The sequence below is a fragment of the Lacerta agilis genome, chromosome 4 (genome assembly GCF_009819535.1).
Source record: "Lacerta agilis isolate rLacAgi1 chromosome 4, rLacAgi1.pri, whole genome shotgun sequence".
NCBI classification, from domain to species: Eukaryota; Metazoa; Chordata; class Lepidosauria; order Squamata; family Lacertidae; genus Lacerta; species Lacerta agilis.
Genome location: NC_046315.1, coordinates 57,260,885 through 57,549,242, shown reverse-complemented (window position 1 = coordinate 57,549,242; position 288,358 = coordinate 57,260,885). Strand labels below are relative to the sequence as shown.

The window sequence follows — 288,358 nt, the reverse complement described above, 5'->3', positions numbered from 1 at the left end:
AAATTAAAAGGGTAGTCGTGGGATCAGTTTGTGCACCGTCCATTGCAAATATCTATATGATTAATTTTGAGAAAACCTACTTTCTGCATGACACCAACCCATACAGAACAAAAGTGCTTCAATATTATTGTTATATTGATGACCTATTTATGATACTAGAAGGCCAACAGTCGGCTTTGAACTTTCTTCAATGGATCAATTTACAAGATCCACATATCCATCTTTCTGGTAACATTAATCAGGAAAGAGTCAATTTTCTTGATACCACAGTGTTCAGAGACCACCAACAGCAACTTAAATTGCGACCTTTCCACAAATCCACTGACCGTAACTCCTTGTTGCATGCATCTTCCTTCCACCCGCCTCATCTTCTTAGAAATCTCCCCTACTGACAATATTTGCACCTCAAAAGGAATTCCTCATTGGATAAGGACTATAAAACATCGGCTGAGACATTTACAACTTCTCTTCTCCAATGCGGCTATTCCCATAAAGTATTAAATGAAGCACAACGCAGAGCAGATAAGGTAATGATAAATCAAGGAGATTATCGCATTGTGTCCACCCTACAATATACTCCTTGCACCTCTTCCATAAAAGCAATCATATACAAACATTGGCACCTCATCTCCAATGTTCCTGGATGTCAGAAACCTCCACTTTTTGGCCTAAAAAGAACAAAATCTCTCAGAGACTTTTTGGAAAATCTGATATGATTTATCATAGTGGGTGTTAAAAGATTGTGTCTCGTTACCTTATCTGCTCTGCGTTGTGCTTCTTTTAATACTTTATGGGAATAGCCACGTTGGAGAGTCTTATATGTCTGGAGCATTTTCCAATATACATCATTTTGCAGGGACAAATCCATACATAGATGCCATTTTTTTGTATTGCAATTACTAAAGTGTCTAATAGTAAATCTGAATCCAGATTGTTTGAAAGAAAATTCCTTAACTTGTAGACAGTTAAATTCCTTAACTGTCATGTGTAGCTCAGTTTATTTTTAATGTAGATTTTTTTTAAAAAAAAGATGAACATATCTAGCAAAGCATACTTTTGGAGCACACTTTCTAAACAAGACTAACAAGACAAATGCATTACTAGATGTTGTGGCAACTTGACATGTAGGTATGGGTACCTATAATGTGTAATAATGCTGAATATTGGAAATGGTAATAGAAATCTTGGCACATGTTGCTAGAGTTATTTCCCATTTCCAATACTGAAAATAGATGAGTGAGTGGTGGAATAAAGGAATGCAGTAATTTACAAAGTTTGCTTATGCCTAGGCATGGTATAATGCAGAATTCTCACATTCAATGTCCTGCGGCAGTAATACAGAATATTCTGTTTATGGCATGGGCCTTATTGCCCATCTTTCTGTATCAACATATATTTTGCAACAAAGCCCAAAACCATGCTCCGAATAATGCATATTTTGGTTAGCTACCTACTATGGGATATATTTCTCTGTCTTTAAAGTGCACATTCCTGAATTAATTTTCTTAAATGAAGAGCTTTCATTCAATCCCATCCTTCAAAAGATCGCAACAGATTAGATAGATAGAAGATAGATAGATAGATAGATAGATAGATAGATAGATAGATAGATAGACAGATAGATGATAGATAGATATTCCTTGTGAGTTACCCTGTGTGCATTTAACAGCTGTGCAGTAGGTAAATAGCCAACAGCTACAGCTTTTACTAGCATGAAGACTGGAGGGTGTGAGATTCATTTATTCTTATTGTGCAGCTGTTAAAGACACTGGAACTCCACTATGGAAAAACAAGAATTCACAGAATCATCTCCAGGAGGAGAATAGTAAAAACCTGCTTTTGTGGCTTACCAGCCACACACTACTGCTGAGGCAATACCATGAAAGTCTATACCGTTTCCCATTTGGTAGAACAGAAATAGGCAGGTGATTACTTGGAGTGAGTTGCAGGTTGAACTTTATTATATTCATCTCAATTATTCCCATTCTATTTATTCCTGATGTCTAATAATAAAGATTTCTGTTTTATGAGGAATAAGAAGCATTCCTGGCGTGGAAATCCTGACCAGTACAAGAAAATGGATTAAATTACTCCCACAATCCCTTACAAACTAACTGTTCTGTGCCATAAATAGAAATACAGTAATTTTACAGAAACTCTCATTGGATTAAGTCTGAAATTTCCTGATTTTTTCCGGGGGGGGGCGGAACTTAGGAGGGAAAGAACCTGGAGGACCCAAGTTGTTTAGAGTTTTGTAAATCAATGCAAGAGCCTTGAACCTATGCTTGGCAGAAGATGAGCAGCCAGTGCAGCTGTTTTAACAATGGTGTCACATGTTCTTGACCAGAAGCTGCCACCAGCAATCTGGCCACAACATTCTGCACCAACTGGAGCTTCTGAACCAGACCCAAGGGCAGTCCACATAGATTGCATTCGAGTAATCTAGCCTCAAGGTTATATCCCTGTCCAGGAACAGTTGTAGTTCCCAGAATCCTTTGGGGAAAGCCATTGCAGTTTGAAGTGATATCATAGTGCTTTAAATAATATGGTGTGAATATAGCCCATATAACTCTCATGTAAGAGCACATGCATGATCTTCAGTGGGCAAAATGCTAAAGAGTCTTTGACATTTATTACAGTCTGTTTTCTTACAGAATGTAATCTATGTAGGAAAATAATTTATGTGAAGTGACGCCGACACTATTAACACCGCGGGTAAAAGTGGTGAAATCTCATAAGAACATCCCTGAACATTGCATTTAATTTAGCTCACGAAATTCTTCAGTATCCGTTTATAGACTGTGCAGATGAGGGAGCTATTTTCTTTTGTCTCACTTGGTGGCATAAATTTGAGGTCTCACCGCATTTTTCTTTAAAGCCTAATTTTCTAAATATCAAAATAGCTTACCCAGCATGCTCTTTCTCCTGTCAGGTTTGTTGGAGATGAGGTTAGCAGCAATTTACAAGAGCCATTCTATTTTTGTACCTAATAATAGGGAGAGGCAGGCAATCTTCTGGTGCACAGATTCACCTTTTTCCCAGGGCTTTTCAGTTTGATTCACTCACAGCCTTGTGCAAATCAATGTTCTTTTTATTAAACAGCCTAGTGCATTGTTTTACTTCAGTTCCCCCCCCCCACTCACAATTGATGGCGAATCTCTGGAACTAAATGGAATGAGTGGCCTTTAAGTTGGGAAGAAGAAAAAAGTGTTTGGTGTTTGGATACATTTCTATGGCAACAGGGTGAGTAAAGAATAAAAAGGAGAGTTCACAACAACAAATAACATGCCTGGTTCCCTTAGTGTGTCCAATACTGGCAGATACTGCCAAATGCAAGCATTCTGCTACAAGTGTCAGCAAACAAGAATGTGACACTTTTAAAGCTCATTGATGTAGAAGAGGGTGGCAAGTTCTGTTAATTTCGCCATGATGCTTCAGACATCTTACATTTTAACTATTTGCCTTCACATGGTGGGGAATAACAAATTATAATGGCTTCATATGTATGTAAAAAATGTGCCCCCCCCCAACGCTACGCCTCTGGTATCGCCTCTTAATTGTGCAACAATTAAGGAATGTGGTGCCATAAAACTGAGCACATACTATATGGTCAGACTGTGTCTTATGTTGTAACATGTGTGAGGTTCAATTGCATTGGATATTGGGGCAGAATGGGAATGTTTCACAGGAGCACCAGCAGTCCTACGACAATGCATTGTACTTGGGTTTGTAAATATTTCAAAGCACAGCTGCTAGATAGCTAATAGGCATCAACTGACAGGGTCATCTCTCTTTTGTGCTGAAATAATTTCAGCCCAGTTTCAAAACTTGGTTACATGTGCTGGTGTTTACCATGCAATCAGATATTTATTGGGCCACCTTCTACTGTACCAGTTTGTCCGTTCACTGAAGTCGCCATCTGAGGCCCTTCTCTGGGTCCTTTACCTTCTAAAGTGAGTGAATGGAGAAGGAGCAAATGCATATGCTATGGTTGCATTTTGGAGTCCCACCATATGGAAGAAATTTTTTGGGACCTACCACATAATCTGGGTAAAGTACTGTATGTATCAGGCTTGTAATACCAAAATAGATCTGCTGAATATGATGGCTTCCCTGTTTTCTTAAGTGTAAAGGACATTTTCATGTAGGGAACACCTGCATGTTTATAACTTCTGTAGAACCTCCAAACTTCAAAGAGATTAATGGATCATAAGAGAGAGAGACAGAGAGAATACATTGGTACCAATGTAGAGAAACAAAACTGCAGTAAAATACAGAATAAAGTGCAGAGCAATAAAAGAGATGAGAAATATAATTCAGACCATGCTTCTTTCCATGAATTAACCGTGAAAGAGAAAGAGGAATCCCGATTTCTTTCTGCATTGATGTCAATGCTAATTTAATGTATTTTGAAGACCAATGAAACAGCTATGCAGTTTAAATGAAGTGTTTCTACAATATTATAAATGAGATTGAGAATTTTATTAGTTACAAGGTTGTGAAATCTATTCCTTCTTTGCCTCAGATTATCCAAATCCAATCTGCCAAAAAAGATTTCTATGAGCAAACAGATTCTGCTGCAAATGTTGTGCTGTCATTAGAGACAAATAAGCACCAAGATTGTGTTGTAAAGCCTCAGTGCTCATTTTACTGTTGACATGAGCTAGATTTAGGTAAAATACTCAGGGATGAAAGGCTGGGGAAATGTCTTAAGTGGCAAGCAACCAGTTTCCTTGCCCCTGCCGCATAACTCTTGTTGGTTCCACTTCTCCATTTGTCATTTCTGAGTAGTACACAGTGGTTAAACCGAGCCCTGCAGCCTCCTTCAAATCTAGAAAGGTTTGTTTACCACGCTGTATGTCATTGTCAGGAGCAACCTTTGTAGGCCTCAGAGGAGGCTGGCTAGTTCTTACACACAACTTCTGTTCCAATTTTCCTACCTGAAGGACAAGACGTAGTAAACATAAAGCATGGCCAAAGGGTGCAAAACCTATTCAAAGTTTATTTAGCTTCCTGGAAAAGGCAGCATTAAAAAGGGAGAAAATAATCTGTGAAAATCCTTCAATGCTGAAAATGCTGCTCCTTGGGGTGGGGGGTGGGGACCAGAGACCCTCCAAGGACCTTTTTCAGACAGTGAGGAAAAAAACCTGACTTTTACTCCAAGCACTAAAGTAATGCTAGCTTGAACTGTGCATTGGCATGATTTCCTGTTCAGCCACAGCACAACAGCTTTGTTTATTTTCCTTTTTTGTTTTGTTAAACAAGTTAGATGTTGTAGTGCTCTACAGTAGAAATGGCAGAATGCACAGCCTAGATAAGAAAGTGGAGTGGAGGAACTGGTGGACAATTGCTTTGGAGAATGAGAATGCCTTGCTGAGCCTTACTGGGGTATTTTCTTTAAAAAGTTTGCATGAAAGCATCATTCTGAGGTGCCGTATGGGAATCTACATAACGCAGCATACAAAGTCTCATGCCACCTTATCTTTACTTTTGGGTGAACTTTCTGAAGAGCCAAATTATGGTGAGTAACCCATTCTTTCTCAATGGGTGAAAAAGGGACATAGCATACAACCATTCTGGCTAATTTTGAATTAGTTAAGAGACCACTTATTGCGTGTTCAGACATTATAAACTCCCCCTAAATAAATTCAGACAAGAGTCAAATTTTTGTTTGCTTTTTGGCAGAATTTAGGCCACAACTTTATTGATTACAGAAAGTGAATGGTTGCAAAGGCCCTGGTTCGACTAGCTCCCTGCTCCACAGGTAGCACTGACCCAGGGTTCCAGCATAGGTCAGCCAAGGGTGAACGCCTGGATAAGCGGAAAGCTGGGAACAAGCTCTCTCCACCACCCAAATGTCCTCCTGGACTCAGACACAGGCACAATCCCCTCTCAGGGGTTGACCAAACCATTGAGTCCCTGGATTCCTTTAACGGAATACCCTTCACATAGGGATGGTGAGAGCGTTCTCCCATCCCTATCACCTGAACCAGAGCCTATCCGCAACCTTACAAGTTGTGACGATTTGCTACACGGCAGGCGAATCCCAAATGGCAACAGCCAATCAGCCAAGTGGGGGAAAATCCTGCTGTGCCCCTGTCCCAATGACAGACGACACACGACGGCATAGCAAGGTCAAGCACACAAGCCCTAAAAGTAGAGGGAGGTGGGTGGGTGTTCCGATGCACACGCCGAAAAAGAAGCTCAGGTTCATGTGCATGGGTATATATAGGTCCCCTCGATCCGTTTTGCCTGTGTCCCATTGGCCTGGTTAAACCCTGCATCGAGGGACCTACTGATTGGGTGTTGTGGCTGTCCAATCATACCCACCCACAACACGGTTTGGTTGCCAGGTCTCACTGCAATATGTGCCCTCTTTAAGGGAGGACCCGATTTCTCATCGGAGAGTTGCAATTCCCAGAATTCCCTGGGAAGAGCTTCTTCTTCTTTGGCAATCACTCATAGCCAAGTAAGATTGTCTTCCATAAACACAGTTTTAACAATGAGTCCATAAGTGACTGTGGAGGCCAATTCTGGATCCGCACGTCCTTCCACAGTGGGGACAATTGTTTCCAGGAGGGAGTTGATCACGGTGTGGATTTGCTAAGCGTGCCTTCCTCTTAGCATGTTTCTCCCTTGTGTCCTGAGTTCGAGAGCAACTGATTGTTAAACTACTCCAAAATTGTAGTTCTGTGGGGGGAACATGGGTCTCCTAGCAACGTTTAGCACCCTTAACAAACTCCAGATCACAGGATTATTTGGAGAAGCCATGATTGTTTAAAGTGGTATTTATTTATTTAGTTTTTAAATTTATATACCAACCTTCATCCAGAGATCACAGGGCAAACTGCGTAAAAATACAAAATGAAACTACAAAATACATAACATAACAAAACAAACAAACAAACAAACAGAAAAAACCAATAATTCTCTCAAATAAACACATTTATAATCAGCCAGAGGCCTGGTTATTGAGGATCATTTTCGCCTGGCGCCTAAAGATATGTGATGAAAGTGCCATGTGAGCCTCATTGGGGGACAGCATTCCACAAATGGGGAGCCACTGAAAAAGAGGCCCATTCTTCACTGAAAAAGAGGGGCCCCCCGGACCTCTTGTGGAGGGTCCACATAATTTGTCTGCCTAGCCTGGTGCTGTCTATTCTGACTAGCTGTGGCTCTCCAGAGTCCCAGGCAGGCATTTCCCCAATCATTTCTCACCTGTTCCTTCTAACTGGAGATGCCAGGAAGTGAACATGGAACTTTCTGTATGCAGAGCATGTGCAATCCATTTGTAACATACCTTGTTAATTATTTTCCTCTTATAATAGTCTCTTGAAAAGACATAATTCATATTCATCTATCCCTTTGATATAATCTTAGGAAGACAAGTTAGAATTTTGAAGGAAGCGATGAAGAAAGTCAAGTCTGACTCATTTTCAACTGTTGACTCTTGGCATTGCCAAGCACAGCTAATGGAAATGGAGAAAAATATCCTTTGTAGGTCATCAAACTAATTAATCTTGACTAGTCACCAGTGCCTGAGGAAACTGTAGTACTGGCACAAGATCTTTCTGGATAAAACATTGGTCTTAACCTTTGTTCTTCTAATTATGCTTTATAATAGGAGCAGAATGAATATGCACTGCAGATTTATTGTCCTCAAAATAAAATCTTGGAAGCATCACAAAGAAAGAGTTTTTGCAGGAGCTACTTAATTAGGAGAAGATTGTGTCCTTTCCAGTCTCTTAAGATGACCTTGTTATATAACAAATGTTTAGAGAAGTGTTTGCTGTTGATTGTCTCCCCCCACACTTCATTTATTTTCTTTTAGTGTGAAGCACACTGACCAAAAGAGCACAATCTTTCTTAGTCAGTCTCGGGGAAAGGAACCTTGTATAATTCATTTTTATTTTACGGGTTGTAAAAGCGATTTTATTTCATTGTCTGACAATAAAATCATTCAATAGCCATTTTAATATCTAGACATTCTCAGAGTACCTTTTGATGGGCAATATAGAATTGGGCAATGGCAATTTTTCCTTCATGTGAGGGCACAGCTGACCTTCTGCATCAGGGTACTTTCTAGCAAGGTGTCCTGATGATGTACCTCATTCCTTATTTGTGGGTTGTACAGTGGTACCTCTGGTTACGAACACTTCTGGTTACGAACGCTTCAGGTTACGAGCTCCGCTAACCCAGAAATAGCTGTTCCTGGTTGCAAACTTTGCCCCAGGATGCGAATGGAAATCGTGTGCAGCAGGAGGCCCCATTAGCAAAAGCACACCTCAGGATAAGAACGGTTTCAGCTTAAGAACGGACCTCCGGAATGAATTAAATTTGTAAACAGAGGTACCACTGTATTCTCATCTTGGACTAGGCTGGATGCTGGGTGTGCCTTATGACCTGTAGCCGGCTGTATCAAAATAATACTCATGCAATATATTTATCTCCGTATCAAAAGTTCCTCGCAGACATAGTCTACATGTAGAAATCCACAAAGTTCAGCAAAGTAACATAGTAGCAGAGTAAATAAAAGTCCCAATAAACGATATCGTTCACAAAGTCCCAGATATGAAATTATCCATATATGTCTCTGTGTTCGTGTGGTCCAAGTAATCCAAACAAGAGTTTGCACAGTTCACAACAAGAACTTGCACAGTTCACGTTCACGACAAGGTTTTGCGTGGCCTGGTGAAGTCCCCCGAACCCCAGGCAGCCCGAGGGAAATAACGACACATGACAATGTTCTATGGGATTAAATTGGCCACAACTTTATTAATATTCAGATGTAGGGAGACCTTGGCTCAGGCATTTGGGCGTTTATCCTTCCCAGCCCCCCAGCCGGGGTTCTGGGTAATTTTAGGGTTATCCAGCATGAGTGAGGAGTGGGCTAACTCTGGAGAAAATATGTTCAAGCAGATAGCCCACCCCCCCTGTTCGCTGCCACTGGAGGGGGAGGGCAGTGACGACCTCTGGGCGTATGGCCAATGCCTCCCCCTCAAACCCCTTTAACGGAAACCCTGTTATTGCCACCGCAATGGGGGTGGGGGTCACCGCCCCACCCCCACCCCCAATTTTGTAGATGACTAAAGGATTCTGCCCAAGGCCTGCAACTGCCAAAGTTGTGACGAATTGCTACGGGAAAGGCGAAACCTGCCAATGCAGGGAAAGTCCTTTCCGGCCCTTCAACAGCGACCTTGACATAGCAGCGCCTGTGTGGCTGTGGGAAAATGGTGGTTAACCTGCAAAGTAGACGTCAATTGAGGGAGTGGAGGGGGGGGGAAGCTCTGAATCCAATGGCCGCTTCCCAGGTATGACTCAAGTTCTATTGTGTATACTGTATAATCCCTCCTTCTACCTGGCCAATCTCCCTGGCAACACCTCCCCAGCCGGGATTGGGCAGCTGCTGGAGTAGGTGGAGTCCACAGGTATCCAACCTGGGAAGGTTGTGCCAGGCCCAACTGCCAGGAGCTGCTCCGTTTTGCGGCCACAAAAAACACGCATCCCATTTGATGTGGGGAACGTTCATTCCGGAATAATAACCCTGTTTTGCCCTCCTGGGCTTCATCAGTGGTGTATGCTTCTAAATAATATAAATGCAATATGGTAATTCAACATCTTTTTACACAAAATCTAAATACAAACAATATAGACAATAGTAACAGTAGTATACATACCATATAATGTGTATCAAAATATACGGATCTCATGACATAGTGGTTTCTTGCATAAAGTAACAATTGTAATCACAGGTTATATAGATAGATACAGTATTGGTTTTTGTACAGGTGATGGCAATCTACAGTTCCAAAGTTGCTTTCTTAAAGTGATCCATACAACGCAAATAGTGTAAAACAAACTTTCTACTTTCATATGTGTTAAACATATAGGCATTAATCATAACTCATAAAAAACAACTATAATCAATCTCAGTGTTCAGACCTGAAGGATGTAAGGAATTTAGTAGGAAAATAAATCTAGTTTCTTTCTGCAAAAGGATTTTTTTAGCTTGTTCTACAGGTCCTCAATATACCCAAATAACAAAAAAGTCTTATCCTCATCCGAATGAGATTCTTGAATGAAATGTTGTACTAGAGGAGCATCTATTACATTATTTCTAATCCTCGATCGGTGCTCTGATATTCTTACTTTAATAGGTCTGAGAGTATGACCTACATATAACAAACCACAAGGACATCTAATAACATAAATTACACGTGGTGTGACACATGTAGCAAATGCCTGTAAAACAAACTTAAAACCTTATATGTTGGTAAACTCTTTTACCTGTAGGGCATATTTACAGGAGGTGCAATGACCACACCTAAAAGAAACCTTGTGGAGGATTAGTTATAGTAGGTTGTGTGAGAGTAGATTTTAAATTTGTATGACTAATATATCTTTAAATGACTTTTTGCGATGTTTGGCGAAAAGGGGGGCCATGTCACAACCTGGGATGTCCTTAAGAATATGCCAATGCCGCCTAATAATCTTCTCATTTTCAAAAGTCATATGGTTGTACTCTAAAGAGGCAGAAATATGCGTGGATCTTGTATTAACAGATGAATCAGATGTAAGGAGGGTCAATCTCTCTTGATTGTGTTTTTTCGATGGCAGTTGTTATTACAGAGTTTGGGTAACCTCGTTTCAATAAAGATGCATGAAGTCTTCTAGAGTGGGTTTTAAAGTCCTGTGGGTCTGATGAATTACGTTTTAATCTTAAAAATTGTCCTAGAGGAAGATTGTCTCGGAGATGCTTGGGATGATTAGAGCTATAATGTAAAAAATAATTCCTATCTGTACTTTTCTTATTGGGACGAACTTTAATTTCAGCTTGGTCCACATACATTTCTAGGTCTAGAAAGGGTAAGGAATGTGAGCTAGATGTGCCTTCAAAGGTCAGATGTGGATTTAAACTATTTATCCAATGGTTAAATGATTCAAAAATATCATCAAAAAAAATTAAATATCAAGTCATCTATATACCGACCATAAAACAAAATGTATTCACTGTATGGATTTTTATGAATGATATGTTCTAAATCAAAATTTCTCGTTAAAAAAATTGCTACACTAGGAGCACATTTGGGGCCCATAGCTACACCTTGTTTTTGAATATAGTACTTCAAACCAAACCTAGATAGGACTAAATCCAAAATCTCCATTAGAAAATGCACTGGTGGGGAAGACTGACTATGATCAATCAGTAGTTCTTGAATTTGAGATTTAACTATTTCCAAAGGTGCATTGGTAGATAGAGATGAGACATCCCATGTGGCAATAATGCTGCATTGAGTGACATGTAAATTTTCAATAAGAGTTATAATATGTTTTGTATCCCTTATGTAAGAAGGGGTTTCTTTGGTAAAGGGATGCAAAAACGAGTCTATGTACTGAGTTTTCCAGCAGGGACCCTGAAGCTGACACTATAGGTCTACCAGGTGGTGGAAGTATGTTTTTATGTATTTTAGGGAGTGTGTAGAATATTGGCACTCTAGTCTGGTTTGGACATAAAAATTCTGCTAAACTTTCATCTATGTAGCCCAGGGATACGGCTTCCTTTAGAATCACCTGTAGTTTTTTTTCCACTGACGTGGTAGGGTCACTGGGAATAGATAAATAAATTGTTTAATTATTTCTCTGCTTCCTTGATGTAATCAGTCTTATTCATTAGTACAATGGCTCCCCCTTTGTCCACTGGTTTTATGACCAAATTCTTATCAGCAGTAAGTCCATTCAGGATTAGTGAATCTTGCTTACTTAAATTGTACTGCCTGCAACTTTTTTTCTTCTTTTCACTAATATGTAGGTCACGGTGTACTAAATGTTGAGATGTTTTAATGTGATTGTTAGAAATCAGAATGAAGGTGGAATTACGTTTAAAGGGTTCCGGTGTCCAGGGGGTATTGCCAAAAAAGTCTCTCAATTTAATCTGACAAATTAATTTAAATAAATCAATCCTGGTTTGGAAAGCGGAATACTTGGGTGTAGGAACAAAACCTAGACCTAGAATTAATACTAGAGATTCCTCTGGTTTTAATATTCTATCGGATAAATTAACAAATAAGGTGGTATCATAATGTTCTGAAATTACTTCCTCCAGTAGGGGCGTCTGGTGAGCCAATTGGAACAAAGACCGGTACGTCTGACCAGATCTAAGCCTAAGTCCTCTATCTTCATCTGATCCAGTAAACACTATTTCCCCTCTTTCCACAGCACCAGGGCTCCAATGAAATTTAGATTATCCTGTACCTATATTAAAGTTCAAATAAAAATATTGGAAGCTCTACTCAAGGATCTCCCATCTAACATGTCTGTGACCCTTAAATGGCAAAAAATGTAGTGGTGTACATTAGAAGCACCACATTGCTTGATATAGTATAATCTTGATTAAAAACTGGAGAAAGACTAGGGTTCTGCAGCAAATAACCCACCAAGCCTTAGTGTCAAAGGATTACATGAATCTGGCCTCAAGAAGAAAATATGAGGAAGTGTTGGAATTCAGGGGCTCTTTAGCCATAGTTTATAGGTAACCATGGATGATGCAGGTGCTCAAAAAGAAAAGAAAAATTGGATGTGCCCCAATGACTGAAGTGGTATATAGGGTTGAAGATCAGCAAAGGGATTATTGGAAACCTTCACTTCCCTGTCTCTTTCTTTCAGGGCCATAGGAACACACACAAGGTAACGATGCTTATATACTTATTTCTATCCAACCATCCTTGACATGATGTTTTATGATGAGGAAGTTTTACTTATTTTCTTTCTGGCTGAAAGACAGCTGTCAAAGATACAAGAGCCAAGTAATGAAGAAATGGTGGGTATCTAATGTCCTACAGATTTAATAATTTTACCCTATATACCATCTTCAATTTATCCACATGCCTGAACTAGCCAAAGTTCATCTAATTTAAGTCAGATGGGTTTCAATTGGAATTAAAATGCAATGGTATACACGTCTTCACTTGTGAGTATCTGGCTGACTCTCACATAAGTGGGCAAGGAACAGCAGCCGTAAAGTGTTTAGCTCTGGCTACGTTGTACCCTTGATTTGCACATTTTAGAGTACTCTCTGGTTCCTGAATTACTGGCAACAGGATAGAAGGTTGGTTATAATTCATGAAGAATGTGATGTGGTGTGAAACTAAAAGCTCAAGAAATTGCATACCAGGTCCAATTCACCATTAACAGAACCTTAACATTTAACACTCTGCAGTTCTTTTATAACAATTGCTTGCTGGACCAGTTCTTCTCAAAGAACTGGCTTACTTAGAAGAATGGTCTCATTCTGCATTTTAAGAAGTGACAGTAAATTTAAGCCTCCATATTAAAAACACAAGAGCAGCTATTTTTCAGCTTATGTTTAAGAGGTACTCCTTAATGATTTCAGCTTAGTACATTAGTCTATGTTCACCAAAGGTCAGCTGTAACTAAAATCATTGGGAGCCGAGCCATTGATTTCAGCCACAGTAGCCGAAAGTAGCTATTTTTAACAGCAGAAGAAATACAACATACTTTCTACAGTAAAAATTCCAAACATTATCTGGGTTTTAGGATGAAATGTCCTGGATTAAGTAAGGCATCAGGACATGTGATGAAGCCAAAGTAAGGCTATAAAGTCTTGGCTTTCACTGAGCTTGAAACAGAGCAGACCCTGGAATTAATGGCTGTGCTGCAGCAAATCCCAGACATAAAAAGAAAGAAAAAGAATTGAGGAGATTGCATTGGAGACCAAGATTGGTGCAGAGATATTAGAAAGTAGTGTTTTACGATAAGAGAAGTCTTGCTAAAATTGAATAAAAGGAAAGCGTTTAGATATGGGGAAAGGCATATAGATTGGTGAGTACAAACCAAATCATCTCCAGCTCAGTGATTTCAGGCAGGGAAGTAAGAAAAGAAATATTTAAATGAAGTTAAAAACAACAAAAACCTTTCTCCCAATCAAAATTCATCCTTGGTTTCCACATAGGTTATGCTAATTTTCTTAGATTTAACTAGTCAAAAAGAACAAATATTATTCAAGTCTGCAGATCTGGAGACATTCTGAACGGAGAGATTCATTTCTTAAATGTATTTAATCTATTTTTTCCAATTCTTTTTCCTGTTTCAACTGTCCATCTTTTTGCATGCAGTACTGTCAAAAGTGAATCACCTTCCAAAATTCTATCTACCCAAGAACTATGCTCTCAAGATGAAGATTGACTGGGCTAGCTTCATTGGGAGAAGATATTAATGTTAAGATTTTTCATAACTGCTGATTAATTTACAAAGGAGGGAGCTAATGACATATTTCAGGGACAATCTATTTCTGATCATATTTGTAGCCTCTCATAATTGTTTTTCTGTGTGTTTAACCCAACTTTAAAGCAAAACAGATATCAATGACCATACTAGAATAATACTTGCAATATACTTCCTGTGCTAGATTTTGCAACTTATTAAAGTAATCAATTCTCTACATATCCTAGATAAATGTACTAAACTGACTACATTTTACAAAATGGCATATATATAGACTTCCATGGAATAGGGAAAATTAAAATAATCAGCCCATGTTGCCACAACAAAGCAGCACCAAATCACAGCATACCGCCACCAATATACAAGCCCTGCACAGAAAGACGATAACTTAAATGATAAAGTGAACGACATGGGGCTTTAGCTCTCTGACCCCATGTCCTCCTCAGAAGGTTTCTGTGTACATGGAGAACTCCCTACTTAATTGGAAGCATATTGCTATAAGATTGGAGTTTGGACTAAATGACCTCTTGGGATCCTTTCCAACTATGTGATTCTCTGGTAGTAAAAACAAACTGCTGAGATGGTCAAAACCAGTTAAAGTGTTGACTGGAGGGGTGCAGATTCCAGTCATGTTCTTTGCTTGAAATGTAGCTATTAAAACAAAATATTCTTAAACCAAATGAGTGTCTTGGCGTAATTATGTTTATGTAAGACTCCTTGTTTGTTTGTTTGTTTGTTTGTTTGTTTGTTTGTTTGTGTGTTCTTTGTTATTATTTATCCTTTTATTTTTCCTATATCTTATTTGATGAAACTTCTTATGTATGTTGTATAAGTCATGATGTAATTTGCCTTCTGTGTCACCTTGATGCCCTGCTGTTATCAATGCTTTTATTTTATGTTCTGATGAATCTTAATAAGTTTTGTTTTTTGCCTGACGAGGTACATTCTATTATTGTTAGGTAAACTAAGGTGATAGTTTGCCATAGGAGCTAATTGTTTGGGTCTGTCCTGTAAATTGGGTTACCATTCCAAGCCTCATCTGGCAGTTACTGGAATAAAGGCAGATTGAGTAGGACAGAGAGTTGACTTTAGGGTGCTGTCTTTTACCCTCAAAAACTGATCTGGGAGCATTAAGCACTGAGACATCTGTGAGTGTTTAATGCTGTTCCTCCACTCACATCCTGTACAACGCAATATTGAACACAATATTAGCAAACAGCAAAAGCCCTCTGTTCAAGCGTATCAGAGAATTCTGACAGCAAAGGGGGCAGAAATTGCTGCTGTTTGCGTATTTCCTAGTTGTCAGGACCGGATTGGGTTCATGCAGATGTAAATGGCATGAATTGACACTGGATTTTTTTTCCAAAGCAAGCTGCAAATATTACATAATTAATAACTTTGCTGAAGCTTACATTTGCATTCTGAGGACTTTAATGACAAATGAAAGATGAACAAAATATACCTGTTCCCTAGCTTCCCTACCATGATGATGTGGTGGTGATGGTTGAGAACAATGGTACCCTTCTGATTCCCTGTCAGCTTGCTGGGATGCTAGTTCCATTAAAACCAGTGAAACGTACTTCTGAGTAGATTTGCATAGGATTACCATGTAAATCCCATACATAAGGTTGGGTTTTGACTCCAGGCACCATCTGAGCAACAGTCTGTGGTGCTGTTATCAGTGTTTTTTAAAAGTGAAGGGAATGGGAAGGCTGGGGGTGGATGTTGCATGTGTAGGATTCCCAGCTTTTTCTGGCTAGCTTTAACAGGCAAAAATTCAGCAGATTAAGTTTTCTCATTACTACAACTCCCTGCTATGATGGTTCAGGGTGCATTTCTCAGAATCTCTTACTAGGCAGTATGCCACATAAAGCACAATGGGACTTCTGAATAAATGTGCCAAGGAATGAGGCTGCAATCCTAACCCTGGAAGCGAGCCCCATTGAATTCAGTGGGGCATTTCCCATTTCTAATGTCTCATTTGATATCCCCATCCTGTATTTCCCTGGTCAAGTCAACATCACTGAAATTGCCAAAGCAATAATACTATGGGCAGTTAGGGCTGACTGGCAATGCAGTAGACCAGTAGCAGTCTTCTCTACTGCCACAGCCAGTAAGATTTCCAAGATGATCCACCAATGATATTTTAAGGGGGATTGAAGACAACATTCCATTCCCTAAAATTCTTAACACACATTGAAGCCAGCCAGCAATTAATCTCAGTGTGGCCATGGGAAGGCTGTAAGAGGATGCAACAACATTCAGAGTGTTTTGCATAAAACAAAGACATAGTAATTCAAAGAAGCTTCTGAAAAGTCATGTGGCAGGAAAGACTGCCATTTTGGACTTGAGATGCGCATTTAAAATATCTAATCAAGTGTGATTTCTCACTGATTATCTCAGAACTAATTAGGAAGAGGTTTCTTCAGCTTAATCAGAGATATCTGGAAAGAAGTTATTTGCATAACTTCAAGTCACATTATGTCATTAGGACAACCATGTTAATTTAAGCTGACGTTTACTGTAAAATTAAAATATATTGCATTCAAATAAGGAAACAAAGAGGCAGTGGGAATCTACAAATTAGAAACTAGCAAGAGCAACATTAATTGATGGTGTGCAATATCTCTGCTTCATGAAGCATATAAGTCCATGAAGCACAAGGAATGTAAATAGGCAAAGGCCAGGATGCTAACAGCAGGGAACAGCACAGGCATGAGAAATGTTGGCCACCTGAATGCCATTCCATTGCTTCTGTGGATATTTTTGTTGTATTTGACAAAAGAGCCGAGTTCCCATGTTTAAAAAGAAAATGATGCATGTGAAACGATAAGGAGTTTCACAAACAAGTCTTCAGGAATGACAGGCATGTAACAAGAGAAATAATTTACACTTACGTTTATACAAAACTACCACACACACACAAAGAGAGAGAGAGAGAGAAAGAGAGAGAGAGAAGGAAAGTCTCCCAGAATTCACAGGAAAGTTTAATCTATTCTCAATTTCAGCAAATCTGTATGTTCTATACTTTTATTTGATAGCTCATTCATATCTTGGTCGTCTTAGCTGCATTACAGTTCTTATCTTAGCTAAACAAAATGGAGACCTCAACAAAATGAAGTATCTGTCTGAAACTAAGAATGGCATTGAGATTAAGAGAGTGCATCCTTCTTTGATGTTTCTGGGAGACATTTCAACCACAGATGTGGTGCTTTACAGTAAGGTTGGCTTTGCTCTAAGAATATGAATTAAGTTACTACTCCTACACAAAGGGAAGTATAATACAACCCTACCATCACATCTACCTGTTTTGATATTTTATGGTTGAAACTGTGGGTTGTGGTTAAAATTGTGGCATTCCACCTATGCCTAAAGAAGAGACCAAGGAGAGAATTCACATCTGTGAAGCACATTTCTGGTTCTGGAGTCCACAATGAAGGAATGTGTGAAGGGCTTCTGGCAGGAGAAACTGGTGGGACAGGTGCTAAGCAGGATGGCAGTGCTGAACATGGTAATGTGGGGAAACCAATGGGAATGCCAAATTGGCTCCATGACTATGCTCCTTCCTCCCTAATCCCACTACCTCCATATCCTGGTAAGTGGCAGCCGTGCCACTGTCTGGAGGCGGGTGCTGCCCTGGCAGGCACTCTTAGCCCATTGAGTTCTGTGAGGCTTGCATCCAGTTAAGTATGCATAGAATTGCAAACTAAGATTGAGGCACACTATCTGGGAAAAAGCTCCATTGAACAAAGTGGAATTTGCATCTGAACTGACTAAGCTAGTGGTATAGTAGTCACTTCTATAATCTAATTCCATGGGCTGAATTTTTTACTATCTTAGTTCTGGCCAAAATGAGACAAAATACTTATTAAGCACACTCATGTATCCTTGTTGATCAAGTTCAGGTCCTCCAGAAGTGCTACAATGCCCATCACCTTTGACCCATTTGCCATGCTGGCTGGGGCTGAATGGGAGATTGAGTCCAACCACATTTGGAAGGCCACAGACTTAAACCCCTGTTTGACTACATAGTTTTGTTTTTTTATTATTGTGTTTCCAATATTTGTTGTAAACATTGGGTAAACGTCGAGGGAAATAGGTGATAATTATATGAAGTGCTCATTTTACAGCACTTTTCTTTTAAAAGCAGAAGCAGTGTCATTCTTATCTCTCTTTTCTTCACACATGCTTTGAGGTACATTAGCAGAAGTTACCTGCAGAGCTACACAACTGAGCAAGTATTTTAACTTCAGCTCCCCGAATTTGATCAAATGCAACATTGTCATGCCTTGATCTAGCTAAGGAGATCTGTGCTAAATCAGGAACAATAGATATAAATAAGGTGCACAGTCAGATGTGTGGTAAAATGCATAACTGAGTGTGGTGGTTATTTTAAATTCTTTTTTTAATATTTTGTTTTAATTGTTGTAACCCATCCTGGGAACTTAGGGTGAAGGGCATGTAATAAATTGTAAGGATGATGATGATGGTGGTGATGATGATGATGATAGTAATAATGTCTCTCCAGACTCCAACACTTTCAATACAACACCCATTCAGAGGTGCATTCTCACTTTCACTGGCACAACTAGCTGCACATATACTCTTCTAAGTAGAACTAGAGGTGGATTGTGACATTGTTCTCCATTGTAGCACACTTTAACATAAATTCGGGGAACTCTGAAACATAAGCTTCACTGGACTGGCTTTCACTCACAAAAGCTGCTGATCCCATAAACCGTTTTACTTGTTGGTTCTCTCACATTCCCTGAGACAATCATGACATTGCTTCTTCAGCAGAACTGCTTTGGTAGCAGGGCAGGCATACTGTGCTCACACGTATAAATGCCTTTGCTGCCTTATATTGCTTTCTTTCTGCCATTTATAGCGGGAATTTCTTGCAAGCTTGTGATAAACTATGGCATATAACTCTAATGACTCGAGGCCTTGCCAAGAAATTCCTGTTCTGTGCACTCATAGATGGAACATCACTGTCTCACTCCAAATTCAGTTCTGCAGAAATATCCAAATCAAATAACTTCAGTTTGGTATACCTACCAGTGGTAAGGTCGCCACTAGAGCAAAGGTATTTTGATCAGGATACGTTTTTCTTTCTTACACTTTAGTTAGATAGAAAATGGCAGTGGGTTACCCAGGCCACGTTACTTGCATGTTTCACTACATTAATTGTGTTTTTGTTTTTTGAGCTGAGAACCATATCATAAAATTTGGGAAAATGTGAAATCTGAAGGATGACTACCGTATATTCTGATCCATACATTATTCTGGCAGGTGCAAATTAGGCGATTTCACTTAAAAGTGCAGACCAAATGAAATCCCCCCTCCTTCTCTAGTGGCTGACAAGACTAAATGCCTCCATCTTTTTGAAATATTTTATTACCGTAACCAAATTGAAAGTATGGTACCTAAGCAGGACCCATGTTACTTAGCCATCACTTTCTGAAGAGCTAACAATGAACTTAAATTCCTGTTATTATCGCACTCAATGTTAGAAGCCAACAACCAATTCTGCAGAAGTCGTGACAACACCTTTGACCTTTATAGGGAAATTGCTGACGGTGCAGAATCTCATGCTGTACCATGCATAGTTATTCAGACAGGACATAACAGTGTTCAGACTTGACTATTTTCTCCCCACCCTGAAAAGAGGTCAGGCCTGGTTCACATGCAACAATTTCCCATACGGAAATCAATTTCATGTAGCAAATTGTTTTGAGTCCTGGTTGTGACTTATCACATCATTTGTGGCTTTCTACCAAGAGTGCATGTCATTAAAAAAAAAGATGTATGGCAAATGGCATGTGAGATGTATACAGTTTCCTACACAAAAGTGATTTTTGTATAGAGTATTCATCTTGTATGAAGTGCTTCCAGCCTCACCAGATGAGCTGTACTTCAGCTGCTAATGCATTGTCACTCACAACCTCAGCAGGTAAACACCATCCTAGAATTTTCTCTTTTATTATTCCATCAATTTAGCTAGAACTTTCATAACCTCCACTAATCCTTTTTATAGCAATTGCTAAAAGGGATTTCAATTCAAGCATGTATTGCTTGGAACTTAAGCCCCTGTTCAGCACCCATGCTAAAGCTATGTATAAGACTATTATGGAGACTGAATTCACTGTTAGTTTTTCTAAGCTTGTATTATTAAAACTTGCCATTCCAGAACATGGCAAAACTATATATAGGTTTTGTCTGCTTTTGTTTTCATACATACCAGAACTAGTTGTTTTTTATCCATCATCTGATGAACAAAGGGATATGTCTTGCCGTTAACACATTTATGCAGCTAAAACAGAAAAGTCACTTACATTTTGATGACATGAGGCAGTATATTTTACAAACATGCACTCTGTTGTGTTCTTAGGCAAATAAATGTCTCTGTACAACAAAACCGAAGCACTGCATGCTAGGAGATGTACAGTAATTTAACGGCACAGGAAGTAAGGGCAGGAGATCATGCGAGGCCTAGAATGAGTTAATGCAGGGATCCACAACCCTTTTGGGCCCAGGATCATATCTGGGTATCTTCAGAACTGTTGTGGGCACTACAAAATACCGATTTCACAGAAGAAAAACTGTTGATGAACTCTCCTCACAAATCAGGCAAATCACCTACACACACCTCTTGCCCTTCCAGAAATGGGACAAAAAACAAACAGTTGACTAGCAACCTCACCTTAGCCACCAGAGTTTTTCTTTTGCCTTCTCTAATTCTTGGTTCCTGTGTTATATTGTCAAATGGTTGTGATGTATTTATTTATTTATTTATTTATTTATTTATTTATTTTAAGAACAGGGCATTCCAATTAGCTTCTTAAGGAGACACATTGCTGCAGCAGTCAGAATAAAGCTGCTTAGAACTTTTATTACAAGTTGTATTTCCCAGGGAGATGGAAGTTTTCAAATCACTGCTTCCGAATCACAAATATTATTAACAAATGTGGTTTGATACTGCACCACTAGTTCTACAGTTTTAGATTGCTAAGCCATTTACACACTTTGAAAATTGGTAGTCTGTGAGACAACACTGATGCAAGTCATAAATCACTTGTGCTTTGGGTATATTTTGGAAGGTTCCCAGTTTATTTTTATCCATGAAATGCCACCTAGGAGCAAGTATGCAAAATCCTCTTTATCATTCTTGTCATTGACCAATGACCTAAATTGGTCAGAATGAGGAGAGGTGTGATAACCCTTAGCCATAATTTATATCAAGGGCATGAAAGTTGTACATGGAGGAGGGAGGGTGAATAAAATACCTGATGATATAGAACTTATATATAGAGAGAGAGTGTGTGTGAATAACTTAGACTGCTGCTCAAAAACTATAAAGTGGTCATATGACACAACTCTCATTTCTGCTTACACAGCTAGTTAAAGAAATAAACTAGAAGAGTTTGGATTTGATATCCCGCTTTATCACTACCCGAAGGAGTCTCAAAGCGGCTAACATTCTCCTTTCTCTTCCTCCCCCACAAAAACACTCTGTGAGGTGAGTGGGGCTGAGAGACTTCAAAGAAGTGTGACTAGCACAATAAAAGTTCAGAAAAACAAAATCATTTTATTTATTCTGAAGTAATGTAGTGTGACACTCCTCCCAATTTTGGCCCTCAAAGCCACACACAATACTTGGAAATTCCATGAAATAATGTCTACATTAGGAATTGCAGTTGGAAACTTTCAACAAAATCTTACAGGGGTTTTTTTTATCAATCTTTCCCACTGATTATCCCCAGGCTCGAGAAAGGACCACATTAAAGCTTTATCACAAGGCAGAGAAGTCCATTGTCACTCAATTTTATTGAACAATATAATTAGAATTAAGAAGATGATCTGCTTGGCAATCTATATTTTCTGAAATCATCAGAATAATCTCTCGACTCCGGCAGTGGCATGCAATTTTGAAGAAAAAAACCAACCACAACCCATGTATGTATATGGTAGAAGATCATACTGACAATAAGTCCTCTTAAAAAGTGGTGAGAGCCCTCAGCAACCATTGATCTTTGCTTTCAGTAAGGAGGACCAGCCTGTTCCCAAAAAAGTTGGAGCAGCAGCCATCCATGCCCTTGCAGAGTCAACAGTCCAAGGTCCATGGAGCAGTCACCTCCATGGATGGATGGATGGATGGATGGGGATTTGAATCAAGGTCTTCTCAGTCCAACTCCAACATTCTAACCAGTAGACCACACACGTTCTTCAAGCTTCTGCTTCATTACAACAACAACAACAACAACAACAACACTTCATATTATAATACTAGAAGATATTTGCTTCCATTGGACAAAAGAAAAGCTTCAATCAGATATTTCATCCCTCCTTGCCTCCCATGCCTAAACCCTTGGAATGAAATACAGCAGTAACAATAATTTTGACTGTGTCCATGTGCTTTCCTTGGTCTTTCTTGTTATAGTTCTTATCCCTTTCTCAAGAACAGCAGCTTTTCCATGGTATGATACGGCACCAGTAAGAATATAAGAAGCTGTTATACTAAGCTGGGCCAGTGGTCTGCTTAGCCAAGGACTGCCAAAGCTGCTTGGCTGCAGATCAAAAAAGAATTCCCTGAAGTCCAATACAAATCTCCTTATTACTTCACATAGTGGGAACTGAATCTGGGATTTCATACATCCAAAGCATGCACTCTGCCACTGAGCAGTGATCCCTGTACTGAGGGAGTGAGTCAGATTAGTGTCTAGTGACAAGAGGTTTTAAATCAAGCTCTTCAGAGAGTATTCGATATAAGATCTTGACTGGAAGGACTTTGGATCAAATCAGGAAGCTCAGACATGCAAAAGGAAACTTAAATTCTATGAATGAGTCATTGGTCCACTTCTGCTGTGGATCATACTTTTATAATGAATACACAGAATGGGTTTATGTGCCTCGGCTATTAAAGATTATTCACACATTGTGTGCAGCAAAGTAATATTAGACCCTAGATTTAATGCTCTTATGGGAACTCACCATGACCATGTGTGTTATTTCATTTGTGAATGACCTGTCAATTTTGGCCCTCTCAGTTTCTTGTTTTTCAAATCTTAAATCCAGTTTTCCACATTCCTGCAGCAATTTGAGGTTATTTTTTAAAAAAACAACCATGAAAAATTATTCACATATTTGTGCAAATTGCTCTTAATAAACACATTTTTGCAAGCAGTTTTGACTAATGTAAACATTTTTGCAAGCCATTCTCCCAATATTTTTCAATGTTATCGTCACTACTATACGTATTTTGTGCACACTTTCCCCTCATATATGTATTTTTGTAAAATGTGGTTGGAGAACTGCATTGCAAAATTTGGATTAGTGCAAATTTCAAAGGACAGCTGTCTTTCATTTGGTATATTGGATTGAGAAGTGCAAATCAAATAGTTTCCCATTAAAGTGCAAATAAAATTGAGTTTCCCTTTTTGCCTTCTCATTTTCACATGGAATTTAATCCTTCCTCACTTACAGAAGTTTGCAATAGATGTCTTACAACATGGGCAGTGTACCTGCAGCCCTCCATATGGACTACAATGCCCATAACTCCTTACCTTTGGCAAGCAGTCTGGGGCTGATGGAAGTTGGAGTCCAACAATATCTAGAGGGCCACAGGTTCCCCATCCTTCTCTGAAGAGCAAGCAGTGCTTTTTCTGGGGGAACTCAAGGGTATGCAGTACTGGCACATTTTTTTCTAGAAGAAAAGCACCAAGAGCAAGTACTGTTAATCTGATAGAATGGGATATTCACACAATTTACCAGTCAAATTATTTTGTGTAAAAAAAGAGATATACCTGGTTTTCTTTCTAGTGTGTTTAACAGTCAGAAACTAATGACTCACTAAGTCTCATCAGCAAAGCAGTAAAAAATCATCCCTAGCTGCTTACTACCTTGTAGTTTATTGCATGTGTAATGAGGACAGTTATTTTAATTGCCTGCCTATTAAATTATCACTTCTCAATTGTTTGAATATTTTCCTGCTGGGACTTTCTACCCCCTGCTGTTGCCACTGAGGGGCACCTGAACATACCAACACTTGTATGGTTGGGCTATCAGTTATGGATATCTTTTTGTGTCCCATTATATTAGTCTTGTGATTGGAGATAAACCAATCAACAAACACTCAATTTCTTGATTGACTGGATAGCTCAGTTGGTTAGTGCGTGGTGCTGACAACGCCTAGGTTGCAGGTTCAATCCCCATATGGGACAGCTGCATATTCCTGTAATGCAGGGGTTTGGACTAGATGATCCTCAGGGTCCCTTCCAACTGTGACTGAAGGTGCACAAAAGAATTCTAAAATTATCTGTCATATCTTACTAAAGTGACAAGTTTGCTCTTCTGTTCCTCAGATCATATATACCATTTTGGAATCTACCTCTTGTTTTTAGAAACAAAATTTGTCCAGTCGTAATTCCCTTCAATAGCACATTGGCTACCAGGCCAGGTCATACAGAATGTTCTTTAAGGGACTGTGTGTGTTTTGAAAAGCTTGCTGCTTATTTTCCCCTCATTAAAAGCCAATCTACTATTAATATTATAATATAGCACTTATTTAGACTCAACAATGAGGCAGTGTGCCATTTTTCCCCCCACTTCTCACAAATATTCCATAGGAGTGGTTGAAAGAAAAAAGACATTTTGAAACTTTCTAAGCTCATTTCCTATTGAATTTGTAACCAAGTGGTTACGAATGGCTTTTGAAGCATTTAAATGTGACAGGGCAAAAACAGCACAGGGTGCATTAATGCTGAATTTCACATGCACTATAATGAGGAGAGGTGTTTTTGCACACAGGGACTTTTCCTTGTATTTCAGTTAAGTGGTTGAACCCATTCATGAATTCATTTACATTAGTGGGTCATATTTCATCAAAGAAACAGGGCAGCTCTTAAGAGTCAGACAGATTCTGCATGCATAGAACTGATATGAACTTAAGATCAGACTAAAGGTCTCTCTAGTCTAGCATCCTGTTCTCACAGAGGCCAACCACATGCCTATGGGAAGCACATGAGCAGGATGAGAGCACAATAACGCTTTCCCAGTCATGTTTCCTAGCAACTAGGATTCAGAAACATGCTGCCTCTGATACTGGGGAAAATAAATAGCCACCATGATTAGTAACCATTGATTGCCTTTCCCTACCTACATGAAGTTTCTAACCCCTTCTCAAGCTATCCAAGTTGGTGGCCATGTCTACATCTTAGGTGAATGAATTATTTCTGTGCTCTGTAAAGAAATACTCCGTTTTGTCCATCCTCAGTCTCCCTCCCCTGAGCATCATTTGATGATCCTGGTTTCTAGTATTGTGACAAAGGCCTACCCACTTCCTTCTCTACCCCATTCTCTGATCCCCCTAAATGATAACTGGATCAGGAATATAATACTGAAGAGGATAATGAGGATCAATGTTTAGATGGCATACATGGTCCCACCATCAGAACAAGTAACTAGTATGTCTAGCTGTGAGTTAATGAGAAAGTCACAGGTAAGTTTTAGCAAAGTGACGAATGGATGGTGTTTCTAAAATGCAATAAAAACTGTCTGGTTCATGATCGTTCCCAACATTAGAGTAACTTGCGCGCATATTCAAGATTCCTTTCATAAGCAAGATTAAACCCATTCATTTGGGGCCTATATGTATGTGTGTGTGTGTGTGTGTGTGTGTGGGCCTTTTGTATGGAATTCATGTGGTCTAACACTGGCAGTACATGAACTCTGTGAAGATGCTGCAGAATTACGGGGTAACAACACAGGAAGGGGCGTAGCAATGTGGGGTGTAGGGGTGGTCCTCCCCATGTTCCCTAATGGAGGGGGTGACAAATTATCAAGGAACAATTACTGCCCTACTTGTTGTTGTTGTTCAGTCGTTCAGTCGTGTCCGACTCTTCGTGACCCCATGGACCAGAGCACGCCAGGCACGCCTATCCTTCACTGCCTCCCGCAGTTTGGCCAAACTCATGTTAGTAGCTTCGAGAACACTGTCCAATAAAAGGAACAACTGGCAAGTTTGGCCTTGGAGTTCAAAATGAAGCAGGGCAAAGGCTAATAGAGTTCTGTCAAGAGAACAAGCTGGTCATCACAAACACTCTTTTCCAACAACACAAAAGACGACTCTACACATGGACATCACCAGATGGGCAACATCGAAATCAGATTGATTATATTCTCTGCAGCCAAAGATGGAGAAGCTCTATACACTCAGCAAAAACAAGACCTGGAGCTGACTGTGGCTCAGATCATCAGCTTCTTATAGCAAAATTCCAGCTTAAACTGAAGAAAGTAGGAAAAATCACTGGGCCAGTAAGATACAATCTAAATCAAATTCCTTATGAATACACAGTTGAAGTGAAGAACAGGTTTAAGGATTTAGATTTGGTGGATAGAGTGCCTGAAGAACTGTGGATGGAGGCTCGTAACATTATACAGGAGACAGCAACGAAAACCATCCCAATGAAAAAGAAATGCAAGAAAGCAAAGTGGCTGTCCAATGAGGCCTTACAAATAGCGGGGGAGAGAAGGCAAGCAAAATGCGAGGGAGATCGTGAAAGATACAGGAAATTGAATGCAGATTCCCAAAGAATAGCAAGAAGAGACAAGAGGGCCTTTCTAAACGAGCAATGCAAAGAAATAGAGGAAAATAACAGAATGGGAAAAACCAGAGATTTGTTCAAGAAAATTGGAGATATGAAAGGAACATTTCGTACAAAGATTACCACAATTAAGGACAAAAGTGGAAAGGACCTAACAGAAGCAGAAGACAGGTGGGTAGCCGTGTTGGTCTGCCATAGTCAAAACAAAATCGAAAGTTCTTTCTAGTAGCACCTTAGAGACCAACTGAGTTTGTTCCTGGTATGAGCTTTCGTGTGCATGCACACTTCTTCAGAAGCAGAAGACATCAAGAAGAGGTGGCAAGAATACACAGAGGAATTATACCAGAAAGATATGGAGGTCTCATACACCCCAGGTAATGTGGTTGCTGACCTTGAGCCAGACATCCTGGAGAGTGAAGTCAAATGGGCCTTAGAAAGCCTCGCTAACAACAAGGCCAGTGGAAGTGATGATATTCCAGCGGAACTATTTAAAATTTTAAAAGATGATGCTGTTAAGGTGCTACACTCAATATGCCAGCAAATTTGGAAAACTCAGCAGTGGCCAGAGGATTGGAGAAGATCAGTCTACATCCCAATCCCAAAGAAGGGCAGTGCCAAAGAATGCTCCAACTACTGCCCTACTAGGGCAGTTCATAAAAAACTTTTTTAAAAAAATACATACTCCGAAGGTCTTATCTTACTATACTAGGGATTATATAGCTATACAGTGGTGCCCCGCTAGACGAATGCCTCGCTAGACGAAGGCATTCGTCTAGCGGAAGGCAGCCCCGCAAGACGAAAAAAGTCTATGGGGCTGCCTCGCAACACGAAAACTTTTCGTCTTTTTTTCCGTCTAGCGAAAGCGTGGCTTGCATTGCCGCTTCGCTAGACGAAAAACCCGCTAGACGAAAATTTTCACAGGACGAATTATTTTCGTCTAGCGGGGCACCACTGTATATGAAATTTCATGTATATTGGTTAATATCTTGACCCTCCTCCACCAAAATAGCTGTTTACTTGGCTGTTTTCCTATGTCATGAAGGCTGAAATTTCAGTTGAGTGGAGCACTTACTGTTCCCAACCCTAACCCTGTGGAAAGCCATCTAATTAGACTTTAATTTGATTTTGAGATGTTTTTAGGAGGTAATTTAATTATTGTTTGATTTTATACCAATGTTATGTATCTGATGTTAGCCACCTTGGGCCCGACTTCGGCCGGGGAGGGTGGGATATAAATAAAAGTTTTTTATTATTATTTATACTTGTTATTCTTCCTTTGTAAGAAATTATGAAATAACATAAAACCATTTTTGCAGGGGAGGAGTCAATGGGAGGGTGGTGACAAGAAATTTTCCGCACCAGGTATCACCTGACCTTCCTACGCCTCTGGGGGGGGATGACAAAAAATTTATTACCCCCGGGTACCAATTTACCTTGCTACGCCCCTGAACACAGGGTAGGAAGGCTCTTAACTTCCAGATGGACTGCTGATAAAGGAAAGCTTATCAGGGGGAAAATACTTAAAACTCCCTGTTTAAGCAGCCGGAAGAATTTTAATTCAAGCAATGGAAAGTGGGGAACAATTGGGAGCTAGCTGGTGTTATTTTCTGTCTTCCCTTTCATATCAGGAGTAGATATGGGACAGGTCCCCAGTGCACAAGTTCCATGCCCTGATTTCAAGCTTCAATAGCTGCTGGTCTGTACCTCAGCTAAGGAAGGAAGAATTCAGCTCAGCAGCCTGTCACTGTAATTGCCTCCTTTCCGGCTTGTTCTACACTCCTCTTTGCATACAAAGATCTTATTTCCTCTTGCAAATCCTGCAGACATCATTGGAACTTATAATACCCAGGATGCAGTACTTAAGAGCACAGCTCCAGAGAGAAACTTCAATCTCTGCTATAAATTGGTACGTCTCCTTGTCAATTTGATAGGTAGTGAGGAAAGTCCTTCAAGAGGAAGAACTCCATTGCGTTTTCACCTTGGTGTCTTTGGTCTTTAACACATCCTTGTTTACTCTCTTACTGCAATGTATGTCAACCTATTAATTGGGATACTTTTATTAGATTGACAAAATTTGTTTAAAATGTTTTTTTAAACAACAACCTAATTTAACCACTACCAGTGAGCAATTACATATCGAGGAGCAAGAGGGTGGGGTGGGGGGCGATGGCTGTTTAAGAAACACAGCTCAGTGGATGTGTTATTTAACAATCTATTGGACTACCAAGGAATAGATCCTTGAGAAAACCTGTTAAAAGAAATCTATACCTTACTTTTCTCTAATAAGTTAAACTTTTTCTTGCTTAGTCTGGGCTTTCTTCAAACCGAACAAAACCTTTTTTTTCCTGTAGCTCTGCACCTCTCAATAATTGCTTTTGTGCTCACTCTGTCGTTTGGTAACCTAAACATGCTGTCCTCAACTCCTTTGTGAAGAAGGGCAGGATAGAAATGTAAGAACAACAACAACAACAACAACAACAACAACAACAACAACAACAACAACAACAACAACAACATTTGCATATAAATCCTGCTTGGACAAATTATTTGAAAACTTATGGCACAACTCTATAGAGGGTTGTATCCAACACTGTCATTCTGCTTGCACAACAGACTTCCGCGTATGCAATGGATATTTGCCGTCTTCTCCCCTGCACTCCTCCATGCACTCTCAAAATCTGCTCCAGAGGATTGGGGGGCTCTTCAGAGCAGATTTTGGGTGTGCATGGGAAAGGAAAGGGAAGTCCATTGCAAAGCAGACTTCTGCATCCACAGCACTGAACAGAACCCATAGCATTGTATGCAACCAAGGGCTACTCAGACTACACCTATTGAAATTAATGAACCTGTTAGTCCTGTCCACTCTGCATAGGACATTAGATACCATTCATATATTATTGTATATATTGCAAATAGTGTGTGGGGCTGGTTACTCTTATTATTATCCCATTGTTCTAATTCACACAAGTCTTCCCCAAGCACATTTGTGACTTCAAAACTGATCTCCATCATGACATTAACATGTCTGGCTGATGCATAATGCAATGCCACTGCTTCATAGACCATTGTGCTTTGTTCTTTACACAGATTGAACTTGTCTGCCTAAACAGACCACCCATTAGCCAGTTACATATTTGGAACTAGGAAGCTCCTGTTTATATACATTAAAAAATGGCATTGACGATAATATTGCAAAGGCAACAGATGCCAGAAATGGCTTCCAAGAGGTAAAAAGTTGTTGGGACTTGGAGGGGAGTGGTAAAAAGAAAGAAATATTAGATTTGTTTTTCTTTTGCACACAATGTAAGAAAGAGCCATTGGTATGATTTCTGGAATTCTCTTAAATTTTTACAAGTACAATTTGGGGTGCTTTATACAACAGCTGCATCTCAAATGACATATTAGCATAAAAACATTTAACACCAGCTGTAACACCCAATAAATTGTTCAGCTGGTCCATTCTCCCCACCAAAAAGAATGTTAGGGTGAGGGAGAGGTCATAGTATAGAGTCATAATACATTTTTCTCCAGGAATAATTTGACATACTATTTGGACAGGGCACACTGTCATTAATTGTTCATGTAGGCAGGGACGTCACTTGATTCCTCTGTGCTTCATGACTAACAGCCACCCCTAAGAAAGCATTGTCAATGACTGAGGTGAGATGGAAATTCCGGGCTTGTCTTCCCTTACCTTTCCTCTGCTCTTTCCAGGAACATTCCACGCTTTAAAAGTTCTGTCTGGGTGACCTTTTTTGCTGTTTGTTTGTTCCAAAGTTTCCCCCATGAAAACTTGCTCTTTAAACCTGCTCAACAGGAACAAATGGCAATTCACAGAAAACCCAAATTTACGTTTGTTCCAATTGAGCGCTAAAGAGCAGGTTTTCACAGGGAAAGCTCTGGAACAAAAAAATAAATTAAAAAGCCCTGAGACATGGAGCTTTTAAGCACAGTCGTGTGCCTGGAAGAGCAGGCAGAAAGGTTAGTGTGGATAACACTTCAGTCTGTGCTATATAGAGTCTGAAAACTCTTTCACACATCCAAGCTCCTATTGGAAACGACAGTCATGAACACATGTTTGTGAATCAAGCCAAAGAATCTATCCCAGGGATCTGAAATGACAATTTAAGCAACAGAATCTGTGGAACCTCACTCAGGATGAACAGCCAAATACTCAAAGGAAGGTGAGGAGACAAAGCCCTCGGAGAGTTTAGGAATAGGTAAAGCATGTAAGGAGATCTTAAATGATGCATGAAGCCAGTAGAGGGATAGGGAACAAGGTGGGTGGGATAAACAACAGCAGAACTTGGAGATGAGGGGCATTTAACATTTATTACTATTTCAGTTCCATGAAGAAATTTCTGTCCTACTAAGAGAAACACAGGATGCTAGTATGCTCCAGAAAAAAGGACTTGTGTTCAGTGATGTGTACTCTCATGCCTCGCAAATAAAGACTGTGACAGGTCTATTTCTCTTTGACTATGCACTAGGAGTAACAGGCATACATTCTGTGTTGGCTTGAACACACATTCTCTGACCTGAAAACAAATGCTTTCGAATGCATCAAATGTGTATTCTAACCACCATCACCACACTTAAAACTTCACATCTTTCTTCATCCTCGGTCCATCTACATATGTAGAACACCCTCCCTGCCCTGTGGAACGCCCTCCCATCAGATGTCAAACAAATAAACAACTATCTGACATTTAGAAGACATCTGAAGGCAGCCCTGTTTAGGGAAGTTTTTAATGACTGATGTTTTAATGTATTTTTAATCTTTTGTTAGAAGCCACCCAGAGTGGCTGGGGAAAGGCAGCTAGATGGGTGGGGTATAAATAATAATAATAATTATTATTATTAAGGAGATTTGACTCTGAACCAAAATCAATATAATTATCAGGTGATTGCAACCAACGTTCTTCAGCACTGCTCCAAGTGCTTCGCATTTGCTGTTTCAGTGATCTTTTTAACAGACCATCCATGATACAATATGTTTGTGCAATTCAGGTGTTCTCAGTCAGCAGAGCTGATCCCAGCAAAGCACACATTCCAGATGGGCTTGGACTACATCAACCAGATCTCCATTATTCTGGTTATTTTCTACTATCAGAACAGGACATTTCCTATGTTACTTTTCCAGGGACCCATTGCTGCCACACCAGTGTGGTACATACATGCAGCACATACACACTCCTGCTTATTTTGCATCCAGTGTGCTCCCACTGCTGGTTTGGGAAGTGGTGTGCACACAGCGCTAGCCACAAACGATTATCAATCCTGTAGTTTCTTATGAAATACTGCATTGTGATACATTTCCCCTCAAACCAGATTTGATCCTAATTGAGAAGAAGAATGACCTAGCTGCATTTTAATCCAATAATGTGTACACATCCTTGATTTTAAGTAACAGTAGTGTTCTATTCTGCTGTCATCCACTGTCTCGATATTCTGTTTCATGCACTTCACTGAAAGTCTTGTGATCAATTACTTAGCATAATTGTAATATATACCATTCTTGCAACTGTCTTGGGCTGCCATGTACGTTACAAGCTCAGTACATGTTGCTTGTTGAGAATGGGAAAGGGATGGTGCTCACATGCCCAGTCAAGGAATGGAGTCCTGTCTGCATGACATGCAACAGCTGAGTGCAGCACATAATGGATGGCACTGACATTTCTAAACAATGGGATCATTGTCAGAGCCTTGATAAATCTAGACAAAGAAAAAGTATCTAAAGCACACATAATGGAAAGCATTTTGTAGAATTACCTATCCATCCTGATAATTTATTAGTGAGGTTATCTACTGATGGCAGGAATGCTGTGTTTCCTCTGCTTACAAATGCTGCTGTAACCTGAGCCTTGGGGTTTAACTAAATCTGATTTAGTGGGCTTGAATTTCAGAAGCAAGACATTAGACATCTGTTTCTGTGGGTCTGCAGGTCTTTAGTATTCTCCATTGCAGCTGATAGTCTTCAGACGTCATAGGAAAGAATTCTAACAAGCAAGTTTCCGGAATGCAAGGGAGGCTGACTGAATTTCTATGCAAGCATGCAGGCATAAATGACTTGGTGAGAGCTGTGCATCTGTTACCAGGATGGAAATTATTTGTATTAGCCCCCAAATTTCAAATCCCATTCTAATTTCATTCTTCCCCTGTAATGGTTACAGAAATTTCTTTCCCTCTCTCCAAGTTTATTTCTTCTCCTCCTCAAAGAATGATTAGTCTTTATTCAGCAGGACTGAACTGACACACTGCATGTCATGAAATAAGCAACATGTATGCAAGGGGAGAGAGAGAGAGAGAGAGAGAGAGAGAGAGAGAGAGAGAGAGAGAGAGACTAAAAAAATGATAAAAATCCCTGGAGGGAAATGCATGCCTACTGTGAAACATTCCCAACAGATACCATTACATTGTGCAATACAAAAAATAAATAAATAAATTATGTTGCTGTGACAGCATTAACTATATGTCTTTTTTTTAAGCTAATGTTTTGTTAGATTAACATCCTGTCTACATCCAGAAGAATACATGTAACGTAGAAGAAGTGACATAGTCTGTCTGTCCAAGATGGGAGTAGGTATTTTGACCATTACTTCGAAGGCAGAATGAAAGGGTCCCAAACCAAGTCATAAAGTCCCATTAAAACCCAGTGGAATGTGTTCATTCTTGCAACTAATTTTCAGTGAGGCTTACAACTAATTTCAACTGGATCAGGACCATGGTGTTTAGAAGTAGCTTCACTAAGAACAGAAGCAAATATCTCAAATAATAATAATAATAATAATAATAATAATAATAATAATAATAATTTATTTGTGCCCCACCCATCTGGCTGAGTCTCCCCAGCCACTCTGGGCGGCTTCCAACAAATATTAAAATACATTAAAATACCACAGATTAAAAACTTCCCTAAACAGGGCTGCCTTCAGGTATTTTCTAAATGTCAGGTAGTTGTTTATCTCTTTGACCTCTGATGGGAGGGTGTTCCACAGGGTGGGCGCCACTACTGAGAAGGCCCTCTGATTGACACAATTATTTGAGCATTCTTACATATATAGGACAGTGCAGTCACAACTGATGTGAGGGGCCCCATTCCAGAGGCAGTGTGCATATGTAAAATCATGCATAGCCAAAAGCTGCCTGCTGGAAAAGGGGGGGGGGGGAGATTCTCTCTCTCTCTCTCCCTCAATTTTCCAATATCGTTCCAGTAGCAGCCTCATTATAACAATACCAATTTTATCCAATTAATACATTTATTAATGCCAATTATTCAAATGTCAAGTTAAACAATTTATTCAAACTGGCCTCCCTGTGTGCTAAATTTGATGGCTTCGTTCTTCTACATTTTTTCTGCGTTCCAAAATCTTAAAAATTTTCATTCCATTCCATTCAGATATAATAATCCCTTATATAACAGCTACAATCTTGTGGTTTCTGTTTGTGTTGGTATATAAGGTAATTTATAAAGTTTCATGTGAGGAACTCAACTGTAATCCTTATTCTTTCCTGCGTGTGACAGTTCCCCCCCCCCATGCTGTTTCCCCATCCATATATGGTATTATATCCTTCATTTCTACAACTGTTGGTGGTTCCCATCATGCCTCTGCAGAAGCGGTTATCTCACAGTTTCCAAAAGGCACTGCATCACTTCGTCCCATGATTTGACTTCCAGTAAACAAGCCATCTTCACCCATTTTTCCAGTCTAGGAAGAATGGTCTGAATCCAGACTGCAAATAGTTAATCCAAAAGCTTCTATTCCAGCAGCTGATAGACTCCTTTCCTCTCCACTGCTGATTTATGACCAATTATCCTTATCTCTCTTTTTTATAATTTTATTTGGTCTTCAAAAATAAGGAAAGGAAAAGAAAGAAAGAAAAACTAAAAAGATAAAGAGTAAAGTTACATCAAAATGCCATACACATTCAAATATCAAGATTGCTTTGAATCTCCTGACTTCCCCCTATCCCATCCCATCCATGGGTCCTCTTACTTCTGTTTTCATCATCCTAAATTATTTGTATTTTCTGTTAAATTACAAGTATATTTAAAATCCTGATAATGTTTTAACCTGTTTGCAATGCTTTTGTATATATATTATAAACATTTCCCATACTTAAAAAAATTTCTTGTCTTCTTGGTTCCTGAGCTCCCCAGTTAATTTTGCCATTTCGGCATAGTCCATCAACTTGATCTGCCAATCTTATTTAGTCGGGGTTGTCTCTTCCTTCCATCTCTGGGCTAGCAGCATGCGGACAGCCGTTGTAGCATAGAATCATTCTTATCTTAAACACATTCCTTTGTGGATAACAGAGGTTAGGGAGGACTTTGTTCCATATTTTCAAAGTGTAGCATCCCCCCCCCTTTCCTTTCAGTTCCTTTCTCTCACACATGCAGTTCCAGTTTTGTTAAATTCCATATTCCAATTTCTTCCTTCCCCACTTGTACAGGTATTTTTTAGAAAAAGAAAACATGCATTCCGGGTTGCTGTGCCATAAATGTAGAGGAAAACTTTGGTATAAGCAAACCATGGGCTCCTCTCCTCCCATCGTCTCTTTTACAGAATGAAATCCCCTCTCAATCCAAACCTTTTAAATCCTTGTAACTGGGTTCGTTTTCTCAGTTTCTTATCTCATCATCTCTAGTACGCACCTGTTGTTTACTCCAATTAAAAAAAAAAAACAATTAGCAGGATAACCTGTGCTTCCAGGAACAGGATTGGGTGATTGCAGCAGCCGGAGTGCTCCGTGCACCCAGTGCCTTTTCCTGCCCTCACATTCCATGGGGAAGCAAGTGCCAGACTGCCAGGCAAGCTGCAGGTGAGAGCCTGGTTCCTCTTCCAAGCAAAGAGGAATGCAGATCATGAAATTCCCCCATCATTTTCTGATTATCTCTCTGTCTATCTCTCTCTGTGGTGTTAGGAGAGGCGTCCACCCCCTGACACACAGGAAACAGGAATCCGGGGGGGGGGGGTCACTTCTCTGAGTCTCCATGCCAGAGGAAGAAGAAACCTGTCTCTCAGCTGCAAGATGAGTGGGGAAATGGTAGAGGCAGATGGAGGAAGAAGAAACCTGGTTCCCTTAGCTGCAGAAGGAAGAAGAAAGGCAGACAGCGAGAGAGGCATGCAGAAGGTGTAGTTCCATTCTGGATCAATTCCAGCTTTTTTCTTCTGCCTGCATCTTCTTTACAGCAGTGCTAAAACTGCTCTTTGAAGGGTTCCATAGGCCTATTCACAGTGATTTTGCCTTTAGGTTGGCAACAGGACAAAAGATTTCCTCCACCCTTTACCATGATACGGATTTTCTGCCAGAATAAGAATAAAGTTGATTCAATCCATTATTATGTCAGATATTATTGTTATTAAGCAAAACGTATTTTGGAAGGGAGTAGAAGAGAGGGAGGAGGAGGAGGAGGGGAAGGGAGGTGACAACACTATTCAGAAGCATTAGGAAGTTCCAGGAGGCAGCCCTTTAATGGGTCTGTTTCCCTTTAATGAGAGAGCTCTAGGCACTTTTTGTGCCTTTGTGTTCTCTGTTTAGTTAAAAAAATACACATGTTCAGCATAGAACAACATATAGACAGTGCTAATAATTAAAGGTCCCCAAAGCAAACCGCATGCCTTTGGCAATGATCCACCACCCAATTGCTTGGCTGTTTCAGCTGCCTGCATTCCAGCTCTAAATTGTTTCTCTCCCCCCCCCCTTTTACACACAGAAAGAGAACAGTTCATTCATCTGAGCCCATTTCAGCAAGTAGCTGTCCCATGCAAGGATCGTACCTGCAACCTTGGCATTATCAGCACCACATTCTAACCAACTGAGCTATCCATGCACTGAAAGAAGTGCCCTTTACCTGTGACCTTATGGACCACTTTGGAACCATCAACTAGCCACCAGCAAGCAATCAAATACAATAAGAATGGTAACTTAACAGTTGCTACAACCCTATAATACACCACCAGCCACTTCTGAGACCCACAGAGTTGGCTGTCATGACACCTGCTTTCTATATCAACTTATCTGAGGATAAATATATATAAGGTTTTCTGTCAATGCAAGCCCCCTTTAGATTGGCTATCTCACAATTTATATCACTATAAATAATCAGGAAATGTTAAGGGATGAACATAATTATTCACACTTAATCCTGGCAAGTAGCAGAAAGGGAAGAAGGTTCTTCTGTAACCTGTCAGCTCTGATAAGATAAGATTTGATTGATATGACAACCATATGAATGATCTATGACAGAGACTACATTTGGAAACAAACAAGTAAGGACTTTCAGTCTTCCATCCATTTTTTGAGGTAGAAGGGTCACATTCACAAATGTGTGTTCATTAAATTTATATCCTTACCCTTTTCTCCAATGAGTTCAGGGAAGAAAGTCCACTCTCCCCCATCCACACCCCCATCCATTTATGTTTTCATCAGCAATGTGAGGTAAAATAGGCCGAGAGAAAACAATTGGCAAAAGGCCATCCAGTGAGCCTCGTGACTAAATGACTGTGGGGGTTTTTTGAACCCAGGTCTCTCCAGACTTGGTTTTGTTGTTGTTTAGTCATGTCCGACTCTTCATGACCCCATGGACCAGAGCACGCCAGGCACTCCTGTCTTCCACTGCCTCCCGCAGTTTGGTTAGACTCACGTTGGTAGCTTCGAAAACACTGTCCAACCATCTCATCCTCTGTTGTCCCCTTCTTGTGCCTTCAATGTTTCCCAACATCAGGGTCTTTTCCAGTGAGTCTTCTCTTCTCATGAGGTAGCCAAAGTACTGGAGCCTCAGCTTCAGGATCTGCCCTTCCAGTGAACGCTCAGAGCTGATTTCCTTCAGAATTGATAGGTTTGATCTTCTTGCAGTCCATGGGACTCACAAGACAACACACTTTACACAGGCGTGGCATGTCCTGTTTTGCCACTTGAGGCTAAATGGGATGTGCTGCTCCAGTCTGCTGCCAAGCCGGCATTGGTGAGATCTCATCAGAAATTGAAACTGATGCTGATAGCGAGGCAGGCGGGCAGGCAGGGTGCCACCTCAGGGGCTTTCACTGCCTGAGGCGGCTGCTTCACCCTGCCTCATGGGTGGGCCAGTGCTCTGACAGGGGTGGCTGGCTGGGTAGTGTTATGTATTGAAGTTCTCACCCTAGGCCACTAGGGGTGTTGTGTATATAGTTTCACTCTGCCCACCGTGCCTGCAGTTCTCACTCAGGTCCACAACATGCAAATGAAGGATTGAGAGTGCCGTTCACGGATTGGGTAGCTAGAGAGAGTTGTTACTGTTGCATGTTACTGAGTACTATATAAGCAGGCTGGCTGAGCCTTCAGTTCAGTTCTGTTCCAGCCTGAGAATAAAGACAGCTGCTTGGAGAATCACTGTGTCGTCTGCTATGTCCATCCACTACTTAATAGGTAGGAAGCTACCTCCCTCAGGCTGGATCCACCTCATCTTACTTTCCCATCTAGCACACAGCTTCTCCTTTGCCCAACACTCTGATCCATGTATAGAAAGTTACCGCCCCTAGGGCTCATCCCCCCCATGTGCAAACCTCCCTGCCAACTTCCCCTCTGTTACTAAGTGTATTATTTCTGAGGTGTTCCGGGTCACTTTTTCTATTCACCCCACCTCGATCCTTGAGGTCCATCTGTATGGATAATCCCCTTTTATTATAACTAGGGATAACTTAGTAACGGGGTTCTCTTGTCCAGCTTCTGTGGCCTGTTATATATATATTGCTTGGGGCTCCTGGGTTGAGAATACCTCTCAGCTCTATCAGTTCTGGGGCTCTCTCTCATTAGATTCCCCCCACTGCGTCAGTTAGTAACTGTGTAGCCTTACCAAGGTTTCTGCCCTTTTGCCCCTCCTGAGTGAAACTCCAAGACACAAACTATCACCCTGCAGGTCAGTTTTGCCTTTTCCCTGAGTTCACCTCCTCATGAGCACCCATATATGGCTGGACCAAATAAATGCCTCTTTTCTCTTGGCTCAACAAAAACAAGTCTTTATTTATTTCAGAACATCATGTTTCGCGTATTTCAATAGTTCATCAGCTTAGTTACATCTAAAGTATAAACTCTTTCAGTATAACCAACTGAACTTCATCCTATCCTAGCCTAACCACCACTATCCTGGCCCCACACCCCTCTTCTTCCCTGTCTCCACACACACCCTCCCTCTTCTCAACTGCCAAAACGGCTGTTCCCCCCTTTTAAACTGGGGACCACCCCGCCCCCAAAGGATGAACTGTACGTCAAGATGAAGGTGGATTAACTCCTTCTGAGCCAGGATGTAAGAACTCCTCCACCCTAGGGCCAATCCGTCACACCACCTCAACTTACTTTCCCATCTAGCACACAGCTTCTCCTTTGCCCAACACTCTGATCCATGTATAGAAAGTTACCGCCCCTAGGGCTCATCCACCCCATGTGCAAAAGATTGTCCTGAACCTGCCATCCATTGCTCAGATGCACAGGGACACACACAACGTATATTTCATCCCAGGGGCCAGATTGTGATGTCAAGGATATCCTGTATAGATCCTACTCACTTCAAACGCTGCTTTCTCAGAAACAAAAAGCAGTTATTGTAGCAACAGTAAAAAAAAATACAAAAAGCAGTAGATATAAAATCAGTTAAGCTGTTTTGATCTGTTTTACATTTGTTTATATGGTTCTCTTTTGTAGGCTATGTTGGAAATCTAGATTAATAAAATTATGTGTTGTTTTTTAAATTAAAAAAACCTACATGTACTTTCTTGGCACACTAGGAAGTTTCGGATAGAAACATTCAAGGTCCTCAGAGTCTTGGCATACCTGTTCTGTATCCATGGAGAATCACTTTTGTGAACGTGTTCTCAGTCAGAAAATTAAGATATTAAAAGCAACTTCTGGAACAATAAATATTGTATGGTCACGAACACAGAGCATAGTCAACTTCAGACTTGTTTATTTTGAAGCTTTTAAAATATATTTTTCATATTTCCTTTGAACATGTTTTTTTAGTTCCGTCTGGCTTTTGTCACTGAGCAAATAGTTTTGCCTGTCAGCCCTTGATGAAAACCTTTTATCTTCTCAGATGAGGTCCCCAGGCCAGAACCAACAAGCCTGTGACAATGATCACAGATTTACAAAGCACTTTTTATCCATGAAGATGTCAAAGTAAATCATAAAACTGACGACCAGCACAAGGCTTTACACAGTTTGTTAAGGATTATAGGTACAAAGGGTGTGACTCTTTTATTATAGATGATTCCAGGGAGTGAGGAACCTATTGGTGGGTGGAAAGAGAGTAACAGGTTTTTAGAGCAATGCTTCACTACCTAGAATCCTGGAATTTGGGAAATATGTGCTCCAAGTCATCCTGATGTCAAGAAAGGCCTCATAATTGGGCATTTATATGTTATCAGACTCACTATGGAGGACTTAAAATATATCCAGACTATATTAGGTAGAAACTTGCAATATAGAATATGGATAGCCCCCAGAGATGGGGAAATTATTCAAAGTGATACTACATGCAACAGTGGGAATCCATGCTTCAGTTAGAGAAGTCCCAATTAAAAGTGAGCATACAGCCCTTTTCAACTTTTCAACTTGCTTCTAGGGACTAATCTACACTCCTCATTTAAAACATTAAAAATGTGTTATTAAAATGTGACACCACAGTGTGCTGCAGAGCAATGAGTCACTGGCAATGGGAAACTCCTATTAAGCTTTATAGAACGTTTTAATTTAAAACGTTTAGCAGATCAATGTAGATCCAGCCTAGCATTTGTGGCCAAAGGTACAAGCTACACAATCTCTGGCTGCAAATTACACTTCGACCCTCTACTGTCCAATATCCCCCCTCCCCCAATATCTTTTTTTTTCCTTGGGGAAGGAGGGGGCTGTGAGCAGTACTTAAATGAGAGGTAGACCTGGCCCTTTACACACTGTAGAAGGTTATAGAGGGAAGATTTTATTAAGTTGCAGGGTATCAGGTGATGGGGCTTATGAATTTTATTATTTCTCCTCTCCCCAATTTGAGTACTGACTAGCAGGAAGGTCAGAGGAGAGGAGAGGAGAGGAGAGGAGAGAGGAGAGGCAGGGAGGACTTGGGCAGGGAGGACTTGGGCTGCTTGCATGTTCAAGTCCAGTTCTTGAAAATAATGCATCAATGCTTTTCAAATGTTCAATTTCAATATTTGTGCAACCTAATTGTTTGAGGGGCAAGTTGGTGATTGGCAATCCCTGGTACCCTTAGGCACCCTGATTCCCCCTCTATATTTGATTGGGGCAGACCAGGGTGCAAACAGAGAGGCTAGCCAGTTTCTTGCCAGTTTAAGCTCTGTCGTGATAAGAATGAGGCTATAGTGCTTTAAGCTCTGGGTTTCCTGCATGGAGCAGTGGCTTGGACTAGACGTCCCTCCAACTCTCTGATACTATGATTCTAAGTATCTGTTTCCCCACTAGCCTTTATAATGTATGTAATGCTGTAATGTACAGTGCTTCAGCAGAACAGATGAGATCACAGAATTCACCATTCCTTGTTTATATGGGAACAGATCTTTTTCATTAACTGCTGCAGTACACTAATTTTTTTCTGCCGCAAGTACATGCTACCACAATCTCTTTATAATCCTTCCCTCTGTTCTTCATTTTGATCTCCACATTTCTTGTCAAACTGTATCAGAGCACCAACATCTATCAGGGAACAATTATTATAAATACCAATTCTGCTCAGACAAAGGGAGGAAGTGCAGAAAGCTCATTCTTTTGGAGTTTGCCCTCATCCTCTGGACTATTGTATTTACACTGTCACATCTGCCTGGGAACCTACCACAGGTGCAGGTGCCCCCCCCCTTTATTCTTCAAGGCTACTTTATGTGGTATATAAACTTGACAGTAGACTTGCCTATTGTATATTACTATTTTTGCAGAATGCAATCATGTTGAAATTATAGGCCTTTAGAAATGGTATACAGCTTTAATTCTTAGAACTTGACAGAGCACATACACAAAAATACAATTACAACATAGAGAAAGCGGTGAGGCCCTTGTAGATGATTAGATTATCTGAAGAGGTGACACACACAAGGTGGATCAATCTACTCAATAGTGCCAGACCAAGTGATTTTCTTTCTTTCTTTGCACAAGAAACACCACACATCAAAATCATTCAAAAATAGCCCTTGGTTACCATGGCTTCCTGAAAGCCTTGTCGATAACAAAAAAAGATAATTTAGTAGGCTGAGGAAAAATGTAAACATATGCTCATTTGGGGGGGGGAGGATGTGAGAGGGTTGCTCGCCTTTAATTTTAGTGGTTTGAAAATACCAGAGAAACTAATGAGCTTCCCTAAAAGATAGGCTAAAGAAAAAATTGTGAACCAAAGCCTTGACAAATATAGCCTAAGTCAAAATGGTTATTAGATAGTGCAATCATGTGTGCCCACTCAAGACTTTGGTGCATGATTAGAAGAACAATTTGAGATGTGCAAAATCCCAAAGACTAATTCCATGTTCAAATTCTGTTTCTCAATTCCTGGCCAATGAATTTCCATAAAATGAGGTCTAAAATCACTTAATAGCTAAGCAGTTTCCACAGTTGCTGGGCATGGAACTTCTACAACTTATGGAAGGTAGCACTAAGTTCCAAGGAGGGATAGTTATTCTGAGGAAGGTGGAGCTTTTCTCCCCTCACCAGCCAAAATGTATGGCTAAGCTAAATCCCTATTAACTTAAGATGCTCATTGATTCACGCTGGATTTCTGCAAGTGACTCCTCGCCATTTGCTCCAATTATTGCAACTTGATATAGGATGCACTGCAGTCATGTTCTAATGCTATTTCTATGTATGGCTTTAGAACATTTGAGTCCAAAATGTCTCTTTATATTCCAGTTGATAATGTCAGTGTTGGATTGCTGTTCCAATGCTCAGTTTTCTGTTCACACAGCAACGGGCTGCATGCAAGCAAATAAACAAACATTTGTGTAAGAATCTATGCAGGCTCTGCTGTGGAACAGATATTTAGCCCTGGTTTGAGGGAAACAGACATTTGGATAAATCTATAAGGGGGCAAACTCAAAAAGATAAGTAATTTATGCACAACTCACATTTTGTTCCAGGTCAGTGAAAAGTAAAACTAGCTTGATTTGAAACTAGGAACTAAATATCACTGCTTCTACTGCAATTGTTTCAAGAGTTCTTTCAATGAATAGATTTTTATTTTATTTTATTGCTTCTGGACTGAGAAGCTGAGTAATCTGAATCTGGCTTGTGCAGTATTAAATCACTGCTCAAAATGGGTTAGGCTGCTGTCTCACTTCTTTTTTCAGACAGTTGTAATTGAGTCTGGCCTAACCACCCCACTTCCTTAAAAACCACCTACTCCCTTTTTAGTTCCTTCTTAAGAGCACCTGTTCTAAAGATGCATCCAGAGAGAGATCAAGGAGATCAGGGGGGTTTAGCTATGCCAAAAAATAGTATAGCACCACACCTTGCATTTTCTCCATTATATATTATCAGAGAAACATGGTGGAAGACATGGTGGGTTGGTGGAAACTACACAGCTCCAAATAAAGTGCAATTAAGGTTGCCTGTCTTTTCATAAAGGGAGATCCTAAGAGGCCAGATGCAGGTCCAGCTGTTTATTTGAGGGGGCCTTTGCACAGGGCCTAGTGTGCCCCCTGCTCTGGTTCCCCTTCCATGGAAGCATGTGACCTTTTCCTTCCCGCTCTTGTTCCCATCTCACTCTGCCTGACAAGGGAAGAGGGCTTACCACAGGAGGACAAGGACAACGGCGCTATGTGGCAACAGCAACATTTCTCACATGAGTTCTGAGTGGCTGTCACTGTAATTGTCCACATTGCCTCAGAGTGTTCAAGAAAACAAGGCAAGTCCTGGGGCTGCCTGTGGTATCAGCAGGATTGGGCCTTAAGCTTCCTGACAAGGTGCCCTCCTGCTGAAGCAGAGAACCTTGGGCTGAGACTACGATGTGACTGCAGCCACCGATTTCAAAGAATAATTTGACTTTCACTTTAGAATGTAGGATAGCTGGGCTTGTTTATACTGCATCAGTGAATTTAAAAAACCAAACAAATATACATACATACAAGTTTGCCATAAATAACCAATTCCAAGGCTACTTGAAAAAGAATGCTGACTACAGAATCCCACATTCATAAAATATTTTTTTAAAAACACCTTAGAGACTTAGGAATGATACACACACACACACACACACACACACACACACAATAGCAAGGAAGAAATTGAGGTTTGCTTGTAGCATACTAAATTCTAAATAAATGTTTAATACTAGCCTTTGGGGCTCTTTAAATTCTGCAAGCGGGAAGGAAACAGGGCAGAAGACTGTCCTGAACACCTCTGCTTCCCCTCACATTTTGTCTTTCATTGCAGGGGGTGGGGGTGGAGATAGTGTGTCTCAAATGGAGATGGAAGTGTTCAGGTGCCGGGGTTCGGTGCTGGAGCTCCCCGTGCGTGAGCTTAAGCTGCCCACGCACGAGGTACCAGTTGCGGGGGAAAGCGGCCAGCGTTCCGCGTGCTTATGAGCACGGGCGCCGGCCAAGTCTCACAATCCGAAGGTAGCTGAGTAAGACGGAAAATGACTCCGTAGGTGCGTGAGTGAATGAATGCCTCAAAATAAAATAGGTGCCTCGAAAACTAATGGATGCCTCGAATCTGAATTGGAACTACTTGTAACCTCCTGCACTGTCATTTAGCAATAAAGAAAACCAAACCAAGGATGTTATTTAAGCATGAGATTTCTCTGGCAGAAATTAAAAAAAAATCCTGAAACCTTTTCCCTTTTCCCCAAATTGACGACAGACACCGAATCTATCTTTAGTGGCTTTGACAAAACCCGCATAGGCTCGTCTTCTGGCCCTAAGCTAAGTTTCCCTGAGCTCTCAGTCCCTGCGCGCCAATTCTTCCGCGATGCTAACTAAATAAAACTAAACCGAAATATCTTCTGCAAATCTAGCCCTAGGCTAAACCTAAAAGCCTAACTAAAACCTCACCGAAAGATCTTCCGCAAACTAAACCTAACTAAAAGAATCCCATCCAGCCCGTCCAGCCCGCTCCCAAAACCCTTAAACTAAACTTGACTGAACTAAAGAATGGCTAACTGACTTGCCTAAGCGGGGAGCCTCAGCCTTTTATTTAGGAACAGGTATGACATCACAACAAATAATTCAACCAATAAAACCACTGTTGCTGCCCTCCAAAAAGGCAGGAAGCAGGATAAACGTTCATTGATAACTTTGAAACATTACCGGGACTACAAATTAAAGGCGGAATAATCCTAATGGCAAAATGACTCTTCATTCTTACTTTCACTTTCACTTTTAAGTGTAAGGATACGAAAAGTAGTTCTTAATAACCATTAAAATAAATAAATAACCGCGGATCTTTAACGGATCCACGAAGTGTATTCCGACATTCAGGCACACTCATCACTTTCAGGCACCTGTGCTCCACACTGACAGGTGTGACTCGTGCCCTTTCCCAGCCCTGGTTCCTCAGGTAGCAGAACTCACCCAAAGAGTCTCTCTGCAACCCATGTTGCCTGTAGTACTAGTGCTTTTTTAAAAAATTCAGATCACAAGCTTTTTCCATAACCATCGAGATTTGCTTATGAGCAAGTCAGTACCCTATCAATGGTAACCATCAACCAGGCAGGAGGTTGCCAAGGTGATGGGGAGGGCGATGTCACACAGGAAATACTGTATGATGTCCTGGTAGCTTGCTGCCATTCAGCAGAGATTAGGGGTGGCACAAAACCTTTGTAATAATATTGATCAAATGCTAGAATTGAATCTTCCATCTCTTATGTCAGTTTCATTACTTATGTAGGCAACCCCATATTAGATGTAGGCATGGGTTTGCTTAACTCAGCAAAAATGTAACTGGAACCCATTTTCCCAGAATTTCTTTATTATAAAGCATTAGCTGCTTTGATATAGTCCAGCCCATATCATTTTCAATGTACGAGTCAACATTTCCCTCCTTTTTTGTCCTCATTAGCTTGTTATTATATTACCATTTGAATGGACGACACAAACAATAAATTGGTTTCTGGAGTTAATGAGAGAGTAATAGTGCTGCATCAAGGTAGGTATGAAAATGTGTCTATTTAAAAAGCATCTGACAATTTGTTTCCAATAATATCATGGTCAGTAGCCTAAGAACCTTAGCAGAATGCAGATATGTCTCATGTTCTTATTTCCACATTTGCCTAATATTTAAAGCTTTTCATCATCATAACAGTAATTTCACCTGATTTCAATGGGAACAGGATGTTTGATCAAGAAATGATGTACTGCAAAACAAACATATTTGTGAATCAGAAAAAGAAGAGGAAAATAATGCACTATTTAGTATTTGAGGGCTATTTTAGGAGACCGAAGTCATCAATATTTGACAGCTTAAGAAACTCATTTAATAATTGGAAGACTTCCTGCAGTAGTCATCATGCTCTCACCAACAATGAATTTTAGCACTGGGCCAAAGCAGTCACTATGTGGTATGGTATCCAAAACTGATGGCAAGTTTAGAATGCTGATTTGATATTTTTAATGACTTAGATTGGTCCAAGATGGGAGGGAAGATGCCAGAATTCAGTGTGCCCATAAATCCTTGTCCTAAACAAGTGTAGAAGGTATTGACCACATTCAGCACATGCTCAGTTATGTACCGGTACTTTTCATATGACCTGGGAATTAAGTCTTGATATTGATATCAGTGTCCAGGTTATGCCTCATTCAGATTTGGTTATGCCTTATTGTAGTTATCATCCCTAATTCAATTTAAAGGTCAGATTCAGGACTTAAACATCCCCTGCACCATAGCGATCTGAGAATACCTCCTGCCTTCTGTCTTTAGCTTGTAAAAAAAAAAATCCACAGCTTCTAAACGTTTGTGCACTGTGAGCATTGTACAGACAGTTTCAAAGGTTTTCTTCATGTGTACGCCAATAGTTTAACAAGGCTGGTGAAGTGAAAGTTGGCTGGGGTTTTTTGTGTTTTTTTTAAAGCACACCGGCAGGTAAGAGTTTTTCCTTATATGTTTTCATACCAGAATGTGCTTGCGTTGCTGACAGCAACACATGAAATGGAAAGTGACACAAAAAGTGGAGATGTGATACCACTTAGTGACTTGACTTCAATAGGCCTGCTAAGAAATGCACTGCTTCAACAAGGATACCCCTTAGGTAGATTTCCAGAAGCAGAACTGCTGCTGTAATGTCTGTCAGAACTGAAGGAAATTCAAGGCTGCATTACCAAGAAAGCAAAGCGCTCTCTCTCTCTCTCTCTCTCTCTCTCGCTCTCTCTCTCTCTCTCTCTCTCTCTCGTGTTTATCTATTATGGTACCCAAATGCCAGTGGGGGGTGGTGCCAAAAGCAATAGTGGGTAGAGCAATTACTGTACTTTTGTACAGCAGGCTAGTTTCTACACACCTTCCCATGCTCCTATATGTCCAGTCAAGCAAGATTCATTTTCAGAAGTCAAGGACACATTCCAGCCAGACAAAACAAACACTCAAGAAGGGTGTGAAGCAAGCTCTAAGGGGGCATGGGTGTAGCCAGGGGAGTGCAGGGGGCAGCTGCCCTGCCTAAATCAATTACTGTAAATAAATAAAAACTTACTAATTTATTGCAACCAATTGCATCGCAGATAACTCACTTCTGCCCCCACCAACATAAAGCCTGAGGGGTGTGGCTACAGAGGAAGTGCAGCCTGGGGAGACAGAGAGGCCTGGAGAGCCACATTTGATAGTTAATAGATGCATAGGTGTGGTGCCATATAAACACCATTTTAAACGAAAGAAAGAAAGAAAGAAAGAAAGAAAGAAAGAAAGAAAGAAAGAAAGAGAAATCTGGGAATTCAGGAAAAGGGCTGCAATAGGATGACGACAATGGAGGATGGCATGAAACATCTATGCAGCCCAATTGCTAGGAACTGTGTCTCTTTTTAATGGCATGTGACTTTTCCCTGTGAATATTCAATGTAGAATTCCTAAATGGACTAGTGTGTAACGGATCATGGTGCTACCTCTTTGCACAAGTATTCCTCACAGAACACATGAAAAAACAGCTGTTCAGGATTGATGCTTGCAATAAAGGTCAATCCTGAACAGCTGTAGAGGATAGTGTTATTTCCCGTCATTTTCTCCGTTGGAAACTCACACACAGTCAGAGAAGGAGAAATACCAGCACAACAATACCCATGCCCCCGATGATATTTGGCTTTGGTCCTGTTGATTTCTGACCTACCAGTGCAAGAAAAGCTTTTTGAAAAGAAAGCTGTCCAGTAGGTTGTTATTGCCATGTTAGCCATGATATATCGCCACTCCACACATCTGATTCCTTTGTGCCTGCTCCTTTTGCATCACAATTGACTGTCAGATGGAAAGCTTTATACAGCTATGAATTTCCCCCCTCTGGTAATGAATCTTCAGCTGAGAAGGCAGCCTGGTATTTCTGCCGTAGCTGTGAATTTATGAGAGCCTTCAGCCACGGACAGTAGCTATGACAGCAATGCAATGTGCCTGAGCTATTCATTCCTAAGCCTCATAGATGGGTTATTATACTATATTGCACTCACAGAAAACATTTGCAGGCAATCTTCGGGCAGAAAAGAGAAGGAATTTCACAGCGTTTGTTACATTCAGTAGTCATCAAACAGAAGTGGAGACACCTGAACAGAATGAGTGAATGTGCAGAGGAAATCAAGACAGTGGCTATGAATAGTAAATAAGGAGGTGCAGCTTTATCAAACAGCAGCATATCCCAAAAGCACCCTGACTAGTTTGCAAGCTTGGAGCCAGCTGGAAGAGGCATTGAGCAAATTCATTTGTGTTTGACAACATGTAACAGCTCTGTGTAGCTAACCCAACACACCTACATTAAGAGCAGGAAAAGGATTACACACACATACACACACACATAAAATCCCCATTTTAATGGGGACATTCGTATTACAAAAGAAAAAGGCTTTAGCTTTAAGATTACACAGACCAAAAGAAAAATAACAGCACAAGAGGAATATGCAAACAAAAATGATGTGTTAGCATTGTTAGGAGACCCTCATTCCCATCAGAGAGCCACAATTCCCAGAGTTCCCTAGGAAGAGGGATTAATTGTTCAACCATTCTGCAAATTGTAGCTCTTTGAGAAGGAATAGGGGTCTCCTAGCTACTCTCAGCTACTGAACAAACTGCAGTTTCCAGATTGTTTGTGGGGAGGCATGACTGTTTAAAGTGATAAGAGCTGTCTGACAGTGGAATTTGCTGCCAAGGAGTGTGGTGGAGTCTCCTTCTTTGGAGGTCTTTAAGCGGAGGCTTGACAGCCATCTGTCAGGAATGCTTTGATGGGGTTTCCTGCTTGGCAGGGGGTTGGACTGGATGGCCCTTGTGGTCTCTTCCAACTCTATGATTCTATGAATCCTTCTTTAAATGCATAGTGCAGATGGGGCCTATGGCTGGGGTGGGTGGTTGTGCTGTACACTAGTTGGATATCTAAAACAGCTGAGGAATGTACTTGCTATATCCCTTTGAACACACCAGAAAACAATGGTGAAGGCAAGTGAGGCCCCAGAAAGCTAGAAATTGAGCAGCCTGCTTCTCCCCACCTCCCTCCACTCACCTCTAGCTAGGTGCAATGGGAAGCAGATAAGACCCACAAAGGAGGAACTTGGGGTGAACTTTGACCTTGCCTCACAATGACAGCTGCCATTTTAAATACAGATGCCTGTTGCAAATTTGAAGCCAAGGTAAGCTGAGTAGCCTAATTTATGGTAGGGTTTGAGAGAGGAAGGTTGTTATTTACCGGTATATTTCGGCTAGTTTATTGCATTCCCTAATGTGAAAGTGAATTCAGACATGGGGTAGGGAGGTGTAGATTGAAAAGAAACGTTCCTGTGTTTTTAGGAGTAACGGGAAGAGTTGCTACTGTTACAAGAAGCAGGAGTACCTTGATGCATTTCCTTAGAAACAACAACATGAAAATTGTGGGATTAAAAATCCCTCAGTTTAAAAAGAGTAGAATTAATGGTTTTACATACTCCCTAATGCCCAAGCAACAAATGTGTTATACAATTAGCAAAGACATTGTATGGTCCCACATACTGTGCTTACTAACAATTTAGCATCCACATTCTTGCTTGGGTTTTTAGCTGAAATCCTCCAACTGTCTGGGGAAAAGTGCTGGAGAAGAGCAGTTATCAAGTAGGAAAAGAAAATGAGGTGAGAGGGTTAAGAAGCTATATTCCCCACATGGATCTTTTCCTTTAGACTGCATCCTCTGCAGCTTCAGGTATGTATGTATGTATGTATGTATGTATAACTAACTACAGTAACTAACTAACTAACCCTCAGTGACTCACAACATCATGTGTTGTTTAGCCTACAATCGTATAAAAAATGACAGGGTCCAGTGGCATCCAAAAATGTAATAAGGATGTAGCCTTCCACAGAAACATAAAAGGTCTGGAAAGTTGGGGGGGGAGAGAGAGAGAGAGAGAGAGAGAGAGAGAGAGAGAGAGAGAGAGAGAGACTAGAGTATAGTGACTGAGGGACAAATACTTTCACACTGTGAGACTAAATGGCAAAGAAAATGCAAGAAATAGCACATATGATCCCATTAGAATTAGGTGTGTCCAAATCCCAGTAAAGCCAAAGAGTAAAATAAATGTCAAGTCATTAATTTCAGTTTAGCCTTGGCATACTCTGCCGAGGAAAATAGAATTCAGTCAGCATGCCTTGATATGATAATATTAACACGACATGGGGTAGCAGGGAGATGACAGCTCTTACTTATCATACTGGAAAAAAACAAACCACTGTGTTTTTATTAACAAACCAAGGCCTCCCTCAGTTGTTTATTGAGCATTCTTCCTGATTTGTGGGGTAGTTATACAATGCCCTTTCTTTATTAAACATTAATACAGTAATGGTTTCAGTTACAGGTAGGTAGCCATGTTGGTCTGCCATAGTCAAAACAAAATAAAATAAAAAATTCCTTCCAGTAGCACCTTAGAGACCAACTGAGCTTTCGTGTGCATGCGAACTTCTTCAGATACACTGAAACGGAAGTCATCAGACCCTTAAATATAGTGAGGGAGTGGGGAGGGGTATTACTCAGAAGGGTGGTGGGAATGGGTGATTGGCTGATAGGTGTGGAAAACTTGTTGACGACTGTTAACGACTGCAATTGGTCTTACAGGAAAAAGCAAGGGGTGAGATGGCTAAAGATAGCTTTGTCGTGTATAATGAGATAAGAATCCAATGTCTTTGTTCAGACCAGGTCTCTCCATGGTTTTAAGTTTGGTAATTAGTTGCAATTCAGCAACTTCCCTTCCCACTCTCTAAGGTCTCTAAGGCGCTACTGGAAGGAATTTTTTATTTTATTTTGTTTTGATAAATAATGGTTTGTTTGTGAGGAGGTTATACAAGGTAGCACCAAGCAATTGTTATCTCACTCTTTCCAGTGTATTCTTCTGTACTGCAAAAAGTCTAGGGTTGGTTTTTCTGTGGAAGTGGTTTTGTTGTGCAAAAACACCAAGTCCACTTTAGTTCTGCAACCTGAATTTACTGCTATACAATTGAATCCCACTCATAACATAGGGGCAGTCCGGAAGCAGCTTGGGTGGTACTTTTTGCTAGTGGACTCTGATTTTGATGTCACTGTACTCTATTCTCTTGTGCTGTAGCAGACTTAACAAACTGCTCAAAAACCTGCCCACAAGTCTCATGGGACTTTGGGAGTCATTATCATACAGTGTTATCCCAGTATTAGCATACAGCATTATCATACAACATGTCTACTCAGAAATATGCCCCAGAAACTCAATGGGGCTTACGTCTGGTCAATTTGGTTCAGGAATGCAACCTTAATGAAAAGAGTCTGCAGAAAAGCCCCTTACATTTTAGTTTGCAAAGATAGGAACCATTTCATTTCAATTTGACAGTGTGACAACTGGTTGACATTGGAAAGGCGAACAGCAAAATGATTTACAAGGCATGACATATTTCACGTGAAATTGATTGTATTAAATGCTTCATTGAACAGCATGAATGGCAGGACATCCATAGTATTATTTTTCAAATACCCAAGGGTAGCAATTCTATAGTTATTAGCATCTGGTATGATGAAAATATTTTAAGGGAGTGACTTTTGGCTGTTAATGCTACATATCATATCACCAAAGGGGGGGGGGGGAACCTGGCACATTGAAGTGATTGTGCTGAATCTGATGAGATGTGAAGACATTACATTAAAAACGACTGTTCTCTCTGTGGATCTGGGCATCTGATCATGTTATGTTAACTATGATTTCTTTGCAAAACTACAAGAACAAGGACAGATGGTAACAATGAATTGGCAGTGACAAGAGAGTTGTTTTAAATCGTTCTGTAGATGGTTCAACCCAGTCTACATTTTTAGTGGTCCATCTATGCTACTCAGCGGACAATATTCCAATTCCATATATTTAATTATATTATTAGAAACAAACAATGGCCAAAGGGCATTTGGCTCAATCATTCTGGGAGAAGTGCCAACCTTTGTATAATTGGGGCATTCATATCTGTGATTTAACGTTTTTCAAGCGGGCCTATGCAATTTGTTCGTAGTCTGCTTCTGTTGCAAAATGCTTTCACTCTGCATAATCTGGTGGGTTTGGGTAATACATACACACACACACACACACCTTTGTTTCCACAAAAGCTAGGGGGTAAAGAAATAGACTTGCCTTGGACCCCAGCTGATGATTCATAACAACTCCCAACAGTGGTTCATTTCTGTTCTCTGTGACAATACCTCATCCCTTTTCCTTTTGAGTCTTTGATCAAGCCAGATTGTCAACACATGTTTTGCATCAGTCATCCCTCTGAAGCTGTCTGCTCCAGGTAGTCTAGGCAAAGGGCTTGTTTAAAAAGCCTTCTGTTTCTTTTGCTCAAATTGCAGGTTAGCTTCTGGATTTGTTTCAGCAAAAATAGCACATGTGACGCCTGACAAAACGGCACCACCTGCTCCGTGCATTGATTATCCATGCCGTGCTCTGGAGTAATTAGCTGTGGCATCTGAGAGTTATAACCAAAGCAGGTATCTGGAATGATGTGAAGAGTCTTCTAAGCTTGTAATTAAGCAGGCACTCTTGAGCAACCAAAGTATTTGTTTACGACACAAATCATCAAACTCTGCCACTGAATGCCTCTGTAATCTGAACGATCAATTCAATACATGTCAAAGGTGCAATGCACCAATTGCATGATTATCCTGCAAGCCTTAATTCAAAAGCAATAGTGAAATATTCAGCCTTGCTAAGGGTATTGTGTGTGCATGTGTATATAAACTGTGCTATCAATGGCCTTTTTCTGTCATTATATGTTTCAGGATGGGGGAACCTGTGGCTGCCAGATGTTGCTGGACCACAGCTTCCACCATCTCTTTGACTATTGGCCATGCTGGTTGGGGCAGAGGAGAGTTGGTATGCAACAACATCTGGAGGCCACCGGTTCCCTACCTCTTCTCTACATGATTAAGATCTCATGGAAAGTGAGTTCTCAGGGCTGAACCTGCTGGCTCTGCAACATGCTGTTCGCACATTAGCAAAATGCCTGTGCCAGACAAGTCTTGTAAATGTGCATAGGCTCTCACTGTTGCCTGAAACCATGTGTAATCAGGGTTCCCAAATCATGGGAAGAGTTTGCCTATGCTCAGCAAACTTCCCTCCTTCGGTGTGTGAACAGGGCAGGGCAGGATGGGCATGGGAAATGGCATCAAGGACAGAGGCAGAGGGCACAGTGCCACTTCATTCATCCTATAGACATTGTGTGGAGTATAGCCAATGAAGAGGACTAATGCTTACCCCATTTTTTAATGGGTTGATAGTGTGTACGCCAACAAAAGTGAGTGACTTAGAGTTTTATATAAGAAGGTATATTCTTATACAAAAGAGTGTGTGTGTGTGTGTGTGTGTGTGTGTGTGTGAAGCGCACGCACATATGTTGGGGTATATAGGGAGGAATTGGAAAATACAGTAAGAATCATATTACTGATGCAAATAAAACGGAATTTAGGATATGAAGCAATGTGAATAAAAACCCAAACATATTTTCCACGCGCTCTTGCATGCAGGGGCGTAGCAAGGTAAATTGGTACCCAGGGGCAAAAAAAATTTGTCACCCCCCCCCAAGAGGCGTAGGAAGGGCAGGTGATACCCGGTACATATAATTTCTTGTCACCACCCCCCATTGATCCCCCCCTGCAAAAATGGTTTTACGTTATTTCATATTTTCTTACAAAGGAATAATAACAAGTAATAATAATAATAAACTTTTATTTATATCCCGCCCTCCCTGGCTGAAGTCGGGCTCAGGGTGGCCAACATCAGATACATAACATTGGTATAAAATCAAACAATAATTAAATTACCTCCTAAAAACATCTCAAAATCAAATTAAAGTCTAATTAGATGGCTTTCCACAGGGTTAGGTTTGGGAACAGTAAGTGCTCCACTGAACTGAAATTTCAGCCTTCATGACATAGGAAAACAGCCAAGTAAACAGCTATTTTGGTGGAGGAGGGTCAAGATATTAACCGATATGCATGAAATTTCATATATAGCTATATAATCCCTAGTATAGTAAGATAAGACCTTTGGAGCAGGCATTTAAAAAAAAAGTTTTTAATGAACCGCCCTGGTAGGGCAGCAATTGTTCCTTGATAATTCGTCACCCCCTCCATTATGGAACATGGGTTGGCCCGCCCCCTATGCCCCCTTGCTACACCCCTGCTTGCATGACACACTCCCCTCAAAGTTTCTTGATTAAATGCTTATTAATGTGAGCCATTTAAATACAATTAACATCAGATTTCAAAGTCCCAAGTGATCTAGTGTGTTCTGTCTTTCAGAGTTTCAGTGATTTAAATTATTGTTATTTCCCCCAGAATCTTTTTTTATGAAGCATTTTTGCCTTCATAAATTAAGTTTCCAAAGGGCAACATACATACTGAATAGAGTGCCTTGTAGATATAAGAATCTGATTTTGGACAAGAGGTGGAACCTTGGTGAGAGGTTTCATCGGAGTCAAAAGGTGGCTCTTTTCTTGGCAGGGTGTGTCTTCCAGTTCTGAGACTGTGTACTGTATATATTTTATTGTTAGGTCCTATTGATGGGAATTGCCAGTGCACTGCTTAATCTGAGTATAATTTGGAATATAATGAAATGCCTACTGACACGATGGTGGTAGCTTTTTATATTTATATTTATTAACCACTGCTGCCTTGTTCCAAAATGTTGATCTTACATTTTGTTTCATGTTTTTGTCTTGATTTAATGGTTTGTTTTTTGGTTTGAGGTTGATATATTATTTTGTAATTGTTTTGTATTCTTTCAGTACCTTTATTGTTTGGCTTTGGTATGAATTGCCAGGGGATTATTCATTCATATTGAATTTATTGATATAAAATGTTTAGAGGGGCATTTTAAAATATTGATGCCATGACTATTTAGCCCTACATTTCAGTTCTCTGAGGGTGTGCTTTGAACTTACTTACTTCCATGGACCTAATCATCTTCCCACGCCTCCACCCTGCCAGTTATGATTTTAGCTTCCCACACTGCTTCTATATAAGACAGTAGTTATTTCCCCTGATGGAATTTGCCCCTGTAAATGTACAATAGCATCAGCTGTATAAGTCTTGGGGCAAAACCTACAGAAATGCTGAAACAGGAAGTACAAGTGATTTGTGCTTCCTTTTTCCATACTTTCAGGTTAATGAATGAAAAGCAAGTTGGATATTTCCCCTAGGCAGAGATGCATGAGCTGAAGCCACTTTGGTAGTAAAATGTGGAGGATTCACAAATACAGTCTTGTTCCCGCAGAACTCTAGTTCATGCTCAGGCTTATTGGGTTTAACACAGATTCCTTTTGATTATGCGCTGGGACTTCTCTGAATGTTTCCGGATAGCAATCTATACCATTCAGACTCAGTAAAATGCCCCGTTCTGATCACCTGAATCCCAAGGAAACCAATTTCCCCATGAAGAAAGCTGTTCTGTAATCAAAGAACTCTCTCCTGCAAGGTCTTGCAGATATGTGAACATTTAAATGCAGACCACACACTTGTTCTCTGAGTTGTCTTGGGGCAAGAAAGAAATGGTAATTCTAAAGGAATCTATGTTTTGCTCCAAGGGTTACATCTGATTGCAAGGTTCTTATGCACAAACCGTGGTATTTCTCTTGTGATTTGTAAAGGTAACTTGAAGTGTAACATCGGCACATGAATGCAACATAAAGCTTTGTTTCTGCTTTCGGTACATGTGCCATAATCCATAGGAACGTTGCCTTACCCTGAGTCGGATAACTAGTTCATCTAGCTCAGTATTTTCCACACTGACTGACAGCAACTCTCTAGAAATTAAGGCAGGGCTCTCTTTCAACCCTACTTGGAGATGTGAGGATTTGAACCTGGGATCTTCTGCATGCAAAGGAGATGCCCTTCTGGTCTGCAATTCCTAGGGGCCAGATAGGAGAACCCTGCTTCCTGACCTTTGCAGCAGCCTAGGTGCTAGTTTCTATGACTAACCCTTTCAAGATATGAACCCCAGTCCACAGGAACATAGGAAGCTGCCTTACCCATTAATCCATCTAGCTCAGTATTGTGTACACAGGGTCTCAGGCAGGGCTTCCCCCTGCCAGTCCTATCTGGAAATGCCAGGTATTGAAGTTGGGTTCTTCTACATGCAGGGCACATGTTCTACCACTGAGCTGTGGCCCTTCCCCAAATGATTTCCTATGGAGCAGATGGCTTCTGGACTGCAAAGGCATTCCCATCATTTTCAATGGAAGGGAACAGCTCCGGATGCAAAATGTGTGTCTCCATAGTACTATCACTTTTGAAGTGAGCAGGGAAATTCATGTGTAGGGGCTTTGTGTGCACTTTGAAGTGAATATGCTGTTTGGAATCAGGGGATAGAATACCATATATGAGGCATTGGGGTTTGAACATTCTGCTCACACCCATTTCCGGCAAGTCAAGATTATGTTTAGATGGAACAGTGTCAGAATCGCAGACAACAAAGTCTCTACTCATGCATAATCTCTCACATTATATGTGAAACTCCAAAGTGGTCAGGGTTTCCCTTGTTGCATTAAAAGGTGGGTGGCTTCATATGCCAAGTTGGTAAGCATTGTCTCTGACAAGGGTTATTTCACAAAATGGCTCCCTGTGTGAAAATTAGCCAGTGGAACCACCCCATGAGACTGTTACCAACAAAAAATAAATATCTGAAAGATCCTTCAGATAAATGATGCAGCAAATATTAAGCACCCCATTGTACAACTAAATTCACATTTGGCTGGTTTGTACCCAGATTGTGCAGTGCCAGAAAAAGGAGGGGGGAGGCTAAAAATAGGATTACTAGCCTGTAATCCTATACTCTGTCATTTAAACAACAGAGTTTAGATTCTTTTTTATTGTTTAAACATTAGTATTTGCCTGTGGCATGTGTAAATTGTTTGTAATAATGGAAGCTGAGTTCTTGGCTAGAGGCTTCAAAATCCTATTAGGAGAGCTTGCTTGACAGAGTTCAAATATTAGCTTCGTATCTGCATACAACTATTGTGCTTTGAAAGGAAACTAATATTTCTTTCTTCACAGGCTCTGGAAAACAGTGCTTTAGGAGCTGAATCCTCCAGAGCGTGACTGGGGAAAACAAGCAACATTCATTTTTCTTGGCACAAGAGGTCTTCAGGAGCATGTTCCTCCAGTAGGAATGGGAATGCCAAAAGTGAAAGCATTGGTGTGCCTTGTAAATATCTATGCACAAAGGACTTGCTGTTGTTCACTGCTAGCCTGCCAGACAGGAAAATTACTACATATGTGAAACAATCTCCCCTGAAGACTATCACATGAAGGCCTCACTGTTTGAGGCAATACAACAGAAGCTGCCTTTGCTTTCATCGGTTGCAGAGACCTCCTGCCATTCATGAATCACATTTCCCCTCTTTTCTGTCTGCTTGAGATGCTTTGCTAGCATTCCAGGAAACATTTGTTTGCCTTTCCATCTTTCCTCAACGAGTGAACATTAAACAGTGAATATTTCTAAGCTGATATAAACAGAGCAAGGGATAGTGTCGGGCGTGGAAGGCCTGGTCTGTGGGAGCTGAAAAACCGTTGAAAATGGGAATGGAGTGAGACTGATTTTCAGTTTTTGAAGAGAAGTTGCAATACAAAAAAGTGGCATGTGCAAGTAAAGGAATTTATGTGGGAAAGAGAACAGTAGGCTCATAGCTTAGTGACAGAACATCTGCTTTGCAGGCAGAAGCCCCCAGGTTCAATCTATGGCTTGGGAGAGACTCCAGTCTTAAATTCTGGAGAGCCACCACCAGTCAGTGTGGACAGTACTGAGACAGATGGACCAGTGGTTTGATTAAGTGTAAAACAGCTTCTTATCTTCCTGTATTGTCAGCGAAACAGGGTCCCGTTGCTAGATGAAGAGCGAGGCTTGTTTTGACATTGTAATAGGTGGTACCTCGGGTTATGTACCTGATCCGTTTGCACCCCGAAAAGTATGCAACCCGGGCGTTCATTTTGCGCATGCACGAAAGCGCAATATCACACTTTTGCGCATGCGCGAACTGCGCAGAATGGTTCTGTGCATGCGCAGATTGCGCAGGACGCTTTGCGTGTGCACAGCGATTTTTACTTCCGGGATTGCAGAGTACACAACCCGAAAGAACGCAACCTGAGGTATGACTGTATAGGGAGGAACAACCCCATATCAAGTACAGTAGCTGTGAAATTTGCACGCCTTCCCTGCCTTCTTCATATTGATGGCACCAAGACCATATAACACCAGTCCTGAAAGACCTACATTGGCTCCCAGTATGTTTCCAGGCTCAATTCAAAGTGTTGGTGCTGACCTTTAAGGCCCTAAACAGCCTCAGCCCAGTATACCTGAAGGAGCGTCTCCACCCCCACAATTCAGCCCGGACACTGAGGTCCAGCTCTGAGGGCCTTCTGGCGGTTCCCTCACTGTGAGAAGTGAGGTTACAGGGAACCAGGCAAAAGGCCTTCTCGGTAGTGGTGCCCGCCTTGTGGAACGCCCTCCCTTCAGATGTCAAGGAAATAAATAACTATCTGACTTTTAGAAGACATCTCAAAGCAGCCCTGTTTAGGGAAGTTAATGTTTGATCTTTTATTGTGTTTTTAATATTCTGTTGGGAGCGGCCCAGAGTGGCTAGGGAGACCCAGCCAGATGGGTGGGGTATAAATAAATAAGTTGTTGTTGTTAATTTATTAATAGATGACTGATCCCAATGGCTTCATGTTGAAGTTAAACAGCGGGGGAAGATGATGGGTGCCTGCAGGATATCACCTCTCAAGAGTCAAGGAGTTAAAGGAGCAGAAGACTCCAATGCCAATTTCTGGTAGCGATTCTGCAGGTAGGTGTGGAACCACCACAACACTGTGCCCCCAACTCATAACTTATAAAGTCACTCCAGCAGTGTGCTTCTTCCTGAACAGAGGTTGGGTATTGTATGTCTGAATTTAAGTGTTTTATTCTATATTTTTGAAAACAGCTGGGAGGGTTGTTTGTTTTTTAAGCAATCAAGTGGTATATAAATGTTGTTAAATAAGTAAGTGGAAATAAATAAACTGTATTACCTCCAGAAGAGTGGTAGGTGTCGTCTTAGGCTACAGTGCTATGTGCAGTTAACCCTCTTGAATATAGCAGGACTTTCTTCTGAGTAAAATATGCATAGCATTGCACCATTAGCTTTCAATGCAATCCTACGTACCTAAGAATGTCCTAAGCATGCGTAGGATTGAGTGCTAAGAAAGCTTGAAAGATGGATTTCCAACCCTTCTTGACAGCTCTAGAAGCAAAAATAATTTGGACAGGCAACAATCATCTCATCTCCATCACCTGGGTGTGGGAGAGGATATTCTAGAAGCCAGTGACACCTAGCAATAATTTTTAGCAAGTGCACTGCTTGAAACAAAGAGTTTCTACTGAAATGACAAAATACATTTTTCCCGACCCAAGAGGATGCTGTTAATTCTGTTTTTTATTGTAAACCACCATGACCAATAGTTGTAACCTTGCTGATTCCTCCAGGGCCTAATTGCTGCCTGTTGCTGTCAACCTACTGCTGAGGGGAAAAAAATGTTTCCCCTGTTCCCCACGCATTTCTAAATCTACAAACAATAAACAGCTCTAAGGAGGCAAGCTGATGTTTTCACTGCCAAGCCTCAGTGATGGTGCCATTTTTGCCAAGTTGCTTTTTAAAAGGAGAGGGTGCTTAGAAGCAGCAGCTTCCTTGTTCTGCTTCATCATTAATTGCCATCTAATGGAAATGGGGGGAGGGAACCTGCAGTTTCAAGTACCTTTTTACACGGAGCCTGGCAGCTCCTAGCGCTCAACAGCCTCAGCACCAGTTAAATACACCTTGTTTTGGCTGTTATTATTAAGTGTGGACAAGCCCTGAAAATTCCCTGCTAGGGAAAAAAATGACAATGAAATCCAGCACTAAACTGCCATTCAAGCCCATCCTGGCAAGCTGCCCAGAAGGATACAATGGTATCAAAAGCCACTTAAAGTCACAGAAACCACATGGTTAAACTCTTTAGTTTTTAAATATTTTTTGTTGTTTTTAAAAGTTGCAGATCTTCAAAGAACAGAAAAACCCCACTACTCCGCCTTCCCCAGGAGGTGAGAATATAGATTACTGTACGTCTGCAAACTCTTGGAGCAACACAATTCCACTCATGTGTCCAAATGAGGAAACAAATAATAGTTTACAGTTACATTACAAAACTTTGTAGTGTGAGGAAGGTTCTTCTGCATCTTCTTTTGCTGTATACATAATAAAGGCATTCCAATCTGTCACAGCCTGGCTGAAAATAGAATCAGAATCAAGAATTTTAATATTTGCAGCTCACATTCTCAAATTTATGTTAAAGCATTTAATATTGCCACATACTACTAAAGCAAAATAGCAGATTTATGTCTTACTGCTTTGCTCCATTGGTAGCTTTGAATTTTAATGAAAGTGCAGCTGTCTTCTTGCCAAATTTGGTCTTTTGCTTCTCACAGAGAAAAGGGGTTTTCTGTCATTTGGACTGACTTTGACTGGTTTTCCTTGTCCTCCTCCACCTTCTGTACCCAACTTTACCACAAGAGTTTTAAAAGTGGAAAGAAGACCAGAACTGCTCCTACCTTCCCCTGGGTTTCATGTGCTACACTGATATGGCTCGCCATAAATAGGGGAAGGCTGAGAGAACATACTGGGCTGATAAACTAGAAACTCTCCAAGTCAGAGAGTGGGCTGTGTGAACTTTGGAAGGGAAAGAAGGCACAAAGGAAGCCGAACCATTGGGATAGGTGTGTGTACAGGTCATGTGCACACCTTTTATTTCTTTTTGACTAAAGTTCTAAATGGCCTCCTTTATTTGGGAACCTCATTCAGATTCCAGTTACAGTATTCTGCAAGTGGTAATGTAACCAGGACTCCATGTATCAGCATTGATGATCACACACTTGCGGTGGTAGACAATTTTGACCACCTGGGTTCTGCCATATCTAGCAACCTCTCCATCGATGCTGAACCAGACAAGCAAGCATATAAGAATGTGATGCTAATGTCCAGTAACAAAATGAAGGTCTTCCAGGTTTGCACGTTGAGCACACTGCTTTATGGAAGTGAATCGTGGGCAACTTACAACCGCCGTGAGCAGTGCCTCAGCACCTTCCACATGCACTGCATCAGGAAGATTTGGGGTACCACATGGCAGGACAGAATTTCAAACAAAGATGTGCTTTCCCAAGCCCATATTCCAAGCATGCTTGCACTCCCATCCCAGTGCTGTCTATTCTGCCTTGTCCATGTACACTGAATGGAAGATGGCAGGATTCCCAAGGAAGTGCTCTACTGAGAGGTGGCTTCAGGAGCAAGGCCCATTGGCGACCAACTTTGTTACAAGGATGTCTGCAAACATGACAGGAAGTCTAACAACATCAAACCCTGCTGTGTGAGAATCCCTTGCAGATTACTGCAGTGCCTGGACACAGACAGTCAGGTTGTGTATCCACAGCAGTGCCCAAAGGAGGAATGACTGCTGACAGGAGAAACAGCATGGTGTATCTGCAGTAGCACAATTGGATGCCTTCATCTGCCCCAGCTGCAACAAAACATTTCTTGGTCTCTACAGCCACAGCAGGCTCTGTAACTCTCCAACAGTTTGACCCCCCCCTCCCAAAAACGCACCCCTCCATTGTCTCCCAAGACAGGGTGATGCCAACAAACAAAAACTGTCACTATCCCAACATCCCTTCCACTTCCTGGTATTTACTGTTTCAGGTCCTTTTGCACTTAAACCACCTGCATTACTGAATATGCAAGCTACTACTTCAAGATAAGCATAGTTTCTTTCGAGTTCTTTGTTTAACAAGCTGGTTAACTTTTCCACTGTGATTTCATCCTCCTTTCAGTTCCTCTGCAATTTCTGTCTTATCCTGTGCTATCAGAGACAGAGATCTCTTTGTATTGCTGACATCCCAGCAGATGTCTGCGTCTGACCTTAGTGTTTTTAGTACCTGCCAGCATTTCCTTCTCGCTTGATTAATCCCCCATAACCTTGACAATTATCTAAGCCAGTTGCTGCACCAAATAGAAAAAGACAGTGGACACAATCCACCTGCACTCTTTCCATTCAGTGCCTGCAGGTAGAGGGTTGTAGGACTTGTGCACAAACAACTGTCATCCATATCCTTTAATTTGTAAGTTGTGGAACTCCTCCCAGCAAAAGAAATCTGCAACTGTTAAGTCAATTCAATTCAGTCTCCTTTATTGGCATAGAAACTGTTAAAACTACAAAGTGAGAAGCTATTCCAGACTGCCTTGCCATTGGATTTTGCCAAACTTCAGATGAGAAGTGATACCAGGTCCTGTATATGGTCCTTTTCTTGCACAAACTCCCCATCAGTATACTGTACTTAGAATAAGATTTGGGCAGGGATGGAAAACTTATGCCCTTCCAGATGTTGCTGGACTCCAGTCCCCAACATCCCTTATCATTGACTGATGAGAGTTAGAATTCAGCAGCATCTGGAGGGCCACAACCTTCCCATCCTGTTTTAGAATAATAAAGGTTGTGTGCAAACCATACATTTAAAGCATACAACTTGCCCATAGAATCCTGGAAACTCTAGTTTACCCCCTCAGAGAACTATAGTTCCCAGCACCCTTAGAAGACTGCAATTCCCATGATTCTTTGGGGAAAGTCATAAGCTTTAAATGTTGGATGTCCAAGCAACCTAAAATTGATCAGAGGAGGAAGGGACATGTGATCTTGACTGTTGCCAGGCAGGACAAATTTGTCTTTGCTCTGCACTTCAGAACTACCTTTGTGTCAGGTCTGATGTTCTTAACAACATGGGTATAGTACCTCAGGCAGAATTTAATACCTAATATCTGATTTGACTTCTGAAATTGATGGCCAGTTAATTGTATTGAATATCTGAATTTAGTTGCTAGTCTGCTTTGGTTATCCATACTACTTTGTGTTTCATATATTTTACTGTTTTATCATTTGTATTTGATATGTGATATATTTCACATTTCTTACTCATACTGAAGTAGATATCCAATATATCCATTATTTATTTGCAGTATCTTGAGCAAACTTACTTTTGGCTTGCTTGTCTAGAATGATTTATTAAGATACTATACTGTATTTTGTTGTCTTGGAACATACCATTTTTAGTGTTCTTCCATATTTGAGCTAATATTACAATGCTTGACGTTTGTAAAGAAAAAAAACTCATAAAAAACTAAACATCCATTTTTCAATTCCAAATGCATGTCACCAAGAGGAGGAAATGCAGCGTGTTTGAATGACATTAGAATGCAGCACATAGCTGGGTCATTGTTTGCTTTTGTGTTTCCTTAATATTTGACATTTTGATTGCCCTATCTTCTTCCTTTACCTTATCCTCATTTCTTTTCTTCATGGGGTTTTTTTTTTTTAATGTTAGGATTTCTGGGAGTCCAATAAGCTGCCGCTTCTCTACTGATATCTTGAGAACATGTTCAGAAGAATCCAAGTTAGCAATGTCTGTTATAGCAAAAACACAGAATATCCACTCCCTCACAACACTAGAAACATCTGCAAAAAATTGGACTTATTAATATTCATTCAGATGGGGATGTGCTACCATTGTGGGCTTCTGGTGAGCATGCATTTACAGTTCCTTTCACTCCAAGAAGCCTCCATTGGCTGCCACATTCTTTGATTCATCACTATCGTACAGGCAAGTCATACATCCTGCAGCCCATTGCTTGCAAGTGATACAATCCTCTTCCCATCAATGGGTCTTCAAATTATTGTAGGGGGGGAAATTGTTTCAAGAGCAGTCAGTTCATGGTCATTGGTGGCAGAATGTGATTCTCCCATCATCCACTAGCACCTACATTGCTATTGCTAGAATGTATCAGTTACAGATGGGTAGCCGTGTTGGTCTGCCATAGTCAAAACAAAATAAAAAATTCTTTCCAGTAGCACCTTAGAGACCAACTAAGTTTGTTCTTGGTATGAGCTTTCATGTGCATGTTTTGGCTAGAATGTATGACTGTGCAACTGCCACAGGAACCTTTTTAATACAACTTGTGATAAGTTATTAGTGTGTTTGTACTGTGATGCAATTGGTTGTATGCTGCTCTGAAATTCTAAATAGGTTATAGGGCAGTATATGTTTTAAATGAGATACAACAAGAAAGATTTGCTGTGTAATTTTGGCCTCTCTTAACTTCAAAACCTTTTTAAAGACGCAAACTCCTGTATATGATTGCTTTTCTTTGGACCATTATATATTTTATCTGTGTTTGTTTTTAGTTTGCAGAAGGCTCTGGGGTCTGCATATGGAGTAGAGAAAATGTTTTTGAGGCCCTCACCTCCTTTTAGATATCATCTTTATTTCACATTATATTATTAATGTGTCATAGTCCTTCTATTAAACAGTCCTGTTGCAAACTGGGTGCTGATAGTGGCATTATGAGTCCAGAGTGAAGTAAACTATGGAAGAATATGTTTAATGTCAGTGCATGCAACAGAGCCAAGAGATGAATTGAATTTCTTTCTGATGAATCTTATGGATCAGCAGATTTATTCAGAGTTATTTAAAAAGCAGTTAACATTCCATTAGCAACAAACTGTGATCTGTGTCAGCAATAAGACACTGTTCAGTCATTTATTTTAGAGCAAGAAGTCACTGCAGGGAGAAATACCATTATTAAATATCTAGCAGGCAGATAAACACCCTGGATGTGCCTTGATATTTATCTTTTTTATTATAAATATTAGATTTACCTGTTACAGTCCTGTTGAAATATTTTGATTTTAACTATTTTTCTTGCTCATTTCAGACCAAGGAAGCCAGCAAATGCCATTCTTATTTTTTATCCTTCAGATTTTCAATTAAAATATACTGCTTAAACTGCGGGTAAAATAGCATTTACAGAGTTCTTATAATGTGGTTTTATGGTTCTAGTCAAGCTAACCCAGCACCACCTTTCTTCCAATCTATAATGGATGATCCAAAAGACCACATTTAGAATAACCCCTTCTTTCCCAAAATAGAAGTTAAGGGAAGAGATCTGGGTAGTTATGCCCAGGATAGGTTCTCAAGTGTTAATTATGGCAGGGTGAGTCTCGGGATAGCCACATAATTGCACCAGTGGAGTAGGTGCAAGTGTGATAGTCATATAGGGTTGTGCAGCAACAGCGGAAGCAGAAAGTGTTAGGGCACAGATGAAAACTCTTGGGGAGGTCTGTGTGAAACAAATCCATCCTTGGCGGAGCATCAGTAAAAATTTTAGGGATGTGCTAGAATATCTGGGTGGAGAAAGAGGTAGGGTGTGGTCTAAATTAAATGGCTCATCCTCCTTGTACAATCCAGGTTTCTCCATTGAGAATTTGTTCTTTTAGGGCCAATCATGAAAGACAGCCACAATGTTGTGAGGATTTTGGCACAATACTCCCCTCCCCCCAAAAATGCACACTCTGGAGCCTTCCCTCACTCTACCTGGAATGACAGGGTTTAGCACTGTTGTTGCCCTGCTTCCTGCAGAGGTTGTATGCAAAGAATGAGTGCATCTAAATCCTAGACAAAACCCCAATGTCAACAAATCCTAAAGCTTTGCTGATCTAGGATATTATGATTGCTAGATAGGGACATAATCCATACATCACTGCACCCACACAATGCCCATTCATTTTATCTCACTGTAAGAAAGTGCCACTTGTTGAATGCTCTAATGTATGTTGCAGGCTGACCCAGATCCCTGCGGTATTCACGACTGAATGAATTTAAGTGTGTCTTACAGCATCTTCCCCCACTTCTCTGCCAAGGATAGCTCAGCCAGAATTCCACAGTTCTTGTGCTACTGATATAATTTCACTGTACTCTTGCCAACGAAGCTGACACAGCAGAGACAGTAAATCAGTAGCTCCTAACAGTTCCACACCATCAATATTATAAATGCATCCTGCGGGGCAGGCATTACCAAGCGCCCTTGCTGTTTGCAGTGCTCGAAACAGCTTTTAAAATTTGTAGTTCTTAGTTTACAGAAAGTCAAAAAGGATACAAGTAGGAAGCAACAAAAAGTATTTTTAAAAACCACCTGTATTGAACTAGTATTAATAAAATCACATTAGTATTCAATGCGGCACATGCATTGGTTAATTAAATGACTTTGATTCTGGGAAGCCCCTAACCAAGTGTTTAATTAACCTCAGTAATACCAATAGTAGATTGCAATGGTACCCTATACTTGGAGGGCTTGGTTTTTCTATTATGGCTGTCCTAAAAATGATGCAGTGTTATTCCAATGTTAGGACACTGCAGATCTTGCAATATTTTTATGTTAATATGCTATCACCACTTGATCAGGAAACTCAGCAAAAAATTCCAACACATTGTCCCAAGTAGGTAAAACAAACTCTACACTGAGTTGCTCACTAGAATTGTTACAAAATTTATTGTTTTACAATTCATTATGTATAAAGTATTTAGTCTGAGTAAATACAACTCTTCTAAAAAAAATAAAAAATGAGGGCATTATGCTTTATTTTGCTCTTAAAACGAGAGGTGCTCCTTTAATGGTGGAGGACACGCCAGTGGATAACAGCTTCATATTTTCCCGTACAAAGTTGCGTTGTTGCACCGAAGCTGATCTGACATAGGTATTCCTGCAGTCAACTTTTGCTGATGAACTTGGTGGCACAGTTTGTGGGGGCAGGCCATTGAGCTCATACATCCATTGCATTGCTGTGGTCTGAAAACACCAAAGAGAAATTTCAGTAGAGATGAGTTCATAGTCTATTGCTGTGAAGCAGACAACAGCTATCTGCCACAATGTGTGTAATTAGGTCATTTATTGTTCCCAGCATAGGGGGTGTCTCAAAAAGCCACATTACCGGAACTGCACCATGGTGGAAAAAAACATTACCATGCAATAATAAAGCAAGGCAGAACATTTCGCTTTATGAACTAAGAGCAGAGCGTTAGAAATATGTATACTGTCTAGCGCCCTAGGTAATCAAAACTCTTGTTAATGCTCAACAGTCTGAGATGCAGCTTCTGAGGGAATTAGTTCACAGCAGGAAGTAAGCAGAAATAATAAATGGGCTGCTGGCTTTATTTGTACCCCAGGGATTAATGGGGTGCTTGAAATAAACAGCATCAATTTCTAGCATCTTTGTTTGGGTCAAGTGAGTCATCTCACACTATGGGTAGGAAAGGCAACTCAGAATTCCACACTGTAAATTCTGTACATGAACACGGTGTGATATGGATACAATAGCAACCAAGAACAAAAGTCATTTTCAGGTACCTTCTTTATAGTAGAGCTGACCTATTTCATTAGGAGATAACTAGCCACAGAAAGGATATTTTATAAGCATTTATTTTAGAGAAAATATCCTTAAGTCCATGAGCTTACTACAGTAAAGTCCCCTATCAGGAATCCCATTGTAAGGGCTCACCTGTATTACTAATGTTGCTTTGTGTTTCTTGCTGTACATATTAGGCTTGAATCCAACAGTGATCCAGGTTCCTGTCGAGTCAAGTGGAAGAAGTTCCCCAGCTTGAGGCGATACAGCAAATTCTGGATCGCTGCCTGTTAGGAAGTATGCCGTGTAAGGCTCTGGGTACCTAAGTGAGGAGCATTCAAAATATATCATACAACATTTATCACCATGCAACGGTAGTCCTAAATAATTGGTATTCTTCTACAGGAGATGAGCAATGAAACATTAATGGTGCCTTATAGCTGTGCTTCCTGTTATTCAACTTAGTACATATACTGGTTTTCTTAGCCTGCCTACTGGAGAGACTTTCTATATATAATGGTTTTTTAATGTAAGTTTATCCTTCTTACTGCAGGCATTCATCTAACTAGTGGTTTCCTCCTGACTTGGACAGAAGGAGGCAAATGTGTTCCATTTAATCTACCTCACTTCTTTCAAGGAATCTGGGCGTCTTCCAAAGTAAGGAGAAGCTGCAAGAAATAGCACACACACACACACACACACACACACACACACACAAACACACACACTTACCGTAGTAACAGCAGCTTCAAGAATCTAAAACACAATTGGTTAGGAATATCATTGACCTAATAAGTCCTAACAAAAACAAAAACTCTACTGGAAAGGTTATTTGGCCAGCATATAAGAGACCAGTCAGTAAGAGTTCAGAAACTTGCATTCCAGGAAATGTTGCTGACATCCTTCCTGTAGGATAGGGCAGAATTGTGCCTGGGAATCAGCTGGAGAAATGAGAAAATGCAATTCTCCATTCACCGCCTCTCTCTGCAGGTTTCAGAGCAGTAACGGATCAAACCAAAACATCAAAAAGGAAATGAAGGCCAACATCACCCAGATTAGTGTTGTAGCACATCACGAGCCTAAGGGTACTTCTAGTGCAGTGTTTTTCAACCACTGTTCCGTGGCACACTAGTGTGCCGCGAGATGTTGCCTGGTGTGCCGTGGGAAAAATTGAAAAATTCAAGAGAATTAACTTTATATATAGTCAATATAGGCACAGAGTTAAATTTTTTAACATTTTCTAATGGTGGTGTGCCTCGTGATTTTTTTCATGAAACAAGTGTGCCTTTGCCCAAAAAAGGTTGAAAAACACTGTTCTAGTGATAGCAATAAAATAGTAATAAAATTCCTGATTGCCCTGTTACCATTCTACATACCTAACCAGAGAAAAATAAATAAAAGCACTGACCCTAAAAGAGTGGGTAGACATGCTAGAATAGGTAGCTGTTGTTGCTGCTTTCAGTTCCTGCTACTGCAAACCAGACTTACTGTATAAAAAACACAGACTATTCCCTAATCCATGTGGGGATTACTACCCTGTGAATAGTTTTTGCTTCCAGAATTTACAAATCCAGCACAATCCCACTATTTCATGACACTGATAATACACAGCTAAAGACAGCCCTCGTCCTAAACACCCATATGCATTCTTAATTGAGCCAGTGCTTATTTTGTAGCATTTTATTATTATTACAACTAAAGTAATCTTGGCTCTTGAAGCAATTTATGGTTGCAAAATCCCAAATATTATTTTTAGGCCCTCTACATTATTCATACATCCATGGATGTGTTCTCAAGTTTATTAGGTTATACCCAATCATATTAATTAGTTTCTAAAGAACATGTCGCAAAGGTAAACTGGGTCACTTGGTATTTCAAAGTGAATATTGCACTGATTACTGTATTTTCATTCTGTACCCAGCGGTTTTTTATATAAACAATGCAATCTCTAACTCAAAATATAGTTCCCAACAAAAGCAAGGCTTGTTCAGGTGTTCTGTGTTTAATTATCATGTAAGAGGGAGCATGGGGGGGGGGATCCTAAATCTGCTTTCCCATTCCCACCCCCCTCCATAAGTCGGAGGGATAACTTCAAAAGGGAGTCTTCTCTACTAGTGGAGGCTCCCTGTGTGATTTAAAATCCTGGAAAATCAAGATATGGGAATCTTCTATGAGCTGAAAAGGCTCCCTGCTGCAGAAGTTATCCATGCAACTCATGGAGGGCAAGGCGGGAGGAGTTAGTGTGCTGTCTTCTCCCTCCCCCTTGCATGTTGATTAAACATAGAAGTAGGACGGCTGAACAGGACAATTTGATCCAGGTCCACAGGAATAAAAAAAATAAGTACATTATATGGGCAAAGCCATTTAATTTGTCAGATAAATAATAAATTACTTTTTCAATTCCATGATTGCCTTCTTTTTATATATATATAAAGCTTTTCGAGGAGCAAAAATTATTAAAGGTTAAGAATGGACTTTTTGAAAAAAGAAAAAAGCAATTGGGTATTGTTTGAAATGCACATTTCAAGGTAGTCTTGTTATCATGAGATAATTTACAGCGGTAAAGTTTAATATGACAAGTGCAAGATAGTTGATAGGCACTTTTCAAGAAAATGATGACATAACTACAGGAGTATAAAGGGCCCATCATTTATCATCATTGATTGCATTATGTACCTGTCCAAGAGAAATTTTGCTTTAATCAATCACTCTGGGGCATGAAGTTTAGACAACAAAAGATATTTCAGCTCTACGGATGACCCACTGCACTTGGAGAAAAAGCTCAAAACCCCTTAATGAAATAAAGGTTGGTTACACTGTTAGATAACCCAGCCAGGGGCCAATATTACCTCGGTGCCTCCATAGTGCAATTTTTCAATAAGACATTTTAAGTATGTATGTATGTATGTATGTATGTATGTATGTATGCCCACTCAACAGCTGCTAAGGTTTGGGGTGCCTATTTCTGTCAATGTTCTTATTTAGACAGTGAAAACATGTATGTGTCCTTTTGTATGTATTTTTCAACATGATACAAGCTTGCTATATTTATCATTAATATGATCCCATGACTCATTTCTTTCTGACTTTTGAAATAAATGGCCAACCAGCAATCCTGGCACACCTAGATACGGTTGGGGTAGGAAATAAGTGCTGCTTTCCCCAGTGAGACTTGTCACACTTCAATTACATTGTCTTGTGCTTACAGTACAGCACCATGGTACAGCTTCACCTATTACTTTCTGGTGAGTGGGTATACAATAATCAGACCCAGTGCTATTTGGGGGGGGGGAAGGTGCAGGAACTCACCATGAATACCTCCCTCATTCTCTTAGAATGGCAATAGCACCTACCAGAGAGGTGCCAGAACTGAGTTCTGGCTGAAAAAAAGCCCTAATCACATCTAAGGAAAACAGGGAAGTCTGAGCTTCCCTGAGACTTTCAGGATTTAAAAAGTATAGGGAATTCCGCATTCTGGCAATTCTTCATCTGATAGCAAGCCTAAGGAATTAAGCTTCTCCTGGTAGCACTATAAAAATGTTTGTTCAGCAAAACCAGGAGGGATGACAACCAGAGTAATGAATAATATGAAGTATTAGTTTCTTGAGACTAACGCAGTATGTGTCCTATTTGATAAATGATATTTTACCCCAGTCACTCTTATCTGCCCCATGCATGCTGTCAGGTTGTTGTTGTTTTTTGTTTAATTAAATACAGTATATCCCACCTTTCCTTCAGAAACCCTAGGGCAGCATATGGTGTCTAGTAAAGCCACGGGTACAAAGGAAAAGCTGAGGAGTTTAATGCACACTCTTGATCAGGGGTCGGCAAGGTTTATCTTGCCTGGGCCAGATCAGTCCCGCAGAGATCCCTCTGTGGGCTGGATCGCGCACGTGCATGAGCGCGCCCCCATGATTTCTGGTGCTGCGGAAGTGAGTCCCCATGCTACGCTGCACCAATTTAGCGCAGCGCGCGAGCGGGCAACTCGTAGGCCGGTCAAACGAGCTCCGCAGGCCGCTTAGGCCTTAAGTTGCTGACCCCTGCTCTTGATGGATGGCTGTTCACACCTGCCAAAAGTGGGATGCAGAGGGTGGACCAGATATGGGCAGATCCAGTTCTTTATCTCTATCCTATATAAAAGCATTAAAAGTAGTACTAATTGCCACTGTCTTGAAAGTAATGTACCCCACAAATTTAGATCTGTGATGTGTAAAATATGTGTACTTGGCCTGCAGATTAAGAACACCTCCAAGGATATTTCAACGTTTAGTGAAAGATAAAACATTTAAAAACATACTAACTATGTTAAACATTTTTTACTTGAAGTATGATTTGCTGAGTTCGGTTACAATATGCTTAGGACTGTGCACTATGCTATGGTTTTCTGGCATCAATATTTTTTCCTACATTTTTTTCTTAACTAATAGAAGTCTAACAGTACCATTCATTTTCATAGCTCTCTTCTACTGTAGCCAGGCAGGTGAGGCCTTCTAGCTCATAAGACCCATACCTGAATGAGAGTCATTTTCATAGAAGAAAGGCATGCCAGGTTGCTGTTATTTTAAACAGTGGCTTCATCCAAATATTCATCCAATCCTCCATTACTAAGCTAGAAACCTCATGACCTTCCTGTACTTTAAAGTTCTAGATATGAGGTCAACAGGGCCAGAATTCTCTCCCCCCCACCCCCGGCATTCCTCAGAAGACGATGAAGAAACATATGAAGAAAGAAGGGCTCTCGTCAAGGGAATTGGCAGCGTAACAAATTACATTCCTTGGTAGAGAATAGAAAGAATGGGGAAAACAGGGGCGGGGAGGAATATTTTCCAAGTGTAATAAAGGCTGTTCTATGGTTTCTCTGACATGAATAGGCTGCATCATGGATCCTCTTTCTATATAACTATAATGATTCAGACTTTATTATACCTTTTCCTGGAACATTAGATCTCTTCACTACTATCAAACACCTACCAGCAGATTACAGCATTGCCAATGCAATTACTTCAACTTTTGTGCTCAGAAACAGCCTATTCTATTTGAACCTGATAGCTTCACCATTGTGACAGAAAGCACTGCCATATTTTGAAGGATCCTCTCCGCTGACAGCCATGAGCGATAGCTATAGCAACTGTCCGTCTCAGGTACACAGACGCAAGAAGTGGGCTCTTTGCAGAAAATCAATAATGGCCAAGGACATCCTTTGAAAGTGAGGACGTTAAGATTTCAACTCGCACTTTCGTCTCTCTTCCAAACACTTAGCAGAACAGGCAATAAAAGTTAGATTTAGAAATTATGGAAACTTCCTTGTTCCCACTATTTAGAGATAGGCAAGCTTCCCAAAGTTTTCCTTAGATTACCGGTACTTCAGAAAGTACCTGAGTTCTTAAAAAAGAAAAAGAAAAACAGAATTTAGGCTCAATCCAACGGCTGATAAGAAATACTCTGTCCTTTTCCCCACCTCCATTCCCCTCTGTGGAGGTGGGAAAAATGCACTGCTGGAGGGAAGTTTGTTGGGATGTGGAAGCCCTCTCCATGGACCATTCGTGGCGTATTTGGCCCTTTCCCCATGTTTTCATTCCCATAGTGGTTTTTTCCTCACTCACAGAGGCAGGCCCACTGAGAGATGGGCATAGGTGGTACCGCGCCCAATGTCAGGATGGGTCCACCATGTGGAGCAGCAACTGTTACCTGCCTGTGTTACTTGCAAGCAGATCCACAAGGAAGCCCCCATTTGCAGCGCTTCAGCTGCTGGAAAGCACAGGAGCAGAAGAAAGTAGCAAGAGAGGGTGGAGCAAGGAGGCAGAGGACCACCAAAACAGGCCACTTTCACCTCCAGGTAAGAGCTACTCAAGCAGGAGCCAGACAGCAGAGGGAAGCAAGAAGGCCTGCCCTGTGACAGCAGGCAGCAGCAAATGCATCATGCTTGCAGGCATCTGTGGCTATACCTTCCATACACTGTTATGTCCCCAACCAGAGAAGCCCCCAACCCCAGGGCTACTGTCTGAGGGTGTGGTTGTGGCACACACCAGCACTGCCACCTCCTCCTCACCATCTCTCTGCTTTTAAGGTGTTTGCTGCCGCTGGGAGCAAGCAGGAAAAGCAAAAGCAGCATTGACTCACCAGGAAAACAGTTTGAGGAGGGCAGGGCTACCATGAGATATTTTCCTCTTGTGTGTTCCCTTTTGTTTGTTTCAATCAGGGTTGGCAAATTGTTTATTGTTCTAAAATGCCTGGGCTGTGTGATCTTGCAGTTAAAGCACGGAGCGGTGTGCATGCACTTTCCAGGCGTTTTACTTGCTTATTTCTCAACATGGTATGCAAATTTACACTGCAGCTTCCTTTTCCTCTACCAAGAAAGGCTCAAAGCTGTGTACGTGGCTCTCCCCTTCACCCCTTTTTATCTTCGCAACAATACTGCGAGGTAGATAGTTCAGCTGCCAAAGTTGTGAAAGTGCACACATTTATTTATTTTTTTGCATGTCAATCTTGACCTGGGTTGGCAAGCTTTTTTCTGTTTTTCTCATTTTGCTTTAAAGTATCAGGACTGTGGAATGTAGCAGTTAAAGGAATGCGGGGGGGGGGGGGCTGTTTTCTTTGTGCATGTTTACTCCTCCTAGGAGCTCAAGGCTTTGTGCATTGTCCCCCTTCCTTTTTATCTTCAGAACAAAACTGAGACATAGATTAGACTGAGATAATATATGTATGTAAGCAGCAGTGCTTGCCAATAGATTGCAGGGGGTAAGAATGCAGGAGGACCCAAATCCACATACAATGTAGTGGACCCAGGAAAGCACGTTGACACCCCGGCCATAAAAACGAATGGAACCATCAAATCTTATGGGGTCAGAGAAGGAAAACTACTCATTAGTTCCTATTAGAGTAGGAAAAAAGATATGTGGGGCAAAACATGAGGTAAGAGGGAGGAGCTATTGCTACAGTTCCAACCCCATCCCAGATTTTGCCCCGTGCAGTTCTTAAAATCAAGCCCTGTGCAATGTAATAGAATGGTGTAGCTCCATTATATTACATAGACCTAATTTTAAGAAGCTGGTGAGGGCTCTGGTTCTGGGTTTCAAAGCTCTCATGATCCCTGGCTGACAAGGATTTGGCCGAGTCAGTGGAAAGAATTGGACAGCCAAGGCATTGTTTTGTTTGGGCTTCAAATCCTAGTGGGAGAAGAATCTGGGAGTTTTAAAACATCACTGTGTTTTTGAGGCAGGATTTTATAGGCTTTTGAAATTCTCCCTCTCTGGAATCCTTATAAATGTATTATGCTGCAAACTTATTTATCTTCTGTTTATTGAATTAAATCCCACTCTTCCATTGGAAGACAATGTGGTCTCTCATGTATATACTGTTATGAGTCTGGGGTGTTAAGATGGTGTCAGACCCCTCTAATACCTGGATCGAGCAAGTGTTAATATCCAATCAAGCCAAACTAGCTTCCTGTGAAGTGACAGCTTGGGTGATGAGTCATTAAGGGGTATTAAGGGGCAACTGATAATAGGGAGTTGAACTGGGGCAGTTATGTAAGCGAGAAGCTGGAGGCAAAAGCAGCAGGTTTGAAAAGGCAGAGAGAGTGCCTGACTGATTTCTGCAGGGATCCAAGGCTTTGGCTGTGAGAGAAGCAAGACCCTCTTGGGGTGCTGATGCTGTGAACCCCTCCATCACAGGCTCAGGTTATATATAGGTGTAAATAAACCATATGTCAGAATGACACAAAAGTTTGCACTCTGTCTCATTTATAAAAGGGAACACGAACCCTCGATGACCGCCTGGAACCCTGGAATCTCGCGCTACTCAGAGATGGAGGTGGCCTGCAACAATACTACCTTTCCTAGCTTTGCCTTGTACTTTTACATGTAACGCAATCCTTTGCATTTACCACTAATTATTAACATTCTAAGATACCATTAGAAATGCTATAAGAACAGTCTGCTATCGAGTCCTTGCTTAATGACCAGATTTCATCTTTGTTTCCATTATTTCCTAGTTAATACAACATACACTTGTTGATACAAAATGGAGCCCGGGGAGAGTCCTTAATTTACTCTCAGTAATTTGCCCTGATTCACTTCCTGGTAGATGATACCATTATCCTACTATGTAATATTTTCAATTAACCAGAATTTTTGTTTGGTATGTTTTGTTTTTGGATTCCTTCATTCATTCATTTTTTTCAGGGCAGGACAGAGCCTGAAACTTGTTGCAAGAAACAAATGCAAACTCCAAAATGATCTAGGCATAAGGAACACCAGCATTTTAGACAGAACATCTTTGGACAATATATGTACTGTATTTTGTATGCAGCATGATTATACAGGAATAATAATAGCCTGATGGTGATGATAGTTATATCCCCATAATGATCCAGGAAAGTTATTCACCTGAAACAATTTCTATATGGTCCCACAGCCTCAATAAACGTTAACCTGTTTAGGCACCACATTCTTAGTATAGCATTATTTCCAAACATTCCCTGATCTACTTGCTCATTGGGATTTTTTTTTGGGGGGGGGGAGGAATCTTGTATCAGTCTTATTGACTACTTGCATATTGTCCCTAAATAAACTGAATCCCATTGGATGCTACATTTCATCCCCGAAAAAGAACTTTATGTTTTTCCCCTTAGATATTCTTACCTTGTTTGGCTTGTAAGCTTGAATTTAACTACTGATTCCTTGTTTAAGCCAGCTGCTTCAATATTGATGACATCATCCACTTCTGGTTCAGTGGCAACAAACAGTATTGGAAACTTCCAAATGCCTCCCGTGACACACTGTACCACCAACGTTGCCGGATGCCTTCAAAATTAAGTTTAAAATATTCATTATAATAGAAGGCATAATGCAACGTTAAGTCAAATAAATCAATGTCCAAGGTGCACTTATATTCTTGTAGACCTGTAATGCATTACACAGCCGGTCATAAATTGGATTGCAGATATTATTTTTATGCAGGATAGTATATCCATTCTTGCTTTGGAAAGGGCTGTCAGCTAAATATCACATTATTTTCCCCATCTGTTTCTGTAAAGAATGAAGAACCAAACTAATTGGTGCAGTCTAATTCACCTTACGCTTACATTTCAGTAGCAGTCTTGATTTCTGCAAGGTGACACCTTGATTTATCGTGTTGCTGAAAAGGAGAACTGTTTACAGTATGGCAACAGTATGACAGCTCAGTAATTGAGATGTAATTTAAGTTCTAGTTTCCAAGGAAATGTAAAATTCTGTCATTAAAGTCAATGACAACTCCCACAGACTTCACTGGAGATGGAATTTTATTCCTAAAGAAGCTACATCTTAAAAAGAATTATTATTCTCTCCACCCCACCCCTGAACAGCTGTAACTATTTAACGTGTTCTTCAGATATAGTTAATCTTGACAACAATAAAATATGCTGTGGGACAAAGGATGAGTGACAATGAGCTGTCCAACACAATCCAATAAATTCCACAGAGAAGTAGAATCTGATTCCACATATCTCAGTCAAACGTTATCCAAAAACCCCTAGATTTATTTTCTTCACTCTCCCAAAATGATGCAGGATGAGACACCATTTGGTGTTTCACATAATGAGAAGTAGTGCATTTTCAGAGCAATTCAACTCTTCTTAGATTGACACTCATTGCCTAGCTAGGGCCATTGATATAAAAATGGCCAGAATTGGTCATTTTCAAAAGAAAAGCAGGAGGGAAATTTGGAAGGAACAGAATGTATTTACTCCTTGCTGTTGATACAGTGCTCTGTATGAACCCCAGGGCATATGACATTTATGCAAGCAAGCTTCTCTGGTCACTTTAAGAGATGGCACAGTTCCAGCATGTTTTTGCATCACATGAATGTGGACATTTTTATGGATCTCCACGTACAAATTCAGATTCCTGCATCAGAATAAAATGTTGAACTTGAAACACAGCTTCAGAAATCAGGATAGCAACTGTTGTTTTTTAAAGGTTCCAAAGCCACTGGCCAAGCACACACACATGCCATCACTCCGCAGGAAAAAAAAACCCTGAATATAAATTGTACATCATATTTCAGTATGCATGTGCAAACTTATTTCCTGTATCTTGTGCATAGACCAGATTTTTATGGCATCTTTTTTAAGGTTTGTTGGGGCCAATGCCATCAAGATTCCAAATCATGCCATGAGTCTATGCAAATATAGCAAGCTTCTCTTTATAAACCACCACCACCCCTCAAAAAAAATATGGGCAGTTGAGAATGTGGGGTCAGGTAGGTAGCCGTGTTGGTCTGACGCAGTCTAAATAAATAAAAAAAATTTAAAAAATGTCAAGTAGCACCTTAGAGACCAACTAAGTCTGTTCTGGGTATAAACTTTCATGTGCATGTATCTGAAGAAGTGCGCATGCACACGAAAGCTTATACCTAAGGTGCTACTTGACAATTTTTTAAATTTATTTATTTATTTTGAGAATGTGGGGGTTAGGCTAGCATATTCTGTCTCTACATGTGACCACAGTTGCATGAAAGGAAGCACCTGGAAAGATCTATTGAATTCACAGGAATAGTGGTGGCCAGTATTTACAGGCCCCTTTGGTGTCTGTGATGCGTAAGAGAATTATCACAACCCCCTAGGGACACAGGAAAAAGCATTTCTAGTCCTATGTAATTAACAGACATACATGCCATACTTGGCTATAGATATGAATCAAACATCCAGACCTAAATAAGCCTGAACAACAGAAAGGGCTTTCAAGGAAAAGAAAGGAGGCCTTGTATCAGGCCTAGAGAAATCACAATTGGGCACCGTACCTCATTGGTTTGCTAGGTGCAAATATGATATTGAAGATCAAGGTCACAATTCCAGTTTTCAGATCCCGAAATTTCTTCAGCAAGTTTATAGCTACTGCAGACTTCAGCTGAGATGCCACTCTATCAGATTCAAACTCAATATCATACACAAATTCTTCTGGGGTAGAGAATCCTAAAGAGAGAGAGAGAAAATAAGAACATAGCATTGTACATGTAGTATAAATAAAACTGGGTTTCAAAGAGGAGAGACTTGCTGTTTTGGAAAAGGTTTGATACCAAAAATGAATGCTTTTCACAGTTTCTCCCCCACCCCACCCCACCCAACCCCACCCACTGGCCTCACTATCATCCTTTGCCCTCTTAGAAAGTAAACTGTATGTGTATATTGTCTGCAAATTGTTTCCTCCGCAATCTGGCTGCTGGATACATTATATACAAGGTGATAAAATAGCAACTATTAATCATGTACTAATGCCATAATATAAACAATATACATCCTCATTAACGGTCAGGGCACAGCACAGCACCTAGCTCCTTGTCTGTGATGTATTGAAAGGCAGACACCAGTACTGTGAAAACATAGTTAGCACAGAGAGCTGAAAGGTTCTAATAGGGCCATCTAATTTAATGGGCTATGGTCAATTACAGATGACTGTAAACCTGATTTTCTGAATAATAAGCAATTTAAGAAGTTACCTATGTATACCTGAGGATTCTGTAGGGAATGGATAAAAGCACCCCGAGTGCAGCAATGAGCTCTGAGGCACCACAACTTTATATGCTGATGTGAGTTCAAAAGTTGCCTAGGCCTTGTCCAGTTTGAATAGCTAGTGCCAGAGAAATGGTGTGGTGTGGTGATTTTAATCAATTTCTAACCGTTGCAGGTGTCTGTATCTCCTGAAAGCTGGAGGGACTCTATGGGACAGCAAGGGAAGTGATGTGTGAGTCTGCAAGGGGAATGAGGAACTGGCAAAACTGCTGCCCAGTCCTCTTCCTCTTGTAGGAGTTTCCACTGGATCATGGTTCTCTGCATGAATGAAAGGAGTTTATCCACTTGTGGGGGAGCATGTCTGGATCCAAACAACAAGTGCTTCACTATTGCACTATGGTTAACATGGCACTAAAGAACAATGAATTATACAGTGTACATGCTGAAAATGACAACTCATGAAAAAAGACATAATTCTGTGAGTAGGCATATAGGATCTGCTGATTTGATCATGGTCTCCTCCTCTTGGGGATATATGCATGCTGTAAGGTATGAAAACCATTTCTTGCCTTTGTTAAATTGATCCACTGCTAATTGTGATACTAAAGTGGGACATTCACAGTAGGACACAACTGAAGGCTCATAATTATTCCTCAGCACAAAATGTCACCACACAGAGGCTCTAACATAAAAATGAACTTAGTGGGGGAGAGGAGGGATGACATCATTTGAAACCTACCACAGAGACAAAATTGCTACTGCTGAACAGATGTTTCCTTTAGCAATCAAATCACTGGATACTGCATAGTGAATGTTTATTATATTGTTCACACCGTTCAGATATGAAGAAGATGGAGCTGCAGTTGGTAATTGTGTTGTACATTCTGTCAATGCATTTCTAAAAGGACTCTATTAGCTTTGCTTCCTCCATATGTATGTGGCACCTGCCGTCATTCACTAATAATACATATTTATTTATTTTTGCTGGGGGCTTTCTGTTTTATGAACTCTGCTGTGTCTCTGTTAAGCACTCTGAAAGTATTTTACAGCACCTGAGGAAAAACGTGTTTTGTAAGTACCAGTGGAAGGTATATAAAACTATTTCTCTTTGCCAGTCCCATAGCTGGTTGTGAATCTCCACTGCAAATCTAATTTAGGGCTGCTCAAAACAGAATAATGTAATTAGATTTTCAGTGAGAGCTGCAAACTCTAAAGACGACCACATCATCATGCTATAAAACCCCTCTGTGAATATGTTAATATTTTAGTTTTAGTATCTAGACAGCTCCCAGACACACATGCTGCCTAAATACAGTGACAACTGCTAGAAGCAGAAAAGAAAAAAGACTATGTATCATCACCACAAAATTGTCTAAAGTTGTGCGATTAAAATCAAACGATGAAATTTCCAGATGCTCCTAAAAAGCTCACAGACTTGATGAAAATGATAACGCAACTTAGAAAATATCGGAGTCTTAAAAACACAATGTTACAAAATAGAAGATGAAGCAAGAATGAAGCTTCTAGTGTTTCTACCTACACACATTAACCAATGGGCAGTATTCAGCAAACTCATTCAACAGTGCAAGGGTTTATAACTGCACGATGGAACTCCCACCTTCACACTCCTGCCTTTGTGTGGTGCCCCATGCCCTCCCCAGATCTGTTCTGGAGAGTTCAAGGAATATGGCGGAGGAGGAGAGAGGGGGAGGAAAGTTCCATTGCCCAACTACCGGTATATGTAAGCTGATCCTGGAACTTTTATGGCTGAAAGGTGGGATTTAAATACTCTAAATAAATAAAGTGGTACTTTCAGGTGAGGTCTGAAATACTGTGTCCAGTTCTGGGCACCACAGTTCAAGAAGGATACTGACAAGCTGGAACGTGTCCAGAAGAGGGCAACCAAAATGGTCAAAAGCCTGGAAACGATGCCTTATGAGGAACGGCTTAGGGTTGATTTGCCTGACTCAATTATTATATGACTATAGTATATTAAATTGATTGCAGAGAGGGTTGAACAGCTAACGAAAAAGTTACTTCTCTCTTTGGATGCCGCGGGATTTGGAAGAAGGAAGTGCTGCCAGTATCTCTATTAAAGTTTCCAGGGTTTGTTTCAATAGCTTTGAATAGGGGGCGTCAAGAGACGGACAAACCTGAAAATCCATTGAATTAATTTAGCCTGAAAAGGTGGGCAGGCCAGTGTGGGCTGCTTCCCCTGACGGTGCAGGGTTGGGTGCAGGGTGGGCAGGTGCCCAGCTCTCTCTCCCCCCAGCTAGCCCTTTCTTTCTCCCCCCAGCAGCTTCCCCCAGCCAGCCCTTTCTCTCTCCCCCCCACCCCCAGCAGCTCTCTCTCCCCCCAAGCCAGCCCTTTCTCTCCCCCCCCCACTCTCTCTCTCCCCTCAAACAAGCTCGGCTACAGAGCTCTCCCAGGCAATGCTTCTCCTCCCACCCACCCCCAAACCAGAGTGCCATCTCTCTGTCCCCCCCCCCACAAAGAGAGCCATGCAGCTGATGTGGATCCTGATAGTGCCTTCCCTCCCTCCCTCCCTCCTCCCCTCCCCCCTGTCAAAGGGGGCCGCACAGCTGATCCAAACGCACTGGGGCTGCAAACCCAGCACCTTTCCTCCATGGTGGTGGTGCTGGGTCCCGGACTCCACCTGCTCCTGAGGCGGCTCTCTCCTCGCTCCTCACACTTGGCCCACGCTCAGCAGCCAGATGTTGAGGAATGTGGGGCAGGAAGTTTGGGAAGCATGGCCTCTTTCCCTAGCATGGTCCTCCAGCTGCGTGGGGCAGGGAGGTGGGTGGGTAGTGGACTCTCCTCCTCCTCCTCCTCCCTCAGCGGCGCACTGGGGAGGGGGAGAAGCTCGCCAGCCCACTCCTCGTTCGGAAGGGCTCTGCTCTCCCCGGCCTCCAACTCTCCTTCCTGGACACTCAGCTTGGCGCCCTTCAGACCTTTGCGCCCTAGTTCTCTGCACCACTTGTGCCACAGGGTAGAGACGGGTCTGGTTGGAAAGACTCAGTTTCCAAAACGAATGCCACAGACATGAGAAATACTTTTTAATACTCCTGAACAAACATTACGTATCCATGGCAAGCTGGGTATCATTGACTATGCAGTTCCACTGAAGCCAAACTGCCTAGATGTGCCTTGCATCTGCTAAAGCATCAAAGGCGCCATCTGTAGATACCTCAAAAAAACTGTGCTATGAAGCACTCCTAAAATCTAGCATTTGCTAAAGTAGCGTTCCATGTGAAAGGACGCTCTGTTTTGGCCTGGAGATGCCTGGAGAGAAAGCCTCTATTACAGCATGTTTCAAACAAGCTGAGTTGCAGCACTTCCTAGTATATCCATTCATTACTGTCTCTTTGACTGTAAAACTCTGCCTCCCTCTCTTCCCATTTGTAAATTTAAAGTAAACAAAAGAGCATCAGGCTACTTCTGTCAAGCCAATATGATTAGCTAAAATGTCCCTGCCCCCTCCCCCACAACAGCTAACAAAGAAGTTTAAATCACAGGAGGCTCCAGGGAGAAAAGCACAAAAGGTATGTCAATCCATTTACCCCTGCTTGCAGGGGAAGCAGAATGAAGATGCAGTTTTGGAAGTCATTTCTCAAATATCTAGGACAAGTGCTTCCTGACTGGCAATGTTTAATTTTTTCCCAACCTGGTAACTGCCAGGAGCACAGGATTGCTAGTCTGGAGGTGGTTGGAGGATGAATGACAGCTAACAGATTGAGGTTGAATCCTGACAAGACAGAAGTACTGTTCTTGGGGGACAGGGGGTGGGCTGGTGCGAAGGACTCCCTGGTCCTGAATGGGGTAACTGTGCCCCTGAAGGACCAGGTGCGCAGCCTGGGAGTCATTTTGGACTCACAGCTGTCCATGGAGGCGCAGGTTAATTCTGTGTCCAGGGCGGCTGTCTACCAGCTACATCTGGTACGCAGGCTGAGACCCTACCTGCCCGCAGACTGTCTCGCCAGAGTGGTGCATGCTCTAGTTATCTCCCGCTTGGACTGCTGCAATGCGCTCTATGTGGGGCTACCTTTGAAGGTGACCCGGAAACTACAACTAGCGCTGGTGACTGGAAGCGGCTGCCAAGACCACATAACACCGGTCTTGAAAGACCTACATTGGCTCCCAGTACGTTTCTAAGCACAATTCAAAGTGTTGGTGCTGACCTTTAAAGCCCTAAACGGCCTCGGTCCAGTATACCTGAAGGAGCGTCTCCACCTCCATCGTTCTGCCCGGACACTGAGGTCCAGTGCCAAGGGCCTTCTGGTGGTTTCCTTGCTACGAGAAGCCAAGCTACAGGGAACCAGGCAGAGGGCCTTCTCGGTAGTGGCACCCACCCTGTGGAACACCCTCCCACCAAGTGTCAAAGAGAAAAACAACTACCAGACTTTTAGAAGACATCTGAAGGCAGACCTGCTTAGGGAAGCTTTTAATGTTTAATAGATTATTGCATTTTAATATTCTGTTGGAAGCCGCCCAGAGTGGCTGGGGAAACCCAGCCAGATGGGCGAGGTATAAAATAAATAAATAAATAATAATAATAATAATAATAATTATTATTATTATTATTATTATTATTATTATTATTTGTTTATATTTATTAAAGCTCAATCTGAGTATAAAAAGTGATGCTTTCACCATAGCAGCTAGGAATATCTCCGATAGAAAGAGTTCTCATCTCTCTGCATAGTGAAAAGGAACCCTCAGCTCCAACACATCAAGCCACCTCCTTGCATGTATAAGGACAGGTACTAACTCTCCATGCCTGCAAACCCAGTCAGCTGGCCAAGCCCTGACTCTCTCCCCTTCCTCTGTCTTTTGCATTTAAGCCTGACCAGGTGCCTTTTTCTTGAGGAGACCTGTTCCCTTTATGCTCATTTGCTACTTAAGCCCATCCTCTGCTATTGCCCGGAAAGCCTTCCATGTTGCTTCCTGCAGATTCTTGCCTTGAAACTTCCCCAACCCCACTGTGATTCTGCATAAGGTTATTAACGAATATGGTAATGCCTTTTTTTGACACAATAAAATTAACCTTTTATCTTTCTTTCTTGCCCTTCTTAACCTTTGGGGTGCCAAATTCTGGAGTACATCCAAGGTCTCAATGACAAAAGACACCCCCCTCCCAAAAAAAGGGATGTCAGGGTTGCATGTGAGAACTGCAGGCTTCTGTGCAAACTGCACGTTTCATAACAACGGTCAAAACCAGATAATGCAAGAAAAGGGGAAATGTAATGTAGGGTGAAGAAAGAACATAATGTTTATCCTAAATAAATAAATGCAAACATTGACAGCATAATTACCCTAGCCTTAAAAACATACCAAAGATACAATACGACAACTATCTCGATCAACAAAATACTTTTGTAGGATTTAGGACTACCAGTGTAACATCTGTTGGGTATAAGCTACCTTGCATATCTATAGGCAGTAGAGGGCAGGGTTGCAACTAACAGATAGGGGAAAATACACTTCCCACTAAACCCCAAGCTCTGTCTCCCCTCTCTCTTTTGCATGAAGCAGCCAAGAAACTAGTTTCCACCATGTAACCTTAGAATCCAAAATATGTAAATATGAAGCAACTGTAAGTAAAAAAAACTTATTTTTCCCTTTCGCAATACAACCTTTGTGTGTTTTATCTCCTCTTTTAAGCAATGCTAGTGATGTGTGAATGAGACATAACAGGTGGCGGTGGCACTGTGCAGCTCCAGGTAATTCCAGCTTCCAAGCACTTTAAACTCTGCTATAAACCACTTTTATTTTTCCAAACCCAAAAACATCATCACTGCGATCCCCGGTGTGAATTCATATCAAGATAATATGCTAATGCAGATAGCATAATGAAAGTATAAGGTTAAAACAGCCTGACCTTCCCCTGCCACATAAATGGCCTATGTGTGTAAAATGAACTATTATGGTATGCCACTCATAAATGATTAAAAATATTCTAGTATTTTAAAACAAAACAGAAAAAATGTTTTACATAAATAGATATTATTTCTAAGAGGGTGAAAGCAAGGATGTTTAAAAATAGTCAATTAACACCATCAAGTCACACAAATGGGAATTAAACATTCCCTTCATTGCATACGTTTTGTAAACTTTAAAAATGCAGTCCTCAGGAATACAGATGGGGCAAAGGCAAGAGCATATAAATTCACTTGCCATTTTCAACCTCATGGGCCGAGTAACCCTCTCCTTGTTGGGCAAAGTGGGGGCCTTTTTTGTGGAACCACAGTGGTGCCCCGCTAGACGAAAATAATTCGTCCTGCGAAAATTTTCGTCTAGCGGGTTTTTCGTCTAGCGAAGCGGCAATGCAAGCCGCGCTTTCGCTAGACGAAAAAAAACCCGAAAAATTTTCATCTTGCGAGGCAGCCCCATAGACTTTTTCGTCTTGCGGAGCTGCCTTCCGCTAGACGAATGCCTTCGTCTAGCGAGTTTTTCGTCTAGCGAGGCATTCGTTTAGCGGGGCACCACTGCATATGGTCCATGGTAAACCCAGAAATGGGAAATTTCTGTGGGATCCCCATTCCCTTGATGCCCTAAGCACAAGCTTATTTTGCTTAATGGTTAATACAGCCCTGAGTGTTGGGGACCAAGGAGCCAACTCTGACGTGTTCTAGAAATACTTTGTAGCTAGAAATGCCTATTGCTAGCTGAACATCACTGGTGGGCCATTTATGTCAATGAAACATTCTGCAGGCCTACTGGGCTGGAGAAATTGTGGGGTCCTGCTCATGGACTTATGACACTTACAACATTTATGTCACTTCCTAAGGCCCCTCTGTTGGTTTTTAACTGGCTGCAGAAATACAGCCTCAGTGGTTTTAGAAAGGTTGACAAAGTCTCGCCTTTTTCAAATTGATTCCAAATTATTCTGAAGTCTGTCAGCAATGTAAAAAGGATCTAGAACTCTAGATCTGACAATTTAATATTACAGAATGAATAATTCACGGTCTTTTAAAATATTTTCTTGCATAATTAATTTTAAATGTTCATTTTTAATATGCACATGATTTTACTTCAGATTCTCATACTTCTATTTAACTCTCTCAGTTTAGGTAAGCCACATCTTTTAAGCACTCAACTCACACCTTTTCCCCCCAAAATGGAGTTTTGAGATACGGAAAGATCAATAATTTTTATTCAGATACATACTTTATGTGCCAAATTGGAAGTTTGATGAAACACAGAAATGGATAAAGTTTCTTTGTTCTCCAGCTAATAATGAATTTTGCTACATGTCTCAGCAATAGGGTAGACTGAGAGCTACAATTTTAAATAGACAACTGATTTCAAATGCATTGCACTTCAGCATTTGAAGAGAAACCATTTTTCTTTTTCTTTTTTTTTAAAGCGCAAAACCTTCTGCCAAAATGGATGTCAATGTCAAATGTTGTGCTAGTTCCTCTTTCTCTGAATGTCTTCTTGATTTGTGCCTTGTCAATATGCTAGGAGATGAGAATTTGACAGGCCCAACTAATAACCAATGATGAGTTGCAAAAGGTGGAGGCTGGCAAAGGGACTAAATAAATCTTCACTCAGCTGTTGTTTTTGGAGACAAATGCTATACTACTGGGAAGAACATGCTTATTCTCACTTGCTTTAAATAAAGTTATGGGAGTAACTGCTTTTGCCAAATTGATATTCCAATGTTTGTTTTTCAAAAATAGCTTAAATATGAATATACTGCAGTATAGCAATTTCATTCCATGCCTGTGGTGTTTCTATAAAACTCTTAGCCAGCTGCTTATCTTAAAATTTAATTATTAGCCCCATCTGCAAAGCTTCAAATCATCTTCCTGTCACGGGGTATCAAAACTGCAGATACGCTGCAGCTTTCATTTATAGAAATGTAATTTTTATGTATATTTCCTAAAATATTCTAGGTTTGTTATATATTTTTTGTCATTTGCATTCATGCATGAATCTCAGACCAATACAAAAATTCAAAAGTGCTTTATAAAGAAAGAAAAAAGGAACCTTACGTTAACTAACTTCAAATCTACTTTAAAGTTTATTTACAGCCTTGCCTTTTTTAATTTTATTAATTAATTAAAATATACCGCCCACTCATAAAATACCGAGGTGATGCACAACAACTTACATGCATACAATTAAACACACAGTACCATAGAATGACTGGCTCATCGGGGGGGGGGGGAATTAAACAACTGAATAAGCCTTTGGTTCATAAGAAATTACACAGAAAGGGATAACAGATTATTGCAAAAGAAAGTGAAGAGGGGCCAAGATGCCACAAGGAAGAAACAAGAAGTTTATTTCACAGACATGACTGCATGGTACCATAGCAAAATGTAAGATGGACTCATCTACCCACATTAACACGTAAGCACACTCCACAACCGTACACTAAATATGCCACAACACAGATGCCGCCCAACCACACCCACCACACAATGCAGGTAGCAATAGGTTTGTGTTTTTGTTTTGTATGAGTGAAGGTGATGGGGAGTTTGCCGGCAGAGGGGAAATAAGTGGATTGAGAGATAAACTGGAATTGATTTGGGGAAATTGGGGGGTGTTGCCTAGAAGAAGAAGAAGAAGAGGAGGAGGAGGAGGAGTTTGGATTTGATATCCTGCTTTATCCCTACCCGAAGGAGTCTCAAAGCGGCTAACATTGTGCTTTCCCTTGCTCCCCCACAACAAACACTCTGTGAGGTGAGTGGGGCTGAGAGACTTCAAAGAAGTGTGACTAGCCCAAGGTCACCCAGCAGCTGCATGTGGAGGAGTGGAGACGCGAACCCGGTTCACCAGATTACGAGTCCACCACTCTTAACCACTACACCACACTGGCCTATAACAATTTATCATTTTCCAAATCTACCTCAGGTCCCAAAGCTTGGTTTCTGGCAGGCCCTAGGGATAAGGAGCTGGGAATGGCTGAATAAACCAGATTTCCTCAATAGCGAATAAACAGGCTTAATGCCATTGAGATTAGCTTTGTGAGTTAATATTTGTAAAGCAGGTGTTAAATTACCCAGTCCATTCAAGTCAATGGGCTCATCTTATTACATATGTCAAGCAGAGCAGTTCTCATGTTAGCATTTGGTGAGGAAGCAGTCTTAATCAGAAATAAGCATTTCTGAACACAGAGAGCCATATATATCCATTTACGCAGATCTATGTATCTAAAGACTTGCATGTGCTTTGTTTCTCAGAATAATTCCATAAGATGGAAATACTGCAGAGCTATTATAGCAGCACTGTGCCAGACTACTAGCTAATGTCATGGGAAACTGTTTAAATGTGGAGGCAGGGGGAATCTCGCTTTATAGCCAGTGAAGGATGTTCATGTGTGATGATTCAAGTGGAGGCAGAGAGAAATGGGGGGGGGGGGAGAGAGAGAGAGAGAGAGAGAGAGAGAGAGAGAGAGAGAGAGAGAGAGAGAGATTGCTTGCTTGCAAAGAGGAAATAAGACTCTCATGCTGGTTCAAGCTCCAAAAAGCCAGAAAATTAGAAGCTATGGCTGATGACTTAACAGAAGTGCCCCATGATCAGAAATGATGCTGTACTTACTTACAAATAGTCCTTCATGTACCCAAAAGTAAAGGTTTGTACAAAAATTTAATAGGGTTTTTAAAATAATAAAATAGATCCAGATTGGGGGGGGGGGAGGAAAGGAGTCCCTGGCACCAGCAAAGATGGCTCATGTTGCCCAGGTCCTGTATTGGCAGCATGCCCCAGTCACCCTGGCGCCATTTGCATCACGTGTAGCAAGTGAATGCCAAAAGAGAGCATCTGTTATCTTAGCACTGGTGACCTAATTAACACCTGTAGTGGAGCAGCAAAGCACATGCCTGTTCACCCCCAAATGAACACCAAGCAATGGGAAAGTCTTGCTTTATTGCTCTGAACTGCCTCAGTTGATTGCACCCTGGCCACTAAGTCAATGATAAGGGAGCTGAAACTGCTTATAGAAGTTATGATGTCTCCTGTGTTTTCAAACCATATTCTTCTTTTCTCTTTTTAGAACAATGTTCCAGTCATTTCCATAATCACCAGCATCTTTCTTTCAAGAAATGAGAGAAAGCAGAAGAGAAAACCACCTTATTCCAACAGGCTTTGGGGAACTGGCTGCTTTTAATGAAATGGCTGGTGCCATGTTGATTTTATTGTAATTATTTCTATGTTTTTAACAGATCTTCATATATATATATATATATATATATATATATATATATATATATATATATCATATAGTTTTAATTCTATTGATGTCTAATAGTTTTTTTTCATGATTCCTCTATGTTTTCAGCAGCTCCTATTTTATCTGTAAGCTGCCTTGAGTACCCTGTCAGGGGAAAAGGCGGGGGTATAAATAGATATATTATAAGAATAAGAATTCTGTCTAAGCTTCTTTGAAACCCAAATGAAGTGAAAAGTGGGGTGTAATTTTAAAAAAAAAACTAAACTAATTGAATAAATAGATGTTTGACTGCTATAGTGAAGACTGGCAAGGTGTCCCTACATCATCACTTCTCTTTTCATTTGCCATCTGCAGGGATTACAAATGCTCTCGTCTTGGAGATTTCCAGCTGCTCTCAGTGTAGCGGGTGGTGGGATCAGTCCTAAAGCTTCCTTCCATTCTCCCATTCTTCTCCACAAAAGCTTGACATCACTTTTTGTTAACCCCTTCCTTCCAACCAGCACAAACAAAAGTTCTTCCCACTGAGGTCACAAGGTTTTATTTAGTGCAAAAACTTTACTGATGAGCAGACAAAACAGCAGATGCTGAAATAAACTTGGGTCCTTAAGATATAAAACAGTGTCCATAGGGTGATGCCAGTGGTGACTGGGGGACACTTTTATGTCAAACTGCCCAATTGCATCTCTTGATCAGCTGGTATAGCTTGCTAAGAGCAAAGGTGTGCATTGAAAATATATCACTCATTAGAATGTCCATGGAGCCAGTTGCAGGAAGAGTTTGCCAACATTAAGTAAAGCTTGTTTGCGTCGTAAGTCAGTCTTTAGTAGCATTGTATTGTAAAGTTTGCAGAACCCTCAAATATTCTACAGTTTTGAACATTAGAATAGCTGGTGCTGTAATTCACTTTTTAACAAAACCATTAAATGATCAATCCTACCTAAGCCTTTAATTTTGAGATAATGATTTCATTGAATCTGGCCTTTTAAGGCATAGGCATGCCTTTTCCTAATGAATTTTAATATAACTGTTAGTAGAATTTCAAATCACAATGACAGGACATAGGAAGGCCTGGAAAAGTTTCATAACTTAATAATTTATTCACATCTAAATAATTCAAATCCTGAACCACAGTTGTGACTATTCAAATGTGAATTTCCTATAATTATCATCATAGAACTTTGGGTATAAAATTGCTTACTACACGCTGACTGAAGCAGTATTTTTCAGCTTGTGTGTGTCAGAGAGAGAGAGAGAGAGAGAGAGAGAGAGAGAGAGAAGAGTTTGGATTTGATATCCTGCTTTATCACTACCCGAAGGAGTCTCAAAGCGGCTAACATTCTCCTTTCCCTTCCTCCCCCCCCAACAAACACTCTGTGAGGTGAGTGGGGCTGAGAGACTTCAAAGAAGTGTGACTAGCCCAAGGTCACCCAGCAGCTGCATGTGGAGGAGCGGAGACGCGAACCCGGTTCCCCAGATTACGAGTCTACCACTACACCACACTGGCTCTCAGAGAGAGAGAACTTGCCAAGCTGCTATCCTAGAGCTTTCAATGTGCATGCATGTTTTTAGTAGTTGCTTGAAAAATACTAAAAGCACCATTAAATCTGACTTGCTGAAAGGCATCACATTCTACCATTTAGGGATAATGACATTATAATGCTACTGAGAGAAGTCAGAAAAATAATAATTGATCCTACTATTTTTTTCTGTCAAAGTATTTTTTACCTCATTACTTGCCTTAAAAGTTCTATTATTCCAAACCAGTGTCTTGCAATACTTAAGAGAATCTATGTTAATCATGAAATATTGTTATCGTCATATAGGACACACACACCAACACTTGAAGCATTTCAAACTGTGCTCACTGTGTTGCAGTAAGCACATTTTACTGAATTCCATTTAAACACTATGGTATTTAGGAAATTAGATGAAACAGTGTTTAACTGACCTATAGGGCACATTTCTAAACACCAAACATGTGCAACCTTGTTATTATGAAAGAACGGTAACCACAGTCTTTGATATGAAACTAGCAGCATCATACTAACTCACATGACAATACTGACAATTCTAAATACAAAGGATTACATAACTCAGAGCTTATTGTACTTGACTAGACACTGTACTGTGAAAAACACATTTGCCACAAAGACACCCTGAGATCTCAAGGGCTCTCCTCAGAAGAGCTAGGCTTGCATCCCCTCCTTCTAACATGTCAAAGGTGGTCATGCATAGTCTGGGTTAATAGAAAGGTTAAACTGTTGAGTTTCTCTTTGAATAAAGTTTAGTGGGTGACTTTTACTTCAGGATCAAACTCTATGCATAACTTAAATCCTCCCTTCATCAGATTTGTAACAACTGTGGCATTTATGTACAGGTAACTCGCATGTTATGTGACGCTTCAGTTCTGGGGAACCATGCATAAACACAAAAATGCAAAAAGCTAAGAACCCCTGTTACTGCCCCTACCCCCACAAGGGCTGCTTGTCTAGCTTTGGGGAGGAGGTACATGGGCTCTGGGCAGGGTCCCAGAAGCCTCCTGCCTCCTTCCCAAAGCTGGATAAGCCCACAATCGCAGCTATGTGTGGGTGGGGTAATAAATTAATGAAAAGTGGGTTTCCTCCATTCTCCATTTATTCCCACCCGTGCAAAGCTGTGATTGCATAAGTAAAATAAGTGTTAGATGTGAGTTACCTGTCTTCATTTTGCCTTTCTGTGTCTTACCCTGATTGAATCATTTTTGTCCCACGAGGTACATTCTTTTCTGCCAGTGTATTTTAGCCCAGAAATTCTACAAATGATTTAAGTATATCTTTATTTGAGACAGCTGTAGGAGTGCTACTTCATTTGGGATAAATAATTTCTGTGCTCTTCTTTTCTTACCTTCATCATTAATAGTGACGGACTTGCTTTTGGAAGGAATTATAATTATACTGTCTGTGGCTATATGTGTATCAGATGTTGCAGGTGTTACACCAGTTAACAGCACTTCTACGCTTTCATCCAGTCTACTGCGGGCTCTGCAGCATACAACAGCTAGGAAAAATATTTTGTATAATTAGTTCTCTGAAATATAAGGAGCTCATATTGAGAGCACATTACACCTGACTACATTACGCAGAAGACACATGTTCCAAAGATCATGAGAGGTTTCAGTTACAATCATAAGATGTTTGGTGAGTGAGCATTAGAGATGGGGTCTTTTTAGTGGTGGCTGCACAAATTTGCAACACATTTCCAGCTGAGATCTGTTCCCCACTTTAACATCTACCTGTCAGAAGTTAGAGATTTCTGTTTCAATAGGCTTATAACATTTGATTATCTAATTCTCACTGCTGCTGTATCAGTTTTAGACAAAAAAGTCTTTGTTTTTTAACTGCTATTATATTTTGTTTTTAAATGAGTTTTCAACTATGACAGTATTCTGTTAGTTTATGATCATATCATTGAGTCAAATCATGATAGTGGGGCTGGAAAAAAATCACATCTGGCAACCAATGCGCCCCTTTGGTTTCAGATAGTACATGGGTAAATGAGTCTAAAAAACACAGGGCACAAATTTTCATGGCCTGCTAGCTGCTGTAGTGGCTCATTTACCAGAAGTAATATATTTAGCATTAACTCTAGAAGGGTATACAGTGGTACGTCAGGTTACGTATTTAATTCATTCCAGAGGTCCATTCTTAACCCAAAACCATTCTTAACCTGAGGCGTGCTTTCGCTAATGGGGACTCCCACTGCCACCGGCACATGATTTCCATTCTCATCCTGGGGCAAAGTTCGCAACCCAAGGTACTACTTCTGGGTTAGCAGAGTTTGTAACCCAAAGTGTTTGTAACCCGAGGTACCACTGTACTCAATTCTGACCAAACTGAACCTCTTAGACCAAAATATACCCCACTATGAATTCATATGTAGAAGAGGATGCAAATAGTAATTTGTTGCTGCTGTTGTTGTTATCGCCACCATCAGTACTACTACTATAAAGTCTTGTCCATTTCAAAATAACCTAAATATGGCAATTTTAAAGAAAACACCAGGCTCTACCTAGTATATCTTCAGCTGCATACAGTAAGAAAGCTTTGACCACTTTAAAACCATTTACTGTCTCATTGTAATTATTGATTTCCTTTCCCACCCCACTTCTGAAACGTGGGCACAAAACTTACTGTACATGAAGTCAATGGTGAGTGAACCATAAATATTGCATGAGTTTTGTGCAGCTTTCAGCTTAAAATATTAAAATATGGTGGCTTGTGATTATAAAATGCAGCATGTCTTATAAGCAATTCATGATTGCTAAACAACAGCTTAAGGGCACATCCCACATTCTTAGTTCAGCTCTTTAGCATTGAGCTAGCAATCCCTGACTAGAGCTGGCACTGCCAATGTGGTCATGCTGAGTGCAGTCACAATCCAAAGGACAGTTCATTTGTTTAAATTGGCTTAAGAAGTGTACTGTTGAATTGAGGCCTCCATGAAAAACACAGATCCCATCACTGCTTCTTTATTGTAGTGCAAAGCAAGGGTCCTCAATCTTTTTGGACCTGGGGGTACATTTCAAAATTTAAGGAATTTTTGCAGGTATCACAAAAATAGATATTTCACAAAAGATAAACTGGTGATGCTCGGACAAACCCCCCACCCCCAGCCACCCATAGACAAAACACCTACAATCACAAAAACAAGTAGCTTTCTCCAGACCAAAAAAAAAGGTGAATTTAAAAATAGTTTAAAATAGAGAAGGGCAGGAGACTTTGGTGGTGGTGGTTGAGTTTTATGTTGGGGACCCCAGCTGTAAAGTGTGAAGAGCAGGCATTGGACTACTGAATATCTGGACCAAAACACATGCATATTCTGGGGTAACATGGCATGTATATTCATTGTCTATCTTTACTTTCTCAAAACATCCATGTGAATGGATTTTCTTCCATGTACTATACAACTAACTTACAGAATACCAATATACACACTTGTCATTATAGTACTTTATGAGGGTGCCATGCTGTGCAAAGAAAGAACGAAAGAAAAGATTTGGTGGTGATATTCAGCATTCCACCCTTAATTAATTAAACTGCAAATTAATGGGATGAAATCTGTAATTAAGATTACACTGGCATTTTTCTTCAAGTTAAAGGTCTTTAACAAATTAGAACAATGGCAGCACAAATAATATCTATCCCATTAAGTTCAATAATTTCATTCCTCAATAAGTCTCTCAATTACCTTCAAACACCAAGACTGACTATTGTTTTCATTCCTTGATGCAAGCTTTTGTATATAATTGACTCACACATTTTGAAGTGCCCTTATCAGCCCACGTGGTGTGTTTTTATGAAGGCTATTAGCTTCATCATTAAACTGATTCCCAATGTTCTTAATAGGTACCCAAGGAACAAATTAATTCTGTAATTGTGCTTTAGCTAAGAAATTAATGTATATACTTTTGGCATACTATCCCCAATTTGAAATAAACTAGGAATCCAACTGATATGGTTAACGTTTTGTTACACAGAAACTTATTTTCCCAGAACTGCTATTAAGAATATATTTGTTGTTGCAATATTCCACATAGCACTCTATTAACCAATATTTAGAGAGGAACTACCTATAGGAGCCAGGGTAGCATAATGTTGGACGAGGACCTGGGACAGCAGGGTTCGAATCCCCACCTAGTCATGAAGCTCCCTGGGTGACCCTTGGGCAAGTCACCATCTCTCAGCCTAACCTGCCTCGCAGGGTTTGTTGGGGGGATTAAGTGGGGTGGAGGAGAATCATGTACCCCACCTTGAGACCACTGGAAGATAAAGTTGGTATGCAATAAATGCAATAAATAAAATAATAAATATTGGAGGTGATATATATATACGTATTGCCAGAAGTAGCTATCTGTTAGCCATACTGAATGATAACCCTGTAGTACATAGCTAGCTGGAGCCACAAAAGATTTAGTCTCTCATTTTGAACAATAGGAACCCATTGCTACATAGAGGGATCGGTATTGCTGAATTACAGCCCATGCATTGCTTTATGTGGGTATGCCTTTGGAAATGGTTCAAAAACTGCAGCTAGTGCAGAATGTTGGAATCAGACAGCTGACGGGGAATAGGCGATCTGACCGTATAACATCAGTCTTGGCAGGGCTCACTGGCTGCTTAGACATTTCCAATCCAAATTAAAAGTGCGGGTTTTAACCTATAAAGCCCCATATGGCTTGGAAGCCTAATATCTGACCCAACACCTGTCCCGACATAAGCCTACCGAGACTCATTAGTCCTTAGGAGGATGGCGACAAGGGAAAGGGTCTTTTCTGTTGTGACCTCTCATTTATGGACTGCTCTCCCCAATAAGGTCCACCTGGTGCTGACTTAACATCTTTTTGCCAACAGGTTAAGACCTTCCTCCTTTTTGAAGCATTTGATAGGGCAAGCTGAGTAGGCTGTTAATTGGAGCTACTGGTGGCTTGCCTGCTGGTTCTGTTTGGATCTGCTATGCTATTTTTTGTGCTGCTTTATTAAGTATTTGTTGCTCTATAATTATTTATTACTGAGGGCTGTTTATGTTTTAACTTTTTTGTATTTCTATTCTACATTTCCTAGAGAGTGCTGTGTATTAAGCAACTAACAACTGAAATAATAATATGAATAAAAATAAAATATTTATATGGAAAAATATTTTGAAAAGGTAAAGCAATTTCTCCCATATAAATTGGGTTTATATAGCCACATAAATATAAAACCTACCCATATAGATTAATCGAAGTGGGGTAAGTAACCCCCAAGAAGAGGGACTTTTTGGTAGTGGCACCCTGTTATGAAACAGTCTTCCCAAAGAGGCCTATTGAGAACTATCTTAGTGGTCCTTTTTGTGACAGAACCATTTTGTTCATCCAACACTTTGAAATATGTATTGCCCCTCTCCATTTTAAAATCTGTGTTTCATATTGTATTTTAATTGCTTCATTTGTCTTCTGAGCTTAGCAGATAATTTATGTTACAGGCATGCTAGAAACATTCAGGTAATAAACAGAAATAAAAAGTCCTCCTAACAGGTTTCAATTAGGATGCAAGTTACAAATTAGCCTTTCGACATCCCACTTCTTGAATGTAGGCTACAGCAACATTCAAAAGAATTTAGAAGTTAGAAAGAGACATTTAGGAAGAGCCAGTTTATTTATTTAGTCACCTAAATGTTAGGGACCATGGCTCCATCTATTTCCAGCCTGAACTATAGCTGGGGGGGGGGTTTACTATTTTCAATTAGATAAGAAAAGTTTGCAGTTCTTGGCTCATATGTACCTGGTGCAGATTTATAGGGTGGCGATTCAGGAATTCCATGAATTGGATAGATCCAACGAATTCCCCGGATGACTTCATCCTTCATTATTACAGTGTGGCTGAGAAACGTAAATAACATATACATATGAATATGATTACTCTAGAAAATGTATACAAGTGATATTGACAATACAATTAACCAAGATTTCCAGCAATGCTTCGTGACCATTTTGAAATTCGTTCAGTGGGACCAGCTTCTAGAAGGTGCTGCCTTTTTTGGAACAGTGGTACACTCAAGTAAAAGGCTTTTGGTTGTTTTTAATCCACTTCTTAGGATGATCATAAATAGACTTCTTATTAACACTTGTCATTAAATAACAAAAGATAATTAAATGAATCATGTCGGAAGTTAATCTGCACAGTAAAAATTGTTTTCATTTGGAATTGGACACAAGGATATTCTAAGATAGTGGCTATTGTGTCTTGCTACCATCCTATCCTCAACTATTTACTCTTCTTTTCTGTAGAGAACTATATTCAAAGGAGATAACCGACTGGAAGCATAACACATCAAAAGAATTACTACAATCAAATAATTTAAAATACAGATTACAAAATTCATTGCTCAAAGTATATTGATTAAACAGTTTGGTACAACCACCACTATCAATCAAGGGCACAGGCTGAGTACATATGTGGCTCTGAGTATCCTGTCCATACCCCCTGGGTGAACAAGTGGAGAGGTATCCATATCAGCCTGACCAGACAGAGCCATAGCTACATCACAGACCATTACTATTGTAACTGCAGCTTCCAAGTCAGAATTGTATGCAGTGGCCTTAATCCTTAAAGTGTTTAGCAAATGTAAAAGTGGCAGCAGACTACTGAAGGTTCCACTAACTTCCTTGGTAGGAGTCTCTCACCATTCAGAAGATCTATGCTAGATAACACTGCACAGATTCAGTTATATGGGAGAAAGAAAGCTTTCACCACTGCCACAGAGTAGATACTAACATGAGGTCTAACATGCATTCAGTTGTATTCAACTCTAATCCCCCATCATTTGTGCTGTAGCTGTCATCACAATAGTTCCATTGACCTCAAAAGCTCAGAAAACAGTGGAGTCTGTATGCCACTTTCTAGAAAAAGAACACCTATAAGCAATCTTGTCAGGTTCCAGAGCCACCACTTCAGTTTCAGATATCCAGAGGAGAAGAAGAAGAAGAAGAGTTTGGATTTGATATCCCGCTTTATCACTACCCGAAGGAGTCTCAAAGCGGCTAACATTCTCCTTTCCCTTCCTCCCCCACAACAAACACTCTGTGAGGTGAGTGGGGCTGAGAGACTTCAAAGAAGTGTGACTAGCCCAAGGTCACCCAGCAGCTGCATGTGGAGGAGTGGAGACGCGAACCCTGTTCCCCAGATTACGAGTCCACCGCTCTTAACCACTGCACCACACTGGCATCATTGTTATGATTTGTATTTTGAATGATGGGGGGGGGGGGAGTTCTTAAAAAACAAAAACTCTGAGATTTGCATAATGTTATTACTGGGGATAGCCAGCTAAGATTTGTTCTGCAAGATGGCTGCTTCAGAGGACGGAGTTTCTAAGGCTGGCAGAGAGGATACTTGGAACATAACACAGGTGCATTGCTCTCCACCACTTTTCTCCAGGGGCAGGGTACTATCATATAGCATCTTCACATCTCTAAAATTCAATAATATCAATCTAATAAGCCCTGGATATCTCAGTTGGCTAGAGTATGGTGCTGATAACTCAAAGGTTACAGGTTTGATCCCTGTATGGGACAGCTGCATATTCCTGCATTGTAGCAGGTTGGACAAGATGATCCTCAGGATCCTTTCCAACTCTACAGTTCTATGATTCTATGTACAGTAATACTTGTAAGGTTTGCAAAGTGTGAAAAATCATTCTACACTTAGTAAATTCTAACAATTGCAACATTTATAGCAATATATAAATACTACAGTGGTAACTCCGATTGCGGACGGGATCCATTATGGAGCTCCAGTCGGATCCTGAGGTTTCCGCAACCAAAGGAGCTTGTTCTGTGCGCGCATGCGTACGGCACAATAGAGCGTTTGTACGCATGTGCACACGCAAAACTCAGAAATATACTTCCAGGTTTGCTGCATGCATATCCTGAAGGATATGTAACAAGAGGGGCACAGTAAGTAGAAGAACCACTGTAAAATAATCTTCTAAAGTGATAGACCTCGCAATTATTTTTCACTTCAAATAATAAGTTATCAATTTTATCTCCACTGTGACTAAAATGTTTACCTTGTTAGTGCTTTGCTTAAATCGAAGGTGTCATCGTAAGACCATTTATCAGCATCCAACTTTTCAACTTTAATAACCAGCACAACTTCATACAGTTTCATTGAGTGAGGTGCAAACAATACTGGAATATCCAACTTGCTTTTTGGAGCCAAAACGATTCCTTTAAAAAACCACAAAAAACTAATTTAAACATATATTGTGAAAGGAGTGGTTTGTCAACTACTCACCATCATGTCAGAAGTTTATCTCCTATATATTCAGTGTTAGTTTCATGGAAATAACACTTTAGTATAGTGTTTCTCAAACTGCGGGCCATAATGTGGGCTGACCTCCCCTTCTTGGCTGCCATTTTGCAATGGCTGAGTTCAGTAATTTTCAACATTTTCAAGAAGACTCCGTGGACAGAAGGTTTTGAGAATCCCTGCCTCTGGTATATAAGGAAGCACATTTAAATTGGTTTAAAAGTGACAGTTTTCCACTGGAAAATTCCATCTCTCTCTCTCTCTCTCTCTCCGTTTGTGTGTGTGTGTGTGTGTGTGTCTCAAAAGAAACAGCAAATTGTCTTTTAATTGGAATTTTGTGGTATGGTGGTTTTTACTATTTACACAGCAGTGCTTGGCTTCTAAAAATTGAAACAGTGGTGCTATGTAGAGTTGTGCCAGTCTTATCTAAATATTTTACCTCTGTTACAAATTATATTTGTTACCTTATAATATGCAAAATAGATGGAAACAGAAATTCAAGTGTTCAATTAGAAGAGTAAAAGCATATTGTGTTTCAGGTACAGTGTGTCAAAGGAAAGTTTTCCTTACATAGTTTATTGGTGGTTCCTCCATGGGAAGCCAGCAGGGTTTTCACTCCAAAACCAAAGAGATACATATACCATCTCCTAGTTGTCTTGCAGGTACTGATTCCCCCAATATACTCTAAAAGGTGAAGTGCCTACGAAAGTTGTCTGCCTACCACTTAGCATGTAATTTATCAAAATCTGGAACAATCTAGGTTTGGGTGCAGGTGTAGTCATTGGAGAAATCATGTCTGATATTGCATCAGAATACAAGAACACACTTCAGAAAAAGCAGCTACCAGAAGCACCACTTCATGATGTTTCAACAACAGCTTGTTTTATCTGATATTGACACCAACAGTTTAAAAACCTGTCAATGGGCTGATACCTAAGAACGGTAAGCAGAGGGAAGCTTGGCAGATTTTATTATGTCCTCTTCCCACAGTATCCTCTTGCTTAGCCCCAGAAAAACCTGTGTGGGTGGTTGGTAGAGCCCTCTTGAACAGTGTGGGTAGGTGGAATATCCTAAAATAGGGCAGGGTACCTTTCACATTTCAAGTAAATTCAGGTAACTCTCAACTCAGGCTTAAGAGTGTTTGGGTGAGGAAGAGACAGTTACAGAAGGTGATCTAAAGAGGCCAGAGAGACATGCAGAGAGGTTTGGAGGAACAATGAAAGAGAGTGGAGTGTGTAAGAGGTGGTTGGGAGAGCTTCAGACTGCAGAATGGGCCTCAAACACAAGGTGGTGTCGGTGGTGTCAGCTGTTGAGAAACCAAGGAAGTGCAATTCTGCTTATATGCGCAAGAGCCAGGAATCCACATAAGTTGCATGTTACCTGTGCTAAAAGTCTACTTTGTTTAAAAGCATTTCTTTTTTATGTTATAATAATCTGGTCACTGGCTCTGATTCATACAGAACCATTACAAAATTCAGGAACAACTGAATCCATCTGGGTTTTCAACTTGACCTGAATTGCACTAGGCCATGATAATAAAAAAAAACCTGAATCAGCTAGCTGCTAGCATGCAAAGGACATCACAGGTGCATGCCATGGACTCAGTGGGCTGTTAGGGCGCCAACAAGTGGGTGTGCTGCAGCGCAGCAGTCAGGATGAGATAAGCCAAGGTCAACAGTCCAGGTCAGAAGCCAGCCGAAGTCAGGTATCAGTATTGGGGTCAAGAGAAGTCAAAGTCAGAGACAGTCCAAGTCAGAACAAGCCAAGTCAGTCAGGTACACACCAGGAACACAGGAACAAGATGAGCAGAAGCAACCACGCGCCCAGCACAATCGTTGCAGACGCTGTGGAATAGGGCAGCTAGCTATCTTAAGAAGGCGGTTCACTCCCACGCTTCCTATGAGCTACAGCTGTCTCTAATTGCCGCCTTCGCTTCTCAGCTCGGCGTTCTACAGCTGAGAAGGGAGGAGGAGAGGGGATCGGCTGACTGGGACCTGCTCCTGGCCTCACTTCTTCCTCTAGCTCTGGTCTTCCCTCCTCCTCCCTGTCAGATTCCTCCTCTTCTGTGGAATGCCGCCACCAGTCTTCCCCAGGTACGAATTCCTCAGATTCCTCTGTGGGTGCTGCCTTGTCAGGGGGGGCTTGCCACCACTCCTCCTCATCTGACTCGACCCTGACATGGGCCAAACTGAAAGTACAGCTGCCATTCAGAATAGCCTAGCCACAATGATCCACACACTGGCAACCTCAACCACAGTAATGCACTCTATGTGGTGCTATCTTTATGCTTTGTTATTGTAGTCATCTTCAAAAGACATGGAAATAAATGAATATTCACATAAGCAATTCACTTGCATGAACAACTTAACCTAAGAAGATTTTTGTGTTATCACGGCTCCTCGATTTTACAGAAATCCCTTCTGCCAACGTTACATTGCTGATGTGAGCATACTAAAAATGTACTTGGGGGAGGGGGCTGCCTTGTCTCAGTTTGACATGGGAAGCCCACCCTGTCTTGGTTCAGTACAGGGGTTTGGTTTTTTTAGGAGACACACACAAATCCTTAAAAACTGCAATTAGTTCTTTGGAGTTTAAAATATGCCTGTCTTCTCTTGGTAGTTTTAGAAAAGTAATTGCAGCCACCAACAAACTGCCAGCTAACACATGAGTTCCTGTCATTGCATGCATTGAAAATAATTTAGTAGCAGCAAGTCCCCTGGGGGCAACAAGACTTGATGCTGTGACTATGCTCTCAGAGGGAATTGTACAGAAAAAAAGCATGGCTGACCTCATGATATGCCATCAAGTACAATCATTCCCAACAGCCATTGCTACAATCAAGCAATATGCATCGTGGCATGAGCTGCATGTTAGGCAGCTGGGGAAAATGCCTATTTTGGGATGCAAATGGAGCTCGGTGGAAAGTGCATCTTTGGAATTTGATGTGAATGGAGAGAGACAGCCTTTATAAGTGAATCTACATGACCTGATGGAAACCAGCAATCTGCAGATTCCACAGCAGACAACAGTTCTCACATTGGTCAGGATGCGGAGGATCAGGTGAGCTCACATTATGCCCCCCCCCCAGCAGACTACTCATGTCTGTGAGCAATATAAGGCAAGATCTCATAGTGCTTAATATTGTTAGGCAACTAAATATTTAGAGTTCCATTTATATCATTAACGTATTGCTAGTCAACATATAAGTAAAAGGATTAACTGTTATATCAATTCCAATAGACCAATATTTTGTCTATGTTCATGTTTCAGAGTAAAATGTTCATAAAATTGCAAGATATAAATAATTCATTCAAATTCAAATATTTGAATTTTATAACAAATGTCTTATCTTGATAAATGGCAAGAGAGGAAGTTCCAAGAATGATTAGATCAGGAAAAAATATTGCTGGCTTCTTGAGAGGAGAAAAATATATAATTATTTATATTTGCTTTTAAATGTTGTGTCTCTTTGTACTGAATTTTATTGGTCTGTGACCTTAATAGACTATTTGCTTGCTTGCTAATAAGAGTGACAGGTCCCAACTAGAGGTTATAATAAACATGTTTCTACTTATAAAGATGGCAGCCGTGTGTCTAATTCCCTCCTCCTGCACTGTAACACCTAGTATGGGTTACTCACATCCTGACTTTACAACCTTCTCAATTTCCTGAACACATCAATAGTTGCAGTCAGGCTTGCTTGATAACCCAATGGAGGTTACTTCTATTTAAAATGTAAACAGGATGATGCAGGTAGCGAAATTATTGACCTTTTACTACAGGTAGGTATGAAGGAATGGACATTCAGAAAAATCAGCGACACATTGTGTGAGTCAATAAATCTAATTCTTAACTGGCTTATAGACTGAGAGTGAAGGCCTAATAATTAATATAATATAATATAATATAATATAATATAATATAATATAATATAATATAATAATAATAGTACCCCACCCATCTAACTGCATTTAATCGTAAACCTAAAGTTTGGTCCTCATTTTTTCTAATTTGTTTTCTATAGGATATTTAAAAACTGACAGCTTCTGTACCATAATCCAGGAGCAGAACGGTACAATGACTGTGTTTTTATTATACTTAGCATTCGTGCATGGCAGGGTCCCTGTAACTACCATATAAAATAACATTTCCAATGATCAGCTTCCTTTCAAAGTTCTAAAAATTACATTGCCTTCAAAAAGAAATAATACTAAACCAGTAGCAAATCAATGTGTCAATCTATTTTAATTTTTAAATTTTTTTAAATTTACATTCTGTCCTTTGTAGACACCAGGGCATGTTTATTCCAAAATCAACTGGAATAAAACTCTATCTGTTTCGTTATCAAAGTAGATTACAAGCATGTAATATTTTATTATATTTTCAACCTTAAGTTCACATACTGTACTCATTTTGTAGCAGTAAAAGGTAAAGGTGAAGGTAAAGGTAAAGGACTCCTGTATGGTTAAGTCCAGTCAAAGGCAACTGTGGGGTTGCGGCGCTCATCTCGCTTTCAGGCCAAGGGAGCCAGTGTTTGTCCACAGACAGCTTTCCAGGTCATGTGGCCAGCATGACTAAACCACTTCTGGCGCAACGGGACACCGTGATGGAAACCAGAGCGCACAGAAATGCCGTTTACCTTCCTGCCACAGCAGTCCCTATTTGTCTACTTGCACTGGTGCACTTTCGAACTGCTGGGTTGGCAGAAGCTGGGACAGAGCAATGGGAGCTCACCCTGTCGCGCAGATTCAAACCGCCGACCTTCCAATCAGCAAGCCCAAGAGGCTCAGGGTAGAAATAATATGTTCTAAACTGAATAGCTAAATACAAACTGAAGTATAGCAGTAATAAGAATATTCCTTTTATATTAACTCAGACAGGTTTAACAGCACAAGTTTTATCTAATCCAAATACCACTATTCAGAACAGTAAATTGGGAAATCTAAATTCCCTTTAATAATGGCAAGGGATAGGCTTGTATATGTGATCTGAATGATTTATTACCTCTTCTATAATAATGTTTAGAAAAGTTTGTTAATCCTAGCAAATATGTGATGGAGTATCAAAAAGAAGAGAATGGCAGTGTTGAAATAGGGTATATATATTCATTTTAATTAAATTAATCTTTTGCTACAGTGAACAATTTAAATAACTCCATTTGTCAAGAGCTAGAGTTATGATATTACTAGATTAAAAGAGTTATGGAGAAGGTAAACAATATATTCAAAGCAATGGGACCCAAAAAACAGGACAGTGAGCTAACTTTGGGTCTTTCTATAATCTGGAGTTATGGGACAGCTGAAAGATATACTCAACAAGTACTACACCTATGCCAGCAGTGTTTGTACTATCAGGATGGGATTTCCTGGACAAGATGGCAGTGGAGTATTTTTTTTTATCTGGACCTTCCTACTCCAGAGAAAGGGAAGGCACAAAGATCATGGGAACCTTTGCCACCAACCTCTGGCAATAAACAACCTAATTCTCTGTTTGGTGGCTCCCCCCCCCCCTTTTGAATTATTTTTATTAAAAGATTTCTTGATTTACAAAAATATGTGCAATGTCTCTCTCTCGTATTTTTTACATGTATCATTTTTACAAATCAGTTTCATTTGTTGAGACATTGGGAAGAAAAGGGGGGAAAGAGATGGACAGGGGTGGGAGGATGGGTGGGGGTGGGATCAGGTGACGATGTTTCTATTTTACTTAATATATGTAGGGTTTGATGTCAGCGTTGCTTGGGCAGGTTCTCTTTTGTTCACTTGTGTTCCTTTGGTGGTGAGAAAAGTTGGGATTGTCCTAGGGTGTTTGGTGGCTTTTGATAGGATAAGGTGAGCCAGCAGCAGATTGCCTACCAGTACATTCTTCTCCAGCAAAACTCAAATGATTACCGCATCTATTCAAACCCATAACCTGCTCACCTGCACCAGTCTGAGCTACCAGAAGATTGCTAAATGTTTTAGCTACTACAGGTGGAAGGGTTGGGGAAGTGGATGGAATAGTTATTGTCCACATTCACAGGACGTCATCCAGCGGGTGCCAGTGGCTGCAACCAACCTATGCAGATGTCACTTGGTGGGGTGGCAAGTGGGGAGAGCCATCTACTGGGGCCATATATATATATACTGCATATGTACCTGTTAGATATGTTAACTGAACCACATCAATGAATATTCATCTAAGACTTAATTGGGATTCTGGGAGGAATATTTCCTTCTCAACATTTTCTGCGTGGGCCACACTTCCTCTAACTCAGGCATAGGCAAACTTGGCCCTCCAGCTGTTTTGGGACTACAACTCCCATCATCCCTGACCACTGGCCCTGTTATCTAGGGAGGATGGGAGTTGTAGTCCCAAAACAGCTGGAGAGCCGAGTTTGCCTATGCCTGCTCTAACTTGAGGACAGCTCCCAACCCATGTTAAACAAATATATAACAGATATATAACAGAGCAAAACTGTTGTGCTTTTATTGTTTCGTTAAATGGGAATTAAGCTACATAAATGAATATCTATTTTCAATCGTTATGCAGTTCACTTTGCAAAAAACATACATAAACCATACAACTGTGTACCTTGTTTTTGCTTGAGTGAAAGCCAGAAAATGCTGTCCTTATTGGAATGGTGGGATACGGATGCATGGGGATTATGCATGACATGCTCCTGATCTAATAAAAAGAAGGGAAAGAAAAAGAAAATTCTGTTATGCTTCAATGTCACATTCAAGGAAAGGAATTCACTGGAGGTTGAAATGTGATCAAAGGCTGTTCTAATGTAAGAACTGATGAATGCTCTTCAAAGTATACTTTGAAATAGGAGATGACAGTTTTTTAAGGTCTCTCTGCATTTTAATCGTTCTCCTATGCATGCCAAAAATGACTATAGCTGCTCATGGAATCCTATTAAAATTATTTGGAATAATATACCCCCTAAAACCAAAGTTTTAGAGAAGGGATGTGCAAAAATGTTTGTTCTTTAAAAATATATAGCAAAGAAGGACTCTCCTTCCTCAGAGGTTTTTAAGCAGAGAGTTGAGATTCATGCATTGCTCAGAGTTGGATGAGATGACCCTCAGAGTCTCTTCCAAATCTGCAATTCTCTGAAATTATATTCCAAACTGAAATTTTAACTAAATACATAAAGGCCTATTTGCAGTACTTCAACATGTTACATCTTGCTGTATTCAGCATAGAAATTTCTGGGGACAAGTGATTTAATCCATCCTGGATAGATCAAATTTAATTATGATTGTACTACATGGCGAGATGACCAATAAAATAAAAATAAAGATCAATCTCACACAATACATAGCTATAGAAAACTATGATACCAGAAAGAAAGAAACTGGTGTTGCAGCAGTGAGAAAATTGTCAGTATTAATTTGATCTGATAATCAGCAAATATAAAGTTACACAAACTCTGATGAATTATCACTGGGCAATCCAAACTCCAATCTGCCAGCCTGGAGGCAGTTAGGATCCAGTGCAACCAGGGAGCCCTCCAGCCAGCCAAAATGCAAAACCAACTCACTGCTGGCTAAATGCCATTTGCCCAGTTGCAGGCAGCCCAGCAAGAGGAAGCCACCCAGAGTGGCTGGGGAAACGCAGGTAGTGCATAAATAATAAAATTATTATTATTATTATTAAGTCATACTCACCATTGATTAACAGTGTAATGGCCAAAAAAGGGCCAAATCTTGAGAACAGGATTGAGAGAAACACAATCCCCAGTACCTGCCATGCTACTATGGAATACTACAGATTATGGGGAAGAGAGACATATCACCCTACTGTAGACACTGCAGCTGTTAGATAAGTGAGTTGGGACTTCTTATCTTTAAAATTCAAGGCAGAGAAGAACTGAGATGCTTGCCTTTGAACTGAGAGCAGTCATTCATTCCTAAAATTTATATTCCAAACCAAGGAATAAGGAATTTATATTCTAAGCCAAGCAACATCACTAATTTTAATATCACCTATTTTCATACAGAGTATGTAGAATCATAGAAACATAGAATTGGTGAGTTGGAAGGGACCCTGAGGATCATCTAGTCCAAGCACAGGCAAACCTGGCCCTCCAGATGTTTTGGGACTACAACTCCCATCATCCTTGACCACTGGTCCTGTTAGCTAGGGATGATGGGAGCTGCAGTCCCAAAACATCTGGAGGGGCGAGTTTGCCTATGCCTGATCTAGTCCAACCCCTTACAATGCAGGAGGAATATGCAGCTGTCCCATATGGGGATCAAACCTGCAACCTTGGTGTTATTAGCACCATGTTAATAAATAAGTGGTTTTCATTAGAATGGCCATGGTGTGGGGGGAAATATATGGTAACAGACCAAGCCAACTAGCTTTTGGAGGGAGTGAATGGCAAATAACAGGAGAACTATGTCTACCTTATATTTTATTGCCTTTATGGTAGCCATAGGTGACCAGGAATTCCATAAAGGTGCGTGAATGGGATAGTGCAGGGGTGGCCAACTTCCAAGAGACAGCGATCTACTCACAGAGTTAAAAACTGGCAGTGATCTACCCCCTTGATGAGCTTTTTTTAGGAAGGAGGAAGGCCCATTTTGGGGGGGTTCAGGTTGAAGTTGTTGAGCTTTTTTAGGAGAAAACCACGTTTTTTAGGGGTCCAGGGCAAAAATGTTGAGCTTTTCTGGGGGGAGCCAAACTTGTTGAGCTTCTTGGGGGGGGCAGTGATCTACCAGTGATCTACCACAGGCATCTAGTGATCTACCAGTAGATCACGATCTACCTGTTGGACGTGCCTGGGATAGTGGAAAAGGGATGGCTCGTTGTGTCCTTTTTCCAGCAGCCTGCTCAGGGATGGCCCACACATAAGGCCAGGTGAGGCGACTGCCTCAGACAGCAGGATCCACAGGGGCAGCAGATTCCAATGCAGATCTTCGCTCACCCCTTATTCCCTGGCAAGGAGGGAGACACCCTTTGCTGGTTCACCTCAGGTGCCAAAATGTATTGGGTAGCCCTGAGCCTGCTTGGTTTCTGTGCTAACCACAAGGAGGGAGGTACATTTCCTCCATGGTTACCATGGAAATGCACTGGGCTAGTATGGAAGGATGGCTCTCCCCACTCCCGAGCCCCACCAGTCTGCTTGATAAAAAGCAACTTGATCATGAGCCGGAAACCTGCACTGTCAGGTTTCTCATTCCCAGTGGCCAGAATGGTAACACAGTCTACTAGCCTCTTAATAGACTGGTTAAAACTTCAGGATAGCAACTTTGGAGGCTTATTTACAAGGCAGACTTATGCAAAGAACCAACTCGTCCTTCCCTCCTAACATCCCACAGTTACAAAGATTTATAACTTGTACACAAATTTGCTTTGCATGATTTAACGCGACAATTTAACTGTCATACCATCCATTAATTCATCTCAACCTTCTTTTTCCGAAAACATACAATACTGGTCTTTACTACAACTCTTATCTCAAACTTGGGAATGTGAAGGTGATCACAGCAGCAACAGATAGGTACCTAATTAGTTGAGTTGACATTTACAGTGATTGCCAAAAAGACTATAATGGAAAACCAATTTCAGCAACATTGTACCGGGTATGGTGAATGACACATGTGAAAAAAAATTACAGTGAGGGTGGAAAAATAGGCTGTCAAGAATCAAATGATGTTACATCTGCACTGTCAAACTGTCTAGCAGATTGTTATACAGAGCAACACTGGTAAGAGTTGAATATATGCTTTCTCCAACTCTACTGGAAATAAGACTCTAAACGACCGAACTCACGTTACAATATTAGTCCACGTGCACCTGGTTGACACTGTACAAAGACAAAGAAGCAGTCTTGCTCTCTTAAATTACAAAAGCAGTAGATTGCTCTTAAACAAACAGCGTGTTTTGGAATGTGTTGTCCCAGATAATCGATTAGTGAGATTACAAGAAATTACTTCTTCTGAGTATTTGTTCATGTATTTGACAGTTTGCTAGTGCCTGAAAGTATTTATTCTCTGCCTAACTCAGTTTTTGCAATATAGTTGTGATAAATTGTATTTTTACAATTATTGAATATTTTGGTTGGGGTTCACCTAAGAAGCCTTATCAGCAAAAGTCCTGTAGAAGGACTCCCACTACTGCAACAAGACTTTCTCCCTCCCTTCACTGCCAAAACTGGCTCAAGGGGGTGGTCAGAAAAAAAAAACCCAGAACACGCAGGGGAAGGAGAGGGATCATTCTGTATGACAAACTGAAAAGCTTCTACAGATAACACTGAATTCCAACCTATATCTTGCCTACCTGCACAATCCTATGTACGTTTTACTCTGAACTAATTATGGTTCACTCACAGGTAAATGTACAAAAAATTGCTACCTAAAACAGTGTTTTTCAACCTTTTTTGGGCAAAGGCACACTTGTTTCATGAAAAAAAATCACGAGGCACACCACCATTAGAAAATGTTAAAAAATTTAACTCTGTGCCTATATTGACTATATATAAAGTAATTTTTCAATTTTTCCCACGGCACACCAGGCAACATCTCACGGCACACTAGTGTGCCGCGGAACAGTGGTTGAAAAACACTGACCTAAAACAAGGACCATGCTATTTATTAACAGTGTGCTGGCATATATTGAGTAAATAAATATAATGCAATGGTTAAAAAAAGAGCTATAGTTATGCTCAGAATAAATGTTTTAGTTAACCTTTTCAACAAATGTGGTGTTTATTTGCTCTTAATTATGTTTATTGAATTAAATGGTCTTTGAAGGTTCTAATACCAACTACCCGGAGGGAAAAACTGCAACAAAAAGAAGTTTGGACTAGACTGCTACAAATCCAGCATTTAGTTCTGCTGAATACTTCATAGAAATTAAAAGAGTTCCCAGAGAAGCATAAGAGCAGTCAGAAAATATTTCCACACCAATTTAGGCAAAACAGCTATTTCACCGTGAAAATGGGGTGACCAAGCTACATTGTATACAATTATGTTTTGTAAATAGTTTTAGCTTTAGGAATCCAAAGGATGAGGCAGCTGCTATACTGTGGCAGTGAACAACCCCAAATATTGCTACAGAGATCTGTTTTAAGCTTAAAATGCTTACACATGTAGATAAAGTCAGATCCCAAAGATGGAGCAATTACTCTCCTAAACTGATTAGTAATTGCAGATACATTAATCTTTTAGTTCAGCACTTATTAGCATAAATGCCAGTTGCACTTTTAATGTATTTTTCCCCTGTGGGGAGATACCAATATGTAAATCCTGATTTATGCAGATAAACATGTTTAAATATTACTGTATGAATGAATTTACAAGTCCAGAATTTTATTTGCCCAGAATTTTCTTTGCTATTTGGTAAGTGTTGCAGAGGAAAAAATCTAGGTCTTGGTGCCTTTAGCAATTGGAGGTCAGATGTTGATGTGGATTGATATGTTGGGGAATTCCAACAACCAAACCATTCAGTCTTGTGAACCTAATGTAGATAGTACAGAAATATAAACAACAATGAATAGTCTATTTGCAAAATAACGTTCACTAAACCCTGAAGCCAAAGATTCAAGTAGTTACTTGTGAATCATTATGTAAACCTAAATGCATTTAGCTTCTTGATCTATTTAGGAGAAAGGCCATGCATACATAGTTCAGTAGTTAAGAGCATTTGCTTTGCATGCAGAAGGTACCAGATTCAATCCCTGCCATAAACAATCAGGGCTGGGAGAAACCCCCATCTGAAAACCTGGAGAACTGCTGAGCAAGATGGACCAATGCTCCTTCTCTGTATAAGAGGCGTCCTAGGTTCCTATTTGCTTCCTCTCATTACTGTGCCTTTCTCTCCCAAGTTTGCTTGGTGTCTGCCACAATAGTATTCATCTGTGCACATGATTTCTGCAGAGATTATATTGAAGGTCGCTTCTTATATCATTTCTGTGGAAACTGTTTTAAGAAAGCACATTACAAATAGCAGCCCAGTACCATGATACTTCTAAATACGCCATTTGGCACAGTGTTTAGACTCGGTTTGCTTCTTATAATAGTTCTGTTGCTGTGCAAATCAGAAGAGATACTGACTTGAATGATAAATCAGGACAAAACATGCTGTTTTCTAAATGGTGTGGAATGAAGTGGTGTAATAGTAACACATCTCTCCTTTCCAAAAATGTGGTCATCAATATGCATGCAGCATAAAACTGTTGATAGCCATTTCCTAACCATGTGCATTACACTTCTCCGGATTGGATTTTAAAAATATCCTGGGTCAACTAAAAGGCTGGTTCAAGTCCCAAATGCCTGGGGTTCATGCAATTTCTCACTGCAGAGCAATCCTAGTGTTCCAATGGGGAATATATCAGAGTGCATCATAACAGGCCCTTGGACAATAGATGAAGATGCAAGTTGCATCTGTATTGTGGTGCATATGTGCACTCTGAATGCTGCAACTTCAAAGACATGCTGATGTCCCCACCATGTGGCAATCCATGCCTTAATAAAGGGCCCCAATGGTGGTTGCAATTTATATTCAAGGAGCATTTAAAATCAATGCATGCATGTGCCTTGCTTTCCCAGGAGCCATCAAACAGATAAGCTAAGAACAAAGGCATAGCTGCACTTAGTCAAGTGAATCCCTGGTAACCTCTATGACCTTTTTAGCTAGCACAGAGCACACAGGACTCCAGTCATCCTAGGCAGACAGACTAAGGGGCCAACTACATATGATGCTAATGACATGTTTAGCAATGTTGCTGGGTGTGTGTGTGTTACATTAAAATATTAAGTGTGAAGGGTAGGGGATTTAAGCTTCTGTTTGGAATGTCCTAGGCAGCCTGGGCAAGGTGTGTGTGGTGGTGGTGGCATGATTGGGGGGGGGTGAGTGTCCTGGATTTTGGGAGTGAAAATTTGCTGCATATGAGGTTTCTTATCAGGATCACAACATAGATGAAGGTGAGTGTTTTTTCGGGGGGGGGGGGGGCTGCCAGGTATCCATAGAAACAGCTGAACATACAATAGCAGTTTCAAGCATTTGATCCAGTAGAGACCAACATGCTGTCAGACAAAATGATGAAGAAAGGCAAAAGTGGTCCATCACCAAAAGCAATCCAAGTTACAGAAGGAGAACTGACTTGAAACTGTTTAAGGGGGCCCTGGTCTACCACACGACCTGCTCTGGCCTCTGGCCTGTTAGCAAAAGATGCATCCTTGCTGGTAAGCTGCTTTCCTTGTAGTTTCCTACTTTGGCTAGAGCTGTGTGGTGGTGAACAGGGTAAACTCTTCTTGATGTCCCTCAGGTTGCCAACTAAAAGGCAGATGTGAGATCCAGCAGTGATAACCCCCCAAGGAGAACTTAGTTCATCAACTGTAAATACAGATAAATCCTTCTGTGCCCAAGAAGAAAACACAATTCTTTGCCTGTGGGCTGGCAAAGCTTTCCACTCAAACTTAAAGTATGTGCTGAATGCTAAATCCCCTATTGTTTAGGCAAATCAACATGTTTGGGTACTGAATTCAACTGAACAATAAGGATTTAAGCATTCAACATACATTGCACAATGATAAAAGGAATCTACTGTACCTGTTAAAAAGACATCCAACACTATGTCTTCAAATGTAGGATTCCTGAAGCTTATGATGATAGAAGAATGGTGACCAAGGCAAGAACTCACACAAGATGGCTCCAATGGCTGAGGAATCAGACCAACCCCAGCCAATAAAAATACCCATTCCTCAAGCTGCGGTAAGAATAACAATGTTCACATTTTAATCAGAAACCACTTCTTTGTTCTTTTTTTCATTTTCCTGTAAATGTTAAGCTTCAGGTAAAAACATGATGGCCCCAGTCAAGGGGCTTTTATATACATAAGGAACTCCAATGCAAACTCTGAGCTCAATGCAAGGAAGACCATTCACTTGCAGCACTAGATAGATAGCAAGCCAATTCTAGCACAATTTATTTGGCTTCCTTCTTTTAAAAAAAGTTTCATACATTCCACCTGTTACCCCTAACTGGTAATAAGCTAATTAAGCATTAGAGGAAAGCTGTTTCAACCACTTCACTGCTTACATTTTTTAAGTGAATTTGAGATGATGCATTATTCTTAGCAGCATATTAAATAGAAGAAGCTGAAAAGAATGTAATCAAAGAATACTTGACACCCTAATAATAGATCCTGCTCGTCTCTAACACTGCTCAGTATTATTAGTCTCACTCCATTGCATACAGATATTGCTGGTTTACCAGGAAAACTAGGTGCTATAAGTATATTAGTATCCTGACTAACTGTTCTACTCATCCTGGCATTTCAGTTGTGCTGTTCCAACAAAGTTAATTTCAGTGATCAAAAACAAGAACAAAGTGATTGCAGTCAGAGTTCAAATTCGTATTGCAGAGTGTTCTTCACACAGCGGCAAACCAGAAACAAACGAAGCAGATAATAACCCATAGTGGTTTCTCTCAATTCAGCAATGAGGCACAATCAGAAACAGTTAAGCCTTGTCCTATAAGTCCTGTCATTAGCTGATTTTATATTAGTCAGTTACTCAGCTATGAGACAGCTTAAAGTGTCAGTTCAGAAGCATTTAATCAGTGAAATCAAAGGAAGAAAATCAATGCCAATTTTTTTAAGGTTAAGGTTTTGCCAGGCTTCCTATATATACAGTGACAAAGACCCCTGAAAACCTTTCTTAAATAATCTTGGCACTGGAATGGTAGAAACGTAATGCTGATGTATATTCAATATGCTACCATCATGCAATAGTTTAATACCTTTCTCTTATGAAGTTCAGTCGATAATTCAAAAGTTTCAGATGATTTAGGGATGAAAAGAGCAGAGTGAGTCACAAAGGTTAGAGCAAAACACTGAAAAGGTTGAGAGGGCTGGACACAGCAAGTGAAAGGATGAGATATTGATTAAAGGTTTGGCTGAGATAAAACTTGAAGATTTGCCACTATTTGACAGGAAAGGCAGGTTGACAAAAATTGAGTGTCAGGCCTCAATTTGAACCTGAAAGGTCTCAGTGACTTATTTGCTTATTTTATGGCTTTGGTATTTGACAAATAACAATACTTTTTAATTTATTGATCAAAGTTCTGTGAGCTATCATGGTTTCGGACAGAATAATAGCACTTCATCTTCTTGAACTGTCCTTGTATATACACCATATATACCAGAACTGCTAGCACTTGCGTTTTTCTTGCTGTTTTTCTTCCAAATGCATGTTAAAGGAGAGAAAAGAATCCAAACAGTATACTTTGTCAAGCAAACTAAACTTATCTGCTTTGATTTTCAGATGAATGGGATCAGTGAAATTAAAATACTGTATACCAATAGCAATAGTTTCCAGGTAAATGTGTCTTTCCAAGGCTAAAGTATAAGGACTCTGATGTGAATCCAGCAATTTGGCTTAATTTGGTTGTGGATTAGTCTGTAAATCACTTCAAACTTTCAGAAAAAATATTGGTTTTGCTACATTATAAGGAATCATACATTTTAGCTAGTACCGGTAATCAGATGAAGTGTTAATCCCATTAGATTAGAGAATCAAATAACCCAACAGGGGAATAATATGCATTTTAGAAACCAAACATTTTACTCAAGCACAAATAATATGCAAACATTGGAGCATGTGTCATAATATTAGCTCATTTCTTTTGTCTCCAATTGCAGCTTTCAGTAAGGTAGAGTTGGTGAAGGAGATGAATCTTATTAATTTAGTTATTTCCCTTTCAAAATTCAACACAGTAAAGAGGCAGGAAACGCTAATATTTTGAAGAAACCTTTAAGTAAAATTAGATCTAGTGTTTTCAAGCACTTCTTTGTAATAAATAGACATTAGCATATGAGACTTGTGTGTGTTTTAAAAAGTCGTTAATAGGTTTTCAAAAGAACAGTGGCATTTGTAATTGTATACATTTTAGAATACTTTCCTGAATGTTAACCAAGCCATAACTGTTAGTAACCTCAGTCAAATCTCAAGTACCTAACTGAAAATCAAGAGTATGTGCATTTTCAAATGGACTACCCATGAAGGATGCAAAATCAACATTCCTATATGCCTCTGAGCAGGATTTTAAAATCACAAGGCTTTATCAGGCCCAGTAGCACTTTCATTGAGCCTCTGCAACCCCATGTTGTTTCTGATCTTTAGGCTAGTCATTCAGGAAGAATGGCAGGATAGAAGCTTTGGCAAGTGAAATACAGTCCACTAGCCTAACTTTGCCTGCCGCTGGACCATATCATAATATTTTACAATGCTAGATAATATTTAATTCATCAAATCTAATTGAGCATCCATACCTGTGGGCACATGAAAGTGATTTTTGCTGTGTGGTTGGCCCTTCCTAGGGCAGAAGGACAAAACTGAACTGGTACTTCAGTGGTGGAATGAGGAGCTACAACCAGCTGCACAAACATTGTGGGAGGGAGAGGAGAGGGGGGTGGGAGGAAATGAAAAATAAAAATCAATTTTATTTTGGAGCCAGTTCTTTTATTGTGCCTTGTATCAACACTGTTGATGTTTACGTAATTAATGTGTTCCACTGTATGCCTTCTTCACTCTCAGCATGCAGGATCTGCTAAGACTGATAAAGTGTACTGCAGTAAACAGTGCTTAGCGGCAGTTGCAGCACATGTATTCCCCAGAAACTAAACACATTATGTTACTAGCCACAAAGAAAGAAGTGGAGGCTGTTTTTAAAGTGCGGATGAAAGAAAGAGAGCACCAGTTTTTCAGGTCATATACTGCCACTATATCTTCTTTTTTCACATTACAGAGATGCTTAGAAGTCTTATATTGCTGCACAATTAAAAAGCCAGATACCATTTTTTAAAGGGCAATGTGCGGTATATATTTACAGTATTGTGCTGTTGTCTCTGTTTTCCATCTACAGTTATGCACATTTATATGGGCTCAAAGAAACTACCATGCTGTGATGTGCTTACTCCAAATTAAAAGAGTTGGATTCACAATTCCATAGGGATAGGCAAAGTGGCCAACTATATGGTGATAAGATAAAATTGTTTGAAGCTTCTAAGCAAGGAACTAACATCTAAATCCAAGAATAAAATTACTTGGTACACATGCAGCCTAGTGCCAGACATCCAACAGCCTATCTGCCTGAAACATACATATTGTTGCTGCAACTTCTGATTGGTTTTTCTAGTACCCCATCCAAACTTAACCTTTAACTTTGCTAATATAAAGGCTGCCGTGTTTCTCTTTTTGTCTGATTTCTCCTTAACCAGGAAACTGTATGTTTCACTTAAGGCACGAGTCAGATCTAAATAGCAGTTAGGGATACAAGATAAACTTGGTTGTTGTTGTGTTATTGTGTTGTTTTTTGTTTTTGCATTTTAATACGAAAATATCCAATTAAAGTTTCCCAAACCATTTTTTACATGGGATATAAAGCAAATGCATGATCTCATTTTATGTAAATAATAAATATAATATTCATGCATGTTAAGAATATTAGGATCCCAACGACTAATATCAATAATATAAGCATCCACACGAGTGTTGCTAAACTAACCATACAGTTTAATTGTGAAACTTGTATGTGTGGCACAACACAATGTGTAACACACAACACCTTTGTTGTATTCACAGTGCTCACTTACAAAATCATACAAATGTGACTGAGCATAATAAGATGAAACTGCACTGTGGTACTGTCAAAGCGCAGAAGGGAATATCTGTATGCTTGGTTCAGGGTTCAAGTTCACAAGCCGTTATTCAGAACAGTGCATGCATTGAACATGAAATATAAATTTTGCTGAGTATCACATAAAACATATGCAAGACAGTTGAACCCTGGGCCCCCTCCAGGTAAGCTTAGATCAAAGCTTTTATAGAAGTTAGTCCTTATCCCAAAAGCTGGTCCACCTTATTGTTATTCAAGAAGCTTCTTTGCTATTAGGCTAATTACAATGAAATTTGCTCTATTGGTCAGGACTTGGTGATATCTATCTGGCATCCCTCAGGCTGCTGCTAAAGGCATAGCTTCCTACGCTGACTCTCACCTCACCAGCTTGTTTCCTGTGATGAGTTTTTTTATTTATCTTTTTATTTATTTATTTAGGCAATTTATATCAAACCCTTCACTCAAGGGTTTCCAGGTGGGCTTCAGTCAAAAGAGAGAAAATACAAAACCACACAAAATACAAGCTGGCGTATACAATTAAATCACAGTTAGCGTTCCTTGATTATACTTGGGCATCACCCAGCAAAACTGGATTTTTATAATGAAGATATATAACTATTAGAAACCCTGCCTCAGTCTAGCTCCAGAAATACCATGCTGCAGTTAACTATACATAGGCAACTATGTTTAGTATTCTGTGGAGCAGAAAATTCATCTTTAAAAAAGTTGTTCTTCTATGCAATATTAAGAGCTTTTAAAGAAAATAATCAAGTGTTAAGCTCAAAAGGTTAGAGGTCAGTACTTCATAAAAAATATCTTTTCAAAAAGAATCCATATACTATAGCACAAAAACACACACAAAACTCTAAGAGATGCTAAAGGGATGGGTGTCTCACAATTTCAATTAGAATCTGAGATCCTGTGCACTTTGAAGGTTCTCTTGAAGCAAAAAGGTGGCAGCTGGCTGATTACTAAAAATGCTCAAAGCCACCATATTTTAAGGAAGAGGCAGAAGTGGAAGTGTTTGAAATTCACATGCCCAGTGTTGAAGACTAATGCATTTGGGATTGAACACTTTCATGAAGTAAATTTAGGTAATTTATTTTTAATGTGCCTTTACTGATAATGTGCCATGAATAGTGGTGGCATTTAAGCATCTGGTAATGAATTAGAAAAGCTGAAAGCAGGAAGGGTATATTAAACTGCCTGGACAGTTTGTATGCAGGCTACAGGAGTCAAAATTCATTATCATTAAGTTTAATCAATTTCTCTGCTAATGATCTGACTGTAATATGTATGAACCCGTTAGAGCTCTTCCAAAAATCTATCTGCAGCAAGTTAATAATATAATGAATCAAGATCATAGTGCTATGCATGCAAATACTGATTTGTGAAATTGTAAGTAACAGAACACATCCAGCTTTTACTTATTTTATAATGAAGTGTTTAATATATTTTACATTAAACAAACTGAATGAGAAAATGTCCGCTCCAGCGTATTTGTTCAGTTTGATGAAATAGAACAGTAAAATGTTCAATACATAGAAAGGTCATTTTATTGAATTCAGAAAAATCTGAATTTTGACTTAATATTACACTACATTACAACAACACAAATTTGTTATCATAAGCCAAGAAAAAGCAAACAGCTTAATAGACAAGATTAATTTATTTTGCTTGAGAACACGAATGTCTATCTTAAATGCCACACAGGCATTTTATAGGTTTATCTGATAGAGGTACATGTTTTGCTTGTTCTACCTTTCAGAAACTTGTAACGATTTACAAAGGACCTTGCATTTTAAGAACCAGCACAACATGAATACATAAACAACACATAGACGCCGCTTCTCAGTGACTCAGCTTCAATAAAACATTAATGGAAAGGACACAACATTCTAAAATCACAGTACTGTTTCTATCTTTGGAGGCAGAAAATGTTGCTGGCAATAGATTCTGTCTGACAATGAACAGAACTACTCATGTCCAAATAAAAAATAACTGTCTGACAATTAATGAGACTCTCAGGTCCATTGTTCAAATTTCCCAGTCTGGAGCCTGAAATGTGTAGAATCTACAGGACAGACTATTTCTAGATGGGATTCAGCTGCCCATCTCAACATCCTATGGCTTGGAAATGCCAAGGTTGTGGGTTCAATCCCTGTATGGGCCAGCTGCATATTCCTGCATTTCAGGGAGTTGGAATAGATGATCTCTGGGGTCCCTTCCAACTCTACAGTTCTATGATTCTGTGACCTAACAGTCTAGATCACATAGTTTAAAAGTTCCTGAATACATGAACCTGCCTTATACTGAATCTGACAAGCTGCTCCATCTGATCCAGCATTGTCTACCATGCCTGGCAGCAACATATCAAGTAGAGAAGGTTTCTGAAGCACTCTGACCCAAGAATTTTTGCTAACAGTAATTCACTACTTTCTACAGACAAATCATGTCTTTTATCACTGAGCCAAGATTTTCATCCAGTTGGGAAAGGAAATGCATCCCAGCAGCAGCATTTCTACCACAAGGAAACAAGCTGTAGGGAGTAGCACAGAGTGGATGAGATTACTTATATTGCCACACTACAGCCTCTTACAAATCTCCTCTTTGCCATCTAGAGCCTCCATCTGCCATACAGACTATAGAAGTAGAGTGACAGAGACAAATGTGAAATTCAAAGGTGTCCTGAAACTTTGAGTGGAATTAGACATTGCAAAAGGTGATGAGCTGCTACTAAAAGGACATCCCGTAACCAGTTACCCATCTGTCTAGTGAAATTTATTGTTTCACTATAAGACCTCCAGGTGTAGGGCAGTATATAAATTCAATAAATAAATAAAATTGTGTGATAACAACAAAGAGATTTGTGGCACTTAAAGCTGAACAGTTTATTGTGGAATAAATTTGTTGACTAGAACTCACTGCAGTAAATGTAAAATCAGATGCATCTGATGAAATGGGCTCTAGTCAAAGTTATGCCACAATCAATTTGTTAGTACCACTAGGCTCTATGTTGGCTCTACTGCAAAAAAAAAAAAAAAAAAAAAAAACACGAACACAGCAAGCCTGCTGTGGGTGACAATGGCTGCCACCATCAGGAATGGAGCAACTCAAAGAATGTATTCAGGGTGGAATCTACACACGTTGCAAACATTGTGGGGAATTTTTTTTTTGTTGTTTTTAAAAATGCATTGCATTCGCTATAGCTCACAGCCACCATCTAGTGCCACAATTGTATATTGCACTTTACAACACATTCAAAACATTTTATTTACAGCCGTATAAGCGAGTCCCAGGTCACATAGTAAGTTTTGCCAGAATTTTTCAGCAGACGTAGATGCTGAGATACAATTGGCAGGCATTTTGCACAATATCCAGTTGCTCTTAATGCAATAGGTTGGATCCAGAGTGTCCCTTCCACAAACAGAAGGACTCCTTCTGCTTACAAAGAAAACAGACCCAGTGGAGGAAGAAGGTGACTGCCACTGAGGTGTCCTTCCTCCTGCAGCCCACTGTGCCACCTCTCCCACTATTCTGCTGATTCTCCCAAGCCCAGCTTGTACAGCTTTTCATGGGACAAAGGGAGCTGCAAGGGTTAGAATTGGCAAAAAAGTGTCTCCCCTGCTTCCTCCAACCAGAGTATCTTGCTGTTGCATATCCTGAGAGTGGAGGTGAAGCATTTCTGCTCATGGGAATTCGGGATCCAAACCTGTGCTTTGAAAATTCTCTGTTTCCCTTTTGCCTCTCTTAACATTTTTATTGTCACCTTTGAAAAATGAAAAGAAACAGACTCCCATTTTCTCATTTTAGCACTTAACATTTCCCAATCATATGATATCATACTGAGAAAATAAGACCAAGTATCAATTTATTGTATTCAGTATATTCAATCTAAAGTATAATTAAACACCTCATTATGAAATAAGCAAAAGCTGGCTGCTCTCTGTTACTAATCATTTCACAAACCAGCATTTGTGCAAGTAGCCAAACTCTATAATCTTGATTCATTATATTATTTACTGTAGAAAGATTCTGCAAGAGCTCTAACAGGTTCATCCATATTATGGTCAGATCATTAACCCAGAGATGGATTGGAGTTAATGATAATGAATTTTGACTTCTATAGATCACAAACTGTCGAGGACATTTAGCAATTGTTTCCCTCCATTCAGCTTATCCAATTCATTATCAGATGTTTATATGTCATCATTATTCATAAGGATGTTGTAAAAACAAACATGCAAAAATAATCTATATTTAGTGTGAATGATTTTAAACCCACTTGTTTCTAAAAGCTGTTGGATTCATACTAGTATTCTTATATTTTAAGCAGGTTGAGTCCTATTGCTATGGCAACAAGAGTCCCAAAATACTGTTCAATTCATGACAGAAAAAATGAGTAAGATCTTCAGTGACAAAATCTATTCAACTATCATAATTGGTGTTTTCATTCTCCAGGAATGCCACTATGCTCTTTCTAGTAGTGGCCATCTTTCAGTGGAGTTACCTTTAAATATAACCCTGAACACTTTTTAAAAGGAATATTCTTAACTTTCCGAAAGTAAAAACACTGCTGTGTTAGAGGGCAACACCTGGATTCTACCCATTATGAAGTTTGGCTTAATCTTTCCTTAAATGGCTGGCAATCCTTTGTCTCCAAGATTAAAGCTTCTTCATTTCTAGCATCTTTGGGATTCATCCTTCTCTGTACTCTGATACGTTATTATTAAGATAGTTGTACAGTCCTGCTCTTTGAGATTCATGTTATAGCCTCTCTTTTCACATCTCTCTCGGGGATCTTAGTTCCTAATATCAATGCTCCACTAAGGTATATTTGCTTCTTTCCAGCGTCTATGTTGTTCTTGGGCCTCTGTCTTGATTTTTAAAAATAACTGGCTACTGCATGCTTTCTCAACATCAGATTATTAAGTTCTGTCTAGAGACTACTCCTTGTTGTTCAAAAAGCTTCAGAATACAATCTGAATATACAAATCAAACCAAATCTTTATTACGGTCCTAGACCAGCATACAGTCATTAAAAATCTGAAAATCTATTTGAAAAACTAAAAAGAATTAAAAGTCTATAAAAATCTAAAGGAAGCAAAGAAAGTCTAAAAGAAGGGTTAGGAACATTAGATGGGAGTGGCAGAGCAAAGGAGGTTAGCATATATAAGACTATAGCTATCAGTCTACAGAGCACTCTGATATGAGTGCTCATTAAATCTAGTTTGTGACACAGGTCATCGTCTGATGAATTCTGAGCACTGCTGTGCAGAATCTGGCAACATTGTATGTTGTAGCAGGGTTGGTATCTGAAAGTAGCAAGAAGGTATAGAATTGCCCTATGCACCCTGAGTACTTATGCAGTACTGTAATGGTTAGATGAAGCTAGTATGAATGTCTCTGTAATACAGGCACTGTAGAAGCACATTTCTATTTGTCCAGAGTTTTCTTGCCTTTAACATATAAAGCCACCACACCAGATATTTTCCATAATTGTTACATTCCTGCATGGTACTCTCTCATACAATAAAAGAATAATTTTGTTCTTCAACTTACAGGGATTTCGGGGTCTATCTCCATAATAAAATGGGCTGTATTGCTATTCATATAGTTCAGCTCCAGAAGTTCATATGTAGGATTAACTAGAAGGATATGCTGACGGACCCATCTGCAACAAGCATAAAAAGTCATGTTATTACATCATTATTAAGTACTGGGATTGATTCAGGTTCTACTGAATATTCTGATAAGATTATTCTTGTGCATTTAGAAAGTAACGTAATGATCAATGCAGAACAAAACTTTTTACTATTACTAACAGCTGCCCTCTTTGGTCTTAAGCAAATATTTCCTATACCTGCTATCTAAAATCTTTTAATTGTCACCCTAGATCAACAGGGGCCTTAAGCAAACTAAACATTCACTCTACCATTGAATCCCCTCGTCTCAAGCTATAGCTGTACCAATATTTAAATACCAGTAATAGGCACTGAATAGAATTCATAAATCAATTTTAACATTTTGAACAATGTGAAGTATCACATTATCAGTGATCACCATTCCTCTATTATTAAATTGACGCCTAACAGATTTATAATCAATGTAGCTCTCTTTTCAAGGCTAATAGTAATATATTGTGGTCTGACACATAGATTATACCTTTGATCCAGTTTTCACCATAGGGTGAGTTGAGAGTATTTCATTTATTGGTGTGATGGCCTGTTCTAGATGGGGTGGCATTCTCCCTAAAGAAGTAGGCACATAGCTTGGGGGTATTCCTTAACCCACTGTCATTAGAGGCTGAGGAAGCCTCGATGACAAGGAGTGCCTTTTTCCAGCTATGGCTATTCTTGGACCAAGATAGTGTGGTATCAGTAACTTTTGTTCTGGTGACCTTGCATTTGAATTATTGCAGTGTATTAATGTAGGGCTACCTTTGAAAATGGTTTGGCAGTTGCAGTTAGTGCAGAATGCAGCTGCCAGGGTATCAACAGGGTCAGCAAGATGTTAGAATGCAGCATTGCTCCTTAAAGCATAGAACTAGCCGTCAGTAAGCTACTGGTCCCAATTCAAGATGTTGGTAATGGTCTACAAAGCCCTAAATAGCTCAGGGCCCAAGTATCTAAAGAAGTGCCTCCTCTAAGCCAACCGACTCAATGTATGGATTGGGTTATTATAGACTGCTACTTTATTAATATTTTAGTTTTGTATTTTTATATATATCATGAATGTAATTTTGTACTTTATCCTTGGTTGTACATTGCCCTGGACTCTGTTCAAGGAAGGGAGATAAATACAATAAATAAAAATAAATAAATAAATAAATAAAGCTATGTATCAATTATAGAACTGTTAAAACAGAAATATAGCAGGAAAAGATCACCAATATCCATATAACAGAGTCCATAAAAGCTACAGAGTCCACCCTCGGCAAAACTGTACAAAAATTAATGATACCCAAACTATAAATGATGATACCTGTATTTCCCTTCAATGAAAAAAACTGCAAGGGAAACTTGTAATTAACTGAATCCTCCAATAGCATTTGATTTAATGCCATAGACCTGCAATTCCTCTTGATCATTGTGTAACCTTGAGGACTCAAACAAGATGACCGCTCTATGCCTTCCACTTAAAAGCAGATTCATCCACCCCTTTTCACTACCAGCTTTTTGTCCACATGTGTTAACTACCAATTGCTCTTTGGGCAGCCTTTGTATTTATGACTGAGGCAGAATTATCAACCTTTAAGCTTACATATAAATTAGGTACTCTGCTCTATGTTGTGATTGTCTTTTTTAAAAACAACTTTAAAATCTTTAGTGATTTATAAAACTACCATATTTTTTAAATTAGCATATGCACTACCCAACAATATGTACTTTCTCAATCTCTTGCAATTCTTGAAAATGCACGTATAGAAGATGCAGTGGGGGTTTTGGTGTTTTTTAGTTGTTGTTTTTTTAAAAAACTGTTTTCTAAGGTAAAAGTCACCTGGTATTACAACACTGGTTTTATCTGGATTGTGCTATAATTTCATAATGGTTTCAATTAATAAAAATGTCACTATAAATCATAGGACAAGAGCAAAGATAAAAGCAGATGCTAGATTGGACAAGCTAAAGGTTTATGATGGAAAACTGATTGCAAGCACGTTGCTGTATCTGATTGCATCCTCACAGTCCCCACTAAGACCTCATTCTGAGAAACAATATGATTGAATTATACAAGAGAGAGAGAGAGAGAAAGGGTGCAGTGACCTTACTGCAGACTCCTTATCTCCACCGATTTTTCATAATAGTAAAGATTTAGTCGAAGAAAAATTTACAGGCCATGTGATTTCCACTGCTCTCTCCCCCTGCTGTGATTGAAGCATTCATAAGATGTTGCAGCTTGCAACACGGTGGCAATTTTCATCATGTGAGCAGGACCTCTCAGAGCAAAAGTTATTGAAACACAAAGTACTATTTGTCCTTATGGAAGAATAACAGAAAATACCTGAGACCTATTCTCCCAACTTGTGTAACTTCAGTTATTTTCTTTTATATGGTATATTTGCAGAACCTGGCTACGAGGCAATATTCAAGGGGTCTTTGTCAAGTAAATGGAGAGAGAGAGTAGTAGCGACTCTGAACTAGGATGTCCAAAGTATCCTTCAAATTTAAAGTCTGTACAGAGTCAAATGATTTAGGGAATCAGTCCATTTCCATTGCACTGCTTTATACTAATGCACACATTGCTCTTCAGGCATCAACCAAGCTAAGCTGATGATCTTACTGGCTGCAATCATTCAACTCCCTTGCAGTCACCTCCAAAACAATCTCTTCTAAAACACCAAAGTAGTAAGATGAGGAAGATAATAACATATTACAGTGGTATCTCTGGTTACAAACTTAATTCGTTCTGGAGGTCCGTTCTTAACCTGAAACCATTCTTAACCTGAGATACCACTTTAGCTAATGGGGCCTCCCGCTGCCGCCGTGTGATTTCTGTTCTCATCCTGGGGCAAAGTTCTTAACCCGGGATACTACTTCCAGGTTAGCGGAGTCTGTAACCCGAAGTGTTTGTAACCCGAGGTGTTTGTAACCCGAGGTACCACTGTATATAATAATATATTGCACTACTATTTCATATTTCAGCATATTTGAGCTAAAGTAAGGAACAATCCTACACTTACTTTCCAAGTTCACATTCTGCTATAGGCAATTTTATGGACTGAGGTCTCTGTGCCTTCAGTTTCAGTGCATACCAAAACTCTCCATGCTTCTCTGACTGGAATACAATGCTGAAATGAGAGATATAAGTAGTTTTGACTAAAATGACTTTGCTGTGCACAACAGTTCTAAAGGTTGTGGTGTTCTGTGAGGGCTGGGGCCATTTGTAAAGGTGATGGAAAAGCCCATCACAGAAGCATTATTCTCATTACTTCCCTCAACTACTACCAGCTGCCCCTTTATTGGCCAATGGATGAGGCCAGGGTCGTTGTTATTCTGCCATGATGTTCTGGGGAAGCAACCTTCCAGTGGCCTTTGAGTGGAGTATGCATTCCTTCAACTTTGCAGATGGCGCCCAATGCCCATTGTGGCAGGGTGGGGTGGGGAAAAGAAAGCTCCTTGCAGCTGACTGATAGATGGAGCCAGTCTGGTCTTCCCCTTGCCATGATGCTCTATTAGACATGACTTCATATCAGAAGTTTAGTTAAGCATCTGATAAATAAGTGACTTATAAGTTTGGCAGAGTTCAGTAGTCTGGTTCAGCTGAAGACTATGAAAACATGCTATAAGGCAGGAACCAAGATCAAAAGGTCAGCAATCTTATTGTTTCTAATTATTATACCGCAACCTCACTCAGGTTTCCGTCGTGATTAGACATCTTTAATTTAAATGCCTTCCATATTCATTAAGCTGTAAATTATTTTTAGTTCACAGAAATCTTGAAACAAAAGTCTTGGATCACATCATTTATAGTAAATAACATATGGAAAATAATTTATCTATCAATCTGAAGTTAACATTAATATTGAAAAGGCAGCATGAGAAAGCAGCTCCAACTACAGAAAATGTCTAAATCCATTCTTCATTTATAAGTCAGTTCTGCTCAGCAAAGTGCAAGCTTTATTAAAATGATGTTTCATGGAAAAAAGTAGAATAAAGGCAATTAAATAATATTGCTAAAGTGACAAGGACAATAGATCAAGTGAAACTCTGTTCTAGCAGCCACAACTGTGGATCTTACCTTCCATCCGACTCTCCAGTAACAGCTGGAGAGTACTTTACTTCATAGTGAAATGTTTCTTTTGGCTGGAGAACAAGGCATCTTTCACCACTAAGTGTAACAGAATCTATTAGCTCCACTTCTAATTCCAGAACATCAGCTGTGGGATTGGTTACAGGAATTGCAATGCAAACAGTATCCTACAAAAGAAAGAAAGACCATGTGCCCTTAGCCTTTACCAAACATGTCAAGAAAACAATGCTTATTTGAAACAGTTGGCTTTACATCCACTTTGCCAGATCTGTTTGCTGAATGCATCATCATAGTGGTAAAAGCGTATCCATAGATGCCACAAGAGAATGAAAGAAATTGCCACATACAGCAAGAGGTGTTCAAGCCTGAGGCCATCTACCTGTCAGGAATATTTGTGGGTACAGAAGAAATAACAACCCACACTAAAAAAAGCAACTCCTGACTTTTGTGCTCATGAGATATTCCATGGGGACCTCACATAAACAGGCATTATTTCAACCAGGAGAGATGCCAAATAAGTGCTTCTATTATTGCTTCAGCACAGCAATTGCTAGGAAGCTCAGTACCATTCCAAACTCAGAAAATCAAAGTGAGAATACGCAAAACTTCACAAGTCTTGATACAATTCAGATGTTAGATATGATTTTACAAGATGAAAAGAGGTTTGTGGGGGCTCAGGGTTTTTTCTGAGACCTCTCAGAAAGACCAGGCTCAGTCCAAATGCTGGTGCCTGCTTTTCCCAGCAATGCCTGCCATTGGCTTCCCTCCTTCTGCTTCTGGGATTTCTGGAATCTTTAATTCCTCCTAGTTTAATGAACTGGGCACAGAAGAATTAAAACTACAAATCCCAACACCCTTGGTGGTGATTAAGGAGTCTGAGATGCTCAGAAAGCTTCATTGCATCATGAGAACATCAAGTTCAGAAGGGTTCTAAACATTTAAAGAGGGACGTGGGTGGCACTGTGGTCTAAACCACTGAGCCATGGCTTGCCGATCGGAAGTCGGCGGTTTGAATCCCCGCGATAGGGTGAGCTCCCGTTGCTCGGTCCCTGCTTCTGCCAACCTAGCAGTACGAAAGCACGTCAAAGTGCAAGTAGATAAATAGGTACCGCTCCGACGGGAAGGTAAACAGCATTTCCGTGTGCTGCTCTGGTTTTGCCAGAAGCGGCTTAGTCATGCTAGCCACATGACCTGGAAAAACTGTATGTGGGCAAATGTCGGCTCCCTCGGCCAGTAAAGTGAGATGAGCGCCACAACCCCAGAGTCGTTCGCGACTGGACTTAACTGTCAGGGGTTCTTTACCTTTACCTTTTAAACATTTAAATCTCAGAAAGCAAAATAATATTATTAATAATAATAATAATAATAATAATAATAATAATAAATGTTTCAAGGATTATTTATATAACAGGATTTCTCCTGGCCTTTAAGGTGGTTCATATGTAAAACTGACAGTAGGCACGGGGTGACCATAGAAAGGGAGGGGGAGTTTACATTTTCACTTTTCTATATTAGTAGGTGGGAGTAGGACTGCAGATAGCACTGTGCAAAGGCAAGTCTGCTGATCAGCTGTTCACCTCTGTTGATGTCAACAGCCATTGTAACTTCTCATTGTATTTTCTTTTACTGATACAATAGCATGTTAATATTTGTAGACTGCTTTGGAAGCCTATATACTGAAAAGCAGCACAGAAGTGCAAAGAAAATAATAATAAATTACGCACATAATTTATTACATATTGTAGAAAGGGTTGTGTGTGTGTATTTATTTAAGATTTATATCCTGTATTTTCCTTAAGCCTCAAAGCAGCTAACAAATCATATAACAATAACAGCAACAATATAAACTGGCCGCAGATCCTTGCCACTACGGAACAAGAAACAGTTACCACTGACTCCTCTCTGACAATCAAAACTACAAAGCAAATGGGTTTTATCTCACATGTATAGCAAAATAACCTTCAATTTTTGTTCTCAGCCCTCATTACTTAGCAAAATAAATAAATAAATGATCACAACACCATAATATTTGTTTTAGAAATATGCTTCAAAGGGAAGATCCAGTCCTTTCATTGAGATGCCCCTATAAACAAATAAAACGCTACACCAACAGTGCTAAAGATAGTTCTGCGGAAAATATGGATCATTCTATTTATGCATAGTATAATAAAACAGTATGTGTGTAAATAAATGAGAAAGATAATAATAAAGCTTAGGCAGGAAATTTACTGCCTTACAAGGAGTGTGGTATATCTTTGCCTGTTGCCCTTCATAAGACCCCTTGCATTTACAGAAAACGGCAATTTAGACTAAATATGCATTTAAAGCATTTAATGTTTTGCAGATGGCAGAGTTATATCCACCTAAATCATTCGATAGCCTTGCATCAATAAGACACATTTTAAGGTTGCAATGAAATACTTTAAGGCTCAGATTAATCATTTTACTGCTGTAAACAAATTTTAGAGTCCCATTAACTTTTTACCACTAAGGGCTTCATAGCAAAAGCTTGTAAAAGGAGCTTAAGATAAGAGTTAAGGAACAATTCATTATTTTTAAAGAAATCCTGTTCGATGAACCTGGCAAGAGTCTAAACACTTGTTAATATCTATGAGCAGAGCAATGCTACTCTCCAGATCCATTAACAGGGGGAAGATAAGATTGAGCAGAGGTGCCTTTTCCCTTACAGCAGAGGACCTGCCCTACCCACAGATAGTCCAACAGGGGCTGAACTGATGCTGGTGGTTATTTCACAGGTAGGAGCCAGTGTTATGTCCCTGAAATGAGCATTCTGGGGGATGGGGAGAATGGAGACAGCATTGGATTCACAGAACCCAAGGCCCTTTCATTTGCTGAGGAGAACTCAGGAGTTCTATGCCAGCCTGGATCTGGCGCATGTAATCTCCCCACCACATTGTGGCCAATGAAATGAAGCCCATGAAAAACAAGGTTTTCAGTTGCACTTATTCAACAAAACGGAGTAATAATCATAAACAAAGCAAAGCAGACAAATTTCAACCATGCTACTAGGATTGTTGAGTGAAGCTTGAAAATATCATACTTGTCAGGAATTTTAGCTAATGCGCCTGGAAGCTCTTGACGATGAATACTAGGGATACTAGGTGCTGGAGAAGGGTGGAAATGTTGGGGAAAGATTGTTGCCTTTGTAGCCTACTTGTGGGTTTCCAAACAGGATGCACAGTTGATGGGTCTCTGGCTAGGACCAGAGGAGCTCTTATATAGGGTTGCCATATTTCAGACAGTGAAAATCCAGACAGAACAGTTGAACTTTTTTTAGTTTTGCTGAAAAATTTGCAAAATGTTTGGCAAATTTACAAAAAATTAAGTTTTTGAGCTATTTTTAAGAGAAATTGCCAAAAACGACGCTGCCAACATGGGTTGCCATATGTTCGGATTTTCCCAGCCATTTTTGCAATTTCCGCCTGACTCAAGTATTCCAGATACGTCTGGGAAATTCTGGACGTTTGGCAACCCTATCTTAGACTTTTTTCACACTGCTCTGCACCCTTTGGGATTTTAATCTGCATGCTTATAGCTTTAATATTTTCCAGCTATCAATAAATAAACCAAGTGATAAGATAATTGGCTCAGGAACATGTCTGTCGGGAAAGTAGCAAAGCTGTCTCACATTTTCTACCACTTTTGAAGTTACTATAGAGTTTTGGAATGCTCCAGTTTTCTGCATATATTAATTAAAGAACTGCTTCACAAAGAAAGTGTGGTCTACACAAATTGTTAATATCTCTGCATCTGCCAACATTCAGCTCCTTCATAAGTGGTCCTCATTTAGCATGTTTAATTGAACTCCTATTAAATTTTATATGGAATATTTTCCCAACATTTGGAAAGCAGAGACCTTTTCCTATGCATTCTTGCCCCTTAGGGCTTAATTGCAAAGATTCCATGCAAAGTTGTTACAGTGTTAATATTGTAGTTTAAATTCTACTGGTTGTTATCTAAACTACAGAGTTTTGTGTGAGGAAGCATTACAAAGCACTCAACATATTACTCTGAGCTACTAAAAACATAATACACTGCAAACCTATTCACAAGTGTCTTTTTAAAATAATAGATGAAATGAAATACTGTATAGCATTTTTAGAGATATCATTGAATTGAATTGCTAAACATATCTTCAAATGCATACGTTGAAAAAGGACTCTTGAACTGTCTCTTTACCCCTCCTGGTCATTGTCCTAAAAGAAAGTCTGTAAAATAGGGCACTACAAAATTATATTTGAAATAACTAAGGAATCTAGGTTATAAACAGGGGTGGAGCAAGGGGACGGGGGGCGGTCCGCCCCGGGCACCGCCCTGGGGAGGGTGACACTCTGCGATCGACGGCGCGGCAACTTTTAAAAGGCTGCAACGCACGAACAGCAGCACAGCGCCTTAAAGGTTGCCGCACCGCACGGAATGGGTGCTGGCCGATCGCGCCTGCCATCTTGGGTGGACTGCGCTGCTGTTCGCCCGCTGCAGCCTTAAAACGCGGCGCGGCGCGGCCCGGTGCAGGTCAGAAGGGGTGCCGGCGATTGCGCCCACCATCTTGGGTGGACATGCACAGTCCACCCAAGATGGTGGGCATGATCGGCCGGCACCCCTTCCGACCGGCGCCGCGCTGCGCCGCGTTTTAAGACTGCAGCGGGCGAACAACAGCGCTGCTGTTCGCCCACTGAAGCCTTAAAACGCAGTGCGGCGTGGCGCAGTGTCGGTCAGAAGGGGCACCGGCCGATCACGCCCACCATCTTGGGTGGACTGCGCATGTCCAGACATGCGCAGTCCACCCAGGAGGCTGCACACGCGTCGTGACATCACGACACGCGGGGAGGGGTGCCTTGATGTTTGCTGCCCCGGGCGGCAGATTGGCTCACTCCGCCCCTGGTTATAAATATATCTAATAAAATAAATACATATTTTGGTTTGAGGCCTTGTTGCAATAAGGTATCATTCAATTACCAAGAAGTAGCGAAGGCTTACAGGGGTGAAAGAAGTAGCGAAGAATTACAGGGGTGAAAAGGAGCTAAAGTTCATCTAAGCCATGTCAACTCTCTGCCTCATAGTTCTTCCTTCCATAGTCAGCAGTTTCAATGCATGGTTTTCCATGGCACCTGCACAATGCTGCAACAACATTTTATATTGCTGTAGTAATTAACTTTGTACTAATGTAAAGAAATGTGGTAAAATTCAAGCAACTTTTTGAAAAATAGTATGTCAAAATCTGCTTCCAACAACAGGAAATTTGCTGAATAACCAAACTGTAGATGTTTGCCTCATATTAAGAACTCCTGCTGAGCAAACACAATGGTGAGGATTTTTCTTCTTCAAAAAACAAACTGTTATTTCCCTAACATTATCTCCCACCCACCCTAGTTGTTTTAAACCTTATGATGCATTTAATTTAGCTCTCAGAAAAAATGCATAAGCCCAGAGCAGTTCCAGACACTGAAAGAGAGTTACTGCACATTTACGTCAGTGAAACAAAACTTGTCTCCATTTCAACATCTTATTCAGCAAATTAGTTGTTGAATTTCAGATAGCATTTCAACACACACCAGGTTTTATGGAATTGTCTCTACTACTGTTTTAAATCAACTTTCAACTGCATTAATTTATGCATTTGGCATTAGGCCTATAATATTCAATGGGATGATTTTATGTTTAAAGCTTACAGAAAGTACTGAGCTAATGACAAATTAACAAAAAATGTTCTGCTATTTGACATGTTAGGCAACTCATTTTCATGAACATTAACACACGTCTAACTATTCAATGAATAGCCCTCTGCTGACTATTTTTCAGTCTTCCCAGGTTTATTTGAAGACAGTAGATATTTTATGATCTACACTAGCCACCTAGTGATGCACCAGAGAATTGATTAATGTAGTATTTTGCAGTCACTGTGTACATATCAAATATTTTCACACTAGACATAGCTGTTTATTCTCCTTTTGATAGTTACTGCTTATGATCTGTCAAGATGATCTGAACAAATTTATTTGCTATACAGAGCTTTTAGTTAGAATGATTAACAGCAGCCTTCTCAAAGTTGAGATATTTCCTCATCAGTCATCCTACCATTGTTGTTTCACAGAACATTGCCAGGTGTTGTGAAGTGCACAATTTCTACAAATTAAAATCCACCTTTAAGATGTGGTTCTCAACTCTGATTTCAGAAACATTATTATTATAAATATGCCAACTCAATTTGAAGTTTATGAGAAAATGTCCTATCATTTAAAATGACAAAAATAAACATTATTAGTTTCTCTACATCCATAACGATATGCTCTGTAACTATATTGAATAGGTGTACATTTATAAAGTTATCAGTAGGACTGTCACTTAGTTTAATGTAAAACCAATTTATTAAGTAACAATTAGCCCAACCCAGCAAGAAAAGAATCCTTAAGCAGATGATTGGGGGGGGGGAGTAGAGAAAAACTAATAATATTAATAATACCAAACTGAAATAATTCAACACAATAAAATCAGACAGCCTAGAGCTGAAGAGCAGAGGATAAAACTTTGAACCAGCAGACTAAAACAGAAAGAAGAAGAAAAACAACTGGAAATGAATAAAAAGCATTACAAACAAACACAGAGTAGAAGGTGGAGATGGGGGATTCTGCAAGAGAACCTTATATAGTCTAAAGGAAAAAGAAGAGGAAACAAATGAAATGATAGACAAATAAATCAAGTAGGTGTTGTTTGCTGAAAACAGAAATAAATGAAGAAATAGATAAATAAATCACATCAAAAGCTTTACCAATGAACCAAGGGAAAGGGAAATGATCCTGTACTGACCTCTCCTAAAAGTTTGCAAAGTAATACAAAATGGAAAAAGGAAGAGGGGGACAGCACAAATTGATACAAGTGCTGTTTTTTAATTGTTAAGAAGCAGAAAAAGATTGGGAAGGATGCCAATAGTCCACTGCTCTTATAAATGCCTTGATTTCTAAGACAGAATTTGCAGGTGGACAACCACGTGAAAAATATGGGCTGTTGGCTGACCAGCAGGCGGCAGGCCCACCCACTTTCCCCAGGATAACAGGAGCTGAGGTGATAGTGAGCCAGGCAGGAACTTCAGAACTATTACCTAAGTCCCTGGCTAGTGAAATGCGAAGCAGAGTTTTCCTAGAGCAGAGCTTTCCCAACTCTTCCATGTTGGTGACACACTTCAGACGTGCGTCATTTCACGACACAGTAATTCAGTTTTACTAGCAAACTGGAGGTTAAATTAACCCGTTTCCAGCTCCAGGAGGAACACAGGGAATGTTTTCGCAACACACCTACACTACACACTGCAGTCGACATGTTGCGGGTTGCAACACACAGTTTGGAAAGCTCTGCCCCAGAGGCTGTAGGGGGGAGGGAAGTCAAGATAAGCCACTGTTCCTTCCTCTTCCACCAGAGGTAGCTTCCGATGGATCAGAGTCACTTTAATAAACAGTAGGAACTCTGAAATTCTCAAAAGGTACACTAGATCCAATCCAGTATATACTGAATTATTTTGGAGGCAAGAAGGATTTAATAAAGCAAGCAGACTTTGAGACCCTCAGGGCTGTTGGCTACCCTGCCAAGGCTGCTAAACTACAAAATGATTTATATAACCATTTAAATTTCATGTTGTTTTTACAACCTATGGTCACACAATAAAATTCTACTACAAAAGCTACAGAGCAGAGTATATGGAGCTAAATCATCATTCAAGGGAGACTAAGGCGAGAAAATGAGAAAAATGAATCCAAGATCTAGTGTCTAGGATCCAGAATGGTCCAAACAGGAAATGAATTCAGGGGGAAATGGAGGAGGAAGTTAAAAATTGAATTGAATAGTGAACTAACCTCACAGGGAAATAAACAGAAAAGAAGGGGCAGAAGGGGGTGTGTGAAACCATATAAATAATACATCTAAACTGTTCAGGCCCAAGATGGCTGGTTCAAAGAAAGTGACGTAGAGCAGCTAAAAACAGAAAATGGGACCTACTCAAAGCAATAAATTAATCCTCTTAAAAAGATGGCAAAAAGGCAAGCAGGCCTTCAGTAGCCTCAGAACATGCAAAAATCTATTAGCTAAACTTGAAACTAAGCAAAAATAATATTAAGCAAAGAAGTGAGTGACCTCTAGCACTGGCTACAGGCTCCCTTGAAACCCCCATTAATTATCTCTGCTTTTCTGCATTCTACTTTTCCTCATTACAATTCAATTATGAATTGGTAAATGATAGTCATGGGGCAAACACCTGCAAAAGCAGTTTTCCATTGTTTTAGAGGATGACACGATTCCAAGTCTTACTGGGGCACAGGGAGACTCATGAAGATCATCCAGTGCTGCTAGCCACATCCAGTAACAGATCTTGTACTTTATCCACACTGGGGTCTTAGCTCAACTACAGCATGGTCATGATTCTGCTTCTCAAACTCCACACAGATATTTCTTCCCTCAAGACAGACATTCAAGCCTACTTCAGGCATGAGGAGAATTTCTTGACCAAACTTTCCTTACATTCCTTCTGGGGTAATCATATTTACAAGTACATAGATTTGCTTCCCAAAATTTAGCTCAGCAACAGAGATGGTTTTGTTGGGTTCCAATTGTTGTTTTGTGCATGCCATTCCAATGCTTATTTACTAGAGTGGTCTTTTTTGTAACTGGGATGAACCAACCCACTGTCTCAGTACACACATCAGAAAGCAGAAGCAAACATGGTGTTAAGAAAATATATTGGTATGGTTATCCCTATACAGTATTTTACCATGCAAAATGCAGCCCTCCCCACCACCTGAGCTTGTATGCAGAGAAATAAAATGGAAATTGGCCCTTACTGAAATTTGCACTCATCATTTTCAAAAGTTAAGCATATCTGAACATCCTCTCAACAAACACATTTTGTTTGCTTTTTCACACACAGCATGATCACTTATTATTAATATTTTAACAACACATTTCAAGAACGACATACATTCTTAGAGAATGTTTTCAAAATTGCACATAGGAAGTAGGTATTTTTGTTTAGTTTTTCCATTTCTTCCTGAATAGCTTTACTATTTTCTCTTACTGTCAAAGAGAGTGCAATGGTTTGCATATTAAAACAAACACCTTTCTGTTTCAGCTGCAGATGTGGGCTGTTGGGCAGCTTACATAAACAGATACTAAATTTCCATAATTCATTAATGACTTAAACCTACTGAAATAAAGCCATAATTGGAAAATACCTGTAAAACAGCATACTGTCAAACAATCTGTCAGCTATTTTTATGCTGTCTGATAAAAATCTGGCTGCTGTTGAAGGCAGAGACACACCAACACAGCTCTTTAAAAGCATGCCATCACTGGAGTTTTGCAGAACACCATGATCTCATTTAGCAGGATTATTGGATTTATGACCTGTGGTTTCCCAATTCTGAACACGGTACGCTCAACTGTGAGTTTTGATTTCAGATAAACACCAAGTCACATTTAATATTATTCTCATTAACAGTTGTTCTCTTCCACTCTTCTCATACAGAAACTACCTCCTTAATTTTGATCATTTTTCCTGGGTCTGATATCTTTTAGGAAGGCATTCACTGTACGTTGACTTCAGCTCCTAAACCTCCATTTATCTGTATGGTGAAAATTCCCTCCCTCGTTTCTAAAAGTGGGGCAAATCAATCTGTACTGAAAATCAAGACTAGGTCATATACTCTGCAAGAAGAGCTTTTAAAAGGGGAGCAACACAGAGAGAGAGAAAATGGTGTTGTTCAAAATGTGTATAATGTAATTTAAAGGTTTTTGTTCTTACAAAGTAATACTCATACCTTAAACCAGCACAACTTTGTATAGAAACACCCCAAGTATAAGCACTGACAAGCTTCAGATTACACCAAACTGACTTTAGCTATAGTCTCCAATGCATGGCTTCTACAGTACATTTTACAACCACCTCCTTCAATGTGGTGGGCATCAGCTCCTCCTACAAGAAGGCATTAACCATCCCCTGCCTGGACCCACCTAGTCAGTCCCTTCTTGCAAGATCTTTAATAGCCAGGAAGGACAAGAGCCGAGAGAGCATGCAAATTATCACATGAACCTATCCAAATACACAGCTATAAGTGAAAGTAATCTTACCAGAACAGCGCATTCAACGTGTATCGTTTTTTCTGGTGCAGCTGGTATACAATCTATTTCCAGGGAAAACCAGACTTTGCTGTATGGCGGACTTTGTCCTAAACAGGTCAAGAAACAAGGAGGGCAGGGAGGAAACACAGTGAATCTTGAGTATTAACTGAAGACTTACCGGTATACAGACATGAAATAATTTCCTGTATGGAAAGTACTTATGTCCCTTAATATCTAAATATCTAAATTCTATAGCCTTGGATCCAAATTGCAACTTAGGGGCATGCAAAGCCTTGAACTAGCTCTGTGACATTCAAAATATTTGAACCAAAACAGTTTAATGATGGAAATGTTCAAGAACCTAATGTCATTTATTTACATAGTCATGTATTTGAGATACATTTTTCACTTACATTTAGAGTACAATACAAAAAGCCAAGAGTTTTGTCCACCTCCTTTAAACAAAGTCTTGCCCATGAAGCATCCATTAATACTTTTCTCACCATCTAAAATCACTATCTAGAGTATGGTTACCAAAAAAAAATCCGGGGACACTTTTAAAAAAAATTACATGCTTTATTATCCCTAATTACATCTATACATCCGCTGTTTTGCTGTCTTGAGAAGTCCAGAGGAGAGAAGCCGGGGTGTGTGTGTGGAGTTGGAAGCAGAGTTTGAGAATATGACTGTGGGTTGATCACAGAATCACAGATCTGGAAATGACCTCTGAGGGGCATCTAGGACAACCCCCTACAATGGAGGTACCTCAACTCAAACAGCCTCAACTTAAAAGAACCTAAGGCTTCCCTGCTCCAATATGACTTCTGCAGTTCCCAGCCATCGGGGACACACTCTCGTTCACGCTCTCTCTCATGCTCAGCTGCCCGGCTCTGCGCCAGCTCCACCACCGCTCCAGTTGGCTGAGGGGATCGAAGTCATCTAAACCCTCCGCGCCTTGCCCAGCAGAGAAACCACACACCTTGTGGGCTACTGTGCACTGCCCACCCGTGACTCACGAGCCTCCCCTGATCTCCTGCCCCCTTCCCTCTTGGTTTTGACAGACTGGGGGAGGCAACAAACCCTATGCTTCAGGAGAGTGCATTGTGCCTAGGGTTGCCAACCCCCCCCCCTAGAAAAACGTGAGTGGGAAGGTAGTTTTTGCAAAGGCAGAGGTGGGTGGGGTGATCAAAGAGTGCGAAAGAAGGGCTTTGCACCTTGTCCGGCAGAGAAACCGTGTGCCTTGCACCCCTCCTGGACAGCGGCCCACCACTTGCCTGTAACTCCTGAGGGCCCACCCAATCTCCCACCCCCTTCTCCCTTCCTTTTGACAGATCGGGGGAGGCTCGGGAGTCACAAGCGGGTGGCCGCATGGTTTCTCTGCTGGGTAAGATGCAAAGCTGTTCTTTTGCACCCTGTGAAACTCTCAAAACAAGGCGGCAGGAGATCGGGGGAGGCTCGGGAGTCACGGGTCGCAGGCAGGTGGCCATTTCCTGGAAGGGGTGCCAGGCACACAGTTTCTCTGCTGGGCAAGGTGCCCGTGACTCCCAAGCCTCACCCGTTCTCCTGCCCCCTTCCCCCTTCGTTTTGAGTATTTCACAGGGTACAAAAGAAGAGCTTTGCACCTTGCCCAGCAGAGAAACTGTGTGCCTTGCGCCCCTCCTGGGCAACAGCCACCCACCTGCAACCTCTCAAAATGAAGCGGGCAGGAGATCGAGGGAGGCTCGGGAGTCACGGACGGGTGGTGCACCATTGCCCAGGAGGGACGCAAGGCACACAGTTTCTCTGCCGGGCAAGGTGCAAAGCCCTTCTTCTGCACTCTTCAATCACCCCACCCACCTCTGCCTCTGCCTGCACAAAAATTATCTTTCCACCCCTCCAGCTGCATATTACTCCAGGGGAGAAGGGTGTCATGTTTCCCGGGGACATTTAATGAAATCCAGGGACATTCCAGGGACGGAATTTTTCTGGGGACAGATTTGCAAATCCGGGGACTGTCCCCAGGAAATGGGGATGTCTGGTAACCCTAATCTAGAAAGAGTTGCTCAATTTGCAGCTGAGGGTCAGAGAAAACCCCAAGACAACCTTTGATTAGTCACGTCCGCTTTCCCAGCAATAGGGAGAGGAGCAACATCAGTGGATGACACTGCCCATGGCTCAGGCTCCACCTGTCTCATGGAAGTTCTAGGATGGGTGAGGTACTTGCTGGGGTTACAAAAAGTTACTTAAAAGCCCAGCAGGCCAGCCCAATTAAGACTCCTTGTCCCCACTACTCTACCAGAAACAGAGAGAAGTTACAACCTCCTTCCCTCTAGGTCTGCTGTCAAGGACAGGCAGGGTATAAGACTGCGTATGGGAACTGGACCCATTTCTTGCCACATTTATAACTCCCCATCATCACATTACAGTAATTGGATATTAGTAATCTAAAATTTTGCTCGTGACATGCAGTTGCAGTCCTTGGGAAACAAACATTAAGAGGCTGAAATTTTCAGAACCTCTTAACAAAATCTTCTAAACATGTACTCCTCAGAAAACTGAGATCGTTGTGTTGTGGGTTTTCTTTCTTTTTAATCTGCCTTAAAGCATCATGCTATCACTTTTAGTTTGGAGGTTCCAGTTCCCTAACTTCTATAAATTATTTTGCATCAGGTAATTTTACACAGCTTCAGTATTGTTGCTTAAATATGTAGAGAAGTCATGTTTAAAGTCATACAATTTTTTAGCCAACAACCTGCAAATTATGCTATTCATATATCAATGTTTCTAGATTAAAAACATAAGAATCCCCTTACGTTTGTGGCTTGGAGCTACACCAAAAGTAACATTCTCTTGTTTAATCCAAAAGAAAAACATTTTTAATGGTAATTATATCTAACGTATTTATTTCAGAATGTGACACTGACACACACACACACACAAACACACACAAACTTTATATGACATTTATATTTAACTGGAAAAGGAGACATGCCTTGCAGGATCAGACCACAGTCTGCCTATCTACTGTTCTGTTTCCCACAGTAGTCAGCCAGACTCTACATGTTTATCAAGTAGACTGGTGAGAATGCAACAACAAAACATCTTCCACAGCAGGGAGCAAAACAGCTTTTGAATATAAATGGAATAAGCTTCTGTTTCTCACCCAGTGTGATCTATCATTCTAGATTCTACCATTTCACACCCACCTACGTGAAAATACATAGGCAATAGGAAATCGTAATTTTCTGGGGTCAGTATGTGGGTCATGTAACTTACAGGAAATGTATTGTTGGCTGAAGTACTGAAAACAAGCCAGAGGAAAGCTGTACAAACTATAGAAGGAAGAAAGCTAAGTTGGAGAAAATATGTATTTGGTAAAAATAAATCATGAGAGTTGGTTAGATTGGTGAAGGAAACTAAGTGGAAATAACACCACTTGATTTTAGGTAAGAGGTCTTTAAAAAAAAATCATAGACCAATGAAAAAATAAATTAGAAAAATGTGGACTAGCAAGTGTGCACCTTATGTGATTTTCCTCTGGTTTGGCAAGTTGTAGCCAAAAATAGCAATTAATGGATTTTTAATAATAGGTGAGAAATTTATGCTTTATTTATGATTTAGCAAAGGGTTTGGGGCATTGACTGTGGTAAATATATAAAATACCTTTATTGATAATTCAGGTGTTTACTGGCCTGCCTATATTTTTAGGACTTGTGTGAATCAACCTCAAAATATTAGTCTGTTTGGATGTTTAGCTTGTTTTTAGAGTGAACCCATCATTATATAAAAGAAGCTAATTGTGCCTGCCTAATATAAGATTCAACTGGGTTGGTTTTTGTTTTTTTAACAATTTCATTGTGATTATCTCAGGGAGATAATGCAATGCCACTCCAGTTTAAAATCTGAATTACCTACATGAAATAACCCCTTAAAACAAGTATTAATTTAAATCCATTAATATTAACAATAAGACAGCCCTAATTACATAAGCATCCCTGCAATTATAGAGAACAAAAAGCTGCAATTAGGCAAATCATACTCAGCCACATACTAAATGTACATTTGATATTAATGGGTTTTCATTAGAGTATTCTTTTGGAAAATACAATCTCAAACATTCCCAGAAACTGCTAATAATGAAATAAGGTTCTGAGGGAATATATCACATGACACTAAATATAAGAAAATATAATGTCCAACAAATTGACCAACATAATTATTTTAAAATTTGATAGACCACAATAAAGCAGCAGGTAGTAAATAAATTTAAAATGTACAAATTTCAACTTAATCTTCAAAGGAAAACCTGGATTAAATATTCCAAGTGAATAAAACCTAGGACTAGATAAGTCTGTGATTCAAGTTTGATTTTTGGTCCTTAAACTAGAAACATGTACAAGGAGATTCCAAGTTCCAAGTGAACTAATTTGTTAAAAGTTATCAGCCATTCTTGTTTATTTTCTTTGCAAAAGGTTTGTTTTAAGAATATATCATGTCCCCTTCGTTATGTTATCTTCGGGGGGGGGGGGGGAATCACATGTTGTTATGTGGTATCATAGCAACTCAGAAAGACTACACATATTTGTCAGTCGTGATTGCTAAAAAAATATTCTCTAAGAAATAATATTCCTATGTGGAATGCCTGATCCCTGGCATTCAACATCAGTAAATGTGTACTGTGGTCAGAAAGTTGAAAAAGAGACATTTTCCATTAGCCATTATATCCTCTCTTTTTTTCCTTTGCAAAACATAGGATCCTCATTTATCACAGCAGTTACATAATGCATTTTTGTCACTGTCTTATGAAATCTTTCACCAATTTGTTGGGGTTTTTTTTTGTAAAGGTTCTGGTATAGCCCTATAGTTTAAATAAGATCCTTCTCTTTTCCCCATTCACTCATGCCCAGTTTGCATTAACTACTATGCCAGTTTCACCTCAATGCTATTGCATAACTTTTATCCCCACTTATGTATATCAACCTTATGTTCTTTCTTTCACCCCTTCTCTCCCTGCACTGTATAATAGTCTGCACTTCGAGTTTTTCATTTTCTCAGGGTCACTAGAAATATAGGATTATAGGCCAAGAAATAGGAATAATCATACTTTTCTCTATACTGCAAAAGTAAAAGGAACAAAACACAGTTGTAGTAAATGTGTGACTAATTGCATCAGTAACATATTCAAATTTAAGATGCACTGTAAACTCAAATAACAACATGTGCTGTAATAACATATAAGACCTTTGCTTAAAATGTTTTGTAAAAATATGAGAACAAATTACTGATGACAAATATTATGCACTGTGAAAAACTACATGGTTGATGTTATAAAATATGCATTGAAAACAAACTATCACTCAGTGTTGCAAAAAGAATTTGGATTTAGAACAAACATTTGAATGATTCAATGAAGTTTGCACCAACACAATGTGAACTGAATACTCATACATATGGTTGCTAAAACAACTAAGGGTCATGTAGCACCCTAAAGAGTAACATATTTATTGTGTCATAAGTTGTCATGAACCACACCCCACTTTATCAGATGCATGATTGTGACTTGCAAAAAAATGACACAAAGCCATTTATTTTCAACTGAACAGTCACAAACATTGCCAGGTTTCCACTCGTAGCATAGTAATGATTTATAGTTCCAAACTGGTTTTGAGGACAATTTAAACTGCTCCCTGAATGAAATATAATTTTAATGGAAAGGTTTTTATACTATCCTGATATATTATTTGATCTAAAAAGCCTCAAGTTTGATTACTGGCAATAGTGTTTTAAATACAAACAAGCAGTTTGTATTTAACCTAAATAAGTATGTTTCTCAAAACAAAAAAAGACTAGTCAGCTTACATCCAGGCAGTATGCATTATTTAAAAAGGCACATGGTTTAGTGTATAAAATATGCATTTCACTGAAAAATGAATGATGATAGAACATCCACACAGACTGATAATGAAATTACCCATAATAAAAAACCTACCAGTGTTTGCTGCATTGGCTTTTTTCGGTAGTGCTCCTGATAATTTCTGAGGGAACTGTACACCATCTGTCTTCTGTTGCTGTCCTCCATCTTCAGCAGCAAATACAATTACACCTGAAACAAATAGTTACCAGATGTTCTATTAATCAATGCATTCATTTCATAAGATGGCCTGATACCCTCATGCCACCCTGCTTATCAGACAAAATCCATGTTTTTAGCTTAATTGAATTTTTGTATTAGATATTTCATTTTGGAGAAATACCTGGAATTGGGGCCTTCAAATACGGACCATGGCTTAATAAGCTTTAAGTAAATGACATCCCTTTTCCAGTTCAAATTTTAAGGCCTGACCCCCAAAGTAAACATAATGTTGTTTACCTTTTAGACATAGTTAGATATAGGGGGGCTGTGCTCCCTTCAGCACCACGCCAGTATGGATTCTGCCCCACCTTTCTACTGTCAATTGTGGTTAAGCAAAGTTAATACCTTCTATTTTTCCCTGTTGTAAACTTTTATGGAAATCAATCCCATTTACCCTTTGTAACAGAGAAGTCCCTAGTGAATATGTCAACTTTTGGAAATCTCATTCTGAAATCTAAAGATCAATTGAGCACCTGGGCTCCAGTTTGAAGGTAGGAGACCTTTACAGATAAGCTATATAAACAATTTTTTATATGAAAGCAGTACTACAATGAAAACTCAATAACAAAAGAATTTGGAATTTTAAAAGGGAATTTTTAAGCAAACAAATAAAACTAAATATTGTATTGCTTCCCTTTTCAGCAGTAATGTAAAAACTCAAAAAAGAGGGGAATATAACTTTATGTCTGTAATATCATGTATAACAGAGTAAAAGACACAACACGATATGCAGAAGAAACCATATTCATAATTCTTTGCCCAGCCACATTTAGCCAGAATATTTAAAATCTTCATATTGCCTAATTATTAGATTGGATCCAGATGTAGTCATGCTCAGCATAGACAATTGAAATGCGTGGAACACATTAGTCATGACTTACTTAAGTCCCGCTGTTTTCATTTTTTCATTGTTACTCTAAACATGACTAAGTCTGGATGCAATCCACTGCAGAATTCAGTATAAAGTTGTCAGATAGAAAAATGGGGAAAACCTCTGTTTGAAACTCCTGCTAATTGAAGGGGATAGTTCTGGACTAGATAAGAGATGGGCAGAAGGTAGATCAGGATCTACTGGTAGACCTCTTGATACCTTGCAGTAGGTTGGCACGATTTCTGACTCCCAAGTTTCCTAACAGCATGAACAAATTAAGACCTCCTCACTAAATTAGACTGCTCAAGTAAGGAAATCTTGGGGCTACCAGGAATAGGATTTTTGTGTGGAAGGACTGTGAGTTCAGCTCAGTGATACTCAAAACAAATCCCTGCGCTCAGCTGCTGAAGGATCAGCCCATTAATAGGTTATTGTGTTGTTTAATCAGTGAAATGCCTCTTTGGCTATGATAACCGTAGCAAAAACAGCAGAGAAAGCCTTGAATCTGAGCATGCTCTCTTCTTTCTTTAGCTTGTAGTCAAAGACAAATTGGCATAAATGGCACAATCCTAGACTAGTTCAACATTCCTTCAGGAAAGTGAAAATTCAAATTGCCTTTGAATTAGGATAAATCTAGATTGAGCTTAGAATTTTAATTGCAATGTTGAGGAGGGAGAAAAACTTTTCTAATTGATACTTTGAAAAAACAGAGGTCAGTGATGCATAATTTCATTAGCAGTTAGCTGTGTCTTGTGGAATCATGTGGTAATTATCTCATACTTACAATGTAGCACTAGGTTAAAACATACCTTGAATTTTTCCGCGTTTCCATGGGAATAAAGTCAGAGTATAAGCAGCTGTGTCACCAGGTTCTACGGTGAGAATTGGGTCACCACTGACAATTGGAAGATCTGAAGATACCTAGTATAACAAAAAAGCAGCAGCAAAACCAACAATGGCAAAGGCAGCACTGTCAAGATAATGTAGAAAACGTAGCTCTTAGCAGTGAGTTCAAGTACAAATATTACTACATTTCTCTTAATCTTTCCTACAGTGCTTAATCGACTATAGAATGAAGGGAACACTTTCTACTGTGCTCTTTCAAATGTGTAAGAGTTAAAATTTGGTACTATTAATCAAGTGAAGGTACATTAACTCCTTGAAATATTCCTTCTGACCAACTACTGAAAATAAGGACTGCAAAATCAGGGCCTCTGTTTTGTGCCACGTTCGCTAAACACTTAAGCAGGGGTGAATATATGTATACAATGGCAGGCTATCTCTTAGCTGTGCTGGCCAGGGTGGGAGGTGGGGATGAGCAATATATTTATTTTCACCCCAGCATTCTCATCATCTTGTCTCTAGAGTACCCCTTTTGAGGCCTATCACTGGCAATGGAACTACATCTATAGAGCTTTCTGCCTTGACAACAGATGCCACCACCAGCACAGAGGCATTTCTGCCCCATCATAACCCCCTGTGGATATGGGGAAGGGGAGTAATGGTTACCTCTTCATCTAAGGAGCTATTTTAACAAGGCAGTTCTGCCTAAGAAGGAAACATGAGATGAAATGCAGGGAAAATGTGCTGGAGTGAGATTGAGTAAAGTAAAGTAAAGTAAAGTAAAATAAATGAAATGAAATGAAAGATAAAATAAAATAAACCAATCAGATACTAGGGTGGTATCTACCCGGGAATAGGGACAATGCTCAACCATTAATCTCAGATTTCATTAAGGCTGTAGTGTGGTTAAATATCAGCAATGCGTTTAACTACATAAATTTAAAGTATTAGGGGGATTGAATATTTGTGCATATCTCCTCTGCTTTTCACACAGCTACTGACAGGAGGAGAAACCAGAGCCTGCTTCTTTTAGCAGACAGCAATAAGGAAAGCAGCCAAGTTCTCCTAGGCTCAGCCAAGAGCAGCTGTTGACAACAGGGGGCCTTTGCCTCACCACTGGCATCAGCTATGCACAGACAAGTAAAAATTAAATATAAAAAATAGTTTGAGGGATTTTTAAAAAGTATATATATTGCTTCACAATATTTTCTAGAATTTTTAAACCAACTAAAACATTATGTATACTGATTAAATTTCTTTCAGGGTGCATATAATATCACCAGCAGATTAGAGGAAAAGAGAGAGATTTAACAATTGACTATTGCTAAATGAGCAATCTAAAACAGGGAGGAGAAATTTTGGCTAGTCCTGGCCTATGGAGTCTTTCAATCCAGCCAACAGCCTCCATCTCTGCCCTACCAATAATCACCACTGCACTCCACAAGGCTGATTCAAATTCCCTCCTCTCCAGCAGAGAATAGAGATGGAAGAGAAGTTTTATTTGGTTCACGTGTATAGGGGAACCTACCTACTTTGTGCTTTCTGAAGCAACAGAAGAACTGAAACAGAACCATCCTTCGAAATTCACTCTTGTCTGAATTTCATAGTGCTCTTCTCTAACCAAGTAATATGCACAAAAATGCATGTGCTAGGGTGTTGCATAAAAGTGTGTATCTTAATGAAATAACATGTAAAAATGCATTACAGTGGAATTGCATGTTATGCAGGAGTTAACAAGTAAAGCAAAAAAAACCCTCTTAATCAAGAAAATCTGAATAAGTGATCTCTCTCTCTCTCTCTCTCTCTCTATATATATATATATATATATTCTACATAAATAAGTAATAAGTAATAACAGAATAAGGATTCTGTTTTGCAACCTGTTTTTAATGGCTCTGGCATCACACACAAACTTAATTTCAGATGGCACAAGTGCAAAAGTGCTGAGGCAGACTCTTAAGACTCCATCACATACATACAAAGTTGTGTGGAAGCCACTTGACCCTGGCACTATACCACAAGGACCTACAGTCATACCTCGGGTTGCGAACGCTGCAGGTTGCGTGTTTTCGGGTTGCACTCCGCACTGAACCCGGAAGTACCAGAACGGGTTACTTTCGGGTTTCGGTGCTCACACATGTGCAGAAGCGCAAAATGATGTCACACACATGCACTGAATCGTGTCAGGCACGTGCACAGACGCGGCGGTGCGGGTTACAAATGTTGCGGGTTGCAAACGTGCCTCCTGCACGGATCATGTTCGCAACCCGAGCGTCCACTGTATATCAGTTGTTTTTATTAATTCACCACAGAAATAAAAGAGTGAGGAGAACAGGAAGAAGTAGGGAAAGAGATGTGCCAAATCTTAAAAAGTTCACTTTATGGTGAAGTGCAGGTAAGAAAATGAAAGAATAACAACAGAATGATAATGGTATATGAAAAAGCCAGGTTGTGAAGGTAGAGACATTTTTCTTCCATTTTATTCCAGTAGTTCTTGCTTTATTTGTTAAATAATTTCAAGGGGAGCATTTTATCAGCATGAGGGAAAGAACAGAATATTGTGGGACTTCCAAAGCCCAATTGCCTAGGGATCAAGTGCTGGTCCCTCAGCATCTCATTCTGAAATCGGCCAGCCAAACAAGAGCAGAACCAAACAAGTGCCCCCCCCATGCCAACTCAGAGAACCTATCCAGAAGGCTGCCATGGTCAATGAGATCAAAAGGCACTGAGAGGGTCCAGGAGAATCAAGAGGGCTTCTCTCTTGGTCACTGCAGAGGGTGACCAAAGCAATTTCAGTCCCAAAGCAAAGTTAAAACATAACCAGAACAGATCTAGAAAATCAGTATCCAAGGATGTCTGGAGCTGAATAACCACCATTCTCTTGAGCACCTTGCCCAACAAGAGAAAGCTGGTTGCCATTCTGTTGTTGTTAACATCTTCTGAGTCAAGGTTACATTTCTTCAGGAGCAGTCAATTTGTCACTTCTTTTAAATAATCTGCAACCACTTCCTCTTTCAAGTGGGCATTTACAGCTTTCTGGACCCAGCTGGATATTTCTTCCCTGCTAGATTTAATAAGCTATGAAGATCAAGGGTTCAACATACAAATGGTTAATCCTCCAAGCTAAACTGTTGTCACAAAACCTCTCCTCCTACCAGAGGGGAGGAGTTGTGAGTGGGAGCTGGTTCCTGCGTCAGCAGGGGGGCGTATTCAGCCCCCTGCAACAGTTATTCCGGCTGCCGCACCATGCCCTTCAGCCAGCCAATAGGGCTGGCTTGTGGGCGGGGTTTTGTCGCAATTGAGTGGCCACGGCAGCGCCGGGCCCTCATTCTGCTTCCTGAATTCGTCAGATCATCCGCCCACCCTCCCTTTAGGTCATATCTATGCTTTTGACCTTGCTATGGACTTTGGTTGGTTGCCTCGGTTGGCCAAGGGGCTTGGTAGGAATTTTTATCCATTTGGCAAATTGGCACCAGCCTCTTGGTTTTTCGCCTACCTCGTAGCAATTCATCACAACTTTAAGGTATTGGCAGTTAGGCATTGGAATATGTAATATGTGTTGTCTGTTGGAGGGCAGGTTGTGGCCATCACCTACCCCTTCTCTTTTGGGTATCCAATAAAAGGGATCCATCCAATGGTCGTGGATCCTGTCCGATGCCCTGCTGGTGGCTAGGGCCATGGCACGACCCCTGGTGACATCAGGGGAAGCTTCCAGTTGTATCTGCATCAACAAGCTCCTCTCACTGGTTGTTAACCCTCGAATGACTCCTCACTGCGCGGGGTGGAGTCATGTATAGAGTGTTTGATCCAATGCCTAAGCCAATACCACTCACATGCTGTAACCAATAAAGTTGTGGCCTTGTTTAGCCCATTAACATAAAATACTTGTGTCCTTGTGTCTTATTTATCTCTAAGCGGGTGGCAGGTCCTCAACTCACAACAGAATCTCACTGAAGCTTTCCATTGTTGCTGGCTATCCACTAATTAATAATTTTCACTGCAAGTGTGTACACATATGTGGGTAGCAAACCTGTGAACCAGAGGTCCAATCATTTTTTACTTTCATCTAACAAGAGTTTTTCATAACTATTTTTCATTACTATAAAGACTTCAAATCTTCAATCATCTCTATTTCCCCAGCAAATCATACTTTATATCACCAAAATATGTAAAGGTTTAAAAGTATTTAATTCACAGAATTTAATTTTATAAACTACTGCTGGAAATAGCCACCCTGCAAAGAGTTTGTTGTACCATATGAGAGTTACGTCAATTTATTCCATACAGATTAGGTGCACTGTAGTTTGTTTGTAACCTGAGGAACATATGCATGGCATAATTAACTTTTTAATGAAATGGCAGTAATATTAAATTAATGGCTTCATATATCTCATAAAAAGAGCACAAATGCCAATAAAAAATCCAAAATATTAAGATGGCTATAAATTGTTACAGCTTGCTAGCTATACAAAGTGTGCATCTAACATGCTATTACCACAAAATTTTAAAATGTCAAAATAAAAGGGGAAATTTTAATTGTGTGCTCTATTTGCATTTCTAGCATGCCAAATTTGATGAATCTGGATAAGGAGCACATGTTTTCTTTTAACAGATGTCATCACATATTATATACCTAATAAAAATATAAAAATGAAACTTCTGTGATGAGGAACATTTTGAAAAAAGAAGAATACAGATGTGAAGGGGAAATTATTTAAAGTGTTTTGTTGGAAGAAGCACTCTTGGATGAAACTGATTTTCTAGATCCATTTGAAACAGGGTTTAGGCCTGGTTTTAGTTGCCCTGTATGATGACCTGTGTTGCAAGAGAGAGAGAGGGAAATGTGTTCCTATTAATTCTCCTTGACCGCTCAGTAGTTTTCAATACCATCAACCATGGTATCCTTCTAGAGTGGCTGCCCCGATTTAGGGGTGAGTGGCACCACTTTGTGGTGGTTCTCATCCTACTTGGATGGTCATTTCCAGAAGGTGATGCTTGGGGAGTGCTCTTTAGCCCCATGGAGGCTTCAATACAGGGTTCCTTGGGGTATGATTTCATCCCCCATACTGTTTAGCATCTACATGAAACTGCTGGGTGGGATTATCCAGAGTTTTGGAGTATGTTGTCAGCAATATGCTGATGACACACTGATTTACTTCTCTTTTACATCTGCAGGTGAGGCAGTAGATGTGCTGGACTGTTGTCTTGCTTCAATAATGGACTGGATGAGAGCCAACAAACTGAAGTTCAATCCAGATAAGACTGAGGCACTGTTAGTGGATGGTTCCCCAGACTGGATGGATGGGAGGTTGCCTGCTCTGCATGGGGTTACACACCCTCTGAAGATATGTAGCTTGGGGACACTTCTGGATCCTTAGCTGTCACTTGGGGCTCAGGTGGCCTCTGTGGCACAGAGTGCCTTCCTTCAGCTTCTATTATCTGGACTTGCCAAATTGTGTGTGTATGCAGTATTAGAACATTGTCATGATGGGGCTATTGTACATGCTTTGTTTAAATGCTTAAATTAACTTCCACATTCAGATTATATGTAGAAAAATAAGTGTTGGGTCAAACCTTAACTCCTTAGTTCACGGATGGCCAGAAGCTGTCCTACAAAAGCTGGCTTCATTTTAGTAAAATGAGCATGAGAAAGTTTTGAGCACACTCAGTTGAAGCAGATGTTTAGAGAGTTTTGAGGTGAAAGAAGGATGTCAGTTGAGAGAGGAGAATTGTAAACTGGATCCCTTTCAGGATTCATTGATAAAAATAAAATACATGGCAGAAAGGAGAAAACCTCCAAGCAAGTGTTGTACAGAAAGTGCCTAGGTAATCTATTACAAGCAACCAATCCTATTGCCGTCATTTGATTAGTGGCACACATCACCCAGCTCCTGTAGCATTTTGGGAGAAGAGCAGAGAGGAGAGACTCCCCTAGAAATCTAGGAAACAAGCTGGAACACAGCTTCAATGCAAGTGGAAGAAAGATCTGAATGAATGCAACCGAACACTGGTAAGGGCTCATTATCGAGCCTACCTAGTGGCAGTGAAGGCAGCAAAGAAGACATATGTTGCTGCCTCCACTGCATCCTCTTTATTTCACCCAGCAAACTTTTCCAAGTTGTACAGGCTGGCCGAAAGCAGGTGGTAGAACCAGATGTAGCTCGCTGTGATTTGTTTGCAAAGCATTTTGAGGATAAAATCACTTGCATGCACCAAGACCTTGACTCCACTGGTATAGCAGATGAATCTCAGGGGGTGTCCAGAGCACAGTCTAGTCCTGTTGTGTTGGATGTGTTTCAGTTGGTAAGGCTGGAGGATGTGGACAGGGTGCTCGGATAGGTCAGGGCAACCACTTGCGCTCTAGACCCTTGCCACTCTTGGCTGATAAAAACCAGCAGGGAAGGAACAGCTGGCCAGGGAGGTGACCAATGCCTCTTTACAAGAGGGGGTGGTCCCTGCCTGTTTGAAGGAGGCAATGGTAAAACGGCTACTTAAGAAACCTTCCATGGATTCGGAAAACCTAACTAACTACTGGCCAGTTACTAATCTTCTTTTCCTGAGCACGGTTCTGGAGCAAGTGATCGCAGACCAGATCCAGGTGCTTTGGGAAGAAACTGATTTTCTGGATCCATTTCAATCAGGGTTTAGGCCCAGTTTTGGCACAGAAACTGCTTTGGTCGCCCTGTAGGATGACCTCTGTCAAGAGATAGACAAGGGAAACACATCCCTGTTAATTATTCTCGACCTCTCAATGGCTTTCACTACCATCGACCATGGTATTCTTCTGCAGCGAATGTTTCAGGGTGGTTCACAGAACAAAATCAAAATATAAAACCACAAAATATATAACCTACCCAGATCACGGGATAATCTTCTGAGGCCTTTCTATGTGTGCCTCCTCCTTGAGAGGTGTGATGGGTGGCAACACACAAGAACTGACCTTCTCTGCAGTGGCTCCCTGTCTGTGGAATGTTCTCCCCAGGGAAGCTTGCCTGGCGCCTTCATTATACACCTTTAGGAGCCAGGCAAAAACGTTCCTTTTCAACCAGGCTTTTGGTTGATTTGATTTGGTTGGTTGGTTGATTAATTAATTAATTAAACAAACAAACAAACAAGTAAACAACCTGCTACTATGGAGAATGGAGAATGGAGGACCAGGCCATGTGGCAAAGGAGCAGGATCTGAACTCCACCAACTGGTTTGAATTAACTAGCCATATCGTTGGCTGAAGGTCTGTAATGTAGCTCAATTTGTTGTGGAAAAACTGGTGCTTACAATTCACTTGTAATACTTCACTGAATTAAAGTAATGGTGGAAGTATTTAAAAAAAATTAACACTGGGCAGGGGAAAACCATCAAGAACAATTTAAACATCACTCATTTTTAGTAATTTTGCAGTGGTAAACCTTTCCAATATGAATATGACATTTTCAAATGAAGGGAGGACAAGATGACTCTAGTATCATCTGCCACTCAGATAGTCTTCATAATGATGAGTGGGATAGCAAATGCTCCAGTAAATCATAATAATACATGTATTAGGCAGAGAACTATTGTTACTTTTACTCAAACCTGTATTCAAACCTGCACAATTTTACCTTGTAGTGCAATTCCTCATTGGTAAAATTGGGTACCATTATGAGCTTCTGTGTAATCTCTCTAACTCGGCACTCTATCGCAAGATAATCCATCGCCAAAGGTTTTGTTGCAGTCCCCTTCAGGACAAAGACATGTTTTGTGCCATCTGCTTCATTTTGCAAAATGAGTTCCCCCTATGATAGTGAAAGAAATGAACATTCAGCGGGGTGCAAACATTTCTGCAAAACTTCAGAGTCCACTTGAAATGATACCTGAATGTGCTATTGGGATGAAGAATTACACAGAGCTGCCTTGAAGACTATTCAGAAACTTCAATGAGGGCAGGATACAGTTGCATGGATGTTTGATGCAAGTTGTAAAGTCAGAACATGTGATACCAATGTTGCAGCATTTCAATTTGCTACAAGTGCCATTTCAGGCCCAATTCAAAATGCTAGTGCTGACCATTAAAACTCTTAACAGCTTGGGTACAAGTTATCTAAAGGACCAGTCTGTTCAATACAACCAGCTTTGGGGGTCCTGCTCACGTGCCTACTGGTAAAATCAGTTCGTTTGGAAAGCACAGGGGTTTCTTGGTGCTGGCCCCATCGTTTAATCATTACTGAATGACTTATGCTTAGTTCCTTCAGTGCAGGAATTCAAGCGAGCCTTAAACATCTATTTCAAGCTATATATTTCCTTAATCTCTTTCCTCAATGTGTTTTCAGCTATATGATTCGGAGCAACTTTGTTTTATATATGGGGGTGTTTCTTCATGATGATTTATACCACGTGATGTGTCTACCTTTTTGTGTATCATCTCTACTGCGTACACTTTGTCAGGCCCTAGTGGTCTATAAATCCATTAAATAAGCAAATGAACATATCATGTACAACCCCCTGAGTGAATTGCAGAAAGAACAACATTAAAATGTAAAAAGTAAGCATACAAATACAGAAACAGTAGGGCATCCGAGCCAAATGTACACTCTTCACAATCTATAAATCCATTTGGCAATTACTGCTACTGCACAAGTCAAACCATACACTATCATACAATGCAATAACCTAGCTGCTTATTCTAAATAAATCAGCCACATGGAGTCCAAATTATTTCCTTTTAACAAAACACTTTATTGGTCTGGCATAAATTAGAAAAGTTATGAATAGCTAGGCAGCTATCATCTACAAGTATCAGTGAGATGCATTGTGGGTGTCAAGTTGCCCAGCCAAATGCAATCTGTGGCCCTTCCTTCAAGATATCATGAGAGCACGATGGGGATACCTGACTCCATCATACCCATTGACTTCTAGGCCACACACTGCCAAGCACATTCACTCCATGTGCAGATCATGCCCAGGAGGCTTACAGTAGCAATAGCAATCACACATAGATATAACTGTAGAGGGCATTATTTAAAGTCTTCAGCTCTTTACATGCTTAGTTCATTTTTGCTTATGGGCACATTCTCACATTACTTTGGAATGTTTTGAAGTCACCACATTTACAATGTCATTTCTATGCTGTTAGTATTATGTTTATAGATACCCTTGCATTATAAGAACTTATAAATTCCACAGCTATACCAGTTCTCATTAAATGTAGAAAAGCTAATCAAAGAAGGAAAAAATGTGTTTTGTTCTCCTACCGTAATTACACATTCGGAAGTTGGCTTAAACATGAGGGTGTATGGAGTTGTTTCACCTGGGGCAACGTATATAAGCGGGGGACCATAAAAACAGCATCCTTTTAAATGAGCTTTAAGTTTCCAATCTTGTTGACTCAGGTTAGTCTGAAACAGAAGAGAATCCAAATGAAATATCTAAAGGTACAATGCATATCAGTAATTAAGGATGAAGGGGTGAAGCAGAAGTCCTCATGGGAAATATAGGTTTTGAATATAAGTGCATGATCTAGTACTGTCTCCTAAGAAATGTTAACTGATGGGAGTTCTCAGAAGAAAGCTTTCTCGTCCTTCTCCCCACTGTAGCCACCAGTGTCCTCTGAAAAGCCTCTTGAGCAGGGGTCCCCAAACTAAGGCCCGGGGACCGGATGCGGCCCAATCGCCTTCTAAATGCGGCCCACGGGTGGTCCGGGAATCAGCATTTTTTACATGAGTAGAATGTGTGCTTTTATTAAAAATGCATCTCTGGGTTATTTGTGGGGCATAGGAATTTTTTTCTTCAAAATATAGTCTGGCCCCCCACAAGGTCTGAGGGACAGTGGACCGGCCCCCTGCTGAAAAAGTTTTCTGACCCCTGCTCTTGAGGATGGGAGTTAAAGGAGTCCTCTTAAACAGTGTGGGATATTGGAGGCTGCTGGAAGAAGGGTAAATTTATTTATTTATTTTATTAAATTTATATACCACCATTCATTTGAAGATCTTTGGGTGGTTTCTCAACATAAATGACCCCAAATCAATCAGAGGTTTGCCCAGTTTAGAGGCATTCTCTCCTTCATCAACAGCTCAACACTCCCCATTTCTCAGGAGAGAGGCTTGAAGAGTGCACAGGTGGCTGCAGGGCAGGGGGGAGAAAAGGATGGAAAACTTCCCTTCTATAACTTCCTTGAGCTAACTTATTTTAAGATAAGCCTGTGTCTTTTTCTACCATTTTTAGTATAATAATACATTTGTGGCCAAGAGATATAGAAGGTAATCTGTGTAAAGATTAACTTAATGCAGGAAGAACTGTCATCCCTGCTTTCCATCTATTTATACACATATTTATGTGTTTGCTCAGTCAGCAGTTTTAACCCAGTAGTGACCAGCCTTATTTAAATCTTGGGATGAAGCTAAATGGACATACTATTGGAATGTCTTGAGTCACTGCTTGATATGCTGGAGTTACAAACTCTAGCTCAGCCTCGGTAGTATTTGTATTCACCACACATTCTATATGAAAGAGTCGGACATCATACTTCGACTGAAGAAGAATCTGACAAGGATATCGGCCAGGATACTTAGGAAAAAACTTTAAAGGAAGCTCAACTTCTGCAACTTCTGTGGGTAGAAAATAAACATTTTTAGTTTAAATATTATAGGAAGCTCAACTGCAGCATCTTCTGCCACACAGGAAGAGGGATAAGTATTTTTAATATGAGAGAGAGAGAGAGAGAGAGAGAGAGAGAGAGAGAGAGAGAGAGATGTACTGGTGATGCCTAAAGCCTTTCTAAATAAAATTGTCAATACAACTTTATTAATCTGACTGGACACTAGCATATATGTGGAAAATGGACCAGAATTTAAGGGCAATTAATTAATTGAGTTAATTTCACAACTATCACATAAAAAGCACCTCAACTGCAATTAGGAATTAGAACAAAAATTAACTGGCTTCTGCTAATGCCCTCCCTGTCCCTGCTCTTTCAACCTACCAACTATAGATTGGGGTTTATACCATGGCAACATTTAGGTGGACTTTACTCCTTCTATTTAGAAATAATCATCTTGACATAGTTTTGTTGTTGTCGTTCAGTCATGTCTGACTCTTTGTGACCCCATGGACCAGAGCACGCCAGGCATACCTATCCTTCACTTCCTCTCGCAGTTTGGTCAAACTCATGTTAGTAGCTTCGAGAACACTGTCCAACCATCTCATCCTCTGTCGTCCCCTTCTCCTTGTGCCCTCCATCTTTCCCAACATCAGGGTCTTTTCTAGGGAGTCTTCTCTTCTCATAAGGTGGCCAAAGTACTGGAGCCTCAACTCCAGTTAAGACCATTAAAATGTGATCCTAACATACATAATGCAAGACAATGTACTATCACTGAACAGCAACAAAAGAAAAATTCAAGTACTAATTTAAGAGCCTTTTTTGTAAGTAACCCCACGTACCAAAAATACTGGCTTAACACACCACCTGCAACAGTATCTTTAAATTTGTTGCAAATGAGTTGACAGGACAGGGAGGCAGCACCTTTGAATATTGTGTGTGTGTGTGTGTGTGTCCTTTTAGAGAACAAAAATCATTTTAGAGAACAATTCTTACATGGAAACTTTGAGATAAAAGTAGAAAAGGCTGTAAGGATTTGTAGGTATGCATGTCTGGTTGCCATAGTATACTTCAAAAAGCTTCTGACAAAGCACCTCACCAAATACTCCTGAGGAAGCTTAGCAGTCAAGGAATAATAGGAGAGGTCTTCTTGTGGACCATGAATTCGTTAAGATGCAGGAAGCAAAAAGGTGTAGCCAATGCACCTTTCAGGCTTTAGGGTTTACTCTGAGAAGAAAAACACTCAGGTGCTATACCAGTACCTTTTTATTTTCTCGCATGAAGCAAGAAGTAGTTTTGTGTCCTGCAAGGGGAGGGAGGTAACTCTTCCTCACATCCACAGTATGATTTGGCTTCCTCTGCAGCTGCTTTTTTAAAAAGTGGGAGATCCTGATCATCATTATCAATCTCATCTAAATATCCTCCATTCCAGAGCCTCTTCCAGCTGGACTTCTCCACCCCTGCCCCCGTGCTGTCTTACTACAAGCTGCCCTGTGGGGAAAAGCTCAGGAGACCAAGGGAGGCAGGCAAAATAGACCTCCAACCCAGCTCTTGCTGGATTAACCCCGTCCCACCACAACCACCTACCACCAACTGCCCTGTAAGAATTCCAGGAGAGGTAAGGGGGCAGGCAAAGAAGTCATCAGGAGCCTGCTCTCCCCACACAAGGCCATCCAACACTGTCAACTGGGAAGGAACCTGATGGCTTTATATTGTTTATTGCTTTTTTTAAAAAAAAAGTTGATGTTGTCAGTTGCCTTGGAAGGATTTGTATCCTGAATAGCAGGCTATAAATAACTGTAATGAACAAATAGTGTCTTCATTGGCAATTTGATTTTCCTGTTATAAAATGGTGTTCAGTAGCAATTCAAGCCTTTACCAACTGGAAACTAATTGATGCCACCATTGCCATGTCAATACTTTCCCTGAACTCTTTGTTATTGCTTAAAAAAAAAAACACCTCAAGTTCACAACAGGAATAACACAGCATTGTATTATGTGCCTCCAACATTAGCAGGCTATCAAACAGATTATACCACCTCAGCTTCAAACTTCTCTGAAATAAATTACTTGGTTCTCTCATAAAGACAAGATTAATGACCTGCTAATTTATGAATTATTACCTCTTTTCTGTTTTGTCACCAAGTTATTATCCCCATTGGCTATCTTTCACAAAAACGTCCCACATTTGTCAGTTATACTAGTAATAAAACTCGCTCACTTATTCTTGGCTCATAAATATTCCCCCCCCAAAAAAAATTAGATTGTAACTATCTCGTATCATTCACGCAGTACATGGGAGCACAGAAAATATCCACATTAGGTGATTTTTCAATTTTTTGGTATATAGTTTAAGTACATTCAGTACCACAAGACAAAACTCACAATTCTTTTACACAAAAATATTAGCAATACATTTTAGATAACATGCCTTTATTATCGGTATAGGTCTAATTTTCCTAACCACCCATGTTCTATTCTTTCTCCCAATAGCTACACAGGATTTGCATTTTGCAGAATTTATTGCACACCAGAAAGCATCTTGGGCCAAGCTTAAAGCTGCTTTTCATGGTATGCTTGCATTCTGGTTTTGATACCCAAGTACAATTAAACACATATTTGATATCAGTTTGTTAAGCATGACTTCCTGCATCGTATAAACATTCATCCTCAAAATACATAGCAAAGATCTCATCCTGGATTGATTCACTTCTACCAAGTCTTTTGAAGAAGCACTGGAAGACAGCAAGTTGGTCCACCTTGTAGGGTTAGTTTTTAAACATACTGTACTGCAGAAAGAATTGTCCAAAAGACACCAAATTAGGAAGTCAAAGCAGATAATTTTGTGAATATCTGGCTCAATTGCAGGGGAGGTATTCACGAGTCACACAAAGATCATTCTATATCAAGAGGGACTTACTGACATAGTTGGATATTGTATAACCTTGATTTCTAGCAGAATTAAGAAGTTGAAGATGTTATTCATTGAATTCAAGTTGTTGATGTTTGTTGTTTTGTTACAAATCCAAGGATTGGGTCTACTTGTGTTTTCTCCTGGTATATTACAATTTGCAAAACTATAATTAACAGAACAGCAGCCAAGAGATAAAATTTAATTAACACAAGAACTGTGTGCCCTCATTTCAAGCAATTTGTGGCCCATCCCACACCCACTGTGCACAAGGAGAAGTAGCAGTAATACTACCTACAATTCTGAGATGATAATTTTTGTAAAGATGCTTGTCCTAATCTGGTAAGGAAGTGGCCTTCTATGTGTACTTCCACTGTTGATACACATCTGAATGCACATCTCCTTCTGCATATGGTTCACAATGCCCATTTATCCTACTGAACTGGTTGTACATGTCTTTTGGTGCAATACTGAGATGCACATCTGCTTCTAAAGTCACCAGTTCTGGCACATAACTAGCCATCCATAACTACGATTAAAACACTGGTAGGCATCACAAAAAGTCATATCTTAGTATGTATGTAAAACAAAATAGGCCATCCACAGAACACAACCAAAAGAGAAAGAGGATCACTGATAACATTGTGCAGGGGAGCAGGTTTAAAGCTCCAGGAAATTACTGTGAAATAAAAGATTGCTCCGATTACACCAGACACTGAACAGAGGCAGAATTCATAAGGCATATAGCGAAAACGATAACCTGTTCTTGAGTATAATATGAAGGCATCTTTTTAGCATACACATATAGAGAAGTGGACCGAGAACTCCCAGAAGTGCAAGCTGGATTTCGAAGGGGCAGAGGAACCAGAGACCAAATTGCAAACATGCGCTGGATTATGGAGAAAGCTAGAGAGTTCCAGAAAAACATCTACTTCTGCTTCATTGACTATGCAAAAGCATTTGACTGTGTCGACCACAGCAAACTATGGCAAGTTCTTAAAGAAATGGGAGTGCCGGATCACCTCATTTGTCTCCTGAGAAATCTCTATGTGGGACAAGAAGCTACAGTTAGAACTGGATATGGAACAACTGATTGGTTCAAAATTGGGAAAGGAGTACGACAAGGCTGTATATTGTCTCCCTGCTTATTTAACTTATATGCAGAATTCATCATGCGAAAGGCTGGACTGGATGAATCCCAAACCGGAATTAAGATTGCCGGAAAAAATATCAACAACCTCAGATATGCTGATGATACTACCCTGATGGCAGAAAGTGAGGAGGAATTAAAGAACCTTTTAATGAGGGTGAAAGAGGAGAGCGCAAAATATGGTCTGAAGCTCAACATCAAAAAAACTAAGATCATGGCCACTGGTCCCATCACCTCCTGGCAAATAGAAGGGGAAGAAATGGAGGCAGTGAGAGATTTCACTTTCTTGGGTTCCATGATCACTGCAGATGGTGACAGCAGTCACGAAATTAGAAGACGCCTGCTTCTTGGGAGAAAAGCAATGACAAACCTAGACAACATCTTAAAAAGCAAAGACATCACCTTGCCGACAAAGGTCCGTATAGTTAAAGCTATGGTTTTCCCAGTAGTAATGTATGGAAGTGAGAGCTGGACCATAAAGAAGGCTGATCGCCGAAGAATTGATGCTTTTGAATTATGGTGCTGGAGGAGACTCTTGAGAGTCCCATGGACTGCAAGAAGATCAAACCTATCCATTCTCAAAGAAATCAGCCCAGAGTGCTCACTAGAAGGACAGATCCTGAAGTTGAGGCTCCAGTACTTTGGCCACCTCATGAGAAGAGAAGACTCCCTAGAAAAGACCCTGATGTTGGGAAAGATGGAGGGCACAAGGAGAAGGGGACGACAGAGGATGAGATGGTTGGACAGTGTTCTCGAAGCTACTAACATGAGTTTGGCCAAACTGCGAGAGGCAGTGAAGAATAGGCGTGCCTGGCGTGCTCTGGTCCATGGGGTCACGAAGAGTCGGACACGACTGAACGACTGAACAACAACAACAATAAGATGCTGGATATCATTTGACTGAAAAGCAGGCAATAATTTCATTGATTGAATGAATGCCTTTTTTAAGTGCTTTGGTTTGTTTGCTTGTTTTAAAAGGTATGTGTTGGCATGCAGATATGGATATGGAACATCTTCCATACTTTCTTCAGGATTGCTTAAGATTTACCTATGAGTCCATGGACCTATGGAGGATTGGAGAAGCTACTAACATGAGTTTGGCCAAACTGCGGGAGGCAGTGGAGGATAGGCGTGCCTGGCGTGCTCTGGTCCATGGGGTCACGAAGAGTCGGACACGACTGAACGACTGAACAACAACAACAATAGAGAAGTATTCAGGAAATTATGCTTTCTGTTGTTGTTCAGTCGTTCAGTCGTGTCCGACTCTTCGTGACCCCATGGACCAGAGCACGCCAGGCACGCCTATCCTTCACTGCCTCCCGCAGTTTGGCCAAACTCATGTTAGTAGCTTCGAGAATACTGTCCAACCATCTCATCCTTTGTCGTCCCCTTCTCCTTGTGCCCTCCATCTTTCCCAACATCAGGGTCTTTTCCAGGGAGTCTTCTCTTCTCATGAGGTGGCCAAAGTACTGGAGCCTCAACTTCAGGATCTGTCCTTCTAGTGAGCACTCAGGGCCGATTTCCTTGAGAATGGATAGGTTTGATCTTTTTGCAGTCCATGGGACTCTCAAGAGTCTCCTCCAGCACCATAATTCAAAAGCATCAATTCTTCGGCGATCAGCCTTCTTGATGGTCCAGCTCTCACTTCCGTACATTACTACTGGGAAAACCATAGCTTTAACTATACGGACCTTTGTTGGCAAGGTGATGTCTTTGCTTTTTAAGATGCTGTCTAGGTTTGTCATTGCTTTTCTCCCAAGAAGCAGGCGTCTTCTAATTTCGTGACTGCTGTCACCATCTGCAGTGATCATGGAACCCAAGAAAGTGAAATCTCTTACTGCCTCCATTTCTTCCCCTTCTATTTGCCAGGAGGTGATGGGACCAGTGGCCATGATCTTAGTTTTTTTGATGTTGAGCTTCAGACCATATTTTGCGCTCTCCTCTTTTACCCTCATTAAAAGGTTCTTCAATTCCTCCTCACTTTCTGCCATCAAGGTTGTATCATCAGCATATCTGAGGTTGTTGATATTTTTTCCGGCAATCTTAATTCCGGTTTGGGATTCATCCAGCCCAGCCTTTCGCATGATGAATTCTGCATATAAGTTAAATAAGCCGGGAGACAATATACAGCCTTGTCGTACTCCTTTCCCAATTTTGAACCAATCAGTTATTCCATATCCAGTTCTAACTGTAGCTTCTTGTCCCACATACAGATTTCTCAGGAGACGGATGAGGTGATCAGGCACTCCCATTTCTTTAAGAACTTTCCATAGTTTGCTGTGGTCGACACAGTCAAATGCTTTTGCGTAGTCAATGAAGCAGAAGTAGATGTTTTTCTGGAACTCTCTAGCTTTCTCCATAATCCAGCGCATGTTTGCAATTTGGTCTCTGGTTCCTCTGCCCCTTCGAAATCCAGCTTGCACTTCTGGGAGTTCTCGGTCCACGTACTGCTTAAGCCTGCCTTGTAGAATTTTAAGCATAACCTTGCTAGCGTGTGAAATGAGTGCAATTGTGCGGTAGTTAGAGCATTCTTTGGCACTGCCCTTCTTTGGGATTGGGATGTAAACTGATCTTCTCCAATCCTCTGGCCACTGCTGAGTTTTCCAAACTTGTTGGCATATTGAGTGTAGCACCTTAACAGCATCATCTTTTAGGATTTTAAATAGTTCAGCTGGAATATCATCACTTCCACTGGCCTTGTTGTTAGCGAGGCTTTCTAAGGCCCATTTGACTTCACTCTCCAGGATGTCTGGCTCAAGGTCAGCAACCACACTACCTGGGGTGTATGAGACATCTATATCTTTCTGGTATAGTTCCTCTGTGTATTCTTGCCACCTCTTCTTGATGTCTTCTGCTTCTGTTAGGTCCTTTCCACTTTTGTCCTTAATTGTGGTAATCTTTGTACGAAATGTTCCTTTCATATCTCCGATTTTCTTGAACAGATCTCTGGTTTTTCCCATTCTGTTATTTTCCTCTATTTCTTTGCATTGCTCGTTTAAAAAGGCCCTCTTGTCTCTCCTTGCTATTCTTTGGAAATCTGCATTCAATTTCCTGTATCTTTCACTATCTCCCTCGCATTTTGCTTGCCTTCTCTCCCCCGCTATTTTTAAGGCCTCATTGGACAGCCACTTTGCTTTCTTGCATTTCTTTTTCATTGGGATGGTTTTCGTTGCTGCCTCCTGTATAATGTTACGAGCATCCATCCACAGTTCTTCAGGCACTCTATCCACCAAATCTAAGTCCTTAAACCTGTTTTTCACTTCAACTGTGTATTCATAAGGAATTTGATTTAGATTGTATCTTACTGGCCCAGTGGTTTTTCCTACTTTCTTCAGTTTAAGCTGGAATTTTGCTATAAGAAGCTGATGATCAGAGCCACAGTCAGCTCCAGGTCTTGTTTTTGCTGAGTGTATAGAGCTTCTCCATCTTTGGCTGCAGAGAATATAATCAATGCTTTCTAGATAGTGTTATTAAATATGTAAATATTTATGTCTTCTAAATTGAGTAGTGGAAATAAATGTTAGTTCTAACAACCATAGACGTCAACATATTGTAAATGATTTGCTAGCCTAAGTAATGTGATGTGACATGATATTCAATCTTATTTGCAAGGATTAGTGGAGGATGTTTGGCTGCGTGGTCTGCTTTATTTTCTAAAAACTTTAGTGATGTGACAATCAACAGTGTAGCCCATGTCAAGGACTGGCTGGACAAAGATGAGTGGTGGGAGGCACCAGTCATGGAACCCCCAAGGGAAACCCCAGAGGAGGAAGGCTCGGGACCAGGAGATTGATGGTGGGACACCAAGGAGAGTTCAAGCGGAGAAGAGTTCAGACTGAAGAAGCCAGGGAGTCTCCCTCTCCTGCTGCAACAGGCTCCCCTCCCCTCCTCCCAAGAACCTGCATAGTAATGGGAAGAGCAGAACAGAGATCAGAAATGTGCAGAGGGCAGTTTGAGACTGCTTGGGAAACAGCCAGGAGAGGAGGAGCCTTAGAGAAGTGTGGAAGACAGGGATCTTCAGTCCTGGCAACTGCTGCACAGGGGCAAGGTCTGCTGGGAAGTGTTGCTGGGACCACTAGGCCAAGTGTATGTTCTTTTCTTTGAATAAAGAGTTAACTTTACTGAAAACAGAGATATGCTTCTTTTAGTGCTGCCCTGCGTCTGACACACACGCATGTGTTGCTTTCTAATGAATGGGCCATTAGAGATGAAAAACCATGGAGAGACAGAATTAAAAAGAAGATAGAATTAGCCAATAGCTAATATCCACCCTTATTTTAGTTTCAGAGTATTGAACAGCTATTGATTAAGCATGAAAGAACAGCACACCAAAAGACAGAATGTAATTATTAAAAATTTCACTTAAATTATTCAGGCACAAAATAAAAAATAAAAAAGCATATTAAAGTGGTTAGTGCCTTAACAGTTAAATAGCACTTCACAAGCATCAAGTACAAAGCAAACTATTTAATCATTCATTGGAATATTGCATGTTACAGAATTATTCACATGTATTTATAACTCCAAAGTCCAGCTGTCACTGTTGCCAACTGACCAGAAAGATGGTCTGGTCTGCTTCTGTACCTTTAACAGCAGTTTCATTTGCATACATCAGCAGATAAAACTCTTCACATGGTACAAAGGTACCATAAGATGTCTGCATTTTAGAGTCATAGGAACAAGGTGCAGATTGTTATTATTTTTAATGCCAGCCAACCATATTAGTTGTTCAAAGCTTCAGGAATTAGACTCCTATTCCCCTTACAATATCTCATCAGCATGCAGTTGTGGTTAACATGATGGCCAATTCTTCATTTTTGTGCTTATTATAAAAAAGGCAGTTTCGCTTCTTTGCTAAAAAGATCCAGCTCAGTCTTGTAAGATGGAATTTGAATTTGGAATATATAGGCTAATATTTGTTTTCTGAAGCATTACATATAAGTAATTGAAGATAGCTTGGTATGTCACAGACAGCTGGCAGTCTTTTGCTTAATACGCACACAACTCAAACTCTATGAAGCCTAAACACCAATAGCAACAATCCAAGCTACAAACTATTTAATTAATGTATGAATACAAATGTGTGAGAAAATTGATAAGTTACTTTTAAAAGAAAAGAAACAAGTATTTTAACACGTTAAAGATAAACCAATATTGTATTCTCTTCATAAAGGTTAAAAAAAAAGGGTAAAGGACTCCTGGACGGTTAAGTCCAGTCAAAGGCGACTATGGGGTTGTGGCGCTCATCTCACTTTCAGGCTGAGGAAGCCAGTGTTTGTCCACAGACAGCTTTCCAGGTCATGTGGCCAGCATGACTAAACCACTTCTGGTGCAACGGAACACCTTGACGGAAACCAGAGCGCACGGAAACGCTGTTTACCTTCCCGCCGCAACGGTGCCTATTTATCTACTTGCACTGGTGTGCTTTCGAACTGCTAGGTACTACAATGGAGCACTTATGCAACAAAATCCAGTGAATTCCAAATTAGGTATCCTGAATATTTAAGCAACCAGGCAAACTTGAAATTACCTCCTTTCATTGCCACAGCTATGGTTCAGTGATCTTTAATTTGACCCCTAAGACACAAAGATGGCACAGACTGACAATGTGAAATATGCAGACAAATATGTAACAATATTTCACTCAGGTACATGAACAAAATCATGTTGATGTCAAAATGAATCAAGGGCTCCTTTGAGATTAAAAATGAACCAACGGCCCTTTTGAGATTCTGCAAGTGTGATAGTATCTTGTTGAAAAACTGGTAAGCAATTCTGAGACATTTTATTTTTATGTTAGCTTATTCAAAATATTTCCTAACAGATGGATGCCAACAACAACATTGGTAAGATTTCCAGTAAACATGTTGATAATTAAAAGTTTTGGATACCAAAATCAGTCACTGGCCTTTTTTGTATGATTATTCCACTACATATCCTGTATAATCAAAGCTATTTGTCCCACATGCTCTGTTTGCTTCACTGGCGCAAGCTTTACTTCCAAAGGTCCAGTCCTTAAATTTCCAACCGTAAATTATTATTTTCAGGCACAAATTCTTTTTGAAGAGCCCGAAAAATATCAACTAGAAAAAAAATTACTTGAAGCCTGAGGAAAGGCTATAATCATGTAATAAAAGCATTTTAAGTTGCTTTATGCCAGAGTCCCCATGGAGGTGTCATGGAGCGGGTGACCAGACCCCGAGATCCTCCTTAGAAGACCTGGAGAGGGTTCCAACAGGGGTGGGGGATAGAGGATTCTGAACCTCAAAAGATGGATTGTGAACACCAAGGAATGTTGAATCCCTCATAGGGTCCAAGTGGGTTAGAGGGTGGAAACCAACCCTCCAAAGAAGATTCAGGAAACTGGTGTCTCCCATTATTGCTTCCAGATACACACTCCTTAGCTTGTGTAATGAGTCACCTTCACCATCTGCTTCCTTCATAGGAGGCTGCTGGGAGTAAATCTGATGCCATTGCCTAGAGCAGGGGTCAGCAACCTTTTTCAACCATGGGCTGGTCCACCGTCCGTCAGACCATGTGGTGGGCCGGACGTGGTAGGCCGGACTATATTTTTTTGGGGGGGGTGAATGAATTCCTATGCCCCACAAATAACCTAGAGATGCATTTTAAATAAAAGCACACATTCTACTCATGTAAAAACACCAGGCCGGCCCCACAAATAACCCAGAGATGCATTTTAAATAAAAGGAAACATGCTACTCAAGCAAAAACACGCTGATTCCCGGACCGTCTGTGGGCCGGATTGAGAAGGCGATTGGGCCACATCCGGCCCATGAGCTTTAGGTTGCCTACCCCTGGCCTAGAGTCGCAGAGATACCAGCGTGCTCAAATCTCACCTAGCCAGCCCACTAGAAGTGCCTGTCAGCTGTTTGACATATTCATTCCTGTAACTGCCCTGCCCTGCCAAAGAAAAGGCAGGGGACATGTCGCTTGTTGGTTCAACATCTTGGCTCACACTTAGCCATGCTGTGTAACTGATGATCCTTGCAACCTGTAACTTGCCTTATGCATTGCTGTAGCTGGAAAATAAAAGTCATGAGTTCCAGTTCCTCATCGGATGAGGAGAGCCAAGACACATTGTTTTGATAGGTTTGGTGTGTCGGCTCATCTGAACACAAGAAGCTGCATGCGATTTACTTCCTTTGGATAGTGTTCTTGAAGCGACTAGCATGTGTTTGGCCAAACTGTGGGAGGCAGTGAAAGACAGGCGTGCCTGGCGTGCTCTGGTCCATGGGGTCATGAAGAGTCGGACACAACTGAATGACTGAACAACAACAAACCATTGCTGACTTTAATCATCTTTTGAATACTCATAAATACCTGCTTTTAACTATATTTTATCAGTCATTTTAATGTTCTGTTGTATATTTTTGTAAACTACTTAGAAGCTCTCTTACCATCATGCAGTTTACAATATATAACAAAATCAATTTTAAAAACACACACACTCCTTTTCCTTTCAGAGTTTTAGAGCCTTAGTGCAACATACTATTCATAACTGGATGTTGGTTACTTCTGGGCCAGGCATGCAAAAAAATTGCCTTACACGTTGCCCCGGCTGTCTTCAAGTGGAGATGGGAAGGCCTGGAAAAAACCCGGAAAAAATGGGGGGGACGGGTCCCCCCCCCGTTTTTCCCAAAGCCGTTTTTTAGAAGTCCGTTAGAAAAATGACAAAGAGGAAGAGGAAGAAGAAATGGAAAATGATAGCAGTAGTTCAGAAAATGAGATAGAATAAACTGCATGTATATGTTGTGTCTTCTGTTTCTTTTCTTTTTTAAAGCACTACTCAAAGGGTAGACCTTCTATGGAGCTTAAATATTGAGGTGGACCTTAACTTTATTTGCTGTTGGTGCTAAGGGGCAAATCTTATTGTTTTTTATGTTGATGGTTTCTTGCTTTTTTGTTGTTGCTTTTGAGGGAAAGGGGGGTGGTTACCTGTTTTACTGCAAGCATAATGCTTTTATATACACTGCGTTTTACACAATTTTTAAAACTACTCCACACTGAACTTTTTTTCAATTTTTCCAAAATTTCAATTTCCCCCCGGGAAAAAACAGAGGGGGAAACGTGTTTTTTTTTTTCCTCATGGCTTCAAAATTTCCGGAAATTTTACATCTGCAGTCTTACTACATTGATGTTACTGTAGTTAGTAGCTTCTAAAAAACCAAGAGTAGCTTTCCTGTAGGACTGACATCCCACTCCCCTTATGCCTGGTTATAATGAAAATAAGTGCAGAGGAAAAGAAAATGCTCCTGTAATCTGCAGAAGTTGTAAACGGCTTCAGACCATTTCTCATCTCCACAGTACAGATATTGTTCTACTCACTGGGCATCCCTTCCCAGTGAAGAACATCTGCAGTAAACAGGATGGTAAGATATATGAAGAATTTCAGAATTAGTATCAAGAGTGTTGTTATTGACAGTAGTAGTAGTAGTAGTAGTAGTAGTAATTTACTAATCAGATGCTTGTCACCTCTTTCTTCTGCAGACCAAATATGTCCTTTTCCCTGCTGTGTAGGATGAATTCTGCTTGATGCCAACACAGGTATTTCTATATTTTCAGGGCTTTCAAAATATTCAGGCATGCTCACTTCAACACTGTACTCAATATATTTTGTAGAAAATTTAGGAAAGTTGTGCAGCGCATCTTTCTGTAAATAAAAGAACAGTGTAGTTGATTCTTAACAATGTTTTCATGCTAACTACAAGTCAACAAGGAAGCATGTAAAAGGTTCTGTGTATGCACCTAGATTTTTATTTCCTTGTTTTTGCAGAATTACTTTCTTAATTGTATTACACAATTATCAAAATACTCTTCAAAATCTCCTATTGTTTAAAAAGCCATTTGGGGGATTTGGTGATGCAAATATAGTTTACTTTTTAACTTCTGCCTGTAGGAATGCTGTATTTCCCTTAACTACGGCACACACCAATTTTTCTTTTCAAGTGAAATGGATGATACTGTTCTTACTAAAATTATGTTAGTTGGAACAATTAAGGATGGGGGCTGGGCACAGACATGTCGAAAGAAACTGGATTATCTCGTGCATATGAATTGTGTTTTGGCTGGAATAGGGTCTGCTAGCCCAGGAACTTCCATAGTTCTGATCCAACCCTGCTACTATGTGCTGAGATGCTTACTCCCAGGTTGGATGTTACATGTCAAAATCAAACTTCGGGGGTTTGGGCAGCTTTATAACAGAACAGAGAAAACTGCATTACAAGATTGGTGCTCAGATGGTAATCAGCTTGACATAAGGGGCCTTTTCCAATCGTGCAGTATGCAGTCAAAGTGTTGCTTCCATGTCAGCTTCAAAATGTAATGAATCAAGTACAATTATAAGATCTGCAGTCAATAATATTCTTACCTCAACTTGTGACAGACCTAAAGCTGCAACTGCAACTCGAACACTGCTGCTCTCAAGTGTCCCAGTGACCTTTCTTCGCTCATACTCCAAAGCAGACATCTGCTGTTGTGCTGCAAGAGCCAGAGCCTTTTCCCTAGCTTCATTCACAAGAGGAATCTTCAGCTTTTCTCGAAGCATATCACCAACACAACATTTCAGACAAAGCACTGGTTGTATTTCTCTGTCACCTGTAATAAACAAGAGCAAGAGGTAACATCAACAACGGCCAACTAAGATTTTTGCTTCTACAGCACACCTGCACCAGGCAGATGCTAAATTTGGTACCATAGCAACAATTGCTATGGCTTCCCAGAGCAAGAGCCAAAAGCCAAGTGTTAGAAAAAGCTGACAAGGACAACACAACTCAAAAACTAGCATTGCTAACTTTATTTCTCAGCAGGGCTCCTGTGCTTTTAACACCTATGGTTCAACAAAATGCACCTGATAAATAAGGTGAAGGAATAAACTTCATCTTGTCGATTTTCTCATGTCAAGCAACTACAAAGATACAGAACTCCTGCTAGAAAAAAGTTGGCAATCTGAATTCCCATTTCTATTATGCACTGGAATCAAGGAGAAAACCAGCTTGAATCCACTTGTTTTCAAACTTGTTTTCAATTTATCAACTAAAACAGTTGAACTACAATGCTATTAAAACATTTTCTTCCCCTTTTAGCTGTCATGATGGAAATAAGTCTTAATCTTATACCGTAACTCTTGATTTTCATTACTTCACAGTAAGCAAAAATAAGGAAAATGTTTTTTTAAAAAAGATTTCTAAACAACTTTTGCAAGCCATGAAAATTCCAAAACAAGGTTTTTCTACAGTTTAAATACATATAAAAGAATGCGCATTAGGACATGGCTGATGATTTGTGCATGGTGCAAACAGATCTAATCACCAATATATTCACAAATGAACAGGCAAAAAGTCATTGCTAGCATTACAGTTCAAGCTACTGGTTTCATTCAAAAGCACAGCACGGAACAAATCCTGAGTATGTAAAAACTGAGTTCAATTAAACGCAGGTTTAGAGACTTTACATGCCCTATTGCCAAAGCTGTGTATATCTATGGCCCAGTGGTGCTAAAGAAATGTAGCTATATTTCTCGTTGGTACTACTGTCAGTATATACTCCATTTTGGAGAAGCCTAGGGGCACACTGTCTCCGCAAGCATCAATCCCTTGCTGACAGCGCTGTTTGGCCCTCATTAAATGGACATGCAGGAGTATGTCTGAATCACAGGCCATGAAAGAAAGGTCACTTGTGCAGTAACTGTAGCTCTTCCAAGGTAATTTGCTGTTTGGATCCATGCAAAGTGAAGGAAGGCTATACAAGCTATTATCTTCAAGAATTACAATTACAGATAAATAACCTTTTATTCTCCTTTAACTATTGCCTGTTTGGGTTACCAGCTCATGGTCATTATCAACCAGTAATAAATCCAGATGGCAGCATGGCTAGAGGATACTAATTGAACAAAGACCGGAAATTTGATTTCTGCAAGCTTAAGTAAGTCTAAATATAAAGAGACCTGTTAAAAAAAAAAAGCTAGACAGGTTTGCAGGCCTGAAATACTGTGAAGGATTACAGCATGAAGCTTTTTTTATACCTTTAAGGGTACTTCATGTGGCTTTGATAAATGGTCAGAACAGAACTCTGTACATCAAATTTCAATCCTTTGGAGTCTAGAAACATTCACCTGGCATAGAGCTCATATAAGCAGAGTCATAACCATATGCTACCAATATACAATGCTGAGACAACCAGGAAAGAAGCTGCAACTGATAATGATGTATGGAGAACACTGAAAATAATCCTTTGTTATTTGCACCAGTAGAGAGCAGGCATATGCAGGGATAAGAAATACGTGTGAGCAAGAAGTAATTTGTAATCCAAATAAAAATGTTTGACTACCATTTGAGATACCAGGAAAAGAAACAATTATATATTCCATGGCAGTTTTCTGATGCCTCCACATTGCAAAATATTTCACTGCTTGTGAAATTTATTGTATCTAAAAGTTTGACGTTGGGGGGGGAGATATTTTTACACCCCCACTCTACCTTCTAGCCTGCTGCTAATGCACAGAACATTTGGGCTATTCATTGGAAGTAAGCCTGAAGGCAATGGTAAATCACATGTTCCTTCCACCAGGTACACAAATTCCCCAATCTGAAACACAAGAACATATGCATTTCAATTTCGACAACAATCCATGCAGAACAAATTAGAAGCCTCTCAGACTATAAACAAACACAAATCCATTGCAGCAACATTGAAGCTTGACTTACAAGAATATTTCATGCATTTGAGAGTCTTCGTTTTAAAGCCTCTTTATAAACTAAACTGGAAATACCATAAGGTATAATAAAATAAATCTAGTAATTCAACATTGGGTAGGAAAGAATTAGGACCAGAAGTATTTGTCATTATTTAACTTGGGTGCCTTATCAATGCCATGAAAACCATTTCCCCCATTGATTGCATGCATTATTTGCATGTAAGGATGTGGTGTAATTGGCTTAACCCATTTGGACCTTTAAATGTGCATTAGTCTTCAGCAGAGGACTTCAAGGATAGGTTTATCAACCTATTAGACTGATCCCATGTTACATACTTTACTTATTGGAGTCACAAAAAGAGAACTCGATATTATTCCAACATTTTGCACATATGTATAACCAAACATTAAGAATATCATTTATCGTGGCATCCCATTCTAGAGCTCTAATCCTTGTGGGTTAAGGCAATATTTCTGACTTTATTAGGACAGTGTGGTCCCACTCATTAACTTTGAAATGCAGCTACAATTTAACAGACACACAGAATTTATGGTTATACCTGTAGGCAATCTTGACACCTATAAATGAAGGTCAAATTAACAGTACTGCTCTTTTCTATTTCACAGCATGCTGACTCTTGCATTTAAAAATAAAGGTTGAAAAATCTTGAGCTCTCCCGTTAAGACACTTACGCAACTGTAACTTTTTAATGGCCATATGGTTCAAAACTGCTGAATATGGAAACCAATCCTTTAAAAGAAATTGTGTGTTTGTGTGTTTTCGTCTAAAACATTCCCTCCATGGACACACACAGCAATTCAGCCGAGATTGCTAAGAGCACTACAGCAATGGTGACTGTATGTATATTGGAATTGTTGCAGAGCAGAGGTTTTTACAACTCCACCCCCAGCAGTCCGAATAGATCTTAAATTGCTTGATTTTCCCCATCACCTAGCTGATGGCTGATCAGTTCAGCAAAAAGGTAAAGTTGGTGGGTTTATTGGGGGGGGGGAAGCTGTACAGAGAGTGGTGGAGAGCCACATGCACCTCATAGGCTGTGATGTGCCTACATGTGTTCTAGTGACAGTTATATCTCTTACAGTCTGCTTATCACAGAATTGTAGAGCTGGAAGAGAGGTGGAGGGCATGCTATTTCCCCCAGTTCACCTGAGCTTTCATAAAAATAGCAGCAACAGCTATAGAAATATCAAAGAGACTGGGACTGCTTTTAACATCAACTCTCCCCAATGTATTTCTTGAGTTCCCCATCAGCAGGGCAATTTCTTTTTACTGTATTATATTGTTATAATCAGCTATAAGATGCTGGATATCATTTGACCGAAAAGCAGGCAATAATTTCATTGATTGAATGAATGCCTTTTTAAAGTGCTTTGGTTTGTTTGCTTGTTTTAAAAGGTATGTGTTGGCATGCAGATATGGATATGGAACATCTTCCATACTTTCTTCAGGATTGCTTAATATTTACCTATGAGTCCATGGACCTATGGAGGATTGGAGAAGACAGAAGGACTTTGCAAGAATGTACTAGGATACAAGGATTTGATGTTGGTGCATTTTATTTTACTTTTATTTTTTGCATTTTCAATAAACTGTTATAACAATAAGATTTAGTGTCCCCATTTTTCTCATGTCATTCACAAGGGCAATGTATGAAAAATATACATATTTACCTGTTCATTGAACAAAATTATGGCACAATAACGTTTTCCCATAATAAAAGGAAGATAATGAAGCTTGAGGATTGAACTGCTTTCTCCCGTCAGGAAAACTACATCCACTGGGCTAAAGAACTCTTGTAAATAGTTTGATTCCTTAGTTGCCAATGCATCATCCGGAGATTCATCTACAGCATCAGAGCTAGTAAATTCTTCTGCTATAATATAGAAACATTGTAAGAATGCAGTTACAGTACAGAACAATATGTAATATTTTAATTCTTAAGTAATACAATGAAACTTGACAGATAATAGAAAAATGCTAATTAATGCTTTCCATTTTTATCAGCTTTAACTATGCTAATCAAAGATCAGGAGAATTTTGAATAAGGCACTTTTTTAAAGGGTCAGAACCACACATTGGCTGGATTTCCTGACATGTTTGTCTCTGCCTAAAAGCAACTTGGGGAGTGTGGGGTAGGGGAGAAATTAGAATTGTGCCTGCAGTGTGGGAGAAAGGGTGTTAATCCTTCCTTTTAATACCATTCTCTGTTGCAAATCACCCCAGCTACTATGAGACATGCTATGACCAGACATAATACAGGCATTGTATTATGAATTTGTATTATGAAATTTGAATCAGGAATCAGCAAAGAGGTCCATTTCAAACAATCATGCAGTTAATTTCATATAGGTATTCAGTTGTAACTGTATTCAACTATTAATCAAAGGAGACCCACTGAAATTAAGAGTCATTAATTTCAATGGATCTACTCTGATTAAAAGTTAACTGAGTACAACCCAACATCATGCTCAGGGTTTAAGATGGCAGTGATTTCCCTTCTGATTTGTATTCATTGCAAGGACCACGTATCTCTTCCCCTAGTGAGCAGTGATTGTGGCCTGGTGCTAGGGGTGGGGGGCAGGCACCTGTTTCTCACACAACTGAGAAGGACATCATTTCCTCCTCCAATGGTTGCAGGGGATTCTGGTGGCTCGCCTGTGGTTCTGATCAATTCCTCACAGCAACTGCGTGCTGACGCTCTGTGCTCCCCACCTCCCTGACAGCATATAATAATGGACACCACACACTTATGTTTGGATCAAATAAGGCCACAGATTTACTGAATGCAGATGAAAAGATTTGGAACAGGCACTGGGTAACCATTAACCTCTGGCCCACTTGCCAGAAGTGATGTCAAGAGTCACTTTGGCAGCAGAGGATTTCTAAGACTTACATCAAATTAGTGGACCTCTGCAGGAATTGCCACTTTGAGGAGTACTATAGGCCCCAGCCCCTGCCTGAGCCTCTGATATAAGCAACTCCCCCCCCCAAATCCCTTTAATGGGATATCCTAGCACTGGAGGGGCAGGAAGAGACTACAACCCCCCTTCATCCAAGACTAAGGTTTGCCCAATGCCTACTCAGTAATCAATCAACAGTCAGATTGGGTAATTCTGGATACACACCCAATGCCTATGCCAAGACCTACGTACTAACATCTGTAATCAACAAAGTTGTGGCCCATTTTATCCCAAAGCAATTGTCCTGTGATTATTTCATTTCCACATATTAGCCCTTGACTGCTTGCAGCCACATTGCACCCGGGCCAGCAATCAGTGCTATTTCTGTTCTGCTGCAGTTTGATTTCTGCCAAATACTATCCCACTGTCTGCTATTTAATGTAAGCTAAATTGATTATGTAACTAATTATGTAACTTAAATTAAATGAATTTTTTGCCAATTTTTGACACATTGAAATGAATATTTCATTTGCTGATTACCATATTTTTCTGTCTATAACATGCCCCTATGTATAAGTCCCCTATTTTGGGGGACTCAGATTTTAAAAAATGGGGAGAGATGTATAAGATGCCCCCTAATTTTTGACATTATTTTTTAGGGGGGAAACCTAGTCTTATACATGGAAAAATACAGTGGAACCCCGGGTTACGCACGCGATCCGTTCCGGGTCGCCGTGCATAATGCGGGTGTGCGTAACTCGAACGCACGTTAAAAAAAAAACCTGAAAACCTGGAAGTCATGCGATTTGAGCACTTCTGCGCATGCACGAAGTGTGCAGAAGCGTTCTACGCATCCGGCGGTCACGTGCACTACCACGGACTCCAGAAAACACTTCCAGGGGGCGGGAGTGCGTATCCCGAACGTACGCAACACAGAGCGTATGCAACACGAGGTATGACTGTATTCACTTGACTGATTTATTTTCCTGATCACACACAAACATGCAAACTGTAGCAATTTCTGCTTCCTTTTTCATCAGAATTCTCTGACATCTACCTCTACCTAAAGTTACTGTGGTTCAAAACAAGAGGCAGGGATGGTGACTACTCTTCCAGAATTAAAGCTTTCATTCTTTAACATCCCGCTGAATGCACACAAATCCCTGAATATAAGAGCTTCTCTCCATTGTGATCTATGTTATATACTATATATTATAGAAGACCTTTTTATATACTATGCATTATATTAGAATATGTTACAGGTATACTGTTATAAACACTTAAAAAGAAATACATACGAATTCAAGACAGAGCAACTGCGGATTTTTTTGTTAAATAACTAGAAGTAGCTCTTTTTTTTTTAACCCGGACAACAATCTTTCCTCCATAAAGATAACAGCAGGCAGAGCAATTCTATCTAGAGAGAAACTGAGTGGCAGATCCACTGCTGCTTCCTGAGTCCTCTTGTTTTATGCCAGTCAGAGCAGAAAAGGGGGAGGGCAGTTCTTTCTTAATCATCAACATTGGGAGCAAGGCTATGTTTTCACTCTGAATCTGTATATATTTCAGGAAATATAGTTTTTTCCTTTTTGAAATAAAGTCTTAAGTCAAAACCTATATCTAATATATGTCAAAACAAAACAGTAAAACAAATGAGATATTTCCTCTTTCAAAAGCTGCAAGGAACTAACAGTTGTTTAAATAAGATATTTAAATCACTGATCTTTCAGGAGCTCAGCTGCCCAATACATCACTGAGAAATAGGGCCAACAATAATGAACCCATAACCGGATAGGAAGAGGCAGGTCCTCAGAATTATTAGTAAAATGACTGTTTCATTGCTCAGCTGAAACCCCATCAAAAAGATGCACAAAAAAGGCTCCATTATAAAATATTTTAAGTGGATCTAAGACCCGGCAGATAGACTTAATAGGATCAAAGGATGCACTTGCAGGACTTTTAAACCCACCTCTCCTTTCCTTTTTCCTCCTCCCCATCCCACTCCTGCTCTCCACACCAGTGCACTGCCACTTCAAGCTAGAAGTGCCTTAGGGTGCAATCTCACTTACCTGGGGTAAAATTCATTTCATTCTGTGAGACTTACTTCTCAAAAGACTTATACAGAATTACATTGTTACTCTTTGGTGAAGGTAAAATACATTTGGGCACTATAAGCCTCCCCCCCCCCCAAAAAAAAATCAATATTTATAAATATAGTAGGGTTTTTTTAAGTAATCAGAAAAATGTTATATGTAGTTTAACAAATTAAACTGTGAAACCAATAAGAAACATGATTAAAAATAGAGCTTACCAGCATTTGAGCTGTCCTCCTGACTGCAGAATTTTTTTACACCTATCACATCATGTCTTTTATTCAGTATGTCAGCTTCGGAGCTAAAAACAAAAAAAAGAAAAACGAACTGTTTCTTGACATAAAGAATAGAGGCCAAATTCCTGAATCTTGGGGTGCCTCGGTTATCACAGTTATACCCAAACCTTAACAAGTTGAATCATACTGTATAGACCTATTTCATTGACTAATATGAATGCTAATTTACAGGGATACTGACCAATTGCCTTTTAAAGAAATTTACCCAACTATGTCCACCATGACCAAGTCGGATTCATAGCCTATTACTATTACTGTAGAAAGATTCTCAATACATTTTTTAAGGGTCAATCACGTCCAGAACCTCTTGTTCTTGGGATGCTGGATGAAGTCAAGGCATTTGATTGTTTAAACTGACAGTCTCTCTCTACAATTCGAGGTTCCTTTGGTATTTGTGCATCCTGGGTTGATATGCTCTCGGATTTATGCTATGGGTTACTGGCCCAGGTTTTGGTGAATGGGGAACACTCTTAGATATTTCCTATTGGCGGGAGCATGAAGCAGGGCTGCACATTACCTTGCCCTGGCCACAGAACCCTTAGCTTTGGCACTGAAAGCAGATGAGGATCTAAAAGGTTTTGAATTATTTGGGAAAATCCATCTTATTGATATGTTCACATAGGATGTTGCACTATTTCTTTCTGATCCTAAAGCCTCTTTACCTGCTGTTATGCACCAACTTGCTATGCAGTCATACCTCGTGTTGCGTTTGCTGCGGGTTGCGAACGGCGCAGGTTATGAATGCGCCAAACCTGGAAGTACCGGAACGGGTTACTTCCGGGTTCGGCGGGTCGCGCATGCGCAGATGTCACGCGCATGTGCAGCCGCGCCGAATCGCAACCCACGCGTGCGCAGAAGCGGCGCTGTGGATTGCGGACTGCTCAGGTTGCAAACGGGACTCCGCGACAGATCCCATTCGCATCTAGAGGTACCACTGTATGTGGCAAGATATCTGAGGTCACTGTTAACTTCGCCAAATCTGGGTTGATGGGTATACACACCCCGCCAAACTGACACAAAACAACTGAACTGACACAAAACAACTGGCCAGAAATACTGGGAGTGAATATACCTATGACTCTATCTAAACTAGAAAAAGTGAACTTTACTCCCTTGATAAAACATTTAACAACTAAGCTCAAAAACTGGTCAAAGCTAACCATCTTTACTTATTCCAAGTCTTACCAAGAAGCATACCCATCTCTCGTTTAATAATGGGTCAAAATTCTATTAAATTTTGTTCATGGAAACAAGAGACCTCAGCTACCTCAACAAACACTTTATAGGGACAAGAAAGAAGAGGTATAGTGACATCTAACCTAAAATGGTATGAAGACTCCACTCACTTACACAATAATCTCTTGATATTACAATACAGTGGTACCTCGGGTTACAAACGCTTCAGGTTGCAAACACTTCTGGTTACAGACTCCGCTAACTCGGAAGTAGTACTTCAGGTTAAGAACTTTACTTCAGGATGATATCAGAAATCGCACCCAGCGGTGCGGCGGCAGTGGGAGGCCCAATTAGCTAAAGTGGTACCTCAGGTTAAGAACGGACCTCCAGAACAAATTAAGTTCTTAACCAGAGGTACCACTGTACTCAGACCAGACCTGGATCACTGTATCCAGTATTTTAATGCCACTGCCATGTTACATTCAGTGAATATGCGCTACCAATCTTCTACCTAGTTCATTAAGACTCTTTAATCTTGCCCCTTATGTTTCTTTCACTTATATAACTTCCTAAATAGTTACACTAAATGTTTTTGCAAAGAATATAGTATCACATGTGTATAACAAATATGAGTTAATTGATCTTGATATCTGATCTTTAATTCCTCCAGCAAATCGTCTTAATCCCAGTAATTTACCTGAATGTCTAATTTAGGCCACAAAATCTAAGAATTTCTATTTCATTAAGTATTATAATGGAAACAAAATAGGAAACAAAATAGGAAATTCTTTCCAGTAGCACCTTAGAGACCAACTGAGTTTGTTCTTGGTATGAGCTTTCGTGTGCATGCACACTTCTTCAGATGATTATAATGGAGTAACCTTGAATTTGAAAATGTGTCCTCATCTGCAATTCCTAAATCTATTTGAAGTCTCAAAGGAATCCCCTAAGCCAACAATCTATTCAGTTACTCTGAGCTCTTTCAATTACAATTCTATATAGTTAACTGGCTTATTTTAATTTGTAATTGTAAATTCAAATTGTTCCCTTGAGATTATGACTTACTATCTCATGGTTAGCCATGTGTCACTGAAGGATCTTACTTGGTTCAATCCTAAACACAGCTGAAAATGTCTAATTGATCAGCAAGTGGCATAGGACTGAAGCCTTAGGGCAGTTTTATATTCCTTTATGGCAGCTATTTCTCTTATACTTATTTTCATTTTCAGTATACTTTCTCTGCATGTGAAAGGGTATACTGTCTCTCTATGACTGGCTTGCCTCCTAATATCCATGTAAACAAAAGAATATAACACAAATGTCATAGTGAAACCTTGAAACTCCTGTGTTTGATATCCTGTATCTTGTTCATAGCCCGTTGCCCCTTTTATTTGTTATGCTGTGGATTCTGATCTTTTGATAACTGAGTAAAATCTCCTAGTTTTATCTTGTATAGTATTAAAACCCATATTATTCCACACTGATCACAGGTAAGGTAATATTATGAGTATCTAAAGCAGCAGTCTTCAACTGGTGGATCAGGAACCAGCTTGCGGTCTAACAGCAGTACTGCCACCATACAGGCATGTGGTAAAATATAATTAAGTGGATCACCAAATGCATTTGGGGGCTAAAGATGAGTTCTAGAACTGAAAAAAGATATGACACTACTATCTAAAATATGCTTTTGACTTTCTGCCATACCAAAGGTTGAGTAGTGATACAAAAATGACAGTACTGCATTTATGTTTCTATATCATACCTAATCAATCATGCATAAAAGTAAAAAAAGAAAAGAATGGGTAATGGCGGCTCACAAAAAAATGACTCTCAAGGCCTATTGGCTGCACAAAATTCATTTCATGATACTTTGGTTCCTGGCTACAGTTGAACACAGTAGGATTAAGAGACAAATATTCAAATTTCACTGTCTGAACAGTCAATCTAGAAGCCATCACAACTGATAAGGCAATTATATAGCAAAGAGAAAACAAACTTAGGGTTGTATCCAACTATATTCTACTCAGAATAGGCCCATTGTAATTGTAGGCCTAGGTTATTCATGCCTATTAATGTCATTTTGTAAGTATGTTATTCAAGACAGTAATCAGCTGCAGAACATACATGTCACACTAATTTATTGCTATTATCTAACTCTGTGGAACAGGATTACATTTTCCATAATTAAACCTTGCAGCCAAATAATGAAATTAGCAATGTTAGGGTTAATGTGAGCTTCATCAGTTATAAAGGCTATAAAGAAGCAGCAGCAGCAGCAGCATATATTTTAATGAATTGCCCTCAAAGAGACTTTCATATATTGGTAAACCACACCAAGGAACCTGGGTTATAGCAGGGATTCTCAATCTGCATTTCCTCCTGTCCCCAATTCTAGGAGGATCTTAAAAGCAGTCACGCTTGTGGTGCTCTTTCAATGGAGTAGAATTTCTTAGCTTCCACCTATTTCAAAAGTTTTCAGAAACCTCTTACAGGAATACAGTGAGGTAAATAAATTTACTGAGTACAATGTGATAGTTTCTTTTTACCTCACATATGGAAAGTTACCATTGTGGAAAGGATGACTATACCACATATAACAGGAGTTAATAATACTGAAATATTCCATCCGTAATCAGGTACAAAGTGAATGTTCTATGCATATATAAAAATTTTCAACCATAGAATTTCAGTAAATATAGATGAGAAGATATCAATGTAAACCCCATTCACAGAAACCGCTGTTGCAAAGCTATCGATGGAGAGCATTTCTGTGGTTGGTTGAGGAAGAGGAAGAACACATGCACTGCCTCCCTTTGATTTCCGGCAACCAGCTGGCCCATCCTAGGCTGCAAGATTGATCTTGGTGCCAGTCACTGCAGAGCTGAGGAAGTTTTTGCCCCATGTTCACTCCTGCAGGTTAATTTCATCACCTACTCTGTGCTGCATGGCATAGTGAGTAAGGGCATAGGTGATGAGTGTGGCTTAGCAGGTTAATTTGTTCACATTTTGGCAGGTAGGTGCAGGAGATGGAAAGGTGGCAAGATCAACAGCTGAGCACCCTTAGACACCTTTGTTCTGAAGGCAGCCCCTCCAGGCTGTGCACTCTGTGGGGCTGGATATTGAATGCCTAGTTTCACCCAATAGGAGCTGTTGGGTTAGAAACGGGAAGTCTTCCTAGATACCTTCAGGGCAGGGCTCAGGTAAGGGCCTTTGATCAGGTGATACTTTTGTCCTCAGCAAGGTAGCTCACACAGGAACTTCACACAGGAGCAATTGAGTTACAGTTACCTCGACTTTCTAAGCATCTGGATAGAGTTCACGTTGTGCTAGCAGAAAAGTTCTACCTGTGCGAGCAAATCAACCTGCTAGACAAAATGATCCCCTTCCTCCTTGCCTACATGCTGTTCTGTGGGGTCTCCTGACCCCCCAAGCCAATTAACCAGGGGTGGCGGAAAGGGGAAGAGAGGGGGAAAACAACACTGCGCAAGTGGAACCCCTTGCACAGGGCTTCTGCTTCATGGGCAGGATTCACCTAGCAAGCTTCATTATTTCTATAATGACCAATATACACACGGAACGTCTGCTGCTTTAAAAAGACAAGAATGAGGTTGGTCCTTCCTCTCACCCATTAAACCAGAATGTGGGTGTAAGAAACACAGTGCATATGCACGCACCCATGTACCACTACTCTGTATAATTACACTCTTGCAGAATTCATTCATTTTAACTGCTACTATAACTGCCATAGTGCAATAACCTACTAAGGAAGTATTAAAAAATGACAGAATTATATTATCTCTCACTGAGCTGCGAGTTAATAAGTTTGAAAACTTACCTTTTCATTTTACATTGTTTAATATGGCTGAGTTGATCTAAGTTCTCAGGCTCAGTGATGCAACTGGTTGATTCAACTAAAACGATACTAAAAATATTTCCAGTTTAGCAAAAAGCCTACAATATTTAAAGGTAATAAAACAAACAATTTGCAAAAATAGGAATACAGCAATACTTAGATTTTAATAACTTTGACCTACCCATCCCAAAGTCTCTGTACTAGCAAAGATACTTTAATAACCAAACCTAAGCTTTTTTCATGTACTTTTTACCTAGACAACAAAATCCTTGGAGAGATTAGGCCTACCCAAGGTGTTCTTGACCCATGCTCCTCCCAGCTTATAAAAGCAGCTGTTGGGGGACTGGTGGAGTGGGTAATGGGAGTGATGAATGTTTCTTTAAATCAAGGCAGAGTCCCATCATGTCTAAAAGAAGCAGTGGTGAAATGTCTTCTTTATAAAAACAAAAACTTCCAGGTATCCCAAAGTTCTGGATAACTTTCAGCCTGTTCTGTGGCTGCTCCCATATTGTGGAATTCCCTCCCAATAGAGGTTAGAGTAGCTCCCTCCATACTATCTTTCCACTGACAGGCTAAGACCTCTGTATTCAGACATGCTGTGGAATGCTAGGTGCAGATGATGTTGACCAATCAGCATTTTAATGCTGGTTTTAAATGCTGTATTGTATTTTAACTATTGCTTTTAACTAGTTTGTTTTTATTAATTTGTATTTTATAATGCTGTTTTAAAACTCTTAAATCCGAAAATTTCTTTTCCAGGGTGAGTACAGCCTCTAGCGGCTAGCCAACCTTTTAAAGACAAATAAAATGACATAAAACTCTGTAGCCAGAAAAGTTGAATGCCTGTGGCCAACAGCATCATTTTGGGGAGAAAAAGCCAAAGCTAATGTGTCATCAGATTAATGTATATTTAGGATACAAAATCCTTTAAAACAACTACAAAATTTTACACAAATAAATTTAATAATACATGCCTGGAAAACCATTCGTTTATTTATAATTCAGAGCATTTTATCTGTGTCCTGGTAAATGTTGACATTTACTGCTTTTTAATGTTTAAAGCAAGAACAGAAAATTATGGAAAGAAGTAATATACAGAACAGCCTAGAAACTAAACCATTTCAATCTAATGTGATACCTGAATGGCCCATCCATTTTGAAAGGACTAATAACATGCAGATTTAATTCGTTTAGCTCATAACATGGAGATTTGCATTTTAATACACCCTGTAAGTAAATGAAAAAGGCATTAGTCTTATAGCTCACAATTCAGAGTTAATTATATTTTTAAATAATCTGATCCTTTTGTTTTCACACACACACAAAAATGGTTAATGGTAGTGCAATGTACACTTTGAAAAGTGCAAAGTTATGTCAATAAAATAATCATAGAAATGTTAAAAGGCAAAACAGCCCCTTTCCAACAAATACTGAGGGGGGCAAAGAAACACTGGCTCCCTAGAGTTGGCACACCCAGTGGGAGTTGACCCTTCTCATCTCCTTTTACTTTTAGTCTTACGTTTAAACTTCCCTCATTCCCTCTGGACTAGCCATGAGCTCTCTGCAGGAGGGCATCTGCTGCTGTCTTCCAAAGGATGACTCTTTCTATTTTTAATAGAAAATGGTGGATTTACAAGGAACACATGAGCCAGTGGTTGTGGAGAGGCAGTTTTATCTTGTGTTTCTGATAACCAACTTCTTCAGCTATTGTGCACAGACCGTTTACTAAATAACCCCTTCTCTCTGATGGTGCTGCCTGCCAATTCCTGGAAGCAAACCTCTAGGTTACAGAGAAGCCAAGCATTTTCCATCTCCGATTTCTGTCTACCACAAGAAAGGTAAACATTAGAGTCTCAATTCTCTTACCTCTTCCTATTTTCCTTAATTCCTTTTCCTTGCCTGCCTCTGATTCTCACAAGGTGGGGGAAAGGATGACTTTGTATATAACCTTTCACCCTTTGTGATTCTTTCACTCTTCCCATAGCAAAGCTAAGTCTCTCTCTCTTAACTCCAAACTCTATATAAAGCAACTTTCTACCCTCTGTTCTCTCCCTTCTTCGCAACAGTAACTAAATGTGTGCTCCAGGCAACTTGTGGCTGGGTTATCCTGTGCAATGGATTCTTAGCCCTTTCTCTTCTGTATCTCTGGTGGCATTTCAGTGCCAGTTTATTGCTTCTAAAGCATTTTATACTTGAATTTATTACATTTCAACCATATTTATTTTATAAATAAATATTATTACAACTGCAACAACAGTTTAGTTATTGCTAACTCTCCAGAGCAACCAAGCTAATATTGTCTCCTTACTGGTCAGTGCTAAATCCCTCAAAGTAAGAAAGGTATTCAAAGCCAATGCAATTTGGTTAGTGCATAACTGTCTCCATCAAGAATCAAAAGAAGAGCATTGCTAATTCCCCAAATCAGTACTTCCTGTGAATACCCATGTAAAATACATGTTCACACATGAGCGGAACTGGCAAAAGCAAGGAAACTTTTTTCAGCCTGGGGGACACATTCCTTCATGGTTAATATTCTGGGGGCTGCAAGGCAGTGGTGAGCAGGACCAAAGCAGGCAGGGCCAAAATTGGGGGACACACATTCACTTGCTGCTCCCCAGCCTCCAGCAATTAGGCTTCAAACAAGCATGTTAACATTTTGTGGAGTGGGGCACTATTTTTGGCTGGGCACCACAGTGCCCAGGAGTGTTCGCTCTTCCCTTCCCAGCTGTGATCCCTCCTCCTCAGAAAATACACATCTCACAGCAATTGGGCTTTTTTTCAAGCCTGTTAAATGGGAGGTTGGGCAAAAAGGTGATGCTACATGGTGCATTGAGATGCTCCACTGAAGCATCTGAACCATGGACCACTGGTTCCTCAGCCCTGTTTTAATAATGCAAGAGATATTTCAGCATCTTCAATAACAGAGAGATTTTTAAACCTCGACTCACTATATAATATCTTTGGGTGTTTGCTATCTGGAACAAACAATAAATATGACCTATTATTCTATAATACACATGAAAACTTGATTCTAACGGACTACAGATTTTATCAAGTTTACCCATTAAGCGCATAGTACCTACAGCAGGTTTAATACGACTGATCTTTGTCATCAAGGAGAAAGCCATAGTAGCCCCAACCACTCCGGTTAAAGCCTTTGTAATAAGTAACAGCACAGCTTCAGCGGGATGCAGGAAGCGACTAGTAAACTCCACATTTATGGTTGTTTGGCTCCTAAATCGGGAAATACAGCAATGTATTTTGTAACGACATTATGGCAAAGTCTTTCCGAGAATAAATCACAAAATGGTAAAAAAAAATCAAATCTAGTAAAAGTATGTATTGAATAAATATTTGACAACAGAAGAGCTGGGGGGGGGGGGGAATAAGCCTTACAAACCCTAGAACAAGAATCCTGAATAGTTAAAAAATAAATAAAAAATGAACAGAACACCACTGACTAAAACTGGCACAGAAAGCTTAGTGTACATTAAGCCATTAAAATTAAACCCAAAGTAATTTTTAAATTATTTATAATTTTCTGAATAAAATTTATACCAAATTCATTGCATTCTGTTCAAATTAGTATTTATTTTCACCAGATGTTCTAGAGTTCTTTTTCTGGATCTCATATTACATGGGGCCCAGAGATATGCTGGGAAAATTAATACATGAAGCAATGAGAGCCCCACTATTACTTTGCTTTGCAGTGTGCTCAGCCACCCACAATATATAAAATGTGGTGGGAATGTGTGGGGGTCCAAGGGATGTGTTCCTAGTTGCCACGGCACCTATGCAAGCTGAGCTGTAGGAGACAAGTGTAGGATACAATCAGTCTATTTACAAAGCTCAGTTTCTATTATTTTCTTCACTCCTTTAAAGTACTTGTTTTAAATATTTTAGACAGCTCATCCAGACCTTAGCTGATAATCATGAACAGCTGATTTTAGAGAACAAACAGTACGTTACTTGGAGGTTATGTCAACAACTCCTTAAATTCCCAATTTTGCCAACATTTAAAAACAATAGATTTAAGCAAGTAGCTTACACTGAATTATTTTTATTGACTAAAAATAACCTACTGTGTTAAAATGTCAAAAAGCAGGATGCACTAGAGTTGGCAAAATTCCATACAGTTAGAAAATAAAGCTTTTTTAATTTTTATAGAATTTTACAAAGCAGACGAGGAAAGGAAAAGAAAATACAGCTGACTTATCTGTAAGCTTACTTACACAACATATTATATCCTTATATTCTTATTTCTCCTGACTTGGAAGATTACCTCAGATAGCTTAAATTAATGAGAAGGAGTTGTAGGAGTTGTAGACTTCATGTAGCTCAACATGAAGTCTTCAACTTCATGTTGAAGACAACCCATGGTACCAGGAGTCAAATACATTGTGTGAAGGTACTACAGAACATTTGAGGGCTACTCATCCTTTGTTTCTATTATGGGAGGTACAAAGGAATATAACACAGGGAAGTTTAAGAAGGGAGGGACATTAACATATTCCCTCTTGCTCCTCCACAACACTGCAAATGCCCTCTTTAGCTGCATCCACTTCCATCTGAACCCTCTCCAATTCCTCCTCCTCTCCAGCTTTATTTTCCCCATTACCAGAGACCTAAAATTGTCTCACACATATGCACCTAACTTAACTTAAAAATAAAATAAAGATAGCCATAAGTTAATAAAGAGCAACAGGAACTGAATTATAGAAATCTTAACGTTTCAGATTTTTTTTTCCATTGCAAGTTAATTTTGTACCGTCACTTCGTTTTGAAGCAATTCAGATTAATACAAAGTGCAGCAGGGGATGATCTGTGCTGCTCAACCTATTGAACTATTTGCAAGAAATGTAAAATGGCAATTTGCAGAGGAAGAGCTCCTTATTTGAATCCATTTAGAGATCAAGCACCGAGGGAAAGCTTTTACTTAGTATTTGCTGCTTTACCCCGATCCGATTCAGACATAATACATCATGGGCTCACACACTCCCTCCTCTCATACTTGAGAGGGAAAGTCAGAAAGTGAAAAGGGAGTATACAAGCTCATAGCATGCTTCTAATATACAATGTGATTTGAAGACTGGGAACATTATGTCTCATTCAGACATCTGCTGTTCTGCAAAATATCCTACAAAAGATAAAGAAGGAATAGAGGCTATCTCATTCAGTAAAACAAAATGGAAGGCTACTTACTTTGGGGGAATGGTGACCATATTTCCTTTAGGTAATGAAAAATCAGCACATTCTCTTCCTAAAATTGTAGCAGTGTAAACCAAAGGCTTCATACTTGGGTTTTTTAACTGTATCTGTTGCAAATAAATAAACAAATAACTTTTTTTTTATTTCTATCCCACCTTTTCTGAAAACTCACCAGGCAGTTTATTCTAGAATGTTCTTAAACACAACACCACAAATAGCGGTATTGTGAACAAATAGTGTAATAAAATAATGCCAGGTAGGAGGGTGTTATTCATGTAGCAATAAAATCAGTAAAAAGCTTGAGAGTGTGAGGAAAAAGTATTTTGATTCTGTTCAGGGGCGTCTTAGCCATAGAGGCTAGTGGCGCGAGGCACCACAGCGCCAAGTTCTGGAGGGTGCCTCCGCCATGCCGCACTGTGCCCGGAGCCTCCTCCGGAGCCCTGGATGGCAGCGCCGCACAGCCGCTTCGGCTGAGCAGGTGGAGGCAGAGGCAGACAACAGCTGGCAGTGTCGCCGCCCGTCGGGCCGCCCCCTCCGGCGGCCCGCCGTGCCTGGCCCTGCCCAGCAGAGTGCAAGTCTGGCGTCACCACCATCGGTCCTGCCGGCAGCGAGCAAGAAGCAGAAGGTGGGCTGCGGAGGGTCCCGGGGGAGAGGCACGCCCACGGGGGGCTGAGCCGCCTCTTGGGTTGGGAAAGGACTAATATTGGGGGGGGAGAAAGCAAGAGGTGTTTGGGATATGTAGGATCGAAGCGGGATTCCGCCCTCGGGGCATGTGCAGAGTGACTGCGCATGGCGCTCTTGCGTGGGAAACAGGGGGGAGCACTGGAGGGATCTTTGCACCACGGCGCCGGATATGCATAAGATGTCCCTGATTCTGTTTAAAGGCCACTAGGCAGAGGGCCAGGCTTGCTCCTGGTAAACACCGTCTTGATTGACTTTTAGTGTCAGCCCAGAGCAGGACCTCTGAAACTGATCTTAAGAGCCTAGGAAGGTTCAAGCAAAAACCATGCAAGATCTGTTTATTTTGCACAATATTCTGTTGTCAGTAAAATGTAGCACATACACTGGGAAGTACAGTGCTCCTTATCACCAGTGATAACACTAATGGATGGCTGTGGTGTCTGAGCTGCCATGTTCCAGAAAGCCACTCCAAGTAGCAACTGTCCTGCTACATGGGGAAAAGATTGCCTTTCCCCGGCACTGAAATATTGTGGAAATATATGCAACACATAATCAGTAGCATTTACATAGTAGCATCTATTAAGGTCTTGTTCACATATCATGGTAAACCATAGCTAATGGTTTGGCATGATCATGCCCTTCGCATCTGTTTTGCTCCTCTCTGCTCATGCACAGAGGAAGAAACAACAATCCCAAAGACTGATCAGTAAGCCAAGAACAAACCATGTATACAGAGCCTGAATTGTGGGGAGAGAAACAAACCATAATCCATGGTTCAAACATAATACTAAACCAGGGATTAAAGTTTTGTTTCCTCCCAGTGCATGGAACCCACAATGTAATTTCCTTAAGGAGTCACTTAAAAGTAGGGGAAAAAACAGTTAGTACCTTTCTAACAACAGTAGCATGAAGCGGACCAGCAAACTCGACAGATTTCTTAGGTAAATACTGGGGAAGCCACTCATATAAATAGACACAAAGCATAAGCATTGTGATTGGATTTGGATCACAAATGTCTGTAGCCTAATTTAAAAAAGATGCAGAGTAAGTTCATGCTGTGGATAAAGATCCCCCCTCCAAAGCTTATAAATGAAGGTGTTTCAATATCAAGTTATCATCCTGACTACTGTTTTTCATACATAAAGAAACAACAAAAGCAAAGGGTAAATCCTAGACACAAGAATTTAAGCTTTCAAACACCAAGACATACAAAGTATATTTCACTGAGGAACAGAGAATAAATTTTACTTTCATTGTGTTGTAATAAATTGCATGGCTGCTGAAAATGAGGATTGTAGAACTACTTTAACTAATAGAGATTACATTTCCACCAAGTTTCAATAGAAAAACATATTTCCATTGTCACAGAGATCTATCACTTACATATTAATAAATTATTGAAACTGCAGGGTATACTACAAAAAAAGCATTCTGAAATTAAGTGGATGCAGTTATTCACAGATACTGACTTATGACAAAATGTATCCACCCTTCCATTACTGCATCCCACATCATTTAGAGTGCCTCAGTAAAAAAAAAATAGGATTAACCAGTTCACATAATTGGTTCATTAATAATCTCATAAAATATGGCATCATTCGTGGCAGTAAAAATACAATGCAACTTTCTGAATTAGAGTAAAGCAGATGAATATCACAACTGTTAATATATTTTTTATTTGCAGGGCAGAAATGCACTCTCTAACCCAATGGATTTTATGGTAATTTGGGTTTAAAATGCAAGTAAATGACTGAATCTACCAAGCACTGGTCTGTAGTAAAGCTCATTTGTTTAACATTCAGATTCTGTATGAAGGTAACCATTATTTTTCTATGCATAAACCAAAATATGTATTATACTCTGAGTGAAAAATGCAACATTTCCAGTCCCTTTGTTCAACTGTGTTGACTCACCTCAAGTCTGAGCTACAATTCAGTGACAAACTGTCTAATTTCCTTTGCTAATTTAACAGCTGCAGTGAGGTAAAGGGCTCAATAGTAAGAGCTCATGTTTTGCAAGTCTCAGGTTCAATCCCTGACATGTTCAGGTAAGGGGATGTGACAGGCCCGTGTAGAGGGGGGTGAGCAGCCGGCTAACGTTGCCCCAGGCCTCGGGGGGCTAAGCTGGCTAGGGAGCCCTACCAGGGACCACCTGCATTTTTGTTTGAGTTCTTAACTTTATTCTAACAAGACTCCCGGCCCTGGGCTTCAAACCAGCTCTGCACAGGCCTTCCCACTCTTATGGCAGTGGCTTTCTGCTGTGTCAAGCAGACGTCCTCTGCTTCACTTCTTAGCTCCGCTATAAGAGGTACTATACCTCTGAATACCAGTTGGTAGAGAAGACAAGAGAGACTGCTGTTATGCTCATACCCTGTTTGTTAGCTTCCTATAGGCATCTAGTTGGCCACTGTGAGAAAACCATCATGACTAGCAGCCACTGAGAGCTTTTATCCCCCATGAATTTTTCTAATCCACTTTAAAGCACAAACGTTGGTTGGTATTACTAAATCTTGTGTGAATGAGTTCAGTAGTTTAACCACAAACTGTCAAGAGGCACTTCTGTTTGTCTGCCCTGGATCTTCCAAAATTGAGCTTCATTGCATGTCCCCATGTTATGACAGAGGAAGAAAACCCTCTGTCTACTTTCTCCATAACATACATAATTCTAAACACCTCTGTTGTGTGTCCCCTTACTCACATTTTTGCTCAACTAAAAAGTCACAAATCTGGGCCCCTCTGCTGGGGCAGCCAAAAAGAAAAAAAGCTCCTCCGCCCTGGCCAGTAGGCACCCACAGTGCCATTTTAAGATTGCCCTGTTCAAGTAGCTTTACTCAATGCCTTTTAGCAAGGCCATTATGAAAAGTTAACTTATCCCAATATATAAGAATAAAGAACAAAACTGTTCATAGACCATTCATAACTTAGATCCACTTACCAGTACATGTATGTCAAGGCTTATTGCATGAAAAGCATTTACGAGAATCAGGCAATTGTGAAGACATTGTTCAGTAGTTTGTGGATAGGTGTACATATTCGCAAAGTGCGTTGAAATCTGCAGATGAGATAAAAAAAAAACTCCTTCTAAATAATCTTAGTAAATAGGTCCTAGTTCAGGATTTGGAATCAACATTCCTATTTGATACTTTCTGATTTCCTTACACATTGGGCTCTCTACTGCCTTGTATTCAAGAGCTCACACGATTCGATTCCATTTTTTTAAAAAGTCCTTTTCTTTGTTCCTTTGAACACTGTGGCACTAGCACACCTTGATGACACCTTATTCTGAAAGGTGCAGCTTTATGTTGCTGCACTTCCTCACCTCAATTCCTCACTTACTGTTGCTGCCACTCCAAGAATCACACCAAAGCTGGCTTACTGCATGTCAGAACAGTAGCTCATCAAGACCACTACTGTCTACTCTGACTGACAATCGCTCACCAATGTCTCAAAGGTCATTCCTAGCATGGCCACCTGGGATTCTTTCAGCTGGAGATTCTGGGGACCAAAATGGCAATGTCCAGCAACACAAAGCAGGTGCTACACTACACCCCATTTTCTTCATCAGGAACCTCCTAAACAAAGGGATTTTGTCTGTAGAAAACCACTTAGTGATTTACTTGTTCTCTAGCTTCCTGCTTGACACCTAACTGACAAGCGTTTCCAGCAGGGGGGAAAAGGTCTCTGCCTTAGGTGTTCATTTTGTTGCTTTTAAATCTGTCTTCTGGGGTGGGGGTTACAGTTTTTTAAACAATTTAAAGCTGTTTTTATGGTTTGCTTGTAAATGACCTTGAGACATATGTGAAAGGCAATTAATGAATTACCAACTCCAACCACTCCTGTGTTTTCAAGTCTACTTAATGGCTTCCAGTCACACTTTCCATACAATGTAGCAAGCTAAATTTAGAACCAGCATTGTGGGACAAGAATCTGGAGATCATGCACTGGTTCCAGTGTGTATTTATTTAGCTGCAGCCATAAGTGAAGACAAAACAAATGACACTTTACCCAACAGAGAGATTGTGATATATGTTACAATAATACAATTTGGATTGGAAGTTGTAAAGGTTAGGAACATACAATGGAACAGAGTAAGAGCACAAAATGGCAATGAAGGAACACATACTGTAGAATGCATTTAGGGTAGTTAAGAAAAGTGGGTCTTGATGATGGGCATGAAGCAGAAATACAGCCTTAAATGAAGGGAGAAGTGAGAGCCTAGGGAGAAGCATGTTACAAGGCAGAGACTAGAATGAAAGACTCAGATAACAGAAGCATTTCCTTATAATTCCCATATTTAATTTTGTATCCTTATTAAGGCTTTTATTGTCATTAATTTTTAAATTTAATGTGTGTATTTGTCCTAGTGTTGTTTTATATGAGCTTAAAGCTGAAATAAAGTGATTGACTGAGATAACAGAAGCTATTTAGTTATGAGTCTGAGCACAGTGAAGAAAGAAAAGGAAAGATCAGAGAAAAGATAAAATAGGTAGCTGGCACAATAGCAAAATGAGAGATGGATAACTTATTATTTCCCTCCTGCTCAAGCTCAAGTTGACAGTGACATTTTTTATTTTCTATCAATTGTCTATCAATACATTGAACACTGATTTCTCTTATGCAATACAAATATTTTAAAACTAACAAATAATATTTCTATCAAAATAGTGAAAAACTTTCTTACCAAATAAGGGCAATATTTGGCTACTTGTGCAGCAAGGACAAGGCCATCAAGCAGATCTTTATCAAAGTTTACTATCCATCTTGTAGGTGGTATATCACCTGTATGAAATGAGAATTTAGTGTTTTCCCCTGAAGAATCTGTGAGCCCTTTCTGACAAAACTCCTGCATTTTTTCTTTGTGGAAAATCATATTATAAACATAGTATAATATTTCAAGTATGTCTACCCAATCTTCCTAGATAAATGGTAGTTTAATTCCCTCCTGCAATGTCCCCTCACCAAATTATGTTGGTAGGCTTTCAGTTCTCAAACATCTTCATCGTCCTGGATGAAGATCACATGAAGCCCAACCACATCAGATCCTGCAAATAGATCTATAGACTGATCTATAGACAGGCAATTTAGCACATGGAAGTATTCATAGATAAGCATTCATTTGAATTATCTATTGGCAAAGGATGCATGTATGTTAACCTAAAATGGCTCTTTTGGGAGAAGATCTCCTAATAGCTGGAATAGAGGTCAACAAAAATTCCTTACTCTTATATATACACCTGTCAGGCCAGAGCAAACTAGTGAGCTCTCACAGCTGTTCGGCCTGGCCGACAGCCCAGACCAAGAAGGGAGGACTGATATGAGAGCTGCAGAGGAGGAGGAGGCAGAACAAAGTGCTCAGCTCAGAGAGACCCAGGACGTATCAGAATATAGCTCTTTGGAGTCTCATACCCCTCCTCTCAGCATGCTGGAGCGTCAGAGGGGTGGGTTACAAGAGAAGGGGAAGTTAACGTCAATTAAGCGACGTCAGAGGGTGGTATTCTCACGTGGTGTTAAAGGCAGGAGAAGCTACGCTGTACTCTCAGATGAGTCATCAAGCGAGTAGTCAGAGGTTCTAAGAGCAGGGAGCTTGGTTGTTTTCTTTTAATAAACTCAACTTATCTGAATTAACGTGTACGCGTCTTGCTGCTGCTACAACACCATACCTAAAGCTCAAAATTACTAGGCACAGATTGTACATTAGCAATCAAGCTCAAGAAGCACTCTTAAAGTACTCATTTATTTGGAGCTAGTTCTCTAACAAATGAAATATTTTATTATGTAAATAAAACAGATTCCATTTACTGATGCCCAGCTAAGCTGACTAGTTTTACCTCTGCTTCATTTTTTGCTACCTCAGTCCTAACATTTATTTGCTTTTCTTGTGCACTGTTGAAAAGTAAATGCATTAATTAGAACTCCCATATGTCTTAATTGACAATTATGTTACTCAGCTTTAATAATTAATACATCAGCACTTAGAATATTTACCAGCCAAAATTGCATTAGCAGTAGAGTCATAGGTAAACACCATAATGAATTAAAATGTAACCCAATTCCAAAACCCAGCCCTGGAAATTTTTAATATTTAGAAGTAATTAGAAGGTTTCAGCTGCACTAAAGGGTTGAGCAAAGCCATTGCAACATTAATAAAGGAACATGGGGTTTATGTCACTCTATGCAAGAATTGTCACTAAATAGTCACCTGGTAGCCATGGTGACTTGAAATTTCCCCCAAGTCTCTTATTCCCAGCAGTCCAGCCCTTTAAAAATAAAATTGTATTTATGATTTCCTCAATGTACTAGCTGCTTGATAAATGTGTGTTGTATTTTATATGTATTTTGTTGATTTACTCTTAAACTATGTATTTTGGTCTATGTTGTAACTTTAGAGTTGTTATGAGCCTTCTGTGGGCTTCATGAACCTCCAGTCCTAGTTAAAATGTCTTTTTCCTTTTGACACAGGCTTAGGACCTGTCTAGAGAACTAGCTGGTTTGAGTCTCAAGACTGGCACAACAACATGTGTTATGGCACTACATGACACTAATCCTAACCCTGTTTTGATTGCACAGCATGGAACAGGATCAGATCATTAATGAATAAGATCAGGTCATTAATGAGGGGGAATGTCATAGGCATAGGGCAGTGATTTAGAGAAGATGCATTATAAAATTATGTTGAGACTTGGTTAAATAAAATAGCTTGAAGGAAGTATTTAAAGGATTCATGTCATAAGCCTTGTAGTAATTCTGCATCATATATACCAAACTGAAGTTATTTCAGTATTAATTTCATATCAGAAGAATATTTTGGACGTTATTTTAAATGTTAATGCTTTTCTAACTTAGACTGCTTTAATCTAACTACTTAAAGATCAAACTCAGCACTGCAGTCATAGTCAGTGTCGAAAGAAGAATTATACTGACATTCATCGCTTTTACATTTTCACTGGTATAATAAAACAACAACTAAAATTTGAGCAGTGCATAGTACTGTCAGAGAGGTGAATAAGTCACACAATTGACTTTTAAAATGCTCTTTTCAAAGGAAGCCTTTGTTCTGAGACTTTGAAAAGACTTTGAGAAATCGTTTTGTTCAAGAAGAAAATAAGTGAACTGTCCAATTTAGAAAAAATGGCCTCAAAAATTGCTTTCTCGAGAGGGACTATGTTTCAAGAGGGACAGCTTCATGTTTAAATATCTGAATGCATTTAAAATGTTTTGACCAATTCTAAACTTATTTTTAAAGCTATCTTAGAAAAATCTTTATAGTAAACTTCCTGCACATAAAAAAACCCAGGACTACCAGCAGAACACTAGTTTTCCCCACCTTTTTTGCTGTCTTTCCATACAATTGTTCGTGTCTTCTCAAAATTTCTGTTCATCCAAATAAGAAGAATTCTTTCAGATGAAGAGTATATATTACTAGACAAAGGATCAGAACTTATACGTGGAACATGTTCGGAGTTTTCTAAACTGCTCTCGGTATCGTCTTCAACAGTGGAGACACGGTGGAGAACCAAAATCTAAAATGGACAAACTATTAAAAACTTTCTTCTATATAACCGACAAACACAGATTTACTTAGAATAAGCCCTACTGCTCTAAGTGAGATATCTTACACAAACTCTTTACTAAGTATACTACCTAATGGTAAGATCCTGCTGTAACACAAAGACAGTTATCTTCTCCCTTTTACTTCTGCTCTATGCTTCAGAAGGGACCCTTGTCCCATTAAGCATATGTACCTTTTATCTGTACCTTTAGTCTAATGTGCAGATTATCTTTCGAATTCCACACTGCTCCAAATTTTGCAGTGCAGTTGTGAGCTCAAATGTACCAAAATGCCAAAAGTGCAAACATCACATATTTTAGAATAAAATATGGTAGGTCTAGAAATATTAACAATGAGATTACTGAATAATAGACTCACCTGCCCATACCTATCATAACACACCATGGCTGAGCAGATGAGAAACAAAAAAGCTGTTCTAAACCATGGTTTGCCTGCTGTACACCTGAAAGCTCAAACTACTGCATGGATTCTTAATTTAGGGTTAGCACAAACCACAGTTTCACATTATGTCTGAACCCTGCCTAAGACATATGCACAAGCTTGCTGATCTCACCTTGTATATTTGAAGCAACACATCTGTCCAAGCTCGCTTGCTCATGGCTTCAAATAGACAATCATCCAAAACATAAACATAACTGTCATTAGGATCAAACGACCCAACCTTTGGATAAATATGAGAAACTTGTGATTTATACTTTGATTTTGTTCTAAATTGGACAACAGCAAACACTAAACATTAGCTATTGCTTTCTAATATAATTGCCATGTATAACATGTAGAAATGCAGAAAATGCTGTGTTATTATATATGAGGATATGCATAGTAGTGCTGCAATTGAATTCACATCTACATGGGCTTCACTTCTAAATAAATATGGAAAAGTTTGTCTGCTAATAGGCTGCCATCTAGTAAGAAGCAAATCTCAACATGCACCCCGATGAGCAACTTGGTGCAAAACTGAACATTCCCTCCATTACATAACGTTATTATAAGGTAGAGAGCATAAATGTACACTGTAAGTAAGTCACAAGAAAACTTTAAAAAAAGTAGCAAGTATAGCACATTTAGAATTAAACACAGCATTATATGTGGCTATGCCAGTGAGGGGAAAGTTCTTATCTTAATGATTAAAATTAAGCCCAAGACTGAAGTGCATTGCTACATTTACATTATATAAAATTACCTTCACCATAAGCTGTAAACAGGCCCATTTCTTATAATCTTCAAAGTCAAGGAGAAACTGAGGCAAAATGTGAGGAAGGCATGCTCCTTGACCTCTAACATCAATATAGAAACAAGAATAAAGGATAAATAATAAATAAAGTCTTGGAAATTGAAGTTCCTTTCTCACACTCTTCACTAATGCACTGTATTCATGCACCCTTTTCTGTGCCAATACATTTGAAATATATATAGCTATGAAATTCTGCACAAAGTAGGCAGGCAAGAAATCTGTCCTAAAAATCAGGGACACTACTCACTACAATAACCTTATGACAAATATAGAAAATTGCAGTATTAATTTCAGTATATTTCACTAGATATTTATAATGAAAAAGTATTCTCAGTCTGTATGCCTAGATTTCTTTGTTTAATAAGGCAGACACATTTTTCTCCTTTTAAAGGAATTGCTTAAGTGTCCTATTCCTTTGTCTTACCCAATCAGCAGTCACAGTCAGAATTAAACATCCTTATCAGCATTTCCAGCTACAGTCATTTTGCAATTTAGTTCATAGTTACTGGAATGTGTATTTGAGTGAAACATGGGGTAATAAGTCAATTTTATTAACTATATTGGGCAATATCTATATCAAAAGAACTTTAATGTGGCCACAGTGGCCTATTTTTGATGCCAGACATTCATATAAATCTTAGCACACTGGGAAACTTCCACATTTGGTTTCGTTGGACAAGAACAGCTCTTGAACATATGATGCAATTCACAGGCTGCAAAGTTCTGAATTTATTTTGAGTGGTGAAGTGCTCTGGTAGCACTTTTTTTACCTATGTATGTTGAGCTACAACTGTGCCTTTCACCATTTGACCTACTTTTGCCAGGTCAAATGAGGTCTCCCTTGTGGAAAGACTGGTATGAAGAAAGCGCTGAGCAGTTTTGCCTTTTTTTTACAACAACAGCGTTGCAGCCAGCCAACCTATAGGAGGAGTGCATTCCACAACTAGAGTACTATTACTGAGATGGCCTTTTGATGGGTCCTATACCTCTTGCTGCAAGAGGACCCAGGTGGCGCTGTGGTTTAAACCACAGAGTCTAGGGCTTGCCGATCAGAAGGTCGGCGGTTCAAATCCCTGCGATGGGGTGAGCTCCCGTTGCTCGGTCCCAGCTCCTGCCCACCTAGCAGTTCGAAAGCATGTCAAAGTGCAAGTAGATAAATAGGTACCGCTCTGGCGGGAAGGTAAACGGCATTTCCGTGTGCTGCTCTGGTTCGCCAGAAGCGGCTTTGTCATGCTGGCCACATGACCAGGAAGCTGTCTGCGGACAAACGCCAGCTCCCTTGGCCTATAGAGCGAGATGAGCGCCGCAACCCCAGAGTCGGACATGACTGGACCTAATGGTCAGGGGTCCCTTTACCTTTACCTAGACCTCTTGCAGCTGGAAATATAAGGAGGTCCTCCCCAGTAGATCTTAGGTCACATATGGGAAGAGAGCGTGGGGAGAAGTGCTAACTCAGATAATAGTGTCTCAATTCATTTAAGGAGAGACACGTCCTCAGATAACAAGGTTCCTAGCTGCTTAAGACTTATACATCAAAACCTTGAATTGTGCTCACTAGTTAACTGCCAGCCAGCACAGATCTTTGAGGGCTGCTGTTCAATTGTCCCTGAGTGCCAGACCTAGCAGAACTCTGGCAGCTACATTTTGCACTAGCTGCAACTTCTGACCACTTTTCAAAGGCAGCCTCACGGAGAGCACCTTGTAATAATCTAAAAAGGAACAGCTGTAGCTGGAAATAGGCACTTGGTGCTACTCAAGCCACCAGGGCTTCCAGCAGCTGTGAACCTGATCTTTCAGGGGGAAAGCAGCCCCATCCAAAACAGGCTGCCAACCTAATTCCCAGACGCAGGAACCACAAATCCGCAGACCCTCAATCTTGCTAGGATTCGGCTTCAGTTTATTGGCCCCCATCCAGCACACTACTCCCTCCATACGGTGGTCAAGCATGGCTTAGGAATACTTTCAACTAGACAAAACATAATGGCAAAATATCTTTAAAACACTCACCTGAGAAAAGTGATCATTGTAGAATGCTGCCAGTGAAGTTGCACCACTCGCTGTATGGGGTCACATGGCAACGACTGGCTTGAACTAATTCCAGGCAGCAACTGCCCACTCAAATGGAGCAGCAGGTCATAAATAGTCTTTATATCTTTACCAAGGTTTTGTCTAAGCTTTTCATCAGATGAAGCCATTTGAATTTTACAGACATCACTGAGCAAAGAAATAAAAACAACTCTATTTCATTATTAAAAGCAAGCTAATATTAAAACACATTAATGTGATAACTCTCTGGCTAGAGATTTAATTATGAAATATGTACTTCACTATAGTGATTCTGGTGCTCATCTACAGACACCAGTGTACATATAGAGCTCTGGGCCCTAATCTATACACAAACACTATATGAAACTTTAAACTATTGATTAAAATGCATCTATGCTGGATTGTTTATTTTTGTCTTCTCTGATAAATTAAGGTATAAAAATAAAAATTCTGTAAGATGCCTTTTACAACCATATCATAATCAATTAGTTTATCTATGTGCTGTTAGATCATTAAAACTCTTTTGGCAGGTAACTAGTAATAAATCTTTGAACAAGGAAGTCCTGCTTTACAAGAATTCTATTGCCTTCCATTGCTGCTTTTATTCTAGATTACTTTATTTGATCAGCATTATTATTACGCATCCCTCTTCAATTTATTTGTAAAAAATATATATTCAAAAGAACAACTTGAACAACCCTACTAGCAGTCCATGTTCAGGCAGGTAGGCAGAACAGAGATGGAATGGCACAGGTGAAATCTGCGCCAAATCATACCATACCACTGGCATTCAGTTTTTCACACACATTTTCTTTCAGCCAGCAGGCCCTATAACTTCCCAAGATCTTAAAATAAAACAGCCAGCCAGAATATTTTCTGTTCCTCCTTTAGAATATAAGTAGTGACAGAATACCCAATAGAGCTAGACACAACCTGTGCACATGTATATGTACAAAATGTCCCAAATTTAACATTTACGGTTTTTTAACCAAGTTACTTTTTGTTTAGAAAATGCATCTGTTGGGCTGTAGTGAACCTCCACAAGTGAAGAAAATTAATATACAAATTTAAGCCTTTCTAGCTAATGGAAGACAAAGGCAAAGAAGTTTTTAAAAAATTGCCTCGCTATATAAGTTTTTTAAAAACAAAAACAAAAAACACCAAGGTATAAAGCTATCAAGCTTTGGTAGTGTTTTTAGGACCCTGGGAATCAGGTGACTCAAGGGAAGCATTGCAGTCAATGGGTGGTATTCAACTAAGTTCTAATCAGAGTAGAACCACTGAAATTAATGAACACAATTAAGTTAGCAGCATTAATGTCAGTGGATCTACTCTGAGTAAAACTTAGTTCAATACCACCTGCTATAACTAGAGGAGGGCAAACATGTTATATATACTCATTTTTTATTATTTTAAAGAGATACGGTGATCAGAAAGTTAGCCTGTAACCAAATCAAGGCCCACATAGAGCTGTGTCCCCTTTCAGCTGTTCATGCCTCATTACACAGGTCTTCATTATTTTGCTTAAACTAGAGGTGTATATTTGTGGCTTTTACTCTCCCAGTCTTCAACCTCATACCAAGATCTTGGTGAAATTCCATTGCAGGTATTTTAGTAAAACAGTTCTTTTAATCAAACGAAAAAGACATTGACTGTTTAAAAGGTAGGAAGTGTGAGAAAATAATGAGCTAGTACCGTCTTAGAGAATGTGGAATGGAAATGGGATTTGGCCCTTTAGACCAACCAAAGAGAGTAAACCAATTCTGAACTGCTGAAATGACTTTCTCATAAAAAGCATACTCCTTTGTGCCTTCATCAGGAAAAACCAATAATTCAAATTTGCTTCTAGCACGTCTAGTTTGATAGGTAGATTCACTCTTCAGCTTTTCAAGCATCTTTCCCAATTCTGCAGAAAAATATCTGAATTTAGTTGTAAGTATACCACTTCCTAGAACACAAAGTAGTAGTAAAGCACTTACTTTCTTATACGTTTGATTTCTGCTGGAAAGAAAACCAAGGACTTTGGGTGTGTTTTGTACACTGTGGTGGCTGATCAGTAGCTACACTATTATGAAGAAATCATTAGTAGACTAAATCAATGTATAGCTCCATACTGGAACATGATTAATTAGATCAGCTGATAATAAATGCATTGACATTTCTTCAGTTCCACCATACACCTGTTGGTGTGCTGAGTAGAGATGTGCTCTTATCACAAGATTCAGCACTTCAGAAAATAGTCCCAAATCAGCTCAGGCTGCTTTAGAGACTACTCAGCACCTCAGATGTGAATCTCAGTTCAGGAAAAGCAAAGCATTGTGCCTTCCCACTATCATAGGTAAATCACTCAAATTACTAACTTTATTTCATTTTCTTTATGACAGTCTCCAATGAAATTTGCAGGTATACGATTCCCTCCTAGCTGGGTAAGAGCTGGCAAATTCCAGACAAAGAGGTACTGGCCACGTCTAAAGTTTGCTTTTTGGCTTTTTATTTTATTTTTTAAAGGAACAAATCTTTCTTCTTTTTGACAGAATCTGGTGGCATTTGTAGGTGTGGCATGTCATTGTATGGATGAATGCTGCCAAATTTCAAACAGGATATCTGCAGTAGTTTTCCTGCAACTGCAGGCCTTAACAGTTCTGAGGTAGTTAAAAACCCCTCTATTGTTTTGTGAGTTTCAGCTGCATAGCTCAGTTGGGTAGAGCGTGGAGCAAGGCTGCAGGTTCGATCTCTGAATGGGACAGTTGCATATTCCTGCATTGCAGGGGGTTGGACTATATGATCCTCAAGGTCCTTTCCAACTCTACAATTCTATGATTTTCAAGCAAGTGCCAATAGCAGAACTGGAGCACGGTGGTGCAATATTTCAATATCCCTCCCTCAAAGAACTGTGGTTGGCCAACCCTGCTAAAATCATTCCCTCTGAATAGAAGCTAGATTGTCAATTTCAAAACTACTGCTGGATTAAACTAATGGTCCATCTAGCCTTGTATTTATTTATTTATTGTTTAATGTATTTACATTTGGTCTTATTAGGGTGAATCCACACAAGACAGCTAATAAACTAGCTGATATTTTTTTTTCTCAGCAGCAGCATCTGTTGATACTTTCCAATATTGATTCCCAAGAATGTGATACTTATTTTGAGATCCTGTCCAGGAACATACATAAAATCCTGATTAGCATAGTTAAGTCAGTTTTGTTTGTTGTATGAGTAGGGCCATAGCCACGGCATAGCATATCTCCTAAACAAGAATACCTCTTAAACCTACAGGCGTCTGGAAACCTATATAGCTATAGCCATGCTGCAGGATTTGGAATCTAACGCAGAATCTAGTAACTTCAGACAAACCCTGGAAATCTAAACTGTCATTAACAAATATTTCTAGCCCTCGTGGTTGTAAAGAAAGCCTGTACATTATACCTGCAAAAGAATCTTCAGAGTTGGTGACTCTCTTAAAAGTACCAGAAGATATTTGTGAACATGATCCTGGAACATAACATGGATGCTGCAGAGTTTCTCCGGTGCTGTAAATTATCTCATTAGAATCTATAAATTTGATAAAAATGTTAACATTACACGTTTTTCAATACTTTCTGTAATTAATAAGTACAAAAGTATTTGGTCCCGTCCGTCCCGTCCGCTAATTGCGTTCTACGTTCCATAGATGGGCAGCCCATGCGCCATGTTTGGCCCTCATATCTGTTATTGAGCCCCCTAGCATTCATCTGACACATTCCCCCCCTTCATTATATTCTGCATTATCTCCTGTCCCAAACAACCCTCTAAATTACTAGTTAGGAGAGCAGAAGCATTGAGCAGCAAGTGGAGGAACAAAAGGAAGGAGTAATCCTAGATCTGTACATTATTGGAGCTGGAGAAGCTAGGGTTGGTTGGTGAAGGAGCAACGAAGAGGGACAAAAGAAGGAAAGGGTGATCCTGGACAAGCTGGGGGAATCTAAGAGTTTGTGGGTTGAAAGGAGTATCTAAGCCCAAAACCTATTCCTAACAGGTTAGGCTGTTGGGTGTGCAAGCTCCTCCGTCCTTTCAAGTTCTCATATTCCTCCTCCAAATACTAGTTTGTGGTGGCAGCTAAGCAACAACAGGATTGGTAGGACTGGTGTTGGCTGAGAGTGGAGAGGAAGTGGTGGTCCAGGAATATGAGAGGAGAGCCCTTTCCAACGCTAGAGGTCACTCATATTGCTGCTTCTCTGGATGCAAAATTTATCCAAACTGTAAAAAGTGAAGAGGTGACTTGCAAAGCAGCCAGCTTCCTTCACCCCACATCAATTTCTCAGCAGCATCAGGAAAGTCCCAGTTGGAGGCAGGGAAGGAAGGGTGTAGAGGGGGGAAAGCACATACGGTATAAACAGCTGGCTTGGATATGTGTGTGGATGGATGGATGGAAAGGAAGGGGTGTGTGAGAGAGAGAGAGATTGAGATTGTGGAGAGTTACCTCACTTTGTATGTGGAGAACCAGCTTCCATTTACCGCTGCTGATTTGCATCTTTTGCAAATTTATCCATTCTTGATTTACTCATTGCTCCTCACCTTTCTTTCTTTCTCTCTCTCTCTCTCTCTCCTGCTTATTATCTGTCTTTCTTCATTTGAATAACACTGGGCATTTTAAGTTTTCACTGCTACTCTTTCCCACCCACACAAAGTATCAGCTTGAATAGGACATACAATTGAAATGCCGTTTGGTTGCCAAAGAAAATTAGAAGCCCTTTTTAAGGATAATCTCACTACAACGTGTTAACTATGATAAGCATTTGAGCAATTCTTTAAAGTTTCTAAGCAGATAAAACCTTCTCTGCTCACCACTTCTCAGGGCAATTTGCTGGTTGGTAAGGTGGCATGCCAGGTAGGGATACACAGTAAGGAGGCAATTCTCTGCTGTTGCAGACACCTGAAGCGGAAATCTAGAAATACAACAGGAGGTATTTTCAATTAACACATTCAGTTTCTTCGGTGCCAGGGCTCCAAACCCAAGACTGCACACATTGTAATGCAAGCATGAGAAACCCATGAGCCTTCAGTAGTTGTTGGACTACAGCTCACATCATCCCTGACCAGGGGCCACCCTGGCTGGGGGTGATGGGTGCTGGAGTCCAACAATATATTGATGGCCTTTTTCAATGCATATATTCATATGCCTGCACAGAAACACTTTCATTCATTTTAGTAGAAGGGGAAGCAATAAGCACACCAGGCAACAGACAAACACAACAAAGCAAATTCTGCCTAAAATGGGAAGCCTGTCGTAATACCTCCAGAAGAAATGTATGTATGTAGCTTGAGGAAAGCTGAGGTATGGAATTCCTGGCCACAAGGAAAATCCTTGTAGAAACAATTTAGAAATTTTGAAAGACGGATTAGATATTAGTAAAAAAAAGATGTAATTGCTAGCTGATTATGCCAAGTTCTGCCTCAATCTTGTGACTAGTGGCTTTCAGTAATTTTCAGCCCTGAGGATAGAAAGCCTGAGAATAGAAAGCACGTTTAATGTGCTTAAAGATAGACAACTCCCCAAACAACAGCATCACCTGCTTGTTAAGCTTTTCAGGAATTTATGCATTCATAATCAGGTTTGTTATTTTGCTACACCTTTAAGACCATGGGTTGGGAAAACATCTCTAGAGAGCATTTATGGCATAATTGCTGGTTGTTTTACTCTTCTGCTCCCTGACGTTATTTCATGCGATGGGTTTTTAATGTTTTCTAGAAATGTTTATCCGTTTTGTTAGGCATCTGGGGAAGTTAAAATTCTGTGGGGTAGAAATATAAATTTTATACTGTAATTGTGCATCATGAATATACAAAAGCTTATTTTAAAACAATACTAATTGAGCAACACTCCAAAAACAGGGCATAACTATTAACTCTTTCTTGGTCTTCAGGATTCACTTTATTTGCCCAGGCTTTTGTTAGTTAATTTTTTCATTATTATTTTATCCCACCTTTTCTCCAAGGAGTTCAAGGTGGCATGCACACTTCTTTTTCCTCTAAATGTTATCCTCACAACAACCCTGCCAGGTAGGTTAGGCTGAGAGACTGTGACAGGCCCAAGGTCACCCAGTGAGCTTCTTGGCTGAGTGGAGATTCGTTCCCTGATCTCTCACGTCCTAGTCCATCACTCTCGCCACTTGATGATGGAATGCTTAATGCTCAGCAACAGTATCTGAATCAGTGTTTACTGAATTATTATTACTTCTTTTTAGCATGCTTTTATTATTTGTGTTATAATGTTAATATGTGTGTTGCACATAGCCCTGAGCTCCTTTGAAGGAAGCCCAATTTATAAATATAAATATAAGTAATATAAATAAATAAAACTGGGAAACGCCCAAGAAATTACAATGGTGAGAAGGAGTAGCAATCAACTACATGCTTACTCACCTCCCTCTGTTGCTGTTTCTTTTGTAACTTCGCTACCAGCCCAGAGAACCACCTTCCAGGGCTATTCTTCTAGAAAAAGAGGTGCCAGAACTCACCATGAACACCTTCCTCTTCCTCTCAGAATGGCAATGGCAGCCACCTGAGAGCTGCCGGAACTCACCTGAGAGGTTCTGGAACCCATCTCAGAACTTAGTTCCAGCGAGTTGCCCCTGAAAAAAAGCCCAGCCACTTCTCTCTTTCATGGCAAGGAGAAGGAGAAAGAGTAGCTGCAGGCTCCCAACAACCAACAGGTCAGTCAGGATGAGCTGAGCCAAGATAGAAAGCAGTCGATATAAAGAGCTTTTGTGCTGAGCATGCCCCATTCCTTGCAACTGTCTTCTTGTTCTTTGTCTCCCCTCTCCCCATAGTCCTGGCACCTGGTGTAACTCTCCTGAACCTATTTCTATACCAGAATGAACTTGAGCTATGCTGCCACACCTCCTATTAAAAGGACTACACAGTGTCCTTTTCCTCCTCTTCAGTCCCACTTCTGCAGGTGAGTGGGAAAGAGGAAAATACTAGTGAAAAGGTAGGGAGCCATCCCCTCTTCACTCAGGTGGATGGATTATTTGGCCACTTCATTGGCTCAACAAAGTTAGTTGTTGTTTTTTCCTGCAGGCCACCAAAATCCTGGAACCAGCACTGGGTCACACATTCTTTGGAATTCTCTCTATGCAGTAAATCAACCATTTCAAAAAGTAGCATTTGCCCTCAAGACATAATCTGACTACATCTTTCTCCATTTTGTATACACTTCCCCTCAGCTAAGTAACATCTTTTAAGAATTTTCCCAAGTTATTTCTACACACAGAAGCACCTAAATGTGACTACCTGTTCTTTTCTCCATCAACAAAGAATACATTCTTCAAAAAGGAAATTGGCTTTGAAGAACAGAATCTGACACGGCAGGTAAATCCAATATTGTTTCCTTCTGATGTTACTTGAATTACATTGCCATTTGGAAAATCCACTGTTAAAGGATTAATCTGATGAACATCCTCTCTAGTGTCCAATTCTGAAATTTCAACTTGCAAGACTGTCGAACTATTAAAAAAGAAGAAGTAGTAAGATATGTAGTCCCAATGGATCAATGTAACAAAGTTGAAGAATATATTTTCACAGTTGTTTTCAGAGATTTACTTTAAGGGGGAAAAACACATTTTATAATTAGCTGTCAGATGAGAATCCTTTGAGTAAAGTAACAGCTAATTTGTATTAAACAAGCACTTCTTACTTGGGAGTTCATAAACAAAAGGTGAAGGATTTCAGGTTATATTAAACCTTATTCATAATTTTCAAAGTTTATACTGTTACATTATCCAGCTTCTTGAAGAGTAAGACTTAAGAGTAACACCAAGCTGGTTTTGCATATTGCTCTGTTGAGTCTGTTTGCAAAGCCACTTCCAGCTACAAACAGCATTTAGTGTTTGTACAAAGAACAATTTTTAGCAAAGTCAGGGCTTGAACACTCAGTAGAACTTCCTTCTTCATGTGGAAAGGCACAACCCCATGCTATATCACAGCGATGTCCAACAGGTTGATCACGATCAACAGGTCGATCCCCAAATGATCGTGGTCAATCACGGGCTCCCTTTAAATTGCCGGCTGTAATTAGAATTGTGGTGGAAGTCTCTGCCTCCTGCCACCCTCGTTCTGTCCGTGATTATCATCCCGGTTTTTTTTAAGCATTTTATGACGTCCCTCCCTAAAAAAGCTTCACCACTTCAACAACTTTCTGTTCCACCTGCAGTATATCACAAACTGATACCCTGCTCAAGTTCTAAAAGAGGTTTATCATGTGATGCGACGAGTTATTTAAGAAGCACACATCCAAAGCCCTCCAGGGCATGCATGAATAGTTCCTTAGATCCAATTCATTCTAAATAATAAAGCAATACATAGACCAAAAACCTATAAAATCACCAACTTATATATTTTGGTGAACACAATCCTACAATTAGCACAATCCTACAAGGCTAGTTGAACCTCCACAGCACCAAAAAAAAAAGCCCAAAGGTTTGGGAAGCTGGAGCTTAAGTAACATCATTGGTTAGGTAGTAAATGGTATATAACTAAATGGGAAACAGGTCTAAGATGTTCCTTACTAAATCAAATTCTAGATATGGTGCTGTGCCCAAGCATAGCTGTCCTGGCAGCCCTATGGATGCTACAAAAAGAGCCTTCAGAGGACCAACTTCCCTTTCTGCCCAACTCAATGTATTTCCAGGGGGGGGAAAGCCTGTAGCATGTCAAAACAGTCCAGCATAGGCTTAGATGAGATGATGTCTGGTCCTGAACCCCAGCACACAATGGGAGCTGATCCTCCATCAAAGCAGGATCTCATATTTTGACACCCCCAAGTCCAACCTGTTTGCTACAGTGGTTCGAATTATCATTTATACATGAGCAACTACTCTGCAGTCTTGAGCTTCCTTACAGCAGTGGTGCGGAACCTCCAGCCCACAGGCCTAATTAAGCACATGGGGACTCAATGGTTGGCCCACCTTTTGGGCGCATACTTATTATATCTTCTCCATGTCTGGCATCATAAGACATCAGGCACTGGAAAGTTCAAAAACAATTCAAGCCACAGTTCCCCAAAAAAAGAGCCAAGAAAGCACTCTCTCTAGGCATGGCTTGAATTTGGCACTTTTTCAATTAGGTACCTTTTTTCTGATACCATGCAAAGTGAAAAGAAGGCACCAAATTCAAAAAGCTCTGCTTCAAGCTATGGCTACAACAGAAGAATTTTCATTTTCAATTATGACTTGAAATTTCTGTCACCTGATGTCATCATATTACCTGCCCACCTGTCCAAGTGGCCTGCAGAGGATTTTCACTTCTGGATCTGGCCATCTGCTCTGATCCAATTCCATACCCTGTCTCACAACAAATTACTGACACATAATAAGGCATAATTATTTAACCCAAGATGCCTAATACATATTATTGTAAGAATTAGGAAAAGCGATGTAGGTAAGCCTGTCTCACAGATAAACTATCCTGCAACTTCACAATTTGTTGCAACTGTTTTCCCCTATTCATTTATCAGCAGCACAAGACGTTATTTTGAAAAGAGAAGGTATAAATTAATCTCATTTGGAAAAAAAAGAAAGAATATCGCATCCTCTCATATGTATAAACTCACCCGTTAAATTATTAAGAGTTTTACAGAAGAACTCCAATAGGGGAAAGCAGTTTACACTTGATTGCAACTTAAACTGTAATTTAGGTAAATTGTAATTTACCTTAAATAATCCTGAGGAGTTATACAAACATCTACCCCTGTTTCCACATTGAGAGGAACTGGAGTCAGTATCACAAGCTGAGGCTCAAAGTTGATCTTGGATGATGTCATAGACCCAGATAAAGTGATTATTCGGTAAACAGATACATCTTCATTCAGAAGAACTGGCACTTGAGCTGTATATGACCCAGCCCAATCTGGGGAGGAAATGTAATGGTTATTCATATTAACATAAATTAAGTGTGTTTTTTCAGCAGCAGACTAGATTCTTGCTAAGCATGCTAAGCTGTAGAAATCTGTAGCATTTCTGTTGGATTCAACTTTATATACTACATTTTCTATGTAATGGGAAATAGGGGTCCAAGAAAGATTCAATAAGGATATAGCATAAAAACAATGAAAATCAACCATAAAAGCACATTTAAAATGCTTGCTGAAATTTTTAAAAAGCAGTCACCAAGCACACACGGGTCAACAAGGAGGGGTGTGCCTGATCTCAGCTTGGAGGTCCAAAGAACTGGACCTATAATGCTGAACACACAGCATGTGGTAGATATGAATAATGCATGTGAATCATAGGAACCAGTAACAGGGACTTCCTCAAAGATCTCAGTGATCGGAAAGGGGTATCATGCACCTAAGTTGTTATGAGTCTTATAAATTAATTTAAGAACATTGATTGATTATTAGAGGCCAGTGCAAGTTTTTAAGCAGTGGAGGTATGTGCTGGAGGTAACTAACTAGTCTAGCTGCAGCATTTTATACCAGCTGGAGGTTTTTGTAAAGGGGCCCAGCTTTTATGAAGGGCAATGACTCACTTCAAAGACCTTTTACTTCATTCTTGGCAAGTTTAAAAGATAACATACTCTGTTTAACAACTTTTGATACAACATCAGTAGTGAGCAAGTTCACAATTAATATCTCTATAAATTCCTCTTTGATATTGCAGCACATGCCTTAATGGCAAGTATCACTTATATTCGACACAGGCTTGTACTACTCTGCATCTAGTCAAGCAAAAACTGCTTTCCAGCAGCTAGGTATGAGAGCCTTAGAGTCGGTATCTTTTTCACCTTTATTTGACATGTTACTATCATCAAAATGTATGAATAAGTAGGCAGAACAGGGGAAGGTGGAGTAATTATTTTTGCGGACTTACTGAATGGCTGATTTAGCAGCTAACTTGCTTGTACCAGTCTTGATAAAACTACAGTTCCCTGTGCCTATACCTACACCTATTTTTTTCAAATACACACTTTGTATCACTAGCCCTTTTCATTACTGAACTTTCCAACAAAAAGCAACAGAAAATGTTCTGAGTAAGCAAGGAAAGTGCTAAGACCCTATTTCTCTTTGTAGTATCTCTATCTAACATTCTATAGATGCACAGCAAGCAATGTTTTAGACAGGTTGGCTTTGAAAAGAGAGAGGTGAGTTCACAGCTGTGCTAGTAGAAAGTTGAATTTAACTTTATCCATGACACAGGCCTAGTCTCAAGAGACTTGTAAGCCCTAGACTATGTCAAATATGTTATGCAATAAAGCAGCAATGTCTGAGGCTGCAGCAAAGCAACCTTGACTGCCTTCTTAGTATTTTCCAGACCAAAATCCAGTTCCTGTATGGTGGAATGTGGAGCTCAACAACTATCAGCTCATTCATTCTGGCTTGCATATTTGTTCCAAGATAGAAACTTATGTTTCCCAAACCCCTATAAACACATTGCAAGTACACTTTTCATAAGACAACAAATAGGAGCAATTATCATTCTTCTGAGCATCAGCAAATTAAATTTTGTTCAGAATCAAGTCAACCTCCCTAGCTTATGGTTGTTTATGCATACAGAATTTACAACTTGTGTTCTTCCGGTATCAATCAACTACTTTGCAAACATTCAGTGAAAATTGTGTTTGCTTTAAAACAGAATAGGAAATATAAATGGTGCTGCTGCTTTTCAGAGTCTTCAAAACCCTTTCAAAGGCGGAAGCTTAAACATACAGCATTAATTTTAAACACAGAAAGAGAGAGCAAACTGAATCAGGTTTGGGGGAATACTTACATGGACAGAAGCATATGGTAACAACTGTAGATTGGCCTGGATAGAGAACTCCAGTATACAAGCTAAATTTGAAGATGCCGTTATCTACTGCTTTGCCAGCAGCATCAAGATCAAATCTCCAAGTAATCTGTTTCTTTGAGACATTTTTCAGGTGTAGCTTCTGCAGAAAGATGTGGAGGAATAGAGCTGGGCCATTACTTTCATTACTGCAGCAAGATATATACTTGTCTGTTTTTTAATGAACATTCAGGAGACTGGTGTTCACAAAGTCATGTCCCACCGCTCAGATTTCAAGCTTATGTTCCCAAAACCTCAGTAGCAGTCCATATGATAGCAAAGTCATGCAGCCGTCCTCCTGATACCAGTGTTGCTATAGCAGTTGCTATTCCTGCTGGCAGACCTGCAGGTTCAACTTTGCTGCCAATCTATGCCACCCTAGACCTGTCCAGGAAAGCTGCAGTAAAATCAGTGTTGGGAGGGCAGCCCTACAGCTCCACACCACGCCATGCTACAACTGAAAAACTTCAGGAGTAATACTCAAATATATCACACAAAAACAGTGACATCAGGATGTCATCCAGGTATGGATGGAAACAAAACCCTTGAGTCTGGAAATATGTTATTAGGGCGACAGACATGTTCATGAAAACTCATGGAGCTGAGGCGAGTCCTAAACAAAGTATTTGATATTGGAAGTGGAACTAGTGGTAACAAACTGGAAAAACCATAGGAAGGCTATTCTTCCTTGAAATGTGGAGGTAGGCCCTAGAAATGCCATCTATTTGGTTGATGCCTGCTTCGATAGACTTAAGACTTGTTGTGGAATGGCAAAATGAGTAAGGATATCAATGTGATCACTCCACAATGTCCTCTCTGCTCTGGTGAAGCTCAGAATGTTCCTTAGTACTCTGGGCTATGAAACAGGCTGAACAATGGTTGGAGCACAGGTACCGGTAGATCCAGTCTCATAGTGGAAATAACCAAACACAAGATTAGAGCACATAATGGTACTTACCATGTGGTATGGATAAGAGCTAATAAACTATAACTTAATTCACATAAGACAGAGGTACTGTGGATAGACAGCTCTTCAGTCCAGGAACTTGGAAGATAGCCTGTTTTGGATGAGGTAGAAGTCCCCTCAATACAGTAGGTACATAGCTTGGGTGCACTCCTTGACCTTGGTTGTCATTGCAGATCCAGGTGATGTTGGTGGCAAGGAGTGCCTATTTCCAGCTACAACTGGCTGACTAGTGCAGCTATTCTTGGATCAGGATAGCCTCACATCAGTAACCCATGCTGATTACAGGTATTGTATAATTACAATGACCCCTACACAGGGCTGTCTTGAAAATGGTTTGGAAGGAGCAGTTAGTGTAGAATATGGGCTTATTCACACTTCCGTTTGTTCCATGATTTCTAGACATGAGTCCACCAGGTTTTTCTTTTGTCCTGCCACTTTCCCTGAGAAACCTCACTGTTTACTGCTGAATCGGAACAAATGTCAATTCAGTTTTCTGTGGGTTGGTGTTTGCTCTGACTCAGCAGTAAGCAGCAGGCTTTCCTGGGGAAAGCGGTGTGACAAAAGAAAAACCATGTCTAGAAATCACAGAACAAATGAAAGTGTGGATGAGCCCAGTGGCTATCAAGTTATTTAACTGGAGCAGAAACATGGGGTCATGTAAAAGCAGTCCTAAAAGCTGGAGGAGACTCTTGAGAGTCCCATGGACTGCAAGAAGATCAAACCTATCCATTCTCAAAGAAATCAGCCCTGAGTGCTCACTAGAAGGACAGATCCTGAAGTTGAGGCTCCAGTACTTTGGCCACCTCATGAGAAGAGAAGACTCCCTAGAAAAGACCCTGATGTTGGGAAAGATGGAGGGCACAAGGAGAAGGGGACGGCAGAGGATGAGGTGGTTGGACAGTGTTCTTGAAGCTACTAACATGAGTTTGGCCAAACTGCGAGAGGCAGTGAAGGATAGGCGTGCCTGGCGTGCTCTGGTCCATGGGGTCACGAAGAGTCAGACACGACTGAACGACTGAACAACAACAGCTTGTCTGTGTGCTACCAGGCTCCATTCCATGTGTTAGTGATGTTTTACAAAGCCCTGAATGGTCCAGAGTCCAAATAATCTGCAGAAGCACCTCCTCCAATACCAGCCAACTTGATCCTTAAAATCATCAGGAAAGGGATTGTCTGCTTGCAGTCCCCACTGGAATTTCGAGTGAGAAGATGTGCAGAAAGACCTCTACAGTAGCATCAACTCTGGAATGATCTCCTCTTAGAGATGCATCTTTTCCCCTCATGGTTGAGTTTCAGACCCAAACTGAAAATATTTTTATTTACCAAGGCTTTTGTCATTTAACAAACAGAAAGCACATTTCTCATGAACAATAAATGTACCTCCATTTAAAGATTCACTACAGAACAAGAGTAAAGCAGAACTGGAAGATCCACTCATCTCTGTAACAAACATACCTTTATGTTACTGCTGTCACTTATAACACCCAACTTCAAACTTCTCCTACAATACTGAAATATGATTTCTAAAGGAGAAACTTGCAGTGGTGGCTGTAATACTGTAGAAAGAAAAAAATACACAGTTATTTTTAAGCTCTGGACAAATGCTTCTGCAAGTATCCTTTGTTTAAAACCTATACAGTCGTACCTCAGGTTACGTACACTTCGGGTTGCGTACTTTTCAGGTTACAAACTCCCGTAACCCGGAAGTGTAACCCTCCGCACATGCGCAGAAGCGTTCTGCACGCTTCGTGCATGCGCAAAGCACATTTTTCGGGTTACGTACGTTTCGGGTTACATACAGCGACCCAGAACCAATTAAGTATGTAACCCGAGGTACGACTGTAATCACTTAAGACATTCCTGGAACTGACTTACTTTCACTATTTGATTGAGACATTGGCTCAAATGTCACAAATCTGACCCTCCACAAGAACATGCCACAGACTCTCACAGTCTGGACTCTCTTCTTCACGTCCTCCCCCCAACTCAAACATAGTTTGCCCATTTACAGAAGGGCAAAACAAAGAGTACTGTGGCAACTTTGCTGCAGAATTGTTGAGTAGTTTGAAGGCTAATACCATTATTCCAGTATAAATTATAATAGAGCACAGTCCATTTCATCAAGTGTAATCCTGCAACATACCATGATGGAGAGGAGGAGGGGCACTTCAAGAATGGCATGGTTCAATCACATCAGTTGGGCCAATCTGGTGCTCCTGTTGGCATGTTTGTGCCATGCCAACTTCACCATCATGCTCCTCCCACTCTCTGGTATGCTGCCATCTGCTGCTGGCCATATGCAGGGGTGGTGTGTCCTGTTCACCACCTGATGCAAAATGAGAATGTGCTGCCTCCCTTACCTAGGTTGCAAGGCTTCTGGTGAGATCTTGCAAGGACTTTTGCACTCCGTGAGATCTTACAAGACTTAAGCAAGATCTCATCGGAAACCGGTGCTGCTGCTGGTGGTGCCACTTCTCTGCCAATGGCAGCAGAGCGGGCAGAGTGCCCACAGTGGCCTTCTATTGCCCAAGACAGCTGCCTCACCCTGCCTCACAGGTGGGCCAGCCCTGACTATATGAGAGTGAAGTCAAAGAGAAACGACACGCTGAAAGAACAAAGTGACAACTACGGAAAAGCAAAGTACAGTAATGACAGTGACAAATTAGCAAAGCAATGTTGCTGTTAACACAAACATCCTGCCATTAGTTAGCTAATTAAAACATGTAATTTAATAAAAATGTATAATCTCAATCCAAGGTGACAAAATTGGATTGCTTGCTGGGTTCTAATTCCTTTGTTCAAGGATGGCCATTTTTATGGTCGGTTGCAGGGTGTTGGAAAGGTTGAAATGTTCCCCCCTCCAGGTTTCTGGGTACTGACAGTGCTGAATCAGATTGTGTTAATTTATTGTTTTGCCTAGAGATTGACCTGTTTGTCCTACATAGAATGCAAAAGGGCATTTCTGACAGGTTATGATCCCTCGCATCCTGGAAGATGAGCAACTACACTTTAATTAGTCACTGTCATTTTTTTATGATCTGTTATTTTTGAATATCATTTCAATGTGCCCTCACTCTCCTACATACTGTCCCCCCCCAAAAAAAAACTTGTCGGTTTTGGATTATACAATGGATCTGAGGAAGTTGAGAGTGGTCTACAAAAGCTTATGTCATAAATATGCAAGCCACAAGACATCTGAATCTTCATAATTTGAAGAACTTGCAAACTGTGACTTGGAAGCAGTCTTAATTGTAGTTTGCCGATCTAGATGTCATAGCAAACTATTGGTTAGAGAAAATCATTAAGTATTGGAGGAAACCTGGGCAGGAGAGAGAAGAAAAGAGTAGGATTGTGTGAGTCTACAGCATGATTCCAGCCTTGAAACTATGGTATACAGGACTATGTTACAAGGTCTGAATTGAACCTACGTATAATGAGCATTAAAGTTTTTAATTTGCATCCCAAATAACAAGAAGAACATTAAAGCACACAATAATTAATAAAAGGATGTCTTTTCATTTACCTATCACAACAAAGTCAGTATCTCCTTCTTTTCAAATGAATTTAAAGCAAACAATACCGTATTCTTCAAAGACAATGTGAAGTGCTTTAGAGTTGCTGCTAATTAAGTCAAACTGAACTGAAGTAGCATTTAAATCCATCTATTTTAATCATAGTCAAAAGGTAATTTTCACTAATGATGGAGAGTTCAAGTCATACTATTTTTCTCTGAAGCCACTGAATGTCATAAACCCATTATTAGCCGCTGTATTATTGTAATGGCACTTACATTTTACATAAAAGTGTATTGATTATGCTTGCTGCTCAAATTTAAGTACAGATAAAGAAATAATAGAAACAGAAAGAAATAATAGCATTACTTTTTATTTCATAGAGTAATTGCTGCATTGAAATAAAGAAATAGAAGTACTATATACAGCCTAGAATTTGATAAAATACTTTTATGGCTGTGGTGCTATGCACACTTTGAAATTACTTTCTTCTGAGTTAGTGTGCCACATCTGCATTGTAATCATTATTAAGGCTAGCTATTACAATGAAAAAGGAAAGCTCGGTGGAAGAGGGGACCAACTGCTACAAGAGCCTATCAGGCATGTCTTATAACCGATTCACCTTTACATCATTTTATGGTATCTTGCACCCAATTCCTAAAAATCTGCAACAATTATGGCATTGTATTTGGTGGTATTATACAGTGGTACCTTGGTTCTCAAATGCCTAAAACCCCTAAAATGCTGTTTTAGGGGTTGTTTTTAAAAGTCTGGAACGGATTAGTCCATTTTGCATTACTTTCTATGGGAAAGCATGCCTTGGTTTTGGAACGGTTTGGTTTTGGAATGGACTTCAGGAACGGATTAAGTTTGAGAACCAAGGTACCACTGTACTGGCACAGCACATTGTGCTATAAAGCTTATACCTGACTAAAAAGCTTCAGGGATTTTCCTGATTGGTCCAAACAACTACAGCACAATCCTATGCATGCATGCTCAGGAAGAAGCTCCATTACGTTCATTCGGGCTTACTCCCTGCTAGGGATGAAGAACACAGAGAAGTGGGGTACAATCAGTGCTTGATCACTGAATGTAACACACACTGTGTAACGCTTGTGCAACTTTTGGTAGCCAGTCTGGATGCAGCCTTGGAGGGAAATCCTTCTTTATAACATGTCTCCTTCCCTATCTATATCCAGTGTTGCACTCAAAACTAAAGAGAACCAAAGTGGAATGTAAGTTATTTAGTCACTTTTTTCACACTGACCAGTTTCCTGTGGTTAATAAAAGTTGACACTGTTAAAAACAAGAAAAACTGCTAGGAAAGGCTGCAGAGTTAGCAAGTATAGAATGATGTGCACATAAGGGGAGGGAAATCAAGATGCAAAGTTTATTATATTTTAAATGCATCTATGACTACTAGCATCATTTCCTTGCCACTGAAAATTACATCAGTCCCTATTTTTCTGTGCATGATAATTGGTTGTTAAATGTTTGAATGGACTGAGTGATGTGGTTGGTGCAAGGAGAGCGTGCCTGTTGAGTGTAGGGATGTATGTTTATATTAGTTTAGTGTAGTGTGTATGTAAATTATTTTGGTAATTGTATGATTATATGTAAGAGCTTTTTGCATTATTTAGGAGGTTTTTCTAGATATATACTGTAATTATGTTGCATGTTGAAGTTGCATTTTGATTTTTTTTGTATAGAGTTTGCTTCCACGGTTTTTGTGTATTTTACTTATGTACATTTATTTATGCACTCAGATATATTGCTGTTTAATTATGTTGCTTAAAACGTGTAAAATTATTGTCATCATCAGTACAATATTGACTGCGGCTCTTAAAACAGGACAGACATCCAAGTTATCACTTGACTGCAATAACTGCTATGTCAAGGCACAGATCTAGCCCCTCTGCTCTGTCAGCTGGTTTCCCCACTTCTATCAAGAAAAAGCTCAAGGGTGCAGGTGGGAGGTAAGAAAGCTATATTACCATATGCACACATATTTATGTTGTTTCTAAGGTTTACCTACCAGTTCCCTGAACTTTGCACACTTTAGTAGGTATAGTCAACAACTGAGGCCGTGGGACAATGATATGCTTTGCTGAACCAGAAAGATTTGGTTTTTTGGTGTTCAGTGAAGATTCATCCTCATCAAGGTTAATGTTTATTGGAAGACTGAAGTCATATGCTGCCACCTAGAGGGAGAAAGTCATCACTTTCTCACTGATAACAAAAAGGAATACAGAACACACACACACACACACACACACACACTGTGTGTGTGGGAATGCCTGAATTGAACAAAGATTTTGCCTATGGACTGGAGCACTTGACATACCGAAAACACATTTAATACAAGCTACTTCAAGCCTTTACAATGAGATATTTTACACTCTTCATTGAACAGTGCTATTCCCAGATCATTGGTTGTCGAGCAATTTAATATTTTTACCTACCTTCCTTTTAAAATCCACAGATTATGCTTACTTGCAAATCAGTATATCATGCACAGAAACCATCAGCTTTTTGGCTGATTTACAGATGTATAAATATTTAAAGTCCAAACAATCACATGACATTAAAAAAAAAAAATCTTGTCTGACTAATTCCAAGACCTTGGTTACAAATATTATTATTGGCAGTAAAAGATACCCAATTAGTCTATTTACCTAGGGAGACTGGTTTTCTAAAGGTAAAATACCTGGACTCTCAGGCAACAGCAGCAGGGAATCGGCTAACGACTCTCCCTACTAGGCACAGTGGGAATACTGCTAACAGCTTCCTCAGAGCAGCAAAGAAACAGAAATAAGAAGCGCAATGAAAAACCGCTTACTATCCCTCCCCCTTTATGTACAGTCGTACCTTGGATCCCGAACACCTTAGTACTCAGACGTTTTGGCTCCCGAACGATACAAACCCAGGATTGATTATTCCGGTTTGTGAACTATTTTTGGAAGCCGAATGTTTTGGATTCCACATTCCATTTGAATTCCAAGGTAACCCTTTTTCACATGATAAAAAATTGGTTGCTTATTATTATCTCATATACTTACTTCTTTTGGTGTGAAACTCAGTGAGCAGTCCAAAGCTGAATTTTCTTCTATAATTGCAGTATAGAAACGGGAAGTATCTGGTGTCGCATCTATCAGAAAACAGAGTGTTTTTTATATGCTATTACCATTTTTATATGCTATTGTACCATTTGTACTGATTGGCTTTATGCTATTATTATTAGAATTTATATACCGCCCTATACCCGCAGGTCTCAGGGCAGATCAAGAAAAAGGGGGAAAGGAATGTGTTAGGGAAGTGGTTCCACCATCATTTCCAGAATTGCTGGTTTTACCTTTTTGCAAGAAAAAAAGAATTGGATTTCACATCAAGATCACTGTTCACTGAAGAATTTACCCATAAATTGAACTAACATAGTTCTCCTTAACAAAATAAAAAATAAAAAATTCCTTCCAGTAGCACCTTAGAGACCAACTAAGTTTGATCTTGGTATGAGCTTTCGTGTGCATGCACACTTCTTCAGATACACTGAAACAGAAGTCACCAGACCCTTATATATAGTGAGAGAGTGGGGAGGGGTATTACTCAGAAGGGTGGTGGGAATGGAAAACCTGTTGATGACTGTTAACGACTGCAATTGGTCTTACAGGAAAAAGCAAGGGGTGAGATGGCTAAAGATAGCTTTGTCATGTATAATGAGATAAGAATCCAATGTCTTTGTTTAGACCAGGTCTCTCCATGGTTTTAAGTTTGGTAATTAGTTGCAATTCAGCAACTTCTCTTTCCAGTCTATTTCTCCAATTCCTTTGTAGTAAGACAGCTACTTTGAGATCTTGCATAGAATGTCCTGGGAGACTGAAGTGTTCTCCTACTGGTTTCTCTGTCTTGTGATTCCTGGTATCAGATTTATGTCCATTTATCCTTTGGCGTAGGGTTTGGCCTGTTTGTCCAATATAGAGAGCTGAAGGGCACTGTTTGCATTTGATGGCATACACAATGTTAGAAGATGAGCAATTAAATAGTCCTGAGATGGTATGTTTGATGTTGTTGGGTCCAGTGATGGTGTTGTCCGGGTGTATGTGGCAGCAAAGTTGGCATCTGGGTTTATTGCAGACTCTGGTACCAGTGTCCATGTTAAGTCCTGTTGTTGTATTATTGTGGGTGAGGGGTTGTTTAAGATTGGGTGGCTGTCTGTAGGCGATGAAATGTCTTCCAGAGCTTGAGAAAGAGAACTGTCATTGTCTAGGAGAGGTTGTAGATCTCTGATGATGCGTTGTACTGTTTTAACTTGGGAACTGTATGTGATTACTAGTGGTCTTCTGTTATTTTCTTTTTTGGGTCTGTCTTGCAGCAAGTTCTTTCTGGGTATCAGTCTGGCTCTCTTGATCTGTTGTTTAACTTCATCAGGCAGATATTTTAGTTCTAAAAGGGTTTGCTGTAGATCTCTTAGGTGAGAGTCTCTGTCTGTAGAATTGGAACAAATGTGGCTGTAACGTAGGGCCTGGCTATATACAATGGATTGTTTGGGATGTTTGGGATGGTAGTTGAAGCATGTAGATATGTTTGTCGGTCAGTTGGTTTATGGTATAAGGTGGTGTCTATGTGTCCATCCTGTATTTTTATAGTAGTGTCCAAAAAATGTATTTCTTGCATAGATTGGTTCATTGTTAGGTTGTTGGTGGAGTGAAAGTCATTGAATGTCTGGTGGAAGGTGTCCAGGGTGTGTTGACCATGTGTCCAGATAATAAAAATATTGTCAATGTATCACAGGTACAAGAGAGGTTTGAGTGGGTAGGAGTTTAGGAAACGTTCTAAATCTGCCATGAAGATGTTGGCATACTGTGGGGCTTATTTACTGTCACATGCACAGCAGTAAACAATGTTCCCAAATTCCAGCCACTTAGGATTTACAATTTTTGTGTCATGAATGAAAAAACTGTGGACAAAAATATTCCACAATTGCTACTGATTTTAGCCACTGAGCTGATTTTTTTTGGGAGGGGGGTCCTAGTTAATGTTAACCCATTGCAGTGTGGGGGGAATCCACATACTTTTTCAAGCAAAAACCACCCCAGGGGTGGATCTACATGCAGGGGGTGGGGATGCTATAAATAAGTCAGAAATGAAATCGTTACAACAAGCTCCTCCTCCTCTACGGAAAATTGCAAAAAAAAAAAAAAATCTCCAGCACCAACTGGTGTTGCATGTTTCTAACACATTCAAAAAGCTGTTTTTTGACTAATGTAGGTAAGTCCCAAGAAACTAGTTACGTTAACTTTTTCTAACACAATACATGTGACTGTTTTGTGACATTTTCACCTCTCCCACATTTGAATTTTCTTGCATTAGAAAAATTACCCCATAAAAGTATATATGTCAGTTTCATACTAACTGTGGCTATTTATTTATTTATTTAATTAATTATATGGGTGAAACTCGAAAAATTAGAGTATCATGGAAAAATCCATTTATGTAAGCAATTGTTTTCATTAGCTACTGGAAATTAATATATGAGATAGACTCATGACATGCAAAGCGAGATATGTCAAGCCTTTGTTATAATTGTGATGATTATGGCGTATAGCTGATGAAAACCCCAAAGCTGAAATTATTAATTTGGGGTTCTCATCAGCTGTACGCCATAATCATCACAATTATAACAAATAAAGGCTTGACATATCTCGCTTTGCATGTCATGAGTCTATCTCATATATTAGTTTCACCTTTTAAGTTGAATTACTGAAAGAAATGAAACTTTCCACGATATTCTAATTTTTCGAGTTTCACCTGTATATAATCCATAGTTTCATTTTAAAAATATAACAATGCAGTCAACAACATGAACATGTTACATTGCACTAGAAGTTGTATATGCTGTTAAGGTAGAGGTAGTACCTCTGGTGAGGGACACTTCATGTTCTTTCTAGGGTATTTTGTCCACGTTAGCACTCAGCTCTCACCTGTGGCCCCTGGTAGCTGTCAGCATGTGACAGCGGTCACTCCCTGGAAATGGCTTTGAATGGCCAGCTAAGCCAGGTGAGTGTAGCTGGTGGGTCTCAAGCCCTCAGTGAGTTAGGAACTTCCCCCTGCGTGCAAAGACAGGCTCCAGCAGATTGAGCAGATGAGACCAATAGTGGGTCCAACAGTCAAGAAGGCGTTTTCTGCAAGTGTTGTAGACTGAAGTGACAGGAAGATAGGGCTCATCAACTTGGAAAGGTAGCCCATCTAGAAGAAAAACTCTGGTCCTAAGCATCCTCTGGCTTGCGGGAAATCTTCAGAAGAACAGGCTAAGGAGTAAACCCTATACAAATCTGGAGTGGAGTCCCAAAGATGGCTACATGGTACCTTGTTGTCAAGGTGGTGTATGTTCTCTTCGCAATAAACGCCCTCTGCTCACTCAGAGAGATATACATTGCTTTATTTATATATGTACAAACAGCACAGTACAATTATGCATCCACGTTTCTGATCCCTGCGTTTTAACCCTCTCCTCTCCTGAGCAGTAGGCACCGCCTCTCCTTCTGCTCCTGAACACCCTGTGGGGTGTTGGGGCTCACTCTCATCATTTTAGAGCCTTGCCACCGCTTGGCTGCTCTCTGGCCTCTCTCCCCCTTCCTCCCCCTGTCATTTCCTGTCCTTCCTCTTCTGACTGTTCCTGCTCTAACTCTCCTCCTTCCCCGACCCTGGAGCGTTCCCTGGCAGTCCCGTGACACTTATACATCTCATTCCAGTAGCTCCTGCAGCCAAGCTGGTGCCAAACATATTGCTCTGCTTTCCTGTGGAACCACATCAGCGAGGCTGAGACAGGGGTCTTGTCATCAGGGCGACCCAGGACCTCCATACACACTGCTCAGGCTTGCGCATTGTGAAGATTGACTTTACCCCCAGAGGCGTACTCCATTGTCTCTCAAGACAGATAGGTGACAACAAAAAGAATTTGCATAGGGTAGAAAACTAACTCCAAAATTGGCAATGTCCAATTTTTACTTTCTTGGAAGACTGTATATATGCATCATTTAAGCAGTGATGAGGAAAACATATATGCAGGGAAATACTAGTTTCTGAATCTTGCACTTGAAAACCTGGACTCTCAAGTCCTAAACATACCTATCAGGAAGTTTTAAAGTCTATTGAACTAAGTGAGGTGTACATTTGAGATGTTTTAGAGAGTGCTAAAGCCTCTCACAGAACACAGGGGGCATTATTCAAAACCATTTTGTAAATAGCTACAATTGCTACAGTATTTGTATGTATTTACAATCATCTTCTTCAACTATCAGAATTCCACCTCAGACATCAACAGCAGAACAAACATATTCCCTGTGGTGTTTAAACAGCAGTGATGCTTATAGGCAAAGACAGAAGTAAACAACCTTAAGTGATCTTGACTGAATCTAAAATGCTTCAAAGTCCACTGAAAATATAAAAAACATGAACAGCAGTATATGACTTTCTGTAACAGCAGTGGTCTTTCTGAAAGCTATTAATGGTTAGCTATGTCAGCCATGGTTTCTGGCTAACATAATTTAACAGGCAAAAATGAGGGCGGCTTGATACAAGGGCAGTTGACTCATCTCCAACATGGCAAAAACAATCCAAGTAAATTTTGCCACATTGTGAATTGATGGTATAATAATTTCATGAAGTTTCCATATAATAATTATCCTGGTTCCATTATGTCATGGGGCATGTGCTGACTCCCAGTTTAGAAAAGTATTGAAGGGGAGATCAAACCAAACAATTCACCATATTGTCCTGGCTCTCACCAGATGAAGAACTCAAATTCAGAATATGATTTCTGCAAGAATCCAAAGGTCAAAGGCACAGAAGGTGCATGGTATGGCTAGGCAAGCTTGGACTCCCATTATAAAGGAGTGGGGCAGGCATGACAAGTGTAGCAAACAGGGTGCAACTTTGGACTGGGCAAGCAAATGGGGACTCCTCCTAGTGGGTTGCGCCAGAGTCATGGTGTCCTGGGTAACAGAGGTGGAAATAATGCTGGCTCAGAACCAGACTTGACATCCAGCACCTCTTCCATAGCAGAAACTAGTAGAAGTGGAGGATTCAGTGGTGCAGAAGGCAGATCCAGGACTTGGGGCTGGGTGGATGACGATTGACTCAGCGATAGCATGCTGGGTCCCTCCCTAGGATCCAGCTTCCATATCCTCCACAGACAACTCTCACGGGGCCCAAATGGGGCCCACTCCAGCCTGCTAAGTTCCTTCCAAGACTCCATCAGCCTCCCTTTAGCTCTTCCCATCCCTTAATTTCATCCAGAAAGCCTGAGGTGTCTCCATGCGACTCATGGCATCAATAATGAAATAAATGGTTTGACTTCCATAACAGAAACAAAAATGGCTGCAAAAGTCAACTTTATGGGTGGACCCAGTATTAAGCACTGGTAAAGGAGCTGGTGGAAGCACCCCTTGCACACACACCACCCATATTGCTGCCTCCCTCCTATTCTGCAGCCCTATTTCTATGCACACTGGGGTGATATATGTTACTGTACTTTTAAGGTGAACAGACTTAAGAGAAAACCAGTTCAGTTTGTGGATGCTGTACATATATGGGGGCTTGCTTTTTAATAAAAGCCAGCAGGGATGAATAGGCACTGCAGTTTTAAACAACAGCAGAGGTTTGAGTAGAGCAAGCAGAGACAGAAAAAGGGGGAAGACACTGAGGAAAAAAGTGGCAGTTTAAAACAATGTTTCAGCACAGCAAGAAGGGAGTTGGGAACAGCTCTTCTGTGTTAGCTTCCATCTCTGCTATTTCTTGCTGTTAAAAAGAAAAAACAACCACCCTCCCTTCCCAATCTATTGAGACCTCTCCCACCACTTTCCTCTCTCAGCGTCCTTTTCTAGCTATGGCCACTGATGCTGTGCAACCTGCTTTCTTTTATGCTCCTCTGCCCCACCATAATTTCATGCAAGGCCAGGACTCGGATACAGCACTACAAATCCTCCAATGATAGGCTGAATGATAACAGCCTTACAGTGCTACCTCGACTTATGAATTTAATCCATTCCGAATGCACATTTGTAGGTCGAAAAATTTGTAAGTCGAAAAAAGCGATTTTCCCATAGGAATGCATTGGAAACGAAAAATTCAGAAAAATTTGTGAGTCGAGTAAACCACATCTAAAATTCGTAAGTCGAGTAATCCCCATCTAAAACTGCCAATGGATGTCCTTCGGATGTCAAAAAATTCGTAGGCGTGCGGGCACTTTTTTCATTCGTAAGTCGAAAAATTTGGATGTCGAGTAATTCGTAAGTCAAGGTACCACTGTACATTTTTTTTTATTTTAGGAAGAAACATTCCAGTAGATTCAGGACTGGATAACAATCCCTAGGGGAATCCACACCCATCTCTTAAACCTGTCCATTGTCCTTTAACACACCACTGCATTTTCTCCCATGTATTGCACAAATTTCTGCAGCTAGAATGTGTTAGGCATATTTTTACAACTTACTCATTGGAAAATCCTGCATTCTTTTCCTGGTGCTCAAAAGCGCATGGGGAGGACCACTGGCATGGATTCTCATGTGAAAAGCTTTAAGAAGAACTTTACTAACTCGCTGGATGTACAGTGGTACCTCTGGTTACGTACTTAATTCGCTCCGGAGGTCCATTCTTAACCTGAAACTGTTCTTAACCTGAAGCACCACTTTTGCTAATGGGACCTCCCACTGCCGCTGCACCACCAGAGCATGATTTCTGTTCTTATCCTGAAGCTAAAGTTCTTAACCTGAAGCATTATTTCTGGGTTAGCAGAGTATGTAACCTGAAGCGTATGTAACCTGAAGCGTATGTAACCCAAGGTACCACTGTATGTTTATATACATTTCTATACAGTAATACCTCTGGTTACATACCGTCCTCCTTGTGAATGCTTCGGGTAATGAGCTGCACTAACCCGGAAGTAGATGCTCCTGAAAGCGAACTTTGCCCCAGGATGCGAGCAGGAGACCCCATTAGCGAAAGTGCACCTCAGGTTAAGAATGGTTTCAGCTTAAGAACAGACCTCTGGAACGAATTAAGTTTGTAACCCGAGGTACCACTGTAGAGCATTAGAGAAGTGTATTTCCTTTTTTTCCCATTCATGCAGCAACTACACAATATTTCCTTACTTTAAAAGGGAGATTTTTAGTATAGAAGTGCTTAAACCTTTTCTTCTTTTACCCAGACAACTTTTCTCAACTTATTATAGTTCTAAAACAAACAAATACCTGGCGGCAAAGAAAAATGTAGTTGAAAGTCTTCATGTTTGGATAAATCCACTGTCACCTTGGCCCTTGTTTTTCCTTTGTTCTCAATAAGGAATGGAATTTCTTGGGTAGAGCCAACATAAACCCCGGGAAAGCAAAATGAGTCCTTTAAAAAGAAGAAATAACAAGCACTAGTGTGACCTAGGAAAAAAGGTAAGCAGCTAAATCTGCTAAAAGCCATATTGAAGAAGCAACATCAAGCTGAGTAGCCCACTCAGCTTTAATACAGAACGCATGGCAGTAGTTTATTATTCCATTCATTGCCTCACATTCTCAGCAGTTTTAAACAAAGTGGCAGTATCAGCATCAAGATGTATATATGGACCATTTAAGCTATTTAAGCCAATGTTACTGCTAAAATACGCTCTGCTTTATTTAAGATAGCTTTATGTCATTAAAAGGGGATCTTGGGTAACAGCCTTATTAACTGGTTTACAAACTAAGGTAGCTGTCTCTTATATTTTCATGATGTAGCAAGCTCACTGACACCAAGCAGGTCTGAGTTAGCACCTGGGTGGCAGAGCACCTGAGAACGCTGTATGTACTACTCCTCAAGTATGACTGTTGAACAAAGGCTGGATAGAAATGAAACATTTAGTTTAGTTATTTTAAATAAGTTTGTCTTGTCAGAGTAAAAACAAGATTACACAGCCTCTGGACCTATGCCATGGCACTTTGCCCCCAAGGAAGAGCCCAATCCTTGGAGGGTTGAGCACCTCTGCTCTCATGTTGAGGATATGCCTCCGGGAGGTGGGAGAGGAGGAGGGGGTTGGCTTTGTTAAGCACTGGGGAACATTTTGGGAGAGAGGAGAAGCCTCCAAATTATTTTCTGATTTAAATTTTAATCTGAATTATAGAAGAATTTGGGGGCTTAAAAAGTTTCCATCTCCTTTGAAGAAGGATTGCACCACCGAAGTTTGGAAAAGTTTGCCAACATCTCTACATATTTTTGTAAGTAGTACAATATTTTAGCATGAACACACAGCTAAACCATTCTTTGTTTTCAGCTTCCGAACACCTACATAAAAGCACAATCCCCTATGTTAAACACATTTATGCCCATGCATAAATCCCCCCATAAAATGAGGACAGAAAAAAGTGCCTTTTTCATCGATGGTGCCCTAGTTCACTTACACAAAAGAGATACACAAAATCCAATTCTATGTATCTAATACATATAAAGTAAGTTCAGTGAAGAATGTCACATATTTACCATACTGATATATATGTCAGGAACATCTACAGATCCACCAATCCTAAGTTCCAAATATTTTGCATGCCGGACAGCTATCTAATTAATAGGAAAAAAAGATAAAACAGTAATATATTTTGCCAGTATATCACCCTTGCAAAGCAATCTTTCTAATGAGGAACTTCCATGCTCAGTTGTATTAATACAAAGCATTTCAAAAACTGTTTTCTAAAATGCAACTGATGATATTGATGTAGTTCAGGTGTACAGTACAAACAATTGCAAACTAAGATATCAAATAGTGCAGCCATTGATGAAGCTAAATTTGTCAGAATGGGTTTTTTATGTTTACAAATTGATGCTACAAATTTATTTTTACAAATTGAGAATATGGAAGACAGCATAGTAGGAAAGAGTGAACTATGTATTTGGTCTAGAATAAGCAAACAAATCACTATTACTTGGCCATAACATCTAGTTATGCAAAGGCCATTATCCCAACAAACAGTACTGTCAGGGCTAAGCTTGTCTTTACAACTGGAGTCACAGGGTTCGGGAGCGACTCTAAAAACCTATTTAGTCCTACCCCAATCTCATTACATTCTGGTTTTGAGTAGAAAAGCATGGTATGGGTAGTTTTAAAAAGCCATCCCATTAGGAAACAGTGCAAATACAACACTCCTGTTCCCTTTAACCATGATTAAAATATGAGGAGAGGGCAGTGGAACCATATGCTCTTACCTTGCATCTCCTCTCCCTGGTGTAGGAAGCCTGCCTGGAACAACTGAGCTCAGGTGATACTTCATCTCCCTCCCTAGTGGATTAGACTGCTTGATTCAAGTCAAGTCATGGAACATAACACAATTCCTATCTCTGGGGTCTCATTGTCTGAGAAAGATTTCACTAGCTGGGGTCTCCCAGCATGGTTTCCTGATATCTCCCATTTTAATTTTCAGTTCAGTTCCTACTTTGCCACCTTTCTTCGGTCAACCTCTGGACTGGTCGCCTTTTGAGACCTTCTCCCACTCAACTTTCTAATCTTCAGTCAATCCATGCTTTTCCTGACCCTATTTTGAGACTATTATTTTTCAAGGCAAACCATCCCTTTAATCATCCTCACAGAAGCTGAGGATTCTATTGTTGACCGTTTTATGTCCTCAGCAGATATAATCTGAATTAATATTTCATTGCATCACAGAAGCTCAGCCAGTCAATGCAATCTTAGGCTTCACAGGCATTATCCCCCACAAAAATATTTGCATATCAAAATACGAGTATTTTTTAAAAGCCAAGCAAATGTTATTCAGTATGTTAATACTGAATACTAGTTATTCAGTATGTTAATACCTCCACTCTGCTATCAAATTTCATTAATGCATTTGGTCTGAAATAGATGTTGATTTCAGTGTGTCCTCCAACAGGTACTACACCCTGAAAGGGAGATATAATCATTCCAGGAAGAGGGTTGGCATCAATGACCTGCCAAGGAAAACATAAAATTTTAGGTTTCTCTGCAAATATATTCTCATATCTATTTCCTGCCTTCCTGATAAAATTTTCAAAGCAGATTACCAAAAATAAAATATACTAACAATAAATATATCTCACATCCAAAACTCAGAAGAATTAAAATAAGCACAAAACAAATGATTCAGTTAAAAAGAGGAATAATGATAAAATGCCTTCTGGAATAAAAAGGTTCTGAATGCCTATCTCATACAATGTGGGAGAAATACCATCTCATACAATGTGGCCTGAAATACCATTTTTGAGCACTCCAGCAGCTGTAGATTTGGGGTATGAAGGCAAGAACACACAGCAATATGCACAATGCTATCCTCTTTGGGTACACCTCACCTGAAAGTATGCATGGTTATGTCCTACATTTTGGAGAATGGCTGTCTTGCAGGTAGTCAAATGCAGAGGAGCATGGTTAAAGGTGATCCTTTTTTCCTTAAACTGAACACTGGTGGTGCCAAGCTAATATCGAGAAAGAAAACCAAATAATTATAATTATAATGCATTACCATCAGTGCACTTGTTCCAGCACACATTCAGATTCCCATGACTTCATGGAAGCTAGAATGTGAGCATGAATAAAAATAGACAATAGTTTTTAAGGGAAAGGATGTTAGATTTTTTTAAAATCAAGAAAAAAATCTACTGTTTCCCTCAGTGAGAATGGTACCTTAGCACACCTGCAGCACAGTTTCATTTTAACATTCCGTAGTTACCGTAATTCTGCTGCAGTACAGATTTCATTTTACTTATTTAAAGTTGTCATTTTGAACCAGAGTTAGGAAGCTGCCTTACACCAAGTCAAAACATTAGCTCCATCTAGCTCAGAATTGTCAATGCTGACGGGCAGCACTGTTCAAAGTTTCAGGCAGGGGTCTCTCCCAGCCCATCTGGAGACAGAGTTCTCACCTGGGACCTCTGACTTGCAAAGTATGGGGTCTACCACTGAGCTACAGCCCTACTCGGAATCATAAGGAGTCACAGGCCACATGGAAAAAGTACTAGTCATATAGTAAAAGATTACAATGTTACCTTTGCCAAGCATTTTAGTTTAAGGGTTTTCCCCTGATGCACACACAAATCAAATTCTCCTCTTGTTGGAGCAGAGAAACTTGGGTGCCAAGCCACTTCACACTCTAGATCTTGACAGGCATCTACGACACCTAAATTAATAAAGAAAATGAATATATTACAGCTGCTAAAAATATAAATATTGTGGAGGGTGAAAAGTAATTGGGAAACTTAGCTTAAATCCTGCTCTCCAAGTCTCATGTTTGTAAATACATACTGTTAAGAAATACTATTATAGAGTCTGGGCTTCCAAACCACAAAAACTGGCATAGTGTGCGAAAGTAAAATCTTAACTTGTCAAACTATTCCACATTGATTAAAAATAGGATCTGAATTAATCAGGCAATGCTCCAAAGCCAACCTGTTGTATTTCAAAGACTGAGGAAACTCTGCTAGGTTAGTCGAAACAAAATACTGAAGAAGTGTGCATGCACACGAAAGCTCATACCAATAACAACCTTAGTTGGTCTCTAAGGTGCTACTGGAAGGAATTTATTTTAAAAAAATTGAAAAAAATTCGACTACAGCAGACCAACATGGCTACCTATCTGTAACTCTGCTAGGTTAGGTAAACGAAGAAGAACAAAAAAAAATATAACCCTCCACCATTTTTATTAGGTGACTGCTGGCCATAGACAAAGGGTAACAAGCCTTTCTGTTTCATTGGCTGCTTTCTGTGGAATGTAGTTCTCACCTTTCCTGATACTTAAAAGCCTTTGATTACCTTGGGGGGGTGTGGAGACAATAAAACGGTTGGGTATTCATATTATTCTGCTTAGCAAAACAAGCTATATGATGCTGGACCAAAATCTTAGTTATGTGGTCATGGTTCAAAAAATATACTGAAAGGCAGCAGAGTAATTATAACTTGGTTAGTCAACTAAGATGTCATTAAACAAGTGGCAGCCCTAATTTTTAACAGTCAGGTTAGTAACTGACCCATGTAGTTAGTGCCAGATCACAATATGGAAGACCTGGGTAGACTTAGTTGCTAGAGCACAAGACTCTTAATCGTAGGGTTGTGGGTTCAAGCCCCACACTGGGCAAAAGATTCTTGCATTGCAGAGGGTTGGACTAGATGACCCTTGTGCTCCCTTCCAACTCTACAACTCTATGACTCTATTAGGACCACCTCTCAGTCTAGCCTATTTCACTGGGTTGCTGCAAGAATAAAATGGGCAGTGGGAGAACCATGTATGCGGCCCTTTTGGGAGAAAGAAAATGTGGTAAGAGAAATAAATAAAGGAGTACCTTAAATACTTGCAAACATATCTGCCCCCAAATTTTGAACAATAGACCTATTCACTTCTGTATGGACTTTCCTTTTGAGGAACAGTGGCCAATGTGACAGAGGGCTTCCCCTCGCCCCCCTTCAACACTTTAAATATCAGATTGCAGCATATGCCCATCACATGTTACTTTATTTTATCATTGCTTGAAATAGTCCCATAATATACTCTACCTTGCTCTGGGCATATGGAAAATGCCATTCCTTCCTCTGTAATTACAGGCTTCCATGTGAATTTTGCAGGGCAGTTTCCACGATTGTATAGTGTCACTGTTGTTCTAAATCCAGTTTCTGCTAAGTAGCTAAAGGCAGGATTTAAAGTCAGTTCCCTTGTAGACATTTCCAAAGCAACAGGTACTACTAATGCTACCACTAACACATGTCCAGTGTGATGCTGGTTTACTGAATACACGAAAGACCTGTAATGCAGAAGAGATTGCATGTATGATATTAAAATGAAACGTGATGAAGACGATCATAAAAACATGTTAATTCAAATATATTTTAAAATACTTTGCAAAAGTATATGCTAGTTGTGAACAAACTGGGCTTTGTAAATTAATAAGACCCCTTTTCAGGGGGGTGAAATCAGAAATAGTAATGTATTTTAAAACTTGTACTGCTTAAAAGGTCTTTGGATCAAGGGAAAGTTTTTTTTAAAGGGAAGTTTTTTTAAATAAAATCCAAGGCAAATGCTTTTAAGTGTGCATAGGATTGATGCCTAAATGTTATATATACATATACATACATGCATGCATACATACATATGTGTGTGTGTGTGTGTGTGTGTGTGTGCAGATATGTGTGTGCGTATGCTTATATAGTGACCAGGGCCATAGCTAGGGGGTGGCGAGGTGGGCCCCTGCCAGGGGTGCAGGCAATTGGGGGGCACAAAATCAGCTAAAAAATATGTCCATAAATATAAAATATCAATTATTGCCTCATAAGAAATGGTTTTAAATAGAGGGTGAATTGAATAGGTGGAGGGGGGGATGGAGGAGAGGCGAAAAGAAGAGCCAATTTGTCCATGGCTAGGGGGCACAAGATCACCTAGTTACGGCTCTGATAGTGACATCAACACAGAACATTATTTGGTTCTTGCCTTTAAAAACAAGTCATGCCATTTGGTCAAGGCAACATGTATAAAACAATTGTGCAAAGATCAGCTTGCTTTTCAATTCACAGTTGTACCTCCTCCCCTTCCTTTACTTTGTTAAATTTAAAAATAAAAAATATTATTTATTTAAAAAGACAAAATGCATAAGAACCCTTTCCTCCCTCAGAGTGCTTTACTCAAAAAGTTATTTCCCCCCCTTAAAAAGTACAAAAAAATTACTTTCGAAAGTTTCCCAACTTCTTGTTCTCAAACACAACTGGAATATAAGTCTTCGTAAAAGGTGGAATGACGTGAGACAAAGGGCTGGTCTGTTGCAGTTCCTCACTTTCAATTTCTACTTGTACCCAGATATGGACTGGGAGATTATTCACCAGATGCATTTTTCTGGTAGATGTAGAACACACGCAAACCTCTCCAAAGTCAATGGTAGAGGGGCCTGAAAAGAATGGAAAGGAGATGTGCTCTAGATTTTTTTTTAATGGCTTTTTCTATTGTGAAGAATTAGGATCAGAATTTATAATTAATTAATTCTATCACCATATATCTATTTATACCCCCAACGTTTTCATTAACAGGGATTCATGGCAGCCTACACATAAAAATAAGAACAGCTAAAATATAGGGGGGAAACAATCCTTAAAAAAAGAAAGAAAAAAGAATTCAACACTGATATACCGGTAGTTGTAATTCTATCTCTCTATCTATACACACAAACATAAAATATATTAGAATGACATGGTGTGTGTGTATATATAGTCTTTCTTTACAGTCACTATTTTTTAAACCAATACATGATTTTTGTCTCTTGTTGTGTTTAAAGGAAGGAGAAACTTTACCAATGAATATCTGATGAAGCTGCTTCGGTGTCAAAATTAAACTACAATCTTCAATCTCTTGTGGCGAAGTTGGTACAGGGTTAAGCCCATCACCCACCTGTAAAAATGGCCAACAGAATAACCACATAATATCTGAATGTGTTAGGTTTTTCTTCAAATGTATTGAACACAATCCATAGAATCTGGGTAAGCAAATAAACAGGAGGACAGGTTTATGAGAGGAAACATTCTGTCGGCTGACAGCTCATTTCCAAGCAAACAGGAAGGTAGAAGGCAACACTCACATGCATGAGATGTTGGGCACTGTTTATCGACCAACATTTCAAAAAGAAGTTTCCAATACACACCAAGGGAGCATGGAAAAGCAGGATGTCTCATGGTTCAACATTCATTATCACAGACCCTACACAAACTTGTACATACTTGTACAACTAGTACACACTATACAACTGCATTGTGTATCTGGGGAGGATGGACAACATCTTCACCAGAGGTATTATTAATAGTATTAAAAGCTGGAAAAATTAGATTCTCCTGCAAAGGAAACACTACCAGAAAAAGAAAGATACCCAGAACCACAACAAGGAATATTTAATACACCAAAAAATATTAATCTTCAGAAGTCATTAGGGGGGAAAGAGGCTGCAGTTCTGAGTGTGGAATCCTAGGCGCATTTTTCTGGTAGCAATCACACTGAAATTAGCAGGACTGTTGAGGAAACATGGATGGGATGAGGCTACATAATATTTTGGGAAGCTGTAAGTAAGCAAGATCATCTTCCAATGTATTTAGCTTACCTCTCTGGCTGAAGTTTTAGATTCCATTTCTGCTAACTGTTGACTAGTTAATAAGCTATCAGTACTTCTCCTTACACAAGCAACCTCTTCCTCCAATTTCTCCTCCTGTAAAATTTTAAGACTTGGAGATTTCAAGCCTGATGCTGGTTTTAACCCAATATCCACAGGATTATTAAGTGATTTAAAGATCCTATGAGTTGGAAGTATGGAGAAGAAGTGACATTCAGCTATGAAGTCAACGCACTGCGAAAAGTTACAACATTTTGAGTACATATTTTGATTAAATTTAATACACTAAAGAGAAAAATGTCCCAATGCAAGCCCTTATATTAAATACTAACCTATACCAAGCTACCTTTTATTTATAAAGCCTGTCACAGTGCGTATATTTCAAACGTGTCTTCCTCAAATTATTTGGGATAGATCTTAGAGTCCAATGCAGTTTGTGGTGGAGGAAAGGAGGGAGGATGAGTAACCACACATGACAAGACAATTAGCTGACACTGGAGGAAGCAGCTGATCACCAGGGACTGCAATCTGAATTTCTAAATGTCACTCACGTGGGATTCATTGTTCTCAAACCCATTCAGGTACGTAGAATTATTCTCAACCTCTAAGTCACATTTTCTATACATTATTCATAGTAGGATTTGTAGCTTTTTAGAAAAACGAAGAATAAAACTATAGCGCTATAAATCTGGAAATTGATTGAGCATTTTGGCAGTTTATTTGGAAGCAATGTTTACCGAGCAGCTTTTTTATGCACACGATGCTGTCTTAAACTCTGAAGATAGCTTGCATAGTAATCCTTATTCACTTGCTTTTCCAGTTCTTCAAATAATGTGTAAGAAAACTCTGGATCCACATAACTGTATCTGGCAACCTTTGTGAAAATAGTCCTAAATGTGTGAAAAGAAATGCAGCCTCATTAGAGCAGGAGCAATTTAAATGTGTGCTGGATACTGAAAACAATTCCACTTTTGCTATATAAATAAGTTATTCATACCTCCATTATTCTACTGATCATTACTAGCATTTGACTTTGCCAAGACAATCCTAACATAGAACTGTTGCAATTTGATTTGAAAAAAAGGGAAATTGTGGGTTGGGCCCAGAGTTCCACTCTGCATTGGAGGCAGGAGGAAAGTAAGCTATCTTTGCAGATTCCCCCTTCTACTGGGCCTCTTCAAAAGCTGCTCCCAAGAATTGGGGGCACTTTTGGAGCAGCATGCAGTAGCACCAGTGAGGTGGGTTGTAGAGAGAATATTGCCCCTTTCTACCCTGAACAGAAGCCCTTTTGTTTGCACAACCATCACTCTGGAGCTAATCCAATATTAGCAAAATATATTTCAACACAAACAGTAATCACTTGCACTTGAATTTGTATTCACTATATATTTAACTCACAGGGGCAAACATTAAAGGCTACAAAATAAAATATTTAAAATAGCACCCAATGTCACAAGAGATTTCCATTCATGCAATGAATCTTCCCCCTTCCTCTCCTCTTCCCACTGCCTAAAATAATCTGGCCTGGGCAGTTAGGGCGGCTATTTGGAACAGATCTGAGGGCACTTGGAGAGTGACATGTGGGAAGAGAGGAAAGGGATGTCCTGTTGCACAAGCAAAAACCTGTTGTGCTATACGATGGGCAGTCTTTGATGTCACCTCCTAGGTGATATTTTAATTATTATGGTTAGGGACTGGGCTAGAAGAGGACGAGGGGTGGGAGGTACCAGATGGGGAACCCCCAAGGGGAGCCCCAAAGGAGGAAGGCTTGGAGCCCAGGGATTGGTGGTGGTGACAGTGGGACACTGAGGAGGGGTCAGAGGGAGACTGGGGAGAGGAATGGTTGAATGCTGAAGAGGCAACAGGCTTTAGTGAGCAAAGGGAGCCTGTGACAGGGAGCAGCTCAGACTCAGAGGCTGAAGAAGATGGGGGGAGGTCCTCTGTTGTCTCCACAAACACACAGGTTGATGCGTAGGGTGGGGAGGGGCAGAGATTACAGGTTCCCCAAGGTAGTTTGAAGCTGCTTGAGAAACATTCAGCAGAAAATGAGACCTAGAGGAAGTAAAAGGCAGGGACCATCAGTCATGGCAACTGTCCTATAGTGGCAAGTCCTGTTGGGAGGTATTGCTAAGCTATATGCCATTTTCTTAAATAAAGAATTAACTACACTGCTTAATTCTGCATCATTTTACTTACCTGCATCTGAACAAGCTCTGACAGTTATAAATCATTATCGCTTTTTCAATATTACCTGTAATCCTTATACAGTTCAGCAGGTCTTATGCTGGCTTGACGATCATTAGGAAAAGCTACCAATGCATTGTTCAATTTTTTTTTTATCCGGTGGGCATGCATTTGTGTCCGATCTGATTTAAGAAGTGCCACTGGAGCAACATCAGTGGGTTGTTCCACCTTCCTAGCTACAAATACTCCCACTTCATTGGAAATCTGTGGTGTTATACCTTAGTCAGAATTTAAATAAAAATAAATTATATGTGTATCAGATATCATATTTATTCCCTTGAATTGCAGAAAACTCAATTCCTAAAACATTTTTTTCCTAAAAATGAAGGACTACATTCCTAGACTAGTTTTATAAGTGTGCTTATACGAGTTATTATATAGGGACAGCTCAGGACATTTTGCTGCCTGAAGCTAGGAACATGATGACAACCCTCCCATTCCACACTGAGAAGCTGACTGGACTGTGACAGGTGAAGAAGAAGAAGAAGAAGAAGAAGAAGAAGAAGAAGAAGAAGAGTTTGGATTTGATATCCCGCTTTTCACTACCCGAAGGAGTCTCAAAGCGGCTAACATTTTACTTCAACACTGCCATCCAGATAATGTCCTCTGCACCTCAGGTAGGAAACTAGCTTAGGAGTACAGGGCAGGGCAGGAAGGATACACAGCTCTATCACCCAGCAAAGAAAAATTGAAGGAACAGACAAACTGCATCCCAGCATGTGCCACCAGAGGCAATCACACAGCACATCAGCAAAATGACCAGGGAAGAGCAAAGTGATCTCTCCCAAAGTGTGCACATTTGCTCATTCATCCAAAGTCAGTGTGGGCAACCTTTAGCCCTCCAGGGACTCCTGAAGTACAACTCCCTTCAGCCACAGCCAATGGCCAGGAAGGATTTGAGTTGTAGTTTAGCAGCATCTAGAGAGCCACAGTTTCCTCATACCTCATACCTGTGTTAATCCATGGTTTGGCTTAGCATTACATTTGAAAGGGGGGAATGGCGGAGATCAAAGACCACGCACATTCTGAATACAACAGGTATGAGTTACCTGACAGAACTCTCAAATTGCTCTTTAAAAGCCTCCATTCAAGCTCAAGAAAAGAGTTTGTCAGTTAGGCCTGGTCACTTCTCCACTGGGGCAGGTGTAATGTGCTGGTGGGCAGGCAGATGGGTGGAGAGTTAGATCCACAGGTGGAGACTAATCAAACATCAACTCCTCTCAAGAAGCTTTGAGTTTCAACTAGAACACTCAAGGGGGCCCAATTCATTTTCAGGGCATACAGGAGGCTGCTCACCCATCCCTAGCCACGGGATGACACGTGACTAACTTGCTCCTTCACCAATTAATTATCAGAGCATTTGAACCAATTACCATGCCAAAGTCACCAAATACTACCAGTTCTAACATTTCAGCCTCTGTCTACCATTTGTCTGAATTATCCCATAAAAGAACTGACAGAAATGTAATTCCAAACACATTGAAATTGTAGCATCTTTTTCTTACTAACTTACCAAGGTTGGGTTTCAGAACCACTTCACTGGTTACAGAGTTGCACACACCAGAAAAAATTAAGTATATCTGATGGAAAGGTTTGATCTTCAGTGCTGGTAAGCCATCTTTTTTTGCCACTGGACCAATGATATCTATCACCTGCTTCACGGTGAAGGTTCCTACGTGACGTGGAATAAATGAAAATAAAATATCCTAAAGACAAAAATAAATAAATACAGATGTTTAGGCATTTTAAAATATTACATCATGCTCACTCATTGTTTCTTTAAAAAAAAACCAGCATATTAAATGCCCAGCATTCAAATAAATAGTTTTCATTTCTTAAACTTTAGTAAAATTCTCTTAAACATCCCTATCCAACTACTTAGGCTTCACAGTCTGTTGACTTCTTCATACACTATACAGCAAGCATGGTTCCTTACAATGTACTTGAAGAATACAATTCTGTAACCATTTACCCAGGAATAAGACCAGTGAACTTGACAGGATTTGCATCTGAGTAGATGTGTAGAGGCTGTACTTTAAGTGTATAAACAAGAATTGGGAGAGAGAAGTTGAGGAAACAGAGGCCAATGGTTGCCAATGAGCAGAAGGATAAGAGAGGCTCAGGTGGCAGTGAGAAAGTTTGTGTGTGTTGCTAAAATGGCTCAGTAAAAGGATTCAGCAAAGGCGGGTTCTCACAAAAGGCCAAGAACATGGTATTTTGAAGATAAATAACTACAAAGAAGAAGGCATCAAGATAGGAGTGGAGTTTGGCAGCAGATTAGGTAGACAAAATAGAAGAGGAAGAGGAAATAAGGGAAGATACAACCAGATATATGTGGCTTTAGAAATAAGGAAGAGAAGTTGATGTGGAGCTTGGCAGGCAACCAATGTAAGGAAGAAGGGTAATGACTGCTAATAGAATAGAATAATAAGCTGTAACAGGTGCATTCTCATTATATACTCATGGAGGGTTATGGATGAATGGATGGGTTGAAAGAAGGTGGTTATGATAGTTAGTTTTAGCCAGAGAGAGGAGAATGTTTCTCATCTATGTACGTAAGAGTAAAAGGTGCTTCTTGTGGATAAGAGATGGATAAAGTAACAATTCTGTAACTGCTTTGAAGCAGGAAGACAAGAGAAGTAAAAAAGAGTAAAATTTCATGCATCTCAAAAACAGTCTCTCAATGACAAGGGAGTGTCATTATACAGTACATCTTTAGGCGCCAGGCGAAAATGTTCTGCTTCAATTAGACCTTTGGCTGATTAATATTCTACAGCTTTTTTAATCTGCTTGTAGGGGGGAGCGTTCTTGTTTTGTTTTTGTTCTATTTATTTGTGCTTTTATCTTGTATTTTTGTCTTGTGAACCGCCTTGAGCTCTTTGGATGAGGGGTGGAATATAAATTTAGTAAATAAATACTTTAAAAGCAAGCTCTATTTTTTGTTTTATTTTAAGTAACAATCATCAATGCATGCCATCATTACAGTAATACTGCTTTAAGCAGCAACTTAAATTTATGTTATTGTACTATGCAACACTTCACAATATAAAGCACTTTGAAAGTTAACTACATATATGCCGTGTAAGATGAAAGAAAAATACAAAGATATTACCTGTGTAGACTTTGCTTTTACTTTTCCCTTTTCAGGACAAATATTATAATGTGCAATCTTACGAAAAGCAAATGTTACCGGAAGAATATCGCATTCATTTTTGAGCGTGCAAACAATATCTGTATGTTCACCCATGTAACACTCCACAAAATTAACAACTGGTCCTGGTATGAATGTCAGAATGACTGGAAGCCCTGAGCCTATCAAGCCCAACTCAACCTGATGACGATTCTTTTCTGTAAAAAGCATTGAGATAAAAGGATATGCTATCATTTACAGTGGAAAGACGGACAATATAGCAACCAATTTACTTATAGATAATGAAAGACTGTCTTCATATAATTTGCCCCCGTTTTATATGATTAAGTCATACATGTATCAATGTACAGTCTGCTACCTCCTGAAATTTGAGGCAAGACACATTGTATGATAAATGCACATAAAATGCCCAATTGTAATCACACTTTTTTTTATAAAAAAAAAGGTGGCGCAAAATCATCATAAAACCCCAGCCACTAACAGCACATGCCTAGCTTCCAAAAGTCATTGCTTTCTGAACATACATGGGCTCAAAATTTGATGAGTATCCAGGATAGAAAAGTGTCTTTGTTGTGGGCAGCCACAAAGCATGAGAGATTGGTGAAAACACCTGGGGAAATTCCACATATTATTACAGACCCCAAACGTATGAGTCAGATTTCTGCAGGATAACCAGCCCTTCAGCCAGAAATCAGTGGCACTGAAGTAAGGAAGTGGAAAACCTATCAGGTTCTGGAGGTCTGCCTTGTCATGCTAAACCTAACCAGAAGTCCTTACATGGTAAGAATAATGTATGGTGTCATTACTGCATGCTGGTACCTAGCAGCTACTACACCTTCTGCAGCCAGCACAAAATTAATTGAGCTCTCTCAGTCATCCCTAAGAAGTCAACAAAGGAGGAGAGATAGCAAGGAATGCCTGATCCCTGACATGCAGGGGGGCACGGAAGGTGCTGAGACCCTGAATGATTCAACATGTGCACAGAGATTCCTCCTCAGCCCTACCTGAGCCTTCTCTCAGAAAATGCCAAGGAGATCCTTTCTTGGAGTGAAACATTTTTGGTGAGATGGCCTTCATCACAGCAAAACATGGCAGAGGCACAGGCACTCTCTCTCAGCCATCTTGCTCTGAGGAAGCACGCCCTTGGCCCTTTCTCCGAGTGAGGCTCAAGCAGGGAAGAGGTAGAGGTGGAAAGCCTTGCCTCTTCAGGGAGCTAACCAGCCCAAGAATGGAGTGAGTGGAGGACCAGGGCACTAACTTGCTGTTGCTTCACTCTTGCCACCTAAAACAAGCTTCAAGGTATATAATTCACACCTTCTTATTACATGCAGAGGTGGGAGATTTCCAATTAATTTAGGTATTCAAATTATAGATTATTTTATGCAAAGCCCATTACCCTTCCTGGAAATTTATAGAGGGGAAAGTACAGTTCTAATCCCATTCCATTTATTCGATATTTATAAATGCCATACCACCTGTAGGTCTGTCACCACCAGACACTGCTTCCAAGAAGTCGTTTTTGCCTCCTATAGCTTCAAATTTCAGAAAGAGAGCATAATCTTGCCTTGGTGGAGTTTTGCCAAGGTCCCCCCTGTCCCTTTTCACCATTCTGAAAAATTCACAATTACATTTATGTTTTTAAAGAGGCCGGGAGAATATATGCTGTTAATGTCTTAACAAGTTTAAACAGAAAAATTAGAGCAATTAAGGTTTCTTATGCAACATCAATATAGCAACACTAATTAATGGGGTGTTTCTACAGGGTCATTACCTCACTCACTGTGCAGGATAATAAATACTTGGTTCTTGACTTCTCACTTGTCACTATGCTAAGAATGTTCCCTATGTACCAACTTCCAAATCATCTAAATATACAACTCTTTTCATAACGGTCCATGTGAATTGATACCACTCCCCTGCCCATTCAGCCTAGTTGCTGCTGTCACAACCATTAAGCCTGCATAGCTTCCAATAATTCCAACTGCACCTCTTGTATTACACTTCCCCCCCCCAATAGCAGGCTCTGGCCTCAGCTAGCCAACTGAGACAAGAAGTGATTGGTCTCCAGACAGGGTATACCCTTTCCTGTCACCCACTGCAGTTGAAAGAGGGCATTCATACCCCATATTGTCTTTGAAAACAGAAACCTTTCCCATAACTAGGAGAGCAGTTAGTCAAAATAAGTTAATTACAAAAGTCAGAGGACTGCTTTTTCAGCTATGAATGAATCCTATATCAAAAAGAGAGGGATGTATCATATTTGGGGTCAATTTCTAGTAATTTTAATCTCATTCATATATATACCGGTATATATGTTGTGTACTGCCCTGAGATCTACACGTAAGGGGCAGTATACAAATCTAATAAATATTATCATTAAGTTCACATTCCATGCATACTTTGGGCTAAAACAAATAGAGATCATCATTTTCTGATCAGGCTGTAGTGTTCCTTCATTGGGAATGCAGGCAATCAGAGTAGAAACATCTTGTTCTGCTTTTCCATCAGTGCAATGTAAATCTTTTAAAACAGCATTAGTACTCTTCTGAATATCTGTGCCCTGTAAGACAAAGTGAGGTATAAAATATATTAAAAGCCACTCAGCTTTCTCGGTTGTTAATGTGCTGGTCTTTTCAGACAAAAAAAAGCAGAAAAACATTATGCATATTGAATAAGCCTAGATTGTATTATATAGAAAAGCAATAAAAATAAAATATCACAGTCTAACACTGAAAGAGTGGCAAGGAAAAACTGCCATTATTTGAAAGAAACTTGTCCCTAGCACTAGATCACTTCTAGTTTGTATTTACTGGACATATGTGGTATTATATAGCTTTAAAAAAAGTAAGAACTTTCAACAGAATTATTATGCCCTAGCAAATATGCATCTTTATGACAGATGGAGTATGTGGGGTTGGAAGGCCCTTACACTGCAGGAACCCTGAGAGGATGCAGTTTGTGCTCACACAAAAAGATGCATAACAATTTCCACATGGAGTCCTTTGGTATGTTCACAATGCTGCAGTAAAATTGTTTTTCCTCTGGTACCTTTCATAGCCCTTTCCCCCATAGCTGTTCACAGCAGCAGACTTCATTTCATTTCACCAGGGGGTGTTGACAGGCAGGGATGCGTTTATCCTATGCAAAGGTGTTCACACTTTGGTTGGAGATAAATTAGGAGTGACTTAAGGACCCCAATTGGTGTGAAGCTGGTTTATTTATTACTTATTTATTGCATTTCTATCCCGCTTTTTTCTCCAGAGAGCTCAAGGTGGCATACAAGGTTCTCCCCATCCTCATTTAATCCCCACAAAACTTTGATCTCCCAGGTTATAGTCCAACACTAACCACTACACCACACTGGTTCTCCAACACACGTGTTGAGAAACAACACATCAAACAGTAATAACAAAGTACAGACTATATGTCCATTTTAGATGACATCACATGAACATCAATGCAAAGTCCAACACAGGAAACATATTAAGTCCAACACAGGAAACACGAGTGTGAACACAGGCCTTGTTGACAGAGGCCAAGCCACACAGCGTAAGAGTAATGGGAAGGGTTTGGTTCTATCACAACATTAGGCCCAAATGCAGCGCTGTATTTTGCCACACACAAGTGTTTTATTTATTCTTTCTTCCTTTCAACTTAATGATCACTTCCCATAAAACACCCTGAAGCTATTTAACAATAAACACACATATTAGAAACCATGTCAAGTCCAATACAGATAAGAATAAAAATGTCCACTTAAAAGGCTTTAGAAGGAAAGTAGGTCTTCAATAGACACCAAAAAGATAACAGAAATGGTAACTGGTAGGAGTTCCAAAGGGTAGGTGCCACCACACCTAATACCAACATTGTATAGAATAACAATATAACAATAACATTATAATCTGATGAGATTATATCTTCAAGAGCCACAGTCATCAGTTGGGCACATAAGGGTGAGATGGTATACTACTACTACTATTTACCCACCTTTCAGAGATGGCACACATTTGCAATGCACATTCTGCTTCTTGTTCATACTACATTGTGACACAATGCTGTGAGAGCTGGTGTCAGGTCTATCCCTGCCCTTGGTAACAGGTGTCTGCAGAACCCCAGATGGTCTCTTGTCCCTAGCAGGCAAGTTACTCAAAGAATTCCATTGCCATCTTGCACCCCAGGACTCCACTCTCTTTTACTGTATCTGCCTTTTCTCCCTTCTTCCTCAGTCTCTCATATTGTATATTCCACCCCACCCCATCTTTCCTTATACAGTTCTTCTGCTGATGCCCCTTGTACAGTTCCCTTTCCTGTTAGCTTTTTCACCCTTCTCTCTTTCTGGCGAGCCACTAAGGATGGCAGCCCCAGACCCTTCTGTCCTATTCCTCTTTCTCCTTCTTGCGAGAAACTGAGCCACGTCTTTTCCCTCTACCTACTTCTTCTTGTTCCCTCATAAATCTCTCCTCGTCCTCCAGAGCACCCTGGTTTCTCTGGTTCTATGTTTTTTCCTCTGTCAATTCCATCCCCTTCCATCTTCTTCCCTGTGAGACCTGGCTCAAGCACTCCCACATGCTGACCTCGATGCTCTTTGTATCCTTCCACCCGCACAGTTGGAAGAGATACATATAGATAAGAAAAACACACAATATTGACCGAAAGAAAAACTCTCTTCTGCAAGACTACAACTATGGAAGGGAAACCCTGCTAAAAACAGACAGAAAAGCAGGAGTAAAGTCATCAGGTTTCCTTACATTTGAAAAGCTTTAAAAAATAATAATTCAAAAAAGGTTTCCTTACCATCTCTCCACCAACAGCATTATCTTGCAGGACTGCCACCCAATCCATGGGCTCTGGGCTTTTATTATGAAGAACAACTTCTTCAGTCTTGGTGGTTCCAAAATAGACACATCCAAAATTGATACATTTTATTTTGTTTGATGGAGGCACACCCAGAAGCTCAAGAATTTGCTCCACTATATTGGCTTTGATGATTACCTGAGCTTTGGGCCGTCCCTGCAATTTCACACTTTTGAGTAAACAACAGGTAAGAAGGAACAAAAGGGGAAAATGTGAACAGATAAGAACTGTGTTACAATAGTGTATTAATCTTATGAACTCATTATTTTACTAGAGCATTTATACAACACACATATTTACAGCTGAAACTTATAGAAGCTGCCTCGCAGAACTGACCGGGAAACTCCGAGACCAGAGGGATGACGCGGTGGAGAAAGAATGGAAGATATTTAAGGACTATTTGAAATTTTATGTAAAGATAAAGGTCTAAGAAAAGAGCAGATAGAATGGATAGGCTACAGATTTGAAATGTTAAGAATAAGTAGATTAGGAAAATAGGTTTAAGCAAGAAAGATTTATGATGTTGGTTGAATAAGTTAGAAATTATGATTTAGTATGAGGTTATGAAATTACTATAGATGTAATATAGTGAACGCAGAAGCAGAGGATGTGAGGAAGTCACCAATACAATGTAAAAGATATTGGAAGTGAAATTTAGATATATTAGTGTTGTTGTTTATGTTTTTGTTGTTGTTGTTGGAAGTGTGTATTTTTGTTGGTGTGTTATTTTTTGTATTTTGGTATTTGAAAATAAAAAAATTATGAAAAAAAGAAACTTATAGAAGCTGCCTATTTCTACTATTCCAAGCTGGGTTGAAAGACAGATTATTTTATTGGGAGACTAATGGTGGAATCTGCCTATGTCACTAATATATTAAACATATTTACAGCTTCAGTGCTTCCTGTCAGAGTAGACAGTGGTATCAGTGTCACACAACATTCTGAGCAGAAGGAAGACTGCAACTTACATGGCTGTCTCATTAATTGTTCTGGGTACATCTGTACAAATCTCCATATTAATCAACTGTTCTGATTGGGGTTCCACCACTCCACTGGTAGGTGCGATCAAAATGGAAACATTTCCTTTGTATTTTATAGCAAACGTACCTACAAAATATATAAGCATATTGTGCATTGCATGTAAAATTAACTATTTCCACTCTGATACATGGTAGCACAAAATGTGGGCAGAGATGCACTTTACTTCCACACCTATCTCCACATAGCAGTGGGCATTATCCTTCTACTTGTGTAAACAATGACAGAAGAGAAAGAGAGTTCTTTCCAGAGGAGATAGCATTCTAAACCTAAGCTCATACAGAACTTGATTACCATTGAACCTACTGACTCAGCATCAGGATTTTATCTCATTTTTTAGCAGCTCTTTTTTCTGTCACACAATATATTTTTTTTAAGTAGTACTACCAGCTCTTGAAAGATAAAATCCTGGTGCCAAGCCAAGGCCCAAAGGCAGAGTCCACAGAAAATACTCTGTCTAAGTCAGCCTTTCTCGATGTTGGGTCCCCAGATGTTATTTGACTACAACTAATTCATGGATCACTGCCTTGTCGTGGCGAAGGGGCTTGAATTACTCAGGGAAGCTATGAGCTATGCCGTGCAGGGCCACCCAAGATGGACAGGTCATAGTGGAGAGTTTGGACCAAACGTGATCCACCTGGAGGAGGAACTGGCAACCCACTCCAGTATCCCTGCCAAGAAAACTCCATGGACAAAGATAACAGGCATATAAAAGATATGACGCTGGAAGATGAGCCCCTCAGGTCGGAAGGCGTCCAACATGCTACTGGGGAAGAGCGGAGGACAAGTACAAGTAGATCCAAAGCTGATGAAGCGGCTGGGCCAAAGCCGAAAGGACACTCAGTTGCGGATATGCCTGGAAGCGAAAGGAAAGTCCAATGCTGTAAAGAAAAGTATTGCATAGGAACCTGGAATGTAAGAACCATGAACCTTGGTAAGCTGGATGTGGTCAAAAATGAGATGGCAAGAATAAACATTGACATCCTAGGCATCAGTGAACTAAAATGGACGGGAATGGGCGAATTCAGTTCAGATGACTATCATATCTACTACTGCGGGCAGGAATCCCGTAAAAGAAATGGAGTGGCCCTCATAGTCAACAAAAGAGTGGCGAAAGCTGTACTGGGATGCAATTTCAAAAATGATAGGTTGATCTCGATACGAATCCAAGGCAGACCTTTTAACATCACAGTAATCCAAGTTTATGCACCAACTTCCAGTGCTGAAGAAACTGAAATTGACCAATTCTATGAAGACTTACAACACCTTATAGAAATGACACCAAAGAAGGATGTTCTTCTCATTATAGGGGATTGGAATGCTAAAGTAGGGAGTCAAGAGATAAAAGGAACAACTGGCAAGTTTGGCCTTGGAGTTCAAAATGAAGCAGGGCAAAGGCTAATAGAGTTCTGTCAGGAGAACAAGCTGGTCATCACAAACACTCTTTTCCAACAACACAAGAGACGACTCTACACATGGACATCACCAGATGGGCGACATCGAAATCAGATTGATTATATTCTCTGCAGCCAAAGATGGAGAAGCTCTATACACTCAGCAAAAACAAGACCTGGAGCTGACTGTGGCTCTGATCATCAGCTTCTTATAGCAAAATTCCAGCTTAAACTGAAGAAAGTAGGAAAAACCACTGGGCCAGTAAGATACAATCTAAATCAAATTCCTTATGAATACACAGTTGAAGTGAAAAACAGGTTTAAGGACTTAGATTTGGTGGATAGAGTGCCTGAAGAACTGTGGGTGGAGGCTCGTAACATTATACAGGAGGCAGCAACGAAAACCATCCCAATGAAAAAGAAATGCAAGAAAGCAAAGTGGCTGTCCAATGAGGCCTTAAAAATAGCGGGGGAGAGAAGGCAAGCAAAATGCGAGGGAGATAGTGAAAGATACAGGAAATTGAATGCAGATTTCCAAAGAATAGCAAGGAGAGACAAGAGGGCCTTTCTAAACGAGCAATGCAAAGAAATAGAGGAAAATAACAGAATGGGAAAAACCAGAGATCTGTTCAAGAAAATTGGAGATATGAAAGGAACATTTCGTACAAAGATTAACATAATTAAGGACAAAAGTGGAAAGGACCTAACAGAAGCAGAAGACATCAAGAAGAGGTGGCAAGAATACACAGAGGAACTATACCAGAAAGATATAGAGGTCTCATACACCCCAGGTAGTGTGGTTGCTGACCTTGAGCCAGACATCCTGGAGAGTGAAGTCAAATGGGCCTTAGAAAGCCTCGCTAACAACAAGGCCAGTGGAAGTGATGATATTCCAGCTGAACTATTTAAAATCCTAAAAGATGATGCTGTTAAGGTGCTACACTCAATATGCCAACAAGTTTGGAAAACTCAGCAGTGGCCAGAGGATTGGAGAAGATCAGTTTACATCCCAATCCCAAAGAAGGGCAGTGCCAAAGAATGCTCTAACTACCGCACAATTGCACTCATTTCACACGCTAGCAAGGTTATGCTTAAAATTCTACAAGGCAGGCTTAAGCAGTACGTGGACCGAGAACTCCCAGAAGTGCAAGCTGGATTTCGAAGGGGCAGAGGAACCAGAGACCAAATTGCAAACATGCGCTGGATTATGGAGAAAGCTAGAGAGTTCCAGAAAAACATCTACTTCTGCTTCATTGACTACGCAAAAGCATTTGACTCTGTCGACCACAGCAAACTATGGAAAGTTCTTAAAGAAATGGGAGTGCCGGATCACCTCATCTGTCTCCTGAGAAATCTCTATTTGGGACAAGAAGCTACAGTTAGAACTGGATATGGAATAACTGATTGGTTCAAAATTGGGAAAGGAGTACGACAAGGCTGTATATTGTCTCCCGGCTTATTTAACTTATATGCAGAATTCATCATGCGAAAGGCTGGGCTGGATGAATCCCAAACCGGAATTAAGACTGCCGGAAAAAATATCAACAACCTCAGATATGCTGATGATACAACCTTGATGGCAGAAAGTGAGGAGGAATTGAAGAACCTTTTAATGAGGGTAAAAGAGGAGAGCGCAAAATATGGTCTGAAGCTCAACATCAAAAAAACTAAGATCATGGCCACTGGTCCCATCACCTCCTGGCAAATAGAAGGGGAAAAAATGGAGGCAGTGAGAGATTTCACTTTCTTGGGTTCCATGATCACTGCAGATGGTGACAGCAGTCACGAAATTAGAAGACGCCTGCTTCTTCGGAGAAAAGCAATGACAAACCTAGACAGCATCTTAAAAAGCAAAGACATCACCTTGCCAACAAAGGTCCGTATAGTTAAAGCTATGGTTTTCCCAGTAGTAATGTACGGAAGTGAGAGCTGGACCATCAAGAAGGCTGATCGCCGAAGAATTGATGCTTTTGAATTATGGTGCTGGAGGAGACTCTTGAGAGTCCCATGGACTGCAAGAAGATCAAACCTATCCATTCTCAAGGAAATCAGCCCTGAGTGCTCACTAGAAGGACAGATCCTGAAGTTGAGGCTCCAGTACTTTGGCCACCTCATGAGAAGAGAAGACTCCCTGGAAAAGACCCTGATGTTGGGAAAGATGGAGGGCACAAGGAGAAGGGGACGACAAAGGATGAGATGGTTGGACAGTGTTCTCGAAGCTACTAACATGAGTTTGGCCAAACTGCGGGAGGCAGTGAAGGATAGGCGTGCCTGGCGTGCTCTGGTCCATGGGGTCACGAAGAGTCGGACACGACTGAACGACTGAACAACAACAACAACAATTCTAACTAGCAGGACTAGTGATGAGGGATGATTGGAGTTGTAGTCCAACAACATCTGGAGACCCAATGTTGAGAAATGCTGGTCTAAGCCAAACAGCTACAGCATAGGCTAACAAAACTTCTGGTCCCAAGCATGTCCTCAGGTACATGACTTCCAGGCAGCACAAAGAAACCTAACACAATCCAAACTCCAACTGTGCCACACACTGTGGATGACATCCAATGTACTGCAAGCAGATGTCCATTTGTGCAACAGGGCTTCTCTTTCCACACTGCCTGTCCACACTCCCAAAATCTGCTCTCTTCTCTTCCAGGTTGTAAAAAACCTCAGGAGCAGGTCTTACAGTCATTCAACAGGCTGGAAGAGAAGAGATACTAGAATCCCCATTGTGCAATGAAACTGGATGCCACCCAATGTCACAAAAGTGTGACAAACCTATGTCACAAGAACTAAAAACACATAACTCAAGTGAGCACAGCTTTAAACACTCCAAATCACAAATACTTCACATAATTAAGAACTCTTAGAGAGCAGAAAACTCCAGAACAATCCCAAACCTCCTCCCTCAGGCTGCTGACAACATTACTCCATCAGCACCAGCCTTTACATTCCATCTGCCTAACATGCTGAAAGTAAGTCCATTGGTGGAATCCCCACCAGCTAACCCCAGCAGAAACCCCCAAAACCGGGCATTCAGAGGGATCCTAAGTCAGTTTTACAGCTGTTGCCAGAAGACATAGATCTCAAACCAGACCTGATCACTGTGCTTGCCCAGAGCTGGTGCAAAGATCAGGCCCAGTCATATTGCCCTTCACTTTCCACACTGTGAACGGCAGGGCTGTGAATGTGGCAAGAGCTCCACAGAACCACCACAGCAGGAGGTTTGGATTGCACCCTTAGCCACAGACTGCAAGACAAATCACAAGCATGGCGTGTGGAAGCAGCAATTTGAATTCTGCCCAGTGGTGTATGTACACATACCTATTTCTCTGTCTTCACTATCCCGAAATACTATGACATGCTCCCAAAATTTTAAAAATTAATGGAAAATGAGGAAGGAGAGAAAAACCATTTTTGCTACCCTTTTCTAGCAACATGTGACACCATCTAGGGCAGTAGCTTTCCCAGAAGTTGATAACCCTAGTTTGGAGTGTCTAAGAACTGTGAGACAAAATGAATATTTCAATATATACTATAGTTAGGAAACCCATCAATATACCATAACAGAAAAGAAATCTGGTGTAATTTGCTACACAGAAAATATTTACCTGGAGATGATCCATAGTTAGTAATTTTTAGATTTTTATTAATTACGTTACTGTTTGCAATCACTGTGCCAAAATCTATCTCAGGTTCAATTTCTAGGCAGCAGCATGGGATTAATCTGGAAAACAATTGCACTTTTAATTGGCTTTCTGACATTACTTTGTTGACTGCATTTTTTTAAAGAAAGCTTTCCTCCCATTTTCAACACACAGAGAATTTAATTATGTAATCTAATTTAGCAGCAACATCAGCAAACATAAGAGGTTTATTAAAATGTCATTTTGCTTTCTTAATTATTGGAACTTAAGGACAATTTAATCACATTGAGTTGCAACTATATATTTAATTAGCTCTAACGTCTTTGTTTCATCAAATTATAAATTCTTAAAAATGGATCTGGTCTACTCATGCTTAAGAAAAAAACACTGATCACAATTTAATATACAATGAGTACACTGGAATACCCCAACAATTTTATAGCATTATAAAAGTTTCAATATTATATGAGCTCATGATGACTGCAGTAAGAGACATTCAGTACAAGAAAGTAAGAGGAAAAAAATAAAATCACAGTAAGAACAGTATGATTTGGGCTGAAAATTCCATATGCACATTCCTGAAAACAAGCACCGCTGAGACTCAGTAGAACTTACCGGGTACTTCTAAGTAAACATGGATTGGTTCACATTACAAATCATGACAAATTTTCCATAGAATGTGCCCCTTATATAACCTAGCAACAAAACATCACTGAGTCCTAAACCTCGCTGTTTTAATACATTTTGGTAAAGAGCTAACAAAATAAAATGGAAAGATTAAAAATCTAGTGGCAGCCACGAATAAGGATAGGAAATTGGCCAGAGTTAAACCTTGAGGGTGCTCCATGAACCATTTATTCTGGAGGTGAATGTTTCCTTTATAGCCCAAAGCACTTTATACTATAGGGTGGTTTAACTACCTGGTCAACTTTAGTGACTTCATTTATACTACTGATACATAGAGTTGCCTCTGAAGACAGTTCAAAACTGCAGTTTGTTCAGAATATAGCTGCTAGTCTGATAATTAGAACTCAAAATTAGGAACATATTATGGTGGTGCTTTGCTAACAGCACTGGCTCCCTACTTCATTTCTAGGCCCAATTCAAAGTGCTAGCTTTGACCTTTAGAGCTTGGTAGATCTTCACAGCTTGGTAGATCCAGCCAGCATGGAAGAAAAGCAGGACACAAGTGAAATAGTACAAATACAAAATACAAAAAATATACAAATATAAATACAAAAAGCAGCACAGTAAAGGGTTGATAGCACTGCAGCCTGGGTCAAAACTCATCATTGAACTGGTAGGGCCGCTCCTGCAACAGCAGCATAATACCTAAGGACGTCACTATCATACATGATAGACTCCCTGCCCCTAGACCAGAACAGTATCACTAGCTTCTGCTCATGGAGTGATACTAGCATCACTCCACCAGTACAGAGTTCCCTATTCCACTGAGAGGGCAGGTGAATTGTAGCCCCAAAATATAGCACTATGGGGCAGGGTGGGCTGAGGCAAAACAGGGCCTACTGGATCCTAAGACAGCTCCACTAACACCCCTTGACAGCAGCAGGCCCAATCACTAAGTCAGCTCCAAGGTGGCATAGAGCATAATTTTGCTTGCCCCCCTCCCACTTTCCGGCCCTAACTAAGTGAGCAATGCAAATGTGTTGGTGGTTCTTACTGCTGGACACGGGTTTGGATTGTGCTATTTATTAATGCATTTAAAAAGTTTTAAAAGCACTAATCTAGTAATAAACATCAGTCAAGTGGCAACCCTATGTCACAAAGAGTAAAAATGGAGCATTATCATTTTAATAAAATAAATAACCCATGCAAGCTGTTCTTAGGGCTAGGAGAGAAATGTCTACTGGCATCAGTTTAAGTTTTCCTCTCAGAGCACCGGGGGGGGGGCAGTGTTGGATTTTTTGTCAGAATCATGGTCTTCATCCTGTTTACACACCCACACCTACAGCTATTCCCCCCCAAAAAAACTATGGACATTAATTGATTACAAGCAATTAGTATGTAGCTTGGCCCTTAAGGCCACTTCACACATAACAATTTTAAGTCACAGTAATCATATGGAGGAAATTTCACCTTGTTTTAACAAAAGTTAACTAGTGGAGCAATACGTTGAAATGCCATACCCTATTAGAGGAATCTCAACTATCTTTTTTCCTATGTGAAGGAGTAGCCTGTCCTGGAGGTTTATCTCTTTATCAGGATGATATTCCACGGTGGCTGTTATGTGAAGCCCAGAAGCAACAGAGTTCTTTTGCTTTTCCACAATTAGTTTGAACTGCAAAAGAAGAAGAAGAAGAAGAAGAAGAAGAAGAAGAAGAAGAAGAAGAAGAAATAAACCATTTGATTTCCAATTCAACTGTCATTTGATTTCAGCAGGATTATATATTCATTGCCCATCCATGAAACACATTTTGCTGGAAGCCGCCAGAGAGGCTGCAGCAACCCAGTCAGATTGGGGTGGGCATATAAATAATAAAATTATTATTTATATGCCCACCCCAATACAATACAAAGAAATTGTCTTAATACAAAGAAATGTCTTAATACAAAGAAATTTCAGAAATAGACTGGAAAGAGAAGTGGCTGAATTACAACTAATCACCAAACTGAACAAAGACATTGGATTTTTATCTCATTATACATAACAAAGCTATCTTTAGCCATCTCACCACTTGCCTTTCCCTGCAAGACTAATTACAGCCTTTAGAGTCGTCAACAGGTTTTCCACACCTATCAGCTGATCACCCATTCCCACCACCCTTCTGAGTAATACCCCTCCCCACTCCCCCACTATATTTAAGGATCTGGTGACTTCTGTTTCAGTGTATCTGAAGAAGTGTGCATGCACACGAAAGCTCATACCAGGAACAAACTCAGTTGGTCTCTAAGGTGCTACTAGAAAGAATTTTCGATTTTGTTTTTAATAAAATTATTGTTATTTTTATTATTATTGACAAGTGATGGGCTTTGATTCAAAACACTATTCAGTAACTCTCCAGTAGTAAACGCTCTGCCTCTGGATTTGTTTGTTTGTTTGTTTTTTTAACTTCCATTTGATCTGCCAAGATTTACATTGTTACGAACTTGGGGAGGGGTGTTCTGTAATTTTTTGGCAACAAGTGAAGCAGCAAAGGGGAATGGAGGGAGGAGAAACTGCAGGCTGGGGACGTGGGCACTACTAACAGTAGCATCAGAAGGAGGTGCGTTGCGAAGGGTGCAAACAGGGGCGTCGCTAGGGGGGGGGCGCTGGGGGCGGTACGCCCCCGAGCGACAGGGGCCACAAGCGGCGGGTGGGGGCGACAAGCGGCGGGTGGGGGCGACAAGCGGCGCCCCTCCCGCCACTCCCCAGGCAACGCCGGTCACCCCGGGAGCAGCAGCGCTGCACGGATGGGGTGCTCCCTCGGCCGTGCGCTGTTGCTCCCGGGGCGACAGGAGCGAGCGGCGGCGCATGGGGGTGACAAGCGGCAGCCCCTCCCGCCATTCCCAAGCGCTGCCGCTCCCTCCGTCACCCCAGGAGCAACAGCGCACGGCCGAGGCAGCACCCCGTCCGTGCAGCGCTGCTGCTCCCAGGGTGACCGGCAGCGTGGGGAGTGGCAGGAGGGGCCGGCGCTTGTCAGCCCCACGCGCTGCCGCTGGCTCCGTCCCCCCGGGAGCAGCAGCGCACGGTGTGTGCGGTGCTGCTGCTCCTGGGGCAACGGAGCGAACGGCGGCACGTGGGGGTGACAAGAGGCAGCCCCTCCCACCATTCCCACGCGCTGCCGCTCCATCCGTCACCCTGGGAGCGGCAGCGCACGGCCCGACGACGGAGTGCGCCTGCGCGCGCAGGCGCACTCTGTCATCGGATCGCCGCTTCCACAGCCTCCTTTTGAGCCGGAGAGCTTAAAAGCGAGCTCTTCGGCTTAAAAGAGGGCTGCAGAAGCGGCGCCGGCACCCCCGGAAACGCCCTGGGGGCGGAGCGTCATGACGTCACAATGTGATGTCACGACGCCCCGCCCCCGGGGCGTTTCCTTTGCCGCCCCGGGTACCGCGGAGCCTTACTCCGCCACTGGGTGCAAAGGATCATTTTTAAAGGGAAAGGCGGAGGTTTCAAGGGCCAGTTCTCAGCCTGCCCCCGCCCGCCCCCCCCCCCACTGATTCCTGCCCTCCGGGCCTCCCCACCTGAGGTCGTTCCGGAGGCATTAAGCGAAGAAGGCAGCTGTGAGACTGCAGGTTCTGGATGCTCAGCAAGGCCCGGTAGCGCCCTCCGGGCACCGCGTCCACGAAGCGCACCTCGGACGGCGTAATGCGCACCCCGGCTACGTGCCACGAGGCTGCGGGGGCCTCCATGATCCTTGCGCACCCGCCAGCGGCGGCAGCGCCCTCCCGTTCGCCGCCCCGGGAACTCATGGCAGCCTTCTGCCCAAACCAGCGCCCAGCCAGGAGCGTCCCTGTCTCCAAGGCGACTCGAGCTTCCTTCCGCAAGCCGCAGCTTGGGAACGGTCACCTAGCAACGGGACTGGCGCTGTTGATTGGAGGCGAGGCTTCGAGCGAACCTTTCCGGAGCCTGTGGCGGAAGCTTCCTAGCTTACCATAGAGAGAAGGCAGTGTAGAGTGGAGTCGTGCTGAGGTTTACCCAGCAAAGGAGTGGGTCAAGTCAGAAATGCAAAGATGACTTTATTATGGCAGTGGCCACTGCGGCTGAATGCGTAACCAAAAGACTTTGCTGCGTTGTTGTTATTCTATATGTTGTTATTCACATATCTGAAGAAGTGTGCATGCACACGAAAGCTCATACCAATAACAAACTTAGTTGGTTTCTAAGGTGCTACTGGAATGATTTTTTTATTATTATTTTTTTACTATGGCAGACCAACACGGCTACCTACCTGTACTAAAATCCTGTTGTTGTTTTCCCTGCTTCCTAGCAACTGATATGATAGTCCAAGGGCCGAAAAAAGTGGCAATGCTGGGTCTTGTAACAGCGAGCAAGTCAAAGCAGGCAGGGATGCCCTCTTTAAATCAGTCTGATTTGTAGCCATTGTTCGGTGAGAAAAATGTTGAGGCCGGGAGACTCGGGCTGCAATCCTCACTGGGCTCACCACTGCTGGCGGGATCCTGGCTGAGCCAAAGATGGAGGAGTTAAGCCGGCGTAGCCTCGCTGTGCTGAGAACCTCTTGGGTCATCGGGAGAACCGCTGGATCCCAACCCCACGCATGCAGGTGGATCTCGCTATAGGATTTCTCACTCAGCCTACTCCGCAATTAATGAGGTGGTTGCAATGATACAATCAGGAGAACTGCTTTTCTACACCTCCTTGAGGGAATGGATGGGGGAAATAAAATAAAAAGAATAATCATTCATTACATGTGGTGACTGACCGAAGCTCGGTATCGGAATGCATACTGTATTTGGTATGCGAAGAGTTCCATTAAGTTATGGTCAGATACGCGTGGGAAAGAATCCTGTCTGAAAAACTGCTGACAATCAGTGTCCACAAACATGCAATATTAAGCTAAATCGATCAATGCTCTGACTTGATGTAAGGCAGCTTCCTTTGTTTCTATAAACAGTATGCTGATTTGAAATTAAGGGCACCACTGAATTAAATTATTCTTCCTGATAGATAAATGTACATCCCAAACTTGCTCATCTAGGAGCAGGCACCACTGTAAAAAAATAGGAATTGCATTGGACTAAACATGCATAGGTTTGGATTTTGGTTTTACTATGAGCTATGTAGTTTTCCCAGTTCAAACTGTTTCATCAGTTGCTGAGTCCCAAGTTCAAACACACTCAGTTTAGGAATGCTTTGTTTCTTACCTTACGAACTGGGAAGGAATGAAAGTGTACAGCATATGGTAGATGCACAATGATTTTTAGTATCAGTAAATCTGCATAAAAACTAGACTGGAAAAAAGAATGAGTTTGATAAAGAAAACTATGCATAATACGTGTATTATAGTGCCACCTGCTGACTTCTTAGTATGTAATAGCTATGGGATGGGAGAGTTGTAAATCAGCAGTTATCATACAGTGTTCTTTTTGGGAACCTTAGGAAACTGTTAAGATTAAGAAATAGATCTCTGCAGTCTGTTACTTGAAATTGTTTTTTTAAAAAGACCAGAATTGAGACCTTTAATATGAAAAGCACAAGCTCTATCTCTCAGCTACTATCCATTTTTATTCTTTTTAGAACAATATTTTGCTACATATGTTAGTGAACACACCTTTGGTTTGGCTCTTATTTTGAAAAGCTCTTTTATGTTCACTAATGTATAAATCCATACTGTGTACTAAAGTTGAAATCTTGCACACACAATTTTTGGGCCATAAGCTTCTTTTAGCTCTGTGGGACTTGTGCATGCTTACAAATTAAGAAAAGGCTGTAACTGTGGAAGGGTGTTTGATTTGTTTTATTCCCATTGGCTTCTCTAGCAGCTTAGAGATGTAACTGGCCTGAGAACATTGTCAGTGATACTTTACAAAGAAAGGGCATACTGCTTTCTACTCGTTTATAAAATGCTTTAGGTAGAAGCATAAAGAAGAATACTAGACTAAGTATTTATAAATGCTAACCCTTGGTTGGCTTGATGGTGTGGCAACATAAGCAAATCATCTGTATTTTAACCTGCCTCCTTAAAAAAATTGTTTGTTCATTTTCATAATAAATTCTGAAAGTGTTTGCTGTCATCTATGAACAAAGTATTTATTTACTGTTACCCCATAACTCAACATTCTCTGGATATTGCATGTGATTAGTTACATTATTATAAATGCCCATATGGTCTTTGTTTGGTTTTCTTGTTTTCTTGCATTTTAGCAATATTTTATTACACCACATGGGTAGATGCTTTTTAAACACTAAAATGCACTAAAACAAGAAAACCAAACAAAGACTATATTGCCATAATAGCATATCTAATCATACACAGCACTTAAAAACAGCCTTTCAGACCTGGGACATATCTCATTCTGTCTGTGTAGACAACTGAATTGACAAGATACAGAAGATAACAATTAACTGCTTTTCACCTGTGCTGGACTTCAATGTGGCTCTCTGAAAAGTATTTCGGGTATGTGACAGAGAAATTCCAACTTTAGATCTGCCCTTAAATGAACCACTTTAGCTTGCCACATTCTTTGTTCTTATTAAGTTGTTCTATACAGTATCCTTTTCATGGATACTTTGTCTCTCAGCTTTATCATCTGCCCAACTTTAACCATTGGCACAACCCGGCCTGTTCCTCAGAACACAAATGGGGTTTCTGATAAATCCATGCAATGTCTGACTTTTGAATTCATCTTTTTTTTTTAGCTGGGTTAGGACCAAATTACGCATTATGTTTAATGTGCAGCTACCTCTCCTTTTTATTTTATGAATTATGGTTAGGTGGGATCTTTACCAGGAATGTGGTGCATGGCAAGAGATCATTACCTCTTTCCTTCCACTCCTGGCCCCTAAAATACCTTCCGGTACACTTAGAACACTTAGAACAAGCTTTTTAATCATGTGAGGAGGTGGTTTTAGTTCTGATTGCACCAAGGAGGAAATTAACAAGTCTCCTCTCCCTGGGCACTGCATTTCCAGTAAGAATTGTGCACACACACACACACACACACACACACTGCACTCGAAATTAATAAAAGTTAAAAGGGCAAAGTGGCTGCCCACTACCCACTAAGCTTAATGCATAGTTGGCTCTCAGATGTGCAGCAAATAAAGTTTTTCACACGTCACACAGGTTATCTGTGGATTCTTACTTTCATTGTTTACATAATATGTATACTGATTTTCAGTCTGTTTATAAAGCAGTTTGTAACTTAAAACCATGTATGAATAATTTAACAACAGCAAAAATCCAGTGAAACCAAAAGCCAATAAAACTGGTCAACAAAACCACTGAAGAAATAGGAGGCCTAAATCCTGCCTCACTTTTGTGGGTATGATTCTCTTTAAAATAAATAAGTGAATAAGAATATATCTGTTTTCTGAAAGAAATGGGATGGAATGAGTTTCCTGGGGCAACAACTGAAAGCACGCTGCTTCTAGTGGGTGCTAAACAGACATCCACAAAATGTAGTACACTTGGCAGCAGGGCCCCGCAAAGCTTGTCTGAGGCCTGGGGTGGAAGCCTTGTTGGAATTCAGTTATGAACTCAAAAAACAGCCAGTCCCTAACTGGCCAGCAGGTGCTCCGAGACCTGGGCAAGTGTACCCGGCTGCCCCCACCCTGCACGGACCTGCTTAGCAGGATCTCATTGTTAGATCTTAAAATGGGAGACGTTCCTTTAAATACCCCAAACCATTTACAGGAAGGTTGGAGAGCCTGTGGCCCTCCAAATATTGCATACCTCCTAAGTGTCCTGCTTTAAATGGGACATCCCAGATCACAGAAGCCAATCCTAGCTTCTGTTTGGATCCTGGAGTGTCCTGTTTTCTGGTCCGGCACTCTAGCATGAGCATCGGACTAAAAGAGCACTGGACTGGAAGGTGTGCCCCTCCCGACGTCTGTTTTGGCACAAAATTCTTGGAGGGTATGATATTGCTGGATTCCAACTTCCATTGGCCGGAGGTCATGTGAGTTGTAGTCTAACAACATGTGGAGTGCTACAGGTTCCCCATCACGGTATAGGGATATATAGGTCAAAAGCAGCGGCTTGAATTGGTTGTGAACACACCGGTAGCTGCTGAAGTGTAGTATGTTCTCACTGATCAAAAATGGACAGCAGCTTAAATGAATAAAGCGGTAGCATTTTGAAGTATGCTACCAGCAGTCTTTAAGGCACATTACAACTGTCTTAATTAGAAAGTCAAAAAGGTAAGCATTGCAGCGGCCAGGCTACACACCAGTAGCAGATGTAGTGGCAAAGCAGCTTAAGCTAAAATAACGCTACAGCTGCTATTTTGGTTCCAGCATTGCATCTCCCACAATTGGTACAATTGGCTCCCTTCTGTTTTCTTTTTGATAGGCTTCTGAATATGATTCAATTCCAATCTGGTTTTAATTAGAATTGTTCTTTTACTGTGTGTTTCTGTTGGCTGGGAGCCAGAGTGTGCCAGCTTGAGATCAGATGGTTCTAGTGCTCTTTCTGTTTTCGTATCTAAATTGTGAACTTAAAAAAAGGTTTTGTTGCATTTTATGGTGCTTTGAGAATATTTTTTATTTTGAAAAGCAGCTAAGAAGTATCTTAACATACAATTCTTTTTAAAAAGCAATTTCATCTAGAATGGGCTTTTCCCCAGCCAACCACTCTGAGTCCTCTACGATCATTAACTCTAGATTGAGTTTAAGTTCCTTCACTCTGATCCAATCCCTTATTGATTCTAGACCTAGTCAGAGACCTCATATGATAAAAAAGGAGAAATAGATATGTCAAAACTATATATACAGCTTCACGTGGCCTGTGCAGTTTACGATGCATTTTCATTTACCGGTAGTTGTAAGTTACTTGAAAATATGGGGACCATCCTGACTACATTTATGAAACGAAAAACAACTTTCTTCTATCAAATATTATTTATTGTATCTCTTAAATGCATGGCGGTTAAAAGAGGATGCAAATGGTGAAGTGAAATGTGGTGGGTGTTTAGCCTGCTTTTCCATATGTGCATAGTGGCTGGTATAAAAGGGTGAGTGGTCTAAATGGAACCATGCTAAAAGACAGCACATGTCTCTCTTCCACCACTCCTTTGTTTTGTTTTATCTCAAACATTCCTTTTTATAGTTTTTATGGTCTTAAAGATTTAAAGTTTATATTTCAATAGAGGCAGTATCAAAGTTTTAACTAGTACTGCAGCACTGAGTTTGCCTCTCTTAAGAGATAAAGGCCATAAGAGAAATAACGAGCAACATGGTTTGTACAACAAATAAAGAAAGGATGGAAGGAAGAAACCAGTGAAGTTGAAAGATAAGTACACCAGAAACTTTGAATTGTTAACAAGATAAATGGGTTAACTTCAGTGAAAACAAAATACTCAAGCATTGCGTGGCCAGGTGGAGTCCCCCAAACCCCATGGAGCCCCTGAGCAGAATAATGACACAAGACAATGTGCTATGGGATTAAAACACAACTTTATTAAGATTCAGATATAGGAAGACCTTGGCTCAGGCATTGGGCATTTATCCTTTCCAGCCTCCCAGCTGGAGAACATGTGTTCAAGCAGAGAGCCCGCCCCCCGTTTGCCACAGTTGGAGGGGGAGGGCAATGACAATCTCTGGACATATGGCTAATGCCTTCCCCCAAGTCCCTTTAACGGGACCCCTGTTATCGCCGCCGCACTGGGGGCGTGGAGTCACCGCCCCACGCGCACCCCCCCCCCATTTAGGAAGATGACTAAAGGATTCCATCCCAAGGCCTGCAACCGCCAAAGTTGTGGTGAAGGTGGTGCCAGTCCGAACTGCCAAGTGCTGCTGTGGGATCCAAGGGGGCTGTGCGTGACCACGCAAAATGCGCACCCATTTGATGTGGGGAACGGTCATTCTACTTGGCACGATGTGGAAATATCATTGGAGACATAAAAAATAACTAATTAAGAAACTTTTCGTTCCTACATTTCATCATTCTACTGTGGGATTCACAGGTTAGGACTAGGCGATGGGTTGACAGCTGAAGACAATAGACCTTATAACAGAGCTTCAACTTTGATATGCCAATCTTTCCCCCTTCACTGTAAATCATTTTGCTATAGCAAGAAATTTGTACTGTTCAATATACTGTAAAGTCGTTCAAAACAGTCTGTCAGCACCATATAAGTTCATCATAAATTATCACAGGCAGAGTCCGAAATAAGCAGTTTCAATTTTATTCTGCCCACATATAGCAGATTATCTTTTCTGCTGCTGAATCTGCTTTTCACATTTCTGGCAACATTTACTATTCCTTTGAACTGGCCTGAATGGTTTTGAGTTAAGTGAACCCCCGAGCTGCAAGAAAACCTGGAGTTGTTCCAGCATCTGTGGGAAAACATGTAAGCCCATCAATTCAAACTCTTCATAATTTACCCTAAATTCTGAGACACTTGTGATTATTTCCAAAACACTTTTTTGCCAAGTGTTCTTTGATACTGGTTTATTCTTATGTTAAATTGCAATAGAAATATATACTTTTGCAGTTCATAGTGTATATATAACAAAGTTTTGTTCTGGTTTGCTTGGCCTAAAATATACATCAATAACTTATCTCTAACTCAGATTTGTTTGAAAAACAATAACAGATGGTGACTGGCTGTTTTCCCTTTATCAACATAAAATGAAAAGTGCTCCCTTATCACCCAATTTGCTGCAGTTAATTGTAAAGGATTTTGCACAGTTGGAAGCATCTGAGATCATAACCACATGCATCTTGAGTTATTTAATTGCACAAAGTATAAAAGTGAGCATTTGCAAAACTTTTTGGACATCTAATGAAAAGCTAAATGTTGCATTTCAGCTCTGTTGTTAAAGTTCAACAAGTTCAACCTATGCATTCAGAAGTAAGCACTGAGTTTCATGGAGTTTACCCTCATGGAAATGTGCATAGGATTACAATAATGCCTCATCAGGGATGTAACTTAGATCCAGCCAGCCAAATTCCAACATGATGCTCATTACACCATCCTTTGGCAGCTCACTATTCTATAACTTTAAGCTGGTCCTAATAAATTGGGAGGGACACAGGTGGTGCTGTGGGTTAAACCACTGAGCCTAGGGCTTGCTGATCAGAAGGTCAGCAGTTCGAATCCCTACGACGGGGTGAGCTCCCATTGCTTGGTCCCAGCTCCTGCCCACCTAGCAGTTTGAAAGCATGTCAAAGTGCAAGTAGATAAATAGGTACTGCTCCAGCGGGAAGGTAAACGGTGTTTCCGTGTGCTGCTGTGGTTCACCAGACGTGGCTTAGTCATGCTGGCCACATGACACGGAAGCTGTACACCAGCTCCCTCGGCCAGTAATGCGAGATGAGCACCGCAACCCCAGAGTCGGACATGACTAGACCTAATGCTCAGGGGTCCCTTTACCTTTTTAATAAATTGGGTATCATGTTCTGTATTGCTGCTCTTTGGTGGGTGTATGAGCAAATCTATCAACAAAGCTACCCTAATCATTTTGACTCTTTGTTTTTCAAAGTATTTTCTAGTGCGTTTTCAAAACCACAAATGAACACTCACATCCTACACCAACCCCGACCTCTCTCACCTCCAAAGGAACACAAGTGAACAACAGAGAACCTGCACAAACAACGCTGACATCAAACCCTACATATATTAAGTAAAATAGAAACATTGTCACCCCACCCCGCCCATCTCCCCATCCCGCCCACCTCTTTCCCCCTTTTCCGCCTAATGTCTCAACAAACGAAATTGACTTGTAAAAATGTTACATGGAGAAAATATGAGAGAGACATTGCACTACCTTTGTAAATCAAGAAAATATTTAATAAAAAAAACTTAACAATAAAATATGAGCAACGAAAGCAGCTAACAAATGTTTCTCCACAAACAGCAGCCAAACACAAAGCAGACCTATGAGAAGGTATATGAAAACTGACCAACATTTTAGTGTAATAAATCTCTCCATATTGCCATGTGTCTGGGGCAACTGTCTTATATGGTCCTCATGCCACATAATATGAAATAAATGGTTGCCAAGTAACATAAAAAGGTAATGGGTTTATTTTACTTTTTGTGATGTGGATTCTCATGAAGAGCTCCTGCACTTTAAAATTTACCACTACACTGCTGATGTAGTTATAATATTAAAGCAATATAGGCAGGGGAAGTATTAAGCCTTATATAAGGGAATGGCTTGTGGGTTAACTGTGGATTTTCCCAAGCAGCTTAACCACTATGAAAACAAACTAGCCCAACTGAAATGCTATTAAGGGCATGCGTGACTCTTCCAGCTGAGCTTGGTGTATCTCGTTTCTCTGTCCATCTTTTTTAAATTATATTTATCACAGCAACAAATACGGTAATATCTGTGACAAATGAAGCAAGAAGCACAGATTGCTCAGTGATGGCAGTTCATGATCCACAATTGCAAGCATTACTGGTCATTGTGATTGTGCTGTTGAATTTACACATGTGTTGTGGCTATATACTGCAGAGCTTTTTCACAGGGCTACTTCCCACGAAAAGGGTAAAAAGTATCAACCATCCAGGAATAGTCTGGGGCATTCACTCAAAAAATATTAAATATATTTGTTCATTTCACAGTCCTTCTTTTGAATTTCATGGAAAGAGAGTTGAGAACAGTTGGATCAGAGAGATCAAAGTCTGAAAAATTAAATTTGTAAAAGACAAGACTCAGCTGTAACAGAGCAGACACATTCAAGTGAGACAGTTGACTAGACAAACTGTTGTTAATGATATGGATATTTCAACTCTATATTGAGTTTTTCCCGTGGCATCAAAATCAATTTTGCTAAGTAGAGCCAATGTTGGGGTTTTTTCCACTCCAGTAAATAAAAATCACTTTGACTTGGGTGTTTTGTATTAAAAGAAATATTTTATCTGAGGTTTCGCAGTATTATATTATGGACATAATGTCTGGAACTGTGGCGTATGCATTATGCCAACTGGCAAATTGCAAAAATTAGCTCTTACGTAGTATCTGAAGATTTTACTGCAGAGTATTGGTTTCTCACTATTCTGAATATGACCATAGATAAAATTGGGGCTTTTTTCAGCCGGAACACACCGGAACTCAGTTCCAGCACCTCTCAGGTGAATGAGGAAAGGTGTTCGTGGTGAGTTCTGGCACCTCTTTTTCTAGAAAAAGAGCACTGGCTAAAATATATTGCTTTAGAGCAAGGGTCAGCAAGGTTTACCTCGCCTGAGCCAGTTCACTCCAGCAGAGATCCCTCCATGGGCCGGATTGCATGAGCGCATGAGCGTGCATGCCTGCGATTTCCAGCATCTGCACAGACACAATTTCCAGCACCGGTGTCTGCTCATCCACAGATGCAATTTCCGGTGCCGCAGAAGCGAGTTCCTGTGCTTGTTTAGCGCAGCGCGTGGTGACTCATCAAGCAGGTGGCTCGGTTCGGAGGCAGCTTGTGGGCTGGTTAAATGACCCCTGTGGGCCGCTTTTGACCCATGGGCCTTAGGTTGCCGATCCCTGCTTTAGAGCAGGGACAGGAATGGTTTGCCCTCCTGATACTGTTGGACTCCAACTTCCATCATCCCTGACCATAGCCATGCTGGCTGGTCCTGACGACAGTCAGATTCCAACAATTATCAGGACTACTGGCATATAATTTATCCTTGCATTTATAGTGATCAAGGCTGGAGTGACAGCCACTTTCCCTTTTTCATGTAATAGGCAATTGACTAATGCATTTCATTTTTGGCTTGAAATAAGTATGCATGTTTCCAAAATAGCACATGAAAAACATCAGTTATTTACAAGCAGCAGACTGATGTCTTTACAGGTTTTCAATTGGCTCTGTACCTGGACCTTTGAATTTTGTTGGAACAAGAACTCTTGTTCTAGTCCTAGCTAGGAGCCTTCCTTTAGGCAGAAATTACAGTTCTGGTACTGTGATACAAGTTTGGCCTTCCAAATTTTCAGTCTATGTTGGGATGGAAATAGAAGATGAATCAAGAACCTCCTGTTTTGAAGTTGGGATTTGGTCTAAGCTATCAGTATCAACCACTGTAGGTATCAGTGGGGGGAAACAATAAACCATGGTTAGCAGAGTGGGGAAGCTTGATCCCAGACCTGCTGCTGATTGTTGGTGACTGGGTAGCATTGTAACTACTTCCCCATGTAGTAATCGAAGCAACATGCATCTATACTTTCAAGGAGGAAATAACTTGATGTATAGGAATTCTTTGTTTACTGCTATATATCATTGAAATGATGGTTGCCTATTATTGGACACAGAATTCTATATCAAGACCCAAATAACAAGCTTGCTTGCATAGTACAATCACTTTTTCTCACTGTTGCACCCTGAACTCCAAGCAGTGTGAGAGTCCAGGGGTTCCAGGCACTTACCCAGGGTTTGTGTTTCCTTTTGGCAATGAGGCACAGTGGAAACTGTGGTGTTTTTATGATATGTGGTTTATTTACACGTATATACAACCTGCGCCTGCAATGGAGGAGTTCACAGCATCAACACCCCAAAAGGGTATTGTTTTTCCCATAGCTAGCGCCTTGGATTCAGACAGAAACATTGTGCGCTGCCCCTCCAGCTTGCTGCCTTTACCAGCCTGCAACCTTTTTTCTCTGCCCTAAATTCTGGCTTATGTCCTGCTAGCTATCTAAGAGCTGGAGGAGGGACCCCACCCATTTGCTGTCTGGCACAGAGTCCCCTCCCTTTTGCTCTCTTAATGGCCCATCACCTTTCCTTTGTTCCCCATACTCATGAGGAAGCTAGCCTGGTTTATATTTTAAAACCATGCTGAATCCAGGGGTTCAAGAGGCTTAGTTAAATTCTTACTGGGTCCAGGAATTTAGGGGAGTCTGGCTGGCATCCCTGAACTCATACGTATTATCCAAATACTTTTAAGTAGTTAACCATCTAATGTGTGTGGGATAGCAAGAAGAGCCTTTCTATACACAGTAAGTGGAATCTTGTATTGCAGGATCTATTAATTGCCCAATTTCAGCTAGATTAAACTGTTCTTCATCTCTGTTCAGTCTGTTACAGGCCACAGCTCGGGCAGTGCTGTCTGAATACTAAATATGCTTCACCTTCTCTTATCGGTTTCTAACACTTGTGGCCTATAAGTTATACACCATAATTAAACTTAACTCCCAAAAGAGAGAACTTAATCCCTGGTTGTCCATAATAGGGCACTGATAATATTATTATTTTCTTGTAATAATGATTCACACTCTCTAGGGGAGATGCTGTTTAGGTGTGCTAATTGCACTGTGATTGGAAGATTAAACAGCAATAGGGAGCATGTGAGTAATACAAAATGCAGAACCAAAACACGTTGCAATGGATGGAACCTAATTTGTGAGGTTGGGCACTGTGAAATGAGGTGATGAAAACTGCATTGCTGCTGAAAAGGATATAAATGTTATTTCAGTAAACAACAAAGATCTAAATATAATTGACCAGGTACGTTGCAATCAAATACGGTAATTTATTACCTATAAACACATAAGCAAACATTATTTGGATCAAAGTACTCAATATAATGTGAATATCTCAGATCTTCCTTGTCACAAATAGCTATACAGCTCACACAAATATTTGCACAAAAAAATGACAAAAGGGCACAGCACAAAGATAGTACAATTAAACCTTGTGAGATAACGTATTAATGAAGTTGGTCAGAAGACCAAGCTGTACAGATCTCATCTATAAATCAGAATGGAAAATCAAAATAATTATTAAGTTTATCACTGCAAATTGACTAGTAGCCCAGTTCTGTGCCTATATACTAGGAAATGTTCCATTGCATTCAGTAGGACTTGGTCCATAGTCAGTGTGCTGGTGCTGCAGTGTTGGCTGCTTGGGAATTAGTGGTTTAAAGATCAAACACATAGTTCAGAGCCAAATAAACAAAGTTCAGGAGAGCATACAGGTTGTGTCATTGTTCATACTTGGCCTTTTAAAATTATTTCTCAGAAAACAACCATTTATGTACCATCCTTGCCTGCTAGCCACACTGGCTGGGGCTGATGGAAGTTGGAGTCCAACATGTGCAGGGTCACAGGTTCCCACCCTGGGCTTAAAGACAACATAACTCATGTCATTATCTCCAAAAATATACGCAAAAATTGCATACACTCTTACTCATTAGTTAAAAAGGAATCACAAAAAATACCTTGTATGTACACAACTTGTATTCTTGTGACAAAATTGTTTACTTTTTCTGCAGTCTTTCTACTTGTACAACAGCCAAATGCCAATTGACTGTTGCTCTAGCATTTGCAGTTGGATCTGAAGAAAATTCCAGTGACAGCTGGTGGCTAAATGCACTTATTTCACTGCTTTATTGATCTTGCAGATCTCACTTGGAATCTTATATCAGGATGAAAGTCAGTCCAGAGGTGACTTGCTGGGATAAGTGGTGTGCATCCTTTTTATTTTGGAGCAATTGTAGAGAGGAGGAGGAGGAGGAGAATAATAATAATAATAATAATAATAATAATAATAATAATAATAATAATAATAATAATAGGAACCTCACTTTGATTTAGCAAGATGCACTTTGTTGTTGTTGTTCAGTCGTTCAGTCGTGTCTGACTCTTCGTGACCCCATGGACCAGAGCACGCCAGGCACGCCTATCCTTCACTGCCTCTCGCAGTTTGGCCAAACTCATGTTAGTAGCTTCGAGAACGCTGTCCAACCATCTCATCCTCTGTCGTCCCCTTCTCCTTGTGCCCTCCATCTTTCCCAACATCAGGGTCTTTTCTAGGGAGTCTTCTCTTCTCATGAGGTGGCCAAAGTACTGGAGCCTCAACTTCAGGATCTGTCCTTCTAGTGAGCACTCAGGGCTGATTTCTTTGAGAATGGATAGGTTTGATCTTCTTGCAGTCCATGGGACTCTCAAGAGTCTCCTCCAGCACCATAATTCAAAAGCATCAATTCTACGGTGATCAGCCTTCTTTATGGTCCAGCTCTCACTTCCGTACATTACTACTGGGAAAACCATAGCTTTAACTATACGGACCTTTGTCGGCATGGTGATGTCTTTGCTTTTTAAGATGCTGTCTAGGTTTGTCATTGCTTTTCTCCCAAGAAGCAGGCGTCTTCTAATTTCGTGACTGCTGTCACCATCTGCAGTGATCATGGAACCCAAGAAAGTGAAATCTCTCACTGCCTCCATTTCTTCCCCTTCTATTTGCCAGGAGGTGATGGGACCAGTGGCCATGATCTTAGTTTTTTTGATGTTGAGCTTCAGACCATATTTTACGCTCTCTTCTTTCACCCTCATTAAAAGGTTCTTTAATTCTTCCTCACTTTCTGCCATCAAGGTAGTATCATCAGCATATCTGAGGTTGTTGATATTTTTTCTGGCAATCTTAATTCCGGCTTGGGATTCATCCAGTCCAGCCTTTCGCATGATGAATTCTGCATATAAGTTAAATAAGCAGGGAGACAATATACAGCCTTGTCGTACTCCTTCCCCAATTTTGAACCAATCAGTTGTTCCATATCCAGTTCTAACTGTAGCTTCTTGTCCCACATAGAGATTTCTCAGGAGACAATTGAGGTGATCCGGTACTCCCATTTCTTTAAGGTCACTGCCATTTCTTCATGGATCACTGCCTTGTCATGGCGAAGGGGCTTGAATTACTCAGGGAAGCTATGGACAGGTCAAGATGGACAGGTCATAGTGGAGAGTTTGGACCAAACGTGATCCACCTGGAGAAGGAACTGGCAAGCCGCTCCAGTATCCCTGCCAAGAAAACTCCATGGACAAAGACAATGGACAAAGACAAAGATGCACTTACCATACTGCAAACCTTAAACCTGTTTGTATTAAGATGGGAGATGTGCATATTTTTAAATCATTAGGAAATGCTGTTCCAACACAAGTCACCTTATCATCAATTTTGTACCACGACAAATATCATAGCTGGTGAATCAGCAGCCTGTGGGTCTGATGTGGCCAACCAGTCCCCTGACTCAAGTTTCCAGCAGCAGTGCCACCACTGGAAAGCGCCCACTCTCTGCTTTAGCATTATAGCAGGCTTGGAATGATAGGGAGCAAAACTGTTCCCTCTCCATAGTTTTAAACAAACTGCTTAACTTGCGGATTTATGAGTTTGCTCAAATTCTAACCCTTCTGCTGAATCTAGAGATGATTGGGAGTCTGCCTCTCCCCCAAACTTATAACAATACAAAGCTGCCTCCTGCCAAGTTAATCTGTTCAGCATTGCCTACATACTAATGGACAGCAGCTCTTCAGAAGGAAGTGTTGTCTACTCCAGTCCTACCAGGAGTCAAGAGATCAAAGTTGGGACATTTTCTCCTCTGCTGCAAACAGAGGAGGTTTTCAGACTGGTTTATTGAGCATTCACTCTAGTTTGTTTGCAAGGAGGCTAAACAATGATGTATCGAAACAAGTGTTATCTCATCATTTTCCTTATCACTGATAGTCCTATTTTTTTGGAGAACCAGGTTTGTGGCACGATAACTCCAAACCAGCTTTAATTGTGCAACCTGAACTTACCAGTGTGTGATTAAATCCCACCTGACTTACAGTAACTGTCTGGAAGCACCAGAAATACAAGTCCTTTCACACAGCTCCCCCCAGGCTGTTAACTTTGGCCAGCTCAGCTCACTTTTAGTCACAGCACCATGCAATGAAACTGTTGGATGAGCTGCCACTGTGAAAAATCAGGGCAAAAATCATTCTTTATAGATTTCTGGGACTCGAGGCATATTTTAAAAAGTGTCTGTGTACATTTATTGAACTAATAGCTGAATTAATTCCATTAAAATTGAGCAATTTTGTTTTTGAAACAAGCCACATAGCTTGATTTATAAGGCAGCGGAAGCAAGCTGAACTGAACTTAAATCTAACCTAACTCTAAATTACTGGTGCTGCCCTTGGAGTGAGGTCAAATATATGTCAACATATACCGGTATACCTGGTAAGGCATGTAGGCTCCAGGACAAGGTAACAGGGATCAGAGGAAGAAATGCAATTTGCTCCAGAGTCAAATGCCAATCAGACCTCAGTGCATGTTCTCTCTGTCACATGTAGGGTAGAAAGAATACAAGAGCTCTGAATGTGCGTGTGTTTAATGAGTGCTACTAATTCAGTCAGGCAAATGTGTCAAGCCACAATTCTATGCACACTTACTTACATGGAAGTTAACCCTTTGAACCATAGGAATTACTCCTGAGCAAACATGCATAGGATTGGACTGTACATCTTTCTTACTGTGTGAATTTAAGTGCTAATAGATGTCCTCTTTGAACATCTACATTGTCAATCAACATGTTTGTTTAAAACAGCAATTGATGACTAGCCTGAAATAAATCAGGTCAGTTTAATAGGTACCAGGTAGCCCTGGAAACTGGACTTGTAATGACAACTGTAGCACAGACATCAGCAGGGTAAATATGCAATATACAGCACCTAGCCAACGTGGCTGAACCTTGTTTAAGAGGGATTATCTGTAAGCAAGATAAAATAGCATGTAGCACCCAACCCCCATCTAGTTTGCTAAGGAAGATACTTAACTGATAGGCTATTTTTGCAATGTTGTAATATGCCTGCAAGTGGTGACGTGCTCAATCTCTTAAATTAATGCAGGCTTTGCAATTGACTGCAATTTTGCTTACAGCCAGGACCCTACCTAAGGGTTGATAAGGTTGGCCCCTGCCAAGGGTGGAGGACCAGGGGGCTCAAAATTGCACCTCTCCACCATGGCTCAGAGTGACTTAAGAGGGAAAGCAGTGAGGGGAGGGAGGCAGGAAGGCACACAGATAAACCAACAGAGGAGGTGGAGGGGAATCAGAGCAGAGCAGACCCCATGACCATGAAGGAAGTCACTGGCAGAGTGCAATGGCCAATGAAAAGCAAACCTTTTGAGTTTCTGGTCCATGGTCTCTCCTTGCTTTGGAGGCACTGATACAACTCCTTGCCAAGGGAGCCTAGGTACACCTCTGCTTACAGAATATAGTTGTTAGGCAGATAACAACTCTCCCTCCTGTTGACCAAGTTTTTAAGAAGGTGTACACTTTATATTATAGATTAGGGATGCATTACTGTATCCACCTGCCTGGAAGGAAACCCTGTTGAACTCAGTCAGACTTACTTTTGGGTAAACAGGTACAGGGTTGCACTATAATATTACTGCCTCTTGGACTACATACATATATTAGCAGCTTAAAAGGCAGCAAGGTTGTTCTCTCTCTCTCACCCACACACTGCATTTTAAGGTGCATATTTCAAAAACAAAAGCTAGATGTTAAAGCAACCTGTGTGTGAAGCATTAAAGAGTCTATTAAGCCCCTCAGTCCATTTCCCACGACAACTATAGACCCTTTTAAGTTAACAAACACAACTTCAAGAGTAAAACTTGGTTGAGTTCCACCCATGTTTTCCTGGTATGCGACAAACAATAAATGTTTTTGTGTGCTTAAGGATACATTGTTGACCGTTTATTTCCTATTCATTTACTGGGGGGGGGGGCGGCACACAATCATTAACTGTCCACTAATCAACACAAAGCGGGCTATTTTTCTCACAACAAATAAGGTAGAAGGAAACCTTCAAATCTGGTAGAGGTTTTTTGCACAGCCTTTTGTGCTTTTCCGAGGTCTGGTGTCTCTGCACCGTGGGGCAGTAGAGCAAAAAGCTGCAACAGGCCCATAGCAAGAGAAGTTTGGGTGAGGATGCCTCAAGTGGGCGGTGAATATTTGTAGCTAAGGACGTTCTCGCGGGCTTTACATTTAAAGGGGGGGGGAATCAAATATGCTGCGTACGTTCCCTTGCCAGGTCACGCCGCTTACGGAGCTAAGCCATGGGTGCAGTGCAGACATTTCGGCGCCAAGATCGGAGTGAGCAAGCCGAAGTTTGTAGCATATGGAAGCCAGGCGTTTCTTCGGCATGCCCACTGCTTTCTCCACGGAAGGCCTGCCTCTCTTGGTTGAGAAGGCTTGCTCCGGCTAAGTGGCTGGGACGTATAGAGCCAGCCTTTCGCCTCCAGCGAATTGGCTGTGACCCCGCAGGGGAAAGAAGCAACGCCGGATTAGAGAGCCACTGTCGTAGGAGGGGCGAGGGTGTGCCCGCCCCCGCGCGCCGTTCTCCATTTTTCCCAGCTTCCCTAACGTCGCGGGGGTGTTGTTAGGCGGGCGTTGCGCCTGCGCCAGATGCGCCTTTCTCAACTGGGAGCGTTGCAGCGCCAGGAAGGGCTCCGAGGCTGCCGGAGGGAAGGAGGTGCGGCGCGTCAAGGAGGGAAGCTGCGGCGCGCTCCTGCCGCGGAGAGGTTCGTGGCTCCTGGGCCGCTTCCCGGCGCCTGGCGGTGGGAGGAAGGGCGCTGGCGACTCGGGGGGGGGGAGGGAGAGATAACTTCTGCCGGGCGGCGCCGTCGGGGTTCACCCTAAACTGAGGGAGTTGTTTGGCTATGGGAGCGGCTTTGGGAATGTGGCGGCGGGAGATGAGCTGGGCAGAGAAGTCTCGGAGCCTGGCTCTTTTTCCCTGGGTAGGGGCCGCGGGGATGCTGCTGCTGGCAATAACAAAGTGGGGTTTCCTTTGGGCAGCTCTCCGGGCGCCCCCTCTCCTGTATCCGGTGATCCTCGCTGTTGGAAAGGGAAGGTCTCCTTCCTGACTGCCGCAGGAGTTGCTTGGTAGGTGGCTGGCTATGTGTCAGCCAGCCAGATGTTGATCTGGGCGCAGGGAGTTTGGTTTGTTGTGGGCTGATATTTTGTGCCCGGCAGGACTTATTTCAGAGGGTCGCAGCCCGAGTTTTGGAGAGACGCCATTGTCGGATTCGGTTTTTTGTTTTCGGACGCCAAGATGATGGGAAGCTGGAGTTGAAGTTTTAGGAGCAAGTGATCTAATTCCTTTAAGACAAAAGCATTTCTGAGATTTGCGTCCCGAGAAGGGAGATGGCTCCAAGTCCTCCCAAAGAGAATCGGAAGGGGGAGAGAATGGCCTATCCTCGTTTTCCGATCACAGGCAAGCTGCCTGCTTCCTCCCTGTGAAATGGCTTCTCTGCACGAAGTAACCTAATGTCCCCCACCACCTCCCTGCCTTTCGCAGCATCAAGCACTCGCTTTCCAGTCTCACCCGTTTTTAATTTATCAGGAAATTGCTCTCCACTATCTTTGTTTATCTGCAGTGAGCCTTGACCTCCTACAGCCCTTTCTGTGTCATAGGCATCTTTGACCTGCCATGCGGTTTTTTACAAAAAGAAGGTATTGTACTTCAAAGTATGCTGCAGAAAGCGTGTGCGCTGCCAAGTGGCTGTGTTCGGTTACTTGGTGTCTAATATATCTCTGCTTGTGCTAGCAGTGCAGAACCAAATGTGCTTTTTAAAGTTTCTTGTCTGAGACTGGCTGTATTGGAATAGTATAAAGGAAATAATGCAATTGTATTGTCGTGCAGCTTCTGTTGTTTCTTTTTCTTCTTTAGAAAGAATACAATTGTGTTCAACAATTGCTATCTGTCAAATGAATCAGCAATCAATATCCTGAGGTGGCTTCGACAGACAGTAGTTGTTGAACACAAAGCCCAGTGGATGGCTTTTAAGCAGGAAACTTCTGCTTCCTGGCTATGGCTTTAACATTTTGCTTAGTAAGCTGTTTTTGCAGTTTGCATTGTTGACCAGAATGACTTTTGTTGCCTGAGGGGTATTAGAATTTTGCAGGTTGTTTTTAAGTATTTCAGCAGTTTGATTTTTTACTGGAATGAGTTAAGAAAGCATAGACAGTAATGAAATAGCACACATGTAAATTTGGGAAACAGTGAATGAAGGTTCTAAGGGTCATGACTAACTTTAAAAATGGCATAAAGAGTCCTTAATAGAAACAGACCTGGGAAATCAATGGAATGCCAATATAGACTAAAATAATAAGTCTCAAGGAAGTACTAGGTGCCTTCCAGTAATTCATGGATCTCAAGGTTCCAGCGGCACTAATGTGTAAAGTTTAAAAGGAACTAAATAATACAGAAAAACTTAAGATGACAATTAAGGTATCTACAAAGTGGGTCAAATCAATGGACCATCCTGGCAAAGACCAGATAATATGCTTGGATCTAAGAGAAGTGAACAAGTAAACATTTTTAAATGCCTGCCATAGAAGAAATAATTAGTAAATTAGCAGGAGCAGCAATATTTGTAGTCCTGTGAGCCCGTACTTGACAGTTTCAACAAAAGTTCATGAAGATTTCTTCAGCTCCAGATGTAGCAAAGGATGACCCATCAGGCATGTGAAGGTCTTCTTGATAGTGTTGCATGTTGTATGGATGATAATGATGATTCTGGTGTGGGGAAAGACACAGGAAACAGGAAATGTGCCTTATATGAGTCAGACTCATTGGTCCATCTAGCCCAGTATGAGCTACACCGATGCCAGCAGCTTTCCAGGATTTCAGGCATTTGTCTCCCAGGAGACATCTGGAGATGCTGCAGATTGAACCTGAGACCTTCTGCATGAAAGGCAGATGCTGTGCCACTGAACTACAGCCTCCCTAGACAAAAACGTAAGAGTGACATGTCACAGGGCGGTGTGGGCAGAGTTGCAGCTCATCAGACATAATTAGGTCTCAATTGTGGGCACTGCACACGTTAGGAATTTCCCACAACAGCAGAGTACAGATGATGCATACACTTTCCTGCTTTGAAGCAATGCTGTTTTTCCATGACGTAAAGTGACCCTAGGCTTAGAAGCTTCCTAGCCCTGCACTGCTTGAAACTTTCTAGCTCCAGATTTCCAAATGATAGAATAATAGCTGTGTATTTTACACTACAATCCTATACACATATACTCTGAAATAAGATCAGTTGAGTTCAACAGGGCTTACTCTCAGTAAGTAGGTAAAGGATTGCAATTTTTGTAATCCAAGAGTTCTGGCCATTTTACCTATCTGACTCGGTGTTCACACCCAGTCAGATACAGGAGATGGACTTGTATGTGTACATACTGCCTTATGAAGTAGCAACTTAATGTGGCATCTAGGCTACAGGACATCCCAAGAACCCCCAAGTGAATTAGGTTTACATAGTAATGCATATGATTGTGTGCAGAAACGTGTCCGGACACATACAATATAAAATCTGTAACTTAGCAAAATCAGACACCCTCAAGCTCCACTTCCAAATGTTATGTTGTCATAAGGTACATTCTAAATAACAACATTTCCTAATATAAAAATCAATGCTGACATTGGGGAATGCCCTACCCCTGCAGTCCGACAGCCATTATCCATAAAAAGTTCCTTGCTTACCTTGGAAGCTCCATTACTAAAACGTCATATTGTGCTGGAAGCATTTTGCTAACCTCTTACTCTTTACATATCTATTTAATAAAAAAGTAGCATACAGAGTTCTATTATTTGACCCACAATCTAGCCCTATTGCTGAGGTCAAAAGAAGTTACCTATGACTATTTCCATCAGACAAATTATCAGTGGGACTCAATAGTACGGCTAACTTTGGATTGGGGCCGTTGTATAATATGTTTTAAAAGATCCCAGTGCCTTGGTTCAGATATGAGTGATATCATTTCTAGGACAGTTAGCTCAGACAGGGAAAAGTGAGTATGTGGCATGTAGTTAAACTATGGGATTCACTGTCACAGGAGGCAGTGATGGTCACCAACTTGGGTGGCTTTCAGTGAGGATTAGAAGTATTCATGGAGGATAAGGTTATCAATGGTTATTAGTAATGAATGGTGGCTATGTTCTGCCTCCGCAGTCAGAGGCAGTATGCTTCCAAATAGCAGTTGCTGGAAATCACAAGCTGCGAGAGTGTTGCTGTGTTCTGGGCCTGCTTGCCAGTGTCCCATAAGCATCTGGTTGGATGCTAGGCTAGGTGAGTCTTTAACCTGGTCCTGCAGGGCTCTTAGGTTCTTCGACTTTCTTCTGGCACCATAACCTTGTATGGCATGTAACATTGCTATATTGAATTCTATTTTTAATAGTTCCTGCTGGTTGGTTATTTTTTATTCTGCTTTTTATTTTACATACCGGTATATCTGTACCTTTGCATGAAGAGTAGACTAAAAATATGGCAAAAAGAGAGACTTGAACCATGTCATATGCACATTGCAGTCACTCCCAAGATTAGATTAGCCGTATCTCTCCCTCGTCAGCAGTGCTTGCAACACCTTTCAGTGTTGACTCCTAAGAGGAATGTCCATGCGTGTTTGTGGGATTTGTTCTCCTTCAAACCAGCTGGGAGCAAGCTTTGCAGAACACTCTGCATCCCACAATAATTTCATGCAGTTCTCTAAACACCCACAAGTTGCTTCATAAAACTCACATGCCTTGTATGCATGCACAAAATGACTCTGTTGTATTGATTTTTTTTTAATGTACCTTATCAGATAGGGAAACTTGTCATTGGCATTTGCTGTATAGTTTGCGGAAAAGGCTGGGTTTTGAATTCTAGCTCCCTTGGGGGTGGGGAGATGCACTGTAAATACAATGCAATTAGTGAAAAGCCCCAAGAGCTGCTTCACACATTTTGTGCAGTACCTAGGTTGTAGAAACTTGATAGTTACGATTTACACAAAGAACCTTGTACCGATGTATGACAATAAATAAGGCTCTCCTGCCAGTACCACCATTAACTAAAATTTGCTTAGTGTACTGCAGGGCACCACCTTCTCAGTGGTGGGATCCCAGTTTTGGAATAATTTCTTCTCTCAGATACAGCTGGCACTGGTGCTGTTGAACTTCTTGTGCCAGTTAAAGATGTGCATTTTTGCTCATGATTTTGCTGGAGTTTAATGTCAGATTGATTGATGTGATTTTTCTTTAATTGTGATTTATGTAGTTTTATTATGTTGGTGTACAGTACTGTACTGAAATTCCTTGCAGTGAATTGTTGCATCTTTCTATTGGGTGGCGTCCATATTTTAAAAAGAAGATAGAGGATTTCCATGTTCCAGGTGTGCATTACTTAGGACACTTGCTGCTTTTCAAGCCGAACTATTAATACTCGTCCAAAAAGGGAGGTATATTATTATTATTATTATTTTATTTATACCCTGCCCATCTGGGTGGGTTTCCCCAGCCACTCTGGGTGGCTTCCAACAAAATATTAAAATACAGTAGTCCGTCAAACATTAAAAGCTTCCCTAAACAGGGCTGCCTTCAGATGTCTTCTAAAAGTCTGGTAGTTGCTTATTTGACATCTGATGGGAGGGCATTCCACAGGGTGGGTGCCACTACTAAGAAGGCCCTCTGCCTTGTTCCCTGTAACTTGGCTTCTCGCAGTGAGGGAACCGCCAGAAGGCCTTCGGCGCTGGGGCTCAGTGTCCGGGCAGAATGATGGGGGTGGAGACGCTCCTTCAGGTATACTGGACCAAGGCCATTTAGGGCTTTAAAGGTCAGCACCAACGCTTTGAATTGTGCTCAGAAACATACTGGGAGCAATGTAGGTCTTTCAGGGTATCCTTAAATTCCAATTAAAATGCATTGTTTCAATAAAAAGGGCGGACAGGGTCTTTTTGTTGTTGTCAAATAGTTCTCTAATGCTTTCTAAATGTAGATTCATTTCAATCTAGCTTCAAACCTGGGCTTGTCATTAGAAATTGCTTTTATTGCTGTTTCAGAAGGCCTATGGCTTCTGTACCCCTGATGCTGGAAAAACAATACCAAGAGTACAACCCTGTTAATTCTCCTGGACCCCTCAGTGGCTTTTGATGTCATTTACTACAATAGCCTTCTGGATAGGCTCTTCGAGTTTACCATATGATGGTGGTTCTGCTCCTACCTGCGTGCCTGATTTCTAAAAGGGAGCACTGAGGGACAACTGTTTGGGCCTGAGGCATGTTCCACGAGGTGCCACAGGCTCCGATTCTGTGTCCCATGCTTTTGAACTTCTGTGTGAAACTGCTGAGTGAGATCCTCTGAGGAGTTGGGTGTTGTCTGTATGCTTGATGACTCTGAACTTTTAAAATGCTGATTTAAGCAAGGCAAAGAGTTGTCTAGGATGAGTAAGGAGAATAAGATCCAGTAAACAAATGTGGTTCTGACAAAATGGGGGTTACTTTTGATGGGTAGTTTATTTGGATGGGATTTAACAATTAATTAAAATGGGGATTTGAACCCTGACCTCTCAGGTCCTAGTCTAAAACTCTAACCCAGCCTTTCTTAACCTTGGGGTCCCCAGATGTTGTTGGACTACAACTCCCATCATCCCTGACTACTGAGCCTGCTAGCTAGGGATGTTGGGAGTTTTGGTCCAACAACATCTAGAGACCCAAGGTTGAGAGAGGCTGCTCTAACCACTACACCACAGTATGCCATATGCACTCCAGATGCTGTCTAGCCTGTTTCATTACCCACAGATCCCCTAAATTTATGTATCGGCATTGCAATTCATTACCTTCAAGAACACTTTTTTTTTTTTTACTTCTGTTCAAGATATTTGTTTGCACTTGTCATGGCAACCTTGCATTTGGTGTTGCTGTGAGATAGCAGCCGGCTCATTTCTCAGTTTTCAAAGCATTTTATTGTCCTTACAAATCACAGAGCTACTAAAAACATCTGCATTCCATTACGGCAAAAATCCTAACTAGTCTCTTCCGTTTCGCGCCTCTTCCAGCACAATAACCTCCGGGTGCTTCGGAAGTGACGCGTAAATCTTTTCCTGTCTCTCTTCCTCCCTTCCCCCTGTTTATTACTGACATCAGCACTCCCCCTTTCTTCTGGCGATATCTCTAAGATATCGCCGTCATCCTCAGACGTATCTGTTGAGATTAATGGGGCCGGTTCTCGATAGCCAGCCCCCTCCCCCTCCCTGCCTGCTTTGCCGCTTTCCCTCACTGTTCCTCCTCCCCCGCTCCTTTCCCTATCCAGGCTTGTCTCCGTGACATCCACTCCCTCCTCCAGGCCCCCTTCCTCCCCGGAGTCGCTGGACTCAAGCAGATGGTGTATGCTCGTGCTAACATTCTCCACCTCCCCGTTCCCCTGCTGCCACTGTTCCATGCGCGGTGGAGTGACAAACCCCAGGAAGTCTGTATCCTCGTTTTCATCCGACTCAAATACCGTCTTCCACTGTTCCGTCGTAAAAGGTGCGAAGGACACTACCCCGTCAATCTCCTCCTCTGACCAGTCTCGATGGGGTTCCTCTGTCTCCTCCCTTCCTGTGGACCCTTGGTCCCCCATCCCCTCCTCCTGATGTCCCTGCCAACATTCATACCCCGGTGGTGCCGGCTTTTGTGGGTATAGCGCATGGAACTCAGCCTTGAGGTATTCCTCCTGAATATTATCATGCGGTAGAAAGGCATGTGTTTTGCACAATGCTGAGCCATGTGCGTTCCTGCCTTCCTTTGAATGGGAACAGCGCTTTGTGAAACTGGTTTTCATTTAAGCCCAAGTCTGCAGTATTTCCAGTGTACAAACAAGATTACTGTCCTCCAAGCAGCCATGTGAGATGGGATAAGACTGGAAGATTGTATTGTCCAAGGCCATTAATTAGTTCAAGATTTATATCTTTAATGCTCCAGAATGTAAACGCCCACAGTTGCTAATAAGCAAAATTAAAACATTAAGAGAAGCAATTTTTAATGCCTCTAAAAAGCTGGTGAGCTCTATGGCTGAGCAGAAATTTGAATTTGAATACCCCCCATCCAGACCCAGCACTCCTGTTGTCTGCATTCTGCAAATGTGGTTCATGTATTCGAAATCATGAAAACGAAAAGGCTTCCCATGTTTTAAAAGGAATGAACAGACATTACCTAAACCTTTGTGTAAAGTTCCCATGCTTTGCGCACCTAGTAGAACTTACCGTAGCTACCTGTTCCAGTCTTTGTTAATGATAATAACTATATGAATCTAAATAAAAATATAGTTTTTTGTGTTTTTAGTAGGAAACTACTAAATGAGATGCTGGAGTTGATCAGCAAAGCTGCTTCTCTTTTCAAACTTTGCTAGCCATCAACATGATAACATTTAATCATTTTTATAAACGTCTTCAAATAAGAGATGTTCCTCACATTTAACAATGGGTGCCTTCTTTTTTATGTTACAGCTGACCTCTCCAGACAGCAATGCTAAACATGGATGGTGGTAAGTTTGTGTGTATGTTCTAGTTTGTGTTTTCACTTGGAAGAGTGTGTAGTGCCCTACATCTTTGGTGTCAAAGTATGTGTGTTGGAGCAAAGGACATTGTTTCCTTTCCATGCCTGTATCTGGTGTTATGTCAGCTATTAGATCCTTCCTTTTCTCCACCCCAATAAAGAATCTTCACTGTCTGACAAGAGTCAAGTATTTACTCTAGCACAAAAGGGCTCACATGAAGTACCTGTAGTGGGGAAATCACAAGAATTCATTCCTGGACTAAACTGCATATCCATTACGGGCACTGAGTAGGCTTCCACAAATCAGATCAAACACAGCAGGTTTGGCCTAACCTTTAAAAAAGCTCAGTAATATACATGGTCATCTGGCACATGCAGAGGACTTATCGCAGCTGAACGAACCTTGAATCTGGACACTACAAGATGCCTACTTAAAATCTTGGGTTTTGACTTGATCTGTAAAAGCCACAAATAATCTACCATCCCTTCTTCTGCTATTACATTCCAGCCTCGGAAGCTGGGTTGTTTCTGTGCTTACAGTTCAAACACGTTCAATCAAATATTGCGGGGATGAGATGAGGTTGACACTTTAAATGCATTGAATGTTCTGTTCACCTGGCTTGGTACTGTTTGAAATGTTGTTAACTGCTCCAGGCCCTTGTGCTTGGGAAAGTTAAAAATGATAGCCACATAATCACTAGGCACACGTGCTTTATTTAGAAATAAGTTTACACATTCTTGCCTTAGAAAAAGAATTGTCCTGAACTAAATAAAATAAATAAAACCTAATGTTTCTATTTTAAATTGCTAGTGACCTTTGGGTTTTTTTGCAGTGTTCATCTCAGAGACTAAAGCCAATTCTGTCCTGAAAAGATATCCGCGGGCTAATGGGTTTTTGGAGGAATTAAAGCAAGGAAACATTGAACGTGAGTGCTTTGAAGAAATTTGTAACAGAGAAGAGGCAAGAGAAGCTTTTGAAAATGATGAAAAGACGGTAAGTTAGCTATGCAGTTGTAAAGGTATGCTTCCTGGGTTAACTTACTTTTTAATGATATTGATAGGTTTATATTTCTTTTCGACATAATGAACACGAAACTTTGTTTAATCTCTGAACGAGAAGTTAGTTCAAAACTGCAGCAAATTGAAAGCAAGAAAAAAAGAGAACCTGGATTACTAGAAACTCTTGCCTCGCATCTCTCTTATCTCATGCACTTGGCTTAATGGAATCATTGAGTGGTGTTCAGCTGAGTTTTACTTGGTTGGGTCCATTAAATTCAATGGGTTTATTCTGAGTAAAAGTTGAATGCTGACCATTATTACAGCCTGGCCCACGGTATACCTGTACTTACAAGGGAATCCCACTGAACTCAGAACTAACTTCTGAATAAGCTATAAGTTTGTGACATCTCTGTACCCCAGTTTCTCAGATAATTTCCCTCACTGTTGGATTCATATTCTGGCAATAGAAAGTGGAACCATTTGAGCCATAAATTGAAATTTGAATGTTACAAGTGGCTTCCAAGCTGAGAGGGGAAACTGCTATACTGTGCCAAACTGCCCAGTATTCACAAACATTTAGTGGTGGCTGGTGCTCATTGGGCCAGGTAGGGTAGAAACTCAAGAGACCAACAGTAGGTAGAGTCAGAGCCCGTGACAGACAGAGCTAATTGATTAATCCCTGCTGAATTCTACCAGAGAAACAAACCAAGGAGGAGGAAACTGACAGCCAATGTCCTGCCTACCCACCGCACTCTGTCCCTTGGATTGGTTGTTAATAAGAAGGCAAGTGGGACAGGCTGTTTGAGGCAGACTGGGGATGGTAGGGGAGTGCCCCATTTGCTGTCATGGACCAGCCTCCACAGAACATTTTGTCTCTGAAGGAGAAGGCTTCCAATGACTACTAGTTACAATGTCTATGCTCTGTCTCCACAGTTGGAGGCAGCAGTGCTGGAAACCATGGGAGGAGATGGTGCTCTTGTGTTCATGTTCTGCTCCCTGATTTCCCACAGGCCTCTGGTTGGCCACTGGGACAACAGGGTGCTGGGCTAGATATTGTCCTTATGCTCTTATGAGCCGTGCTATGCTGCAGAGTACTATAATGGAGGAGATGTTTTGCTGTTTTATCTCAATATGATAAACAGTGTCTTTTTTCCCCTACCTCTTCTCCCTGCAATTATGAGAAAGGAAAATGATTACTCTTAAATGTGCGCACAAATGTTAAAAGAGTGTCTAATGGAACTGAAATGAAAATTGGTTGATAATAAGTCATATACTGGAAATCTGCCAGAATATTTGTTTGCTTACTCCTGAAGCAGTATTTTTGTTTGCAGCCATAAAACCTCTCATTTCTCCAATCAGAAATGGGGGAGGAACCTCTCAGAAAACCTATTTTCTTCTGTCATATTTTCAGATGGAGTTCTGGAAGGACTACACAAAGAGGCTTAATGGAGAAATCAATGGAGGACATAACTGGTATCCATTTTACCTTGTGGTTCCATTAATCATTGGCTTTTTCGTTATTCTCCTTATCATATTTATCACATGGAGGTGCCTGTTCAGAAAGAAAATGCGTAGACGTTCCATGTATGCCCATAGCAGAACCAGAGAAGTCGCAGGTGACAGAACTGTTGCAGATGGAAGCAGTCCACTTCCTCAGCCACTCAGCGTTCTTCATTCTCCCCAGGAAGAAATGTTTGAAGGCAATGTACACTCTCCAGGATACCTGAGCTACACAGATGGACGTTCAGACTCAATATCAATCAGGCTGTCAAATTATGACCCACCGCCATCATATGAGGAAGTGGCTGGTGCAAATGGCCTGAGAAGGAAGGAAACAGCAAATCACTTGGATCCACCGCCTCAATATGAAGAAATTGTGAATAGCATTTCAGTAACTCCTGTTACCACTAAATGAAGCAGCGAGAATTCTGGGCCCATTCTTTTAAAGGGGATGGGGAGGGAAGCCTAATACATTTTTAGCACTTTATTGCAGCTTAATTATACATTTTGAAGATTTGTAATGCTAACACCACTTCCTTTTCCCCGTCCCATATTAGTTTTGTTCCACATATTCCCCCAGCCCTGGAAACAATGCAGTCTTTGATACAGTTGTGCATACTTCCAGAGGTGCAATTTCTGTCTTTCTATATTGCTGGAAGTGATCTTGCAGCAGACCTAAAAGACTCCCCAACCACAAAGGTACACACACACACACACACACACCTAAAACCAAAAAAGGCCAATAATTTTTGTCCTTTCGCTTTTTGTGCATTATATGCCACACCTAACAGAAACCAGTTAAGCCAGTTGGCATGAATGGTGATAGCTGCCTCTGCCAAAGAGAGCACATTGCCCTAAGTAAGGTTGAAACATTTTAACAAATAACACTTAGTATAGTTTGTGAGAAATGCATTAAGCTACTGATTAATTGTAGGTTCCAGCAAAAAAAAAAAGAGGCCTCTGTTCCCGAGGTGGAGTATAGTACTAAAAATATTTTCCCCCGATTATGTAAACTAGAAACACATACTGATAGTAATTAATTTTGTTCCTGTCTTCAGTGCAGCTATAACAACCTATCTTCCAGAGTAAAGGTTAAGAGACAATAGAGTACAGGGGAAGGGGGCTTTTTCTGTGATTGACATAAAATGTGATAAGCCCTATACAGAAGCTCTCTCTTTCCTACTTTCTGTGGTAAGTGTGTTGACTTGAGAGCCCAGTGGACTAATTATCCCATGACCAGTGGGAGTATACCTTATCAGTATTTGGTTGCAGTTCAATGAATTGTTCCACGTTTGTATTCATTTCATATTTTACACACTGAAATGGCCTATTGTTTTTTTAATTACAATACTCAATTCTGACTAGTCTGTGCTTTTGCACTTCAAAGAGATGCTGTTAAGATCCGACTGTTCTCTTGTTTATGCATGCTGGCTTTTAAAAGCAGGTAAGAGGTGATGCTTAAATCACCAGAAATCTATAGGTGATTTTATTCCAAAAGCGGTGCTGAGAAAGTGCTGCTTCTCTTCGCCCACCCCTTTATTAGGGTTTTCTTCTTTTTTAATAGCAACTCTTATTTCTTAATGGGGGGGGGAAATGAGTGAGAAATGTGAAGGTGGGGGGACCCTTGCCTGTACATATTTATCTCTTAAAACCAATTGTTTTGAGCCATTCATGGCAAACTACAACAGTGCATGAAGGTAAGAAGAGGGTGATTTCTGCCCCTGTAACCTGATGTCCTCCAGGTGTTTCACATTACAAGTTCCATCATCACTGACAATTGACCAGGCTGGCTGGGGCTGGTGGGAGTTGCGGCCAAAAACCTCTGATGGGCAGCAGATTGTGGAGTGCTGCCCTAAAGCATTTCAGTCTGGCTAACCAGACAAAAGTGACTCTGGCAACCTTTTCTCATACTTGGCCCCCCATTTTCCTAAGCTGAAATTGAAGGCATTCTATAGTGTTGATTCACATAGATTTACCCAGAAAGTAATCTCTTCTGAAGGCAGGTACCTCTACTGCATTTCTGCATTGTGGGTGTTATTTGGCTCATTCAGCCACTGTTATTAAATAAATATTAGGCAGAGACCTAAGAGCAGTGTGTTTTACACAAGAGCAGCAGAGTGATCAAAACCACACCCCCAGTGCAGAACAACGGGCAAATTACTTGCCTCTCACACAGGGTCGTTGGCAAGAAGACATGCCCATTGTCTCAAAGGAACACTTTTAACACCTTATTTCTCTCAGCACACTTGCGATTCTCTCACAGTCACAGTAGTTTGCGCTAACACATATTTTGGGGATGACTAGTTGATGTATTCTTCAAGTTAAAACCGTATAGGCATGCTTTCAGATTTGGATTTAGTATATCATATGAATGGAAGAAAGCTTAAAATGTTGAACCTGTTAGAAAATAGAATAGTGGTTCCCCCCCCCACACACACACACAACTCTCTTCAGCTTCCATGTTGGCGGGGGGTGTTCTATTGACAATGGGTTGGATCCAAGCGTAGTTGTGCTTGAAGCAAAGCCAGTGGAATCAATGGGACTTAGCCGTGGCTGAAGTTCCACTGACTTCAGTGAGTCTTAAGTCTAGATCCAAATCGCAAGGTGCATATGGACTTAAACTTGAGGTCACTGATCATTGTGGTTATGCCAAGTGTCCTAAGTAGAATAAAAATGGGGTGATTAGCTGTAGGCCCATATGCACATTCTCCTCCTCACGCCCTGTTTTATTTCCTGGCTACTATATCTCCTTTCTTGCTTCCCTGTGTGTTCCCATTTTGTGTTTGCCCCCATTTCCCCAGTTTTTGGACTGTGGATTCTGAGCCACAGTGGTAATGTGAGTACAGAATCAAGAAGCGGCCCTTAATGTGTGTATTTTTCAGACGTGGCGTTCCAGAGCAAGAAGGGGCCCGTGTCTATCCCTTCTTGGGTTCCAGCAGGGTGCATTGCTTTTTGGCAGCAGTAACCACCATGGTGGGGGGATAATTTTACCTTCCTGCTTCTGGTATGAAAATATCTCCAGTCAGTCCTGCCTTTTTCTGCTGGAAAACCACCCCATACCTCTGTTAACAAGGCATTTATTAGTATAATCTTGGTCAGGTGTCATACACATACACCTTGGTTACCCCAAAAAGCTTGTGAAATCATAGCAAGCAGTTAAACTTGTAGTGCAGCAAAGTCAGCTTTGTGAACTGGGTGGCAAATGGAACATGCTTGTATTCTCCAGCAAGACATTTAGCTTTGCTTCCCTTGACTTTAAATTAGTGCATTGTGATGGGAAAATCTCCAGTGTCTACTGCTAAAGGGCTCGTTTTAATCTCTGCTAAATATAAATGCCATGAGACTGCACAGCCTTCAAGGCCAGACTGTTTTCTTCTATGCACCTTTACAGATGGAAGTTCCTAATAATACTCCTCTAGATGCTTCTGTTTTTACTTTACCTCAAAACACCTTGATGCACAGCCAGAGTGAATCATTCCTGTGATAAAGTGCCTCATATCTGACTTACAGAAATCACTTGGGATGGGGCAGAGAAAAATCTATTGTTGGCCTTTCTGTTGCTGCTGACCAAAGAACGCATGCATGATACACACCAAGAGAAGTTACCTAGTTTCTGTTGAATCTCAGATTTTCCTCATCTCATGTATAAATTTAGTCCTGTGTTGCAGGTGGTTCCAAATATATAACCTATAAAAAATTAGGCTTCCTATTAGCTTGATTTTTGTGCATTGCTGTTCCTGAATTGATCGGGTATTAATCCAACTAACATAATGATTTATACAGAATGTTTATTTTTTCAAAGTATGGTTAACTATTTTTAAATGGTTGTTGCCTTGCAGTAGATAATATAACACATAATCTTGCCTATAAAAGTTTTGGATATGTGTATTTTACGTTAATAATAGGCAATGCGATATATTTTGCACCTGGAGTATAACAATGCCATTATCTTGTGAAGTTCTTAATACTTCTATGTTATAAAAGAAGTAACAATGCAGAAGCCATGTGTTGTCCATAACAGTTATCCTGACTGGTGACAACTTGTTCAGTGCATGTAAATAACCCCAATTTTATTACAGTATTAATTTTTTTAAATATGGTTTACATTTAAATTAATGCTATTTTAAAAACATTTGGGGGTGGGATCCTGGTATGCAATAAAGCTATTTTTAAATTCTTGGTGCCTTGGTATTTTACTCAGAACAGAATGGTTCTGTCACAGCCTTGCTTTTTTATTGTCTGGAACAAAAGATTATGAACAAGTTTTGATATATTGGCACTGTAAGACTAATAAAAGTCCAAAAGATTATCAAAGCTTGCTGCAGTATGTAATGTTAAGTTACTTTGTTTTTAAGTGTTGTTCAAAATGAAATACCACTGCTAATTTTTCCCTGGAGTATACATTCATCTTTGCCTAAATTGAGAATTCCACAGGACCATTACTGAGTCATTGCCAAGACCAGAGTAATAGGATAACATTACTTGTTATCACCTTCCCAGAGGCCAAAGAGCATATCTGAAGGAAATGGATGTGCGTAGTGGAAAATAACCGTCAATTAATTCCAAATTAACTTGAGCCAGTCATAATAAGTCCATTTTCATTGAATTGGTTATCAGTTTCAGTTGTGTACATCTTGTAAGGCCGGAATAAAATGTAAAACAAATTTGGAATATGTTTCTTAGCGTTGGGGGACAAGAAATGTTTTGACAAAGCATAGGGCACATTGACGTTATAATTATTCCTGCCCCTTCCTTTAGGGAGTTTGGAGTAGGTGGTTTTCTCATGCTCTCTCTCCCTGCCCTGGCCCATCTAGCAGGGATTTCAGTGCCAATCTTCAGGTTTCACATCAGATGCAATACCACATTGTAGCTCCCTTATACACAATTATTTTAAAGGAATGGGATCATCACACACACTGCCCTACATATAGAAACTATCCCCCTGCCCCAAGTTGCTTCCATAAAGGTGAGTGTTGAATGTGTGTGCTAATATGCTTGACTGGAATGATGTGGAAACAATTGCTTTCTGTGGACTGTCTTGAACGCTTGTATTTACAGCTTTCAAGACTCAGGAAATGTAATCTGTAGGCAATGCAATTGGTCAACACTCCCACTAAAATCTCACTGGTGGTGAGTGTGAGTTGTGGGTTGCATCTGTACTCCAAGGAGATTTAAAACAACAAAATTCATGTTTGGCATATTTGAGTTTAAAATGCACCACCTCCTTTTAAGTATTTCATTGTTTCCCTCAGATAGGAAGGCTTAACTTCACTTTACACTTGACCAACTTTTTAAATGTTCTGTTGCTATAAAAGCTCATACCACAATCAGCCTATTTGGTCTTGCCTCTAAAATAACCACCCTAAAACTGAAAAATACAGTCTCTCAGGATATGCTTGAAGACTGTTGGTTCCAGATTATACTAAAGCAAAATACAGGGACCAGCCACTCACCACTCTCCAATTGTTAATGTCATACCCTACTAGGTACAAAATATATCTAGCACAACCTCTATGTTATATTTACTATGAATGTCCTATGTTTTCCTTAATCTAACATCAATCTCTTCTTGTTGAACAGGAAAACAACTAGTAGCTTGCTCTTCATTGAGGCCCCTCCCATGTCTGTTATTGTGAAAGAAAAATACACACAGTGGCAAAATGCACCTTTTCATGTAGTGTGTAGTTTCACCCACCAATAATAAATTGGGCCAAGAGGATTTATAGTGATGAAGTTTCCCCATCTAGGAGAGCCAGCATCTGAGGGTTGGGCTGTGGTGCATATGTACACTGCCTTTCCCCACCTCCAGTGCTTGTGGAGCTGCCTGTTTTGGGGCTGGGAGCTTCTGAGCATGGGTAGGCAAACTAAGGCCCAGGGGCCGGATCCGGTCCAATCGCCTTCTAAATCCAGTCCGCAGACGGTCTGGGAATCAGTGTGTTTTTACATGAGTAGAATGTGTCCTTTTATTTAAAGTGCATCTCTGGGTTATTTGTGGGGCATAGGAATTTGTTCATTATTTTTTTCAAAAATATAGTCCGGCCCCCCACAAGGTCTGAGGGACAGTGGACTGGCCCCCTGCTGAAAAAGTTTGCTGACCCCTGTTCTAGAGAAAGTGTTCTGTCCTTGAGCATTCCTTTTCCTACCAGGAAAGTTGTAAGCAACCCTGCCTGACTTGGACCCAGCATAAGGCTCCTTGGTCCCAGGCAATGCAGTGGTAATCCACTACAATGCTTCTAGTGCTATCATAAATGCCCTGAGAAGGCACGTGTGGCGCATGAGAAAGTACCAGTGTATTTTATAACTGAGCTTGTTACTGATAGCAATAAAGACTCTGCATCCATTTCTGCTGAAACAGCATGTTTCATCTATTCGTAAACATTTAGCACCGACAATGTGCAGAAACTGAAATGAATATGAATGTGTTGCAATTAGCATAGATTCACCCAACTAATGAGATCCCGGTTTAGAGAAATAATCTTATTTTGTTTATTGAAAAGTAACATGTTTGCTGCAGGACCCAATTATTCTCCACTTATTCAAATTACAAATTTGTTTGTGCTTGGTGTGGAAGAGAGTAACTGACCGTTTGGAGAGTCACCAATATGTCCTTGTCTGAAATAACTATCATTAGCTGAATCTTTGGAGCTACAGAAACCCAGCTCAAAGACTTGCGTTTCTGAAGAGTGCCTGTAAAACCAACAGTTGAGTTGCAGCTTCAGCTACAATCTCTTGAAATTACTGTCATTGCATGCTATACAGAGGGAGCTGATTTGCAAAAGGGAGAACTAGCTGCAGGCTGAAAGTGGAAATGCTGTGAAAACAAGGTTGACTTAAAGCTTTTGTCATTGTTTGTATTAGCCTAATTTCTTAATGTTTTTCTTGTCAGTTTGTTTCTTTCTTTCTTTCTTTTTTTGCTAAACACAGAGAACATTTGTCCTGCATGTATCCTCAATCCATCTGAGGTGGTGTATTTTAATAGAGGCTGGATGGGATGCTGAAGGTGTCACCTTTTTTTGTTCACTTAGAAAGTACAGTATATTCTAGATGCTGTACACAAATTAAAAAGCAAGGCAGTCCCTGTCCACAGGTTTGCTGGCTGAAAGGCATGATATGAAAGGGAAGATGAAGCCGCTGTCCCATCTCTTCCTTTTCTGTAACTAGGTTGGATGGGTGCGAATAGATGACAATTCAGGGAGACAGAAGGAACCAACCTAGGCCCCATGTGGACTAAACTTTTAAAGCAGCAATGTACCATGTTAAACAGCAGGAGTGCCAGCTTGGCCCCACAACTCTGGGTGCCATGCAACATGCATGGCCCTGGCATCGAAATTTGTGGGTGCCTGGGCCCTTCATGGGGAATTTTGTGGGTGCTCAAGGGCCCCAGGGAATTGGCACCTATGTTGAACAGTCATGGCTTCCCCTAATGAATCCTGGGAACTGTGAGGGTTGTTAGGAGACTCTTGAGAAGAAGGATTGGTTGTTAAATTAGTCGGGAATTGTA

The 288,358-nt window shown here is 40.4% G+C and overlaps 2 protein-coding genes and 1 long non-coding RNA gene across 5 annotated transcripts; 2 read left to right on the top strand and 1 right to left on the bottom strand.

Annotated features, from left to right (window-relative positions):
- Nucleotides 1-49,540: 49,540 nt before the first annotated feature.
- Nucleotides 49,541-57,959, top strand: LOC117045073. Its single transcript, XR_004426391.1, has 4 exons — nt 49,541-49,612; nt 50,015-50,154; nt 52,807-52,944; nt 57,508-57,959. It is a non-coding gene; the product is annotated as an uncharacterized LOC117045073 (long non-coding RNA).
- A 9,003-nt stretch (nt 57,960-66,962) lies between these two features.
- CFAP47 (cilia and flagella associated protein 47) lies at nt 66,963-253,059 on the bottom strand. Its single transcript, XM_033146380.1, has 64 exons — nt 252,880-253,059; nt 250,845-250,996; nt 248,662-248,777; nt 243,587-243,725; nt 242,559-242,787; nt 240,164-240,324; nt 239,237-239,373; nt 237,726-237,961; nt 236,127-236,319; nt 234,621-234,831; nt 233,107-233,259; nt 232,361-232,550; nt 231,564-231,660; nt 230,947-231,163; nt 229,785-230,029; nt 228,284-228,414; nt 227,591-227,713; nt 227,081-227,212; nt 225,755-225,832; nt 224,503-224,647; nt 217,315-217,403; nt 216,291-216,456; nt 212,199-212,299; nt 209,720-209,879; nt 207,665-207,860; nt 205,248-205,466; nt 202,800-202,900; nt 201,402-201,527; nt 199,670-199,922; nt 197,936-198,142; nt 195,878-195,971; nt 195,248-195,355; nt 194,449-194,644; nt 191,806-191,903; nt 190,060-190,176; nt 188,014-188,148; nt 186,439-186,551; nt 184,320-184,470; nt 182,375-182,463; nt 181,219-181,305; nt 176,130-176,212; nt 172,589-172,791; nt 170,679-170,787; nt 168,572-168,798; nt 167,677-167,854; nt 154,939-155,132; nt 153,780-153,923; nt 152,151-152,324; nt 144,519-144,630; nt 142,695-142,808; nt 136,736-136,833; nt 126,593-126,771; nt 125,535-125,642; nt 122,414-122,525; nt 115,506-115,610; nt 112,784-112,940; nt 105,812-105,904; nt 98,997-99,156; nt 96,713-96,810; nt 92,298-92,450; nt 78,526-78,697; nt 76,386-76,547; nt 67,897-68,065; nt 66,963-67,187 (listed from the first exon to the last, which is right to left on the bottom strand). Exons 1-64 carry the CDS (start codon nt 253,045-253,047, stop codon nt 66,978-66,980), a joined length of 9,573 nt encoding a protein of 3,190 aa, XP_033002271.1. The 5' UTR covers nt 253,048-253,059; the 3' UTR covers nt 66,963-66,977.
- A 17,410-nt stretch (nt 253,060-270,469) lies between these two features.
- On the top strand, nt 270,470-281,555 carry PRRG1 (proline rich and Gla domain 1). Of its 3 annotated transcripts, XM_033147192.1 has the most exons (5): nt 270,476-270,590; nt 271,446-271,521; nt 278,310-278,347; nt 279,192-279,352; nt 280,769-281,555. In XM_033147192.1, exons 3-5 carry the CDS (start codon nt 278,329-278,331, stop codon nt 281,270-281,272), a joined length of 684 nt encoding a protein of 227 aa, XP_033003083.1. In that variant the 5' UTR covers nt 270,476-270,590; nt 271,446-271,521; nt 278,310-278,328; the 3' UTR covers nt 281,273-281,555. The 3 variants fall into 3 exon arrangements, with proteins under 3 accessions (XP_033003082.1, XP_033003083.1, XP_033003084.1); XM_033147191.1 differs by lacking the exon at nt 271,446-271,521 and having other exon boundaries at nt 270,470-270,590; XM_033147193.1 differs by lacking the exons at nt 270,476-270,590; nt 271,446-271,521 and adding an exon at nt 270,848-270,951.
- Nucleotides 281,556-288,358: the final 6,803 nt, after the last annotated feature.

Bases quoted from the DNA above. Each gene is read 5' to 3' on its own strand.
- CFAP47 (XM_033146380.1), bottom strand. From the start codon at position 253,047: ATGGAGGCCCCCGCAGCCTCGTGGCACGTAGCCGGGGTGCGCATTACG. The intron at 199,923-201,401 runs GTATAATGTACA...TTTGTGTTCTAG, and splicing joins CTCTGAAGATTCTTTTGCAG to GAAGTGGTATACTTACAACT. The intron at 155,133-167,676 runs GTGACAAGCATC...TTCTACCCACAG, and splicing joins TTGGTCTGCAGAAGAAAGAG to AAGTTGCAGAAGTTGAGCTT.
- PRRG1 (XM_033147191.1), top strand. The intron at 279,353-280,768 runs GTAAGTTAGCTA...TCATATTTTCAG, and splicing joins TTGAAAATGATGAAAAGACG to ATGGAGTTCTGGAAGGACTA.